At 40.0% G+C, this 255,241-nt stretch overlaps 3 protein-coding genes across 7 annotated transcripts; 2 read left to right on the top strand and 1 right to left on the bottom strand.

Annotated features, from left to right (window-relative positions):
- The first annotated feature begins 3,794 nt into the window (after positions 1-3,794).
- On the top strand, positions 3,795-46,723 carry LOC124154648 (CTP synthase 1). Of its 5 annotated transcripts, none has more exons than XM_046528501.1 (16): positions 3,795-3,913; positions 4,018-4,177; positions 4,265-4,451; positions 6,413-6,583; positions 6,664-6,749; positions 7,781-7,912; positions 23,430-23,453; positions 26,189-26,353; positions 27,058-27,212; positions 27,609-27,741; positions 27,825-27,913; positions 28,445-28,582; positions 30,583-30,746; positions 37,369-37,476; positions 45,222-45,464; positions 46,287-46,723. In XM_046528501.1, the coding sequence occupies exons 3-16, from the start codon at positions 4,286-4,288 to the stop codon at positions 46,361-46,363; spliced, it is 1,851 nt and encodes a 616-aa protein (XP_046384457.1). In that variant the 5' UTR covers positions 3,795-3,913; positions 4,018-4,177; positions 4,265-4,285; the 3' UTR covers positions 46,364-46,723. The 5 variants fall into 5 exon arrangements, with proteins under 5 accessions (XP_046384457.1, XP_046384454.1, XP_046384459.1 ...); XM_046528498.1 differs by having other exon boundaries at positions 3,796-3,913; positions 4,286-4,451; XM_046528503.1 differs by having other exon boundaries at positions 3,797-3,913; positions 4,286-4,451; positions 45,222-45,440.
- A 2,827-nt stretch (positions 46,724-49,550) lies between these two features.
- On the top strand, positions 49,551-83,222 carry LOC124154649 (forkhead box protein N2-like). Its single transcript, XM_046528504.1, has 10 exons — positions 49,551-49,658; positions 55,828-55,956; positions 56,718-56,832; positions 57,381-57,706; positions 67,002-67,214; positions 69,477-69,610; positions 72,058-72,311; positions 73,079-73,173; positions 77,180-77,343; positions 80,420-83,222. The coding sequence occupies exons 1-10, from the start codon at positions 49,611-49,613 to the stop codon at positions 80,709-80,711; spliced, it is 1,770 nt and encodes a 589-aa protein (XP_046384460.1). The 5' UTR covers positions 49,551-49,610; the 3' UTR covers positions 80,712-83,222.
- A 43,396-nt stretch (positions 83,223-126,618) lies between these two features.
- Positions 126,619-253,284, bottom strand: LOC124153258 (homeobox protein H2.0-like). The gene is made up of 7 exons (XM_046526355.1): positions 253,240-253,284; positions 251,797-252,055; positions 249,630-250,121; positions 202,184-202,504; positions 197,673-197,992; positions 126,842-126,972; positions 126,619-126,685 (listed from the first exon to the last, which is right to left on the bottom strand). The coding sequence occupies exons 1-7, from the start codon at positions 253,282-253,284 to the stop codon at positions 126,619-126,621; spliced, it is 1,635 nt and encodes a 544-aa protein (XP_046382311.1).
- Between the last annotated feature and the right edge of the window lie 1,957 nt (positions 253,285-255,241).

The following is a 255,241-nucleotide window of genomic DNA, read 5'->3' as shown; positions in this document are numbered from 1 at the left end:
TCATGCCGCTTGAAAGATTCTCCTGATTCATTGAATCTCACATGACCCTTATCGCAATACTCTCTCCTGCATGCTCTATGCATCGTGAAATAAAATGGTGGAAGATGCTCATGAAAAAGTTTTCGGCAACGACAAATTTAGAAAAATAATGTGAGACAAAAATGAAAATTTGATCTAGCACAAACAACTAGGATTAATCGATGAAATTAATTATGAATTGTTAACATGATCATATAGTTTTGGAGAGAATATTTTGTAACAACAGAATTTTTAAATTGAAGTCATCTCCAAGCACAGGAGATGGAATACATCTTCCATGAAAGATATAACGTATCGGCAGAAATGGTTCCTCAGTTATAACAGCTGTTAAACAGAATGACTATGCAATAAGTGATTGATTTGAAATCAATTTTTCAAATTTTGATCTAGGAAATGTTGCAAATGTGATGTAGGAAATGTTCCCTTAGAAATCCCCCCCTCACCACCTTCCCCTTTCTGCCACTCTTCTTTTCCCCATCCCCTCAACCTCGAAGCACTGTGCGAGCAGCTCTCAGGAGTATGCTATGAGCAGTCAGGCAGCTCCACATAGAGAGTCATTTATGCCATCACTAGTACTGTCGGTGTATTGCTGTGCTGTGGGTTGCATAATGTTAGGTATTTTACTAGTCTTTTGTCGCAAATATCTCAAAGTATTGAGCATTGGCAGCCAACATTAAAACTACACCTCATGGGTATCCATTTCCTATCAACTTCAATGTTGACATTCGGCAATTGCAAAGCATGCATACACCACACTTGGGCGTGAGATTGACTTTGATGACTCAAGAGTGATTGTAAGGGAAGTAGTCATGTACTTCTCAAGGTTGATACAAGAGGCTGTAGAACTTGCAAAAGTACCAAGAAACTTCTAATGAGAGGACAGCTACTTGTTCTCCCTTGCATGGAAGATATATTTTCTGGAATACATACTCATAACCCAAATATGTATTCAGCAAACCAGAACCAACCTGACTGCAAAATGACCACAACTACCATCAGTGGTGTAATTAAGGATAAGCTTTGGGGAGGGGATGGCCTGGGGTGACGACCCCAGGCAACTTGAACATTTTTTGAAAAATTGCGTGCCTGTAAATACATTTTACATCATTTTGGCACAAAAGATTTAACTTTAAGCAGTTGCAGTTGTTACATGTCCAAACTAGATAATAGTTCAAAATATTTTTTTATTTCTGTTAGGCTTTGGGGGTGGATCTATCTCCTCACCCCCCCCCCCCCCCCCCATAGTTACGCCACTGACTACCATCATGAAGGTAATCATCCTCAGGACTTTTTTGTCTTATTATCCTTACTTATCCATCTTATTTACTCCTACGTCTTGAATCATGTGCCTCCTCGTTTGTCAGTGGGTTGAACTTCCTGGATCTTCTTGAAGATTGGTTTCCAGGTACTGCAACTGGTACTGCTTTGATGGTAACAGGAATTTCTATTGATATATTTATTGTGCTGGTGGATTACATTGGCGTGTTTTGTTATGATATCCCAGTACTTTCATGAGTGGCAAAGAAGTTGTTCATAGTATCAATTGTCAGTAATAGTTCTACAAGTGATGATGGTGATATGGTTTTAAATTTATCAATAGAGCATTTCTGAGTCTTGAGGGTTTAGAATGTAAGACTTTACTTATTGTTCATCTTGAAATTATTAGGAAGTGAGAGTTAAATACCTATAATTTATAAGCTATAATATTTTCTTAGCTTTTATCTTGGATTTTTAGGACTAAATTTTACACTTTATGTTGAATTATTTGAGTTTACAAACTACCTTGAAGATGACGGAGTGTACTCTATATGGTACCTACTCAATGTAGACTTACATGCCTGTGGTAAGGTCTGATGATTTTCCCAAGTAACTCTATGTATGATTATTCAAAGCATCCTTTCATATTTGTTGACATTTTGGGTATTCTTTGGGTCTATCCACTTCAAGGTGAGTGATCTTGTAGTACTCGCCACCCCACATGCTTGCATATACACTCTGGACTGAGCCTACCATTCTGTCCATCTGCTGCGTTTTAAGATTCCCTAATGGCAGCAAATCTGGTTGTAGCAGGTAAGTAAAACGCTAAGATATTATTTGGATACTTGAAGGTATGCACTTGTTAAATATTTTAACCACTTTCAAATTGCAATGCAATGTCAATGAAATGAACTCATTAACGGTTGATACAGGTATGATTATTATGAAGTCATTCATGAGTTCACTTCAATAGCCTGAAGCGTAAGAACTTTAAAAATTCCCGATTGTGAGATTAAATTTCAGGACAATGTTTTGGAGCACTTTTTTAAAAGTTGTTCACCTTATTCTCACGCCCACGAATTATCATTAACAGTTTATAATGAAATAGTGGCTTAATACATTTTTCTGTGGATGTTGCATTGTTTCATTATAGAGACACTGCCTTGGTATCGCTAAATCCTAAAATGAAGGCACCTAAAGCTTCTTTAAGCCTTTGGAACTTCCCGCGATGAATTCTGCACGGCCTCACGGTGTGACGTCAGAGGGCGCTAGCCAGCGTTATTTTTTCAAAGCAAATTATTTTGGTCCATCTCGGTTGAGGGCGAAAGCTTGGTTATTTTCCCTATCTCGCTAGTGGATTTCTTACATTTATAGCTGGCTGAAATGTTATAACTTTAAGGCATAAAATTAATTAATTATCTCCGTACCCCTAAATTTAGCTTTCAATGAAACATGTGGACACGAAAATAGATGTGTTCCATCCCGACGCATCCATATGTGCATGGAGTATACGTTGTATTATATAATATATTATCGGTATTATCATTTGTGATGCATTGGTGCTTAAGAAACATAGAGGTTCTTTTGGACCTCCTTGATAAGAAACTACCGCGGGGCGGCCATGTTTCGCGAATGTGATTATCAATAGTATTCTCAACTAATTAGATAGGTAATAAATGTGGTAGCATCACTCCATAAATCTACTCAAATTTTTTTCGTGTATATAACATTCGAGCTGGGGCTTTACAAGAGAAGGAAGATAAAGAATAAGCGCTTTCGCACCACCTACGAGAAACAGGCGAACTACAAAGATTTTGAAACCTCAAAACACCTTGGCTGCAACGCGTGGGATGGAAGTGAATTACCTTCAAAATTTTCTCAAAATTTATGTTTCAAAACATCATCCTCATATTTGAATGGAATAGGGTGCCTGGTATTAACAGTAAATAGTGTTACATTACCAATTCGTTCCGGGAACGCTTTTGAGCAGACGTCGTGTCATACGAATAGATCGTTTGGTGTTCCATAATGTGTTTTTAAGGCACAATCGCACAATAATAAATGCAGCCGTAGCGTCCTATGATGCAGCACATAATTGGATCTACCAAGTGAGCTCGAACCAATATGGGGAGTCATTGGTCATGATAACGTGAGAGTGCCGTACGAATGCCAATATCGTCTGCTACAGTTGAAACAAATACATTTGTGTCGAAAGTTAACACGCTCAGCATAAAAATTCATCGATTTGCAGAATCCCTAATACAGCCCTGTATGAACGAGATGAGTTAAAGTTGCCGTGGAAATGAGAAATTCACCTATTTGAAATTTTTAATGGTAGAATCTGCTGTTTGTGAAAAAAGATAACTATTGACAGCTAGCTGTCGTGACGTCAGACTTTACCTGTCCAATAGAAATACGTTTTTTGCAGAATGGTTTCATACACCACTGTCGTTCACCATCAACATACCATCAACTTAAAAATAACTAATTTTGCGTATGAAGAGAAGAGCATCGACATGCGCAGTTGCGCGCATGCCGATATCCTGGCTGCTCGCACTATTTTGCGAACTAGCCAGAATTGAAGGAAAGTTATCTTGATTTGCCGTGTATTGCTTTGGTACTTACTCTGTTTAAAATTTCTGTTATGGTACATAGCTCGAGGTGTTGATTTTGCATGAGCAAGCGTTTATTTGCATTTATTTCATTTTTGTGTTTTGTCAGCCAATTTTCGGAATTGTGCGCGCCAATTCAACTTCTGTAATGCAAATGCATCGGAGAGCGTCCTTGTGCTTGTGAGAACACCACGTGCAACAGGAAATATTAAAACATCCGAAATATTCTTTTCTGTTGGACGTCCGAGTTGAAAAAGAGATTCATCGAGGTGTGTTTTGTGCGAAGATAATGTTAACCACGTTGTCATGATTTTTGTGTGACAAATGCTCTTGTATGTTTCTCTTACGTTTCGAAGTTTTGTTTTATTTTTAACCAGATGAAGTACATCCTTGTCACCGGTGGTGTGATCAGCGGTGTCGGAAAAGGTGTCATAGCCAGCTCCTTTGGGACGATTTTGAAGAGTTGTGGTATACATGTTACGTCAATTAAGATTGACCCGTATATTAATATTGACGCCGGCACATTCTCACCGTACGAGCACGGTAAGTACGTATTAATGTAGTGGAATTATATTTTATGTGTCATGTTAGTCATTACTGCCTTCAATGCTAGGCTAGTTGCTGTGGTGTAGGTGCGAGTGTAGTCGTATCAACTCTGCTGTTGGCTGTAATGGTTTTGGCGTTTTCTCTGTCGCGGAAAAAGATAGTTAAAGCATAGCATCATATCTTATGTTGATTGCTTCTCTCGTCTGCTTCGCACCGAGTGATTTGAACGGATAGCCGATCGTGTGTTGCAATGTTCTTAAGATGACTACGTTGTACGTGAAAATAATTTAAACTTCATTCCCTATTGTGAAAACCGGTGGTGTAAAGAATTGAGAATCTTGCCAATCAATGGCCAAGGAAACATAAGTCCTGTTAGGACTTACAGAATTGGCTCGTTCTTCTGGTTTTTGTTTCGTTGATAATACACTCTCTAAGAAGTATTGCAATATTCCACGTTTGGTTTACTGCTGCCAACCATTTTTCCCTGTCTCATGCATCCTATTTTACTTCCCGTCATTCATCATTGTTCCCTTCTTGAACTAATCCTAAGTACTTGCTCTTGGCCTTCCATTGAGAAATTTTCTCCACTATATTTCGCTAGTAATAACAGCCTTGTGGCATAGTCAATTCACTGTGTGTTTTCTTTTATGATGGACCATAGTACCTTTTCTTTTTCTTGTGTACACTTTCTCATCCTGTCATTCCATACGATCTGCTGCAACTTCCTTCAGAACCAGGTCCCCAAGGTTTCTACTCTTTCCTGATCAGCTTTTCCCTGTTCTGTATTTCTTATCAGTTAGGGTGCCACTGCCAATACAATTTTTTTCTCATCCCGTTTCCATGTCTCCAGTCCTATGCTTTTGCGGCGGCGACATGCACAAAGCAAGCAGCAGTCTTAAGCAAGCTGCCTTAGCTTAACAACTCCTGATGTCTGTTATCAATCTTCCATCTGAGGCAATGATGTCATACAGTTTGATAAATTTAGTAACTTTACTATACCTTCTTCATGGAATGTTGTCGCCAATGAATTATGCCTTTTTCATGAAGCTCATCGCCTGTTTGAAAACGTTTACCATTGAGCCACATCTTCATTTCAGCGTAAAGATGGAAGTCCCCCAGCACTAGCAAGTCGGCATTGTATGTCGGGTGATCGAAAATGTCCTATTGAAATTGCTCAAGGAGCTGTTGGGCTTCTGTGTTGAGATGACGGGTGCTGTCATGGATCAGAACACTTCCAGAAGTCAGCATATCTCTTCTATTGTTTTGAATGGGAATGGACGTAATGTTTCACACTATTTCGCACTCCAGCCACATTGCATTAAAGGAAAATTCTCTTTTATTGGCCTAAAGGTCAAGACATGTCAATGATGAAGCCATTTGTCTAGTTTTCTGGCTGTCTCTCTGCAGTGCACACTCGGCGGGAGAATCAGTTGAGGCAGTGTAGTTAATGAGATTGCTACTAACCTTAAACTAACGACTTACGGTCAGAAATGACTTGAGGGTGTGATACAGAGGATGCGCAATAGCCCTACCTGCGCTGAACCCGCCTGTCGCTTGTATGGTGTTTTTGCTGAGCTATCAGAGGTTGGAAACCTCCCTCATACATTTGGATTATTGATTTGATGGTGAAGCAGAAACTTGGCAAATTTTGTAAGCTTTCCAATTGCACTTGGTACTCGAAAGTGGTCAGTTCAGGGCATTTCCCCTTCCACAAGCGTTGCCCATCCCAAAGCTTGAATGAGGGTGAGGATAGATTCCCTTGTGAGCAAGGATTCCACTCTCTGAGGGACCCTGCTGAAGGGAGACTGTGCCACAGGGTGCTGCTGTCTGCCCTGCTCACTAGCATCAAATAGATTAAGCCAGTTTTTGAAGGCATTCAACTGTTATTTTTTGGCATCAGCTGAAATGCATGTTTTCGTGTGTGATTTGTTGATAAATTGGTGCTCATTCCCTGTCAGGTGAGGTGTATGTGCTGGACGATGGCGGTGAAGTGGACCTGGACCTAGGCAACTATGAGAGGTTCCTCGACATTACGCTCCATCGGGATAACAATATAACTACAGGCAAAATCTATCAGCATGTCATATCAAAAGAGAGGAGGGGTGATTACCTAGGGAAAACAGTGCAAGGTGTGTACCTTTTGCAGGTTTTGGGCATAATAACATGATGTATTGTGAGTATTGAGTATAATGTGTGTCTCCTTTTTCAGTGGTTCCTCACATAACGGATGCCGTCCAAGAGTGGGTGGAGAAGGTGGCTGCAGTGTCAGTTAGCGAAGATGGAAACATGCCAGAGGTTAGAGTGATGACCTCTTACACCACTCCCTTATGTTCCCTCACATCCTCAGAAATACCATCTACTTTTGCCCCAGCCATTGGGCGTCGAGGTTGGATCAGAACATCTCACAGTCACACACTTTGGCATTGAATATTCAGCAATGACCACATTTCAACGTGTTCATTTGGATGTTGTTGTCTGTTGTTGTAATGTTAAAGGTTGGAAAGTCTGCACCCTATGCTGCTCTATCCATAGGTGACTGCAATTGTCTACAGATTGCAGTTTCACAAGTGTGTTGGAGTGTTTGCATGATGCAACTATCTTTGTGTGTCGGAATTTATATCAGAACTGATTGAGTTAAATCGCATATTTAAAAAAAACCTGATGATTGTTACAACCTCCTTCAGAGTTACATTTTGGGAAGTCCTTTGTAAGAGAATAAGAAAGAATACATATTTCACGATAGATAATTTTAGATTTCTTTTTTCTCTAAATACAGTGTATTCTGGAAATCTCAATTAAGCTAATTAAGTAAAGGAGTCAGCTGTTACCTTGTCATATGTGTCTTTAATCTCCTTGTTTTTTTCATATAATTCAAGCGTCATGTACATTTTCAAAGTCAGAAATTCCTCCTTATATTTTGCAACTACTTTAGGAGGTTGGAGGGACACCACCCTGGCTAAACCAGTTTGAATGACTCTGTTTACTTAATATAAGTACTCTGTTTAATACTTGGCCTAAAATTTTTACATCTTCGGGGTATGTTAAGTTGACCCTTGTCAACATTTACTTATATCTCATACATGAAAATTTTTCTGATGAAAAAATTTCATGCATAGGATACAGCTTAATTTCGAAGTGGTAGAGATAATTTTAGATATATCATACCTTGGCTTCCATTTTGCTGACTTCTAGATTTATTACGTTGCCCTCCAAGATCCCTTGCAGCCAATCTCTAAAGGTGTGCTCTACTGTGGGAATAGAGTTTTGATCAATGGGATTTGTTTTGCCTGCACTTGAAGATTTACGAGTACCATGTCTCATTCCAGGTTTGCATAGTTGAGCTGGGTGGTACAATTGGTGACATAGAGGGAATGCCATTTGTCGAGGCGTTCCGCCAGTTCCAGTTTAGGGTGAAGCGTGAAAATTTCTGCTGTGTGCACGTGTCCCTGGTTCCACAGGTGGGAAATTATTCTGATTAAGTTGTCAAATACTCGTTTTTGCTAAATATAAATCCTTTTGTTTGCTGTGCATCTGTGTACCAGTAGAGTTCATACAAACATTCGCTTTATATGTTTTAATGGATATGATAGGATCGCTCTTGTCCATTACGCAGTGGTTCCAATTGCGAATTTAGAGGGACAAAGTTATTTTACCCTAATAAACTTATAGTGCTTGTTGTGTAAGCATTCGGAATAGCCAAATCATATATATAAACACAAAATAACACCATCACAGGTCTCTTCATGCTGTTTATTTATAAAAAAATTGAAATGTAATTTACTAAATAATTTTCATGTTACTTAGAAGAATATGCAGAAAATCATCAGAATTATTATATTAACGTGTTTTTCTTAATTTAATGAGACAATTACATTACCATTATTCTCCAAAACACTGGATTTAAACATACAATCGTTTTTCACGGAAAACTAATTGCTGATTATTAGTCACTTTAATCATTATCACTCTTCCAGTTCTCTTAATCTTTGACATCCACTGACTTCACATTCTCCATCTCTTGGTTGTCACTCGGATCATTAGTCTCAGGTAATACTGGTTCCTATCGTCTGGTAGCCCTATCGTATTTTGCCTTAAAATTTTCCACAGCTGAAATTCTATTGCATAATCCCTACGAGATATTTAAACAAAATGGTTCATGAGTAGGACAAGCATCGTATTGCAATGACACATATAAAGAGAGGATCAGAACTCTTTCCACTCTTGTATGGGACGATGCATTCACGAAAGCAATAATTTTAAATTTCGGATCCAGATCTGACATCTGTACCGAATTATCTGAGTAAGTATCTGGTGAAGGGAAATATCTGCGGATATTAGGATCTGAGGTATCCGATCTGACCATCCCTAATAAATATCTACAACTCTAAGGAAGTTTTTACATGTCTTTGAAGGGTTCACAATCCTACCTTAAGATCATCATCATTGGTCAACAATCCTAGGAAAAAAAAAACCCGAATAGAATGGAAAGATCATCTAACCAACGCCGCGAAAATCTTCGAACCTACAATCCTAGGATTGGTTTGACGCAGCTCTCCACTCTATTCTCCTATCAGCTAATCTTTTCACACCTACGTATTTCTTCTCTTTCACATCTCTCTTTACTTGTTCCGTATATTTTGTTCGAGGTCTTCCTTTTCCATTCTTGCCTTCCACTTGCCCTTCGACGATTGTCTTCATCAGGCCATCATGTCTCAAGATGTGGCCTGTAAGGTTGTTCTGTCTTCTTATTAAGGTTTTCATGAGGCTTCTCTTCTCTCCTACTCTTCTTAGGACTTCCTCGTTACTAACTCGGTCGATCCATTTGATTTTCATCATTCTTCTGTAGCACCACATTTCGAAGGCCTCTATCCTTGTTTTCTCTGCTGCGATCATTGTCCATGCCTCACTTCCGTATAGGAGCGTACTCCAGATGTAGGTTCTTATAAATTGTTTCTTTACTTCCATATTTAAGTTTCCCGCTGTAAGCAGGTCTCTCTTTTGGTGGAATGCTCTCTTTGCCTGGGCTACTCTGCTGATAATTTCTTTCTTACTTCTCCCGTCATTAGTTATCTTGCTTCCCAAATAACAGAATTCATCCACCTCTATCAGTTTTTGCTTCCCTATTTTAATGTTGTTTCTATTGTTAATTTCTGTTGTTAATTCTATTGTATGTTACATTTTTATGATTCATTTAACTTCCATGACGTGTCCAATATCTATGTTCTGTGGCTCACTGTAATATATGATCTTCTGGACTAATAAAATTATTATTATTATCATTATTATTAATATTAGTCTTGACTTCTTCTCTTCTGCTGCATACTAAGATCTTGGTTTTCTTCGTGCTTATTTTCAGTTGATATCTACCCATTACCCTACCCATATTAACCAGAATATTTTTCAAATCCGTCTCTGTTTCTGCTATAGCGGCTATGTCATCGGCAAATCTTAGCATGCTAATTTTTTCTCCATGGATATTCACTCCCAATGCCTTTTCTTTGATTTCATTAATGACTTTCTCAATGTAAACGTTGAAAATTACGGGTGACAATGTACAGCCTTGTCGCACTCCTTTCCTAATTCTTGCTTCTTCACAGCTGGGCCCTGATTTTATCACCGCTACTTGGTTTTTGTATAACCTGTGGATGATTCTTCTGTCATTATGAAGAACCCCAATTTCCTTTAGGATTCCAAGCATTGTGCTCCAATCCATGTTGTCAAATGCTTTCTCTAAGTCCACAAACGCAACGAACGTTGGCTTGTTCTTTTCCATTCTCTTCTCTATGAGCAGTCTTTGGGCCAATATTGCTTCCCTTGTGCCTTTGTTTTTTCTGAATCCAAATTGGTCCTCATCCAAGTACTCTTCTGCTTTTCGTTCTATTCTTCTATAGATGGTCCTTGTCAGTATCTTCGATGCATGTGTAGTAAGGCTAATGGTCCTAAAATCTTCGCAGTTCTCCGCTCTTTTCATCTTAGGAATAGGGATTATAATGTTCCTCTCGAAGTCCTTTGGTATCTCACCTGTCGAATACATTTCACTAATGATTTTGTATAGCTGGTTCAACGTCTTCTCTCCTGAATTTTTAATTAGTTCTCCAGGAATGTCATCAATGCCAGATGCTTTATTTATCTGAGGCCTCTTACAGCCGCATCAAATTCCGATCTTAAAATTGGGGCTCCCATGTCATCGGCATCCACTTCCCTCTCGTTTTCGATAGCTTTCCTTCTGAGGCTGCTTCCATTGTACAAATCTTCCAGATATTCCTTCCATCTCTTCCCTTTTTCTTCGTTTTCAATCATTAGTTCTCGGTTTTTGTCCCTAAGGGTATTACATCTTACATTCCTTAAAGTGGTTCCTCACTATCCTATAGGCGGCCTCTACTTTTCCATGCTTAAGATTGTTTTGCACGTCTTCACAAATACTTTTCATCCACGTTTCTCTAGCCTTCCGCGCTTTACGACATATTTCGTTCCTTATTCTCTTGTAACGATTCTGTCCTTCCTCTGTTTTCGCAGCCTTGTATTTTATTCTTTCTTCAATGGGATCTAATACTTCCTGCGTGATCCATGGTTTTTTCATAATGACTCTTCTTTTACCAAGAACTTCCTCAGCTGCTGCCTGCAGACCACTTCTAATGGTTTTCCAACTCTCTTCCATTGGTTTGCTGGTCGTATCCTCCCCTATTTTATTTTTTACAGCCACTTTAAAAGCCAGTTGATGCTGAACCTCCCTCAATTTTTCAACCTGCAATATGTTTTTCACGGCTTTCTTCAGCTTTTTAAATTTAAGGTGGCATTTCATCATAACTAAATTATGGTCACTATCGATATCTGCCCCTGGATAACTTTTGCAGTCCTTCACTTGGTTCTTGAATCTTTGTTTCACTAGAATGTAGTCAATTTGGAATCTTCTAAGGTCTCCTGGCATCTTCCACGTGTATCTTCTTCGCAGGGGGTTTTTGAATAAAGTGTTGGCAACTACTAGCCTGTGCTCCGTGCAGAATTCAAGTAGCCTTTCTCCTCTTTCATTTCGGTTACCTAACCCATATTTCCCAGTTATTATTCCGTCTTGACCTTCGCCGACGACGGCGTTCCAGTCACCTAAAATAATAAGATTTTCTTCCACTCTTACCTGCTTGATAACTTCCGCTATATCTTGGTAGACATCTTCTACTTCTTCATCTTCGTAATCTGACGTAGGCATGTAAACCTGTACCACTACAGTAGCTACGGGTTTAGTACCTATCTTCACCATTACTATCCTTTCATTAAACTGCAGGTAGCTTTTAACACTCATCCGGGCGCTCTTTCTAAGCATTATACCTACTCCAGCATTACCATTTAGCGATCCTGTGTGTATCATTCTGTAGCTTCCACTCCAAAAGTCTCCTTCCTGTGGCCACTTCATTTCGCTGATGCCTAATACATTGAGGTTCATTCTTCGCATCTCCACCTTCAAGTTCTCTATCTTACCGCAGGTGCGAAGTGATCTGACGTTCCATGTTCCTATCCGTAACATTCTATCACCTTTGACCAATGTACCCTCTCGAGTAGTCCCCGCCCGTAGATCTGAATGGGGGACTAGTTTACCTCCGGAATATTTTACCCGAGAGAATTCCATCATGTCATTATATAAATTGAGTGGAGTAGCTGTGACTCCTCAGGATGATAATGTGGTGGTTTCCCCTTGCCTTCCACATCGCAGTACTACAGCCGTTAAAGTAAATGTTACCACGCCCGTAGTGGAATGTGTGTCACTGTACTGGCCAGAATGGTCTCCACCTTCGCACATGTGAAGAACAGCTGCTGCCCTCTCCCCCGGGTGATGAGAGGCATAATTGTTGGCGGCCCTCAGTCGCCAAGTCACGGTATCTTCACAGGTTTTGGTATCATTTAAATGGTCTACCTTACCCAAGGGTAGCCCAATACCCCCTCAGAACACCGCCGCTTTTTGTCCACAACTGCTTATTTGACGAGAGAACTCGCTTATCTTGCAGCTAACCTCTATATCTAAAGGTCGACCCACCATCCGCAACCCGGTGGACGCACTCGGTGGCTTTAAGCTCAGCCGCGAGTACCTTAAGATATTTTTTTTAAGTCAATTAAAATATTTGAAGACTGAGTGGTTACCATTTGAAATCTAGTAATTGAAAGTTATTATATTTGAAGAAATATGTCTCTAAATAATGCTGCATACCGTTAGCTACAATATCCTATTAGAAATTTTGGTTCCTTCCATTTATGCTATCTTGCAGGTACGAGTTAGTGCTAGAGAGTCAGCCACCTTTTTAGTGTAGACGGCAGGTCGGAAACCTTGACATGTGACTTAGCAGGTGTGTAACATTGTTATAGCTCATATTGACCTTGACAAAGTTATCCATCATGATGCAGCATTCAATTTTGGATATAGCCACGGTGACTTCGTTTTTAGAAGTGACAAAACTGACTTTTGTCCTCCTAGTACAGCGATTGGGACCACTATGCTTTGTCTTGTCTTTCATCAATTGCCTGCAAAATGTTTGCATGATTTTTTTACTTGGAAAATTTTCAAATCCTTATTTATACTAGGTGCTGTTTGAATTCGGTGTTGATTCTTTTAGATTTTACTTTTCAGCTTCTGGTTTGCCTCAGGTTTGGCTAGCTCTGTATACAGAAAATGTGTTTCTTGTTTACTTGAGTCCGGGCTTCGATGAGTTCTGTATCGTATGTGAACACATTCTGTGCTCTTGACGTAACATCTACATCATAGCAGTCGCTAGCGAGTGACTGAGTTCGTGAGGGCTACATCATTTTTCCCTCTAACAGTAAATTCCACCCCCAAGTGCCAGCCACCTGTGGCTGGGGTGTAGTGAGTGACAGTCACCAGTCAGTGCCTGTCTGCCATGTGGAAAGCTCTGGAAATCTTTTTTTTTTTGTCAATTTTTGTATTTTATCTGGTCGTGCTGTGCAAGACACCTTTTGAGGTGAGTTATTATTATCTATTTAATTTTTACTTCAATTTCATAATTTGTTAACATATAGTTTATCTAATAATAATTTTTTATATCCTCTCTCAATTGCATTTTATAACCTCTTCGCAATTTTTTTTACAGATCTTCAATGTAAAAATTGAAAAAAGAAATCCTTTCACTGTTGACAAAGTACGGTGTCAGTGAAGCCCTTTTGGGACCCACAGCAGCGCTCCTTACACCCCTTCCCCTTTGGCTACCAGACTATGGACAATTACCGTAATAGCGTGTGTAAGAGGCGCACCCCTATTTTGAGCATTTCTATGAAGAAAAACATTTGGCGGCATTTTTTTTATACTATCGCGCGGTGTTGCAGACGTACGCCTGGAATTTTGACAGTTATCGAGCTTTCCTCTTTCAATATTAATTGAAAGAGGAAATTTTGATAACTGCGGCGGTAATAGCGGCATAAGAGGGAGTAGAAAGAGTTCCGATCCTCTCTTTGCATACGCCGTTGCTCTACGATGCTTATCCTATTCACGAAGAATTTTGTTTAAATGCTCTCGCAGGAGTATTGCAATAGAATTGCAGCCGTGGAAAATTTTAAGGCAAAACACGACAGGCACATAGCATGAACCTTCCCAAGAGCTTGGACAACAATCGGGGCAATCTCAGCGCCGTAGGATAATAACCACGTCGTAGGATAATAACCACGTCGTAGATTTAACTGAACCACACTCGGTCCTCCATCAGCCAATGCCTCTGCCGTTTTTTTTCCTTTCCGAGACCCCACAGGAAAATAGGAAAACATCAAGTTAAAGGGGAACAATGGAAACGTTTTTCATCCCTACCCCGTCTCACCGACTGACCTTGATCAATCTCCCAGTTTATGGAGGCCAAATGCTAGGTGAGTCATATACTGAGCCCGAAGATATCTCGATAGCTTTCAATAATTTTATGACACGCACGAGGTTCAAAAAAAGAAAGAGATCTAACGCGACGCATATCTGACAGAATTTAAGTTTTTTTAAGCTCTAATTGTTTGACACAAAGATTTATAGTTACAACAAGGCTACTAATATTCAAAATAGTCCAAACAGGACAATTTCGGAAGAAACAAGCGTAGCATAAGCGCATTCAGACAAGACGAGACGGACTGGAAACTTTAGGCAACGCAAACTGCGTATATCACATTGCTACGCCTTCGCCCCTTCGCTTTGAAGGCAGCGACGTCACATTCAAGATCGGACTTGTTCTTCCCATGCTCCTTCGCTCATAGCCTCGTAGCTTGAAATAGTAGCGTAAACCATCATTTTATTGAATTTTGAAATTTTATTGAATGCGTATTACAATTGTGTTAGAAGCCGCATACTTTAACAGCTAGTCAATACGTATTTTCGCATTTTAAAGAGACTTGGAGTCTTTGTAAAGATTGTTTTGTTAAGATTATTTGAATGTGTTTGGGAGAATAATACAGAACTATTGGGTCTAACTAATAGGGATGGTAATTTAGCATAGTTAATATCCAATTTTTTAATAATTTTCCATTTTATAATTTAATATGCAAAGTAAACGGAATGTTAACGTCAGTGCAGGGCGCCTGTAATGTAATTATATTCATGATCCTTGGTATATCGTATATATTTACTTTTCCAGAGTTTTTAAAGAAGATGGATGATTTCGATGCAACTGACCAATGTTGAAATTGTCTCAGACGACATCTAAGTAAAATAAAGGTTAAGTGCTAAAATAGGGAAAATATAAAAAAGAAGGTTTTTCCCATTTTGATCGGGTTCTGGTCTGAAAATGGCAAACCTGATCCCACCATTTTAAAAAACGAAAATATAATTTAAAAATCGTTATTAAATGACATGCTGTAGAGTTTATCGGCTAAAAAGTACAGGGAAAACACAAAAAATTGGGTTTTTTAAATGAATTTTGAGGATTTTTCGAAGTGAAAATGGTAAATCCAACACGGTCATTCAAAATAACGATAAAAATACACAAATAACGAAATTTTAATTAAAAAATCGTTATTAAATGACCAGCTGTGGAGTTTTTCTGCCAAAAAGTATGGTTTAAAAATAGGGTTTTTTCGAATTTTGAGGATTTTCCGGAGTGAAAATGGCAAATCTAACACAACCATTTAAAAGAGCAATAAAAAATACACAAAAAATGATTTTTTAAAAGTTTGCCAAATATTACTAACATAACCTAAAAATTCATCAAAAAAATCAAATATTTTTCCTAAACTCAATTTTGACCCAAAAAATATGAAAAAAATCAGTGTGTGTTAAGACATAAAAATATCTTTCCATGAATTTTTTCAGATATTTTAAAGCAAAGGATCACTCAGGAAAAATGTTTTTTGAAAAATCACGTTTTTTTTACGATAAAAGAACCGTGGGGCCACCTAGGCATCTAAAAATTTTGCTGAAGAGGTTTCTAAATAATTACTTTCGAGTGCATAATCCCAAATAAGAATCCAGCCTAGTGCAGATTTTACCATCTTATCCCGCTATAGCCTTTAGCGTGCCCTCCGGAGCGAAAAACCACCGCGCGATCTTTTCCATGTTCACCTCTGGGGTACTGACGTGACGGCGCGATGCTTACAAGAAAAGCAAACAGGAGCATTTTAAAAATACGTCACTAAGGGAGAAACTCCCCTGCCTGCCACTTTTTTTTGACCAAGGATTACAGATGACTGACTCACACTGAAAACCAAGGCCACTCAGTTCCCCTTAGACTTGCGACCGGTGAAGGGGAGGGGGGAAGATAAGAAGTTTGTGTAAGAGATGCACCCTCATTTTCGGCTGCAATTTCTGGGAAAAAAGGTGCGCCTCTTACACGCGCTTATACGGTAGTAAACCAGACATACCCGGAATTCCCTCTTGTGGCCTCTAAGTTCCGAAACCCTCTTCCTTAGGATTATTTCTGACTGACTGGACCGTAGAGGTAATGATCACCCAAATTGACCACTTTGGAGAGTCCATCATGCTGAGCAAAGAGTGTCCTGAGGCAAGAATTACTTGCTCAAATGATTCAACTAAAGAAGAATTTTACCATTTTTTAGGACTTGTATTTCATAGTGGAATTATCAAAATTGCCCTTATCCCAGATTTTTGGAAGACTCATTCTTTGTAAGATTTAAATTGCTTCAATTCATTACAATTCTTCAAGTCCTTCATTTCAATAAGATGGTGCTTTTATCTCTCTGAAAGACAGACTTCAAAATTAGGCCTCTTTGATAAGTCAATGGTTCTATGGAGAGGTAGGCTGGGATTTCATTAGTACATGGAGGTAAAGCAGCACTGCTACCGAATGAAGTTGTATATGTTGTTGGAAGCAAAGGGTTTGGCTCTGTAAGTCCGTGTAAACCAATGGTCTTCTGACTAAGACGTGTCTGGAAAGAGCATTCCGTGAAGGTGGTCAAAAAAATTGATGAGACACCATTTTGATCGTTATTTATGTTTGCAATTATTGATATAGTGTAGACACTTCCAGATTCCTTATGAGTCGGAAGACATACATGATGGTGACACTGTGGCGACGAAGAAATGGTATTCCTCCTGAGGTGCTTTTCTCCTGGAAATTAAAGGTGAGGTGGTGGAGGCCACCTCTGAGGATGGAATCTGTGTCCTAAGGTGGAAGCGTAAGAGGTCTGATGATCAGCACTGAATTCACATAGATAAGTCTACGTCAATAAAGCCACGGGTGGTGGTTAAATCCAACATGAGTGGCATCAATCATTTGGATCAAATGATGTCCTATCCCATTGGAAGGAAATCCAACACATGGTATAAAACAGTGGGTCTCCATCTTTGAACCTCCTCCTGCTGAACAGCTACTTTTCATTCACAGAAAACATTAGGAAAATTCCTCTCATTGACTTTCACCTACATATTGTAGAATCTCTTGTGGCAATTTCAAAAACTTCAACTCTTTTGAAGGGAAAACCACCATCCCAGCCCAACTCATCCAAAACCAAGGGCTTATCTCACCATTTCCGCCGCCTTTAAGACAAAGACAAAACACAAAAAATACGAAAGCAGAAGGGGTGTGGTGAGTGCTAGAAAAAGAATGCTTGCAAGAATGACGTCTGCATACAACCCCGCCTTCCTCAACGAGCCTGGATTGCACCTAGAGCAGTGCTTTCAGGACTATTTTATAAATTTACAGAGCTAAAACTTGTTAACAACCTGAAACCAATGTTTTTGTCAAATAATGCACGCATACCTTATAAAAAATGTAATTATATAATAGAAATATAAATAATGAATGAAAACAACCATTAAAATTATTATTTTCTGAAGAAAAATTTCTTTTTTACTTAGAGGGTATCATATGTCTCGAGCATATTATCCATAATTAGGAACAACGCCTTTGTATGTACAAAATATCAGTCAAAGGTTGTAATATTTACTCAAGTGCAATCAAACTTCTAAAATGGTGGAATTGCTATCATTTCCAGCCTAACAAATTAATTTTGGCCCTATCATGATGTTGCTTAGTTTGTTTCGCAAAAAACCTTGATTGGGTTTTCTCCACAGTACTGACGTGGAGTGAAAAATTGTAGAAATAAGCATGTGTAATGAGAAAGTATAAACAATTTGTCATGATACTTACAACATTTTAATTTCAAATTTACAAAAGATGAAGGTATTTTTTTAATCTGTAGAATAAAACATGGTCCCGGAATCAAATCTCATGAGGTCACTTGGTTAAGAGTGAAATAATATTAATTTTTTGCCAAAATTTTAGGCACGGAGGATTGCCTTTAAAATACAGTGAGCATGGAATGTGTTAATCTTTATTCATTTCAATAATCCACATGGCAAAGCATTCCAATACAACGCCTCCACTGATAAACCGCTCAACAATCTCCTACCAAATCAAATCCGCTCATCTAGGAGCGCAACATTACGAATGCGCTCACCTAACAATAGCTGGAGCATAAACGCTCACCTCCAATTCTCCAGCTTTAGAGGTGAGGGTTTATGCTTAGACTATAGCCAGCTGAGCGCATTCACATTGTCGGGCTCATAGATGAGCGGATTTGATTCGGTGAGCGATTGTTGAGCGGTTTTGCAGTGGAGGTATCAAATAATCTCCTCCCTAAAAAATGGAATGATGGATATTGCCGGCCTCAGTGGCGGCAGGGTAAAGTCCTCACCTGCCAAACAAGAGGTTGCGGGTTCGATTCCCGCCTGGGTTGGTTTCCCCAATCCAGGGCATGGGTGTTCGTGTACATGCTATTTTTAAATATGTTGAATGCCCCTGTATAAATTTGCCAATATGAGTGAGCTGTATTCGGTGGTTTGGGAATAAAATAAAATATATAAAATCAATCGTAGCATTGTGGAACCAATTCAGGAGTATTGGGCCCATTAGTGGGTTCTTTCAATTTTTCATCTAAGAGAACTTGTGTAATGGCAATAGTATTTAATTTTAATTTGTTGCAATTGAAGGAAAGTGGAGATCATTGGAATGTTATAATTTTATTAATACTGGAGGAGGATGTGGGTTAAAAAAGGAAACTTCTCTTCCAGAGGAGCTCACATACATTTGGTCGAAACAAATCTATGGATGCTAATCTTCCTGCAAATTTTATTCCAATGGACATTTCATCAGTTGGTGAGGAAACCATTAATAATGCTTACTTAGATAGGTAATACATGCTGAAAAATATTCCAGTGGAGGAGGAGAAGTCCAGGTCTCCGCAGAGATGACTAATTCTCTCATGCACACAAAAGCATGCTAACTGGATTCAATACGAGAAGTGTAGAAATTAATACCAAGTCAAAGTAGAAGGGCCAAAATGCCTTCAAAATTGAATGATCTCTTCCCTATGCATTCAAGCTCTTCTTATACTAATAAATTCTTTAAATTTTCAGCAGATTGCACCTCTTCACGCAGTCTGTCACCAAATTAGGGCCGGGGCTAGTAATTCAGCCGGCTGCATAACCATTGTTTGCAGAGGAACCTTAGTAGGGGTGGGGCCCATTTTCTCCTCTGAGATTTCTCCCGATGGCAATCATTCACTTTCTTCATGTTTAGAATGACATCGGAAAACAAATTCTGCTCTACAACTATCGCTGCTTTTGAGTTTGGATATTCAGAAAACTTTGCCATGTGGAAATTGTTTGCAGCAAGGGTATTTATTTGCATGTCTATAGAGATGAAAGCTGTGACTTGTAGGCATACATATATTTGAAATCTGAGAACCAGCAAAAACCACAGAAGTCCAAAGTGTCCTATAACTTGAAATGAAAAAAGAAGACCATGATTAGGACTCCAGTAGGGGAGGAAATAATGGGTGCAAGTTAAGAGAAAAATTCGCCTATGGGCCATCGGAGAGCTGGCGCTATGACATTCTTCCTTCACATTGTGTAAATTCTGTGCTCTTTTTCTTCGTGGGGAAAAAAGGAATCAATACAAGTACCATACAAACGCGTGTAAGAGACGCACCTTTTTTCCCAGAAATTGCGGCTGAAAATGGGTGCGTCTCTTACATGAATATCTTATTCCCCCGGACGCACCCTCCGTCTTTCAAGCAACGAGGCTACAGGCGAAGGAGCAATGGACAAAAACGTCCGATTTTGCATGTGACATTGTTGCCTTCAAAGCAATGGGGCGAAGGTGCAGCAATGTGATATACACCCATGTCTCGTATAGCGCAAGGGATGCGTTCCTTGGGGTCTTGCGCTATACGAATTTGCGTTATACGAGAGCGTTTTAACATTGGGAAGATAGGGATGCGTTCCTGGTAGCACAGGTCTTGGGTATTGAATTTCCTCTAAAACATATATATTCCCATAAATAGCCTTAGAAAACATTATTTATATAAATGTTTATAGTTTAAAATATCTTTAAAGATAGTATGCAAGCTTTCCAATACTTTTATTCACATCAAAAAAATTCATACGTGCTTTTGAAATTCGCTCCTGTCGTGCGGGTGGGCTAACATCTGATATCTCAGGGGTTTGTAATGCATTGCCGGCAGTTGACGATTTTTCAGACCAGTCTAAAAACAACTATTGTGTGTCACCAGGGCCCTTTTGTCGCTCATTGAAATAACTAGAAAATGCTACTTTGAACGCCATTTCATAGCTAGCGGAGTTTATGAATGTTAAATCTTTTTAATTTGAAGTCCTCCGAGTCATTAGCTGCTACGTGAAACAGTCTTTAAATGCCTTGAAACTTGACCCAGGTTTTCCTTCCCTGAAAATGAATGAACGAGAATGCATTCTTTTCCAAAAGAATATCATCTCGTCAACTCTAAAAACTAGTTGAGGGGGAAAGGAGCCACTTTCAATCATAGCTTGGAGTTCATCAGAAAATGTTGTGGTGACTGCGCTATCAACACTTGCAGATTCACCTGATATCGCCGCACTGAAAATACCAGCATGCCGTTTAAATACTAGAACCAACCGGAGCTTTCACTAAATGTCTCGGAGCGATTGCCACTCTTGTCTTTTTGTACTGATTCACTATGAACTTTCCGTATGTGTAGACCGCTTGGTTAAAGTTGGTGCGGCTGAGGTTACTGATGTTTTAACTTCGTCTTTATTCAGAATAATGCATCGTGCGTTTAAACTTCTGCGCAATATCGCTTTGATGCTCTCCATTTTCAAAGCAATTGACCTCTTTCAATTTTTCTTCTAGGTTTATGGTTTTACTTGATAAATTCTTGATTTTTCTACCCGCATTCCTATTTTTTGCCATTTTCTCTTGGTATTTACTCTGTATGGCTCTATCGAAATCACCCTCTACTGCTGAACTGTATTCCTGAGACGCAGAGGGCCTACGACTGTGGGGAGGGAACGAAGCCATTGTGTTTGAGACTCTATAGCGGACCCTTTTATGTGTTGATGCCATTCATACGCAACTCGGCCACCGCTCCATTTCTCCCCCGTGAAAATCCGATGACCTTGACGGCTTTAGTGTAGACCCTCTACCTGGAAGTCAATCGCCCGATAACCTATGACGGTAAAAATTTGGTCTCAAACAGTATTGCTTAAAAAAAACTCATTTCCACTAGCCCCACGCTTAATTAATGATCTAAATTAACTATTATCACTCTGCTAAGGAGACGAGATAAATTACTTTGGTAGGCCCTAATGACGAGTAATACTTTTGGCCATTGCACAGCAACGGATTTCGATTAATAATTAACAAAAAAGAAGATTTGAGGCGAGCAATAATATTAATGTGCGTAAAATGATAGCAATTTCGTGTGTACTTAGCGCAAGTTCACGTTTTATCATGAGAGCGTTTAAGATTTGTGATTAGGCTTCACTGCATTGCAATGTTTCCCCGAGGAACGAATTTGCGCTATATCGAAATTGCGCTATATGAGACATGGGTGTACATATTATAGTTGGTGTTGCCTGAAGTTTCCAGTCCGTCTCGTCTTGTTTGAATGTGCTCATGCTATGCTTGTTCCTTCGAAAATTGTGCTGTTTGGACTATGTTGAATATTAGTAGCCTTGTTTTAACTATAGAGCTTTGAGTCAATCAATTTGAGTTTAAAAAACTTAATGCTGTCAAGTATGCATCGTGTTAGGTCTCATTTTTTTTGTACTTGTGATCGTCATACTATTGCTGAAAAGTATTGAGATATCTTCGGCTCAGTAGGTTACTCATCTAGCATTTAGCCTCCAGAAACTGGCGAAAAGAATTGAAGCTGGTTGACCAAAAAAGGTCAGTCAATGAGACGGGTAAGGATGAAACACGTTTCCATTGTTCCCAAGTAACTCGTTATTTTCTGTCTTAGAAAATGATTTATATTGTGTGTGGTCTTGGTAAGGAAAAAATCTTAGAGGAATGGGCTGATGGAGGGCTGAGGGTGGTTTCGTGAAATCTACACCTTGGTTATTATCGTACGGCACTGAGATTCCTCTGATAGTTGTTCAATCTTTTGGGGAGATTCACACTTATGTGCCTGTCGCGTTTTGCCTTAAGGTTTTCCACAGCTGAAATTGTATTGCGATACTCCTCTGAGAGCTTTCAAACAAAATTATTCTTGAGTAGGACAACCATGGCAGTGCATCGGGGTATGCGAAAAGAGGATCGGAACTCTTTCTACTCCCTCTTATGGGATGATGTATTCAAGAAAGCATTGATTTAAAATTCCAGATTCATATTCAATTTCTTCAACGAATTTGGATTTGAAGTGTAAGGTGAAAGGCATTATACGTGGATATTTGGATCCGAGGTATCCAATCTGACCATAGCTAGTAAGCATCATAAGGGTGAGACTATAAGTGAATACTTACTTATCTCCGAGTGCCATGCATATCGTTAAATTTAGATGAAAAATGCTGTGTAAATTTTTGGTTTTGAAAGTGGAAATTTTGATAACTGTGCAAAGTACGTTTGCAACACAGAGTGATAGGATTAAAAAAATGCAGCAAAAAAAATTTCCTTTGGCTTTGATGCTCAGAATAGGGGTGCGTCTCTTGTATGCGTTTGTACGGTATGTACCGTGGGTGGATTCAGCCACAGGGTATTCCCTCTCTCTCAGCTCTTCTGTATCCAGTCCAGTCATCCTTATGTTGCTTGATACTCTTAATTCCCCCATCCCTTGCATTGCTTAAAATTTCTTGCTTGTGTGCTCTAAAAAAAACTAGATTTGCCTGTCGTACAATCTTTAGATGATTACTAATTATGAGTGGGAATTCAATTTCATTTATGAACGTTGAATTTCATCAGTTGTGATGAACGGTAACATATGCCTGCTAGAGGTTACCAGCCATTCCTAAATAGTGTCAGCCCAGTAAAAAATGAGCACTTCTTAAAGTATTTCACTTAGTTATCGTCTTGTTTCCCTGTATCCTCTTGATGGCGGTACAGTACTCCACATGATATGCATCTCACCATTTTTGTGATGGTGTGCCCTGGAAATAATTCTTTTCCCTTATTCAGTCCTTCAGTATTGCACCTGTAGTTAAGCATCTTATCACTTACCAACTACATATTGGTATTCGCAAGATCAGTAATTAATAATAAACCATCTTGTTTTCAGTTACAAGTGCTTGGGCAAGTTGGGGTGAGTGTTCTCAGCATCTCAATTCAACTTGTATTGAGAGGATATTTTTTCCTCTTATGTTTTTTAGTGCACAGCATCATTAGTATTTAAAATATTGTATTAACTGGCTGTTTACTGTCTGTTTGATTTAGTGCTTTTTTATCATTGAGTTAAATTGGAAGATAATAAGTAATTTCTGAAGTTATTTCATTACCTGGCACTCATCTACACCTTCACACCGTTGAACAAGCTACATTAATAGATGTGTGGCTAGAGGCATTAATGACCAGCTGCTAACCTTAAGGTGACACTTAGGTCTATGTTATGGTCAAGTTTTTTTAAGCCCGTTATTTTATACAAAGAACACATGTCCCTATACTTATCTGTTCAGAAATCACCCCTCTTTGTATCTTTTCTGTCAGTCATGTAAATAGTACAATTATAAGTTGATGACCCTTGTTTCACTCTGTTAGGTGTCTTTTCTTGATTGCTCAAGCAATCCTAGCATGTACCCTCTTGAGTCTCTAGTGATTGGACACGTTGCCTGTGTAAAGTCAGTGTAATGCTTGCTGTTGGCTCGTAGCAGTTTTTGTCAAATTGCACCATTATTCTTTGTGTTTTATTTAGTTCAGTTGTTCAATATTTCTTTGCTAGGTTCCCCGTGCCTGCCTCATATTCAAGTGGTCTGATGAGGGCAAATCATCACGTATTTTTACCTGGTCATCTGAAGACCGTGACACAAAACCCTAGATAAAGACCATGATAATAACCATGTGAGCGATACAGTTACCATGTGTAAGCCGTTGCGAGTTTAAGGAAAGTGTAGTGTGGGTAATTCATTTTTATGGAAGGATTGGCTTCTCCTTGAGAAGAGAGGCGACTATTTCTCCTCGCCTTCCTAAAATGTGGGAGGAAAAATTGCTTAACTTTCAGTGCTATACACATTATTGGCAGAAGACCAGAAAATTTGTGTTTATTTGGCCAACTTGGGTATGCTGACCAAGTGTAAGTTTATTATGAAATGCTGATTGATTGCACAGTTGTTCAGAAGGGGGCAGTAGAAAAATGGTGAGATAAAACGGAATGAAAACTGAGTTTGGTGCGACTGCCTGCAGTTACAGGCTAAACATGAATTGTTGCAAGGTCAGGATTTTTTTGTTTTAAGAAATATCAATTACTCCACTCGTTCCAAACTGCGATAAAAAAATTTATAATCGAAATGCTACTGCTGAGTTCTTCCCTCCGCCGTAAGTGTATGGCCAAGAAATATGTATGCCTTTTAAATTTAAGAGAGTATCCCAAGTGGAAGCCATTGATGATGGCTGAAAGTTTGAAGCACAGATAGGTAGTTCAAAATTTGAACAAACTTCGCTGTAGGTGAAGGAGAGCCCCAATTTTTTTCTTCAGTTTGACGCATAAAAAGAGTAGTGCACCTAAATGCATTTATACGGTACTTAGGTTCATGGTTTCAGGCTCTTGGGCCTATCGCCTTGAACCATGCTATATTACCATGGGAATCAAGGAGCTTGGATAGTGCAATGTCCCAGAAGGTCACTGTTCATTGGTTTGATTTCAAGTCTGAGAGAATACTTTTTTGGTGGGGTCATGATATATTAGCTGGCAATTTAATTTAACCAAGTATGTCATTGTGTTGCCCAAGTGAACAAGGCTAAAGCTGGCTTTTGCTTTCAGTTGTTTGTGTACTGTTTCTTATTGGCATCAGTTCTGGTTCAAACTTCAGGAACTGAGAACTTAAGAATGGAACCAACCCATCTATGTATACAGGGTGTCCCATTTATCTTGACCACCCGAAATAACTTTTTGTCAAGATGCAAATTCAAAATTGTGTCAAGCAAATGTTCATTAGCCGTCAGGGGGACATTAATCAGCATGATTGCCTTCCTTGTAGCTTTGTTATTTACAAAGATATGAACAGCGGTATATCTTTTTTAAATGGCACCCTATATTTTTTATTCGGCAATTCATTTCCTCTCCTATAACTCCTCCTGTGGACAAAAAGTTATTTCGGGTGGTCAAGATAAATGGGACACCCTGCATATGTACAAGCCTTTTGTGAAGTACAATGTCAAATTTTTGCTGGCCTCACAGGGGGTGGGATTAACTCCTTGCCTGCCACCGACTTGAGTCCTGCCTGGGTCGGTTGCCCCTATCCAGGGCATGGGTGTGCACTCACCTTTCATTGTTTAGTCAAAAACCTCGATGTAAAAGGCCAATGATGCTGTTTTCGGTGATACATGAATGAATAAGTAAATACTTTGTTCACTGGTTGCCTAGTAATATATGAGGGAAAGTATGGTGAGCCCAAGGTTTCTGTGTAAAACATTTTTCCTGTATTGCTTAAAAGTTCCCCCCAATTATGTAGTACATAGCATTTCAATGATGAGACAAATGAACCCCTTGAGCCTGGGATACTCTGGTGGGACTTGAAACCGTGACCTTTGGCTTGGCTGGTGAGACTTATCTGGTGGTACCTAGGAAGGCAAATTATTTTAACCGTGGAAGAGGATTGTATCTGCAATACTTAAATAAGTAATAGAAAAATTGAGGCTGGAGCTTTTTCATCAAAAATTGAAGGCACTTATCTAATTGTTTTCCATGAACAAGCATATTGTATTTGTCAGCTGTCACATGAGCTGTTAATTTTTTAAGCATGTCTTGTTTAATGAATGTCTATGCCATTCATTCATAGAAATGAATGCCATGCACTTTGAAGTGGTTCTCTTCCTTTCCTACAGCCGCGATCCACTGGAGAGCACAAGACAAAGCCAACGCAGGCAAGTGTGCGCGAACTCAGGGGCCTGGGACTCTCCCCTGACCTCATTGTGTGTCGCAGTGAGAAGCCCATTGGTCAATCGGTGAAGGAAAAAATCTCTAACTTTTGCCATGTGTCAACTGAACAGGTGAGATATTAGGGTGCTTGAGAAATGGGTTACTGTGTTGCTTTTGGTAAGTGCTTTTTGGGGTTTTCAATGTGTTTGTGCACTTGCATAGAAGATAGTAATTATGGGATTTCATCAGGTTGAATAACTTAGAGTTTTTGCCGATGTTTTATGGCAAGGCATTGGAGGCAGAGGTGTTCTAAGATTGCCAATTATTATCACCTCTTATGCATTGGGATTACTCGTAGGGAGTAGGTATGTCCAATAAGGTGTTCCTCATTTGGGAAAAAAATTATTTTGAAAAAATTCTTGAGCTCACCCCTTTCATTTTATGCCAGTCTAAAAAGTCGCTCACATCCCGTCAAAGTTTATCAGCAAGTATATTGTAAAATAACTACAGTATTCATTTCTGGCAAATTAGTGTTGAAAAAAGTTTACTTGAATCAGTGAGAAAATATGGCCATTTTAGTTCCGGAAATGGTTAAAAAGAATTCTTTGTTTTTGGTGTTATAAATGTATGGAAAGACAAAGTCAATTTATTTTCATGAGTATTGCTGGTGCTCTTGAGTGTTTCATCTTAACTGCTTGTCTTTTCCCAACAAGTGTAATTACCCAAGGTTTAAGGTACATTTCATGCAAAACATCTTTTTATCTACCCTAACCTGGAGTGTGGTTTTAGCATGGGATGCTTGGTGTCTTAATTTTTATAATGTATTTCTTTTCAGGTCATATGCATCCATGACTGCTCATCCATTTATCGAGTTCCAATACTGATGGAGAGTCAGGGAATTTCTGAATTTTTCAACGAGCGCCTGCAGCTGAAAATAGAGATGCCTCGCCCTCGTCGCTTTATGCAGAAGTGGATTGATCTGGCTGACAGGTGACTTCTTTCTTCTTATTGAGTCTTGCGTTTGGATCCAGGCTCCACGCCAAGTGTGGTGTTCCTGGATGCAATTGCAATTTATTATGAGCCCTGCTAGTTCAGGAGCCTGCAGTGAACTCGTTAGGAGCACATTTTCTCTGTTATTTACGTATTAATTGTCCACTTAATGCAGTGCTACATCGAAAATATTGAATGAGAAGAAGTCAACACTTGAGTAAAGACTAAAAGTACAACAAACAGGGAAATAATTCAGCTTCTTGTAGCCATGCAGTTGTTTTTTATGGTCTAGCATCACTAAATGAATCGATAGCCTTGTCTCACCCGAGGAAAGTGGAACTGTGGCTGAGGAGGGAAGCTTTTCTTTACCCTCGTTTGCTTGATTGATTGCTGCAGGTATGACAACTTGAGGAAGGAGGTTAAAATCGCACTGGTGGGCAAGTACACAAAACTGGAGGATTCATATGCATCAGTGACCAAGGCCCTGCAGCATGCAGCCATAGCAGCTGGACACAAGCTCACTTTGAAGGTTGGCTCTTGTTACCCTTGCTTTTTTATTTTGCTACATGTTGGAATTTTTCGTAACATCTGAATTTATTTCCTTGTTGGCAGTACATTGAAGCGTCTGATTTGGAGAAGGATACTAAGCACTCGGACCCAGTGGCGTATCATGAAGCATGGCAGCAGCTCTGCAAGTGCGAGTAAGTAGTCTTTTTCATTCACACCCTTTGTTGTATTTGGCCTCTGGCAGGGTCTCCTCAGTGGTATGAGAGGGAGCAGTCTCCAGCGATGCAATGCAGTTGAGGCCTGTTATTCACGTTCAGGTGGCTTTATTTGTGAAACTTAAAAATCGTCTTACTTCTAACTATCTAACTATGTATTGGGATTATATGCCCCTAGTGACTTTATAGACTTTTTACCTGTTATGTACTTCATGATAAAATTAGCATATTATTGGTCCACATGTCCATCTGTTATGTAAAAGTAAAATATTTACTCAAATTATTTTGTTTAGTGTGACTTATCTCTATGCATTTTTTAGTTATTGTTCCTTCTTGCTGTTGTCACCCTTCATTGCCACCCCACTGAGGTTAATCCTGCCCCGTTTGTATCTGCTGCATGCTACCTCGCTTCCACCCTAGACAGTGGTTTCTGAGAAATATCTCCTTTTACATTTATGCCCGCATTTTGCAAATGGTCATTTCATGCTTGCTCCCATCACTTTCTTGCAGTGGTGTCATTGTGCCGGGTGGATTTGGCAAGAGGGGCTCTGAAGGGAAGATAGAAGCCTGTGAGTGGTGTCGGAAGACAATGAAACCCATGTTGGGCATTTGTCTTGGCCTGCAAGCTGCTGTGATAGAGTTCTCCAGGTGAGTATTAAAAGGAGTGGAGGATATAATGACTCTCAGGTCTGCGTGTTTATTTTGAGTGCTTGCAAAGCTTGTTAGTTGATGATTCTCCTCTCATGTTAGTTCGATTGTGAATAGAGTTTTTTCCAAAATCAATATTTTTTCATTTTTAATGGAATGGCCACAATTTTTTATCAGTGAAGTGTCCACCCAGGTTTATGAGCTTTAAGGATACTCCGGTCAACCCTTGAGATCAGTTGCCCCATTCTCTTCCAAATATTAGGGTAGCCTAAACCTTGCCACTCTACTTCATTGCCACTTTGTTGCCATCCGTGGGGATCTGACAAGGAGTATTAAAGAAGTGTAAAGCCTCGATTTCATTGAAACTGCTGGCCTGTGGATTACAATGGGACACTAAGTTCTGTGCCCTTGTGACCTAAGAGTGGAGATACTAACGGAAGGGTAAAGGGTTTTTAATAAACGCAACCCGCACAACACTGTGATGTCACATTCGCCATCTCCATGAGCGACAATCCCCAGGGAGGAGAGCCGTTCGGGGCCGCCTGCATTTATTTTATTGAAATCGGGGTGTAACACCTTGGTACATCGGGGTGTAACAACATGGTACACCTTGGTACTGTTTCTTGTGGGTGGCTTCAATGCATTTATTCAGTCTGATGTATCGTGAGTTTCCTGCTGACGTTAATCTTTTTCTTTATTGGCTCCTTCCTATTCAAGAATAGTGTCCATGCTTGGCTTAGGTGCCTGACTCACCTGTCTCATCTTCAAGTTACATTTCAAACACTTCCTTCTTCTCTCTATCCTGAAATCTGCAAGGCTAGGCACACTAATTTTTTCTTTTCTAAATATTCATTTTGGCTATGAAGGAGGCTGTATTTCTCAATTGAAAACTTGTCTGGTAGTTGTAATATTCATGGCCGGTCATGCCCTTTGCAGAATGTATATTGAGAGGACAACAACAAAGCTTTGGATTTGAAAAGATGGAAGAAGATGAAGCAACTCACATGAGCGTTAATCTAAGGAACCTTTTTCAAATTTGTCCATCTTGCTTCAAAAATTTGCTACAGTGAAACCTTGATTTTACATTCCCCCATTTTACGTTTTCCCTGATTTTGCACACTTTTTATCAGGTCCCAAACAATACCGCCTTTGAACAATGATTACTCTATTTTACAATATCCTCAATTTTGCACTTTTTGTAAGTGGTCCATTCAAAAGTGTAAAATAGAGGTTTCACTGTAGTTTGGAATTAAAATTTATTTAATTACTATTAATTACTAATAATTATTACACTTGATCAACCGAGGTGAAATGCAGAAAAATGGTATTTCTGAAATACTTTCTGCCCTTAAGTTGTTAGAATAAATTTATTCAATTAAACACTCACAGCACCTGTGTGGTAGCTTAGAGAGTGGAATGCTTGGCTGCTGTTTGAATGATCCCGGGTGGTGTGATCAAACAACGCAAGGTAAATAATCCTCCCTATGCCAGTGGCCCATGGGAAAAGTATTGACCCCTTTCTCTGAACAAGTGATATACTTGTGCCTAAGTCTTTGGTGAGCTTGACCCTCACATAAGCAAACCAAACTTAGGGTTGAATCACTGAGTGAGTGAGTACGTAATATGTCGAGCTCCTTAAACTTTAAGACTTGGTTTGCAACTATGAAAATGAAAAAAATGGAGCTCAATACTTCAGGAGAGACGTTATTTGGAGGAAAACTGGCATTTTTGATTTGGTCTAAAAACTAATTTTGTCTTGTACGCATGAATTTTAAGAAAGATCTTTGAATGTAATTTGTACTTTTATTTGATTTGGACTCCATTTGATATCTAAATATTTCTTTATTTGCATGAGGATACAGTTTCATCTTTGTTTTCTCCAATGGACCATTACTACTACGTAACTGTTTTATGCCATTCATTTATTTAGTTCATGTTGAGTTGTGCAACAATTTGAAGTGATTTTCTGGCCCTAACTGACCCATTTTTTTGTGTTCAAGAAACGTGCTTAATCTGGAGAATGCCAATTCAACTGAAATCGACCCGGAGACTAAACACCCTGTTGTGGTTGACATGCCAGAGCATAACCCAGGCAACATGGGCGGCACGATGCGTCTGGGCAAGAGGAGGACTGTCTTCCAGCCCAACTCTAAATCCACTCTCAGTGAGTTTGTCTTTTGTTCTTGCTTCGAATGCATAATTTTACTTTTAGGTAGAAGTGATGGCTTTCAGTCACTGTGTTAATGATAGTGATGAGCTGGCTGCAGAAATTTTTGGTTCATTGGAAGTATTGTATAGCAAGTGCTTACAATAGCTTGATAATCGCTTACTGCATTGAGCTGGCAGTATACGTGATTAGTGTTGGATAAATGAGTCAGGCTAGTGGATTATCAAGCATTTAGTCCTGTCAACAAACTTTTTTTTTGCCGTGTAGTTGCAAATGTTTGATCAGTGGTAGGGCTGAGCCTCTCAAGCAATCCAATGAAGCCCTTGGTGGATAAGTGGTGGTTAGGTCCCCCTAAATGTGACGTTGTGTGTGAACTCTAGTAGAACAATACTGGACTGCAAATTTCAATTCAATAAAATCTTCTTCAAAAAGGTCATCATCAAGTTTCAATGAGGCATGTCCCGACCACTGTGCGAAAATTTGGGACTGTATGACTTTTTTCATCTCATTTGTCATTTTCAAAGTTTGTTTTCTATTTTATCTAAGGAAAGACCTGGTTGCATGAAATGAAATTCCACATCCCAGCTTTTATAACTCCTTTAAGTGAAATTCAGAACTATTGAAGAATGGTAAGAATAAAAGTACAGTAGAACCTCACTTATGAAACTATCAGAGGAGAATCAAAAAATGTTTCATAAGTGAGGAAGTTCCATGGGTGAGGTTTTTCGGTATTTAGTATGAAATCCTTTTCAACAGGGGTCGGTTTGTTTCCAGGATGTAATTACTCATTTGGAGGCAAGATATTGAACAAAAACACCGATAACAACTCCAGACACTTTTTCTACTTCGATATAATGTTATAAGCCATTCCTGAGTCCAAAGGAACTGCCTTATCTTTCACGTTTGGAATTTGACTTAAATGATTATGTAACAACTGACGACGCAAGTTATTCTCGGAGGGCATTCACACTAACTCTCATTCTGTTAAAAAATAAACGCTTGCCACAAGGCAGAGTTAAGCTAGTAGCTATTCAAGGTCCAACTGTGTTTCATTTAAACCCACTGAGTTACCAGTTGGGTCAGTTTTGATCCATGCGCTACGTAAGCAACTCTCCCCCGGTGCAATTCGTCCTGCAGTTGAGGGATTAGCCTGCCGGATGAGACCATGCATGCTGTTTTAGCCATCGTGTTGAGTTACCATCGACTTACGTCCATACTGCAAATACGATAATCTTTTTGGAATGACCTCGGAAGCCAAAATTTTGGAACATGAGGATTTTTAATGGCTCATTTGTGCGTTATTTCGCTGGGGCAATGGAAAATATAACCTTGGAAAAATTCTAGAAAATCTTTTGTTTGAGATAGATAATCCGTAGTTTATAAATCCTGATTGACGATTATCTACTACAGTTGCAATTAATATGTAATAAACAGCATTATTAAAACTTATTAGCCTTTATTGACATATCTATGAATGAGTACATAATACTCCTGCTCCTGTGACTAAAATCGGCGCACGCACCTCAATTTTCTCATAAAGAAGTTCTCTGACAAGTCGTATTAGTAAGGTATTTTATCTCATTGCACTGGAAAAATACGTTTCATAACCGAGGTCGTCTTATAAGTGAAAAGTTTCATAACCAAGGTTGGAAATACATGGGTTCACATGGGGTTATTCACCGGACCAAAAAAAATCTGTATAATTGAGGTCATCGTATAACTGAGGGTCATATAGCCGAGGTTCTACTGTATTAAATACAGTGGAACCTCGATCTATCGTTTTTCAGGGGGATGGATGAAAAAAACGATGAATGCGGGAAAACGATCGATGCGGGAATTGTTGTCCGGGTTGCCTATGTCCCAGGAAACGCTTGTTTTTTTGCGAATTATCACATACATTAATGGATTCAAACAAGATTTTAGCTGATTACAGGAATATTATTACTTTATCGAAACACTTAGGTCATATTGTTGATTCGAATTCTATCTCTTTCAAATTTCCTAAAGGAACACGCCGCCTTACTAAAAAATATTTGCACTCCATTCGGAATTTTCACTGCTATTTCACTGTAAAAATTCTTATCCATCAAATGGCATATCAAGTACACGTATTTACGAGATAAATGTGCGTGTTATACCTCAAACAACTGATTTCGCCATCGCAGTGATTGTTATGAAATGAGTCAAAGACCAAAAATAGTTTATTATTTGAAATGTTCCTTTCTAGCAATTAAATTTTTAATATGATCGAGGCAATGTGGCGTTAATCGTCAGCGGTATGCCCACCTGATCCTCGGCTTCATCCCTTTTCTCGTTTTCACCAGGGATCTCGCTCTACCCCCACCCCTGCCTTCATGTGCTACCGGACATACAGAGGCGTTCTGCAATATTCGCGCATTTATAGCCCGGATTCTTTTCTTCATCTTCAATTATTTTCAGCCCATCTTTTAAAGTTCTCACTTGTGTCTTCGGAAGGGCCATGGTCCGATGACGAATAGGAATAAAACTAATAAAAATGAAACCGGACTCTATTGAACCCACACGGAAAACACTCGCTGGTTTTAAGTCAACCCACCGTGGAAAGTACGGAACCACTCGTACGAGGTGAAGTTCGGCACTAATGCTATCGCGTACGGCGTAAGCAGAGCTTACTGCAGAGGGTGAAGCATGACTATATGAATGGGCAATGAAATTTTTTATCCTATGGAGAAGGCAACTCACCCACTCAATTCTAACAATAAGTAGCGTAGCTCTAGATGAGCAGATGAATTCAGTTTGCTAGTAGGGAGAAACAAAATATCTTGAGAAGACATCGCTTCGTTAGCAACTCAGACAAGTGAGACTTGTAGCATAACTTCTAAATTGTAACCAGTTTTCGAAAAAAAATCCACATCAACTGCCGTGAAGCTCACTATTAGCTGCGAGGATATCGATATTCGTCAGAAATCACCATCGTATTATTCCAACTATTTCCTTGCTTCAAATGCTTAAATAACGTTGGAAATACTTCGTGTTTGGTATCATTCTTTTTTTAATTACGTGCACATCACTAATATCTCAATCTAATAAAAGTATAATACCAATGGGGAACTTGCATGAATTTTTTTTATTTCATAGGCGGACAGAAAATTATTTTCTGAATACAACAAAGAAAACCGCATGTAAATCTGAGTTTTCCTTCGCGAGATATTTAATGATAAATATAACGAATTTTAAAGCGCGGGAAAAACTCCCTCACCCCCCAAGCCACTGCCGACGAAGCCTCGATGACGTCAAAGGTGCCTAAACATCACGCGAAGCTATTGTTGTGACTGTATGTAATAGTTGCCAGCAGTTGTGAGAGCTTCGTTTGTTAGACGTGTTGATTATTTTATATTTAAAGATAAATATCCGACGATAGAGGCTTGGAAGCCCCGTTTTTTGCATTATTTTATTATTTTATATTATATATTTATATTAATAAATTTATTTATTATAATAAGTTTATATTAATATCTGAGTAAGGGCATAAAATATAAAACTGGAGCAGTTAAACCAAAAATTTGATAATACCTAAATAACATCGTTGTAGGAGTCTGAGCCACGGCCATTGGAAGGGGGATACGTTAATTGTAAGTTGACGTTATCGACGGCATATCATTCATTTAAGTATGTAATTAGAACGATTTTGATGTTTACTAATGTCCACTTAGCTTTTGTATACAATAAATTCATCCGTTTATTCGTAGGTACCGGAGAATTCGTCGTTTAGGACTGTCTGTGCTTGTATTATGGGGAGAATTCCAGTCAATGCAACTTTTTTCGCTGATTGGAGACATCTAGGAACATTTTTGTGCCAAAATAGTGTTATTTTCAACGTTACATCTCCCGTTAAGCTACTGCTACTAATCACAGTGCCAGTGGTTGTAATGCACAAAGTTTGACAAGGTTGAAAAATATCGGCCAAGAGTTATCAGTGTTCCATCGTGATTGAATTGTAAAAAGTGCTATTACGCTATCGATAAATGTCTAACAGTAGTGTAAAAATTGTTAGTGGCATGCTAATCACCGTTGTTCACCGTAGATATGACATTTCACGATCACGCTATTGAAATAAAAACTGTGTGTGAAGTTTGTTATTCCATTATTTCAACGAATAGTAGTGAGAAAAGTCACCTGTGTCACTTGTGTGGGCTAATTTAAGGGTTTAAATCAGTGAATAAATAGTTGTATTCATCATAACGAGTTCTGTTATTGTAAGTTGTACGTGATGAATATAAGAATGTGATAGTGACATCCAGTTTTGATAAGAGTATTTGCCTATTTCCCACTATATTTTTATGGTATATGCTAGTATATTGTTTATGGATTTACCTATATTATTGAAATAGGTTGTAGCTTGTGTGTGTGTTGGCAGCGGAACCGATTCGAGATCTCACATGTGGATTGTGTGCAGACTGTTTTGCTGTGAATTCGTACCGTAGGACGGATAGGACTACCTTCTCTGTTAATCCGGCGTTGCCAAATTCAACAGCACAGCTGACTCTAATGTCAACAGCACAGCTTACGATCGTTATCCTCCAGTATTACAAGTTTCTTTTACAACTCGATTTGCCGCCGACGTATAGCAATAATTTGTCTTAACAAATTCCATGAGGGTCGTGGAATCAATTTTTGGTGTCCTAAAAAAAGGCTGGTGTCCTAACACCCCATGCCACACGCCTTTTAGGCGGCTTGCGGGGTATTATGTAGACGTAGATGAATTTCAGGTGTACTATTTGAACGAGTGGCAACGTTATCATCCATTTTTCTGATAACCAAAACACACGAAGTGAAACGCTTGTACTTCATCATCCCGATGCCGCATTATTAATATCCCAAGTAATAATCTAGGCACAATAGCAATAGGAAAACTTGCCCAAGAATAACAGAACAAAATAAAGTGACGATGAGCGGCTAAATACTCACTCAAAACAAATTTTACAACATGCGCTCAGCGTATTTCCCTACTCCCTACGGTTGTTTAGGCACCTATGACGTCACGCCTGGCCTCGGCAACGCTCGGGTGTCTTCGCGCAGTGGTCGGCTCAGAGAAATTTTTCTCGATTTTAAATGCAATTTTTTTATTTCTTTTGATGCTGAATGGAGAAACTGAAGGTATTTTTGCGAGCTAATGTATCCATTTGACTTATTCAAAATAGTTTTTAGAGCAATCTACGACCCATGCAAGTTCCTCATTGCCGAAATTCATTTTAAGACAACTTTTGGGCTAATTGGTGATTCATGCAGCAGTTGACCTTCAGAAGTGGGGATCTTTGAAGCGAGTCAGCAAAAAAAAGTCAGCGGTCAAGAAAGGGGGAGGTGTGACAAAGGTTTCTTTTGTCCTCGAGTAACTTGATATATTCTTTCGAAGCTAAGGTCTTCGTAATACGATCCCTGCTCGAGCTGAGACCTTTTTTATTTCAGAGAAGAGGAAAGCTTCAGACGGGAAAACAATACTTCGGGGAATGATAGATGCGGGAAAAAATTACATTGTCTTTATGGGACTTAATTTGGGACCAGGAGCGGCGAACGATGAATGCGGGAAAACGATGAATGCGGGAACGATAGATCGGGGTTCCACTGTATTGGATGGTGTCTTCTTGTTGTTCATTTTTAATCAACTAGGAAAATAGTGATAAGGAACATGCATTAAATGTGTACCCTGTTAAGCTTCATTCAACAGGAAATTTTTGAACGATTTTCAATTGAAAGAACACTGTATTAATTGCTGTAGGATGAAAAAACAATGTATTTCCATTAAAATTGTCCTACACAAGAGCTTTCTGCTCCTACCTACGTGCGGGAACAGCAGCTGTCGCCACGCTTTGAAAAATTTCCACTTGTGCTGCAGTTATTACCATAGAGTCCTAGAATTGAAAAATATTTAATCTCAAGTAATGTAAATAACTCCTTTGAAACCAAAAAGTTGGTACGTATCACCCCGTAAATAGTCAAGAAAACAGTGTAAAGGTCTCATATACACTATTTCTCTCAAAACTTCCGCGTAATGACCATCATTCCTCTGTTTCGAGCGTTCTCTGCCAGGTTGTCTCTCCCTTGGATGGAATCGCAAATCCTAGTTTAGCTATCACTTTGGGTTGGTTGATTTTAGATTTTTTTAATGTCCTAATTTTTCTTCTTTTGAATGAATTTGTACTTCTAGCAATGTGGTAAGTTTAGTGGAAGAATAGTTATTAACATTTATGCTAGGGTGCTAGTTTATATGCTGGAAGATATTAGGATGTCATTTCTGTGAGTCAAAATCATGGAAATGTCATCTGCATTCCTCAGTCCCCAGTTTGGGTGCAAGGGCATGTAGTATAGCTATGAATTTTAAGGGAAATTTGTATGGTACCTTATGATGCTCCAAGGGATAAAGCCTGGATTTTACCTCAAAAAAATTTAAGTGAAAATGTGCAAAGTTTTGTATCCTCTAGGTGTGTAGTCTTATCATGTTCATGTTTAAATGAAATTTTGATGTTTTTAATTTGAATAAGTGAGCCATTTACAACAGGCAGGTAAATGATCTCCTGTGATGTATCAATGTAAACTGTACTTAAATCTCTTCCTCTCATATACTACTCACATTATTTTGCAGAGGTCCTGTATGGTAAAGTGGACAGCATCCAGGAGCGACATCGGCACCGCTATGAAGTCAATCCGGAGTATGTGGACAAATTTGAAGCAGCTGGGCTGAAATTTGTTGGTAAGTCGTAAGGATGAAAAGAAACGTAAGTCAATCGCAGTCGGAAATTGGTGGTGTTAGAAAGGTGTAGACTGATGTCGACTAGATTATTATCTGATGGTCTGTTATCCGACTGGTCTACCCAATGCAAACCTGGCACAACTCCAATTTAACTCTACCCTTTACTTGTATTGTCGCCCTGCAGTGTCATCTGTTTGATTAAATGCTTCCCTGCCTTCCACCTCCTGCATTTGTATTAAAGAAAAAGAACTATAGAACACTCCATTCTCATGAAAAATTTGCTAGGGAAGGCTATACAGTAAAACTTTGATTTTAAGCAGTTGGAGGGACCGAAATATGGGCACTGTGTAAAATCAAAGTGTGTAAAATCAAGAGTTAGTATTGAGGAGAAGTATGGTTTTCAGGATAACTCTTGCTCATTATTTTTAGAACCCTTAGTCATATACTTTTGTATAGTTCTGATTTAAGCCAGAACCGGATTCAGAAAAAGTCTCATATGTGAGGCTTTACGGTAAAAAAGCATGAAATCATTTTCAATCGCATCAGATATATGTTTCCTGGATTCAATTACTCATTTGGAGGCAAGAAAATGAAGCCTAATAATCTTATTTACTCACAAGCAACACCACAGACGACGTGTTACCTTAAGAGAAACAACGTTGCAATCCTGAACAATGTTTCCAATGGTTGAATTACATGGTAGAATTGCTAGCATTTCTGGCACTAAGATTACTTCTGTTACCCAGGAGAAATGTCGGAATGGTGATACTAAATGCTCGCAGAGAAGCTAATTTTCGAAAATATTCTCATTAAAAGCAGTTTTCAGGAAATCCGTTTAACCACCTACAGACAAACTAAGATTGGAGATTGAAGAAATGAGATATCTGAGGATAGTCATCCAAATTAACCCCATTAACAGGGAGCAAAATTTTGCTAATACATCACAAAGGCTTTACACCCGGTAGGCCTGGGTTCAAGTCGACCTGGCAGTTGCAGAAACTTATCAGAGATGGCCCTATCCCTACTTGAGAGTAATGTGGAGGGCACTTCCAGTGCACCACTCTGTCCAGCAGATGGGACGTTAAGCCCTCGTCCCTTTAAGGTCTATCATTATAACCTGGCTAATACCAACATAGGGTTCCTATCCCCCCAGCCCTTACTTCATGGCGCTAATGACCCCAGCTGTCAGTTACCTCCTTCCAAATAGCAAATCCATAGATAATACGGAGCACATAGGACCCAGGATACTCGGAAATTCAGATGTTTCCGGTGTTTAGATCACTTTTTTTAAATAAGCTATTTAAATAACCGTGCAACAACCGTCATGCCGCCAGTGATAAATAAAAAAATTATTAATAGTCCGGAACAATCTTCCTTCTTTATAATTTTTACGCATTAAAAAAGCATTTTCCCGTGAAATTTTAGCATTAGTAGATAGAATCTTATTAGAATTTAGATTAGAATCTACCGGGTATAGCTTCTCTGTAGGCATTCTTCCGCGAATTCAGCGCCGGGACCTTCGACTCACAAGCTGTGTGACTCATCTTCACGTAATATTTTGCCTCCCCATATCTGATAACAACACCGGACACTTTTTATTTCGATTTAATGGTAATAAGCCATCCCTGAGTTTAAAGGGACTGCCTTATCACTCACGTCTTGAATTTGACTTCAATGATTGCATGACGATTGATGACGCGGGTTATTCTCCGTGGGCTTTAACTTCTGTTCCGTTAAAAATAAACGCTTGCCACCTAGCGGAGTTAAGCTAATAGCTATTCAAGTTCCAACCATGTTTCATTTAAACCCACTGACAATGAGATACAAGTTGAATCAGCTCTAGTAAGCGCGCCGCGCAATCAACTTTCCCTCGCCTCCATTCGTCCCGTAGATGTGGGGTTAGCCCGCGGAATGAGACACCGTATGCTGCTTTTACCATCGTGTTGAATCACCATCGACTTACGTTCATACTAGAAGTACGACTATCTTTTTTGGATCACCTTTGGAAGCCAAAATTGTGGCACGGGAGGATTTTTAACGGCTCATTTCGCCGTTATATTTCGCTGGGGCGAAGGAAAACATAGCGTTTGCAAAATTCTAGAAAACCTTCCGTTAGGGATAGATATTCCGTAGTTCTTAATTCCGAATTAACGACCGTCTACTGTAATTACAATAAATATGTTATAAACAGCGTCGATCAATAAGTCGAATAATAAACAAAAGGTGATAATGTTAATATCTACGGCGATCAACTGTCGCATACACGGCGATAGCCGTATATTTTAGGTTTCGATATCCTTCTACGGCAAATTTTAACTAAGAGCGATATTTGCGTTCGTAAAGGAGCCTGAAATATTACTGAGAAGGCGTAGGGGGAAGCAATAATTAGACTCGCGATGTTTTTAGTTTCACGCTCAACAGCGCCACGTCATTTCAACTGTTCTTGTATTCATTTTTGCAACTCATTTAGACGAATAAATAACCTAACTTCATATTGCTCCAGTCGGCATTTTCAAAACAAGTCGAAAGACAACTGCGTAAAATCAACTGCCTCTTAGGGGCTGAGGTTATGCTGCGCAAAATCGAAAAACTGCGTAAAATCAAGAAAAGATGTAAAATCGAAGTTTCACCATTGGAATTCCCTATGCTTTCCGGCCGGACTTGAGTGTCACTGTGTAAAAACGAGACTTGATGTAAAATTTAAGTTTTACTGTATATATTTGGTGAATGAATCACCCACACCTCCTGAGTTATTGTTTGTGCCGGAGACTGCTCATTATAGCATGAATTCGTGATCGACGACTAAGAATTTTGCATCAAGTGATTGCAAATGGGAAGAAAAGTTAATTCCCAAGTGATAAGATGACTTAGTGAGGATCTCGGCCTGGATTTGAGAAAAATACGATGGCAGTCACACTGAGGAGTAGGCTTGGAGTCAGAGGCATGGCTTAGACAAGTTGTCGATATAAAGGCAATCTTCGAACCGTTCATAAGATGGACATGTCACATCTTTCAATCTAACTGGTTGCCTTATAATGCTCCTGGAAAAAACATATCTTTGTCATGACATCTCTCCCTAGGTTGGGCATGGTGACGATCAGCTCTTATACCTTATGTATAGAGATGTGCGAATAGTATCCGCGAATACTCGAATACTAGAAAGTATTCGATATTCGAGATGTCAAATAATTATGCTGAAGGTACAATCTCGAATACCTCGAAAACTTTGAATTTTGCGCCATACACTGTGGCACGCACGTCATTGGTCGTCGACTCGGAAAAATGTAGAAAACTCTTTGTAGTCGTTTAGTGTATGCAGCACCCTTTAGGTAAGCTGACGAACTACATCAAATTCGCGAATTAGAGCGGTGAAAAGAGTTCGACTGGGGAACCGAAAATGATTGGATGAAAAAATCCGAAAATCCCCGGTTTCCCCCACCAGGAGAACCTCAGTGCCGTGGGATACTAACTACGTAGCACAATTACCAAAATCCACTACCCCCTCCATCCATCAGCCCTCAGCTCCTCCTCCGATGCTTTCCTCCTCTCCGATATCAAACAAAAGGCCCTAGCTCCTGCAAGGTTCCTATTAGGAAGACCATAAATCAAAAGCTTCAAAAGAAAATATCAAGTTACATGAGAATAATAGAATCGTGTTTCACCCTTCCCTCTTTCTCCCCCATTGACCTTTTTCTGCCTACCTGCTTTGAAGTTCCCCATTTCTGGAGGTCAACTGCTGCATGAGTCATCTATTAGCCCTAAGGGTTTCTAACAATGACTTTCGGCAATTGATATTACACCTTTATTGGATTGAAATATTAGTAATGTGCGCGTAATTTGAAAAAGAATAAGACCAAACACGACGTATTTCTGACTTTATTTAAGCATTTTACGCTAAGAAATTAATGTCAAAATAGGATGGAGACTTAGCATTCTGGCAAAACTCAATATCCTCACAGCTGAGCTTCTCGGAAGTTGATGTGGTATTTTTTTCCGAAAACATATATCAAGTTACAATTTATTAGTTATGCTATAAATCTCTATTGTCACAGTCACAGACAAAGGGGTATTTTCTCAGGATATTTAGTTTCTCCTGCTAGCAATTCAAATTCATCTGCTTATCTCGTGAGAACTTCCAAAGATCTACTGAAAATAATTGATGAGGAAGAAAATCCGATGGAGAAGGGCGTGTATTTTGCAAAACACCTCGGATTGTCCGCTAGCACTTGACAGTAGGAGAGGGGGTAAAGCGAGCTACCTGTTGAAAATTAGTAGTTGGATGAAGCTGAGTATCAGAGGAGCATGCCGCTGAAATGGCGTTTGGTAGATATAAATGTATGCATCAGACAGAAATCCATCGTAGCAGTGAAAATGCCCAGACGGCATGCAGTCACTTTCTGAGGTGGTGTGTCCCCTTAGAATATTTGAAAGAGATGTTAGTTGAATCAACTATATGCCCAAATCGTTACCATGAAATAAAATATTCCATTAATCAGCTAAATTCCTGTTTGAATCCTTTAAAGGAAATCACCGAATTACTCGCAAAAATCCTGGGTTTCCTGCTACATAGGCAACCTAGTCAAACATTCCTGCATACATCGTTTTTTTTTTTTTCGTTCATCCCCTTGAAAAACGATAGATTGAGGTTCCACTGGATACCTTTTTATTTATACATTCATCGAGTGAAATGGAAGAAGAAACGTATGTTTAATATGCTTTGCAAAATCCTAGTATTCAAGGTATTAGAATATTCGAGCAATGATTTATTACAGTGGAACCTCGATCTATCGTTTTTCAGGGGGATGGATGAAGAAAACGATGAATGCAGGCTATGTTTGACCAGGTTGCCTATGTCCCAGGAAACGCTGGATTTTTTGCGAGTTATGATATTTATTAATGGATTCAAACAAGATTTTAGCTGATTACAGGATTATTATTACTTTATCGAACCACTTAGGCCATATTATTGATTTGACTTATATCTCTTTCAAATAACCTAAAGGAACACGCCACCTTGCTAAAAAATGTTTGCACTCCACACGGCATTTTCACTGCTATTATGGATTTCTGTCTGATTTAAAAATTCTTATCCATCAAATGCCGTTTCAAGTACACGTATTTACGAGAGCAATTTGCATGTTATGCCTAAAACAGCCGCTTTCGTAGACGCAGTGATTGGTTGTGAGATGGATCAAAAAGGCCAAAAATAGTTTATTATTTGATGAAATGTTCCTTTCTAACAATTAAATTTTTAATATGATTGAGGCAATGTGTAAAGCGTTAACAATGTTGCGTTAATCGTCAGCGGCACACCCTTCATCCCACTTTTATTTTCACCAGGTATCTTGCTCTACCCCCACACTGCCGTCATGTGCTAGTGGACAACCGAGGCGCTCTGCAATATTCACGTGCTTCTAGCCTGGATTCTTTTCTTTGTCTTTAATTATTTTCAGTCCATATTTTAAAGTTCTCACTTGTTTCTTTGGAAGGGCCATGGTCCGAAGACGAATAAAAATAAAACTAATAAAAATGATACCGGACTTTATTGAACCCACACGGAAAACACTCGCTGGTTTTAAGTCAACTCACCCTGGAAAATACGGAACCACTCGTACGAGGTGAAGTTCGGCACTAATGCTATCGCGTACGGCGTAAGCAGAGCTTACTGCAGAGGGTGAAGCATGACCATATGACTGCGCCATGAAATTTTTTGTTCTAAAGATAAGGCAACTTACCCATTCTTTTCTAATGAGCGTAGCGCCAGATGAGCAGATGAATTCGGATTGCTAGTAGGAAGAAACAAAATATCCTGAGAAGACATCGCTTCGTTAGCAACTCTGACAAGTGAGACTTGTAGCATAACTCGAAAATTGTAACCTGATGCCCTGTTTTCGAAAAAATGCCGAGAAGCTCACAATCAGCTGCGAGGATATCGAGATCTGCCAGAAATCACCATCGTATTATTCTAACTATTTCCTTGCTTAAAATGCTAAAATAACGTTAGAAATATGTCGTGTTTGGTATCATTGGTTTTTGAATTATGTGCACATTTCAATCGAATGAAAGTATAATACCAATTGCTGATATTCATTGTTCGACACCTTTTGGGCTAGTAAGTGATTCATAGGCTGAAAAATTTCAGTGGGCGATAATCGGAGAGGTGTGAAACACAATTCTATTTGTCTCGTGTAACTTGATATTTTTTTCGAAGCTAATTGTAAGGTCTTCGTAATACGATCCCTGCACGAGCTGGGACCTTTTTTTTTGTCTCGGAGAGGAGGAAAGCTTCAGAGAGGGGAGGCGAGTGCTGAATGGAGAGGGATAGCGGATCTTGGGAAATGCGCTAATGTAATTATCCCACAGCTCTCAGCTTCTCCATATAGTATGTCAATCTCCTGGGGAAGTTTCAAACTGTGTCTGTTATTATTAGCCACAAATAACACGTTGTAAACACTTCTTCTCATTTTCGTCAAACGATGGATGCGGAAAATTATACGACGGGACCGCGATCTTCAAACGATCTATGCGGGAAAAATTTTGGGGAACAATGGGTGCGGGAAAAAATTGCATTGTCTTTATGGAACTTAATTTGGGACGAGGAGCGGCGAACGAGGAATGCGGGAAAACGATCAATGCGGGAACGATAGATCGGGGTTCCACTGTATTCGAATTCGATATTCGAGTTTGAGAAATCTGCTATTCGACCCATCTCTACTTCCTCTGTACCATGTAGGTGTGGCCTCAGCAAGCTCTCAACACTACCTCTGATGACAGGCAGCCCTGCATGCAGACTCAGTCTTCTCCCTGCACGAAGCGATGCTAGCCTTCATGTTGTTAAATAACATGGTACACCTGTTTTTTGAGTTTATATTTCTACTGTCCCTGTGCAATGGGTGACTCCTGTATACTTTCAAGTTTATTAATTATGCACTGCTCTGAAGTGTGCTACTGAGATCAATTCATGACAGGGAATTCTTGGCCTTGTTATATGCTTTTTTTTTCATGTTAATTGTTGTCCTTTTGAAAGTATATTACCAACCACTAGTTATAACTAGATTATCAATACGTACCATACTCACCAAAACTAGTTTCTGCTTTACTTATAGTTATTGGTGTTAATCATCATTTTTCTAAGGTATATTCCATGTAGAGGAACCCTGTTTTTGAATTGCAGTGTGATTGTCACGAAGGGTATCACCAGCTGCCTATCATGTTGATTTTTGCATTCCTCGTGTAAATAATTCCTGAAGAAGAGAAATTGTCTACAAAAGGAAAAAGGACTGGAAAAATGCTCGAATATATGCTTAAGAGTAGAACTGGCCATTTCCTGGAAATGCATTTGCACAAGTTTTCATTATTAATAGTGTTAGTTAAATAATGAATGTGTGTACTTATCTATCAGCATAAGTAAATGGATCATGGAAACACACCTTAAAACTATTGCATACCTTAAAGTGAATATTTTGCCGGAAGTTTGTATGTAATCCTACTCTGAAATCTCTATACCTACTCTGAAATATTTGCAACTGCAAAGAAGTTCTTAGAGAAACTTGGATAACAATTCAGTGGCAATTTTCAACTGTTGAGCCCGTGTGGCATGTTTAGGAGAGCCGACGCCATCCTTGGCCTCCTAAAAGAATTTTGATTTGTCCACGGTGCGAATGCTACTCTCTACCTCCAGATCTGAATGTATCTGTATTGGGTTGCGGCATTGGTTGAATAATTGTGGCTTTGGTTTGTTGCAGGGCGTGACGAGAGTGGGGATCGAATGGAAGTGATGGAGCTGGAGGGACACCCATACTATGTGGCTACGCAGTTCCACCCCGAGTACTTGTCCCGTCCCCTTGCTCCCTCCCCGCCCTACCTTGGTCTCATCCTTGCCTCCATTGGCAAGCTCCCGGCCTTCATCTCGCGAGGATGCCGACTCTCGCCCCGCCAGTACCACTCGGATGGTGATTACTCAGGTGTGCTTCGCAGTGACATCATAAGTATGTTGTATTTGCTTTGCTTTCTTTTTTACCATTGGCAGCTAGCCTGCATGCTACTCTGGTGTGGCTGTCTCTCATGCATTATGGGCAAAGTTTTGTTTCAGCGATGGAGGGGAGTTTTCCCTCCAAATGCTATCAGCCACTCTTCAGTCTGTCTGTCTGTGTCAGTGTGTCTGTCTGTCTTATTATCAAAAATAAGATTTTAGGGTGAAAGGCATCGAGATGGTATCAACTTGCCTGTGTTGAAATATGTTGCAGTTAATTTTCATTCTGAATGATTTGTTTCAGCTTAGGGCATAATTGTCCAGCTCATCCATTTCCATTTTTTCCATAAAACCTTGAAAAAATATGAACATTCTGATACCTTCTGGCAGTAAAAATTCACCGTAAAATTTTTTTAAGGGTAAAAGTTAAAAAGGGTTAAGGGTAATAGAGGTTTCCTAGGTGAATATTCTTTAATTGTTACTTGTACTCATGAATGTTATTGAGAAAAGGGTCTATCTCCTTGCTGGTTTGTAAATGAGGTTTTGAGTTATTCTGCTAATATTTACCAATTTATTTTTGAACTTTTAAAGGCAGAGTATTCAAAATAAATGCTTTATAAACAACATAAGCGCCCTGTAGAAATGTTGCTTGGCGAAAGAAGCAGATGTTTTATGAATTCATTGGCTGTGAACTGTAATTTCTAGTTTTGATTAAATGTACTTGTTACTTTCTGATATTAGTGAAGGCATTTATTTTTGTAGTTTAAAGTACATATATTTTTGAGAGTGAGAGAGAAATATCAATGCAACTTCTGAATGCTATTCTCTTCATTTCCAGATGAGGACAATTTAATGACTGCTGCTAAAGAAAAGTTGACAGGTTTGAGCCAAAAACTTGTGAATGGTAATGTTTGATGATAATTATGTCTAGGATGAATTCAATTTGACTCTAGGAATAGGGTGTCCTATCTTTTAGCAGATCTATACATATAAGAAATCGGAAAGCCTGTATTAATTCGATCTTACATTTAGTGTTCTTCAATCTTTTCCTATGTATGTAATTCCTCCATGCACTTAATGTATAAGAATTGTAATTAATTTAAGAAAACGGAATTTTAGAGTGACTTTCCAGATGAGTTGGTTGATCTATTTTTTTATTTTTTATTTGATACTGTTATGTTATCATGTCTTGCCTGTGAGATCCTCATCAATTTGCACAAATGTTCATTGTTAGAGGAATCCAAAGAAATAAACATGCATCACTCTTAGAATGGGTTCAGTCTCTTTCATTTCATGTGTATTTCTGGAACCTGATTGTGTCCAAAGCCATTTGAGTATCGTCATTCAGTTTCGCTCACAATTGTCCAACAAGGGTTTTATTTTTGTCCTCCAAACATGTTAAGTCCTTGTGCGGCATTACACTTTTAAACTTGGGAGGTGACTGTGAGCATGTAAATTTTAGTGTTTCCAGAATAAAAAGGGCAGAGGTGGACAAATTCTTCGTGTGACAAGAGTAATGGAAAGAGTTGCCAAAGCGTGGAGGGTTAGTTAGAAGTCCATATCAGGTAACGTGATAGAAAAGTATGGAGCAATGAACCGACTCCTGCACGGAGGACATCATCAGAGAAGAGACCAAGGCAGTGTAAAGAAATCACTTTTGATAATTTCAGTGAAGAAGCTACTAGTAGGCATGTTTTCTGTTATTATGAATTGAAAGAGTAATCAACAGTACAGAACTTATTACTTTCCTTGAAAGTTGCAACATTTTCAACATTAATCAAACAAGTACATATGGGAATCATGATGAAGAGGCATGGCTTTAAGTGGAAGTGATTTTCGGGGAACAGACAGATATTGATTGAAAAAGTGATATTGTCGTGAGGAAGATTCCTATCATGAATAATCAGGATAAATGTTGATTACTGGTATGGTTCAACACAACATAGGTGAACTCTGCAAAGCATCAGCTGAACTGATGAAACCGTGAAAGGAGCCATCCCAGCCACTGTAAGAAAGTGATTTCAGTCAAATCCCCTGAATATTGGGGCATCGAAGGGCTTCGTCCAGAATTGTTTGCGTTTGTAAGGTAAATAAAAACTCGCGGGATTATCACCAGGAAATAACAAGCGAGGCTTCCTAAACTGGTTCATGAATCAGCTTCTTCCCAATGTTTAGCCCATTAGTACTATTGTTAAAGATAATGCTCCTAAATAGTAGGATTAGCATGGGCGTAACTAGTGAACTGAATAAGGGCATCCTGGAATATGAGATGAGAATCTGTGTATGAGATTGGCAAGATAGCAAAGGGTAGAGGATACTGACTGATGTGACTTCTATTCAATGCTACTTAAATAATATAATTGAAATGAGCTTGATTCCAATACAGTTATCTATGTCACCAATGAAAACCAAACAATTGAAATCCAAGATTTTTTATGTCCAGCTGAGAAACACATCCTCATCCACTAGTGGTGTGAACTTGAAGAAAGTTGTTGGAAAAGTTTGTTTCTAACTTAGTAAGGAATGTCCCCAGATTTGACTCATTCTGTACCATTTGGTTTGTTTATGCTTCTCAAATTCTATTTCAGTGCACTATAGTTAGACTGATGCTTCCAAAAAGCTAGAGTCATCATCTTTCGTGCACCTGATAGTCTTGCTCTATGGCCCGGTAATGGTGCCTCCCCACTCTTCCTCAACTGTGCTAGCTGTCTTTGGACTCATTTCGCTATGGCGATTATAGTGTCAAACTCAAAAAAAATTTAAGAAGGCCTAGGGAGACATGCTGGACTGAGTCTTCTAGGAGTGGTGGGGGATCCATGTCGAATGGAGGAGCTTTGGTACTGCTGGAAACCAAGTTGAGTCAATGCGATCAGAGATTCTAGGTGGAGTTAGTGATTGTATAAGGGGAGGAGAGCAGAGGGGTGCTAATTTGCCTATATAGTTACGTAGAGAAACCGCTGGCGGGCAGTGGAGCAAAAATTATTCGCCTCTGATTCTCCCTCCATTCAGGCTTCAAGCTCTCCCTGTCCCATGCCCCTTCTACTCTTTTTTCCATTAGATTCCTAAGACTCCTCCATATAAGTGTAGAGCTTGGCTGTAACTCCACCCCCCCCCCCCCCTCTGACGCCTATAATCATTACGGTCCATTTCGGCCCCCTCCTACCTCCTAAGCAGTAGGGGATACAGAAAAAACTCGAGGGGGGGGGGGCGCAAAAGATATCTCGAGTTACCTTTACTTTTATCCTAATAAAAAATAATCAAGTTACATGCAGAGTTTAAGAAAATTTTAATTAAATTTATTACACACAGATACAAGATCCACTTATGATGTAAAAAAGTTATAATTTTCGTTTTCTCGTTCTGCAATGATTGGCAATACGGGCGAGCCCGCAATGTGGGGGAGGTCGCCCCCCATCTGTACCCGCCACTGCTCCTAAGCCTTACTGTTTCATTTGTAAGAGGCGAAACGTTAGGAATCAGCCACTCCCGTGCTCCGCCGCGTCGTGCAGCTCTAATTCCGACGAAGGAGCACAATCGTGATTTGCAGATAGAACTCCGGAGGCTGCAACCGTAATTTCGAGAACGTTGGGGAGGTTAGTTTCAAAGTGGCCACCAGGTACCGCTAATGTCTGTTATGCGCTGCCGCAGCGGAGGTGAGAATTTATGAAGTAAAAACATGGAAGAAGGTGGGAAAATGAATTAAATTGTGCATAATAAATATTTTACAATATGCTGTTCAATCTAGGTGTTACTATTTCAAAAACATATGCCTCTTCATAATTTTGAAATACTTGTGTTTATCATGAAATGACAAATTAGACCATTCATAAATTTGCAGGTTAAACAATTTTACAAATATTTAAGGTTTGAATGGTTTTTTGAAACAGCATAATGTTGGAAAAGTCCATAAGCTGTGCAATTCAGATAAAATATAAATAACCAAAGTGGTGATCGCGTGAACAGCGCTAAAACAATTGCAGCGCCACTCTTATGAACTACTGACTTCCTCAGCATTAGGTCGTCAAGAATGTCATCAAAGAAGTTTTGTTATCCTTCCAGAGATGGAATACTCCATGGTTCTCAGCGCGTGGACATTGAGCGGCCATCGTGGCTCATTTGTTGATTGTTTGTTGAAGAAGTTGCAAGATGGTGGGGGCTACGGATGTGTCGTTTAATTACCGTGGCATATTTTCGTAGAAAAGAAGAATTGGTAAGTGTTGTCACTCTTAACAATTTCCTTAACGTCAGTTTTATAGTTGCAAACCATTTACTTCTCACTTTGAAACGACTGCAGTATCATTTGTGTGGCTATCATTTTTGTGTAGACCAATATTGTGTCCTTCGGTAGTATAGGTATGAATTTATCAGTTGCATGCGTTTTCCCGTACATTTTGCTAAATCCTTAAAGAATAAGTTGAGGAATACAATAGGGCGCTGAAACCATCCGTCACTTGTGAGTGATTGGCCTAGATATTAACATTGAGGCAGACAGTATCTCTACTAGCCCCACACCGGTTGTTAGATGATGTACGTTTCTTGCATTGCTCTCAGCTCATGTACTCTCGTCATATTTATCGGGATATTCTCTTTAATCATTAGCTATAGCTTGCATCAAGCTGTAACGAGGTTTAAATGTCCACGAGCGGTCGTGTGCTGATGCGTGTGGCTTGTAGTTTGGATGATACTACTCCTTGATTCGCCAAGTTTTACTTAACACTTTGGCCTCATAATAATGCCCTATAAGCTGCTTTAAAAAATGTGTATGGCCTGGCCCCCTTGTGTATTATATTGTGGAGTGGGGTGGTTTTCGTTTGGTACGGTGCGAGCTAGCGAGATCATCTGCTTTTCCTATTTTTGGACAAGGATAGCTTCTGATGTCCCTATGTTTCACGTGTTCAATCAGTTTTGTTATCGCAGTAGTTTATTTTTCTAGCTAGGGACGTATATATCTTTATAAGTACCTCAAATCCGTATTTCCGCTCTCTAATCATGAAATGATATTATTATGTTGCGATCTTTCCTTTGTTAATGTGTGGTCTATTTTTATCGATTAATTTTAAGGATAGATTATAGGAAGCGCCCTTAGGAATTTACTTTTAAGTATTGCGAAGGCGATTACGAATATCTTACCCCTCATGTATCACCGAGATCTGGGTTGCGCAATTACATAGCTGGTTTTTATTTCGGAAGTAATAGTCAAGCGTAAGGCTTTATATCTTTGCGTGGTTTCGTTTTCATTATTTTTGCGTCAGGCGAGCTACCTTTTTTGGTATGGTATTGGGAGGCTGAGAGTATTCTTATGAGCACTGCTGGTGACTCAGCAGAAAGATGCCGCTAATTGTAAGAACCCTCATATTCACAGATGAGTTGAGAGTGTGTGTGATTATTCTGCCTCGTGGCAGTTTATAATCTTTAGTGTGCCACTCTCCTGCCATTAGTTAAAATATGCCCTCTCGAGCCTTCTTTGGTCGTGGCGGCCCCATATTAGTATGAATATCCGACTCTGATAGAGAGCAAGCGACCGTGTTCCAGCTAGACCTTGATCGTTATGTTCAGTGTTGTTCTACGTGTAGTCGTCGATGCGAGTAGTTTTCGTTCGCAGCTGCTGCTGCTCCGTAGCAAGATGGAGGGGGCGGTCACTATGGAGACGAGCGTCACGGTTGCCATGGCAACTCCTCCTTCAGTGTCCCCCTTCCCTTTCATGCGGCAGCGACCTCTCTCTCTCTCGTTCATCACCGGGAGGAGGAGGTAAGTAAGGCTCGCGACGCTAGCTTGTTATCCGTACAAATACGTAACATCTAGCGTGTTCACTCATGGTGGAGGATATTGAGAAATGATGGCGTCATGGAGAACGTGTGGTCAAGATGCTTGTATCCAAAGTCACCAAAGCGCTCATTACCTAATTTTGCTTTATGGCCGAGTGCGATTTAGTCTGGAAAATAAAGAGACCCATATTACATATCTGTTTTTCGATCCGTCGTCTACTCCTCGAGGTATTTACGATGGAAAATCGATGGATTTTACCTTTTTGCGGATAAGTTGATGACGTTCTCAGTTACTGATCTTCGGCTTCGCGCATCGGTTTCCTTGTTGTTTATAGAGGCAATTTATTGTAGGCATAACCTTACTTCAATTAGTGGTTTTCGCTGAATAAGGAGAAACGGAATGAGCCGAAACTAATGACGTCACAAACTCATGAAAGGTGGGCGGTTATTTCCACATTTTTTTTTTCGTTTTAAAATAGTGAGGGAAGGGATGAATGAAGGTGGTACTTTATTACAGAAAAGTCTTTTTCTGTCATTCTGTATGTGCCCGGTTAATACTGCTCTTACAGTGATTAATGAGGTATCATTTTAAACGTCGAATCCCTGGCTTCTGGCAAAAAGTACAATCTTAATCTCAAAATTCACTACTTACCCCCTTATTTGACATTAAAATTTCAATTTTTCCATGTCGATTTCTCGCTCTAGGTATATGAACTCCACACATTTTTTTATATTCTTAGCTAAAAAAATGTTTAAAAACGCATTAAATCCATGACGAAACCAAAGAAACTTAATTTAAGCAATCAAAAATATTAAAAATAAAATCTAAGAGAAAGTGCAAAATTTTCGCACTGGTTACTCTAGTAATTCATTATTCTCTATCGATGCAGCTGCTGACATAACAAGGTACACTATTTCCTCTTTTTTCTATTGTGTAAACAACTTTAACCTTTAAGTATGTAATGATAACAGTTGGCGAAATAAAATCTGCAATATCATTTTAATTTTAATATAAGTAAACATGATTTTAACTTCACTTAAAGGAAAACTCAATATTTTAAGTAGCGAGGAAAATAAATTAGTTCAAAATAATGATTCCTTGCGTAAGAAGGTGATGCATGATAGGTATAATATATTTGGTGATGCACATCTTCAAAATCTATTAGGTTTGTTGGGGCTGACGTGGACCAAATGGAGAGCAGTATGAAACTATTGAAAAATTGGGAAGCAATTTCACCAGAGGAATATATGGCTGACTATATCATCCAAGGCTGTAAAAGATGCAAAAACTGCCAAATGGACTGTTTAAACTGTAAATAGTAATGTGATGATGATGTTAGAAGGATAACTTACGCTAGTCATATTCAAGAAAGTACAGGATGAAAAACATTTGGTTACGTCACCTTTAGAATGGACTAAAGAGTAAACTCCCGGTTATCCGGTCCAATGAATGTGAAATGCAGTACAAATAATCGGAAAACATGAAAAACCCAAATTTTCACATAAAGTTCTTGTCATTTTCACATTTTACTCAGATTAAACAATCTCTTATTATTTGGGTGCATTGTCTGTTAATTGAGATTGGTTTCCGGGATCATTACGAGCATTCTTTTCCCGACCACGATCTTTTAGTGGGGATAATGTGATTGATTGTTCTCATATTCCTACTGCTTCATGTAATATCTGGTTTCCATAAATCACCCACCCGTGGCTGTGAGATTCAGGCTGTTAGGCACCACGCTGCGTAGTAGCGTCTCGCACAAGATGTCCGGGATACAACTCCTATGGGACACTGATCCGTGATCACTAAGCGCGATCGTGCACAGTAATGCTTGGAAAACAGGAACACGGAACTCCCATGAGGGCAACGGTCGCCATGATGCCATTGCGCAGCAGCAGTTGTAGGAAACCAGGACTTAAGGCAAATCGCCAACGCAGGCCAGTTCCTGGCTATGACTTATGCTGTCTCTACTTCCACTCCCCCTGCTGCCTTCACTTCTACTGTTCTCTTCTTCTCCAGTTGACCTTGACTATTTACGGTGTAAACATGCCTGAGTGTGACAAAATCTCTGGTTCCCTCAGGCGGTATTCAACCGCATTCTAGGCCATGGCAATAATTGCACTTTTGTGATATAAGATATACAATTAAAGATTGCAGATATCATTTCTCTTAATTTATGATTGGTTAGCCAGTGAAGAATCTTCTAAAATCAATCAAGAGTCGCTGATCTCCAATGCTAGACCAGATGACCAAGTAGACTTGAAACATTCTTTGTCACAAGTAAATAAAATAATTTCTTCTTACAAAGGGAGTATATTAAGGGAAAAATATTTATATATATACACACACGTTTGAAATACACTTACACGAGCATTATAAATGGTTTAATTTAACTTCTTCTTGCTCAAGGGTGGGCACTTAGAAACACTTAGTAATAGAGGAAAAATAAACGAAAAAATAAATAAAAGGAGGGAACTTACAGGGAATATGAATATCTTTATAATTTTTGATGGGACACTGCCCATCTTTCTCAAGTGAGAAGAGGAAGAAAAGTGAGGGTAGAAGGAAGGGTACAAAGGAGAGGGTAAAGATGGAGGGAGGAAAAACGGTTGACGAGGATTGGTTGTGCTTCAGTGGGCGCGGTTGATTCCTGGTGCAGAAAATGCACGGAAAGCCCAAATGCACGTCTCCTCCAGGTCCTTCAGCTCTAGGGGGTGGTACACGGTGGGAGGGAGGCCAATATTCCCACTCTGTAACACTCGTCAAATAGAGCGTTGTGGGAGGAAGCACGTACGGCGACTGGAAGGGAAGCAGAAAGAGAAGAAATGCTCTTGCAAGAGGAGGGATGCCCATTCATTCATATGAAGGGTGGGGGTGGTGGATAGGCCGATGTAGAAAGCATTTCAAAAGCAGGATAGGATTTCTGGCACAGCAGAAAATATACAATGTTTTTTGTCATGTAAGAAATGTCAGACACTGAGGGGGAGAGGGGAGGCAAGGAATTGATCGGGAAGGGGTTTGTTAGTGAGGATACGACAAGTTTTGCATCTTGCACGATTGCAGGGTGAGGGCTGTGGTTTAATAGAGATGTTGTGTTTGGTCAGCGGTTTAGTTGTTTTAAAAATGCTGGCCAGATTTGGTGGTCTTTTAAAGGTGAGTGAAGGGCATTGCCGGAAAATCCAGATGTGGTTGTGTTGTCCGAGAGTATGGGGAAAAGGTCTCTTAAAATCCACCGCAGTAAGTCCACGCCCGGAAAAAAGGTTGTGCAAAGGGAAAGAAACTGTGACAAATTGTCCCCGCCTTGTTGTTTCGAAACATATGGTTTTTTTCAGATCTTGTGTCAGGTAACCCCTTCTCCGGAGAGCATGGTGTAAATTAGAAGAAATCTATTGAGGGAGTCCGGATTATTGCATATTCTGTGACCACAGATGGAAAGAGAGAAAGGGAGGGAGCATTTTATAATTGTCGGATGACAGCTATTGTGATGCAGATATTGCTGTTTGTTAGTATTTTTAATGTGTACAGAGGTGTGAAATTTATTGTTCGTGAGAAAAATGTCCACATCAAGGAATGTGACACAAGTGGAGGAGGAATACAATGTAAAATTTACGGAGGAAAATGAGTTGAGGCAAGGGATGAAAGTGATTAGGGATTCCATGACATGTGGCCACAGAAGGAAGATTTTGTCTATGAATCGGATGCAAAGGGTGGGTGTGAGTGGGTATTGGGACAGAAAAGACTGTTCTAGGCGGCCAAGATAAAGGTTGGCATAGGTCGGACTGATCCGGCTCCCCATAGCACAACCCTAGACTGTGTGAAGTGATCATTATTGAAAGAGAACGAATTGTGTTTCAGGATTATCTCGGAGAGGTCGACAAGAAACTTTGTGCTTGAAATATGTGAGCTTTCTTGAACAGCATTCCACTCCACTTATTCTGAGCATAAAGTTTCTCGTCAACCTCTCCGAGATAATCCTGAAAGGGAGGCTGAAAGATAAAACTCTTTGGTGCAAGGGTAGGTGCAAAGTTGTCAGTTCCACACTCCATCCCCTGGGGTATTAGGCCCTGTGTTTGGCTCGAGGTGTTCTAGCTCCATTGCATATTGCCAAAGAAACTGAAGAATCATATGACGAGCATTTTAGGACCTTAAGCTTGAATGATGTCAACGATATTGAAAAACTATCATCTACAACAGAATATGGCGAAAGGATGATGAATTTCTACATGAAAACCAGTTCTGACTCCTGAGAAGCAAAAGGCAGAAGGGAAGCAATTTCTTCTCTTAGGGTACTTTTAGAGAAGAGGTTGGAGAATAACTAAGCGATTTTCATAGCTTTTGTTGACTAGAGAAGGCTTTCGATGGTGTGGATTTGATAGCAATGTAGTCAACACATGACAAAACAATCTCATCCTAACAAACTGTGTTTGTGTATAGTAAATGTATAGTAGAAGCCTTGATGCCAAAGTGCTTGTTTGGCCATGTATTCCAACCTCCTCCTCATACCCACCTTCTCTCACATGCTTGTGTAGCATCACCACCCTCATTTATTCTCAGCCGTCACAGCTGCTGGCATCGTTTGAAATGTGTGATGATGGTTTTCCTTTGTTTTTCAGATGGCGCCAGAGCGTCCAAATGCAGAGGATGGCTCGGGTGTGGCCCCCACAGTGCCCTGTCCGACTGGTCCTCCTCGCAACAGCACCCGCAGTGAGCTAAATGGGATGGCGGCACCGCCAAGGGCCAAGGTGTGTTAAGACACAGCAAAGAGACGGAGGGAGAGTAAGGGGAGGGGCCTGCTGGTGGAACATTTGGCACAAATTGAGGAGATTGGGGTTTGAATTTCTGTCAAAATAATTGGTTTTTCCTCTGTACAATATTAGCAGAGTGTATAAGTAGGGTGAACAGTTTTAAATTTCTCTTCGTTGGAATTTCTTAATTCTTCCATTCCTATCCAAAATTACTGGGAGTGGTCAAATTTCTTTCATTTCATTATCATATTTTCCTGCTTGAACATTCCGGTAAAAGGTTTCTTTTTTTTTAACAAATCAGCAACATGAATTTTCTGAATTTTACACCTTTATCTTTGCGAAGAGTGTGATTCAAAATTAGCTTACAAGTTGATTCTTCGTCCCTCAAACTGAGTTAAAAATTGGCAAATTTGGCAAAATTGTCATATGGCATGCTTATGTCTATACTGGTATATCAATTAATGTTACTTAAGTGCCGAAAATAAATAATTTTTCACATATAAATAAATAATCCCATCTCTTATATATATTTTCTGGGTAAATATTTTTGAGCAAACTGCCTAAATACTAATGTAGTGCACTGTAGTTTCTGCATTTTTAAAGCATTAGATTCATCTTAGATTCTAGAATCAAGGTTTGACTCCTAGGTCATCATTTGGTTGTGCGAGTTAGTGTGTGTTGTAAAATGCTGTTTTTCCAGCATCATGGAGAGTATCTTTGGTGCATGGTTTGTATTTCTTTTCCTCGTTTCTTTTTAGGAGGGAGATGGTGCTACGGATTCATTTCCTGATGCTCGCACCTTGGTGGAGACCACTTATGAGGACAATGATTTGACCTCATTGACTTGGCTTCAAGACAGAAACCTTTTGAAAGGTGGGATCAGGAGGGATCATAATTTATGACAGAATGTTCTCAGTGTGGTGATGGGTGTGTGATTCCAATCAAATGATATTCATTCAATATTCCCATTTTCATATGTGTCACATAGTCCTTATGGTGTAAAAGTTATCTTAGAAGATTTAACTCAAGGCCTGAAACGGAACGCTCACCAGACGACAAGACCTATGGTCGGCCCTGCCATTCATGGCAGAGTGCCACGGAATCCAGGCCACTTTAAGACAAGACGACTCTGTCTCACTCAATGATATTAACACAACTTCAACAATTTCCTTCATTTGTTTTATCAGAAATTTTGTAGTGCGGAAATTGTGTTAAATGTCATGTAAAAATGCTTAATAAAAGTATTAGCACTCACAAAAAATAATAAAAGGTGCAAAAATGGTTTTATTTTTGTCATTATAATTACAGTGCGAGGTTTAATTTTATCCAAGTATGTATAAAGGGGCCATAAAGCAACGAAAATCAAAAAGTTAACAGCAATTGTTACGGTCTGAATGTAATAATCAATTGCTTTCGTTCAGGGATGAATCTGCAGTCAGGTGACTCCCTCTCTCCGGAGGCGCACTCGAGCAATGATGAGAGTGTGGCCACCACGGAAGGAGCCGACGACATCCGAGATGCCATCTCACCCACTAGTGACTACGCTGACTCCACAAGCTCCAGTGGCCACCGATCCCCTGGCCTGCCCGATGACACCACAAGTTTGAAGAGTCTTCGTCGGCAGCCCGTGCTGCTCTCTCCATCTGTGGCTGGAGCTTCCTCATTGCCTGTGATGACGCGACTCAAATTTCAGCACTCATCATATCAGAGCCAGACTGCAGGGAATCAGCGACCTTATGACCCTCAGGTAATGTTTATAATGATAATAGATAATATAGTATGAATTTTATTTTACAGGAACAAAAAAACATTGTGTTAAAATAATCATTCTATTCTTCAGCTTTTTAATATTTTTTATTTAGTTATCCTTTATTACCATTAAAAGATGTGTTGATGTGAATGGTGATTTATATCATGCAAATATGTAGTATCAAAGGAATTTATTTTGTGGCATTGGAAACTCACTCACTGGACCTTTCTGAGCAATCGTTAATTTTTCCAAAACTTTTTGTTTCAACGCAATAGCAAATTTTCTCCAATACAGTGGAGCCTTAATGCAATGAAGTGAAGGGGTCTGGAGGTTTCCTTCATTATAACCGAACTCTGTTGATTCATGAGATTCGTGTATTTTCATGATGAAATTTCCACTGTACTTCAGAGTGTGCGTTGCAGAAATTTTTGCAGGGACATGCCACCAATAGGACAGACTTCCATTCTTAATACTTTTGTTTTCTTTTGTTGTTGATGATGATACTGTCCAACACGTCTCACCTGAAACAATCAGTTTCACTATGTCAGTATTCCATGTGATTACCAGTGAAATGATTTCTGTGGGTATTTCATAGTACTGTATATCTCTGAATATAGTCCCCCCTTTTCTCCAAAAATGGCCGCGGAAAAGTAAGGGGGGGGGACTATAATCAAGTGTAATCCAGTTTAGCATACTAAAGGTCACCATATAGTTGTAAATAACGGCATAATGGCTAATGTTCTCGTAGTCTTTCTATTTGAGTATATTCATGAGGATTATAATCGGAGATATTAGTAAATACTGCCACGTTTTACCGGAAATTTAGACAATTTTTACCACAAATGTTGTAAAGATACGATTCTTCCGATTCAAATAGCATATCGAATATGCGTTTTCACGGAATCCATCGGGTAGCCGTTAATTTTTCTTGGAAAAGTATTGTTAGAATAATTCAATCGACACTGATCACTTAATGACGCAAAACAGTAAATAATTAAAATGAAAACTAAACACACACTATCATTACATCAATCGAACACTGGAATTGAATCAATAGTATATGTACCCGTCGCTCATTTGATAGTTACACGATTTAAATAATTGCGAAAAATAAACAGATAAAGTGAACCTTTTGTGACGATTAAGCACTTCATTGCATCCGTAGTGTGGCATCCCACCCCCGACTCGCCCGGATACCACAATAGAACCGGGGGGAGACGTCGCACAAAAAAAAAATAAAAAATACAAATCCACGAAGATCCCTCCCGCATGGGACCTACGGGACAAAACTATGCCACTCACTTCTCGTAATTCAAATAAATAAAGAAAATATTCCCCTTCTGTGAGGATGATTGCGGGTGCGGGGTCCCCGATTCAAACTGATGGGTGACGTTCGGGCGCTGATGCACTCGTCCAACACGCATTTACGGGAAGGAAATCAGACGGGGTGAAAGGAAGGACGAAGGATATTTTCAATGGGGTGACCCGTGGAGGAATCAGGACAAAAACACTCTCTCAAACACTTTCAATTAAACAAAATATAATTCACACAAATAAGATTGCATATGACAAAACAAACAAAATGAACCCTCTTATACGCTAATGAAGTATGAATTGGTGAAAGCCACTTATGAAACATCGATGATAAATTACAATTAAAAAAAAACAACAATATAACTTGGTTTCTAGATGAAAATCAATATAGAAAATGATGATAACAAATTAAAGTTCGGTGGTGAACACGTAAATATGATACAAATTCAATGATTTCTTGACTGGGGAGGTAAATATGAGTCCATCCCGTCGAATGTAAATTTGGGGTGCGAACGTTAATTGTACTTGGTGACTGATTTCACTTTCACTTATGTAACGGGTGCGTTCCGTGACTGTTTGTCTTAATTTGGCTTGGCAGGAGACACAAGGGGGCTTTGGGGGGGGGGAATAGCTGCAATCTTACTTTATCGTAGTCCGAGTCTGGACCAGGTTGGATCCAACACTCTCTCGTTCCATTTACTGCACTCCTTTCTCCCTTGTTGGAGGAAGCTGCATCCGGAACGGAGATAATGTGTCCTCTTCAACTGGCCCTTTGCTCCTTCGGACGGGGGGGGGAATTCTTCTTCCAGATCAATCTTTCTGGAAACGCTTGGGCCCCTTGTCTCCTCCTGCCGTGCGTCGCACTGATTTTGGGCATAGGCTCCGCCCGATAGTCACTTTGGAATTCTCCCGGTTCGCTTACGCGCACCACCTTTTATCATACCTCAACTTGGGGTGGGGGTAATGCACAATGAAGGGAGGGAGGAGTAATACGCCACTCATTCAGGGGAAACCCGAGCTCCCCTCCTCCCACACACACACACTCACACACAACCATACAAAAATCGACGGAAAACACATTCATCCCCTCTGACTCAACCCACGCCTTCCTCCACGGGCCATGGTTTGGGGGTGGGGTTTTGGAAAGGTCGTGGAACGAGCGGGTAAACAGGTAGGGAAGAAAATGCGCCGAGTAAAATGTATTGTAATGGGGCTTGAACCATTACATAGCCCCCTTCCTAAACTGTGGATACCGTTCTTGAGGAGACGGATCCGCAGTTTAATGACAAACAAAAAAAACAACTCCATCCGCCTTGGATTGGATTGAAATTAAATTTTGCCCATGTGAAACAAAAAAAAAATCACCTCTATTTCTTAAATAGGCTCATGGTATACCTTTAAATTTCCAAAATTATATATCCCAATTTCTTTTCCCTCTTGATCAGATAAGTGACACGAGTTTGGCCCCGCATGTCTGGTAATGCTGAAGGGACCGGTATACAAATGAAAGAATTTGTGAAATAAATTTTGTTTAGAATCGGATGACCGAGGGGTCTTCAAAAGGACTTTTTCTCCCACCCTGAACTGATGTCCTTTTGCCCTCTGTTGATCCTTTCTTTTCCGACCTGCCAATTCCAAATGAATCCTAGCAAACTGCTGAATTTCATTTTGTGATTTTTGCGGCTCTACCGGCAACGTAACGATTTCATCCTCACGCCGAGGTTTATGACCAAAATGAATCTCAGTCGGAGTCATTTTCGTACTTTCATGAGTTACCTCATTGAACCAACTATTTATGTGTGGTATCATTTCCGGCCATTTCGAGTGCTCATTTGAACAATATGCCCGAAACACTCTAGACAGTTCTCTCATCACTCTTTCACTCGGATTGGTTTGGGGCCTTCTAATAGATGAATAAATGATACGAACTCCCAAACTTTGCAGTTTCGTTTTCCACTCATTACTCGTAAATTGAGTTCCGTGATCAGATAATATACTTTGTGGTTTGCCACATAAGGGAAAATACTTATTTATTAGAACGCGTAGACAATTTCTCGTTGTTGGTTTGTTGATTGGATAAATTTGGACAAATTTAGAAAATACGTCTAACACAACAAACACGTATTTATTTTAAATTTTGCCCTGGGAAGTGGCCCGTACAAATCAATGGCGACTAGCTGCCTAGGAGCTAATGGAATAATATGTTGAAGTGGCCCCTCATAACTTTGATTTGGATGTTTCGTTTTTTGACAAAGATCGCACCTACGTATTTTTGCTCGTACCTCGCGACCCATATTAGTCCAATAATATTTCTCTCGAAGCCAATTTTCCACTTTTCTTGCACCACAATGCCCATAACGGGTGTGCGCAAAACAGATCAGGGCGTCTGTTATTTTTCCTGGAACCCACAACCTATATCTGTCATTTCCTTGAGCTGCTGACATCTTTTTTGCTAAAATGCCTTCGAACAACTCACCCGTCTTTGCAAGACTGGTAGCCCTCTTAAAACACGGGTCACCGGGTTGCAATTCTCCCCTGAGAACTTTTCTTATTTTCCCCAAAGTGGGATCTAGCTCTTGAAGTTCAGCAATCCTCCCGATATCCTGCGCGGGAAACTCACTTAAATTTAATTCAATTGTCGCCGTCAAAAAATTTCCTTTCTTCTCATCCTCAGAATTATTGTCCTCTACCGACTGTCGACTTATCCAATCAGGCACTAAATTTCTCTTACCAGGCCTGTGTTCAATTTTAAAATTAAACTCTTGGAGAGCGAGTATCCATCACGTCAAACGGCTGTTGTTCAGTTTGCATTTGGTTAAAAATGTAAGAGCCTTATGATCGGAAATGATAATTAAATCTTGGCCAAAGACTAATGCCCTTAACTTTTGTAATGCCCATATTATCGCCAAAGCCTCCTTTTCCGTGGTGGTATAAAAAATCTCGGGTCCTTTAAGGGTGTGTCCAATGAAGGAAATCACTGCCTCACGACCCAAATGATCATGTTGAAAGAGAACAGCTCCCAACCCATAATCTGAGCTGTCCGTTTGAAGGTACATCTGTTTATCAAAATTGGGATGTCTGAGCATTACCGCTTTCAAAAAAGCTCCTTTTATTTCCTCAAAACTACTCTGGTGTTCCTTTGTCCAAACCCATTTCGTTCCCTTTTTTAGTAGGTTTAAAAGGGGGATAGTTAAATGTGAATATCCCTCACAAAATCGTGAATAATAATTACAAACGCCTAGGAAACCACGTAATTGTCTGATTCCCCGGGGAGGCTGTGTCTCCACGATGGTTTTTATTTTCTCCGGATCGGCCTTTATACCGTCGGGTGTTAATATGTGCCCCAGAAAAGGAACTTGAATTCGGCAAAATTGAGATTTTTCCTCATTTAAAGTCAATCCTGCCTCAATAACTTTTCGTAAAACAATTCTCAAATGACTCAAATGCTCCGAAAATGTAGGAGAAGCAATCAATAGATCGTCAACATACACCGTGGTGAACGGCTTTACTTCTTCCCCCAATGCTTCGTTTAAACACCTTATCATGGCCGCACCGCTATTTTTTAATCCATAGGGTACTCTTTGGAACACGTATGTCCTTGAATCATATTGAAACGCGGTATATTTCCTGTCCTCCGGGTGTAACAACATTTGCCAATATGCAGAGGTAAAATCAGTAGTCGAGAAATATTTCATCCCGCTAAACTTTGCAAAAAGACTTTCTATCCTTGGGGGCTCATCTCGTTCAGGTAGGGTGACGCTATTTAGTTTCCTCGCGTCAACACACAGACGCACGCGACCATCTTTTTTCTTCACAACCACCAGAGGGTTTACAAAAGGACTTGAAGCTCGGACTATTATGCCCCCATCTAACATCGAGTCTATCTGCTCCTTTACTTTACTTGCTAATGCGTGAGGAATAGGATATGACTTTTGCGCAAATGGTGTTTCGTCACTTAATTTAATTCGGTGAACGAAATTCTTTGCCAAACCTGGTGAAAGTGAGAAAGCTGCACGGTTTTCATTTAATAACATCTGAAGTTCGTTTTCTTCGTAGGCTGTTAATTGACTGTTCTGATAAACAGATTTCCTAACGTCATCAAATTCATCGTTATTACCCATGTTTGGCTTGCACTGTCCTCCGTCTCCTATTTCCTCAAAGGTCCGTACCTCTATCCGTGGCTCATCTAATTTCAATTCGTTATTTTTAAAATCAATGATTACCCTATTTTCAGCAAGCCAATCTGATCCCAAAATGAGTTTTGTGATTAAACCTTTAACCACCAAGCACACAGTGTCACACTCCCGCCCCCCAATTACTACTGGCACCAGGATTTGCTTCGTAATGGGATTCGATTTTCCGCGATTCGCACAAATTAAAAAACTTTTGTTTAATGGCAAAACGGGTATTCTCGGATTTATTTCAAGCAATCTTTCAAATAACCCCTCTTCAATCGCGGAAACTTCGCTTCCGGTATCTATTAAGGCCAATATAGATTCTCCCAAACATTTCACTTTTATTTGAGGACATTCTCTCCGTGGAAGAGTCACGTCTTCCTCCGCCATGAGGTCATCAAAGGGATTTCCCTCCAACAGTACTGTGGCTATTATCTTTATTGCCTCTCTCTCCTCGGGATCCGCGTCGGCGAGGCAATTCGACTCGGACCCTTTTAGTTTTCCGTCCCTGGACTAAGTGTTTGGCTCCGCTGTTGAGGCACAATACCCGTTTCCTGATTCACGCCAGGGGATAGTGAATTATCCACCTGCTCCCTTCTTATCTCCGTCATGCTATCATGTTCGGGTCTAGTCACTCCTCTCCACTGACTGTTTCTCTGCCACTCTCTACGATTTGCGTTCGCCCCTGCTGACCATTGTGTGGAATTTACACACGGTGGCCTTTCCCTTTGCGGCGGCCTAGCGTTTTGCCCCTCCTCTACACTCTCGTCATAATATTCCAATAGAATGACCAACTTCTCTAAACCCAAAGGCTCCGCACTTTTTAAGAGATTCCTTACCCAGGGAGGGAATTGGCGTATGAGAAAAAATTTAAGTTCCTCATCACATATAGGAGGTTCACAAGACCTGGCTGATGCAATCTTCCTCATCGCATGTTCACTCATTTTCCCATCTCTCGCACGTGAATAATATCCTGTCATTACTTTAGCTCGGTATTCAAACCGCGCGTTTTCACTCCAATATTTTCGCAAAAAATTCTGTTTAATTTCATCGTACGTTTCTGGTACAGGAAATAAGGCATTTCTCCACAGACGAGCGTTTCCTTCCATCATACTTAAAAATACATATGGCCATTTAGCCAGTGGGCCAGCAAGCAACTTTAAATACTCCTCTGCCTCATTTAAAAACACTCGAGGGTTCTGATCAATTTTACCTTTGAATACAGGTTTATGAAGGCCAATATTTGGTGGAGCTATTGAGGCGGCCAACACCGGTCCGGAGCCCACTTGCTCCATACGCCTCATTCTATCACTTAGCTGATTCAACCTTTGTTCATTTGTCTCATCATGCTGGGCTATCTCCTGTCTAATTTGAGTCTTCAAACCGTTCTCCCTCGTTATGGCTTCCTGTTCCTTAGTTTCTATAACTCCCGACAAATCTTCGCGGACAACGTCAACCTCCCGTTTAATTTCTACTTTTACACATTCTATTTTACCATTCAACATTTGTAACAGCTCTCGGTACTCCCTCCGTCTCTCCTCTTCCTCCCTCCGTCTCTTTTCCTCCTTCTCCTCTTTCTCCCTCCGTCTCTTTTCCTCCTTCTCCTCTTCCTCCCTCCGTTTCTCCTCTTTCTCCCTCCGCTTCTCTTCCTCCCTCTCCTCTTTCTCCCTCCGTTTCTCTTCCTCCCTCTCCTCTTTCTCCCTCCGTTTCTCTTCCTCCCTCTCCTCTTTCTCCCTCCGTTTCTCCTCCCTTTCTGAAAGCAAGTATTTTTTAAATTCTAAAATCGGATCGTTCGAATCCGGTGAGGCCGGTATGGAATGAAAGGTAGGAGTTGACCAAACGGTCGATTCAACTCCAACTGCGCTTTCCTCTACCGTCTCATCCCCCTCGCTGTTCTCCATAACCTCTACTTCATCGATATCACGTCCTTCCATATATTTCAGATCCTTCTTACGAGTACCCATTGTATTAAATATCTAAATTTCCAAAAATGTGCCAAAATTTTGCCCCTATGATTACCCTCAGTCATTCGTTTCCAGAAGCTATAGCGCCACTTACTCGAACATTTACACCACACAAAGAATAATCGGGTCCCTGTTCTGACCAGGTTGGACCAGGTTCGCTTACGCGCACCACCTTTTATCATACCTCAACTTGGGGTGGGGGTAATGCACAATGAAGGGAGGGAGGAGTAATATGCCACTCATTCAGGGGAAACCCGAGCTCCCCTCCTCCCACACACACACACTCACACACAACCATACAAAAATCGACGGAAAACACATTCATCCCCTCTGACTCAACCCACGCCTTCCTCCACGGGCCATGGTTTGGGGGTGGGGTTTTGGAAAGGTCGTGGAACGAGCGGGTAAACAGGTAGGGAAGAAAATGCTCCGAGTAAAATGTATTGTAATGGGGCTTGAACCATTACAGTAGCTACTATACGTCCGTGCGGTTCGTGTTTACAACCACTGCCTTTACCGCCTTCACAGAACAAGAATGCGCAATATGTGATGCATTTGTTTCTGAAAAGGCGCAATAATCGACGACTTTAAACCAGAAGCGCCGGCATTACTGCATTTGATCGAAATCCAGCGACTCAGCATCGAAAGTGTGATCAATTTATTGAGGAATATATTCAATTCGCCGGGGTAAGTAGGATCGATAAATTACGTCACATAACGTTTCGCAATTATTTCCGCGATATTTTCTTTATTAAAAATAATTTTACGTTCAACAGTGAGGTGATGGATCAAGTAGAAAGATGAGGATCAATCCTACGGCAGATTAGAGGCCATCAAAGACGGAGTTTCGATGCCAATTTAAAAATAGCCGTTGCAGAATACGCCGTAAATCATAGTATTCACAGCGCTTGCAAAGCGCTAATTAATCGCGGAAGTCATTTCGGGGGTCTCGATGCGGCAGATTCAAAGAATTAGAGGAAAATATCGTCGAATTTGTGCGCAAATGCAGAGCAGAAGCTATTTGTGTAACTTATGCAATGATTCGCGACGAGGCATTGAAAATTGATATAATATTTTTTTCAGTTTTAATGTTTGTTGGAAAAAGTTTATTTCTTAATTCTATTACTTTGATATTTGTAAGTCCTGTAGTTTAATTATTTTGCTTAGCAGGCATTTGATGGCAATATTTTTATAATATTTATAATTTATTTAAAACAATTTTATTTAATTTCCTAAATTCTTCAGGTCACTTGGATTTGTGATGACTTGATGGGTGTGTTACACTGGATCTAAGGAAGTTTCAGGGCCAAATGCAATACTCTTTATGGGATTTAAGTTAAAGCTTATATATTGACATTGTTTGTAGTCATTTGGAAATCAAAAATATTAATAATTTGTGAATGTTTAAAAAATACAATAGCCTTGGATACTTAAAAAATGTTCTCATTTCTTCATTACATCTGGTTAAGGAACTATAAATTACTGATACATGCAATGGATCACAACATGTTTTAGGTATAGTTATTTTGTTGTGATGGAAAATATGTGAACAGATTTGTTCTTAATCTTCACAGAAAATAATAGTTTTTATCGACTCTAGAATCTTAACTTGCTAACCACAGAAAAAATGCCTTCCTTTGCATTTTAAAATTTTTCCCAAAACTGAGGTCTCAAAATTGGGGGGGGGGACTATATTCGGAGATATACGATATTTGACTTCTTGTGCTGCTGTGCTTTCATGGTTTTTTTGTGTACATTTGACCTAAGGAGAAATGGTACCAGCTGTGTGGAACGTCCTGATAGAGCACTCTTTCACTGGGGAAACTGATTTTATTACAGGTACATGTTGGCTCCAAGCCCCCGTTTTCGTTCTCATGCCTCATATTCATGGCCATCGAAGATTCTCCCAAGAAGGCCCTGCCCGTGAAAGAAATCTACGCTTGGATTCTTGAGCACTTCCCCTACTTCAAAGATGCTCCCACAGGCTGGAAGAACAGCGTTCGCCACAATCTGTCACTGAACAAGTGCTTCAAGAAGGTCGAGAAAGCACCGGTATGTGCTGCTGTTTCTGGGTATACCATATTTACTCGTGTAAGCCGTGCTCCCATGTATCCCGCATGCCCCCATTTTCGGGCCGGCTTGTGAGGAAAAATAACTTCCTACTGCTTTTTGGGTGCAATCTAATGTAGGAACTTGTGATTCATTGGTAAATTGGTAAATTTAATTTATGGTACCATGATTAATAAAGTAAAATGATGTCAGAAATGTAATTCCTGCAAAGGTTTCCCCAGCGATATTCATGATGAGTGCAGTTATCCAGGTTCTCGCTACAGACAAACGTGGCTGGATAACCCGGATAACTGCACTCACCATGGCAGTAATGTGTCATATTTGGACTCATTTTTTTAATAATTGGTACACATTACTAACATTGAAACCGTGGGCGTATTCAGGATTTTTTCTGGGGGGCTCAAGAGCTTGACAGTCTAACGATCTTCTCATGCTTGAGATTAAAGACAAGATACAACAATTACTGTACGAAATATTCTCTTTATTTTAACATGAAAGTTAATAATATGAAATCAAATTATTGAGGCTCCGTTATACACAAAACAATAGGAACGTAATGATAACAGTATAAAAGATTTGTCTACTTTTTAAGAGTGTGAGGGGGGGCACGTGCTCCCCCACAAAAAATCTGCCTACGATTGAAACCATACAGAGGTAAAACAGTAACTGCAGAAACTAATTGGTTGTCATCAAAGAACACATTAGGTGACTCATGTTATCAGCTTCTTTCAAAAATTGGTGACCAAGAAGGGAGATCGCATGAATGCTGCGGATACCAAAGCAAACTCCGGTTACAACTTTGAAAAGAATTATGGCGCCACTCTCATTTACAGCAGCTTATGGGATGCAATGTAGAATGAGATTAGAACATATATCAGTCCTATAATGTGTCATATTTCATACAATATATACATGGTAAGTGCTTTGTAGCATGTTGTTTTCTTTCTTCAAGTATGTATCGTTGTATGCCCATATTTACTAGGGTAGTGTCACAAAACTAGGTCTCATATTTCGATCAAGCTTGGTAGGGATGTAGTCCATTGGGAGCTGTTCACGAATCACCCCCTGTATGGGGTTATATAACCAATATTTAAAACAAAACAATGCTATTAAACATCTACAGGCTTAATATATTCCCTTAGAAATGAGCTCTCAACAAAAACAAGCAGTAGCCTGGTGGCTACCATGTACGTCTCCTACCCGGAGGTCCTATGATCGATTCTCGGATACAGCACTTTTTTCATCATTTGTTCCTACGTTTCATTTTTCAGAAGCCTGCTATTCATCATCATTTTGCTCGCTGTTGAGATCCCATTTCTAAGGGATTATATTATGCCTGTAAATGTTTACCTGCATTTTTTTTTAAACTATTGGATATATAATCCCTTATGGGGGGCTCATGATGGACTACAACACTTCAAAGTTTGATTGAAATCTGAGACTCGGTTTTGTGACACTCCCCTTGTTAGATGAACGACGGCATTTCATTCAAATAACTTTAAAATACTATACTGGTTCACTACTATGCCATACTTACTAATTCACATAGATATGTTCACCAATTCTAAACTCTGGGGAAACAAACGCATTTGAGGGAAAATGGTGCGCAGCTTACATGAAAATGAGGAGGAATCGTGTAAGTTGCACACCCCCTTTTTTATAGCGGCATTTCTGGAAAAAAGGTGCGCAGCTTCTATGGGTAAATACGGTATTAGTCTCTGCTTGCATTTTTTGTGTTCACCGTGAAACATTCAAAGCCTGACCTTATATATGATTTTAAACTACATTGATAGTAGAATTCAGAAATCAGGTAAATTTTTGGCATCATTGAATATCTCGTTAGTTGCATTGTCTTGCATTCATTATTTTTTACTGTTGACACATATTAGGCTTATGCGAGTCTTGTGAATTGTGATGCAACTAAAGAAGATGGGCCTCTCAGGAATATACCACCACAGCCATTTTTGTGAGTTAGGTACCATTGTATTTTCCCATGGGGAAGCGCGGTAGTCTATGGGGTAAAGTGCTTGGCTGCTGATAGAAGGGCTACAGTTTAAGCCTTTGAATGCCCCTAATTAAGTATAGGGTAAGAGGACCCCTTCATTGAAGGGTATGGTGACTCTTGGTACACATTTGACTGCTTCCTGTGTTCATACTTTCAACCGTTGTCTTCTCAATGTACAGCGAGTGAAATTGTGGTTGGAGGGAGTGTGCTACTTGATTGGTTGGGGTCTCTGCTTTCAGAACCTGGGCAAGGGATCGCTATGGATGGTGGATGACATCTTCCGGCCCAACCTGCTTCAGGCCCTCAGCAAGGCTCCATGCCAGCCCACACATCTACAGCGGAACTCCTCCTCAAATGGACTTACTGTCACAAGGTGAGTGAAGCATGCGCTGTCACTGCAGTGCTGGTATTTTTGCAAGTTCCACCCTCTCTCTACTCTCATCAAATCCTTTTTCATGATAGTTATTTGTAATGTAATAATAATAATAAAATGCCTTTATTCGGGCGAGGTTGAGACTAAGAAGTCCACTCTTCCACCTAACCCCTCCATAGCATCAATGCAAACATATTTTTAAAAAATAGACAAACGTTTACAACACAAAGGATATACAATATACAATATTTGTGAAATGTTAAAAATATGAACAACTGTATGTGAAAATTTTGTGGAAAAAAGATTTCTGTTTGTGGGAAAAAACATGAGAATAAGGGTGAAGTATCCTTCAGCAAAAAAAAACCCACTGCAGGAAAACGCCCACACAAGAAGGGGGGCGTGAAAAACCTGCGAAAACCTACTGAGTGAAAGCTAAAGTCGTGTTATTTGTAAAATACAACATAGTCAATGAGGTACAAAGTATACACAAATATTACGCATGCAATTAAGGTATAAAATATAACATGTATATGCATAAACATTCAGTGATATATATCACTTTGTCGTTGGCGCTGCTCAGTGTAATGTATATTTACCAGCTAGTTGTGAAGTGAAAAGTGCTTTGTGTAGCCTCCTCTTAAAAGATGCCAATGATGATGAGTTCCTAGTTGAAAGGTTAAGATTTTTAAACTAAGGATGAGTCAGTTTTAATATTTTGTCGGTTCTTAATCAAGTCTTATAGTGTCATTGAATAATTTTCAAAAGCTATGAGTAATTATCATTGGTTAATTATGAAAAATGCCTCAAATAACTCACCGAATTACTTCTCCTGTGATTGGTTCCGTGACATCACTATGTAAGCATGTTAATTTAAGCATGTCAATTGTGCTTTACATACGTTTCCAATTGGGAGCTCTAATGACAACCTGAAATGAAAATGAAGCCTGCCGCTTCTGTGAATCCCTTCTCTCAAGAGCACTGTGAGATCACTCTATGTGAAGATGGCACACATGTTTCTGGAACTGAAGGCCTAAATATAAGAACCAGATAGTAACCAATTTTTGCAAAAATTAGATTTTCACAATAGCATGAAGCCCCTCCTCCTTTTACAAACAGACATTGTTTTTTCAATGATAAGTTCTGAATTAGTTCAGCAGACAATGTTGAAATCTAACATTTTACTCTCTGAATGTGAAAACCATTATTTTTCAACATTCTACTGGAATGCACCGTACATATTTTTCCTAGGAAATATCCTTCTTCTCAAAGAAATGCCGAGCATGGAAGCAGACAATTACGTCACGTATTGTTGCCCTCACTGAATGGAGTTGTCAGTTGAGCGCTACGTTTGGGCCCAGGTATTTGTTTGGAGGGTCTTTGAAGAAGAGCTCAAAGGACGAGTAAAGTTATGGTTATAACATAACTGAACACCAACAATATCATGGTTAATGTTATATTTCTGTGGGATGAAGTCGGTTACCTATGCAACGTATAAAGTATGGGTCCTAACGTAATGCATTTCTGATAATATGTAATTCGTATTTTTCCATTTGCACATTTCACTTGTGTGAGAGGAAACGGCAGAGATGAAGTAATTGCAAGTGGTATGTGTCTTTCTTTCCACTCGTCACCACATACGGAGAGTTGTGATAGAGACAAACACACTATCCTAATCTCAAGACATCACTGAGTGACGTCCCACTCGGCTGGCATGGAGTATCTTTTGGGCCAACCATGAAATATGCAAAAATTATCCCATGCTTTAAGAAGGTGAGTAGGCGTATGCAGGACTGTCTGGTGTGATGCCATATTGGAGCAGTCCAGCTCCATCTGGGTTGGTGTGAAATCTCGGCGGCTGAGCACTACTTTATATGTGCGGCAAAGGTTACCCATTCATTATTTGATCGATAGTTCATGAAAGTAGACTGGAAAGCTTCTTATGACGTGGACAATCACCACAGGAACCTCATGTCATTCTTTGAGCAATAGGGCTACAATGCAATGGACACTCAGGTGCAGTTTTTTTGGAAGTGAGGCACATACCGTATTTCTCCAAATATAGTCCCCCTCTGAATATACTCCCCCCACTAAATTTGAGGCTTGAGTTTTAGGAAAAATAAAAAAAAATGTGTTTGAATATAGTCCCCCCTTTACTTTTACCATGGGCATTTTTGGAAAAAAGGAGGGGTCTATATTCAGACAAATACGGTAGAATACAATGATATCAGCAACTTTTGGAGGAGATGATTTGATTTTGTTTGTCCATTCCAAAGATCCCTTACCATAGTGAAATGTAACTGAAATGGGCTTGAACATTTGGTATTCATTTATTTCATCTTCATCATCCCATTAAACAGTGCTATTAAGGCCACTTAGCTCCTAGGAAGTGTTTGCTAGACATTTGTGGGACAAGTAATAAATACTATGAATGTCTCTTGTCTTGACAGTCCGCAAAGGGAGGATTATGTAGTCCTCTCGGGTATCCGCTCCAATTGCAACGTGCCTGACCCTGAGCTCTTCCCATTGCTGAGTCGCAGGCTGGCAGCTGCGGTGTCAGCCAAGGAGCCTGTTGACGTGCCAGCTCGGCGAAGGCACAAGGGAGGGGAGGGGGCGTGCCATGGCGACTCTCTGGATGATGCTGCAGCTGCCACGGCGATGCTAGCCCTCAAGCACGGACCGCATGTACTCTTTTCGAGCAGAGGTTAGAGGGCTGGTTGCATTCAAAACAGCACACTCATCTGCTATTCTTGTGCTTGATGATCAGGTGATTGGGCTGAAAAAAAGCTCATAACCAGATAAAAATTTTCGTATGCTATCAGTTGTGGAGTAGTAGCAGGATAACATGTGGACCTTTTTCTGAAAATGGAGAATATAGTAGAAGATCGATAATGAGGAAATCTAAATAACTGAATGATCAAAACAACGGAAAGTTTTCGGGAGTTTTTCAAAGTATATATTTTTTGAAGTTGCATAAAATGCTTATCTAAGTGGTATAATTGCTGTCTCAGAGCTGGGCTAATCCAGTGAGAACTAGTCCATTTAGAACTAGTACTTTTTCATTTATTGTGCTCCAACCATCATGAAGAAGGATTATAATGATGTCTTTTATATACAACGCCTACGCATGTTCCAAAAAATATTTTCATTGTTGCCTACATCCAGGTAACTGATTTTTCACTGGAAATATTGTTTATCCGGAATGTGTCTGGTCCCACACATTGTAAATAATCAATCTTCTACAGTGTTAAGAAATGATCCCGAGCTATCAAAAACCCTTAACAAATTGTTCCTGGTTATAGAGGAGCTCATAATTTACTTCCTGCATTGAATGCGTTAAACTCTACTTTGGTGCTTTTATTTTCTTCATAGAATGTGTAGAAAAATTTACTTTCATCTTGATTTTGTTAGATTAGTATGTATGGTATTTTGGTGACATGCAAATCTTATTTTCATTATCTTTAATTACAGACAGGAAGCCTCAAGGTGAAGTGGACAATTCGAAGCAATACTCCAAAGGGTGCTCTTCTAATAAGGCCGTGGACAAAACTTCAAATACTAGTCAGGTATAAGTCATTCATTTCAGTTCCTTTATTTTTAATATATCACTCTTGCCGGTTTCGCCTGTGGAATCTTGGTCTATGGTAGACTCTCATTATTACAAAGTGTATGGGATCATATTTTGGAATTTAATGATTTTTTTTTAGCTATTTACAAACTTTTATGATGGTTTGTTTTTAGAAAAATCACATAATTTATGTAGTATCTTGAAATACTTCATATTTTGGCGTGATTTTTATGGTCTGATTGTAAATTTAGTTATGAATGTACAGGCATCCCCCGAGTTACGTATGTCTCGACTTACGTAAATCCGTACTTACGTAAGCGATAACCGTATTTAAAATGATTACGTTAATTTTCGAATGCGAGCAGGAAGAAATATATATTCGCTCGTACAACCTATGGTAGAAAAAATATCGAATAGTTATCGAGTTTTTTACATGCTACAAATAACAAAGTGACCCATTTTTGTCATTCCTCGAAAGAATTTTCATTAATTTATGTAGAAAAATCGCTTATAAATCCCAAGCCAACAATCAACGTGAAAATTTGCAGTTCTAGCGATGGATGTGGTTGCGCTCATTCCTGTACGATACAACTTGTTATACAGCATGCACACCCGAACTCAGACTTTCAACGATTTTAAAATTGTATCCTTAAGTTTGGAAATCTATGGAATTAAAAGAAAATGAATTTCTAGCAGAAATCTTTAACGCGGAAAAGAAATGTTTAGTAACCACGTAACGGCATTGAAATTTGAGTGTTGGCAATGAACGCCGCGAAAAAGTTAAGAAAAAGTTGACACATGATACTAATTGCGTAATTGTTTACATGCTTCTGGCGGAAAATTTTATTAAGCTGCATTTTCTCGTTCTCTCATATTGTGTGCAACTGTAAATGAATATTGCATCATTGAAAGCTTTTCACCACTAACGTTGTTGCACGTTAATGACTGAGTTGGCTGAATAAAAGCTCACTTTTAATTAGCTTCGTGCTTTGGAAATGCTCTTCGATGTTTTCAGCGAAGTAAATATTCAAATGACGATATTTTCACGTTATTTTATTGAGATATGAGAGAATGAAAGTATGTTTCCGTGCGTGAAAGAATGAGTGTATGTACGTGTGAATGCATCTAAGAATATAGTAATTTACTGTTGTATTTTTGTGTGTTATTTGCTCGTAATCCTAGACACTCCTACGTGTATTAACTGTGAGAGTGAAACCACCAGATTCATCGATCAACGTAATATATAAAAGGCAGAAGATATAATGATTATAGGTAGGTAGACAATGCATTCTTTGGGACCTTAGATCGCTGTATAACATAATGAATCAATTTAAGTATTCAGTGTAGTAATGTAGCGTTGAGATACCGCACTTTCCTGAATCCACGCGATGTCAACTCTGGGAATAATATTACGCATTTTGATTGGCAATGCTCGAGATGCAACTCTCAGACTATATTAATGTTTATCGATTTTGTATCTAATAACGTAAGAATACGCGGTAGAGTTCATGAATATCGCAGTGAATTGAATGAAACTTCACCGAGAATTTACCGCGCATTTCTCCGCTGAGAATTTCACCGCGCCGATCGCAATCTCTGAAGCACTAACGCAAAGGTTCGACTTACGTAAATTTCGACTTACGCAGAGTCTGCCAGAACGCATCTCTTACGTAACTCGGGGGATGCCTGTATGTGTAGAATAATTTAGGGCTTATAGCCAAGATTGGCAATGAAATAACATGTGAGTATATATGTACCATGAAATGCTTACCAATCTGAAATGGGAATATGTATAATGTGTCATGTTCATTTACTGCTCCCCCTGCCTCAGTTGGCCAATTGGTCTATGAAGAAGTTGTTTCTGCTCTATTTCAGTTAACTCTAAACCCAGTCCAATCCAAAGTTTCTTGTTGGTGGTTTGTCATTTTTTTATCTAATGAGGACGGTTGTTTACTTCCTCTCGCGTTAGACATGAGGTCAGACTTGCAGATGCGTCTACTGCTCATCCTCTTTTAATTGCATCAAATTTGCATCTTTAATACCGTATATCTCCGAATATAGTCCCCCCTTTTTTTCCAAAAATGGCCGAGGAAAAGTAAGGGGGGGGGACTATAATCGAGTGTAATCCAATTTAGCATACTAAAGGTGATCATTAAGTTATAAATAACGGCATAATGGCTAATGTTCTCGTAGTCTTTCTATTTGAGTATATTTATGAGGATTATAATCGAAGATATGAGTAAATACTGCCACGTTGTACCGGAAATTAAGACAATTTTTTCCAAAATTGTTGTAAAGATACGATTCTTCCGATTCAAATAGCATATAGAATACGCGTTTTCACGGAATCCATCGGGTAGCCGTTAATTTTTCTTGGAAAAGTATTGTTAGAATAATTCAATCGACACTGATCACTTTATGACGCAAAACAATAAATAATTAAAATCAAAACTAAACACACACTATCGCACTAATCGAACACTAGAATTGAATCAATAGTATATGTACCCGTCGCTCATTTAATAGTAACACGATTTAAATCGTTGCGAAAAATAAGCATAAAGTAAACCTTTCGTGACGATTTCACATTTCATTGCGGCCGTAGCTACTATATGTCCATGTGCCCGTGCGGTTCGTGTTTACAACCACTGCCTTTACCGCCTTCACAGAACAAGAATGCGCAATAGTTATGCATTTGTTTCTGAAAAGGCGCAATAATCAACTGCTTTAAACCAGAAGCGCCGGCATTCCTGCATTTGATCGAAATCCAGCGACTCAGCATCGAAAGTGCGATCAATTTATGGAGGAATATCTTCAATTCGCCAGGGTAAGTAGGATCGATAAATTACGTCACATAATATTTTGCAATTATTTCCGCGATATTTTCTTTATTAAAAATAATTTTACGTTCAACAATGAGGTGATGGATCAAGTAGAAAGATGAGGATCAATCCTGCGGCAGATTAGAAGCCATCAAAGACGGAGTTTCGATGCCAATTTAAAAATTGCCGTTGCAGAATGCGCCGTAAATCATAGTATTCATATGACGGCTGAAAAATTTGGCGTGGAAAGAAAGTCTTTGGAAAGATTGCAAAGCGCTAATGCATCGCGGAAGTCATTTCGGGGGTCTCGATGCGGCAGATTCATAGAATTAGAGGAAAATATCGTCGAATTTGTGCGCAAATGCAGAGCAGAAACTCTTTGTGTAACTTATGCGATGATTCGAACGAGGCATTGAAAATTGATAATATATTTTTTCAGTGTTTATGTTTGTTGGAAAAAGTTTATTTCTTAATTTTATTACTTTGATATTTGTAAGTCCTGTAGTTTAATTATTTTGCTTAGCAGGCATTAGATGGCAATATTTTTATAATATTTATAATTTATTTAACACAATTTTATTTAGATTTCCTAAATTCTTCTAGTCACTTGGATTTGACATGACTTGATGGGTGTGTTACACTGGGTCTAAGGAAGTTTCAGGGCCAAATGCAATACTCTTTATGGGATTTATGTTAAAGCTTATATATTTACATTGTCTGTAGTCATTTGGAAATCAAAAATATTAATAATTTGTGAATGTTTAAAAAAATACAATAGCCTTGGATGGTTGAAAAATTTTCTCATTTCTTCATTACATCTGGTTAAGGAACTATAAATTACTGATACATGCAATGGATAACAACATATTTTAGGAATAGTTATTTTGTTGTGATGGAAAATGTGTATACAGATTTGTTCTTATTATTCACAGAAAAAAATAGTTTTTATTGACTCTAGAATCTTAACTTGCTAACCACAGAAAAACTGCCTTCCTTTGTATGTAAAATTTTTTCCCAAAACTGGGGTCTCAAAATTAGGGGGGGGACTATATTCAGAGGGGGACTATATTCGGAGATATACGGTACTTAGCTACCCCTCCCCATGTTGCTGTCTCATTCGGGGTGAACACACAGAGCAAATTGTCTCAGCAGTGTTGCTCATACCATATTCCTTTTCCTTAGTTATTCCCAGTGATCACATCCTTCCCGAGTGAGGACCACACGTACAGTGCAGGGCGGCAGGCGCCAGGTGTGGAGCGTCCCAGGTGGAGCGTGGGCGCAGTGGTGTCTTCCGTGTCACCAGACGAGGCCTTCTCTGAGGCATCTGATGATGGTGATGACGACAGGTGGGTCTCTCCTCTTCCCCCTAATTGTGCAAATTTATGGAAACTAGTGATGGGTCGGTTCGATTCCTCGATTCTTCGATTCCTCGATTCTTCGATTCCTCGATTCTTCGATTCCTCGATTCTCGGCCAAGAACCGGAATCGAAAACGAGTACTTGCCAAGGCGAAAAATCGATTCCGATTCCAGCAGTACTTCAAACAACAAAATATACGACCGCATTTCCAATAGTCATTTGAATTTTCGCGCCACGTAACCGTAATAACAAAACACATATCTTCTTGGGATGTGCGAGTACTCGAAAATTCAAGTCGATCGAGTAGTTGGTACTCGACTCGAGCGTTTCGAGTAGCATTACGGATGTCGAGTCGAATAGTTAAGGTTACAGAGCATTCGAGGCTAGTAGGTCCAGCAAACTGCCGATCTATCATGAAACTCATGTTATAATGCAGTTTTTAAAGCCGATAAGTCATTCTAATGCCTTGGCCTGGTAGTTTCAGTGGTTTCAGCTTGCCGAATACACTATTGTTGTTGTTGACGTGGGCGCCGAATACCTTTACGCCAGCCGCGGCGGCCGATCGTCTTCCTACCCCGCGCACACTGGTCCGAAATCGGAAAAAGCTATAATAAAGTCCAAAATGACCTTTTTGGGGATAGAGACTTGAAACTCAGCGTAAATACTCATAAATCATTACCAAATATTGATTTATATGCTATTTTACATAAATGCGAACCTTTAGTGAGATACAGAGGCCCAAACATGACCAATTTTTCAATGCCACACGAGATATCGTTTTTCCTCAAAAAATCTTTGAATTTATCCCAGTGGTTTTGCGTTGGTATGAGTTTTGTTGAATAAAAAACGCAATATTCCTTTGATCTGGTGCTTTGCCTATACTTTCAATGACTTTTGAAGATTCTGGCTCTCATCTGTCTGGTTTTACAACGCAAAATGGCCGACCCGTTTTTCACTTGAAATTTGACATTACGTAGACATTATCTTTCGTTTACGAAAAATATAACTCGGAAAATTTGAACTACAATATTAAGTAGAGATTTCTAAAGAGTACTAAGTAGAAGTCTTGAAAAAAAAGTTTGCGACGAAGGAAATAAGAGCGATTTTTCAATCGCGTGTCAAGGCTGACCTACACGCCGCGGACCTCTGAGGCTCGGTAACTGAGGCCGATTTTTCAAGTTTTTTAAAACATTAGTCCTGAAAATCGTCATTTAAAGCATGGATAATCGTCTTCATTGACTTAAAACACTAAACTGAGGATGTTAAAAAGGATTATGTATAGATCGACTAGACCATTTAGCGCATTACTCGAGTGAAAATACTAAGGATTGGATATTTTTCGGAACCATCCCGCGCGTAAGAAATATGCCTCGGGTATTGAAGTAAAGTGAAGAGATTAAGTCAGCATGCTTAAGAGAGAGAAAAATGAACTGTTTCCGTGAAAGGCAACAAGCGATACCCTTTTTCCCTTTCCACTCTCGCCGAGGTGAGTCGCGCGGTAGGGGAAGTTTTCACACCACAAGGCTCTTTTAGCCTTTTCTATTACTGCGTCCGTCCGATGTAATATTCATTTGTAGCGTTTAGTTTCTTTCTTGAACTTAAAAAAGCAAGAGATTTAAAGGTTGATTCAATGACGTGAGAAGTATAGCATTTTTTTTGGCTCCACAAAACTAAAGTTTAGTTCTATAGTTGTTCGCTTCGTCCACTTGAATTCCATTAAGATTCAAGATCCAACAAATCGTTGATATAATTTTTAATAAAAATTCCAAAGTCTCCGAAATCTTGCAATTTTGGTGGGAAAGTACTTGCCCAATAACACACATGTGTAGCAAAAGGCAATTTTCTGCAGGCAGTAATACTGTAACATGGAGACGTCAAAACCTGCTGGCTGAGCATGTAGAATAATTGGATTTTCTGCTTGAGAATTTGAAAGGGCCAAATATTACATGATTCATATACGTAGTATGTAATCTTTATTACAGCTATGAAAATTACTATACTCAGGGCTCTCCCTTGTAGTTTGGATATATATAAAGTAATACCTATCATGTAACACCACTTTTCAGGCATGTTCTGTTTTGAAATTTAGCTATTATATTTTAATTACATATTAATGATATGAAAGATTCCTTTGCCAACTGACTCTTTCACAGAGTAATATTTTTAAAAGTAGTTTTCTTGTTGCCTGGAATTAAGTGATATTTTTCTTGGAGCCTATGGCATCAGAATCGATGGAATCGGTATCGGTAGAATCGGAATCGAAATGTCAGAATCGGAATCGGGATCGGAATCGATAAAATTTTGGAATCGACCCATCACTAATGGAAACCATCACATGTTCCCCAATGATTATTGGATAATAATAGTGAACATTTCTCTTCATCATGTGTTCAATATCCAGAACCATAATGCAGTTGTTGACATTTAGAGAGTCAACCACAACAATGCACTGAAAGCGCAAACATTGTGCAGAGGACAAATCATTTCCTTTGACCTGGATTCTGACCCAGATATCCTGACTGCAACAACTGTCTACCACTTGAACCACCAAGGTATCTTCTTACCTTGTGTGGTTTAGTTAGCTTTGGAGGACAAGATAGTTTGTGCTGTCATTCATACATCATCATGGGGCAGCATGTTTGTGCTTATTGTGTCTTGAACTTTTGTGTCTCTAAATTGTTAGTGGTCCACTTTGTGTTTGTTGAGGATGATGGGAAGAGAAACGGAAGAAATTTTGAACCCACAAGATTATTGTAGCCACCTGCATGAATGTGTGAAAAGATTCATCCATAGCCCTTTCACTTTTGTTGTTTATTTTAAGAGCACTAATTAACAGCAGCATTCTTATCAATTGCTCAACAGTTGTCAAGGATAAGACTTTGTAGAGGAGAGTCTTTCTTAAGTCCTTGAAGGCAATTGTGCTCTTTTGGTGCTCTCCATACTCCATTTTTTCATCAACAAGCTTACATTCTTTGCATAATTTTTATGACTAGGCGAGAGGATTACATGATGTGGAGTGATTGGATGATTTTTGCTATGATGCCTCCCTCTGTTTGTCATGCAGCATGATGCAGCCTGCAGGCATGGCGGAGTGTGACCTGGAGGAGCAGCGCAAGATTGCGGAGGGGGCAGATGCCTTGCTCAATCTAGCAGGCATCCGCACGGAAGGACTGCAGCGTCGGCGTAGGGCGCAGCAGCACGTTCCCGTTGACCTCTCGGCAAAGGTGCGCCGGGAGGGTGCGAGCGTGGTACCCTCGGGAGGGAGCGAGAGCATCGTCAGGAGCGGCAGGGTGGTCGGCTTGAAGCGGAAACAGCGGGGCAGGGCGAGGGGAGAGTTGAGGGCGAAGAGGAGGTAGTACACGTTGCGAGTTGCCTGGAAATAGTCTGCATATACATACGTCTAAACTATGTCTATCGAATTCTTCCGTCACTGGAACACTAGTTTTCTTGCCTTCTCAAGTCTTTGGCTGAGGGGGCGTTTGTTATGTGGCTGTATTTGAATGACGGGAAAGGGCTTCCTTCTGCTTCTGAGCCAACGCTTTGGCAGTGGCTGTCTCAAGGGTTTGATGCCAAACGAGGCCATACTGGTACATACTTCTTCTATTAAGTATTCAATTGTATGTAGTGAATATGGTATGAAGCTGCTCAAACTTTTATTACATGCTTAATGGCTTTGAATACTAAAGTTTGAGGGAGTCTTGGTATTATATGATTTTTATGGTGTATCGCGGCAAAAGAATTTTTTGGAGCAATGATATCGTTTCAATAATGAGTACTCAGTCATTTTTGCCTTGGAGTTAAGTACACATATGTCTTGGAATATTTTAACTGTTGTTGAGAATGGCTTTTTTTTAAATTCATTCAGACATTTCCATACATTTAGGAATGGATCTTACCCTTTTCTATTTGTCATGGAATTATTGTAAAGTTTCGTAGTATATTTTTACTACTGTTTTCAGTAATATGCCAAAAGTTCCCTTCGTGAAAGTAGTGAGGAAGTTTTAATGTACAAATTTACATATTTGTAAATGCCAGTGACTTATGAAATGTTTTACCTTCCTCTGTGATTCAATATGATAGTAAGAGAGGTAGATAAGAAAATATGTATATTTTTCCATTACTTCTCATGTGATATGCTGTTCTTCCTTAGCTATCTTTTGAAAAGAAAAACCTTTTCCTACCATGGGGAACATAGGTAGTGAAACTATGTTCAGCGTGCTCTGGTGCCTTTTCATGACCTTGAAGGTTTTGTGAGGGCCCGGGTTGACTTCCAAGTTCATTGCAAGTGTTAGGTGAAGTTTCTTGCTGAAGTTATCTTGTTCAACCTATGATTCTCTTCCACAAGAAGTAAAGGCAGTAATTTAATTTAGTATTTGTTACTGTATTCTTACAAAGCATAAATATTTAATTTCCTAGGAGAAGTGATAGAGTTAAGCATAGATAACTATTTTATCTGGGAAAGAATGTTAACTCTAAAATAAGAGCAATACAGACTCATTTGAACTCAGCTCCATGAATGTATAATGTACTGTAGTAGGAGGTGGAGTTACACTCTGTGATTAGGGTTTAGATGTACAAAAACATGTTACATCATTGAAATGTGCGTGCCAAACTGTTGATCCTTTTAAATTACATTTTATTAACTTGTTATTAGCAGTAGGTTATTCTATTTACGGTGAATACCCTTTTATGCAAGATCCTTTTATATTAAAAAAGATTTTTATAGAAGTTCATAATGTGTACTTGAGGAATTAGTTTCTTGTTTAATAATGAGGTACAAAAGCTCAAAGAGAGGTACATACTGGCTTTGATGCCTTTACGGAGGCACTCTTTTAATCACTGTTAACACGTCAGTCCTACAGGAAAAAAAGACATTGGTTTGCTGTGCTTTTCTTGTTGGTGTTGGGGCCTTTGTATCTCCTATCACGGATGAAGATTTATTGTTGTATTTTGCTGGTATATCAAGTGTAAGATCATTGAAAGAATGTTTTGAAATGGATATTATGGTTTCTGTTTGTCATAAGTTATGTATAGATAGGTGATTTGTAAGTAGAAATGGTATTTATGTTGTAGTTGCAGCAAAAAAAATATCCCATCAGTCGTGCTTGGAAATGTGCCAATGGTAATTATGGCAAGCGATAGAGAGAGGGCTTATTTATGAATATACAAGGAATGATTAAATTCCCTTATTATATGAATTTTGTGTGTATAGAATTCTTAGATGAGTGGCTGAAAATTTTACATCATCCATTCATATGACTGAATCTAAGAAGTTGATTTTGTTGGAATCATGGTAGCCTTTTCAAATATTGTGCATTGCTGCTTTTAATGAATTTTCTCTTTTTAATTTTATGGCCCCTGTAAAGGTAGAATTCATGCCCAAGATAAATGACCCTCTCTCAATCCAGCCCATGCATAAACCTGCTGCATTCTACAATTTATTACAAAGATATTTTTTCATGCTAGTTTTGGCCTCTATTATGAATAGATTGGTCTCTATTTTTGCTTGGCACACTTGTGGTTTTTACGATGATTTACTCATTTTGTGTTCTTTCCCAGGGTCATTTTTGGTACATGAACAAATAATGTGATACCATGTATAGGCTTATCTATGGCATCCCATTTTATCACACGGCCATGCATGCCTCTCTTTCAGAGTATTAAAAATTGTGAAATTCAAACATAGCCTCAATTTTTAGAATTGCCTCTGAAATCAAAAGTTGATGTAGTTGTAACTAAAACTTGGCAATAATTGATGTATTTTGCGGACATAGAGAGTTGTAGGCTCAGAAGAGTTCTATCCTTGTAGCCAAGTGGTTCACCCAAAGCCTTCACTTGGTCTCGAATAAACGCCTAAAGAGTTGAAATTATTGTCATGATTATTTACTCTGCCCGAGATGTGTGTCGTTACTTACCTCCTAAGTTGCCTGTTATCAGGTTGGCCCCTCACGCTTGATGGCCTGGTTTGCTCAACCCTAGCATTGCTCTGTGAGGGATTTTTCCGTCATGAGGGAAGGGCCTGTAGACATGGGCGTACCCAGCGGAGGGCAGGGGTGCAGCCAGGAATTAAGGCTAGGGGGGTTTAGGTGCAACTAATACTGGGGTGTTTTGGGGTGTGTAATACTCACCAGGATAAGCGGTAGGTGTGAGATTAATAAATTGCGGAATTTTAATATAAATGGTTCAAAATGGTGAGTTTTACGGCTTTCTGAGGGGTATTTTATTAATACTTATGCTATTCTATTAGTAATATCAATCCAATTAAGTAAAATGGATTAAACTCATGCATTTCTCTGGGCTCTTGGGGGGGGGGGGGGGGTTTAACCCCCAAAACCTGTGCTTTGCTGTGCCACTAGGCAGCTACCCCTCCCTAGAAGCAAAAGTAAATTTACGAGTTCAAAGCAAAATTTTTGAAAAAAATTATCTTTAAATTCAAGGAAAGTGACATTAGTATGAAATATGTAATTTAAAGCACTGTTATAATTTTCTTGGAATTTTGGTTTCTTAACCTTTCTTTTTGATCCTGTTTTGATCCTGGGCATTCCCTTGCCTGTAGCATGAGGATTGTGTTCTGAACCTCAGCAATTATCTCTTGTTCATTTGAGCTTTTGTTTGTTGAAGTGGCTTGTGTTGAGTGGAATCAGTGACCATCGTGGTGTGGAGCCATGTCTGAGGGCAGTGGTATTCTATGCACTTTGATGTGTTTCCGTCTCCGTCTGTGGAACCCAACCGTTGGATTTGCAATGGAATGATTCCTACTGTCAAACGTGGTGCAGGACTTGTCACAAGCTACATTATTGCCCTGATGGAGGCGTGACCATGACGGTCTTTTTCTTTATTCCCTTATGTTGATTTTTCAATTGTAGCCAGGTGACATTATGTATCGGCTATTGCTTTTGTTTACAGTTCCTCTTATTTTGAGAATAGACAAGTACTCCTATCTCGAGTCATCTCTTGAATTGTGCCTTGAATATAGCAGGGGAGGTCCATTGATGTGTGCAAGCACAAGATCCTTATTGCAGAATGTAGTGTGTTGCCTTTTCCTTATTTCAACACAGTGCAAGCTCTACTTATTACTCGGGAGCTGGAATTACTTGCTGTATCAAAATCTTGTTGCAATCAATGGCTATTAAGTAATTTCTCCGGAGCCTTTTTGATGGCTAGTTTTTCTGAAGTTCATAATTTAATTGAATACCATTTAAAATCATGTTGCAAACATTTCATTTATCCATGATTATACGCATTCCCAATTGCATCAAGTTCTCTATTATTTGCCTTACCCTGAATGTAAGTTGCAGATGTTTACAGATTCTGTTACAGATTTTTGCTGTGTTGCATGTAAGAATATTTTTGTACCTGAGATATCTGGGATGCACCAAATTTTTTGCATCTGCAAGTATCGATAATGCAACGTGTGTTATTGTCAGAAACTCTAGAAAACAGAAAAAACTCATGTCTTTTCAGTAACTCTCCGAAGAGAAGTTAAATTATACATGTGGAAACTGCTAGATTGAGAAAAGATGAAAATAGAATTTTGGGGTACATATATACTTCCACACAAGTTGCAGCTTTTCATTTTGTTGGCAGAGGTTGAGGACCGAATAATCTTCATTTGCATTTTGAAGGATGGAAAAATAAAAAATAAATTAAGAAGTATTTCTATCAGTTTTATTTTTGCTTTCGGAGTAAAATGTAGGACTAGATACCGTTTAAACGTTTTCTTTATAGTACAACAAAATATGTGTTTTAAAAATATGCAAAAGCCATTTTATTAATCTACATTAATGTTTGCAGCTTATTGTGGAAGATGAATGATGCAGACGTAGTTGTTTTCCCCAGGTCGAGTTGTAAAGTTCATGAAGTTGACAAAACTGCTAATTTTACAGTGTGCGGAGTCAGTTATTGCACTGGTGTCATGGGCATATCCAGCTGGGGGAAGGGGGGAAAACTACTATCATTTTTCTTCAAAAGGAAAACAAATTTTCCTTTTGAAGAAAAATGATAGTAGTATAAGACATGGAACTAAGATAAAAATCATTTCAAGCAAATAATTATAAAAATAATGAATTGCTTTCATGATTTCCTTAAAATTTTGGTTTCGTTAACCTTTTCTGTGCAAAAAGGTAACAATTTGAACGACCACAGCTAGTTTTGCCCCCCCACCCCCTAGTTTAGATTCTGGGTACGCCCACGACTGGCGTGTCTATATTTTTGAATTTTTCATAAAACAAAAAATTATTCAGAATTGAGAGTAAAATTTCCTCTAAAATGTCGTATTATTTGTTATTATGCCATGCACTGAAGTCTTGATATAAATTTGCAAAGTACAGCAGCACCACATTTTGACACCAAGAGTAGGTTTGGGGTATCTAATTTCACATGAACTATATATAAGCTGTACATTAGGGCGGATCGGAAAAATCGATTTTTTTCAAATCCATCTGGCCCAATGAAAAAAAGTTGTGGGACCGATCAAAAATAAGGCCTGAAAAATTTGAGACCTCTAGGTGAACCCCTGACCCTCGCTCAAATGCAATTTAGGGGGGAAGGCCGAAATTCGAAAAATACAGTAATTTATGGTCATTTCCTATAGATTTTGCCTAGTTACTGATCTTCAGGGCTAAAATTTCGTTCATTTTGACGTATCTGCCACCGTTTAGCCACAAAATGCCTAATTTGAGCCCGCGTCCGCGAAGAAAATATTCCAACTCCCACGCAGCGTCGCGGATACAAGAGCCGCAGGCCGATCCCCTCCCCTCCCCGCTCGCTCCTACCCCTCCCACGCCTCCAATACAGCAAAATTCATCCCGCGTATGCTGCTAGGAGGTCGTTTATCTTTGATTATATAAATCGGAAGATGGTAGAAGGTAATAAAGGAAGCTTAGTGAGACGACTTGTCCCTTATTAGGCGCCTCGTCGGGGTTAAACAAATCGATGTTACCAACTTTTATAGAAGTGATGAAATACTTTTAGATCCGAGAACGCAGGAAAGGAGCCTACGGTCCATGAAAAGGCCTCTCGAGTGGCTACAAAGGTGTGCTAATTTCGGATATGCGCTCCAATTTCGGCTTTGTCCGACAGATGTGATTAAATGGATTTTGGGCGAAAGCCGCTCGCGTCCCCTCCCTGCAAGCCTCTCCCGCGCGCCAAATTCACCAAAATTCACACCAAGTGCGTCTTACTTCGTTAGTCTAAATATTTCATGTTTCAGTATCGTCTGTGGAGGAACAATCACGAAAGAATTTTTCAATTACCTGCTTTCCAATCTGTATTTCTTACGTCAGTGTCATTCCTCGTCTTTCGCTGTTGTCAACAAAGTTTTGGTGAATTTCTTCACGAATCTCTCGTCCGTATGTATAATAAAAAGAAATATTTAACTTCAAATTTGAACTTTCATCAATAGATTTTTGAAAATCCACAGCACTAAGGTCAGATGTAGCCGGAGGTACTGTTGTCTCTCTCCAATATGTCATCAGCGAGTAGTCCTTAAAGTTGATATTAAAATCCAGCACTAAAAAATCTCGGATCGGCCGCCAAACGCATTGTTGCAACAACGCAAATTCGGTCCTTAGATTGCCCTCCCAATGTTTATGTCGCAAATCTAAGTCAACTTAGTGCAATTAGCAAATAAACCTCTGTAAGGGATGAAATATGATTTGATGCTTTCCCGGCGAATGATGTGGCTAAACTCTTCTAGGGATTCAACGAAATTTATCCCTGATGATGAGCCCCGAGTCGGAGCTTGAAACGTTTGCCATTATGGAAAAATTAACCCGGTGGGAATCCCGAGAAGAGTTTACTCACATAGCACGGGATGTTGGAATTATGCTTGTAGCATAGGGATGATGCCTCCTTTTTGGGCGGTATTCACCATCGCATTCAAATCTTTTTTATTTTTGTGTATCTAATTTTCACTCGGAAAGGTATCGAGAATCGCAGATTTTATAACTTTTGCTAATCCTCCGACGGGGGAGGCATGGGAAAATAGTATCAAAAATTTTCTTCATCAATTCATCCGAAGAAAATTAAACTGAAGAGATATCATCCGATTTTTATCTCTACGTTCCTCATCAAATAAAAATTCAGGACTCAAAAATTCAAAACCCAAAAGTGGGACCCTGTTTCTTCAACTAACATCACACATTCCCCTCTAAACTTGGATTGATAAGTGCTCTTGCCTTTTTTCATCAGACAAAAGTATAGTCTTTCACTCCATAAAAATGTGGCCCTTTGATGACACCCTTTGATACCCCTCTTTTCGTATTCACAATAATTAGCATCTTTTTCTGCCTACGTAAGTAATTCTTGCAAACTACCTTGGATGTTTCTTACGAAGTTATGATTTTTGCGTCAACTAAAGTTGCGGGGACGATCATTGCTGTTTCTTGGTTCTTGCATATACCTCTATCACATTTGGCAGACGCATTTTCCACGCAGAAGTTCCAGTTTGAGTTTAGTCCTGAATTTTTATTTGATGAGGAACGTAGAGATAACAATCGGATGATATCTCTTCAGTTTAATTTTCTTCGGATGAATTGATGATGAAAATTTTTGATACTATTTTCCCATACAAGAATGGACGATGTCGACTCAACGCTCTCCGACGATTCTCTTTTTTTCCCCAGTTGTCGAGTTTCTTTAGGACTCAATCCAGCAGCCATCATCTTTAGTTTCGTCCGCTGGTCTCTCAACATACTTCTTCATTGGGGGAACATTATGCTCCTTCTTGCACTTACACGCAAAAATATCGCATAATTTCAAATATTATTTCAAAAGTGCTTGAGTTTTGTACTTCAGCAAAAACCCTACTTTTGGCCTATTCTCAATTTCCGTAAGTTTTAGTACTTCCTGCTGTACCGCTAAATCCATTTAGTCACACACATAACGTAAGGGAAGCGTCATCATAGTTCGCACACCTTTGTAGCCCCCACCAAACCCCCCCCCCCCCAAGAGCTCAGAGAAATTTTTAAGTTTAACCCATTTTACTTAATTGGATTGATATTACCAATAAAATAGTGTAAGGAATTATAAAATATCCTTCACAAAGCCGTAAAAATCACCATTTTGAACCATTCATCTTAAAATTCCGCAATTTACTAATCTCGCACCAACCATAAATCCTGGTGGGTATACCATACCCCCACACACCCCGGTATTAGTTGCACCTTAACCCCCCAGCCTTAATTCCTAGCTGCACCCATGATATCAGCAATTGCAGATTCACCTGAAATTGCAGCACTAAAAAAACCAGCACGCCGTTTAAAATTCTGGAACAAACCGGAGCTTTCACTAAAATTCTCGTAGCAAATCGTCTCCCTCATCCTCTTTTATAGATTGAAATATAGCCACAGCTTTTGCGCAAATAAGTGCATGTGATAGAGTAACATCATTTAACCGTTTGTGATGAATAGGTAATTAGAGGTCTTTCCATTTTTTTCCTGCAATGAACTTGGCGTACGCGATGACCGCTTGGCTGAAGTTGGTGTGGCTGATGTCCATGACGTTTTAACTTCGCCTTTATTCAGAATAATAGTGCGGACTGTCGACGTCGCGAGCTCAAATCTTACGCGAAATATTGATTTGACGCTCTCAATTTTCAAACCAATTGGCCAATATCAATTTCTCTTCTAGGTTTTTGCTTTTTCTTGATAACTTCTTTATTTTTCTATCCGCATTCCTATTTTCTACCATTGTTAACTGGTTTTTACTCCGTATGGCTATATCAAAATCACATCGTAAAGCTGAACAACTGCCACACTATTTCTGAGACGCAGATGACCTACGACTGCTGGATGGTAATGAGGCCGATGTGTTGGAGACCTTTCTCTCGGACCCTTAACATGTCCTCCATACAGCACCTCCCTCAGTATATACATACAAATCGCGGCGCTTCCCGTGCGCCCGCTAACTGGATTCGCCCCTTAGAATTCCTGGAATAGGCTTTACCATCCAATTTGAATGTATAAAATTCGAGGAATCAAGGGATATGGAATGGAATTGATTCATAATGAAACACTGACTTGCAATTTTCCACAAAAATAAAATTTAATTCGACTCGAGTTTCGATGTTACTACATCATTATCAAGCTCTCAGTTGTACCTTGATAATGATGTAGTAACATCGAAACTCGAGTCGAATTAAATTATATTTTTGTGGAAAATTGCAAGTCAGTGTTTCATTATCAATTTGAATGTCTTAAAAAATGTTAAGTGACTAAGTACCCTGTCTTGCCCCACCTTTCCCTAACTACTTATTTTCAATAATTCCTACATCAAGAATATTGCTATTGAACACAGGGGCGCAGCTAGGAATTAAGGCTGGGAAGGGTTTAGGTGCAACTAATAACGGTGTGTGTGGGGGTATGGAATACTCACCAGGATAAGCGGTAGGTGCGAGTTTAGTAAATTACGGAATTTTAAGATAAATGGTTCAAAATAGTTAGTTTTACGGCTTTCTGAGGGATATTTTATTAATACTTACACTATCCTATTAGTAATATCAATCCAATTAGGTAAAATGGATTAAACTTGAAAATTTCTCAGAGCTCTCGGGGGGGGGGGGGGGGGTTTATCCCCCAAAACCCCCCCTCGCTGCGCCACTGAATGACATATCTTTAACATAGCTCTTTGGTTACTTTTGATTTCAAATTTATAATACGAATATATTCAGATAAGCATACACATTACAATCTCATACCGAAAACAGTAATTCGAATTGTAAGTTCAAACCATTGGGATTTTTCATGTAGGCGCATAGAGGATTAAAATCAGAGCGACAAGCGAAGGATGGACGTTAGCTAAGTATAGTTAGAAACATGCATTCCTACTTCGCAATCCCTTGCAAAAATTAATTTCTTTCGCAAAATAATTAGCAAATATTATCCGGAATATTTGTCTTAAGATTTAAGGAAATAGTCATGCTCTCCACAATAGGGTGGTTTCCTATTATTTTTTTAATGCCTAAATCGAAATATTATTACTCCTGGAGTACGTATTTCACGCTTTTAGATTTTTAAATTATGACTAGCTGACCCGGCGAACTTCGTACCGCCTAAAATTCAATGAACTTACTGTTTAGTTAGACCATTTATAAATCAAGAGCGGCTGCATAACTTTTAATTATATTTAATTTATTATAATAAAATAAGGATATAAATTTAATAAAACTACGTGAATGAGGATCAAAATTGCTTGTCAGAAAGAAATTTTCTTCATTGAATCTACATAGGGTGAATCGGAGCACGTTTACGCGGATTTTTTTCAATGAATTTTCTTACGTTTTAGCTTAAGAAATTTTGGGCATTGTGGTATTATAAAGCAGTTAATGAAATTAAATTATACGCATTCAGTGGTTGGCTATATGTGTTATCAACCGTAAAAAAATGTTTTTAGGTCCAAGTCTATTGCGTAAACTTGGCCCGTTCACGGGGCTGGTTAAAACAACGCCAGACCGACGCTTGACTGATGCTCAAAATCGTGTAAGAATAGCCCCTAATAAGAAGCATTAGTATCAAATTACTTTAGGCGCGCCGGTCATAGTATCTCTGTTTGGAAAAAATACCAAGGTGTGCCCTACACATTCGGGTTTAATGTCTTGCGCCAAGCACCTTCTGATAAACAACAGTTTTTGTTTTGTTATTAGGCGCAAGATAAAGCCGATGAAGCTAAATAAATATAGTGAAGCGAAGCAGTGATGGAGCGAGGGGGGTTTTTGGGGGATAAAACCCCCCAAAGAGCTCAGAGAATTTTTTTTATAAAAACGTTTGTTACTAATATTAGGGGTACGGATGAGTAACAAACAAAACATATTTAACTATTCACACAGCCGCAAAACCCACTATTTTTAACCATTTATCTTAAAAATGTCTGGGGGAGGGCCCCCACACCTCTCGCTTACCTCAGTGTGTTTTCTATACCCTACAGACCCGCAGTATTTGCTGCGCCTATCCTAAATTCCTAGCTGCGCTCTTGAAGCGAAGGAAGAAATACAGCGGATGGTTCGCCGACTCGTAAACATACCACGTTTAATTGACCACGAGAAAATCATGGGTTTTCACTGACACATGAGAACAAACATCACAAAAACTGAAAGACTGACCATGCGATTTGTTAATCGATATCACGAATGCAGCACGATTTGGAAATTGAATACGTTTAAGCTCAAAAGGGCATATAAGTTGGGATCATGGAATCTTCGGATTGAGAACTTCCTCGTCTTTGAATTTTCCTTTGAGTAAAGTCGCGTGAATCTAATTCATTATCAATTTTTTTAATCACCAAACGCGTTCCGTTGGATAGTTATGGTTGGTTTAGATTTCGTAAGATCATGAACGCAGAGCCTACATTTAGCTGTAAATCGTGCCTTGGAAAGCCAGGTACGTCCAAGGACTTAAAATATTAAGATAGATATTTGGTGATTTCGTCTTCGTTTGTTACACAGTTAAAAGATTCAAATTCATGCAGAGTACCAACTATCTTATCCTGATATACCTCGTTTGAGTCATCCACATCTTCTAGGCCGTCAAAATTGTTCGCTCAATCAACCATTTTTGATTTTTGTGGTGATCAATCATATTCTGGAACACTTTGTTGATGAGCTTACCTTCCGATTAAACTAATTTGCAAAGGTCCTCGACAGGAACACGGACATTACCGTTTGTCAATAATTGCTTGGAGATTTGTTTACAAACACGGTAGTGAAGAGTCAACTCGAGCTGGGATTACAATTAGCTCGAATTTAATTTTTTAAATACAATTTCAATATTTTGAATATATTTAGTATTTTTAGTAATTAAAATGTTATATTGCTACGAAGTTTAGTTAATAAATTGGTAAAAACAAAACAAATAATTTAATTTGTAGTTTTGACCGACTTATCAATTGTTGTTGCGTTACTAACTCCTAAAAACATATCACTAAGAAAGAGATAAAATTTTTGTGTGAAATTATCCTTTTTTTAATAGCCTATATGTTAACCCCGCCTGAGACGAATCCAAAGAACCAAATCTCATTGAAATCGGTGCAGCCGTTCTCGAGTTATAAGTGTTCTAACTAACACGATTTTCGACTTTCTTTTATATATATAGATATATATATATATAGATATCTATTTTTCGCGATTAAATTAAAAGTGAAAAATTTCAAGCGCGCGAAAACGCGACGGCTAAGTATGAATGCCGGGAAAACTCCGTGTGACGTCGTTCTGGTTCCCGCTGCCGCAAGTGAGGTGGCCTTGGGGCGAAGCTTTGAGCGCTGATACGACGCACGATGCTAGCAGGTAGCAGATTACCCTACTAGCAGGTAGCGCTTGGCTTAAATAAGTATTATTAATACCTTATCAAACGAAGAAAACTATCCGACCTTAGCCAGTTTTAATATGTGATTGTTAAGACATGTTTCCCTGAGCTCTGTGCCTCATGTATGAATTGGTAATCTCAGACGATGTAAAACTCCTATCTACTCGTATAGAAACTAGGTCCCTGTGACGTCACGTGGAGTGGCATCGCATGGGCGCCAATCTGGCCTTTTTCAAATGAGGATAAAATTGACCCTCGCCATTCGTCTAAACCGGTATTTCTAAAACCAAATAATTTGTATGTTATGAATACACTAATGGTGGGTAATGAATCGCGATCAATGCCTTTCGCTTTCTTTGATGAAGGAAACTACCCTATTGACAGTAAATAAGGTATTTAAAAAAACGTTCACATTAATAAAAATATTTTGCCCATTGAAACGACGTCAACTAGTTATTGGATTCCTTGATATCAAAACGGTGGGAGATAATATTTTAATAATATGGTTTCTCACTCTCGGACATGTTTATATTAGAAAACATATTTTCTTTGGAATGAAATGACAAAAAGGTTAACTTTTTAGCCAGTTATTATCATATTTACACCCCGCGTTCGGCGCGCAATGCCCAACGGATTATCTTCGTTGAGGTAAGAACAAGAGTTGTCACAATTTTTTTGCATCGTAATTATTATAACATGAGAAATTTGTTCTTTAATGCATTCTTTCATCAAAGCTAACCCTTTATCTCAGTTCTTCCATCTTTCCAACATTACTTCATTTAACTAAAATGTAAACAAATTATAATTTAGAAATTACGAAAATTGCTAACATACAATAGGCATTCATCACAATAAAGTGTTCATTCATCACCGTACACGTGCACGCAACATTTAAATTCGTCAACAATACCTTTATTTTGAGCAACATTTGATCGACCGTTTCTAAGGAAACGTGCTTTGAAAAGAAGTCGATTGCGGACGTTTTGAGAGTGCCCTTGATATAAAAACGACGAAAGCGATTATATTAACGAATCTCAAGTCTTCACTTAGAGAGCAGATCTCCTTTGAAGGAACTCTTCGAAGTTCTCTAAAAAGAACAAAGAAGCAGAAGAGATAACTGAGGAAAAATGGGTGGTTTACGTGAGTACACATTATCTTATTCTCATATTGACAAGTTTAAAATTTAAGGATTCCAAATCCATGCATCCAATAAACATGAAATACGCAATGCTTACACTGATATCGAGGGAAAAAATATAAAGATGATATAAAATGTGTCGCGGATGCCGGGACCTGTATGCTTACCAATAGAAAAATTTTCAAATGGCGGTTAATTTTTGGTACCGTAATCAGCTTTCTTTTGGAGTATGTCAAGTAGTAGTAATAGATTTGGTTCTTTTATTATTTTTGCAAGTTTCTCAAGAATTATATTGAACAAATTGTACTCCGTAAGGGGAACAACGCCAACTCCAAAATCGGTCATTATCGACAGCGGGTTTTTAACTGAAAACAGAAGCAAACACCTTTAATTTCAGCTGTATATATAACAAACCATGGTCATCACTTCAATTCACATCACTGCGACGTAAACTTGAAATAAAAAAAGTAGTTCCATAAATGCAATTTTGTTAAATTTGATAAACATGCGACGCTTACAAGTGTTTTTTTTATTCACCGAATCTTTCAGGATGGCACCAGTAATCCGCCAAGAGAAGTCTGATCGAGGGATATGTATGATACCAATAAAGTACATGTTCTACGACTCGACATAAATATTAAATATTTGCATGACCGCTGGAATAAGCCCCGTTTAATTCACAGTTATGGAAAACAAAACGTCATCACAACGAGCCGAAACATTACAGATGCACTTTTTTATCCTCCAAAATGTTCATTACTATCGGTCTTTCGGAACTTACGATCTCCTACTGTCTGAAAATACAAAGAATTGCTAAATATTTAATTTCTATGATATTGTCTGGATCAGTGGTGTAACTACAAACATTCTTTGAGTGGGTTTGAGGGGAGTCGAGGGGGATCCCCCCCCCCCCAATAAACGGGGGAAGTGGGTAAATTTTTGAAAAATTACAAAATCCAGACAAAAGTTTTAAATATTTTTTTATTAATTCTCTGAGGCTTTGGGGGGGATCTATCCCCTCATTCCCCCCATAATAACGGCACTGGTCTACATTAATGGCTTTAATGCACGTGTTTCACCTGTTACCGGCGCCCATTTGTCGGGACAAAATCGATCAAACACTATCTACGCATTATCTTATTATTAAATGAATAAATAAATATGATATTAAAATTAGATATCATGGTTACTTTTAATTAGATCTCGTAAAGACGGCCATTAACATTTGAAATGCACTCCTTTATCCTCGAAAATTCGCTTGAATGTCCTAGTGTTTGTCCTTACAGTCACTTGCCGTGTGAGGAAGAAGAGGGAAGGAGATGATGGAAGCAGGCACCAATGTGATGAAGACAAAGGACGCAACTGCAAATGCAACAACTCGCAGAACAATAAACAAACCACCACCATCAAAAAAAGTTCATCTCCTGCAATAGATCCCGTCGTATTCCAAATTCCAGAGCCCACAAAGCAAGATTCTACGCTGTACAATTTAGGTGATACGAAGATTTTTAAGTTTTGGGTTAACTTCAATGCTCAAAATTCAGAAATAGGTAAGTAATGGAATTTTTTTAAACTTCTTAAGGTACTTTTCGTAAGGTAAGGTAATCAATATCATTTGAAAATCTATCATTAGAACATTTCTCTGTCGTTTAGAATGTATATTTACGTGTCATAATAATATATTCGTTTCTTAATTGGACTGGAAAAAATTATAAAAATTTACGGTACTATACTTTCGAGATTTAGTTACTGCTCATTGACATTTGATGTTTACGTCAATATGCCGTGAGATTGTGAGATGGAGAATGAATACCAATTAAACCTTTGTTTTAACTTGGAAAGCATTAACTGCAATCTTTACCAGGACAAATAAAATCAATAGATTTAGGCGTTACTTGGTGGAACGATGAGATATTCATGGTTAAATAAAAACACAGTACTATTCCACAACCTTATATTTTTGCAGTCTACTAGTTTCAACGTTTACAACGTCATTATCAAGACTAACTGAGAAAAGCATACAACATCCAGCCTTATTTATCCAACAATAGTGTGAGGGAAGGAGGAGGGGGGGGGGAACTAAATGAGGAGGAGCATTGAGCATTGTTGGTTGGATAGGAGGTTCAAAACAAAAAGTATAAAAGCTTGGGGAGGTGTGGTGGGGGCAGGCAGATAAAAGTCAGGTGGTAACGAGGTTAATGAGAAGGGCATTCCAAAATCGTACTCTGCGCTACATCACAAACCAACGTAGACTCATACCAATTACCGAAATAAGACGCGCTCACAAGGTACCCAAAATACACGAGTTCATCAAGTCACAAGCTGTGCGACTTCAGAACTCCCTTTCACGTAACCCGCTCACAAAAACTCTATGGGATTACCCAGTACATTTTAAACGCTTCAAAAGCTACAGACTTCCAAAAGAAATATTTTTTCGCTAATACCGAATTCTTTCCTATGTCTTTTCTTTCAAAATAATTATTAGTATTGTATTGTTGTTTGAAAAAATAAGAAAATATACTTAAAACAAAAAAAAATATAAAAATTTGTTCAAAATCAAGCAAAAAAATAATAAAAAAAAACTTGATAAAATGTACAAAAAAAAATAATAAAATGAACAAAATGCATTGTATGCAACAAAAAAAATGAAAAAATTGTGTAAAAATCAAAAAAGAAGTGTCATAAAAATTTTTGAAGTGTCATTTTGGGGCCACTCAGGGCCGTTTCACGGCTTCCGTCGCCGTTAGTATGTAGTCTTGTTAACCTTAGAGTGCTTTTGCACATGCTCACTAGAAGCCTGTCTTTCTAATTCTCCTTCACTAACACTGGAAAGGTAACACTGGTCCCTATACACTTGAATCGTCAATTTTCCCTGATTTTCGCACTTGCGAAAAAATCACCGCCGCCGAAGAGGTGGTATATATACTCACCGGAGGCTGGACGGATATAGGGTATATAAGCCCGTCAAAATTGAGAGGATCGATCGATCGTTAATGAGAAGGGGAGGAGGAAGGATTGTCAAGGAAGAAGTCAGATTTTAAAACAGTAGATAAAAAGTTAGAACATTTGAATACAGTCATATCATTAAAAATTTCGATGTTACGTGCAAGAGTGCATTTGGTGATTTCTAAAATTTCTAAAATATCCAGTTTTACACTTTTGTCATGTATATGTAAAATTTTAATATTAAAATCACTGTCGTGGCCGGATTCGGACAGGTGTTTAGAAAAATGGGAAATGGAGTCTTTCAAACGAGCACTTCTTTTGTGTTCATCGACACGAGTTTTAAACTTGCGGCCCGTTTGACCAACGTACACACCGTTGCACTCATATATACAAATATAAGGTTGTGGAATAGTACTGTGTTTTTATTTAACCATGAATTTACCAGGACATTTGTGAAAATAGTCCGCAATTTTATCCTAAGAAACTGCATGAAAGATTCTTTGAAAATACTGAGTAGATAGAAACTCAATTGTAGAAGGAAAATAAGAGTATTATAATAAAGTGTGGTAATTAAAATTTACAGTTCACATTTCCTCATCTATGTATCGCATTTCCATCAAGGCGAACCTGTATCAATTACATTGAAGAGAGTGATCAAATGACGAAGAGAGTCCAAAATCGTCCAGGCTATTTTCATATTGAATGCAAAACAGTTTTCGCTGAAGTCTTTTCTTGAATATTATATTCCTTTTGTATTCTCTAAATCGAAGACTTTCCCCCGCGTTCCTTCGAATCCAGGCGCCGATTTCCAATATTTTAATCGTTCAAATGCAATATTTATATAAAATAAAATTATATTTGGTATAAATTAATATAATATTAAAAGTTTATATCATAATACTTATAGCAAGATACCAAAAAAATAGCTAAAGAATCTGAAATACCCATATTTTTCCGCAATAATTCGCTCTGCTATCGTCTATTTTGTCCTCACAGTCAACTGCTGCGAGAGAAATCCGGGGGGAGAGGAAGAATTAGTAAACCGTTCTGGAGATTTCAAGAAACAAAATTCTAAGGATGCCAACTCGAATAGTACAACCAAAATGCCAATCTACACATCGCTTCCGATCCAACGCATGAAAATTCCAGCTCCACGGTCACCTAATCAAGAAATAACAATGTATTATTTAAGTGAAAAGAAAATCTTCAGTTTTTGGGTGAACTTTAATGCCCAAAATCCAGCAGTAGGTAATGCAAATTTTCAACGAACTTCTGAATTTAATCAATATTGCATGCTATTGAAATCTACCACCTCCTCTAAGAATTGATGTTTACTTTTTACAATCATTCTCATTAAAGACTACATTTCCAACAAAGTAAAGCAACAGTAACTGGTCGAACTCTTTGAGAAACAGGTAAAGATTTTGTACTCTTTGGTTCTTATTGGAATTTGTGGGTGCTGTTAAGGGAATGTGAGCAGAACTTTTACCTTTGGTAAGATATTGCAATGCCAGAACCGCAATACAGTGAGAAAATTAATCGTGATGCACTAAAAACAAATATATGGGCAAACAAATTATTCTTACTTATGTAGTGAAAGAAAAGTTGCCCATTACTTTCATTCTAAAACAATGTGCAGTAGGAATGAAGTTGTTGGAATAAGACCTTATTTATCCTAATTTTTTATTTCAGAATGAATGACGTGAAGTTTTGGCATCATTGGAAAAAATTAACAGTTCTTCAGGAAGATCATCTAAAAAAGAAAGAAAATTCTATGAATCCGTTTTAAAAATCTGATAATATGTCCAATCAAATCGTCTGTAGCGCTGATACTTTGCCAAAATTAATAAATCAATTCCATACCACATAAAATATGAGACAGATTATTTTGTAGTAGTGTTTACCTTTCTGTCACCAATCCACAGTCGATTGGAGTTTGATCATTTTGTGTGGCTTTTACCGGCATACTCATCGGGTTATAAAATCGCATTCTGCAAACTTTACGAGCTCATACTCATGGCTCATCCTTTCGGCTTCTTCATTTCCTTGAAATAAAACTTCAACAATCAGCCCTCATCCTCTTTTATAGATTGAAATATAGCCACAGATTTTGCGCAAATAACTGCATGTGATAGAGGAACATCATTTTACCGTTTGTGATGAATAGGTGATTAGAGGTCTTTCCATTTTTTTCCTGCATGAACTTCGCGTACGCGATGAGCGCTTGGCTGAAGTTGGTGTGGCTGATGTCAATGCCGATTTGATTTCGCCTTTATTCAGAATAATAGTGCGGACTGTCGACCTCGCGAGCTTAAATCTTACGCGAAATAATTGATTTGACGCTCTCCATTTTCAAACCAATTGGTCAATATCAATTTCTATTCTAGGTTTTTGCTTTTTCTTGATAACTTCTTTATTTTTCTATCCGCATTCCTATTTTCTACCATTGTTCACTGGCTTTTACTCCGTATGCCTATATCAAAATCACCTCCTACAGCTGAACGCTGCCGCACTGTATTTCTGAGACGCAGATGACCTACGACTGCTGGATGGTAATGAAGCCGATGTGTTGGAGACTCTCTCTCGGACCCTTAACATGTCCTCCATACACCACCTCCCACAGTATATACATTAGGGTAGTCCTTATTTCTAAAGTTTTTGAATTTCTTTTGGGACACCCCCCAAAATTTTGTTCCATTTGGTGAGAAAATAAAGTGTGTAAATTATTTTTGCCATCGGATGCCGGGAAAATGTGCTGCATCGCAAGTTTAGAAATTTTGTGTTTTTTGGGTGTTTTTCGGACATAACTTAAGATAATGTCACTCTCGGATTATTCTATCACTTTTTTGTTTTTTACACCAACTCGTTAGACATTTATATTGTATCACCTCAAATATCTTTCATTTCTGCCCATTGGTTCTCGGGATATCGCACCAAGAGTGAGCGCGCGCCACCTCAGGCAACACTTTGGGAGGCACGCGGGTTGCATACTATCAATTTTTGTTGATCGTTCTCACCCGTCGTAAAACCATAAAATTCTTTAGATAAACTTTTACCTTCGTCAGTATAACCTTGAATACTATATTAATCACTGTTTATCGCCAAAAAGGGGCTTGGCGGTATGTATAATTTATTATAATGTATGTATAATTTATTATACATACAACTCGCGGCGCATCGCGCGCACCAGCTAACGGGATTCGCCCCTTAGAATTCCCAGAATCGGCTTTACCATCTAATTTGAATGTCTTAAAAAATATTAAGTGACTAAGGCCACTCACTTATTTTAAAACTTACTTAAGTAAAACTCACTTATTTTCACAAATTCCTACGACAAGAATATTACTAATAAGCATATCTTTAATATAGCTCTTTGGTTACTTCTGAGTTCAAATTTATAATACAAATATATTCAGATCAGCGTACACATTGCAATTTCATACCGAAAACAGTAATTCGAATTGTAAGTTCAAATCATTGGGATTTTTCATGTAGGCGCATAGAGGAATAAAACCAGTGCGATAAGCGAAGGATGGACGTTAGCTAAGTATTGTAAGAAACATGCATTCCTATTATGATTAAAAACTTATGGGCTATGTCGCCGCGTACGAACTGTACGCGGCGACATAGACCAAAAGTTTTTAATCATTATGACGAGCACCCGCGAAAGTTTTAACGAAGAATAATGAATTCCTACTTCGCAATCCCTTGCATTTCATAATTATTGCTTTCCGCAGATTAACTTCGCATCGAGAATGACATTCTGTACTGCCCATTAGTCGCGCCGCGCGCGCTAGCTGACAGGCTCCACCCCTTCTCGGAGCGGTCTAATTTTGTGGGTGTTCGAACAAGTTTTATAAAAGCTATCGCAAAACTTTCACTTTTTTTTCAAGCTAAATACGAGATTGATCATGTAGCTTAAGTTACCAACACTATGAATAAATAAAAACTATTTGAGCGAAAAATCCACCCAAAAAATCATTTGCGGTTAAGGCGAATGATTCTCTGTGGATTTTCGCACTAAATGTGCATAGGGAAGTGCACTAATTTTTTTATTGCCGAATTTGAAAGTTTAGCCTAAAAAAGGAATATTACTATAGTCGCTTTCATTTCCTGCATCTGGGATATGCACTTTAAAACGTTTTGAAAATCGGAAAATTTCATGTTACGCCGAAACACAGTGCCTCCTCCATCTTGATTGAGATGTGACGTGACAAGGCAGTGCTCGCAGTGGAGTATCGCTGTATTCCGTCGTCTTCTTTAGCGTGGCGAGAGTTTCCGGGAATCGGTGGAGTTTGCCTCCTAAAAATGTCGGCTAGTACATAAAACATGAATTCAAAAGAAGAATTATAAATGATTTTTTGTTACAAATCGCATCTCGATGTCGAAACGAAAGACTGGAGAAGATATTCATTCCCGTGCCTTAAGCTCAAGCCATACGGAATAAAATTGTTCAAGGCTGCTCCTGTCTCTTACCTATCTGTTTTGAAGATCATTTTAAGGTATAGAAGGGATTACACTATCAAATATTTTGTCTGATTTATAAAGCAATGGGTGTAAGAAAGGCTCTCACCAAATTTTACCATTGAGCGCAGAATAATTTCGCCCCTAGAGCAGTTTGAAGTTTCAACTTGAATTCCGCGCCAAAAACGTATTTCTCGGGCGACGCCATGTTGATGACGTGTGAACCTCATGATATCTGCATTGCTTGCATAAGGAGTGCATTGTCGTATACGTTATTTCGAGTATAAGTAAATACTAGATAAAACGGAGAATTTTAAATGAGTGGGAGGAAACCTTATGTATATTGTTGTGTGCCGAGATGTGATTTACCCCTCGTTAAACGCCAGAAAAGTATTTTTTGTGGTGCCAAACGACCCGGACCGGGGAAGGCGGTGGTGTGACGCTGCACGGAGACTGCATATTCCTTTAGAAATAGGCTGTTATAGAATGTGTGAGGGCCATTTAAATGTAAATCTCTTCTGCTTCTCAAAGAGATTTAGTTTCCATTACTCCCTTGGTTGTCTTTGACCACACATCGCAAAAATTTCGTATGTGCTTAAATATATACGCACTCAACGGGAAATTTCGCTTTTTAATTGCAAATATATCATTCTGCCTCAATTTATGTTGGATATAATGATTATTTCGCGTGCATTTACTGCATATTTGCCCTGGTGTTCACTCTTTGTTTCTATCTTGCGCATTAAAAGCCAACCACTGCAACGGAAAGAGTCTTCGATGCTAACCTGGTAATGTGTCAAATAGTACAAACTAATACATGATAATCTCAAATTTGTACTCCAGGAACACTACGATATCAAATTACTCACAATAAACAGAAATAAGCACATTTGACTCCCGGTGCCGCCAGGTCTATAAATAGAAGAACAAATAGTAAATAATAAACACGGATAACTTTGCAAATCTTACAACAAAACAGAGAAACCGGAGGCAAATACTCACTGAATGAATACTAGCAAATAGTTTGAACTATCATTAATCGAAAAAGTATAATTGGTAAATAATAAATTATAATGTGTGACTCCTTTCGCCAGACTTCAAACTGTGCGTCAATGCTAACGCCAGGATTTTATCCACCATTTTTCTCTTAATTTTGAAAATTCGCATCGGCAAAAATAAAAGCATAATATCAAATCAGCGAAATTACGATTATAAATGACCTGTTAATAACCAAGAAAAGGAGCTGAAAAAATTATGAGAGACAGTCCCGACCCCTCAATCCTCACTATCCCAGCTCAAAGCGTTGCTCACTAGGCCGCCGCCGCGGCGACCCGGGTCACGGCAGTCACATGACAAAAATCATATAATAATTACTTTAACCAAATAAGGGTAAAAACCGGTGCAAGTATGCTGTTAATGCTCACGAAATAATCATTACACCCTACATAAATAGAAGCGGAATGATAAATTTGCAGTATAAAATAATTTGTCCCTTTTTGTGCATGCATATAATCACAAGCGGAATGTAAGAGGAGTGCAGCAGATAACTACGAAAGGAGTATAGGATTCTATATTTCCTTGAGAAGCAGAAGTGGTGCCACAAACTTTGTCTTAAATCTTTTGAAAGTGACTGTACGTGTAACTCTGATGTAAATATAAGTGAACTTAAGGATATTTTCATGTAAAAATCCCCATCTCTGAGTTACTCTTTCATTTTCATGACAATTGTTTACCATTTTTCATAGTACGAAACTGACTTGAACATTTATCAGGAACATAGGTGGACCAAAGCGAGACCTCTGCTTTAAAAAAATGCTGTTCCAACGAAATTTGAATGCTAATCCTAAAAGAAACAGAGAGAACCCCGGATTTCCTCCCTTCAGAGGGCAAGAAAACAGCTATAGCTATAGCACATTCGTTCATTTATTTCACAATTTACATCCGGAAACTAAAAACCAGTATTAAGTAAAGTATTTTATGATGGTAATTCCACAAATTAAAACATCCACGATAATTGCCGTGATTACTGTCTCTTTCAATAGTGTAAACATTTCATCTTAAGAAGTTTCATTTCAATGAAATGATTCTTTTTGAGACAAAAAATTGTCCGGAGTCCCTGTTAATAATGTCAGTACACTTCTGGTATCTGCCAGAACAAAATTAACATTGTGTTTCGCCATGATGATAAACTTTTGGCCACTATTTCCACGAACGCAATGTGTTTACGGCTTCTTCAAGCATTGCTCTCGCGACATTCATGAGGTTCACACGTCATGCGGCGTCAGCCAATAGAAATACGTTTCGCGCTGAGGGCGTGGCCGAAGCTCCTAGCGGACTTTCAAAGCTACTTATCTCGGTTAAAAATCGAATTTGAGCTCTAAAATTTGGCGTGTGTGTTTTTCATTCATATCTTTTTGGTTTTAAATAACGATAACCAATTTTTAATTTTGAGTGTTCCCTCCTAAGACCTGTTAAGACCTAATTGATATTTATATTATAATAATTTACTTAATAGGTACCTCATTCATATCAGAAAGTGTGTTGAGTCAAAATATAGCATCCTCCGTGAAGACCTATGTAATGTGCAAACTGCAAGTAGTTTGATTAAAGAATTATGGCCTTCTTGAATTTTCTTACATATTTGTGCAAAAAACTTAATTCCAAAATCAAGTCATGACACTCATTCATCAATCATCTTTTTGAATGCCATCATTGACCCTGACTAATGTGAGGTTTTTTCTTACATCGCCAAGGAACTAGGAAAAAAATAATTATAGATCACATGGGGAGTTTTTGTGAACATGGTTTATTGATTACTTGAGAAAAGCAATGTGTATCTGTACATTAAATTTCGTTGTGTTTTCCAAATCTCCTGGTGGTGGCTAAGGGACCCTTGCAATTTTGGAAGGCTTCAAAAATGTTCCTGGTACATCTGCGGTAACTGAAAAGAGATACCATATTAGATACTCATTTCTGCATAAAATGCCTTTCGCAACTATTATTGTGAGCTATGGAAGCTACTTTCCTAATATTATATACGGAAATAATTATTTAATACCCAAAATCTTGTAAATATCTCATTGTCAGTATCGGCTAGGAGCGATACTTTTATCCTTGCGTTACGTTAAAGCGTAAAGTCATTTGAACGTTTTGATGCCAATAAAAAAACTCAATTATGTCTAACAACAAGGTCATGATTTCATACATTTTAATTGATTTTTGGCGGGCTGTTAAACATAGTACTTACTATTATTATTGTCTTATTTAGCTTTACTTCTCTACCTTCTAAAATGAGGACATTTCTTTCCCGGGTCGAAGTTAAAAAGGCGTTATTTTTATCTTTCATTCTTTCTTAGTCTTCTTTAATTCTTTGATTGTTTTTTCGATAGCGTTCCATCTTGCAAAATTGCCTGTAAAATATTATTCTTTTGGCTTAATGGAAGGCTTGAAAAGTATTTCAAATTGTCATGAACAGAACATATACTCAAAGCACCAGCCATCTTAATGACGGTCGCATTCTTGAATTCCTCTACCCCCTCTCCTATCCCTAACCTGGAGTTAGTGACGTAACTATTGGGTAGATGATTGGAGAAAACCACCTCAGAACACAAAAAATAAAGGCAATATTCGTGTCAAAACTATCCCACCTGCTTTAAATACAGTAAACAAATGTCAGAACAAAAGTGGGGTGAACCGGAGTTGGAACCCCTTGTTCACCAATTGGCGGATTGGCGGTGGTTTCTAGAACTATTTTCTGGATAGGTTTCCTATTTGTGATAGGCTAATTTTAAAACTTCATATCCCGCGCGTTATGGTTACTTCATTTTTATCAACAAATCCCGGATTTATTATCGAAGTGACCCATTTATAAAACGCTCGTAAAGCTTTTGAAGTCTTCAAGGACGACATCATTAAAGTTTATACCCCTTGGGACAGAGATCGTGAAGTGGATGATAACAATCGTCCAAAATCGAATTCAAATTAGTTGTTTTTTTCTGTAAAATTATATATTCCTTATTAATTATTTCTTTTTGCTGCAAGTACAAATAAAATTATGTATTTAAATTGTATTTTTGCAGTAATTTTACATATTTTTCAAGAAGTTTATCGTGTGCCAACCAGGGGGTCCAACTACGGTCGCGCCCAAAAGTGTTCTCCGTAATAGTTTAATCTCTGAATTGCTCTCCGGAAAAAACCACCGGAAATATGTTATGTAGTCCGCCGGAACTGTGGTCAAAATGTTGACAACAGTTAAGGTGGACCACATACCATGGACTTCAAGACGTTAGCAGGATAGCCAACAAAATTCTTGTCTCCTTGGCAACTTCCGCGGAGGAAAACCCGAGAAAAGGCAGAAATGAGTAATTAAATGTTTTAGTTAAAAGTTTTCGTTCATATTTACGGTTTATTTGTACGATTGCAAGTTTTACAAATCGTGGCATCTTCAGAGTTAATCCACAGCCAGATGTTTGTGACTAAGAAATGTCTGAAATTATCGTAAATTTGAAATATATTATGTCATCAAGACAATTTTGTGATAACTACGTCGAATTTGTTCATATAGTGAAAGGTCATAAAGGGTTGTTATAACCTTTGAGTATGGTATTCTATGATATGAGTTTGCGTCAGATTTCGGGCGTGTCATTGGTATAGTGCCAGGGCACACGGAAGTCAGCTCTATAGTGGACGCAACATTGTCCTCATCATTATCATTTAAATTGAGAAGATAAATACTCTCCAAAATGTTCGTCTCGACGAGTCCACCGGGGTTTGCCACGGGTGAATATGAAATTAGAGGTAGAAATAACGTTATGATACAAAATATTTTTAAAAAATCATTCGCCTTGACCAGAAAAAACGCCTTGACCGGGTTCCCGGTCAAGGCGAAGGTTCGAATAACACCAAGTAAATATATTGCACAGCAACACGTCCCACAACGAGTCAAAATTTTCAATTCGGATTAAAGCTACATTCCCACAAGAAGACAATAATTTGTCCATTTTGTCTTTCATGTGTTCATCTTCCCTCATTACGTATAAAATAAAATTCAATTTATTGCAAAGAAAATGTCAAGGCTCCATAATTGAAATAAATTTGCCTATTTCAAATACTTTTACACTGAATAGTAAAAAAAAAAATATCGAGGGACACAAATTCGATGCGTTAAAGCGACTGGCCTGAAAATGAGCCTCGAAATTATAAACACAATTTCTCAAATCTAATACATCTGCATGTGAAATTGCATTTAAAAAACTTTTCGTGGTAATAAGTTGTTGATATATTTTGAATTTCTTTTTAATTTTGAGGCTCAAATGTGAAATTAAATGAGCAAGAGGAGAATTCAAAAGTTTACTCGGAATCATGCCATCTAGATATGAGTTTGATGAAGATTCTGTACGAAATACACCGCAAACAGTTTGAATCAGGATGGCTTTATCATGAAATATTTAGAAAAATGCCGACGGAATTTTAACGATTAATTCCCTTATCCCTTATTAATTCCTTTACCATATCAACTTTACTTAATTACCGTAATAAAAACTCACAATCAGAACTATTCCCTCCAAAAAATATTTGACTATTTTTACAATTTTCTATTAGTTTATTCGTTCCTTTTGTGGAGAGCTCATTCCTTGGAATTGGACGAAGCAGCAGGAATAGCAGCGCTACAAATCACCGCTGACTTTAAAGAGTGATTCTCATCGGTGATCGCAATCACTTAGAAGAATCACCGTTACTGATGATTAGCAGTCACAGGTATCTAAGTGATTGGAAAATCACAGTTCCGCTCATCATTAGTGAGGACTGTGGATGTCTGACGGGCCGAGGAAACACGAGCGTATTCCATCACAATACGAATGTTTGGGGTGAACAAGACGGGATACGGCAATAAGTCATAGGATCGACCCCCTTTAAAATCGTCTGAAACCCTAGTGCTATTTTTCGCGACTCAATGAAAATTGAAAATTTTCAAGCGCGCGCAAACGCGACGGCTAAGTATGAATGCCGGGAAAACTCCGTGTGACGTCGTTCTGGTTCCCGCTGCCGCAAGTGGGATACCTTGGGCGAGGCTTTGAGTTGACTGATACGACGCAGGATGCTAGCAGGTAGCAGAGTACCCTGCTAGCTGGTAGCGCTTGGCTTAAATAAGGATTATTAATACCTTATCAAACGAAGATAACTTTCCGACGTTAGGCAGTTTTAATAGGTGATTATTAAGATGTGTTTCCCTGAGCTCTCTGCCTCATGCATGCATTGGTAATCTCAGACGATGTAAAACTGCTATCTACTCGTATAGAAACTAGGTCCCTGTGACGTCACGTGGAGTGGAATCGCATGGGCGCCAATCTGGCCTTTTTCAAATGAGGTTAAAATTGACCATTGCCATTCGTCTGAATTGGGATTTCTATAACCAAATAGTTTGTATGTTATGAATACACTAATGGTGGGAAACGAATCGTAATCAATGCGTTTCGTTTTCATTGATGAAGGAAACTACCCTATTGGAATGGATGACGGTAATTTAATGGACAGAGTCCCCTTGTGTCAACATTCGCTTTGCGTGCAGTCGACGCCTCTCCGCATCAGTCAAATGCATTTTACTTCATCGCATCAGACAGCGACGTAAGTTACTTAAAAACAAGGAAGTGTTGGCCCTTCGAGGAGCTAGAGGAATCGATATATCGATTCGGAAGAAGGCGTGCGCCTGATGAATTAATGAAAAATTGCAGTCGAGATACGCATCTCTGGATACCAATTAATCTTGCACCACCTTGTCCTCTTTCCTTCAGTCAAAGTTTAGCCAGCGAATAATAGTTAATTTGCTGAAGAGCACTCGCAAATATCCAACCTGTTCGCGGAATATTAATGAATAAAAAATATCGCTGATCACATCAGGATTTTCTACACTAAACCTTTTGATTAAGGAAAATAATGACACTTTGTAGGGTTCTATACAGAAATTTTTATCTTCACGAGACGTGCACTATATCGTCAAGTGATATCTCACAGGAATAGATCGTAATGTATGCCAATATCGGATGCGGTCAGAATGGAGTGGGGAGAGTAGGGAGTAGTAAGGTGGAGTGAGAGTTGTAGTGGGACGAGGATATGTAAAGTATCAGAATTAGGGGTTGGGTTTGGAGTATGCGAGCAGCAGAGGGTGGGCTTTGAGGGAGCAAGGATGGGCTGAAGGACTGAAGATAGCGCAGAGGAATAAAGGATTTGCGGGGATGCACGTTTTACTTTAGGTAACCTCAAGTCGCAATGGTCAATGGGGGTACATGCGGCCTGGATAGTGTGGTTTCATATTATTTTTTTATTGCCTAAATCGAAAGATTATTACTCCTGGAGTACAAATTTCACACTTTTAGATTTTTAAATGACGATATCTATTTTTTGCGATTAAATGAAAATTAAAAATTTTCAAGCGCGCGAAAACGCGACCGCTTAGTATGAATGCTTGGAAAAGCCCGTGTGACGTCATTCTGGTTCCCGCTGTCGCAAAGTGAGGTGACCTTGGGGCGAGGATGTGCGCGCCGCTGAGATGCAGGCTGCTAGCAGGTAGCAGAGTGGGAAACGAATCGTAATCAATGCGTTTCGTTTTCTTTGATGAAGGAAACTACCCTATTGTGATGATGCGGGGAATTTTACGAGGTCCACTGAGATGACGTTTTCCTAAAAATCGTAAATGGTACTCATGTGGTTCACAGAGGGAATAATGGATAAGGAAAGCTAACTGTTGGGGAGGGAAAAGTAGGGGAAAAGGGGAGTTTCACCGTTGACAAGTACGTTAAGGGAAATGGAGGTATCAGGGTGGTGAAGTTTGGGAAGCACTAGCTCATTGGCCAGGTGAACACTATTCTTAATGGGCTGGATTATCATCAGCATCTCTCCAGAGGCGTCGACTCTACTCCTGTTTCCTTCTTTGTGAGTGGAGGATGTCCGGCCTGAAATTATTATTTGAAATATCGCTCGCTCAGTGTTTTGCGAATCTCAATAGGGTAGTCAATAGGGTAGTAAAGAAAACGAAAGGCATTGATTGCGATTCGTTACCCACTAATCTCATTAATTGATGCGCAGAAGGCGCTTTCCTGCTCTACCGGTGAATTACTTCACCCTAACCAGCCAGATTACAAATGATTATATTTGGTGCGCAATTGTCTATGTTGTGAGGGTACTGTTTTGTTTGTGTGAGCAGAAACTTATAACTAATGAGGATTTTTACATATATTTTTTTTATTTTATTTTATTCTAAAACCACCGGATACAGCTCTCATTGGCCATTTTACACCGGGGTGTTCAACATATGTAACAGTAAACGTACACAAACAACCATGCCCTGGACCGGGGAAACCTACCCAGGCAGGACTCGAACCCGCGACCTCTTGTTTGGCAGGCGAAGACGTTACCCCGCCGCCACCGAGGCCGACATATACATATTTTGGATTGGATGCATAGATTCATTTTGGACCATATATTTATAGTTTTTCTTCACATTGATATGAGTTAGTTTTAACAGCTATATTATAATTTTGATGATGAATATGGAATTTCTTTTCTCTTTTTTTTTCTTTTGTCTTTATTCATTTCTTTGAATAAAGTGTTTATAATTTTTTTCTTTTTTGTATTTTGTTTATTATTTTTATTATTTTTTTATGATTCGTTACCCACCGTTAGTGTATTCATAATATACAAATTATTTGGTTTTAGAAATCCCAGTTTAGACGAATGGCAATGGTCAATTTTAACCTCATTTGAAAAAGGCCAGATTGGCGCCCATGCGATGCTACTCCACGTGACGTCTCAGGGACCTAGTTTCAATACGAATAGATAGGAGTTTTACATCGTCTGAGTTAACCAATACACGCATTAGGCAGAGACCTTAGGGAAACATGTTTTAATAATCATCTATTAAAACTGCCTATGGTCGGAAAATTTTTTTCGTTTGATAAGATATTAATAATCCTTATTTAAGCCAAGCGCTACCTGCTAGCAGGGTATACTGTTACCTGCTAGCATCCTGCGTCGTATCAGCGCTTAAAGCCTCGCCCCAAGGTCACCTTACTTGCTGCAGCGGGAATCAGAACGACGTCACACGGGGTTTTCCCATCATTCATACTTAGCCATCGCGTTTGCGCGCGCTTGAAAATTTTCACTTTTCACTGAATCGCAAAAAGTAGATATCTTCATTTAAAAATCTAAAAGCGTGACATGCGTACTCCAGGAAAATATAACTCCAAAAAAATAATAGGAAACCACCCTATTGCTCCCTCTCCTTTTTATAACAATTATTTTGCTATGTTCTCTCTTATTTTAATTGAACATACAAAAACAACTTCCCCCTCCGATCCTTCCCTCCGCTCTCACTTCGTCAAAAGTCCTCCTCAGCCCTTCCTCACGAACTCATACCAACCCTGCACTGCTCGGAGGCTTTGAAGTTGGAGCCAAGTAATTATATCCTGGTCGTGCCGATTAGTCTGAGATGATGTAATTTGTATTTTTCGATCGAAAAGCTGCGCGTCCTCCTCGAGTTAATGTTTCTCACCATTCGAGATGGTTTTAAACTGGCAATGATGTTGAAAAATTAAGTGCGAATGTCTTTTCTACCAAGAATATGCTCATTTTATCGATATCTTGAGAAGAAAAAAACCACTCCGTTTTAATTAACAGACCGCATTGCTTAGCGTGTCCCCCCGACGAGCAGCTGTCATTGATTCTAAGTCTTTCCGAATGCCCGCCTCCCTCGCGATCCTCGCCTGCGCCTCCCGCACCCTCGGCGTCTTCCCGCTGCGCCGACCCAGCCCCGGCGGTCGCTACGAGGCCTCCCGGCCTATCTTCGGAGCAGCTCTCCTCGTCGCGGCAGCCTTGGTGCTGATGGTCGAATGGGACCCCGCGTGCCGACTGCTGGCGGCTCCTGGCCGGGACAGAGCCAAGGGCATTTTCGTCGGCCAACTTCGCTGCGCCGCATGTTTACTCGGAGCCTTCGCCGGTCTCGCCCTCGGCTGCGCCAAAGGGCGCCACCTCGCGCGCCTCCTCCGCGTGCTGGCGCGAGTGGACGCACTGCTCGCGAGTCGTGTCGGCGGAGGGCGCTGGAGTAGGCGCAGGCGAGCCCTGCTGCTCGCAGCTCGACTGCAGGTGGCTTTGGTGTTGACTCTCGGCGCAGTCGGTGCCGTCGTCGGTTGGGAAGGCACCTCTGCTTCCTTCCTCCTGCTACCTATAGGCATGCTGCGCGTGGGCGCCATGTTGGTCGAGCAGCAGTTGGTACATGTGGCTCTGTTGCTGAGGGAGTGTTTCCTGGAAATTAACACGGAACTTAGGTAAGTCTGAAATAAGTAAGAAGTCTGAAGACTGAAGTAATTAACTAGGGACTTCGGTACAGTTCGGAGCAAAGCTTTCTAGTATTATTTTCGCATTAGTGACTGCCTGCGATAGATGCGCTGAAGAGGCCCCTAGCCTCGGGAAAACTTTCCTCTTATCGATGCATTTTGAGTATATACAAAGAAGCTCTAGGGTCACTGTTAGGTAACAGAGAAATTGAAATAACATTGAAGGATTCAAACTGTGTGTTACGAAGGAATTAGCCTAAAAAAGGAATTTAGTGTCAAAGGTCAGAAGTTATTCTAAAAAAAGTCCGATTGTATAATGCAAGGAAAAATAGATGAAGTCTAAAGAGATAATGCGGAAGACTTTTATGGATAATAAATCACTCAATGAATACAGGTGATGGTAATTACTCTATAATTAGTTATTAATATAATTTTTAATATTAGTAAAGTTTTGTATAGAATATAATGAATTATTCATTTTTTAAATGGGCTTATACAAGCTTTATACACGAAAAAATACTAAGGGAGAACATTCTACGCTTGTGTGAACCGATAAAAGATTTTTTGGGATCAAATTAGCTGAATATGAAGAAGTCGTGGACCTATATCAGGGTGTTAGAATCAAAAATGTTCTGAAGCCCCCAGATCTCGAAACTTTGAAAATTACCAAAATTGCGAATTTGCGGAAAAATAAGTCATAAAAACTGCGACGATATCAGTAAAAAAAGATGACTTAAACGCTCAGCATATTGTAAACGAAATGTATTACTAGTTTAACAAATGCACGGTTTTCCGAAGCGTGGCAACAGATGCTGAGTATCGGCAGCCCGGCCGAAGGCCAACCCAAATATTTGGCGTCTTGTGGCGTCTATTCGTATTTTCCCTTTTTAAATCCATAGTTGCGGTAAATTTTATGAATGCCCTTCCTTTTATTATTTCTCAATGATCGAAAAAAGGAGCAAAAAAAAACTAATTACAACGTATTTAAAATCATTAATTTTCTAATTAATGGTAATTCTAACGAAAAAAGTTCACTCGACGACTAAGTTCGTCAAAAATAAATATTTTGCTCATCAAGGTGGCAAATGAAAGTTCACTTGTGCATCTTAACAAATCTTCGCAAGTTCTTTTGCAGTTATTTCTCAGAATTCAGCAAAAAGATATGAAAAAAATTTAAACTTGGGGTAAGTAATTGTAACCATAATAAAAAAATGATTATGCTACTTGTCCACCCGATTAACTTCGCGGTTCCCATTGTCAGCGGAGCACAGATTTACCCGTGGTACTACAATGTCTTTCTTTCCTTATTTTGGAATCCTTTCGTTTACGAAATTTCCTTTAGCTGTATTCATTTTCTTCCTGGATGATCTAAACATTTTTTAATCGAATTTTAATTTATAACTAATACTTATTCAAGAACGTACGACTACGACTGCTTAAGCTATATAATTGATGTTGTTTTTACCGCGAACTTGGATTCAAATAGGCAAAGTATCCTCCCCGATAGGCGACCTTAAAAAAATTAGTTTTTTGGGGAAGCTCCAGGAGGTGCTCGGGGGTTTTCAGGTTTTATTTCCTTATGGTTTACGGTGGCCCGCCATTACCAAATATTCCATACCTAGAGCTGTGAGGGGACGGGCAATGCGGCGTAATGTCGGCGAGAAGTTCCCAAAGAGGAGACTTAATGGCACATTTTACATTTTTGAGGGGTGTCAGGAGGATACCTGGGGTTATCTGTGTGTACTGCTTGCGGTCACCAGTCAAGAGTCTACGGTCTACAGTTCTAGTAGTATCCTCGGTCCAATCCCTCTCACGGATTCCTGTCTTCGCTCTCAGGCGAGCTTCTGCTGCCTACCACCAGGCGTCGTGGGTATGTCCGCTGCGCACGGCGCACAGACGCTCGGCGTCGTGCGTGGAGGAGGCGACGGACGCCTTTGGTCTCGGCGCCGGCGCCTCGGCGCTCCAGATGCTCGTCGAGGGCGTCGCCGGTGGCTTCTCCTTCTTGCCGGGCGAGGGCGTCGCGACGCTGGGTGCGGGGTTCTGCGTGGCCGATGCCGCGCTGCGGCTGTTGCTGCTGTGCTGGACGGCGGGGGACACGGCGCGGCAGGTGAGAGCGAGACTGTTGGGTAATGCCCCGTTTGCACTACGCACGTACCGGTAGGAACTACTCGCGCGTTTACGCGTCTAAAAGTTACCATCGTAACTTAGTGCTGCCCTCGTGAAATTTTGTCGGTAACAACCGACGACGTGACTGCGCCAGGAAATTGCAATCCAGGAAATTAAGTTGGAAAAGGATATTAACGTTTTCATGTGCTAAAACTTAAACTAGACCCATTTTTTAACAATATTCATTCTTTAAGGACAGTAGATACATATCGCTCTGGTACGTTCCAAATCATAATATACCCTGTTGTTAACTGGTCACCGAATCAATCCGACTTGAACGTGTCCAAAATGAATTTCTAAAATTTGATAATTACAAATTAGGAATCTCAATATCTGACTACAACACTTAAGGACTAATCATTGTAAGTTGGCAGGGCTAGGCACTAAAATTAACGATGGTAACTCTGCGCGTTTACACGACGTTTTGAGGCCACCATTGTACGAACCGTGGTCGGTAGGTGGTTAGTGTAATCTGTGAATGCACTCAACCGGCGAATCAGCTCCGGAGGCGATAAGGTGAAGATATTGGAGCGTTCTAGGAGACCGCTTCCATACCGCTTGAAGTGAATGTCGTTTGGTACATTAGAAGCGATATGATATAGCGAGTGACCCTCTCCGTTACTACTCCGCTGCCTTGTCTACACTACAGACTTAACTTAAGTGACTTCACTTAAATATAATCTTAAATGTGGTGCGGTAGCTACACTTGATCTTTAAGTCGACTTCATCGCCGTGATTGTCTACATCGGGAAACAGTTATGTTGACAGATGAAGCTCTAGAAGGGCAATTAGTGATTCTGTGATCCAAAGCCACGGTTATTTGAAATAAACTTCCAAACTCCGTGAATTAAACATTTTGGATTTATAAGGTTAAAAGGAAAGACCGATTTCAGTCCCTGAGCAAACGCTATTTGGCGAAAGGTGATGGAGCCAGTGGAATTTAGAATTACTAAACTTGACTTCGTTGAATGACATATTTATAACGTAAACGAAAACACTTATTGTTAGTCAAATTCCACTCCTTTATTAAAACCATTTATGTTAAATTTTAACCTTTTAATTCCTCCCACGTCCAATGAAATCGCCATATCTTATCCACATCGGCATCCCTAGGACTAAAATTGAAGCCCTATGCAATGGTTTCAATAGCAGTGTGTGGGATGTTACTGAGTGCATTTGTTTACGTTATTTTCGATTATGACACCATGGCAAATTAACTGTTTCACCGGATCCTCTGCCGTCGTCTCATTGTAAGTCTTAAAATTCCTTAAAACGTTTCTAAGTTTTATAAAACGGGTTTCACCGAGAGCAACAGGCATAGCAATTAGTTTTCACGGAAATGAAACCAACAATAAGATGAGAAACTCCTCAAAATAAAGTCGTCGATTTAATAACCCCAACACTAGAAGTTAACTAACGAAATAGAACTCTCAATAACCAGATAATGGAATACAGCACAACTTAGAAAATAATCAACGGGATGATTCAGGGGTGGGATGGGTATTATTATGTGCCACTTACAAAACGTGATGAACTTTAACCGTGCGGAAACAGTTGCCTACGCAATTTAAGTATGGGTTCTACGTGACTTAAGTGGAGGTGTACTTCAAGGAAGCTGGTGACACCTACACTACCACCTTAAATAGAGAGCCAACTTAAATAGTCACTTAAGTTACTAGTGTAGACCCGGCACGCGAGGGTTTCTTCCACTCAGATGGCCGACAGCCTTCACTGAGGGTCCGCTGAAGGCGTGTATTCAACAAGAACGCTTCCCAACATTACCAAGCTTTCTCTTGATCTGAATGTACCCAATGTCTCGTTCGCAGTGGTAAAAAGAGAGTTTCTTATCTCATGGGTCACGTTGGTAATAATAATGTTGCCGTTCCTTCACACCCGACAACGCAAAAATTAAAATAATACGGTAAATGGTAGGAAAAGACAAGTGACGACGAAAGAAAAATTCTCCATTGCGACATTCTCTGGCAATTTCCAAACAAAGGAACATTGCGAAAGTTTTGAGAACAATTAATCATACGAAAGCAATTGAAAATGTAATGAATCCAAGCAAATGAACTCATTAATTAATTTGTTTCCATAAAAGCTGAAAATAGGGTGTAAGTAATCAAAATTTGTTAGCACCTGTACCAGCAGATGGTTCCTATTGCTATTTTTCTTTTCTATAGTCTTATCATTGAAGAACGGAGAACACTATAAATTTGACATAATCGTATGATATTGTAATTTGTATTGCATCTAAATTGTTTTAAATTGCATCAAAAGTCGCGGTAAATTGCTCCGAAAATTGCACAAAAAAATTTCGCGAATGCGCCCTCTGAGGTACCTCACACCAATTCTCGTGGACATTGCGGGCGCTATTAACTTTTTTTCAGTGGCGCTTGGGTGATAATCAATGAACATCGGGTGGTACGGAGAGTTTTATTTTGTTTGTAATAGGTGTCACGCAATGTTTTCCCAACATTTATTAATGAATGATTTATGGATACCGACTTTATGCTCGCTCTATTTATGCGTTGATCCATATCCTTAAGAGTAATTTACTTTCGGTAACGATGAAATCTTCATTAAACTTGATCTTTGATTGGCTTGTTGGAGCACAAACTCTTGAAACAGTAAGCGGTGGCTCCTCTTGTTACAAAACCTGTTAAAAAGGTAATTTCAAATCCTGTCGTTCTCGCTTAAGTGGCAGGGTTGGTGGTGCTCCTTTGCGGCGGTCGATTGCATGGCCAATCAGCCACGACGAGATATTTAATCCCTGCTGTGTGCCTTACACTGACCCCTTGACTTCGCTGTCCCATTCGAATTATAGTTCTTGGCACCAATTTTTGGGTGATCAGCTTATGTTGGAACCAACGATATTTGCGAATTACTGGATATTTGATGAAAGCATTTTCATATCAGTTAAATTTTTAGTTTGAACAAATGTTACCGATTTTCATATAGCAATTTTGATTTCTCTTGATATCAATATCGTATTTTAGCGCGGTAAAAGTGAAAGTTTTTCAATTACTCGTACTAAAATTGTTCGAGCACCCACAAAATTAGATGGTGAAGCCGGGTCTAGGAATACCAAGGGGCATAGCCCGTTAACGTAATCGTATAAACGACAATTTAAGATATTCTGGGACTCCTTCAAATAAAGAAAGTTATTTATCAATGCTTTATAAGTTACTCGACTGCAAGAATGTTTTGATTTTATCTCTTGCTTGTATAATTGGATTTCTCATCTCCTTTCAGTCCAGAATGACGGGTTCTTTGGTTGTAAGACTAATCCACGGTAGGACGGAGCCCGAAATGCGCTACGAGGTGAGTTGCTCGCTTACTCGCCCGCTTACTCCCCGCTTATAATCGCTTTCTAACTCGCTATCTAACTAATCACTTACTCCTCGATTACCAGTGTTGGAGTAGGGTAGTTTCCTTCATCAAAGAAAACGAAAGGCAGCGATTGCGATTCGTTACCCACCATTAGTGTATTCATAATATACAAATCATTTGGTTTTAGAAATCCTATTTTAGACGAATGGCAATGGTCAATTTTAACCGCATTTGAAAAAGTCCAGATTGGCACCCATGCGATGCCACTCCACGTGACGTCACAGGGACCTAGTTTCTATACGAGTAGATAGGAGTTTTACATCGTCTAAGATTACCAATTTATGCATGAGGCACAGAGCTCAGGGAAACATGTCTTAATAATCACCCATTGAAACTGCCTATGGTCGGAAATTTTTCTTAGTTTAATAGGGTATTAATAATACTTATTTAAGCCAAGCGCTACCTGCTAGCAGGGTACTCTGCTACCTGCTAGCAGCCTCCCTCGTGTCAGCGCTCAATGCCTTGCCCCAAGGTCACCTCACAGGGCGGAAGCGGGAACCAGACCGACGTCACACGGTCTTTTCCCATCATTCATACTTAGCCGTCGCGTTTTCGCGCGCTTGAAAATTTTCAATTTTCATTTAATCGCGAAAAATAGATATCGCCATTAAAAAAACTAAAACCGTGAAATGCGTACTCCGGGAGTAATGATCTTTCGATTTAGGCAATAAAAAAATAATAGGAAACCACCCTATTACGAGGGTTTTTTTTTCAACTTCCGATCGCTTAGCAAAAACACCGTACAAGCGACAAGCGGGTGCTGCGCAGATAGGCCAACTGCGCGTCCTCTGCACAACACGATCAAGTCTTTTCTAACCGTAAGTTGTTAGTTTCAGGTTAGTGACAATCTCATTAACTAAACTGCCTCAATTGATTCTCCCGCCAAGTGACCACAACGAAGACACAGCCAGAAAACTCGCCGAATGGCTTCAGCATTGACATGTCTTGACCTTCATGCCGATAAAAGAGAATGTTTTTAATGCAGCGTGGCTAGAGTGTGTAACATTACGCCCAATCCCAATAAAAACAAAAGAAGAGAAATGCCGACTTCTGGAAGTGTTCTGATCCATGACATCTTCCATCATCCCCGCGCTAATTCAGCCCAACCGCTCTTTGAGCAATTTCAGTGGGACGTTTTCGATCACCCACCGTACAATGCCAACCAAGTGCCGGGGTACTTCCATATTTACACTGAAATACAGATGTGGCTTGGAGGGAAGCGTTTTCAAACGGGAGATGATCTTCAGCGCAAAGGCAAAATTCATGGCAAGTCATTGGCGGCAACATCCTGAGAAGAAGGTACAGTAAAGCTTCTCCACAGGCACGACCAATTCCTCAATCGTCGAGGCGATTATGTCGAAAGGACACAGCGAGTTTGCTCAATATTTAACTATGAAATAATTTTTAATCAATCACTTCGCTTTCTTATTATGACCCATCGGAAGAAAAACAACAACCCTTGTAATCATGTCAAAGTAATCGGATTGCTTACAACTATTAATTTTGTAGTAATTTGTACTTGTAACGATTAATTTTCATGAAATGTAATTTTTAATTGTAATTTCCATCTTACGATGAAAGAGGAATCGTTGCTTTGCTTGTAATCGTTACTTGCTCGTAATCGACCATTACTTTACTGATTTCACTGATTTACCTGGGTCTGCAGATAATCGAAGTCTCAGAGTACCATAATTTGCCTGATTATGTTCCGTCACTCATATGTTTTAGCCTGCTTATGTTGATCACAAAATATGACACCCCTTGTGTTGTTACAGCTATTAAAATGGTATGTATCGAAAGTGTAAAAAACTTCCACGTCCAACTTTAATCTGTAATCTTAAATTGCATTCGTAACCATAATTTTAGCGATTACATAGTTTAAAGCATACCGGGACTAGCCGCGGTGATAACTTTTACGGGAGTCACCCGCAATGCACAATCGTGCGAAAGATCCACAGAGAAAAAAATTATCCGCCTTTACCCGGCCTTTCGCACGATTTTAACGATTACTTTTTTTTAAATCAGTACCTAATTTTTAGTCATAATTTATTACTTTTTCCACAGAGTAACTGTAATTGGGTGGTTTCCTATTATTTTTTTATTGCCTAAATCGAAAGATTATTACTCCTGGAGTGCGTATTTCACGCTCTTAGATTTTCCAATGACGATATCTATTTTTCGCGATTAAATGAAAAGTGAAAAATTTCAAGCGCACGAAAACGCGACGGCTAAGTGGGAACGATGGGAAAAGTCCGGTTGACGTATTTCTTGTTCCAGCTGTCGGCGCGTGAGGTGACCTTGGGGCGAGGCTTGGGCGCTGATACGACGCAGGCTGCTAGCAGGTAGCTGAGTACCCTGCCAGCAGGTAGCGCTTGGCTTAAACAAGGATTATTATTCCCCTATCAAACGGAGGAAACTTTCCGAACTTAGGTATTTTTAATGTGTGATTATTATGAGATGTTTCCCTGATCTCTGTGCCTCATGCATGCATTGGTAATCTCGGACGATGTAAAACTCCTATCTACTCGTATATAAACTAGGTCCCTGTAACGTCACGTGGAGTGGCATCGCATGGGCGCCAATCTGGCCTTTTTCAAATGAGGTTAAAAGTGACCGTGGCCATTCGTCTAAACTGGGATTTCTAAAACCAAATAATTTGTTTATTATGAATATACTAATGGTGGGTAAGGAATCGCAATCAATGCCTTTCGTTTTCTTTGATGAAGGAAACTACCCTATTGAGCCCAGTGACATTTTCTCAGTACTTTTACCAAGACCGTCGATTACTCGCCCGCCTTCCCTCATATCCGCATACGCGTTTGCCCGCATAAACACTCCGTCGCCTAGGTGACTCGCTTACTCATCTCACGCGTTTCTCTCTCCGCAGTTGGAGGCGTTCGCGGCGCAGACGGCCCAGACGGATGCGATGTTCCACGTGCTCGGCCTCTTCACTCTGGACATGAGCCTGCCGTTAGCGGTGCGTCCTCGAACCGCTATCAACCATCTTGATAGTGACGCAGGAGTTGATACCGGTGATACTATGGTCCGAGCCAGTGGCACAGCGAGGGGGGTTAAACTTAAAAATTTCTGTGAGCTCTGGGGGAGGTTAAAACTCCCCCAGAGCTCACAGAAATTTTTAAGTTTAATCCATTTTAATTAACTGGATTGATATTACTAATAAAATAGTGTAAGGATTAATGAAATATGCCTCAGGAAGCCGTAAAAACTCACCATTTTGAACCATTTATCTTCAAATTCCGCAAGTTATTAACCTTGCACCTTCCACTTATCCTTGAGGGTATTCCATACCACCACACACCCCGGTATTAGTTACACCTAAACCCCCCCAGCCTTAATTCCTAGCTGCGCCCCTGGTCCGAGCATTATAAGTTTTCTGCGTGGAACGTTCAAAGTGACTTTTCTTTTACTCTGTCGCGGGTCCACATATAATGCTAAGCCGGAATGGTGTGGCAGTTGATTCTGGTTATAATTAGTGTTTGATGACTCAAGATATGGAAAACGTTTTCGCAACGAGTGTACTATCTTGTCATGGCTTGGTAGCTTTATCCGTAGCTAACACTAATGCCTCAATTACACGATAATTTTCCCGTCTCTCTGATTTTTACAGCGATGGCTATTGAGGGACCGATAAAATGATCGTTCGGCCTATCATTTTCTGAATCACACGGTCATTTACACCGTCTCTTTTCCCGTCACTTTCCATATTTACAACTGTCATCCATGGGCGTACCCAAAATCAAAACTAGGGAGGGGGGACAAAACTAGTCGTGGTCGCTCAAGTTTTAACTTTTATGCACAGAAAAAGTTAATGAAACCGAATTTTTAAGGAAATTATGACAGCAATTTATTAGTTTTTATATTTATTTGCTTGAAAAAATGATGATTTTTATTTTAGTTCCATTTTTTATACTATTATCATTTTTCTTCAAAAGGAAAATTTGTTCATAAATTATGTTTTGAGCAAAATTTATTTTCGCTTCTAGGGGGGGGGGGGCAGAGAGATCAGTACCTATACTCCTAGGTGGGTCCTCTGAAGCAGTGGCGAAGCGAGGGGGGGTTTTGGGGGATTAACCCCCCCCCCCAGAGCTTAAAAAAGTTTTAAGTTCCATCTATTTTACTTGATTAGATTGATATTACTTATGGAATAGCGTAAGGATTAATAAAATATCCCTCCGAAAGCCGTAAAACTCACCATTTTGAACCATTTATCTTATAATTCCGCAATTTACTAATCTCGCATCTACCGCTTATCCTGGTGGGTATACCATAACCCCGCACACCCCGGTATTAGTTGCACCCAAACCTCCCCCAACCTTAATTCCTGGCTGCGCCCCTGCTCTGAAGGATACAACACACCGGGGCTGGGAACCAAGTTAGAGACTTATACGGTCACGCTCCCGGGGAGGGTTTTGGATGGGAAGGAACAAGGAAATAGGCGCCGCCGCGATAGGAGCCCGTCGACGCCACTGGGGTAGGGATAGGGTTGAAAGGGAAGGGACGGGGTAAACACCTCACCGCTATAGAAGCGGGAAGGGCCCACTAACTAGCGAAACCCAGCATCAACCATAAATGTGCCAACGATTTTGGAGGATTTTCCTATTAAGGAGAAAAACCCATCGATCAAATCGTTGGATTCTAGGGAGGCAGTTGCCCCAGGTGGGTACGCCAACTACTGTCATCCAATTACAAGCCAAGCGTGGCGTTAGAATCGCTGTTAGCGGCCGTGTGTTTTGATTGGCTGAAGGGCGGTGCCAGCGACGGTTTCATCGATGGAAAAAGGACGTGCCGAATAATGGAAAAGGGATGACATTTCCATCCCTCTAGCCATCGCGAAAATGATCGCGTGAAACTGTCATATATTCCGCCATCTTTGGAGGATCTCTGGGACTGTCCCTCGAAAGGGATGGAAAAAATGATCGTGTGATTCAAGCTTAAGGACGATAGAACCAGAATTGATGCCTTGGGCGTTTATTCTGATTATAGCCAGCGGTCGCAAAACTCATAGCTTTCTTAATAATTAGCGGCTCTCGCTGCAATTATTGTACATTTTAGGTTAGCTGTTACTAACCGTTAACGACGTCAGAAGCATCTAGTCTGGTGGAAAAACCTGAGATCAAAGAAATATGAAATAATTAGACACGACCTCATGTATGGATTGTATCATTGTGCGTTTTCTTGTTTTCATTTCAGTTGACGCAAGCCGCAACATCGTACCTGCTGGTTCTCGCGCAGTTCCAGCCAGAATGAAAACCGGACGCCTTCAAAGGGGCTAACGTCGAGAGCCGATGATGAGTGAATGCATCCACTCATTGGCAGAAAACAAGAGTTAGCGATTTATGATTAAAACTGAATCTGAATCCTTGAGTCCCCGGACACCCCCAAGTAAAATCATCCGAGTATGAGGCGACTCAATGAAAGGAACTATCCCCAGCTGCTGCTGAATACGTGTGGAATTCACACCTCTCTGGCTTCTTTCAGGAGAATTCTACCACTAGCCATCCAAACCAACCTGCGGATTAATGTCACAGATTAGCGTGCTTTTGAATTAATAAAAAGTGGCTGACTGTTTTACAAGTATGCACGTCATTAGTTGCCACGAAAATAAAACAAAAAAGGGGTGAATGTTTTTTTTTATTTTTAAGATAAATAAAACTTTAGATTTATCGAGTTTAGATCGAATGAAGTAGAATTTTTTTTTCTGCCAATGCGTCGGAATTTGATCTTTTCAGTCAACAGGAGTATTCACAAGGAAACCAAAAGGTACAATCAGCATTAATCATAGATCACAGATAGATTATAGTCGCATTAATGCAAGCACCATTTAGGAACTACAGGCGGTATTGGGGTAATAACGGGTACCCTAGTTTGGAAAGAAATCTGAGCTGACCGCGATAACAAATGTGAAAATTTGGTATTTCTTTATGTGATAGATAATGAATCATTTGGGTTTATTTTATGACACACAACCTAAATACGAGATATCGGAAGTGCCATTAATGTCAGAGGTGGAGGATAATAACCCTGTAATTTTACAATTGTGAAAATTTTCATTCATTTTTCATAATTCTTTTTCACTTGATTAATACTCGTCAGATTAAAAAAATATTCTAAATTCTAAGGCTATTGAGTGAAGGTTATTGTTGTTATAGGATGATAACTTTTCTTCCTAAAGAAAGGAATTCCGAATTAATTCTGAGATAAAAGATGTCGAAAACGCTTTCTAAATCATAAAAATATGAGACCGGCAAAATATGCCAGAAAGGGGATCGCGCAGAGTACATATATATACCCAACATACCTACCAAATTGACTAAGGGTAAAAATATACCAATATCTACTTTGTTAATGATTGCCAGTCCTTCCTCCCGGAGTAATGGCGCAATCCAACTTCATCTTGTGCAGGAGCTGGGAGAACAAAAAGTGTAAAATTTCCAAATGAAAGAAGTCAGCAGAATGTTAATACATAATTTTATTTCTAAATTCATTTCGATAGTCGACGAAGGCTATCCAGGAGCCGTGAACAACTTGGGAACAAAATAATAATGAAGGTAATAAATAAATCAACCGCGGCGTCTGGTACTCTTCGTTTCGAGAAAGTCTTTGCTCAGTTCCCGTCGCCGTTCCGTGAACACGCGTCACGGTGAACGGTTCTCAGAGTTTCTCACTTGAAACTGGCAAGCGAAAAAATTCGTGATTCCTTCGTGGGGAAAGTTCCGTGCAAGTACCAAAGGTCAGTCATTAGTTCCACAAATGGCAGATTGTCACTGAAACTGAAGCATTTCCCTTATAGGGAGTCACTGTACACATTAACCAGCACCAACAACTTTCTGTTCCAACACAGCACTTTACACGAGGTGTTCAATGTACAGCACAGCATTTTACGCTCAAAACAGCACGTGCGTTTGAGTGTATTTTTCCTCGCCGTTCCTGATACGTCTGTAGGTGCAATGCAACACAGTCACCCAAAAATACGGCTTGCATGTCCATATAGAAGATCAGGGAATAATTCTCGTTGATATGCCAGTAAATGGCCTTATGCCATTAGTAAACAGCTGCTCACGGGAGTTATAATGTGACCAATACTCGGTAATAGTTGCCAAATTATCCCTTCACCCAATTTGACCTCGCACATATTGGAAAGCTTATTCGCACTGGAACCTGCGCTCGGAAATGAGATACTATTGCGGTGAATTGGACAAAATATCGGAACTATTGAAAATAAGAGATGAAGCATTAGTAGATGCCTGGTAGTCAACAGCGGAGACGATATAAATAAATCGATGTTATCCAGAAATCGAGGGTAAATGTACACACTGGCATCAATGCTAATGGAAATTTGTATTCAACGCGGGTCATTATGAAAAATTTCGAATACCATTACCAAAGGACTCAGTACTTCTCGATTCAAATTTTTTTTAAATGTTCCTCGAATTTTCTCGAGCGGTGACCCTAGCGTGTATAGTTTCCTTTCGCATCGAGTCACAACGGATAAATCTCAAACCCTGCCTCGTGAACGAAAATGAAATTCTTATTGGGTGTGTATTAAGCCGCGCAAGCAAATATCTCCGAGAAGAAAGAAAGAAAGAAAGAAAGAAAGAGAGAGGCATGGCGTCATGGAACTAAGCGATCGGCGCGGATCATTCTCAGTTTTAGTGACCAAATAAAACCTTTGATGACTACTGAGCAGAAGGGAAAAAGACAAGGGAGAGTCATCCTTCGTACGTTTGCATTCGACGCGGTCAGACCGAGTGATCATGAGATTATAAGGACACCAGCAATTCACATAGCAAGGTGCGGCTAAGTGCACCTAGTGATTACCAGGGGAAAAGATCCCTCGACCGGAAATCGAACTACCCTTGCCCTTTGACTTTCCTATCCTCTGCGAACCTCTACGTTGTTCTTTAGTTCTCCTACAAGGATTTCCCAAGAAGCCCTGTGGGTAAGCTGTAACGGGCTCGTGGTCCATCAAAAATGGCAATGTTTGGGAGTAATGAAGGATATAAATGAAACCAGGAACGTCGGCGAATTTGCATTATGAAATTAGAAACCTGGATGGCAAATTGAGCTTCCTCGGATGAGTCAATGTCCATTCCAATGAAATGGAATCGGGGAGAATGGGATAGGAATAATTCGGTATAAATGAGTTAAGTTTTGACGATATCACATTAGCCAGTGTTTTATTCCCTGCTTTCTTACATATTTACCCTCTTCGACGCAAATTGAAACATGACGTTTTGTCTCTGAGTTATCGATTGCTCACGTGAGCTCTTTCTTGAGCAGTTCCTTCACGCAGTTCGTACTAGGGGGCTGGGATGTGATTCCGTACTGTATTACACAATGGCGCAGGCTGGCTTTCTGAGGTGAGTTCTTCTTCTTTTTATCATCTCCAAAACGCGAAATTTATTCTTAGGCAAAACATTTGTGGACCCTTAATGTTTAATTCGTCAAATGAATGCTTTTGAAGTCTACCAACGCAACTTTTCCGAAGCGATTTTAGTTTTTTGCATGTGAATGCCGTATACTTCTGAGAGACAGATTATCTCCAGTCCATAAATGAAATTTTATCAAATTATCCCTGTATTGACGAATGATTGTTTAGGCGTAGGCGTGCAGTAGTTTCGAATCTAATGATTTTTACTTTATCTACTGCAACTTCAAAAATCGCAGGGGCCTTCTAGGGTTTCAGCCACACCGTTCTTCGAGAGAGACATTTTAAGCCACAGTCACCTCCCCATGAATTGAACGTGATATCACAGTTCTTATATTTCGGATCCACGTCGTAATTAAGTCCATCGACAGTCCCGATTCCCAAAACCAACTTTTTCCTACGTGGACACTGTTGCCTGAACCGTTCGTGGGCAGATAGTCTGGCTCCAATTAGTCTCGAACGAAGGAAACATTTAGAGATCAAAGTACCAAAGATTTAGTACCAGAGAATATCAGATCCACGGCAAGAAAACCTATCGATAAGCAAGGCAGTGTCTCCTTTGGAATTTCCCGTTTACAGCTCCGGTACATCCTCTTCAAAAATTTGATCCCGGCCATAAGGGAGGCTTGAAAATAGCTGGTCTGGATCTATTTACTTTCATTAGTCCTCGATGCATTGCTGAAAATACGGATAAGTGACCTGATCTACAAGCTGCCATGATGGAATATTGAAGATTCAGGGAGCTGATTCACTGCATCTCGCCAAAGAGCGTACCAAAGACCTGGGAGTAGAATAAATGCAATCGTCACCATTGGCCTAGGGAGTCTCAGGGCAGTTCGTCCAGAAGGAGGCGGGTTACCATTGGTGCAAACTTCCTGAGTGCCTTTCGAGAAACAAGCACGGCAATCGATTTTCTCGCAAACGGCATCTTCGCTGCAGGTGTGCAGATCCTCGTTGATCGCACTTGCGAACGGGTGGCAGCCCTGCTTCCTCGAGCACACCACAGTACTGCCACCCGCCAGGATCGCAGTGAGGCGTAGTTTGGCGTGGTAGGCGCTCGTCACATAACTCTCATCGCTCGTGTCACGTGACGTTGATCTCCTCCTCTTCATCTTCGTCCGCCTCGGTCCCCTCCCCTTCCCCACCCCCTTCCTCTCCGCCCACTCCCCCATCCCCCGACCCCGACTTCGACGCCGAAGATGAAGATGATCCTGCTGAAGGTGCGTTCACCACGACCAGATGGCCCGGCCTCTGCTGCGGCCCTGGCGCACCGCCCCTGGCCGCTGAGGGCGGCGGCGGCTCCAATGGATCGCTTAGGTCCGGGTTTGGGTTGTTCTTATTGGGGAGCGTCTGCTCCCGAGACCCTCCGTGGGCCAGCAGCTCCCGCTCCTTGGAGTTCCTCCACTTCATGCGACGGTTCTGGAACCAAATCTTCACCTGCGGGCGAGAGAAATGAAAGATATTGTGAGATCATTTGTTTCAGCATGACACGATGTGCAAATCGGGTATTTTATGCGTTGAATTCGGCAAAGATTTCAGAATTCAGAGCGCAGAACTGTAGGCAGTTATTAGTCCAGCCACACCGGTTTAGCATTTCCCGTATGATTACCAAAGTCACGTAATACTTGGCACTGACCGTGGCCCGGTCCTTGCCACGGTCACTAAGTGACCATGGTCATATATCCAAAGTTAGAAAACTCACTCGAGGAGTCTTTTTCCGTGACCTATTACTTACTTAAAACCTATGCTGTCATAATGACATTAACGACCCTTGCATATGGATAAACATTAAGAAAAAAAAGGAGCTAGTGGTTCTGTATTCTCCTCCCTTCGAGTTTCAATGAGTACCCTACGTTAGTGCTTTTACTAATATTTCTATTCCGTCCCGCGAAAAATAAAACTTTCCATATTATCATGATAGCTAACTCAAAGAAACCATGCACTAGTCCACATAATGTGATATTCAGGTAAGGACGGTTTCTGGTAACCTTCCCCTTTATTTGGAAATCCCGTACTCCCTATCAGCCTCGCAATTCTGTAAGGCATCGCGTGTTTGATTGACTGCGGTAGCAGTAGCTCCAAAATGGTACCTCGCCACAGTTACCCACACAGAAGATTCCCAGTGCGCCAATATGATTCTTGATGGCAGAGATATACGAGGTGTGTCCGAAAAGTCTACGACCTGCGTTCATATCTTCGTCGCGCTCAGGCTGCCTATAAGAAGTATGAGCGTAACCAGTGGTCCTTCACGGCTTCCCTGAGTGCCGTAGTCGGACGCCATGGGTTGGACACAAACACGCGCGCAGCGTATGTTTTTGTCCAAAGTGTGTATTCCTTTCATCGTATTTGTTTATTTATTAAATGGCAGGAAGAACAGATTAAACTAATTGCATCAAGTTTTGCTTCAATCTTGGCAATAGTTGTACGGAGACGATTGAAAGGATATAGAAGGCTTTTGGGGACGAAAGTATGGATATAAAACTGGTAAAAGAGTGGTACATGTGGTTTAAAATGGCCGCACATCTGTAGACGAAGACCCTCATTCTGGCCGACCTTGATATGGCCGAGGGAACCATTTCAAGTCGATGCTGATCATTTTTTCAGTTCTGAGGGTGTTGTGCCGAATGAATTTGCCCCAAAAGGTCAGACGACTAACAGCAAACATTACGTTGAAGTTCTGTAACGATTGCGTTATGTAATTAGAAGAAAACGACCTCTTTTATAGTAAAGCGGTGATTGGCTTTTTCACCTCGCCAGCGCATTGATCCCGCCTTATGCAGCAATTTTTGGCGAAACACAATATTGTACAGCTTCGCCAGCTTCCGTACAGTCCGGACAGGGCTCCCTTTCGGATGTTCCCAAAATTGAAAATGGTTGTACGACATCGAGTAACGACGCTTCAGAGTAATACGACGCGCGAGCTAAGACCCTTCCAAAGTCTGCGTTCGAGGGCTGCTATAATATATTGAAGCACCGCAGGGAGCGATGGTTCAATCAAGTGAGGACTACTTCTATGTATGCCACGGCCCGGAGGAAGGAGAAAAGTACCAATGCAGGGATATAAACGCAGGTTGGATATTTTTCGGACACACCTCGTAGAATAGCAAATGAAATGATGGAAGAAAAATGGAATATTTCTACTTCCCGTAACTTTCTGAGGATATTATTAAATAACAACATAGTTAAATCTTGGCTTCGCTATGACTGATCCTACGTAAGTAACACCGATAAAAAGCAATTATTTAGAATATTATATTCCAGATAAGTAAAATAAACGTTTGCCGCTTTCGATGTATCCATATCCATCGAGTCCCACCGCCTTCAAAGTTAAACTGCTTCAAATACCCTATATGGATGGAATTAACATTCATCACGTCTTCCATCGATCCTTACTCTCTTTTCAGTGTTTTGCTGCCACTGTTCCTCTGAATTGAAAAGTATGGAATTCTGGCCACTATGCCTCGTGTATCGGATCAATTGAAGCCAAACTGAGCCCAGCTCGGGACATCCAAACATGACCATCTCCTAAGTATTTTAAGAAGGAAAATGGGCAAAATTCGATTTTAAGGACGTTGAATTTTTGGAGAAAAAAACTGTTCTCTGGGATTAAAATAATTTATATTCCAAATTGAAATTTCATCCAGATTATTAAAGCTGAGACAAAACTGCAGTTGCAGTTTTCGAGGTCCTTCTCGAAATGGCCATGTAATCTATTGGATGGCCTTGAGGAAGGCCAATCAACATGGTTATTGCACTGTTATTGTCATTCCATTGTCATCGACTTCAGGCCACTGTCCACACGTACGAGTCGACTTCTACTGCAATCACCATCGACGTGTTTACAAGTAGTCAGATTGCCTCATGATCCAATACCTCGCAGGGACAGACGGCAGACGTGCTGCCATCTAATATGGAGGAGATTTTTTTCGCGCGCAAAAGGCAAACGCAACAATGAGTCCTCACAATACGGTGACGCGCCTGGCCTCATTCATTAAAGCATAAAATCACTCAATCCCAGAGCTTGCGCAGCCATCTTCGACAGGCGAGAGGGGGGCCTGAAAACATGTGCCATCGTCACCGCCTGTGATTCATTGCATCTGGCTCCCCCTTGTGGGCGCTGTTGTGAGCGACGTGTACCACTTACTTAATATCGAGAGGACGAACGCCGAGGCCATAAGACTTTGCGGAGACATAAATGCCATGGGTGAAATAGCATTTTGCAGCGCCGTCATTCTCATTTCCTCCCTTATGAGCCATCATCCCTAGCAGGGGCAATCTCCTAAGCACTTACGGAAAGGGTATTAGAATGAACACACCCCAAGTGGAAACTTGATGTCTACGTTATGCGGATACATCCACTGTAAATAAAGTTACGATATTTCAAACCCTCATGTTCGCATCTTCACCGATATTTTTAAAGTACCGATGGTATTCAATGATTTACGCCCTCTACGATTCCTCACCCAATATAAATCTGACACTATTCAACACCACATCGACTCTATGGATATGCGTTCGCCTGTATTCGACACATACACTGTCATAATTTCACCCTCAGAAGGTTTATCTTAGGGGTATACTCCAATAGATTCCGTAAAAGCTTGATTTATGTTGCCACTCATGGGCATACCCAGCAAGGGGCAGGAGGGGGCAGCTGCTCCCCCAAGGAAGCAAAAATCGCAAACGTATATAATATTTTCTCAAGCAAATAATAAAAAAAACTAATATAGAGCTGTTACAGTTTCCTCAAAATGTTGATTTCATTCACCTTTTCCATGCTTAAATCTTACCTACAACTTGAACAACCATGGCTTGCCCCCTCCCCCCTAGCTTTGATCCTGGGTACGCCCTTGTTACCACTCACTTTCATTTTACCATGTCTTGGAAGACTACACGGATTTCTCACCAGGTCAATTTTAACATGGCTGCCGACATTTCGGTGACCGAATCGGTTCATGTCATCAGCCTCACAACTCGGCAGCCATGTAAACGTTGCCCGGCGGGTAACCTTGTTAGCCTTTCAAGACGCCACAAGCTAGGAAAACAGTAGAGAATACATTTTTTACTCCGTTTTCAAAAATGTCTGCAAGCGTGGCGATCCGTTCGAAGTGTGATCCGTTTATTCCCCGTTTCATCGTTGTAATAAGTACAATCGAGAGTAAAATAAATGAAAATTTATTATTTTTATGGATCATATTATCACGTAAACAAACTATGAATAGTGTTTCTAATTATATTTTGTTTCCCCGTTGAATTCGGGACGCTCTACCGTCAGTGGTGCGAATGGCGATTTTTATAATCCCAATTTAATGCGCGGTGAGTGACAGGAAATCTAGTGAGAGATTGCGGAATGTTCTTAATGTAATATTAGCGACGCATACGAACACATTATCATTTTCTTAAGACCATTCAATCCCGCTCGACCGGTCATATTAGTTCTACAAAAGCAACACAAGTTGACGCACGCATGGTTTTGAAATGGAGAGGTTTCCTAGATACATCGATGTCAACTTCGGAATATACTTCTCAGTTTCATATTATATTCATGTTATTCTTCATTCCAAAATTCTTCCATGTTTCACGGGGCGAGCTTATGCCTCATTCACATTACGATTGTTTCAGCGATTGTGGGAACTATCGTGCATTCACACGACGATTGTTAAAACCTGTGCTGCCCTCTAGCGCTGACATATTAAGTGAACGGGAAATTGACGGTTAGCAAAGCTGTTGAGGTATGTAGGGACAAGATCAACGTTCAACGTGTATTTACCGAATAATTTTTCTTCCGCCCATATTCTTCCTTCCTAGGACAAATCCATGAAAAAAATAGAGCTTCACGAGCTTTTCGTCTTTCTCTTGTCGCTTCCGTTTCCGATCTCCCAGCGTCTACCCATCGTAAATTGGCAACGATAGGAACTACGTCAACTATTTTCAGGACATGCATTCACACGGCTAGTTCGGCCAACTATCGTTAGGACGATCGCTCGGACAATCGTAATGTGAACGAGGCATTACGGAAACACGGTTGGAAAGGGCATGAATTAAAGACTAGCATATTGCACGTCGCGTTCCGCACTTTCACGCTAAGTCTCCCTTTGATTTACACAAGTTCCACGCTTACTTTTTTCTAATACGCCACCAATGACTCATTGCGAAGAGTAAAAATAACTCCCGCGCGTTTCTTCGTGACTTATTTGGTCACTACTTATCTCCCAATATACCTCGAGCATCTCAATGGTAACGTGGTTATTGTGCCACGTGGCTTGCATACGATTGGCGAAATGATGCAATGTTGCTGTGGAAATGGGTGCCAAGAAAAATGATTCAAAGGAAGTTTAATGACCTTTCTCTGGGCGAGTTAAGTTAAGAATAATTTATAATATTAGATTTAATTTTGCTTTTTGGCTAATCTTTCTTCCCGGTCTCATTCAAGTACAACTTTTCCTCGTCTCGGGACTCATTGGATTGGTACACCTGTTTACTGAAGTGAACTAAGAAGGTTTATCAATCTATCTACCTATAATAATAATAATCTATCTATAAAGCACTACCTATCCAACCTCTACAATATAATACAGCTCAGACGTAATATTTCATAAAAGTAATGCGTCACGAAAGTAATGCGTAACGATAGTAATGAGTCACGAAAGTAACGAGTCACGAAAATATTACCTTCATCACGAAATAATACCTTCACTCGTCGAGCGGTTGGATTGCGTCCTCTTAAAGAAGGATTTGGAGTGATACCATGAGATCGGAAATGATAATTAGCACATAATCTTTCATCCCTTCGTTCGACGGCGGAGTTGGCGGCCTCATCAAGCGGTCGGGGCGATATTCACTCCGGTAGATCGTCAATTAAGAGTTAAAAGCAGTGAATTCGGGGAGTGGGAAAAAGGTGGAAAACGAACCGACCGAGTGGAAACGCGCGTGTTTGTGCGCGCAAGCCGTTCTTCTTTTTTTTTTAATTTATCATTCGCTTCGCTCCCGCGGCCTCCGCCCCACTCCCCTTTGTTCAAAGCGCATCGCCCAAGGGGTGTACGTGAAGGGGAGGGGTTGGGCACATACGAGGAAGGGGGAGGGGGTTATTGGGTGTCGGGTGCAGCCTTCTCTCCAAGCGCTATCCCCCCATCCACCCCTAGCATTCCGAAATCGCCGCGTGCAGTCAGACATTGGGACGGGAGCACTTGGAACCGAAATCGCTTCTGCGTTTTGTGTGCTCGTAATGGAGACTTTGAAAATAAAAAGAGGGCGGGAAATATTGAGGTGCATATCTGGGGTGTTCCCCCTGCCCACCCCCCATTCCCAGAGCCCCTTCCACTCACAGTGGAATAGTGTTGCAGGCCCACTATGCTGTCCGCTCGGAGGAGGTGCTTTTAATCTCTCGAACACTACATTAATTCGACAGTATTATGCTTACTTTACCATGAAGAAAACTTCAAATTGAATAATGAACACAGCACAGCACACAGCATGAAAAAAGTGACTTTGTACGCAGTCACGCGCACGAGTGCAAATTTATAAGCACCAAGGGTGAAGTTCGCCATGAAAAAATATTTGGCTTAGCCGGGATTCGAACCCGAATCTCGGGATTGCTGGTATAGAGATCCTAAAACCGTTTTCCATGAAAAGGATATATTTTTTGACACTTTTTTTTACACGAATTCAGGATTAAAGCGGATGGTAGTCACCCAAAATATATTTTCATAGAGTAAGTATGTATTTGCTCTATGGTATATGTTAGTTTTTAAACTAGCATTTAATTTCGAGTCAGTGATACAACGTAAGTCATAGCGTGTGCTACCATATCTGGCAGTACGCTAAACCGTCCCTTTTTTATCTTGTGGTTTTGATTGATGATTGGTTTTCAGGCAAATACTCTAGGGAGGGCAAGATTTTCCCATTTTGTGGACCCGACTGATAAAGGACACAAATGTTATTTCTATCATACTTTGGAGCATGTAGTCTCAATAAATAAAACGAAACAAATGCTTACATTTAATCCTCATATTTTACAGGAACTGAACATGTAGATGCGTAGAGATGGATCTAAAAAAATTATACGTATTCCATGAGTACAAACCTAAAATACAGGTGTTGTTTTCTGTCGCCACGTTTTGCTCTGGTGTTCTCGAACGTCGGTGCAAATGTAAACCACAGTTTTATTGCACTAGCAAGAATTGAAAACTATTCAAATTTAAATGAAATATTTTATTTACATAATTAGTTCCACTAGGAATTTCGACATTGGTTGGGAAAATGAGTATCTCTTTAAACTTAGTAATCTATTTCCTCATATTTAACACTCGGCAAATCAAAATTAAGGAGCAGAAAACAGATATCATCGGCGAAACCCCGTCGTGCGAAAAATAACTATCGTACACTTATTCCAGGTCATGTTACAGTGGTAAAGAATGTTTTGACCTTCGATTTTGAGCTCTCTGTGCTGTGTTAACGCTCATAAAACATTAATTCTGTGGAAATAGCACTGCATTCAGGTAAACGTGTCAGAATAGGTCCTCATCAATGATACATTCTATAAAGAGGATCTGTGTTTTGAATATTGAGTAGATCATCCGAACACTTATGTACGACGATAGTGAAAACATTGTCTTGACATTACGGAAGCATTAGCAATGTTGTTCACTTAAGTAATAAACTAATAATTTACGATAAAACTAATCGGAGATTAAAAAAATAGCATCGAAGAATTCACTATTTCAACTATAGGGCTTGGTATTTTTTTGTATGATGACATATAACTGAAACTGTTCAAATCCTAAGATTAACTGATCACCACAGTTAAAATTTCAACGGAGAGAGAAAGTTTGAAACAGTTTTGATCAGTGGCGCAGGGAAGGGGGTTTTGGTGGATAAAACGCCTCCAGATCGGTGAAAATTTTAAGTTTAAATCATTTTCCTTATAGATTGATATTACAAATAGAATAGTGTAAGAATCAATAAAATACCCCTCAGAAAGCCGTAAAACTCACAATTTGAACCATTTATTTTAAAATTCCGCAATTTAATAATCTCACACCTCCCGCTTACCGTGGTGGGTATTCCATACCACCGGACACCCCTGGTAATAGTTGCACCTATACCCCCCTGCCTTAATTCCTAGCTGCGCCCCTGGTTTTGGTTACGATATTAGTGTGTAAAAATTTTCAAGCCATGAAGACCCAAAAGTAAATGTTACTTTTGGGTTTTCATGCCAGTCAAAAGAAGACTTTGTCGACGTATAATATTAAATAATTTAAAAATGAAATACTAGGTATTCCCGACGATTAACATAATTTATATAATTTTAAAGGTACCTATTAGAAGATATTAATGGGAAATATATATTTTTGACCTTTATTTCTTCCCTGTAAACTCTATTCATTCCTCTAAACTTGATATAGTCAGTCTGCTTTTAAACAACTAACCGTTATTATCCATATATCATCAGCATAAGTCTATGTTATTTCATAGTAAGATAAAACATATATACTAAAAGCCATATCCATTCTGTATGGAATTATTTTTGGCTACATGCTGGTCATCGGTCATTCCCTGCCAAACACCTTACAGTTGCCCCGCAGAGTGTTATGCAGATGAAAATAGCTGGAAATACTTACTCTACGCAGTTGTACTATAGTCTATGCATGTACAGTGGCGGAAAAAATTAACGCAAAGCTCGTTGGCGTCTGAGAGCGGCCAGTTCAGGAACTACTTGTCTTCCAAAATTTTGCCCTCGTAATGTTCTCATACAACCGGGAGTTTTAAAAGCAATATATCCCTTATACCGGGAAAATAATCATGCCCGTCGCATTATGACAAGGCGCAAAAGATCCAGCTACGAATTCTTCGCCATATTCTCCGAAGTATGCTTCGCCCTCCATTCACCTAAAATGGAATCTACTCTCGTCGGGACATCATTGGACACAGCCGAGATATGTATTGGGTATTGAGACTGCCTCAGAACTCAATCGTTCCGGTGGTGTAGTGGGTAAAGTTTCATCCTTCGAATCAGAGGTTCCACGGATCAAGTCCCCGTGACGGATGATTTGATGCTGCACACACACACACTGTAAACATTTTTCTGATCTTAAAACTTCGCAATACCTATCAATTGGTCCATAGGACGTTGCATGTCTATTGAATTCTTACGCGCTAATTTATTTGTTGAAATTCAACCTCCATATTGCATAGCCATTTGGGCAGTTGACTGTGGAGTGAATTTTGACTACCATTTCCGCGTCGTCCAGCACCGCTTCAAGGCCCCTAACCATTAGCTGCATGTGCGATGTGTCATGGCCTACTACTCCTCCCTCATTTCAAGGGAAAATTCCTCGGAGGTTCTGCAGAGCTGACCGAAGGCAGAACAACAAGCCGCCCAAACTCAGTAGTTCTCAATCGGGTAATTTTGGGCCTCTGCGTATGTATTTCATCTGAAACATTGAGGAAATGGCTAAGTTAACAGACAAACAGTTAACTTACCCTCAAATTTTCCAACAAAAGGAGCATTACGCAAACATTCTAAAAATATTTCATCATTATTATGGAATTATGAATGTTATTTCGAATTGATAGAAATATTGGACTGTTCGCGTTTTCCGTTATTTATTTAATCCCTACGTCGAACTTAGTATTACTTTTAGCTCTCAACATAGGAATAGAATAAATCTCACAATCAATTATTCGAGGTAATTTTGCGTCAGTAATGCAGTTGTAAGACATTTATGTTAATTTACAAAATAACTTTTTTAAAAATAAAAATGATTTCTCATTAACTTTACCTATCAATCAAGAAATTTTATTCTTGTAATTACATGAATTACCATTCATTGCGACATCTTCATTTTATGGCCGAATTTTCAGTATTCTCTGTTCATTGAGGAGGAACGATAGAGTTTTTTTTAACCATCCCGTGAATTATAGTGCGTGGTCAAATTTTCCCATTGTATTATCAAAAAATATATTTCCAGTAAGCCACGTAATGCTTACAAAAAATTTACCTCATATTCAGCATACATTTTCTTTTTACTTTCTTACGAAGGATTTACTCCCATGATTGCTGCATAATTGAAATGTGCATCAAAGATGGACTTCTGAAGCAGTCTACGTAGAAAAAGAAAAGTAAATGAGTTTAGTTGTGGAAATTAAATATTTTGCGGAAAACAATTCGGACACAAAAACGGAGTATACAGGTAAATGACTGCAAGGTACAGCATGTGTTTTACAGAGAGGAGGAGAATTATGCAGGAATTGATAAAGAAGGCTAGCATCAAAGATCGGATTTGAATAAAAGAAGTATTCACTAGAATTAAACGAAATAAATTCGAGAATCAGTTGATTGATTGTTCCTGAACGAGAAATTCACAAGGAAAAATATATCAGTCCATGAGATGCATCAACTTGTAACAAGGAAATATTAAAAATAATTCGATTACCACGGAAATAAATTCAAGATATAATTCATTCCCTTCTATTTACTCAAAAATAGAGTCGAATTCCAATAAGTTCCTTTCCACCCATTCAAATTTCCGCAATCTTTCCAGTTTCCCAAATAACTTTTCAATAAGTGAAAATAATAATACTTTCCTGGTTCTCATTTTCTGTCAGTTTATAAAATTGAAAAACATTTAACGCTTAGTTCAGATACATCTATTGTAATAAAGATCTAATTTTTAATTGATTTTATAAATCAAATATGAGTTCATATGGATCAACTTTGTCATTAAAAGTAAAGTTTAAAAGACGATATGAAGTTCAAAAACTCTATTTACTCCTATGATTTCACTATGAAAGAAATCGTTTACTGACCAAATTAATCAATTTCTTCGGATAACTACATGAAAGAAATTATTGAACCTTAAAATAGCCATAACATATTACGTTACCCAAATTAATTCGGCTTCGCATTTCTTATCAATTGCAGTATGTTACAAGCTGTTCCAATATGATCCTCGGGAAACTATTATTGGGCGCAGAATATTGAGCAAAGAATTACCATACTGAACTGAAAACAAACAATTGATTTCTCGGAGGTGGCTCAAAAAAGTGCTTTCATTCTGCTTTGAGGAACTCTATAGGAATTTTCCCTTGAAGGGGAGAAGAAGCGTAGGCCGTGACACATTGCACATACAGCTGATTGTTAGGGGCCTTGAAGCGGTGCTGGACGACGCGGAAATGGTAGTCAAAATTCACTCCACAGTCAACTGCCCAAATGGCTATGCAATATGGAGGTTGAATTTCAACAAATAAATTAGCGCGTAAGAATTCAATAGACATGCAACGTCCTATGGACCAATTGATAGGTATTGCGAAGTTTTAAGATCAGAAAAATGTTTACAGTGTGTGTGTGTGCAGCATCAAATCATCCGTCACGGGGACTTGATCCGTGGAACCTCTGATTCGAAGGATGAAACTTTACCCACTACACCACCGGAACGATTGAGTTCTGAGGCAGTCTCAATACCCAATACATATCTCGGCTGTGTCCAATGATGTCCCGACGAGAGTAGATTCCATTTTAGGTGAATGGAGGGCGAAGCATACTTCGGAGAATATGGCGAAGAATTCGTAGCTGGATCTTTTGCGCCTTGTCATAATGTGAAGGGCATGATTATTTCCCCGGTATAAGGGATATATTGCTTTTAAAACTCCTGGTTGTATGAGAACATTACGAGGGCAAAATTTTGGAAGACAAGTAGTTCCTGAACTGGCCGCTCTCAGACGCCAACGAGCTTTGCGTTAATTTTTTCCGCCACTGTACCATGATTCGGAGTGTTAAGTATTTACAACTTTAAGTTGATGCCCGTCCCTGATAAAAATACCCACAGAGTCCCATCCGTTCCCGGAAATTTATCACTAGCATTTTTTTCCGAATTCACATGAACGACCGGATGTGAGCGGAAATCGTTCCCTGGATGGCCGATCGTCGATTGTTTATCCTCCGCCCGCCGTCACATGTCAACGGCGGCGCCACTCGCAAATTGCTCGTCATTTATTTCATTTCGGGAATTCTTTCGATGTTTTTCCTCGTAACACATTTAATTCCCGCCTGTGCAAATCGCCGAAGCGCGTCAACGACTGTTCCAACATGCTCCTTAATTAAGTTTCCTCCCTGAACATTCCGGCCGATGGATATCGTTGAAAAAAAAAGAAAACCTTTCGCTTCCGGTTATCTTCGTGGGCGGGGGAGGGAGGATAAACTATTACCCTCGTTCGCAAAACGCCCGGGGGGAGGGGAGGTGAAGGGAGGCAGTCAGGGTAATTGGGATGAGAGACTAAAAGCCTCTGCACCCCTCCCCCCCCCCTAGCGTGCGCCGATTTCGCAGACCGTGTACGACGAATGTAAACACTGGATATTCTGCGGGAGAGGGCGATGATGCATGTATTTTCCAATCTTTCATCTCTATACAGGGTGCAACAAAAATGAGTAAAAAATACACAAATGTACGACACAAATTGCCGGACACATTCCTGACACGCAGCATAAGACATAATGCAGTGTCGTATAGAGATAATATTCTTTTAGGGGAGAGGGCAAGACCAATAATAAGTTATTAGTAGAGATACGTGAAAATTGCACTTTCATTTTTATTTTATCGCACTTTCAATAACAGTTTATCGCATTTAAACTGCGCTCGGCACAAAATGTGTGAATTTTGCCGTCGAAAAGGCAAATTTGCGTAAAAATATGATAAAAGTCCAGTCATCGCATCTATGTCGCATTTATTTGCGCACACCGCATCTATATCGCATTTGCGATTTTCACGCATCTCTTGTAATTAGTAATCATAATAAATATTTTACATTAGTTTTTGGTGGCTAAATGCAGAGAGTAAATAACATTTAATAATCAGTAGACTATTCTTACAATGCTATTGTTTGAAAAAGGTTGAACCAAGTGAATGATTGACATTAAACGAATATGAATTTCAAAATTACCAACCTAAGCTAAGATATCCACGCATGCGCAGATCGCATCTAGCTATAACCCCTTGCCGGCAGTAAAAGCAGAAACCCGAGACCACGGGTATTAAACTTTTATCACTATTTTCTCACGAACATAATGTTTATATTTATTTAGATCAATTAATTTTTTACATTTCGAGGGGGCGCGGCCCCCCTGGGATTAATCATAATGGAAATTGAATCTATAATCAGAATAACGAAATGTATACTAAGGATGTCATCGGTATCAATCAGATTTATTACGTGATATGGCGATTTGCAATTGCAAGCTTCGCTACGAGCGACCATAAAGTGTTGCGCAGCTTTTAAGCATATTATGCAGGGAGCCACTAGAGACTCGGAGGCTACATTGATTGAGCAATTAAAATTGTATATTTTTGAGTGACTCGGAGAATATCGTCTCAGAACCTAACCATATTTCTAGGTCCCACAGAAACGATAAATTAAAAGGATGGATAGGTTCATGAATGAAGAGAATGGATGTCGAACGGATAGGTAGATATAGAAAGTCGTTCTCTCGCGAGAAATAAAGAACTTAAATAAATGCTAGGCGAACTCAGAGCATTTACTATTTTTTTGTTGACGGCTGGTGTCCTATAAGCCCTACTCCAGACGTATATGTATTGATATGGATTGAGGGACCGATGTATATGTGGATAAATCTTGGTCACATACTCAAAAGTCAAAAATCGCTCCTGTTTATTGCTCAAACACACCAACTCACCCAATATTTAGGTGCTTGAACGGGCGAATCTGTTTGCTAATAAATGATTGTAGGGATTGTGGGTAGGTCACTTAAGTGGAACATTTTTAAGTAACAGGAAGACGTGGCGCCATCGCGCGCGGGCGATGGGTGGAGAGGAGGGGACAACCAATCCCTCTTACTTGTGTGCACCACCGCGAGTGGAGCGTGCGCGCCGCCGCAATCACAGCCAATCACGATCCCCCCCCCTTCCTGCACTTGAACACTCACGGCCGCTGCTAGCGCTACCAGCGCGCCTCCTCTCCTCGCCGCCACTGACGCGAACTAAGCCATACAAAAGGCACACGACGTCCGAAGGGGAAAAGAGAAGCTGGCTGTTCCCCTCCCCTTTCGCGATGCAGATTTATTTTTCGAAACGACGACGGCTTCGATAATTAAAATGTCAAGAGACTCAGTCCAAAAGAGGGACTGTGAGGAGGCCCCTCCCATGAGTTCCGCGAACGGTCGCAGCAGCGCTGAGAGTGGCGGATCCACTCGATACCAGCTCCGTCCGCACTCTGCCCCATTTGACTCTAGAGACTTGAAACTTCGAACGAGTGAAGTTGCTGGAATGCTTTACGTTTTTCTCCTGGCGGTTCGCATCGATTTCCTGGCTATCAATATTACAAATGAGAATTACCCAGCCGATCCATTATTTTGCTGTCAAACTCCGCGTATGACAATGGGTCTATTACTGCCACTATTCGTGGCGAGGCGATCCGATTTATATGGGGACGTAAACTATTATTAGAACCGTTCATCAGAATTTTTATTTGAAAGCATATAATTTATCTAATTCATCGCTTTTCAAAGCCATTTCCCGTGAGTGGGAATGCCTCATAATTACAATTGGGAATTAATTGCCACGCTGCCGACATTTTTGAAAACGAATTGAAAATCGAGCGAAGTGCCAGCCTTAATTAATGAACCTCTTATTGGACGGTCTGAGACCTACTCCAGCCAATCCCCTTGATTACAGTCCTGAAAACAAGACCTATAGATATACATATTATGGGAGGTGAAATGAATTGAAAATGAATAAGGGGATCGGGGAAAGTGAGCATATGTCATGCAGAGCGGCCGACACAGCGTCTCAGTGTAGAAATGGGAGAGAAATCATTGAGAACGCTTCTTAATGAAAGAAGGAATCGCTAACAAGAGTGTACACCGTAACATAACACGTGAAAATGAGGGACGCGGTCCGCTCGGCAAGAGAGACGGTGAAGTCATCAACTTATCTGCGAAAGGGCTACGGTAAACGGGTTTTTGTCGTGAATAGCCTGAGAAGTAGGTGATAGATAGACAAACGGAATAATAGTACGGGGTCGCCTTCTTTTTCAAATTCTATCTTATCATCATTCCTTCATTGAATATATTGCAATCCTAAGATTGGAAAAATCACCCCCTCCGTTTCTCCCTATCCCACGCCAGTTCTGCTACCTCCCTGAGGCTCAATGGGGTGTTTGCGTGGATTTTTTTAGCGATATAGTATGCTGAAACTTCACTTCATCCTAGATACGGAAATGCTATTTAAACTTAAATTGAGGGTAATTTTGGCCATTTCTGGCTGCGTAAAAAATTATCCGGTTTGAACGTCCGCGAAAACAAGAAATAATTAACATGGCCGCCTGTGACGTCACGTGCCCGTAACTTCGAGTACTTGCCGTACGGGTGTGCTGGAGTTAATGGTTTGACCTTGTTACGCGCTCTCTTGATCGAAAGTCAGAGATACACTGTGCACAATGTCGACATATAAATGGTGTTTTGTACCAGAGTGTAAAAATACAAGCAGCAGGAACCCTAGCAAAGTGTTTTTCGCGGTTCAGAAGGAAGAGAAACGGAGGAAGAAATGGTTTCGAGCTGCAAGAAGCCGCTTAACCTTCTTAATCTGTCCAAGGTACTTATCCTCACCTCTTCCTCTGGGGACTTTTCGAACAATCTCTCCTTCCGTTATGTTTCCCACTGCACTGCTGTGTCTCGTTTCGTGGCGAATCAACCGTTACCTTCTTTGGTGTGCAGCGGTAGTGGCGCAGCGAGGGGGGGGGGGTTTGGGGGATTAACCCCCCCCCCCCAGAGCTCAGAGAATTTTTAAAGTTTAATCCATTTCACTAATTGGATTAATATTACTTATAGAATAGTGTAAATATTAATAAAATATCCCTCAGAAGGCCGTAAAACTCACCATTTTGAACCATTCATCTAAAACATTTTCCAAGGAAGAGCTCCCGCACCTCCCGCTTACCCTGGCGGGTATTCCACATCCTCAGACACCCCAATGTTTTGCGCCTAAAACCCCCCCAGCCTTAATTCCTAGCTGCGCCCCTGTGCTGCGGTACGTATTTTTCTATCTCCTCCCATTTTTTAATATAGGTACCTCCGAGTTTCTCACCCTGTCCGTCCAATTGATATTCAGTATCCACATCCAACACCATGTCTCGGAGGCCTTTATTCTTTTCTGATGACTTTTTCAAATGGTCCAACCTTCGGAACCATAGAGTGCCATTTTCCACACGATTATTTTCACGCACTATTTCCAGTTCTTCAGTCTTATTCAGTTCAGTTCAGGCTTTTCGAGTGAAGTAGCGGCCTCTTTTCCTTGGATGCCGCCCCAGCATGGGATATTCGACGCTTGATGTCTGTTGTGATGTCTTCCGTGAAACTGTATCACAAAGGACTATAAAATAAAATTGTCAAACGAACCCATTCATGTTTCCTTCCCCCACAACCTGCCATTTTAGAGAGGGTGGGGATGCAAAGCCATTTCCCTTTGGGATGAATTCTTAAAATAAAAGGAGTGTGGCAGGTGAGAGTGATGACTATTTGATGGATATTTTGGGGATGGAGGGAGAATGATTATGATGTGGATTAAGGCCCGTAAGGGACACGGCGTGAGAGGTAAATGATTATTAAATCTCCTCTCCTAACGGTTCTGCTGTCTCTATATATCTCAGAAAAAAGCTGTTCCTTTCCATCGTAGCCAGTCGTAAATGTCAGTCAATGCTTTCATGAAAATCATCACTCCAAATGAAAGTGGATTTATATCGTCTCTCAAACTCTGTAATATCAGAATAACTCAGTCGGCACCAATTATTTAATTTGATTTCCTTTCCGCAAATGTTAGATTAAATCAAAACTCTTCTCCAGGTTGAATATATTGCTATAAATTACATGAGGACCATCTGACCTAAATCCACTTTATCGATGTGAATTTGATTCACTAATTTTAGTGTATTTTCATCTCTTCGGTTTAAGTACACCGAAGACAAATGAATATTCAGAAATAGGCTGGATTTTGTTTGTATATCAGCAATAGGCTGAGAATAAATGCTACACTTACCTGAAGCTATTTGCTGGGTGATAAAAATATACCATAAAAACTTCGTCTCACATCAGGAGACACACAAACACACCAACTTGAAGTTGCAAATCATTATAAATTTATATGGTTATTGTAGCTATTAATTAAAGTGTTGGATTTAAATACTGATGAGCGAATGCTTTAAGTCGAACGATATGATTATTAAGCGACCGCTTCCACCAAAAACCTCATGAGAAAGAGATTAGTTAGGATCTACCCGATAATACCTTCTGTTTTACCTCTCATTAGAGATCCTCACGAGGTTCGCATTGAGATTTAACACTCGAACCGCCACTAGGTCTGGCCAGACCCGGCAAGAATTTATTTTCGAACCATTTCTGCACCCTTTGAGTTACGGGGATAGTATATCTTGAATTTTTATCAGTTAGTAACAGGAAAATGTAGGTAAAAACTTTCACAATGAGTCTGAACTCTTCGGAGATAAATGCACATATACATCCAACCGCCAATCCAGACAATTAAATCAACGAGTATTCTCAAACCGAATAGATGGTATTCTGTTTTACCACTATATTAGAAACGTATCAACTAAATTATCGCTTGAATTGTTGAGCTTTAATAATTTGACACACAAGCTTAAATAAATCTTTTTGAGTTGAGCGGTCGGGGGTCCGGAAATAGCGTTTGCAGCAGGTACCCTGTTTATGGGTCAGAGAGGCGTATTTTATGAGCATTGGTATCTATCTCGATCGTTCCAAAGGGTTGTCTTAACGACATCAACGGATTTAAGGAGCCATCTCCTAGTTTTAAAATCAGGTAAGAAGAAGGAAAGAGAAGAAACTATGAAGAAGGAGGTATTCCCCATGTTCCTGCGAACGAGATCCTTGGAAGTATGTAACCCGCTCTATGAATTATATTATAGGCTCTTAGGAGGATATTTCAGGCACTCTCACCGCCCGTGATGGTGATAGGTAATATGTCCTAAACAGCTCTAATTAAGTTTCCTGATACGTTCAAAATATATTATTTTCAAATTTAATTTCAAAATTTGCAAAATGTTTTGGCCGTCTTTGTTTTCCATATTCATCGCACTTGGTAACGGCCACGTTACGAAGACTAGTTAATAAACGCCATGCTGTAACGACCGGCCTGGAGATGTTTGTGTAACATTCCCTAAGTCATTAATCACAATTCATTACAACAAAGGAGGTGACCGAGGATTTTTAAAATCACTTTTATCGTCGTGGCATTGGCTAAGCGCCACGTTTGCGGCCGTTGCGTCTATGACGTTAAATTATTCATCATTTTGGCTCCTCATGGCAATAATTCCTTTCAGAAGCCACCAAAGATGGATCGTAAAATATAATTTTGGAGTATTTGTTTTTGACCAAATTATGATTTTAAAAATACTCAAATACTGCATATTCCTCTTTCCCTACACTAATTGATAAAATCATAAGCCTTGTAGGAGTGCTTAAGGTTTGATATTACCTAGAAAAAAATAAGTCATGTATAACAAGGGTATGTTTATAATTGATTAGCAATGATTTTTTTTAACTATTCATAAGTCTAGACAATGAAAAGGAGATTTAAATGTTAGATAGGGCAGGGCACACTGACGGCTCATCTATTTTTAACTGAAAATTTTATGCAAAGTTTTACCGAATGCCGAAAATATAGGATAAAAAAAATAAAATTCTATGGACTACAAGACAAATATTCCCCTTTGATTGAAAGAAAGTCTGTTGGGAACCAGAAGAAGGGAGCAATTTTTAATCGAAATTCTACGCGGAACGACACTTAAATCGATCCTACGTGGAATTTTCCTTTTGGTAAGATTCAAATCGTTAGACTCTCCACGCGCGTCTGGCACCTCATTCAAACTCTCTGACTCAATTAAAACGGTAAGCGCTGCGATCGGTGACACGAATATCTCGGCCATCGACACGCAGAATGGGAATGGGAGGGGAAGTCGCCTTCCACCCAGCAGCAGAGGAGAGACAGAGGGAGGAATGAAAAGAAATTAAAAAATGGAAATAATCCTCCATAGGCCGCGTCTGCCAAATCCCCGTTTAATTGAAAGGGCGCGCACATTAATCGCCGCCACCACCGGGACTCATTGACCGCAGCAGGGCCACGCCGAAGGGCATTCTGGGTAGACAAGTGAAGTGAGAGAGCCCCTCCGATACACTCGGCCAAAATAGGGGGGGGGACGGTGGGGGAACCTTGGAAATACTTCGCTTTTTGGAGGGAGGTTTAGGGGTAGGATTCGTCTTTGCCCCCTTACCTTTATATATACAGGGGCAGGGGGGGAGGTCCTCATCCCCCCAAACATCACCAGGGGTCGGGGGTGGGATAGGGGAGGGGTCACTGTGTCACACACAGGACTCTCCCGCGCAGTCCGCAGAATGGGGGAGCGGTAATTGTTGCGATAAACGTCCCATTAATAAAAACGGGGGTGTGGGGGGTTTCTTTGCCGCTCCCCTTTGCTCTGGGGGTGTCCGAAACACCCTGTGCACTCGGGAGTGCGTCAGCACCCGATTAGATTTCGCCCTTCAGCACCACACGTTGCCCTACGAATGCCCAACAGGGGCAAGGGAGGGGAAGAGTTCGTTCCCCTTCCTTATTCCTGCTGCTGCTGCTGCTCACAGTAGGTACCCCCCAAAAGCAGCAGTCGCCATTCCGAGGAGGAGGGAGGGTAACGCCTTTGCTTTCCCCCTCAGAAATGCAATGCCCCTTCCTCTCCAACAGACACCAATATCACAAGGGAGAATATGGTCGATCATTGGGCAATTGCAAAACGTCTCAAATGTGATCCGAAATATTCCGTATTTTACGTCACGTGCAGATGGTGCTTGCTGTGAACCTCTCCACCGAAGATGACTGAACACATACTTTTGTAACCTGGTGGAAGTTATATTGAGAGGTCGATCCTACATTTAGAAACAATTTATCGGGTACAATTCTTGCAAAGCCATGGATCAGCTGGTACGGAGTCCCCACCCAATGTTAACGTGGCAAAAATTATTAAAATTTCATTTCTCAAAACCTTCGAAAACATTGAAAATTAGTCGTTAATCACGCTGTGTACCTTAATATGCCCGATGACAGGAAAATTTGGACACCAACTTAAGCTGGAAAGAATGAATATATCCTAAATTTTCGATTGCTTTCGCAGTTGTTGAGGCCGTGGTGACCATTGACCAACCCGCGGACCACAAGCCGGCTTTCTCGTAAATGCAGTTTTGAAGGATGCATTTGTCCAATTTTTCTACATAAATTCTGTTTACATACTGTTTACATTCAACATGCTTCATTCTGTTGACATTCGACGATAAGGAATCAATATTAGCAGCTGTTTCGGAATACATTGTAATATACGAAAAATCTTCGTTTTTTTAGCCGAAGCTGGATAAATTTATGTTGTAAAACTGGGTAAAAACGTTAAAAGTATATTTTTCCTCAAGATGCATTTATGGAGGTGTTATTATTTTTTCCTACTCTGATCGGCATTCGGCTTTTCCAGTCCCCAGAAATTTGGACTTGAGCCGATAAGTAGCTCAGGTTCATTATTCTTCGTTGCATACCTACCCATTGATAACTTTACTAGTCCTTCGACTGCTGAATCGGAACGTTATTCGGTGGCCCCACCGCTTGACCAAACCCACCATAAGTGATTGGAGTCCCGCGCGGAGAAACAGCGATCCACCATAAATAGGATGACTCGCGCGTGGAAGTAGTACATAGCCCCTGTGAAATGTTTCAATGAACAGGGTGATTATTCCCCAAGTTTCTATATCCATGGTCTTTGCCCGAAAGATATAGATATGTGATGATTAATGCAATTATGGGGATGGTATTTTGCCTCATCCTGTTTCTTTAAAAACAGCGAGGGATAACATAGGCACTAATTTAAGTAGGTAGGTAAATTAGTAAAAGAACTGTCATTAGCTAGCGGAAAATGGAGGGCGGCGGTAAACCAACCCCCATATTACGGGCGGAACAAGGGATTGGGGCTGTCCAGAGTTATAAAGGGATTGCGACCTACCCCAATGCGGATTATTAATTATTTAATACATTGTCACTTCAAATAACCGTATTTTTTATTATCTGCGCGCAATACATGAAACTGAGTTATTGTGGTCTCCTAGACGTCCCCCTTAACTTTCCTGGCCCCAGGACCCGGCCTGTTTCCAATTGCATCTACATCAGCATCTATATCATCTATTTAAGACCAATACTAACATAACGAAACGTCGAGTGTTAAAGAAATGATATAGGATGATTCCTTTTTTATAATGGAAGAAGAGTCCATTAAGGTGTTTGTATTTTCTAGTAAAAGAAGTATTGGGATAGTTTTTCGTGGAAAAAGTCTCAACGGTTTAATTTGTGAATACAAATACATTAATAGGTGTAGTAATAAGCCATATTTATCTAAAAAATATGTGAAAAATAGTGAGAAGGAAGAATGTAGACGAAAAGGACCCAAAAAGAGAAGCAGTATGACAAATCGCAATGGGTAAATGAAGAATTAATACAGGAGAAATGATTATTGTAACTAGGGAGATAGTTGTTTTGGGAAAAAATAAATATGGGAGAAGCTGAGCAGATATTTTCTGGGAACGTCCTTGAAGATATGACTTGTTAAACCAAACTGAGTTTAGACAATTATAATTAATAATATCATCAATAGCGGCAAATGTTAAAGTAAGAGTATTTCCCCTCCTTCCTTTGTCTGCAAGGTGATGTCTTGGTCTCCCGACTTAAGAGGACGCCTCATACCTGCCCATGCAAAATTCATTAGTCACTTTTCAATTTTTCAGGGTGCGTATTTATCAGTATTCCCTCGCCAACTTTAGCCCAAATCTCAAGTTATGAAAATTTACCTCAGTATTTCCACAAATGCATAATTTTTGTATTCGAGATACAGGTAAATGCTGGAAATCCTGTTTATCATTTTAAGATGATAAGTAAAGTTTTTACGTGAAGAAAACATGATTCGTCGATAAAAAGTGAACTTAATGCAACCTTATATGGTCAAGCAGACCAAAGCGAACCCAAGAGAATACATTAATTTTCGGCCTTAGACACTGCGACCAAAGAATGAAATAGAAAAATCCAAGATCACGTGATCAACGATGGGTCAGATTTGCCGAGTGTAACGATAGCGTTTAATTTATTATTGTTTGTTTCGATTGGGAATTTTACTTCCATTCCATTAAATTCTCGTGAATAAATAAATTTATGTGGACTATAATAAAGTTCATCTTAAGGATTCCATTAACTAACCATTTTCATTTCCCACACCAATACCTACATAATTTGGTGGTTTCAATCTTGGCCTTAGCTCCTACTAATTGCGCAACCATCTTGTGCCCTTTTATGTATTTACGTCGCGATGCTTACACATTGGTGGGTCCTTCGCTAATGTTCGTAAACAGATGCGTCTCTTCATCCACTTAATGGCTGAGGTAAGGGCGAATTCAGGTCGTCGTTGGCTGGGGTCGGGAGTTACTTTCCGTGGCGCTTTGGTGGTAAGCATTACCTCGTATCGATAATATACGTAACGTCTGATATGGGCTCTCAGGTGTATTTTTGACATTTACCAATTATTTCTAACCATTTTTCGTTAATATTGTGAAAGGAAGCCCTTCACACCAGTTGAGGGCCACCTTAAAATTTATATCCTTTAAAACTTCTACAGAAATCACGCGGGGAAGCCTTCTCCACACAACACCCATTATTCGCCCCCTCATTGAGGTAATTGATTCCATCATCAACCCGAGCCACTGACGTCACGCGATTGATGACATGGTTCATGACATGGTTTTGAGCTATCTGTTTCGAGTTTCGAATTCGAGGCTCATGAGGTTTGTAAAGATAGTGGCCTGGAGCTAGATCCGCGTGACTCCGCATGAGAAAGTTTTGATGTTGAGACCAATATCATACCATGGCAACGCATTGACTGTTTACGCGATCGAAGCCAAAGGCATTATTACGTTATACGACATTGTTAAGCGCGAAATGACTAGACGCACTCGGGAGGGCAGCACTGTCGTTGACACGCACACTCCCTATGAGCTGCGGCACCAACTGAAGGACGTCTGAGCGTCAATTTCGAATCGCCACAATTTCACGATCGGTCGCACATATTTGCGCACATGCACATCGCATTCGGGGGAGGGGGTGGTTTCTTGCTACCCCCTCCCTTCTCACAAATTTAATCCCCTCTCGCCGCCCGCACCCGATCAAATGCAGGGCGACGTCTGCTCTCAAAGGACACGCGACGTGTGTCCCATGTCAGCTCTGCGGTCTGCCCAAACGGCTCTTTGAAGCAAAAGCACGCCACTAGCGCCAAGTCCACAGCAGTGGAATAATACTCAAGAGGACGCATTACTCCTCCTCGATCAGTCCTTTTTAGTGATGGATTACTCTATTAAAACTTACGCTATCATCATGGAATTTTCGGGGAAAAATCGTATAAAGTAGACCCAGGTAAATACTTGCTTGTTTCACAAATTGGAAACAATATTCATCAGTGTTTTCTCAAACGTAAAGGTTTTTTATTATTTGAGGAACATAGAAGTGTTGAATAAGGTAACATCGCCATCCATGAAACTTTTAAGGTGACAGAGTTAAATTTTGGTAGAGTATTCCATCACAAAAAAGAAAAATTACGACCGATTGAAAAAGTTTTTCCTCGTATCCTCGGGATAACTGGTGTCAAATTACTCGTAAGAAAATTTACTTATCATCTTTAAATTTCTAGGGGATACATTGTTCGCCCTTGTAAGAATTTGCTTGTGTATAAAAATTGAGAAACATATGAAAATATATCCATGTAAAATTTTTAAATTTGAGATCATATTGACGAAAGTCTATTTTATATGCCCTGAAAGTTTCGAGACGGTAGCGTAAGTTTTCCACTGTAATGCGTAGCAAAATAGGATTGGTAGTGGGGAAGGTGTGCGTCCATTCAAGAAGGTAAGTTGGTGATTAAAAATTTAGCTTTAGCATAGAGTTTAAAGTTAAAATAATGGCGATGCATATAAAATAATTTTTACGTACTTAATATCAGAAAATATTCTTGAATTACTAACGACGTCCATCGAGGTTAAAAACTAAAATGAGGCATTAATATCGTGGGAAATTCAATGTTCTTTCACGCTAGACATTTTAACAAGCTGTAAGAGGCGACCATTGACCCATTTTCATGAAAATAAGACAATTTGATATTATTATGCGTTACATATATTAGTATATGCCGTGTGTTACACCAGGAGTTTAGGCCCGACGAATCGTGGCCATGTGCTGGTCTCAAAATTATTTCCAATGGATAAGTGACCTATGTGTCTAATAGGGCAGTTTCCTTCATTAAAGAAAACGAAATGCATCGATTGCTATTCGTTATCCACCATAAAGATTTTCATAATATACAAATTAATTGGTTTTTGAAATCCCAGTTTAAACGAATGGCATTGATCAATTTTAACCTCATTTGAAAAAGGCCAGATTGGCGCCCATGCGATTCCACTCCACGTGACGTCACAGGGATCTAGTTTCTATACGAGTAGATAAGAGTTTTACATCGTCTGAGATTACCAATGCATGCACGAGGCACAGAGCTCAGGGAAACGTCTCTTAATAATCATCTATTAAAACTGCCTACAGTCGGAAAGTTTCCTTCGTTTGTTAAGGTATTAATTATCCTTATTTAAGCAAAGCGCTACCTGCTAGCAGCCTGCGTCGTATCAGCGCTCAAGCCTCTCCTCAAGGTCACCTCACAGGGCGGCAGCGGGAGCCAGAAATACGTCACACGGACTTTTCCCATCATTCCTACATAGCCGTCGCGTTTTAGCGCGCTTGAAAATTTTCACTTTTCGTTTAGTCGCGAAAAATAGATATCGTCATTCTAAAATCTAAGAGCCGTGAAATGGGTACTCCAGGAGTAATAATCCTTCGATTTAGGGCAATAAAAAAATAATAGGAAACCACCCTATTATCATCCCGAGCTGCGCCGACTTCAATAAAAAAGTGACCTGACTTCATCCATAGCATTCACTTCCTAATAACTCAAAAAGTAATATGGTTATCTAAAATATGGCATTTCGTCATCTTTCTCAAATGGTCGATGACAATAAAAATTTTATTTTTCGTCATTTCCACCATTAAAAACGTCATGTTTAAAAGTAATCTCATAGCGCTCTGTGGATAATTTAACTTTTTGTGTTGAGCTGACGCGGCATATGTCTGATTTATGCTCTCAACTCGCTATGCTCGCTGGGGGGGCTCTGCCCCCCCTAGGCCCCCCCGAAAAAGGCCTCCGGCCTGTTATGCTCACTGTGGAAGGTCTTACACTTTTAGTTTGCTACTTGTTTCTTAAGGATCGTTTACTTTTAAGCTGGCTAGCTTAGGTATAAGCGATATTTCCACTTTCACGTAAAACGAGCGCATGGTACGTAGGCTACAATGTGAATGTAAATATTTATAAAGAGAAACGTTTTTCTGAGGGGCTATAAAAAAGTAAAATAAATTTCTACGAGTTTCTCTAACTTATTCAATTCAAATACAAAAAACGTTGCGACCACGTCCCACTGTAAAACCCAATGCATACGTAATATCATAACATAACGACTTTACGTATTACAATGAAAAACACGTTTATTAATTATTTTCCACAAAACTCAACCAAATTCATGATATACGAATAAGATGTAACAGCTGTTACCCTTCGTAAACGAATTACGTGGGGACTGAATATCAATATTTAGAACAAATGCGCCTTAGCATGAATTGGGGCTAGTATGACGAATTTTATCGAAATATTATTTATCGTGATCGCGAATGATTTTACTTCAGAAATACCTCTATTTAAAGTTTTAATGAATCGGGATACACAAATATCTCAGCCTCAATATCCCACGCAATGCGCAATAAATCTGGTGAGTAACGGATCACAGCCTTTGGTGTACAAGACATTGTGAATGTCAAGACTTCGATAATTTTCACAGTTGAATAACTTAGTCACTCAAGGAAATGTGATTTTCGCAAGACAAATAATTGAATAAGAAATACCTTTATTTGAACTTATCTTCCATATTGTATTATTCACTGCCTATTCACTCCTGCAGCTCACGGATAACATTGAACATTAAAAAGGACATTAACGGAAAAAAGAACGTAAACAAAAATAAAAAGTTATCACCATCACAAAAAATGAAAATAAAATCATTTTCACCTACCTATATTGTGTAAGACTTGTTTAAAAGTCTTTCTACCACAATCGTGTATCGCCAACAAGATACGAACTATAGTCAACAGCACGAATCATATTTCTAAAATGGCATTTAGTGCACTTGTTAACTTTGAAATTAATAACCACCACACTTTCGATGTAATATACCAAAAACAACAGCTAATTTCCTACCTTATATTTCTCCGCTTTTCATTTGAATGCGCTTTGATTTAAATAGATGTTTGTTCTTGCGGAAAGAAGGCGCAAAGAAATAGGCACTTCGAATATTACTTTCTTAATTTCCTTCCTTATATTTATCAGTTTTTGTTTTAATTCCTTTATCTTCTTTCCCAATTTAGCTCCTCTTGTTTGCATAAACAAATATGTTGCTATGATTGTTCGTTTGTATGACTGCCGCGCCGCCATTGGAATTTGGTGGCCATTTTTTGAACTAATCCCCATACACTCAATTTTAATTGAATAGACGGATAAATAATTGTAAATTTAGTGTTTTCATAACTTTTCCTGGGGTTTCAGACAATTTTAGAGGGGGGGGGTCTTCATTAGACTTTTTGCCGTATCTCGTCTCGTTCACCCCAAACATTTGTATACGTGAATGAATGAATGAATGAATGAATGAGTGGTCGTAACTGGGCTTCATAGTATATAGATGACATTGCTTGCGAAATTTGAGAGAGATGAAAATAACAGTTGTAACTAAAATACCGTCACGTATTAATAATTTGACGCGTGAACGGCAATGAAATTCACGTCAATTATCATGGGAAAATATCCTTCTGAATCGGTAATATAACCACTGACCTTTGGCTTTCCGGGCCACTGCGCAGACCACTACGCTATCAGGTTATTTGTGCCTCATGGCAATTTACTGAGGTTCATGGTGCTAAATACTGGACCTTGTGGTATATCATGATGCGCGCAGATGAGAATATGTTATTCGGAACGTTGAACAAAAATGAAACTCCAGCGACTTGCCACTCTATTTTCTGAGCTTTTTTCGAAAATTAATGGTAATATTTTTCTATTTATAGAGCAATGAGGTCATTACACGTTACTTGAATGAGAAGACGCTGCACTCGTCTGTACCAGGGGCGTAGCCAGGAATTTCGTTCGGGGGGGGGGGGGGGGTCCAAAACCAGGGGGGGAAATTTTTGAAAAACAGGCTACTAAGTAATGGGTTTAAAACTAATTTTAACACTTTTCATAATGGAAAAAACTTCATTAGTTAAAGAAATATTTAATTCATGAATTTTCAATATTTAGTTCTCTTGTATGAAGGAAAATGATTGTGTTTTTATATTTCGGGGGTGGGAGGTTCCGGAACCCCCTGGCTACGCCACTGTCTGATACAGCTCCTAGATAATTAGATTCATTGACGCATGTATTTTCATTGGATTATCTTTCTGCTACCACTGCTACTTAGCCAAACTTTCTATATTAATATTGAAGCTTGTCATATAGATAGCATAATTTCCCAAACAACATTTGTAAATATTTGAATGCCCCTAAGTATATTTCCTATCCCAATACGCACCGCGTGAAGCATTAAACATCACACTAGGGTGGCCAATGATGAGAGAATGGACTAAAAACACGCCTAACCGCCTGCAATCTTACAAGGTCTCAGGCACCAGAAAAGAACGATTAGGCAGATTTTTTTTCTCCTTTGTACCTGGCGTACTTTTCGAATGAAATCTAATTATGGAGCCCAGGGGATCACGGAAGATATCTCGCTGTTTTATTCCAGCATCCTCAGAGGTGAGTACAACAACATAAAATTGAAACAAAATCATTTAAATCATATTCCACTACATACCATTCATGATGGCATAATGAATTAATATTCAGAAAAATTTTGTAAGCACTTTGGTCACTGCTCCAGTTTTCTTGGCAACTACGTAGCATAAAAACATAACAAAATTTAAACCCTTTTGTCAAATATAATTTTGGTCTGTGCACGGTAAAAAATGAGTATAATTAATGGCACAAATGAATGTAAAGATATCGAAATAGAATTAAAAGATCGATTAAAAATATTTGGAAATATGGGAATCCAAATTATTATTATTTTTTGATATTACGTTATCGTGAAATTTACACAAATTTTAGCGTCTGTTCTCAGCTATAAAATTTAATGAAGGAGGAATAAATTTACGAAAGAAAACAAATATAAAAAATAATAAAATGTTTATTTTTCAATCTCTATCGCAAATCGACATGAAATACAAATGGGTGATCGACCCCTATTAGCAGCAGTACGGAAAAAATGGTATCGGATTTACGAAGAAAGAGGGTGGTCCGCCATGGACACCACCCTCTTTCCTGCTCTCCCCATCCCACATGTGGCCAGTTCGCACCCCACCTCCCAAACAGACGCAACGTCCGAGGCAGTTGCAGTCTGCCCTTCGCAGGGGTCTTTCTCACGAGGGGGGGCCCTGATTTGGACCGACTCCTGCACGCATCAATAACACTCCTCGCTCCTTTCAATGCGTGTGATTGAAACCCCCTTTTCCGCCCAGGATGCTGCTAGTATTATGATTTCACGCAGACATTGCAACCCAACACAGTCCATTGTTGTAATTGTGAGGGGCGGGAAGGGAAACAGAGGCGGGTGAACTTACTTCCTCCGAATTCGGAACTGTCCTTCAATTTATCCCAACGCCTTTTCAATCAAGGGCATAGGAGAGATGACTGAAGTGTATGTAATTTTCATGAAAATACAATATAAGTACATTATTACAATACAATAATTCCGAAATTGTTTGATAATAAAATAGGTTGTAATATTTAGTATCTTTTATGAAAACAGTAAAAAAATGTTACCTATTGTAGAAAACAGATGAATTTGTTTTATTAATAGTAAATGTATTTTTTTGCACGACAAGTTTAGACTAAAAAACAAATTGTTATCTTTCATGCATTTATTAATTATTCGTATCAATGTCTCCATTTACTTATTTTTTCAATTCGTAATGTAATTAATTTTGAATTATCCTAATACAGGAATTACCTAAATGGGATCCCAAATTTATCCCTTTCTATTTGAAATATAAATAATACTTAATTGTACGGATAAATAAATTTATTATTGCTATCTTCTTGGGAGCGTGGAAGTCTAGAGGGTAGAGTTCTTAGCTGCTGATCGAGGGGTTTAAGATCCTGGGTGAAGACTTCGGACACACCAAAAAAATCCTCGAAGGGAGAAGTGGCTCAGTGGAAAGAATGCCCCCTGCCCTGAATATGTGATATTCATGCACCCATGGCTTAGTTCGAGGTGGGCTCTACCCTCAACTATTCAAACCAACCTTCTGGTTGAATCACTAAGTGAGTGAATGCAATGCTCTAACCGCATTTCAACGACTGACGATCAAAAAAAAAGATCTAAAATAGGGGACAGGAGGTATTGCATGATGACATGACCGATATTCGGCCAAACGAAGGGCAATGATCTCGTATGACAGTTTACGAGAGATCACCAACATAGACGGTCATCGCCAGTTGCATTCAGCAGGAAAGAAAGCGATTGCTCATTCCAAGCAGAGGCGTAACTAGGAATGCGCTTTGGGGGATTTGAAGGGGCCTGGGATGGGGACCCCCCCTCCACAGGCAACGAGGGTTCCGGGAAAATAGTTGAAAAATGACATGCGTGGAAATAAATTTTACATCATTTTGGCACAAAAAAACTTAACTTTAAACAGATGCAATTATTATACGTCAACTCTAGACGATAGTTTTAAGTATTTTTTTATTATTTTTCTAATACTTTGGGGGGGATCTATCTCCTCATCCCCCCCATAGTTACGCCACTGATTCCAGACTAATCATTACTAATCGGCGTCTGAGGTGGGCACCCCCCCAGATGCTTAAAAACTGGACAAGTTTTTTAATACAGTTGTCATTACGTTAGTTTATTTTTTGTATTATGGAGCCTCTATCATTTAATTTAATATTAATAACTTTCATATAAAAATAAAAAGATTATTTTCTTCTTTAATTGCAATGTTTTTTTTAATCTCAAATATGAGAAGACCTGGCAGACCCTTGTGCCCCACCAGAAAAAAATCCTAGATCCGCACCTGTCTGTCGATATCTTAATAATAAATTAGTTCAATAAATCAATAAAGATACTCTACCATCATAAAATTGTACTTCACACTAAGAAATCGTTTATGTTGTCGATAAATAACGTAACGGAAACCTTGGGAGCGATCGAAAGTAATCATAACAAATCGCTCTCTAGACGCGATGGAAAAAATGGTGCCCGAATACTAATCGGTTTCAAAGTAACGCATTCAGCAGACGATGATTCATTATTACTAATGGATGTGAATCTTGATGTATTCTGCTGAATGCACCAATGACTCCCGTAGTCAAGGGATAAGAGACCGCATGAATGATGCTACACTTTCACCTCTCATCGATAAACTACCTTTATGAATACCCTTTTTTTTAAATCATCAATGATCACCAAACCTAAAGGATATTTCAATTTCGAAAGCGCCAATAACCAAGTTAACCCGATTTTGAGTTCTCCAACATATGGCAGATTACGGAAAGGATAACAAGCGGTCATCGCCGAGTTGACAAAAACTAGCATCTAATTTCCAACAGTACCCATTGCACCGAAGTCATTAACGCTAAACTGCTAAATGTTTCCTGCGATAGAGCTGGTTCATAAATTGTCACATGGAATCGTTGCCCTTCGTCATCAAATGAGGTCAATATGAAGAAAATTTGATTCTTGGCGTTTCCGGAAACCCCTTAAGATTGGATTGACGAAACTCTTCATTCAATTTGCCTTTCAGATAGTATCTTAATACTCTGCCACATTCAGCACGCGCTTATCAATTTATGAGACAGTAGGGTAGTTTCCTTCATCAAAGAAAACGAAAGGCATTGGTTACGATTCGTTACCCACCATTAGTGTATTCATAATATACAAATTATTTGGTTTTAGAAATACCGGTTTAGAAGAATGGCAAAGGTCAATTTTATCCTCATTTGAAAAAGGCCAGATTGGCGCCCATGCGATGCCACTCCACGTGACGTCACAGGGACCTAGTTTCTATACGAGTAGATAGGAGTATTACATCGTCTGAGATTACCAATGCATGCATGAGGCTCAGAGCTCAGGGAAACATGTCTTAATAATCAGCTATTAAAACTGGCTAAGGTCGGAAAGTTTTCTTCGTTTGATAAGGTATTAATTATTCTTTATTTAAGCCAAGCGCTACCTGCTAGCATGGTACTCTGCTACCTGCTAGCATCCTGCGTCGTATCAGCGCTCAGAGCCTCGCCCCAAGGTCACCTCACTTGCGGCAGCGGGAACCAGAAAGACGTCACACGGAGTTTTCTCGGCATTCATACTTAGCCGTCGCGTTTTCGCGCGCTTGAAAATTTTCACTTTTCATTTAATCGCGAAAAATAGATATCGTCATTTAAAAATCTAAAAGCGTGAAATACTTACTCCAGGAGTAATGATCTTTCAATTTAGGCAATAAAAAAATAACAGGAAACCACCCTATTCCTGCCGAACATACCCATTAAATTATTAAAAAAACATTAGCTGATCTCTACACCCATCTCACGGATCCATCTAGTGATGTGTGAAACACGAGGTCTTTACGCTGCATACGGAATCTGCAGCACACGTCGCTCGGGTCGCAAGTCGCTCTGAATCGAATCTCACGGTAAGTAGTGCAAGGAGCCAGGGGCGCCGCCAGGAATTAAGGCTGGGGGGGTTTAGGTGCAACTAATACCGGGGTGTGTATTGGTATGGAATACCCACCAGGATAAGCGGTAGGTGCGAGATTAATAAATTGCGGAATTTTAAGATAAACCGTTCAAAATGGTGAGTTTTATGGCTTTCTGAGGTATAGTGTATTAATCCTTACACTATTCTATTAGTAATATCAATCCAATTATGTGAAATGGATTAAATTTAAATATTTCTCTGAGCTCTGGGGGGGGGGGATTATCCCCCAAAATCCCCACCCCAGCTGCGCCACTGCAAGGAGCACAAACCAAAAAAGGAAATAAACGCTGCACCTGATGAGACAGGCGTGAAATTGTTTACAGTTGTTCCTTGGAAAAATGTAAGCGAACATGACCGAAGATTACATCCCATGGGCGGTGAGTGAGAGAGAGGGAGAGAATGTTGAAGAAAAGCATAAAAAAAACAGATGTTCACCCCAGATTTGTTTAAAGTGTCGTTCCTCTGTAAAAAAAAAAGCCCGGTGGTTACGGTTGTGACGCATAAATTTCACTGTGATCACCGAAAAGTAGCGAAAATGGCGCCAACTTTCAAGATGGCGGTCATTGCGACAAGCAACCTGTTTTAATACTTTCACTTGGGAGTGGTGAGTGTTTTAATGTATTTTTGTGCTCACTGAATACGCTCATAATGTTGAAAACATCTTATAGGAAGTTGCTTGGGTCGTTCAAAAGATACCTATATATTTCCGCTATTTCCACAATGCCCGTTGTCGTCATTCACTCTTACATAGCTCATAATGAGGAGCATCTTCACGAAGGTTCGTGTATCTTACGATGACTTCAATAGACAAATGCTCCCTTTGGGAGGCAACAACGGTGGCAAAACTCTAGGGCACGCAGCTTGCAGGGAAAGAAAGGATTTGACTCATATTTCACCGAGGACCCTAAACAATCCCTTTTCCCTCGACAACCGCGCCACGCACACCGGCGGCAAACGTTTTAATTAAAAATCTCCCACAGGCGGCAGTGCAAGAGAAGTGGAAGGGGAAGCCTCAGCCATGTGTAAGAAAGGGGGGCGGGAGCGGTAATTGAGCTGTACGCCGCGCCTCTTCGGTGTGGCGCCATCGCTACCCTGAAGACTCCCATATAAGGATAACATGCCTGAACTATTCTTAAGATGCGAATTGAAGGAGAAATACCAATACAACCAACAAGAGGTATTCATACAATGCAACACTTTTCATCGTGCCTTTTCAGTTTGTCACGGCCTTATCGCAGAGTTTTTTATGATCTCTCATTAGATAGGTGGCTGAAAAAATAATGATAGTTTAATTATTATAACTAGTGAAGTAAAGAATGACGCAAATAAAGTTCTTCAATAAAATAATTTGAGCAATGTGGAATTTTTATGAAGAGTAAGGGATAAAATAAGTCTTTTCAAAATCTTGGAAAGAAGATGGTACAACCAAATCGGCTGCATCATGCGACACGATGGCCTTCTGAAATTTATCACCGAATGTTTCATGATAGGAGAGAAAGCCCGAGGAAATCCTCAAATGAGTTACACTGACTAACAATAAGAGATGAAGAATTTAAACAGAAGAATAAGCTACTGAATTGTGTTAAAAGATTATCCGATAGGAGAGTTAAAGAGGAGAGATGGGTAAAACCATTTTCGGTTTGTTTAATGATGTTGCTGATAACGATGAAGATGAATTATTTAAGAATTCAACCTGATGGTAGGTTTACTTGGAGCATTCAGTGAACATTTCTGGTATGTCCACCCTACCTCACCAAAATAACCTCGTTTATTCACAATAGGGTGGTTTCCTTTTATTTTTTTTATTGCCCAACGAAAGATTATTACTCCTGGAGTACGCATTTCACACTTTTAGATTTTTAATTGACGATATCCATTTTTTGCGATTAAAGCGCGCGAAAACGCGACGGCTAAGTATGAAACCTGGGAAAATCCCGTGTGACGTCATTCTGGTTCCCGCTGTCGCAAAGTGAGGTGACCTTTGGGCGAGGACATGTGCGCCGCTAAGCGTAGGCTGCTGACGCAGGATGCTAGCAGGTAGCAGAGTACCATGCTAGCAGGTAGCGCTTGGCTTAAATAATGATTACTAATACTTTATCAAGCGAGGGAAACTTTCCGACCATAGCCAGTTTTAATAGGTGATTATTAAGACATGTTTCCCCGAGCTCTGTGCCTCATGCATGCATTGGTAATCTCAGACGATGTAAAACTCCTATCTACTCGTCCCTGTGACGTCACGTGGAGTGGAATCGCATGGGCGCCAATCTGGCCTTTTTGAAATGCGGTTAAAATTGACCATTGCCATTCGTTTAAACTGGGATTTCTAAAACAAAATAATTTGTATATTATGAATACATTAATGGTGGGTAACGAATCGCAATCAATGCCTTTCGTTTTCTTTGATGAAGGAAACTACCCTATTCTCATCTGCCCCTTTCGACGCTTACCGAACATTCTTCCCTTTAATTAACTTCTCAGCATGCCTTCCCTACTTGCACTCGTTCCCTACAATCCTTCTCCTCTCCGCTCTGCCTCTCCGCTAGAAGCTTCCTCTCCTCATCCTTCCTCCCTACAACTTCCCCTTCCGCATTCTCCACCTTCTGCATTCTCCTCCACACCCACATCTCGAACGCTTTCTCGTCCTACTTCTTCAGCATCCACGTTCCCGAACCGTCGCAAGCTACCCTCCATATAAAACTTTTCTTCACACTCTTACAGCCAATAAGCTGAAAAAATTTTCACTCAGACTCTGGTGCTTATGTAGCTAAAGCTTTCTTCGAGGCGTTTTGGTTCCTATTTGAAGGCAAAAACACTCAAAAATATGATGGATCGTGAGAAATAATAAGATGTCAGTAACAAAAATTCAAACAAAATAAACGGTATCTTCAGTATTTAAGCACTGCAGTATTGCAAAATGACATTTTTTCGGAGAAAGTATTGCATTTTGAATTGATTTAAATAATTTATTCATGAAACTTAGCAGATGCCAGGTGAAGTATAATTCCTCATAAAAGGGAAAAAATCGGATGTTGGTTATGTTGGTTACCGCAGTCGTTTAGTTAGCTTTCTAGTCATAATTTAAACTCGCGCACAATTATCCATATTATTTTAACCTCATTGTCATTAAAATTTGATCTTGGTACTACCTTTGATACTACCTGCTGCATCCACATAAAAATATCTCCGACATCAGCGAGACGAAGTAGCATATGAAAAGCTAAATGAAAAAAAACATAATAATTTTGGGTAATAGTGTTACGCTTCACCTGAAATGTTATAATGCTCATTTCAAAAGATAAGAACCATGAATATTTCAAGATATCTTTAAAATATTTAAAATTTCTTACTTTTAAAATGCCTATCATGAGCTCTAAAATGTCCTCATAAGAGCATGGACATATCAAATACTAGCTTTGCCTTTTTTTCAAAAGACTTTTATATTATGGCAAATCAACAGCATTAGTATGTATGTTAATATTAAAAGTGTGATAGGGAATAATTTAGTTTAATAGTATCTTTTAATCCTCAAAATGAATAATAGTCCCAGATGACCATCTAAAAGCCCTCACCTATAGATATTATATTGTTCTGCTACTAAACCTACAAGAAAACAAATATGTATCAATCTCTTTCAGTGCAGAGATTTTCATGAGGACCACTAGTTGAAGATGATTTCATGTCTAGTGAATTGAGAGAAAGGGATTGATATTAGTGACTTAATTTTTAGGGTTGTAGTAATTATTTTCGTGATACACTCATAGGATATTAATGGTTTCATAAATTTAGCATATTTTCAATTATAACAGGGAATAATGCAACACTTAAGCTGTAAAGTACTGCATTACTTAAACTTTTCCCTGAGAAAAGAAAAGGCTGGTAGATGGTATTCTTGTATAATCTAAAAATTACTTGCTGAAAGCTACAAATCATAGGCCAATAGCCATCTAGTTATCATATGAAATATCCAACATACTAAAGACATCCAAGAAAAATATTTAATACCTATGATGGCTTCAGATTATTTTTAGAGGCTAACAAAGGCTTCCTAAAAATTGTTACATGAATCAATCTAATTTCTTTTGTGGATGTCTCTTTGGGAATCAATAAACTTCTTGTTAGTTTAATTATCATAGTATTCTATGAACATAAAGAAATTATGGGATGTCTAGAGTAGGACCTAATATTGAATTCATCATCTATAATCTGCCCGTATTTGAACATATATTTTTGCTCGTTTAATGATCTATCAAATTGAATATGTAAAAATAATACTTTGTAAATTATAATCTGGAAATTTTGTATTTACGCATAGAAATGCAATGCCTCAATGCAAGTATGATGATGAGTCACTAAAGCTTTTCCTACCGATTTGTGCTCTAGAAACATTGCTGAAATTTGATGAAATACGCAATTAATAACTAAGCAAGTGATCCTTTTTTATTAGGTCATAGGTTATTCAAAATAGGCAATAAAAATAACTTCCCAGTTTTCTTTCGAAATAACAACCGGCATACCCAATACCTTACGTACGATTTCTACATAATATGTATGTTAATTATAATTATTATAAATATTAGAGAAGCCATTTTAGACTTTTTTAATCCATGAAAACAGCTATTTATCTTATTCAGCCCACAAATATTTAGGCAAACCACTCTGGCTGGAAAATAACAAAGTGCAATGAAAAGTAATCATTTTTTCAATTCTTATTAAACACTTTTTACCAGCATGTATTCGAATGTCGTTTAGTGGTTCAGATGATAACCTTTTCCAGATATTTACTGCAAGTTAAAGTTGGTATATGTTGGTCATCCCTAACGTTTACTCTACTATCAAAGCGTAACTTTCTGTATTAAAAATTTATTTTATTGCACATCATCATTGTTCCTAAGAATGGTTTGACGCAGCTCTCCATTCCTATCTACTATCCGCTTGCCTTTTCGTGGCGACGTATTTCTTCTCTTATAAATCCCCTATAACCTGTCTTATGTAACTCATTCGAGGCCGTCCCTTGCCCTTTTTCTCTTTCATTTGTCCTTCCACGATTGTTTTCATCAAGCCATCATGTCTCATAATGTGGCCAACTAATTTGTTCCGTCTTCTGCTCAAGCTTTTTAGAATATTTCGCATCCCTCCCACCCTTCTTAGTACTTCCACATTACTTACGCGATCGATCCATTTTACCCTCATTATTCTTCGGTAGCATCACATTTCGAATGCTTCCACTCTTGACTTCTCTGCTGCTGTCAACGTCAAAGCCTCGTTTCCATAGAGAAACATGCTTTAAATGTAGCATCTGATGAATTTACTTACTTCTATCCTTGTACTTTTAGCTTCCTTGTACCTTAGAAAATTCTTCTCTTTGTAGAAATCTCTCTTCGCCTGCGCTATTCTACTGACTATTTCTTTCTTGCTTCGTCCATCGCTGGTATTCAGCTTCCCTGGTGACAAAACTCGTTCACTTCTTCCAGCTTACGCTTTCTTAGGTTAATTTTTGCCTTAGACTCCTCTCTTTTGCTGCATACTAATATCTTAGTCTACTTTTTGTCGATTTTCAGCTTATACCTGGCCATTGTCTTTTCCATATTCGTCAAAGTTTTCTTCAAATCTTCCTCTGTCTCAGCTATGACTACTATGTCGTCAGCAATTCGTGGCGTACTAATTTTTTTCTCCGTGGATAATGACACTCAAAGCTTTCTCCGTGATTTATTCACGATTATTGATTTCATGATTGATGATTTCAACCTTCTACCGACAAATGTAAGAAAAATTGAGGACTTAAATGTATCGGTATTTTCAAAAAATATTGGCGTGCATGGGGTTATTGTAAATATTCTGTTGATGGAAGAGAAAGATAAATAACTTCGAAAAAAATATTCCCCGTTACAAGAAGACATGAAAATAATGCTCTTTTGCCACCGTGATTTCCTCTGTACTTGTTTCTTCCTTTGCCATCACAAAGGGTATTGGCATATTTGGAACACTTCCGTGTTGATAGTTGTGTACCGAGATATTGCTTTTGAGCTACTGGTACGGCATTCAACATCGACGCGTTAACCGGGCTCTTTGGAGTGCCAGCAGGAAGAAGGCGGAAGTGACGTCAACCGCTGGCTACGCGATCAAATATCTTCTTCCCTCCTCCTCCTCCTCGTCATAATTCCGGATCCCTCGGCACCAGAAGGCGCCACGTGCGCCTCTTTCCATTCGCGGGGAGATTTAAAGAGGGTCTGGTGAGTGGGTGGGGGGCATGAAATATTCATATGGGAGAGGGAGGGGGTGGGAGGAGAAGGAGGAGATATTTTAAGCAGATCCACCACTTTCGGATGACGGCGACGATGTGCGAGAGAGAAGAAGAGAGAGGCGACGCTTGATTCATTTATTCGCTATTCTTCCGATCGTTCCTAAACCACCGATAGATGGCTCCAATGGGGGTGCGCGGGAAAGCCCTCCCTCCTCTCTCTACCCATAATGCTCCGCGGCATGAGCTGCCTCCTTTTTTGAGGGAGGGAGGGAGGGGGTGTGTGTGGATTATTATCATTCACCCCCGCCCCCCATAAACGTCTCCTCCTCCTCCGAGAGGTGAGGCGAGGGAACGGCTTCCCATAATGCAATGCGGTGTAATGGCGTCTTTCGGGGGCGCGCGATCGGGAAATAAGTGGCGGAGGCGTTCGAGTATGAATTCCTCACCCTCTTGGCACCGCCACGAGCACTATTTCCACGCACACACACACACGATGATGAAGGAAGAAGTTGGAGTGGGGAGAGTGAGAATCCAATCGCATGATTCCCTCCTGCGAATGAGAATAGAATGCCACACTAAAGGGATTTTCCATTCCTAAGGGATATCCCGATCAAAGAATCAAGTAGGTAATGATTCAATCGTTGCCGCCTCAACCTTGTGGAATTTCTGGAAGATGAAAGAATAATCTTCGTAAGTCTCACTAATGTATTTGAAAAATCAAGACCCGGGTTTCATAACATGTTTACGTCGTCAGGTGACAACGTTATGTAATGAAACCTGGGTCGTGTTTTTTTTCAAATATATTAGTGAACCTTAACGAAGTTCATTCTTTCATTTTCAATAATTGAAAGTTTTAAATAATTGAAATAATTGAATTTTTAATAATTGGTTTTCTTTATGGTTTTTCGTCACGATGCTGGAAGTAAAATCGTCTTTGCTTCTTTACGCACAACGATTTTTTAACCCAACCCGTTTCGATATTTTCTCGCACATGTTTTCGGTCACTTGGATCTCCTACGCAACCACACCTCCATCTACAAGTGCCCATGAGAATGACACGTAAGTGTCGAAACCGATTGGGATATATAAATAGTAAGTGGAAAATTATTAAAAATTACTATTATAAGCCGTTAATACTCCCATCATCAGTAAAGTCGGTGATCTGAGTCGAAAAAAGGTATCGCAGCTGCAATCAATTCCCTTAAAAAAGAGGCCAAAAGTCCGATTCTAAAATATTTTTGAGGAATTCAAAATTCTTATAGCTAGATTTTTAGACATATATTGGAACTGATAAGAACATTCAATATAAAGGTTGTTTTAGTCATGAATATTGTTGTTAGTTAAGCTGATGCTGGTTAATATTGATTCACGCCAAAACTGAGCACATTTTTGCTGAGCTCATTTTGTTCAATTTTCAATTGTTACTTCATTTGTTGCATTGCTGTTGAAAAGACGATCGGATCGGCAAAAAAGTTTGTATGCTTCCGGTTATAAGCATGTCTATAATTTTTGCATCTTTTAAATGTGGAAAGTATTTTAAATTTTTATAGAATATAAATATATTATTTTTCCGCGTCGCAACTCCATATCATGGGGAAAATATTTCACCTATAATATTTTTATTCCGCAGTCGGACAGTAGTATTCCCTTTCGGGAATTAGACTACCGATGACGTCGCTCACAACTAGACATCATCATCACATGGTTTCGTATAATAAATTCCGTTTTTGTATTTATTCATTTCTTCTTTTAGCCCTTACTGAGGGTCAAACCTAAGGTTAAGACATCAGCCTCCCTTTTTTCCCGACAATCAGCTAAATAATCAAGCCCAAACAAACCCTGATAACCGAAAAATAAATGGTTTCTATTAACTATTACTAGCCTATTACTAGTTGGCAGAGAACCACCCTGTGCGATTACTGAGCAACATTTTTAAAATTATAAGAATAAATACAATAAATGTATTATCATACATAAGTCATAAAAAAACATCAGGCTTGGTAATGCTATGGTATCCTAGCCTATGACTCTTAGATAATTCAAGGAAAGCTTAGAGGAAGGAATTGACAGAATATGGAATGAAAATAATTGCTGAGAAGACGGAAGTTGAGTGAAAATAGAATTTGGAAGATGATATTGAAAGACTAAGGAAATGTGAATGTTATGATCAACGGAGGAATAATAGAACAGGTTTATAAGGTGAACTGGATTGGGAATATTTCAAGAAAGAGGTTTTAAATACTGCGGTCGAGGGATTAGAAGAAGGAGAAAAGAGAAGAGAATGAAGGGGGCTGGAAATGACAGACGAAAAGAGAATAAACACAATAATAATAATAAAAATAATAATGTCATCTTTATTTCACAAGCGAATTTAGGACTAGATATTCCTCTCTTTTCATTAACTTGTTTAACAATCACATGCATCCATACCCTTGTTGGTGGTGAAACCACCCAGTAGGGATTCGAACCCGCGACCTCTAGGTTAGCAGTCGGGAACTTTAATCAGGCACCACCGAGGCCGAGGAAATCAAAGAGGAGGATTGTGACTGGTGGAGGCGGAGACAGTCACGGTGTTTGGGATCTGCCAGTGAGCAGACAGCCGGTTGATGATTATGAGATAAAACTTCGAAGTTAGTAGCAGCAGTAGTGGAAATATACCTCTTTGTATTGAGCGCAAATTTCAACCCTTGATTTTCTTCCGCTGAGAACCAAATTGTGATGAGTTCCATGAGAGCTTGGATCAACTGGAAGACTTTGCATGGCACGTTATGCTTGATGAGAGTATGCCGTGGAATTAAAGGAAGACTCTATGAGTCGATATTAGGCTGCCAATGCTTAATGCGAACGTTCATTTTCAGAGAGAACCGCTCATCGTGAGAAGGGATCGCCCGCAGGATTACGAACAACAATGAGCCACGCGAGACCGATGCGAAAAATGCCGGTGCAACCGCGAAGCGCTGATTCGCTCGGCATGAGCTTGCGACGTCGTAAGTTTATCTTTGAATAAGTTTGTGGCTGGTGATTTTCCGTCGCGATAAGCTCTAGAAGCAGGCGAAGGATTGGCATTAGACATCATTAAAGTTTTGGTTCTTTTGCTCGACTGGGAATAGCGTAGTTTCCTTCATCAAAGAAAACGAAAGGCATTGATTGCGATTCGTTACCCACCATTAGTGTATTCATAATAAACAAATTATTTGGTTTTAGGAATCCCAGTTTAGACGAATGGCAATGGTCAATTATATCCTCATTTGAAAAAGGCCAGATTGGCACCCATGCGATGCTACTCCACGTGACGTCTCAGGAACCTAGTTTCTATACGAATAGATAGGAGTTTTACATCGTCTGAGATAACCAATGCATGAATGAGGCACAGACCTTAGGGAAACATGTTTTAATAATCATCTATTAAAACTGCCTATGGTCGGAAAGTTTTTTTCGTTTGATAAGGTATTAATAATCCTTATTTAAGTAAAGCGCTACCGGCTAGCATGGTACCCCCGCTACCTGCTAGCATACTGCGTCGTATCAGCGCTCAGAGCCTCGCCCCAAGGTCACCTCACTTGCGGCAGCGGGAACCAGAACGACGTCACACGGAGATCTCCCAGCATTCCTACTTAGCCGTCGCGTTTTCGCGCGCTTGAAATTTTTCCCTTTTCATTTAATCGCGAAAAATAGATATCGTCATTTAAAAATCTAAATGCCTGGAATACGTACTCCAGGAGTAATAATCTTTCGATATAGGCAGCAAAAAAATAATAGGAAACCACCGTATTTCCTCCGCGAACTCACTTGCACCTTGAGGAGGATATGTGAACTAGGAGAAGAAGCGAGGGACTTCTCATTATATGTCCACGAAACAAGTGCCTCTTACTTGTAGGTACTATTACTTAATGCCAAAGCCCTGTTGTTGTGGAGACGCCCAGCGTCCGGCGACAAACACACACACACGTAGGACACGGGGGAGAGCCTTTTTTGCACCCCCCACTCCACTGCTACACGCGCGGAGGCAGTAGTAAGGGGCGGGGGGGGGGGGGGGGGAGAGGGGGTTGTTCTCGGCATTCTCACCTCGGGCGGCGCCGTGGCTGTCACCCGCAACACTCCTTCCCCTTCTTCACACTTCCACCCCCTCACAATGCGAGCAAAGGAAAGGGGCAGAGGTGGGTGGGGCCGACAGCCGCAGATACACATAAAGGCAAGAAGGAGGGTTGGGATGGGGTGGGAAACACACTGCAAGGAAGTCGGGAGAGAGAGAGAGTGTGTACATGGATGGCGTTGGGACGATTCATCGTGTGAATTAGATTCGAGGATGTGGCAGGAATGGGAAGAGCTCGGGGAGCCACGCCTGCTTCTCTGACCGAAACATACTACGACTGGCTCCATTGTACGCCCAACTAAATGGCATCATTTAATCATTTTACTGCAATTAATTTATACGCTGAGGTGTGAATTTAATACCAACTTCGACTCGTAAAGAAGATAACTCTAGAAGATGCACAGTATTTACACACTACCCCTCAAGTCGCCTAAAAAGGCGTGTGGCAGGGGGTGTTAGGACACCAGCAGTTTACATATTAAACCAAGTGCTCAAACAAAATTACAACTAGAATTTATTAAAGTCCTCTATGGCTCGGGGAAAAACGAATTCACATGTCTACATTTCGGCAAAATATCTCTCAAAATTTATCGTTTCTGTCGGACGTGGAAGTAAAGAGTAGAGCCGCGCTTAACGATATAGTTAAATCAATTCCGGAAGACGGATCGTGAAGTGTATTCCATAGTAATTAATCTGCATCATTTCCGGACAAAAAATCAGATGAAAAAGAACCAGCTCATGTTGCTATATTAAAGAATGAGTGGCGTAAAATAAAAGTTGTAGAATTACAAAATTGATGACATAATGTGCTAACGGAAACAATAGGCGATATTTATAATGAAAAAAACTCGTGGGACGAATCCATCGTTAGTCAAATCCAAGGGTTTACTGCAGTAATCGCTAAGAAATATACACTAAGTGGTTCTGAAACATTTTAGAGAACGAATGAAACCAACATAGAGCCAATTTTCGCAAATAAATAAGCAATCGTCGCGAAAGTTATTCCAATCTAGCCGTACCATTACTGTATTGCAACTTGCTTTTTGATCTCCGCCGACATTAGCGGTCTTTTCTGCTAGTTCTAGATGCAGACAATCTTTGACCAGGGCGGACTAGATGGGCCCTGAAAAATTCAACATAATAGCCGGAGGTTTTAAATAAGAAACTCGTTATCACTCGCCGGGGGAGGTGGCAACGCACTTTCCCACAAGGAATCCCATTTGGTTCTGCCGCAAATGGAATTTTTTGGTCTTTCAGAATCAACGTACTCGGCCTGTGTGACATCACAGGTTAAGTGTAATAGGCATGGGCGCAGGGGGATGTATCTAGTGGGCTCAAGGGCACTTGCACTCCTTCGGTACATGAAAACGTTTTGGGAAATGATTGTACTCACACATTTTGTCATTAGGATAGGAAAATTGTAAAAATACTACTATTTTTTGAATGTTTAAACAAAAGCTTCATCGCCAAACCGGGAAACATAAAGCCCCAAGGGCGGCATTGAATGCAACCCCTCCCCCCACAGTTTTTCAACCGGCGCCCTACGGTGAGAGGGCTTTAATATATAGGAGGTGTTGGCTGATTGTAAAACGAAGATGGCGGACTTTTGACCGCGCTACGAAAACCTTCGAGAGCAGCGCCTCCAGTTTATCCCCTCCGCTCCGCCTTACCCGCCGCCGCGATATATCACAAGGAGGCCGCCCCCGTATTGGTGGATAAGGGGATGGCGAGAGATAGAGAGAGAGGGAGGGTGGAAGGGATCGCGGTGGAAAGGGGAGGTCTCTGGAATCGCCGATAAAACACACTCTGGCGGCGGCGGTTGAATTAAACATGCGCCCGCCTCTCCTCCTTTGCTCTTCTGCAGATGATGGCTCCTCACCGCGCGGCGGCGGAGGCCGTTACTCGTCTGCAAGGGGGTGCGGCAGGGATTGTGAAGGAACGGAAAAGCACATATGTATTACTGTGTATATATGTATGAAGGTATGGCTGGCGGGTGCAGGCGGTGCTCAGTTCTCTCAATTTCGGGGAGGGAGCGATGCCCTCTCGATGTGGTACATCCAACTATCATAGAGGGATGTGGTAAAGGATAGAACGCATCACAACTGTACAGTGGGTCCTGGGCTCAATTCCCGGTTGAAGCCCTCGGATATTTCTAATTGTAAGCCAAAATCCTTGGAGAGGTAGGCGGAAAAGGAACTGGACCCCTACCCTGCATGTGAGAATATATCACTCTCTTGTGGCTTAATCTTAGTTGAGCTCTACCCTCACCCCTCCATGCCAACCCTCGATTGAATCACTGAGAAATCTAGCATGTACAGTACAATCTCTTCGGCGTAGCAACAATCCGACTAGTTCCGTAATCCGGCGTTCTAAGTTTCGGTGGATGCTACGGAAAAAAATGTTACGACGGAAATAAAATGCTCCCCATTCAGCCATTCCCTTTTAATTTTAAAACGTGAAAAGTGAAAGAAAACGTGAAAATTGCCGCCCACTTTTCATGTATAGGTGACGTCCATAGAATCTGTATCATTTACATTTTCATGGAGAACATTTCACTAGGACAAGGCATCCTTCAATATTGTGTAAACAACGATTAACCACGTGATGATCATGCGTAAGATTGTGAAGCGGCCAACCTCTCGGCACGATCTCATGACGTCATAATCTTTAAAATCGGGAGAGTTAATTCCGGTGATTTTTCGTCGCGAAAAGCTCGAGAAAGCTCAAAGATCGAAAGCAGTAAGAAATGGTATTTTTACTAATCAATCTTAATGAAAATCGAAAATAAATAAATGATGAATTAGCCCATTGCAAGTTTCCTTCAAAGAAGCTCCACTGAGACGAGTCAAAAATGGATACACGTCAATTTGCACGGGGGCATTATCAACGCGCAAAATAATTCAGAAGATTGAATTCCGAACAAAATAAGATATTATTAAAATGGAACCAGAAGTCCGTCATTTTATAGTCATAACTATTGTGATGTCTCTCTGTTTGCAAATTACCTATCTTATACACACTGATTTCGTATAACGAAGTAAAAGTAATAGAATTACTGTCATCAATTACATCTTTGGTAATTTTACTTGTAATTGGTACATGAAAAAAATCAATATCATGCGAACGTAACATTTCCATAATTGTTTCATTTTAGTAATCATAATAGATTATTTCAATTTCACGCGCGCTGATCGTACCTTTTACTTTTACCACATCCACAGGCGTAAATTTGTATAGTACATATTAATTAAAGCCGTCAATTCCTAAATCAAACACTTTAATTATTATTTCTTACAATGGTATTAAATAATTATATGGTATGAAAATGATGATTTGCAATTTTATACTTACGGTTTGAGAAAATATTGACAGCAATTTCATTACATTCAGAAGCAAAATTAAAAGCAATTATAATCATAATTGTAAACCTTTTTTTATATTTTTCAAAGAATAATGTGTAATTGTAATTAATTAAAAATGTCACAACATTATTGTAAAGGAAGCCGATTACATTTTTTCGGTACTTTTCCCATCACTCCTCATACTAATTTCCAATTTCTATCAAATGTTGCAATACATTTTGGTTAAGTAGTTGAAGATCTAAGGAAATTCAACTCCTAAATTTTGTCTTATGAAATGACATGTTAAAAGGCTCCGAAGAATTATTTCCATATAAAAGAAAGACATACTTAAGAGTCGATACAGATTTCTCTCTATTCGCTCTTTAGCATAGCATAACGTGAATGTATAAAAAAGGGAGTTGACTTATTACATTAATTGAAAATAATTACATTCAAATTTGTTGAACAGCCACGTATTCATTGATAACGGCGTTTTTAAAGTTTGATTTTACTTATTTTAAATTTCGTCATAACCGCTATCTGTAACTTCGATATACAATCATATATAAGGGCATAACACGAATTAAAAAAATAAAGTGTCAGCTGAAATTTCCCAAATAAGGTGATATTATTGGATTATTGACTATAACTACAAATTAAAAATACAGAATACGAGAAGGAAAAAGCAATGAGGACTTTGTAGCAGAACGTTAGTCAAACTTATCTTACATAATATGCTACTTTACGTAACTTTAAAAAATATATTTTCTCGAGGATTAAGAAGTTTAGCGTAATTTTTCTCAAAATTCTTCATTTTCGTTCTCAAAATTGTAGGAACAATTTTTGGGGTAGTTTGCAATCGATTAATAGCTATTACATTTTTGACTACCGCAAGAAAATAATTTAATTCCATGAAACTGTTTCTTTTTGTTTTAAGAGTGTTTTCAGTTAAACACACTATTTATAAGATATTCGTGGGTAAATTGTATCATTTCGCAGAAAAAAGGAATGTGTAATAAATTAGTTTCGTTTCTTGCTCATTTATTTTTAGATCCATAGCTATCCATTCCGTATCAACGATATAAAGAAACCGTATCAACCGGGCGTAAAGATGCTTCGTAATCTGTACAAAATCGAAACTGCTTTCAATCAAGCTTGCGGTAAACACTAAACAACCGTTTTAATATCTGTAAAGCCATATCTTCGTCTTCACTACCCGTTGAAATTCAGCGGGTACATTCCACGAGAACATATACACGCAGACACATCAATCGGAGAAGCAGGGAGGGATATAGTGGGGGGAGAGAAGACCAAGGGGGAGGAAAGAGCGTTGCCTCCAAGGGAGAGGAGGGGAGGGCGCGAGGATCTCTGCGGATGAAAGCTGGAATGAAGGGGGGGGGGGGCGGGGAGACAAAGGGTTTTAGAGAGGGGTTTCTCCGATACGGTGAGAGGGGTCTTACTACGCGAGAAAGGAGACCGCCCGAGCACCGGCTGTGATGATTGTGTTCAGGCACGCGCATTCGCCCTGCGCAGATCAGCTGCACACAAAGGAACTGAAACCCGAATGGAGTCAATGGTTCAGACACAAACTATCGCAATTCATTAAAAGGATTCGGTGGATTGGAGGGAAAGATGTGTTCCGACCAAATGAAATCTTTCCCCATTCAATCATTCTCAAGCAAGGTTGAGACAAAAAAAATGCACGAGTTGCTGCCCAATTCTCTCGAGTTAAGACTGCGACACGCTCACCCGGAACGCGGGACGGAAACTATGTGCCATGGGTGACGTGTAATACGAGATTCCCTCCACGGACGCAATTGACGCAGCGGCGCGCCCCTTAGAATAATTAACAGTTGTTAAGCGCAACGTTGAATATAAGCAACTGCACATGTTAACAAGGTGGACTTGTTATCTTTTACATCGGCTGATCAATACAAATCATGCTCGGATGAAGACGCAGCGATTTATTTTTTCTCCAGTAAGTTTTTTTTAATAATACATTTCTTTCTCTCTCCATGCAATGAAAAAATATTACCTTTAAAATCTTAAAAACTTTCTCTTGTAGACGAGCGCGTTCAAAACTCGTAAATATTCCCTCCTTATATCTTCTATGGTTCCCGATAGGTGTCTCCCATTACCTAGAGCAGGGGTTCCCAAACTGGGGGGCGCGCCCCCCTGGGGGGGGCGTGGAGAAAGTCCAGGGGAGCGTGACACCCAAATGAAATAAATAAAAAAATTACAAAAATAATTTCCTCAGATCTTTGAAATAAAGTCTTTCTATGTTTTCATAATTGTTTTTGTAAAGTTTCAATAAAGTTGTAAACTTTATCAAAGAAGGTTACAGGTAATTATATTCGTTTTTAATGTAATACTTGTTTAAATTTTCATCATACGTACAATTATTGAGTCTTTCCATTCTGCGTTACCGCATTCAACAGTGAACAAAAAAATCTACCTACTCACCGTATCAAGTAGGCACATACTTGTACGAGTACAAGTACTTGTACAAGTAGGAGTTGGTATGTACGGCTCCGTGGAAATAGGGTATTGCAAAATGGAAAGCTGATATGTGTAGCGGGGGGGGTGGGGGGGGTACAAAAAAATTTGGGAACCCCTGATCTAGAGGAATGCTGGTTGGTTCTACGAGAAGGGGAAACGTAAGTTATGGTAGTTGGCTATTTCTCACGCACAAGTATCACGATCATACTCTCGTTGGTTGTGTTCGTACCCTATTATTTCCCGTCAGCCATCTCTCCGCGTATTCCCATAAACTGATCACGCCACACTTTCACGCTTATTGTGTCCCAGCCTTTAGTGACGCAGACGCAATTCAGCATGAGTTCGTGACGTCATCAACTTATCTGCGAAAGGATTAATGCCATCGAATTTTCGTCGCGAATAGCTCGAGGAGTAGAGGGTGGATCGAAAAACGGGAAAATATGGATCTCTTTATTTTTTTAACTGTATCCGAAACGAAAAGTTTGGCAAAAGAGCTGATTCTCGACAATAGACTGTCGATGAAAAATCATCTGTGTTCCCGGAAGTTTCCATTCAATTAACGCGAGAGGTTTTAAGGGAGCCTTATGCAAAGGGGAAAAATAAGTTAAGACAGACGTCTATATCTGCGCCAAGAAGGCGCAAAATTTTCATTTTACCGTTGAAAGCGAGATACAAGAGTGGGTAGGGAAGACCTGTCTCCAGGAGGAATTAAGATACCATTTTTTATAACTCACGATATAAAACTAAACTAGTTGGAAGTAGTTTTCATACATAGATAAAAAGGTGAGCTCTACGGCCTCAAGGTCAACTTGGAAATGAAACACTCCAATGGCCGTAATTGGGGACCTCGTCACAGGTATAAACAAAACACTGTGTTGGTATGCTGGAACCGGAAGATTCGCAGCAGTGACCAACGCCAGCCTCTAAACCGGAAACCCTTCACTGACACACGATCAACATTGAAGAAACCTTCGCGAGGGTTTTGGGGTACCTCGCTCAGGCTGCTTCCGTTGAATCCAATCACTCGCCCAACTTCGAAGGAACCTTCGCGGGGGTTTTGGGGGGCCTCGCTAAGGTTGCTTCCGTTAAGGAAACACACACAATCAATCACGCACACAACACTTCATCATTTCGTTTTCATTTAATCAGTTAGTTAGTTCAGTTAGTTTTCATACGATATCGTTGTCCTTCGTCATCAATAGACCTCGAAATCGAGTTTAAATGACTATTAGCGCTTCCGAAAACGCCGTAAGTGCGGCACTGCGTTGGCTTGCGGAGGAGAGGGGACGAAATGAAGACCTCGGGAGAGAGAAGACGCAACTTTGGCTCTCCCGTTGGAGTAAGTGTTGATGCGACCGAGGGACGCGTGTTCCGGCTGGCAGAGGCGTCGTTGCCGGGGCAACCGCCGCAGGGGTGCGGGAGGCGCCGGGTGTGGCGACACACTTCCGCCCTCCGGCGGAGGGAAGCGGCAACCGCCAAACAGCACCACGACTCGCTGCACCCACCCGAAATACTCAGGCGCCTTCGCATTCGATTCAGGATGGCCACGCGTGGAACAAACACTTCAAGGTACTCAGTTTCCGTTCCATACCATTTACCGTTAAATACCATTCCTTGGCCCCCTATCTTATCGGGTGACTGGTATGTTCCAGAAAGATAAAGTAAGATTATCATTTTATAATATGACAACAGTTGGCAATTTTTTATTTAATTCAAAGCTAAACTTTATTGACAAGGACGAAAGCGGTGTATATAAATTGTATTGCAATATGCCTGATTGTAATTTTGTATATATTTGTCAGACTGGACGTGCCATAAAAACTAGGGCAAATGAACACATGAAGTGTTGGGTAAGAGGCGATTCAACCTCTAATTTTGCTAAACATTTGTTAGACTGCAACCATAGCAGTGATTTCAATGTAAAGGCTCTCCGCAATCTTTGAAAAGATAAAAAGTTGGACTTTCTTGAGCAGTTAGAAATTTTAAGAGCATGTCGCAACAAAAATGTACGGGTGATAAACGACCTTTTGTACCCCTCCCACTCCTCTCCTTTATTATCAGTACTCCTGGACTCAGCAAGTAAACCCACTGACCTTGAGGAACCCATTTCCTCGTCAGGTCTTCCCCCTCCCACCATCACCACCTCCTCCTGTCTTAACCCCCCCCCCCTCTCCCTCGTTTATATAAGCTCGCAAATTTGTGTATATTCTCCTTGATAATGACATAGCGTACTGTCGAAACCTGGGTCGGTTAGTAAAACTTCTATGGAACATACAAAAGTGTATCTTTATTATGTTTCAAGGTACTTAGTAGTTTTGGCCGCTTTCAAAATGTCTAGCTAAAATATAGAGGAGCACAGGAGCTGGAAGGAACAAATTATTTCATTCAATGTCATGGATTAGACAAAATATATTAACTACTTAGTAACTCCACCGTAACTTTTGATTATCCTCCATCTAAGGCTAGCATCATAGTCCGGTTAGCGAGAACCAGAAGTAATGAAACTAGTCCTTAAGAGGACGTATCACTCCCTATCGACCAGTCGTTTTGTCTTGTTCGCGACGAATAACTTATCCAAAACTTAGCTATCGTCAAATACACCGAGTTTTAGAGAGTAGAATTTTTAACTACTGTTTATTTAAACCATATCAGTGGCGTAGCCAGGAATTTCGTTCAGGGGGGTCCAAAACAAGGGGAGGAAATTTTTGGAAAACAGGGTACTAAGTTATGGGTTTTAAACTAAGTTTAATACTTATCATAATCGAAGAAAACTTAATTTGTTAAAGAAATATTTTGTAAATTAATTATTTTTCAATATTTTGTTTTCTTTTATTAAGGAAAATAATTGTGTTTTTATATTTAGGGGGGAGGATTCGGACCCCCCCGACCCTCCCCCTGGCTACGCCACTGAACTATATCCTTACCCATAGCTGTTATTATAAATAAAAAGTCTACATAATGTATTATATAACATTTACACGTAGTCGTCATCATAATCATATTAAGAAAAATCGTTTAACCGAATTCAGAACTTATTCGCGAAAATTCGAAGCCTATAGTTATTATCTTGACGTTTTAGGTTGTGAACAGTTGAATTTTTTGAATAATAGTCTGTTTATCCAATGCAAAATTTCATGGAAGGCAAAAGTTTTGAATTTGAGACGCAGAGAAATGCTGAAAGATTCTAAATTGCCATAAAATTTTTATGATGTTATCGCGAGTTTCCAACAAATAATTCTTTGCAGAAAATTACGAAAATCGCTCTGAAAACTCTCCACCGCCAGGATTTGAACGCGACGCCCATGGGGTGAGATGCCAGCCAAAAGCACCTGCTCCATCACCCAATGTCCGTTCTCCATAGTTGAAGGATTAATTTCTAGGTACGATAATCAATGCGTGGAGACTATTACACGATCTAGTTGAGAATTGAAGTTGGCCTTCTCCAACTGAATTCTAATACCACCTCCACGAGCGAAGCCAGTAAATCGCGAATCGGCTATTCTCTAGAAGGGCCCCTAGTATTGCGTTCAATACATGGGAGATCGCGTTACTTTGAAATTGTTTTTCTAGGCTCATGTAATTTGGATAAGATAACGATTGAGAAGTTAAATTATTTGAATCCCACACGATAGTTTTAGCGTCTCAAAATGCACGGTAGGTACCTACAATCTAATTTTACTCGTTTTCCCCAATTAATACACGTGCTACTCGGTCATGTTTTTAGGGTCCACATGGGCTTCAACTGCTCCCGTGCGCGGTGCATAGCGACCGTAATTCCATTGTTTTGAGTTCAGAGGAAAGGAAGTCAAGATGGCGACGGGCGGGGGAGGGGGATGGAACGTCCCTTTCTTCGAAGGGTCTCTGCAAGGCGTGTCGTGTATTGTCGTGGCTGGAATCTTCAAGACTTTTATCACCGGTAGAGCCATCGTCGAATTATCGACACGGCAGAGCAATTTTCAACTTCCAGGGCCGGCCCGTGCACCCGCATGTTCCTTCGATCACAGAGAAGGAGGGAACAGACGTAAGGAAAATGTCGAAATAAGGAGGCGCCGTCATGGGTTCCATAGTGTGCGCCATCTTGATTCAGCGATATCTGCTCTCGTGCTCTTGCCAACAACCTGCGATCCTCAGAAACGACGTTGCTGTCACAGTTGGCGCTTGTCCTCTGGTCACTTCCCCTTCTAATCCCTGCCGTTCAATGCATTAAAGCGCCAGGAGATTTTAGCAGAGCTATAATTATCCTTAGGGGGTCTGGCAATTTTACTTCCGTACCGAATCAATTTCTTATCTAGGAACCTTAATCTAAACACTTTTTCGTTTCTTTAATAAAGTTCTAATGAACGATTCGGTGTCACGTTTCTACGCTAATGTAGTGGCACAGGGAGAAACGGTGGACTTGTCACACTACCCCTATTTAGATACAATACTTATAGAGGAATAAAACAAGATGGATGGTCAAACAATTGGTATAGAATATGGAGAAAATGAGAACTGTACAAAAACAGTCCGAGGATTGCGATACATTTTATTTTTGCATGCAACCCGCTCACCATTGATGCCAATATGGCGATCCAAGTGGGCACTCACACACTTACTCTCAATGGCTCTCGGAGGGAGAAGGTGGGTGGATGATAAGCCCTAGATGTGGGCTCTGCTAGATATCTCCCCTTCCACGGAGACAAGGGTTCCCCCTTTCCCTTTAAGGAGGAGAGGATGGCGCCGCAAAGTACATGTCCAACAGCATGGGAGAGAGGGGGGAAGGAGCAGTTTCCCCCACCCCTCCCTCTCTTCCATTCTCCTCTCCAGAACAGAGAGCGGCGGTTCCTTTCATCCGATTGGGCGACGGAGATCTTTATCGAGAGGAGGAGGGAGGGGGTCAGAAGGAGACACAACCCCTCCACCTCCCAACGCATTGAGGGGGGGATGGCGGCGAAGGAGGGAAACATGGCGGCGCGCGCAAGCGGCGACACCCGTGCGTTAAAGATAAACAGTGAGGACTCGACATACAGGAAGCCGCATTCTATGCCGTACAATATTTATTTAAGCAGCATTTAAGGTTAATTTTACGCCATTTTTCAAAAACATCCGCAGAGCGACGGTGGGTGCAACAATTTAGTACGAATATTTTCAATCGAGTAGGTACTTATTAAAAATCGCAAGGAATAAGCTCCGAAAAGATTGCAATTCGATCGATTTTTATCGGCTCGAGTATAAAATTCGGGTTATATCCTTAGTTAGAGTTTGATTCCCTGTGATATACGGATGTGCCGTTTACGACGCGAGTGGCGACTTAAGCAAAAATTTAGCTTGAACCCCTGCAATTCAATACTGTTACCACGATAGACTCCCCCATGGACTTGAAAGCAGTGGCGCAGCGAGGGGGGGTTTGGGAATAACCCCCACCCCCCTAGACCTCAGAGAAATTTTGAAGTTTAAGCCATTTTACTTAATTGGATTGGAATTAATAATAGAACAGTTTAAGGATTTATAAAATATCCCTCAGAAAGCCGTAAAACTCACCATTTTGAACCGTTTATCTTAAAATTCCGCAATTTATTAATCTCGCACATACCGCTTATCCTGGTGGGTATTCCATGTCCCCACACACCCCGGTATTAGTTGCACCTAACCCCCCCCTCTTAATTCCTAGCTGCGCCCCAGCTCTAAATTACCCCTATACGCCGACGATGCAGCCGTGGTGGCAAGAAGCAGATGCCCCGATCGAGCCATACCTCACCTGTCAAGAGGCGCTCAATGAGGAGGTTAACTGTTGCAGTGAATGGAGAATCCAAATTGACGCAAATAAGACATAGGAATCACATTCAAAAGACGGATAGAAGCCTCCTTTAAAGCAAACGCCACCCTCAAAGACGCGGAGCCCAAATCTTATCAGTTCGTGCAGACCATGTTATTATCGTATATGCCGCCCCACGTATTAAAATTGATTCTAAATAAAACCTTGAAATACTCTACCGATAGCAATAATGAACTGTCCAATTCAGGGTCTACCAACTAAATATATTGATAAATGAAAGATTAGGCAAACTGGAAAAATGGAGAGAAGACAATTACGGTCCCTGTCTAAAATGAAACAGACAAGGAAAGGTGCTGACATATAAATTCACTAACGTGATGCCGAATGTAGAAATAATAAAAAACAAGGTGAGAAATTTTATGACGGACCTTAAGAAAGCAAATATGAAGCTTAATCCAACTCATACAATTCGAGAGTACGCATTGAGATATAAGTATACACAAATACTCGAAGACATCTACAATCTATAAAAAAGAAGCACGGAGGGGTTTCTTGGCGTTGGAATTGTTTTTGATACTCTCGACTGTGAACAAAAGACGTTAGTGTAACGTATCGACTCCGAAGAAACATAGATCACCAGAATAAACAAAATCGGAACTTATTAATGAATTATTGGGGAGCGAGGCAGTCTAGCGGTTTGAGGGCTTGACTGCGGATTGAAAGGTCCCGGGTTAAAATCTCTGGTGAAGGCTTCGAGCTTCGAAAATAAAATCTAAAATCCTCGAAATGCGAGATGGTGCAGGGAAAGGAATGCCCCCCCCCCCCACCCACTATGACTCGTCAGTGGATTAATCAGAGGCGAGCTCTGCATTTACCTATTTAAACCAACCTTCGCATTCAATCACCGATGGATACATAACTTTCATTAGCATCCTGATTACTCTACTTTTCCGTGAATCATAAATACAGAAAAAATGGAGTTCCCACGCGATGTAAGCAGCATGTTAGTGCACAAACAGGATATCGTCGGAATCAGCCAATCGTTGACACATAAGGGATCCTATGATCAGGAATTCTGTTTTTTCTTTTCTTCTGATCCGGATGTTCTCATATGGGATTCTGGTTCATACTGCCGAAGACGTAAATCGCTTCCCTTCCATATATTTACACAGAGGCAGCGTGAGTAAATATGAACAATAGCGCCGGGCGATCGGGAATAATGATAAGCTATTTAAATATAGGTTACATTGATTTCTACGAAAGCAGCCAAGACTAGAAACGCCCTACTCACGAAACCTACCGTCATTCCTCCTCTTTTCTTTGACAGGTAAAACCGCATATTGGCAATGACATCCTAAGAACTATTTGAATCTACATCTACATACGATAAATGTATGATGAGTTCCTGATAACATTGACGAAACAAAAAAATAAAATAAATTCCGATTCCAGTTTATTCTATTACAATTGATTGAAAAGTTAACGAGGAACATCTCTTCAAAATCGGATATCTCGGCTTTTGGCCAGGACAGCATATTCACCAACTAAATTTAGAGACACGAGGAAAGACAGATTTAAGAGATCCATCGGGCTCATTAAGAATGACTGATATCAAAATCATTGAATAAAAGGGCACGCGCACAAATTGAAAGATAGAGAACATACAGATATATAAGAACCAGCTTCCATTAAATACACAAGACCTCAGTACTCGAGCAAAAATATGCTAAAATGGGGACTGACTAAATCCTTGAAATCTTTTGCCGCTACCAATAATTAACTGCCCGAATTTGGGACTACAAAGTTCCGCTAAAACAAAAACACCGACTTCCTACGTGCATAGGGTTTCTGGTTCAACCTTGCTGGACCATAATATGAGGAAATACAATTCACTCTTTGAAGATATTCAGCATGGAACGTACAGAGCGTATTATATTTCCCTTCCGGAAAAGTGCTCATGACCCAACCCACAATCCCATTCTTGGCTACCCCTCAAAACCTCCACAATTCCATGAGTTTAACGTTAAAACGAGTGAATTATTAAGGTTTTGTGAAACCAAGCAAAACCAAGAAGAAAGCCATCCGGGTGGTAACTGCGGGATAAAACGGATTGAGGGATATCTACTTGGAGTGATATCTTCGATGAATTCAAAAAGTTTTTTATCGGCTGGTAACTTTAGGAACGAATTTCGAATAGACGAGTGAAAAGGGGAGAAGATGGGGAAGAGGGGATCGAGAGAAATCCCCCCTCCTAAAAATTCCACCCCTCCCCCTCCCCAGTTCCGAGACTCGTCATTTGTTTCGCATTCGTCCGAGTTGAAACGTGAAATGAGCGCTGCAATCGTTAGAAAGGCCCTTGGTTCATTCATTTTACACTCCTTCCGCCACATTTAGCGATTATTACCCAGGATGAGTAGAGAGGCGGGGGATGGAAGGTTCTTATTATCATCAAGGGTTCGGCAAGGGTGTCGTCGCGCGGGCTGTATTTGTGAACCCTGGATCTCGTGAATAGGCAACCCTCATCCAATGCTCTCTCTGCTCTCGACTGCTCATTTTTTTCCTTTCAACCCTCGCCGCGGCTCGAGTTGTCGTAAATCACGCGGACGCTTTAAAAGGACGCCACCGCGAGGACGGAAGAAAAGGGTTCGGGCAGAAGAAGAAGAAGTGTTTGCTTGCCTCCGCTCTCCCTCTCCCTCTCTCCTCCTGTGATCGCCATTATGTGACCCTGCGAAAGGGTGCTCGTACAAATTGTTTGCGCTAAAGGGTTGCGAAAAGGGGGAAGGAGGAGTTTGGGCTTCTGATCTCCCTCAAGTGGAAAGTTCTACTCCGCCCTGTGACATATCACGAGCTCCTATTACTCCGTAATGATCAGGAATAGTAAAAGAAACTCCCAACCCACCCAACAGTATTGAAAAATAGTTTTAGTATCCACTATCCACGGACTGCGTAAAATTAATTAGACACACTAATTATCAGTCACAAACTTTTTTCAAGATAAATCTCAGCGGCTAACTTATTGAGAGTAAACATCCTCAGTAAAAAATAGCCTCTGCTATAAGTGCAAATTCTGTCACCTGAGTGCGGAGAGTTGGAGACCGATATCGCATAACTCCAACTACGGCTCATTCCATTTAAACACAAAATGTATCAAATTCAAGCTCGCTATTTCTGTTACAACTAATGCTGTGAAAACGATTTTTATGCTGACTACAATTTTATTGTTTACGCAGGGATACGTAATTTTTCTGGTTACAACAAGGATGTATCTCATTAAAGAATTTGTATTAACATAACGGATGGAGATATTTTAGGCTCCTCTTCATATATATTCACCTTTTGACTTGTAAAATAGGAAAATGAAATCTCTTGCTATTCCGCTCAAATGCATTTATGTTATGAGATATAACACGATCTATTTTGTTTCAAAGTCAATTGATTGGTCTTTCAGATATTGGTTTCTAACTTGGGTGATAAAATTTTGCAAAGTGTTGTAGGAAGTTTTGTTAAAGGGACCCAATATTCTCGTTTTATTGGGCAATGTTAAAATCTCTCTTAAAGATACTCCGTATAGGTAGCGATAAAGATGTTTGCGAAAGATAAGTTCTGTAATAAATTTGAAATTGTTCATTTGCAGAACGAAACATTTTTTCACGTTTTTTTTTTGGATAAATTGAATGCTTTAAACTTGGGCAGCCAAAGGGCTCAAATCTTTTTATCTGTAGGAGTACTTACTGTTCTTAGCTCTAGGTATTTTTTTGTTTTTTAATGTTTATATCCTCCTTTATTTCATTTTTGTTAATTCACTCCCTAACTTAGATGGCAATAAGCTTAAATTAATATAGTCCATAGATAATGGCTATAGATAAACACATGGGTAGGATATTTGAAAACACGAAGACATCAAATTTTCAATTCGCAAGCTGTTTTTGAATTAGGGTAAACCGCGATCTTCCTGCCTTTCCTTCTGCGAATGAATGTGCTCACTTCCATTTCGGGTCACCTTCTAGATGGCGTCTCTCTTGTTAATACTCGAACACGAATGAATAGAAATTTCTTGCTCCAAAATTTTGCCTATACATTGCGGGCTCGCGGAGTCTCTGTTGCCGGCAGGTGTGTCATTATGATGACAAATGGCAGTAGGCCGGCCCCCTTTCACGCCCTGAGGCGACTTGCTTACTGGCTGCCTGCATGTGGAAGGGCTCTCCTACTTCCTCCATATGTCACCCGGGAGGGTTTAGAAGGGGTGGCTGGGGGGATCTTTATACTATAATGCGTGGTGTAGGGGGCGGGAGGCGGAAGAGGAATCCATCCGGAAGTGATGTCATGGTGATTTTATGCACGGCCCATCCCAATGGAGGCAGAGAAATGTTTTTGATCCGTTTAATCCAATCTTAAAGTCATTGTGGATTTATGGCGGATTCGGTGGGTTGATTTTGCATTGCTAATTGCGGAGACCAAAAGATCCGTTTATTTTTATTCATCCATCCATTCCTCTCGCTTAATTTCACCGGTATCCTCTTTAAAAAAAGCAAACTGGTTTTCGTGCGCTATTGCAGCGGTGATGCTGCTAATGGTCTATGACTAACAACTGTAAGTCCGAGTCATTTCCAACGGCGCAAAAAATACGGCTTCTCTGAATAATGCGCTCATGGCTCCATGTCACTCCCAAATTGAAAGACCAATTTTAAATGTCTAGCTATGGGCCTAATTATTTAAAAAGCGACAATGTCGTCTGTATTGGAGGTAAGGATGTTCTTTACTGGAAGATAGAGAATGGGATTAATTGCCTGAAGGAGGGGCAGAACGAATTGCTAGTTGAAGACATCGTGTAATAAAATACGTCCTCTTCATTACGGTACCATAAGTCTATCCTCCTTCATGAAAATCAACGTTTACAAAAGAATGTTGCTCTTATTCATAGCAAGAAAATTATCTCTAATATGTTTTTGCCAATTTTCGAAGTTCAAAGGATTCATTCCTAGTACGCTTTAGCTCTTGGAATCGATGGATTTTTATTTCTCAATGGTGTCATTATATGTCACCCATTTTTATTGCTATTTTTGAGCAACGACATTTTGAAAAGAAATTTAAAAATCCAGCAATTTACAGAAAATTAATTCGCAAGCCTTTTCCAGTTATTTATTTAAATGTAAATTTATTGTTTTCGGGAGACTGTTCTTTCTATTTATGTTGCATCCCTTTACTTCAACAACATTGGTGTTGGCCTCTGTCCCTGACACTGCCTCCTTTGCACAACAAATGTTGAATCCTCTTTGATACCAGTGACATTAATTCATCTGACTCTGTGTGCTCTGCCAATATACAATTTAAATTTCTCAACAAGACTAAAAGGCTTATTAGATTTTTAATCACGCTGAATTTATTTCATCTTCAGAAGTTCAATATTTGTCGTAATTCATTGAGCTGTGCCGGCATGTGCCTATTTCATTGTGTAATATGCCTAATATGCAATATGGAATGTGCCTAATTCATTGAGCTGTGCCGGAATGTTTTTTGAATTCAGGTTTATATTTGGAAAAAATGAGTCTTGGCTAAAAATCGCAGGTTTGCCTCCGTAATAATAAATTCCATTTGTGACAGAAACTTAATTCTTGGGTCGAATGATATGAAATGTTATTATCTTAAAGCTTTTTTAAAGCGTTATTTGATAAAACTGATAGAATTGGCATTAATCAGCATTTTCCATGTCAGACCGTGGTGCAGGTTGCATGCTGATTTCAGGATGACTTAACATACTATCGCCAACAAACATGTAAGAAATGATTTCCCCCCGAATTTCAGCATTTGCTTTCCTTCGTATTATGCTCTGGATTATATATGAATGGTGAAGTAATGGGAATTTAAAATACTTTCCATACGTAAAATAGATTGACCAGCGGCATTAAACATTCTCTAAGTTCATGTCCCCATGTTGAGTTAACATTTTAAGTACGACTAAGAATTTTTGCGCTGAGACACTATGTTAGACATCCCTTGCTTGCACATGCCTTTGCGTTTTATGCTGTAGTTTTTTGTGCCCCATGATGACGTTCTATGTAGACATCCTGCTAAATCACTCCCGAAGCAACTGTATTCCATTTCCACGCTCAGACGTCATCGCCCATTCTTCCTTAATTACGGTCACATCCCGTTCCTTTGCCTCAACCCCTTGCGTCCCTTACCCTTCCCTCTCAGTTCACTCCCTTAAGATTTTCACATTTTGAGACTTAAGTTTTCGCGAGGAATTTACGCAGTCACTTGTTTTTGGTCGCGGTTGGCATCATTTTCAGATTGTCAATTTGGGCATACGACCCGCCACCGATCGCAATCACTACCGTTACTTAGATGATCCTCCTAGCGCAGTCCTCATATTCCATGCCCACTTTTCGGTTATCAACCCTTCGCTTTCCTTATACACTTAAACGTGTGCAACACTTCGAATAAATTTCCACTACTGCTGCAACGAAAATAATCAGTTTTGGGATGGTTCAATGCACCCCAAAAATCTCGTTTATGGGTTCATGCTGCGAACACACCGATCGGCAACTGTTATTGGACACAGACCTTCGATCACACTCATATGCAGATAGCACCTTCATACACTTTATTACAGAGGTATCTCCAAAATACTCTATTCAATTTCCTGTCTTGCAATGAGACTCGATGAAGACTTGAAGTATGCATAGGTACCTTATAACATATAGCACGGGAACTACTCTGTATTTATGAGCATTTTTAGCATATGAAAACGAGAAGTATAAACATTTTTTTCTTACATCACCAAAACCTTAATTCAGAGCATAAAAATCGAGCTTAATTTTAGTGAATGGTATCATTATGATCTAATACAATTTCCAGCGGGATTCATGTTTTACTCTCCGTTACAAATGATAAAATTACCTGAAAAAATAAGACCATGGGACGAATCGACATATGGAGGCACAAAGGAAAGAATTGTAGAAATTATTTTCAAACTGAATTTTAATTGATATTCAAGCGATTGTTTTCTCTTTCTCCCTCGCAATTACATTTAAAGGAAAAAACGGACTATGACCACTCAAATGTGAATCTGAATAAAAAATGAGACAATTTAACGCCAATTGCATTAAAATTCATTTGTTGTATTCCACGTTAAACCGTTACCTATTAAATCTTTGAAAGCCTTATATGATATTTATGAGGTAAAGTGAAAAAACTGCTTGTTTCCAGCATACGAACTTCAATAAGAGTTTAAAAGATTAATAAAATAGATAGTTATTTAATGAAATTGGCTATTATTGAAAGTCAATTTTGTTTGTTTATTTTGCGTCAAACCTCGGAAACCAGGATCATCATCATATAATGAAGAGGGTGCAGTTGGTGCACTATGGCGGCGCAATAACCAAAATCAGAGACCAGCTTTGAAATCACGAGTTCGATATCACTGTGGGAAACAGCAAAGTAAATAGGCACCTGTGAGTAGATTGTATTAAATCCTAATGCTTTTCCTTCTTCCTGATTACTTATTTTTTGGACAAAAAATTTTCAATCGAAAAAAATAAACAAACGATATCGTCATTGCAGTCAGCCACTCAGCCCAACCGGATCCATCAGGTGATCTAGATTTCACCCATTTTAGTCTATGCCCCCATGTGCAGAAACCTATGCGATCTCTTGTTTATGTTTCCTATAGGGTATCCGACAATGGTCACCTTAAAGTGCAACTCAGTTGCTACGTAACGTTCCACAGGAGCTTAGCCTCTCTCCTCCTCTCTTTTTTCCCCTACTCCTTCCACTTTGCTTGCTCTACTTAAAAGGAATTCTGTGGGGGGGGGGAGGCTTCCCACCCCAAGGCGCCTCCCCCACCCCCTCAACCCCTTCTTCGCCTCTGGAACGGGGGCGAGATATTGTTTGCCGTAATGGAAGGAAGGGGCTGGGGGAGGGGGCGGTGGTCTCCATCCCACACTCTTGCCTCTTTTATTTCTCATCTCCGCAAACCTCCTCCCCCATCCACACTCACCGGGAAAAAGGGCTTTTTTTGGGGGTGGGGTTGGGGGATAAGGCGCCCTCCATCAAAATGACTCCAGTTCCATGTAACGACCACCGCTTATGTACATTTTTATATTTATTTACGGTCACACACACACACACACACACACATATATCATCTCGCGCGTATGTATTTATATATAGTTTTAATATATGAAAACTCAAACATGTATATATCTTCTATTTATATAAATATACATAACGTGCATATATACAGGATATTTTGCTGGAAGGTGGTGTTTCCTTAGTCTCATACCAACCCCTCACCCCCCAGCGAGCCTCCCTCTTTTTACCCACAATGCTCTCCCTTCGACGACGCTCCCAGAAGGGAGAACGGAGGAGAGGGAATTACGCGTTGTTATTGGCTGCAGCTGTTACGGGCAGATGACGTCACGTTTATGTGCCCATGGATTCATTTGAAGGCTAATAATGACGGCTATAATTTAATATTGTTGCGGAGATGGAAATGGGACTCCGGCGAGGCGGGAGGACCGCCGCGCATATTGAATATTTGGGGTCCTTTAAGGGCTCACGTGGACGGGCCCTCAAAGATTAAATCACCACGTGATGGAGATAGTGCCACGCTCAATTTACTTTTGCAAAGGAATGTGGGAAACTCTTACGCCTTAGTTCGGGGTGCGCTCTTCCCTCGCCTATGCAAACTAACGTTGGGGATTGAAGTTTTACGTGATGGCTGGGGGGGGGGGGGCGCAATCTCATTGTAAAATATGTTAATAAAATCCGTTGCAATATCTTTGAATTAATATATGCATTGATACCTATAGGAAGACCTATTGGATGCTGATTGAGGGGTCCAGTGTTCAAATCCTGGGTGAGCCTTTTTGAGACCCCAACCAAAAATCCACGAAGTGCGAAGTAGGACAGGAAAGAAAGTCCCTTATACTGAATGCATGAAATGCACAAGCCAGCGGCTAAAACTAGAATGGGCTCTTACCTAATCCATCGAAACCAATCTTCGGGTTGAAAAATTGAGTGATCTGTAGGAATAAAATTATTTTGTTCAAGATTTTTTGAAGAAATTGAGTTTCTTAAATATTACCAGCCATAAAGGTTCAAACCTTTATATATGCAGGAATATTTTTCGTGAGCTATTGGCATTCTTTCCAAGACGGCAGTGACTTTTAAATTAAAACGTGCAATGAATCGTTAGCAGAGGGAAATGGAGCACACGAATGAGGAGAATGTCTTCGGCAGACCTGAATTCAATCACAGTTTTTAAAGGAAATAAATATCCATGATCGACGTTTACAGAAGACGACGTAACGACGTATCATATGCAATTTGTTATAGATGTCGCTATCTCCATAGTAGAACTTCATCAAGTTATTCTCCTACGATATAAGGAATGTAAAATGAAGGTTTTTTCCCAAATGGTACTTAATTTATTTTACTACGAGCGTAATGCGCCCGCTCCCAGCGGGCCTCTCCCGCTCTTTTCAATGCAGGTCCACAGAGGGATAGGCGCGTTTCTAATTTTAAAATGTAGAAAAAAAGGCAGAGTCTTATGTACAAATTTTATTGGAATGTTCATGTACAAATTGAGTTCAGAGGACCTCTTTAAACACAACAATGGAAGTAATTACACTATCCTCTGTTAAACGCACATGATGACTCATACTAACAAGCAACAGGAGAATTGAATGTGGAATCAGCCGCATTTTGACTAAATTTATTTAAAGAATGCGAGATATTGTTGCAAATGAGCAAATGAATAAGTTTGTGCGCCGTTAACGTCAGATATATTTACCGGTTTTTGTTTTTTTTTTAATTATTTAAAAACCAATTTTAGGAAACAATAGCAATATTTAGGAAGTAAGATTGCCGTCGCATGTTATCTGATAAATTCTGTGCATTTTGGTACCTCATTTGTAGAGTTTGGTTGCGTATAAGTTGAGAAAAAGGTATCTATACAGTAGAAATAATATAGAAGATTGTTTGTTGATTATTATTCCATCATCATTATCGGTCAGTATTCCGAACCGCTTATTAGTGAAAGAGAAAATGTTTCGTGAGAAATTTTTTTATTTCCTTTTCTATTTCCTGTTATTATCTAAAAATGCGAATATTTCACGGCTTAAAAATCCTTTGCCTTGACTGGGATTTTGAATTCGAATCTCCCGAAATCGAAGTCCTACCATGTGAATAGTCTTGGCATTTTCTTCCTCCGCTCTGAGTTTTAGGCTGCAGAGGAAAAGAGGATTCGTGCTTCTAGGCGTACCACGCCACATCACGGCATGTTTGTGCCCATTGCTCCACAGTTTCAAGGCAAAAGCTAGAATATTGAACGCCAGGGCCATCAGCATAGACATTTAATATTAGGAAATACCTTGGACAAGTTAGCGGTGTACCTTAACGGAGTGACCTGAATGTGCTCTTAATGTGCAAGAATAAAACAGAGGAAAAGTCACTTGCCTTGCCCGAGATTCGAGCCCGGATCTCAAACCTTTTCTTACTTTGAGTGTGCTTACCGGCGACTCCGTTAACAGGCGCGCCGCTAAAGTTTGCGGTAATTCCATGAATTATTTTCTAAGTGTTATTTTATTTCAAAAAATAATAGTAATAAAACTATCGCCCAGCTAAGCATAAGCGTCATTTAAATGGTAATTTAAGGGATAACTATAAGGGCGGCTTCGAGGATCCGTCCGCGTAGACATTCGTGCGTGCGGCAAAAAGGGGGTCTGAGAATTTGTCGGAGACAGAAGAAGAGCGCGCCCCGCTATTTCCATCGTGCAGCGGCATGAGGGGGTGGGGGTGGGGGAGGGGGTTATTAGGTGGGGATGGAAAGGGCGGATGGCAGATGGCGCCACGGAAGAGCCCTGGCGGCAGCCGATATTAGAGGTTGGGGGGGAGGAATGAGGCTATTACGGAAGGTTTTCTCTCGGGGTTAATCCATATAAAGCAATTCCCTTTTCCCCTTCGCACGGAGTGGAAGTAGCCGAGAACACACGAAAGAGAGCGGGCAATGATTCTCCGACGATGAAGATGTCATCTCCACACTCGACGAAAGGAAGGGACCTTTTATCCCTTACTCCCGTGTCCCCTCTCCACCTCGGCTGAGACTAAGGGCGTCCTCCAAAGTGCCAATAATCAAGTTTACTCGATTTCTAGTTCACTTGATGATGTAAGACAACAATCTCATTAGGAAATGTACGAAATACCTCAAAGGGAGGAGGCCTCTAGCGGAATATAACATCGGTAAAATGGGTACCATGTGTACTTTTGGAAATACGATGCTTAATTTTTCAAACTTGACGATGACCGCTAGGTGTCTTTTCTGTTGGAGATGGTTCGTAAACTGACATATGAGGCCGTTTTCCTTCGTCATCAAGTGAACTTATTATTGGCGCTTTCCAAAACGCCCTAAAGCAATGCTAAAAGGGGAAAAGTTCCAGCAAACAGAACAGTGCGCTATGCTAAAGTTAAAATTACTGACCTCTACTATTTATTTTAAATAGTTAAGCATTAATGTTGGTATCTTGAGAAGGAAAGAACATGCGATAAAGAGCATCGAAATTTGTGTACAAAACATACGGAATAGAAATCCACTTCCTATAAACAGAAGGGGAGTCTTATCGGTAGCCTAACGTGCCTTAATTCAGAATAATGTTTCCTTAGAGTACTGACCTTACTGCTGCATGGATGATAATTATAATGGCATGTATCGCGCGTAGTACCTCCATTTGTAGCCTCTTCCTAGATGAAAAAGTAATGGACTGATATCTTTAAGTTTACAGTAAGTAACTTATTTGTGTCTTGCCACTTAATTTTACTTTAAAAAAATAACCTGATCAAAGGTTTAAAAACCTACTGCTTATTGAAGGAAATACGATTTCATATTCATTCATAATGCTTCATCTAGAGGCATCCAATGAATTGGTATTAAGAATATCAAGCCATGCCCCTAAATTAAATATAAATATCCACTTCTGGTAAACGTAAGGGTGAATAATATATCTACTTTACTGCACCCCAAACCTGAATCATGTAAGTTCTTGTAAATAATGACCTGCTGCTAAATAAATAATAATTATAATGGCAAAAATTACATGTAAGAAATGCGTCTTTAGTCTCTCAATCGATGAAAATATCACCTCTTATGTGATGGTATCTATACTCGTTTCACAATACTTAAAGGATGACCCCTTGGGTGTAGTTACTTCTTCTCGCACATCATAATGTTCTTGTATCCCATTACGGCATAACGTACCCTATATTCATGTCGCTATGCCATGAGAAGCTCTTTGCCCGTCCCCGTAACAAGTGCTGCGTGGTATTCCCCACCCTCCGGACCTAGCGAGACATACAATCCCACCACCCCTACTACCCCTACCCTCCCCGACTCACTCATCTCCTTCAAGGAGAAATCCACCGAGAAATGAAGTAAATGCATAAATTCCATGAAAATTTCAACTTATGCCCCTCTGGCTGTACTCACCGACATTGTGACTACATTGGTTTTTCCATGACACATTGCTTCGATATTAGGTACTCTGAAATCATTACCCACCTTTTACAATTTTTAAGCACTACCAGCTATACTCTAATATACCGGCTATAATGGGAAAAAACACATATCAACTAACATAGGAACACAATTTCAATAAAAATCGTGTATTTTGGGCGAAATTTCATTGAAAAAATAGATATATACGATATATCGAAATACGTTATATACGAAACGGAAGCATAAATATGAACATATTTCTGACTTATCCGTCAGCAATTAATGTAAGCATATTTAAGTTGGAGCGACAGTCCACAGGAAACACTGCAAAAAGTATTGAGTAAACAATGTTCAGTAGTGTGTGATCCCTTTATTTTCATAAAAGATTTGAGTGATATCTCATTCTATGCATTAAATTAAAAACGAAATTTACTTTAATACCACTAGAGACTAATTATGAGAACTTTCAATTGCGTTTAATTGGAAGGGAGAACGAATTCTAGATCCGTCTTAAGGAGAACACGAAGCGTAGAAGGAGTTAACGCGAAGCCAGCTGAAGTCATAACGATCAACGGCATTTTACGTTTTTTTCCGAAAGCGTGGAATATAAATAAATCGAAAATTCGAGTCAATTGTTCACCGTGGCTGCCGAAGTTTTCCCGCAAATATTCATAATTAGAGACCTGTTCAATTAGATGCAGAGCAATGTGGCTTGCGGGGTGAACTCCCACCCCCCCTTGGTCTTCACCTGCCCACGATAGGAGATAAAAGCTGAAGCAGCAACATCAATGACAGGAAGGAATATCGAGCAAAGTAATCACTTGAATCACCATGGCTACAGATAAGGCACTGGATGCAGTGAGTTTGAAGCGCATGCTCAGAGAACATAGACGAATATGTTGAGAGTGAGAAGGTTAAAATTAGAATGGAAAATTATAAACAAAGATATCGTACTGCCCTCTTATTTTATCTAACAGATGATGATTGCAAGGAAATCGAAACATGTGTTGTGGACTGTTAAATAACATTTTTGGGTATTACAATATCTTTGTTCATCATTCGATGTGCTGTCTCGCGATATCTGTCCGGAAAAAGTTGACTTTATCAGAATGGAAAAGTAGTATCCCATGTTCCTTGAATCTAATGTATACCATGTTGATCGGCTCATTATTTTGTTTTGCTGAGTTTGATTTAGGCAAGCTCGGAATAGATAGAACAGGAGGGGTACTTGAGTTTTGCATACGAGACCAAGAATAAAATGAAAAAATCGGGTATCGTGTAATAGTTCATCTAGCTAACTAGTTGTAGCTTACGCTCTTGCGAGTGATTTCTTCCTTCGATGATCGGTTTTCTTCGAGCGAAGTAATGAACCAAAATTTTAATGGAGCCTGGAACTCGTGAGAAGTGGGCCGCGGCGTTAAACGTTTTTTTTATTTTAAAATTTCGAGAAAACGATTGAATGAAGAATTTTTTCCGCCGTAAATTAACTTTCCCTAACTTACGCCGAAATCTTATTTTGAATTAGGTACGATTTCGAGTCTCGATGATCGACTCCAATTTGATACCCGGATTTCGGACATTGCTTTCCTAAACTAATGTTCTATGAAGTTGATAAGATGATTATAGAATCTTATTTATTTACAATAAGATGAAGCGGGTATCAAGTGATGTAAAACGCATAACCCTAACAATGCTATTACATATCATTCAAGTCGCCTCTCAAGCCACTAGATTCTGAACCACCATTGTCTTCCCAGAAATACGCGTAATTATCCCATCACTTTCACACATTACTTACTTTTAAGTGGAGGGAAATATTGGCCTCCTTAAAACGTCACAGTTGACTGAGCATACCGACACGGACATACAGGCGTAAATACAATTTAGACTTTCCCGCCAGCATTTCACCCCCATCGTCGCAATTTTCGCCATTTCCGTCCCGTTTAGGAGAGGGATGATGTCGCCAAGGGTGTCGGACCTTTTAATGAACACCCTTTCCTTTCACTCTCAAACCCTACCCTTTCTCTCTCTCTCCCGCCCTCTCTCTCTCTCTACCAAAGCAGGGTCTCTAACTTCCCCTGACACCCTGCAAACCCCCCCCCCCACTGTTCAGGGCGGTGTGGTGTCTGAAAGGGTTTGCAAGGCGCCTTTGGCGCACACCCCCAAAGGGTAAAATGAGGGAGGGGATGTGGGGGGGGAAGAGGTGCCTGTGTCGGGCCTCACCCTTCCGCCCTCTGCTTGCCGCCTTCGCCGCGGGCGGCGCTAGGGTTGCCACTTTGCCGCCTTTTCTAACGGCGCCGTTTACACTCCGCTGCGCGCCATTTGACGGCTATGGCGGAAAGGATGAAATAATCCCTCATTGCTTTTGGAAGCCTTATCGGTGCGCAGGAAACGTCCTTAACAGTTCGCCATCAAAGGAACGGTGGAGGAAGAACTCGGAAGCCGCTCTCGAAGGAATAATGATATTGAGTGGATTCCGAGAGAAAATATTTTATTAGCGTGCGAGGGCTCCACAATCGTTTACGATCTCCATCCTATCATCGTTTCCAGTAAATAACAGTCAGTAATACTCCAGGCAAGAATGTTAGCCCAGATCAATTATTTCTCGCATTAATATATGAATATTGTCTGAAAACGAACTTCAGTGCACATCGAACTAAAATGTTTATTATTTTATCACGGTCCAAAAGTCAAAGCTAAAATAAAGTTAGCATATATTGGGTAGAACGATAGTATCCGTTTGATAGCCGGCTTGTGATAGCATTCGATATCATGAGCACACCATCCGTTATCATTTCATGGGTAAGTAATTAAAATAAAATGTGTTTCCGATGGGAAATGCATGTTATACGATATTCTGAATCTGAATTCCTGTTGCTGACGAAACTTACGGGTTCTCATCATTAATTACGTCCCACAAAAAAGCTTTATAAGTCATCCCTTATAAAATGAAATTTACTTGCTTCTGAATATTCAATGAAAATTTTCTTATGATTAAGAATACATAATAAATGCAGCCATACTTACTTTAAATTTTACAATCATCTGCCTTCAGAAAGCTCACTATTCGTTTTTTATGTCACACCGTTTGAATAAGGACGCAAACTAGGCATAAAAAGTATTGACTGAATTCCAACCAATACGGTGTGGAATAAAACCACCATTGAAGATGTAATATTAATTAGTAAGAGTACTTATTTATTTATTATCAATTTCCCCGTAAACAGCACATGACGGCCTTTTACAACGAGGGTTTCCGATATTAACAAAGTACAACACAAACATCCATGCCCTGGATAGGGATCACCTACCCAGGCGGGATTCTAACCCACGACCTACGGTTTGGCAGGCGAGGACTTCACCCCACCGCCACCGAGGCCGGCATTATGATGATGAATTGATGCTTTCCTGACGAATAATGTGGATAAATTCTTCTCGGTATTCCCACTGGGTCAATTTATCCATAAACAAATAGCAAATGCTACCAAATATGGACGGTAATATACATTTGTAAACTTGTATGATGACAATAACGGTAATTCTGCAAGGGAAAATTCACCCAAATCCTAGGAATATCATAAATAAAAAGCAAACAGTAAAAAAGGGAAATGACAAAGAGTAATTATCATAAAGAGTACAGAATTACCGTTATTGTCATCATCCTAGTTTATAATATATTATACCGTCCGTATTCGGTGGCATATTTTCGAATGGTGAAACTGTGGATCTGTCTCATTTAATTGTTAAAATTGACCAAAATAAGGAATTTTGACGCAACTTCTAAACCGAATAGGACGATTCGTTGGACAATTTCAATTTATGATCCATAATATTAATAAATGAAAAGTAACTGGCAATTTTAATTAAGCACTATGTTGGAATTCTGCTTGATTAAGTAAGAAACAACTGTATATTATCCTTCTTATACCAAAGTTCCACCATGCACTCAATTGGAACACCAGGATCATCTTGATAGAGAAAGAGAGAGAGAGAGAGAAAGAGAGAGAGAGAGAGAGAGAGAGAGAGAGAGAGAGAGAGAGAGAGAGAGAGAGAGAGAGAGAGAGAGAGAGAGGACACACTGTTCTAAAAAAAATAGTTTTAAAAATGCCTGGCTACAATTTAGGGTGTTTCTGGCTAATTTTGGGTCACTGAATCCGAAAATGACCTCCGTTTTTTTCTACCACCCTCCATTTTTACGAAAAACCCCTAAATCAGGGAAAACAACCCCCTCTCTAAACTTATCGCTTTTCAAGGGACTTTTACTAATGTTATCTGCTTCTGATTGAAAAAAGTGACGTTTTAAGGCTATCAGGGTCAAGAGAGAGAGACAAACTTCACTGGGGTTGAAAAGATTTAGGGGGTGGAAATAGAAGAAAAAAACTTAAAAAAACATTAAAATAACCATTTTTCTTTGTTTTTTTTATGACATATGATATGGTAGCTAATGGAAAAGTTTTTTAAGGAATGAATACACTGTTCACCTGTTATTTTGTAAAGGATTAATATAACATAAAATATAAGAGGGGTAGGGGGGTATACGAGTGATACCACTCTCTAGGAAGTGGTATAAAGAGCTGCCAAAAAATCTGAACACAAATCAGATTTGTCAAAATATTATTGTAACAGCGTTTGGGGGCTCATGATTTGACAAGGAAAGGAAGGAAGATGGGAGACTAGCCTGTGAGTCCTTGAGGCCCAGCTTTTCCGCTAGTTTCTTCCTGTCCGGCTTAGAGATGTACTTTTGGATCTGGAATCGTCGCTCGAGTCCCTTGCGCTGCAGGTCGGAGAAGACGGCACGACGCATCATGCCCCGCCGTGGCTTACCCCGCGCACTTCCCGCCCACGGGAAGGACCCCGGCAGCGGGAACACTGACCCCGGGGGCCCGACGCCCGGGTGGTGGTGACCCCCGGACTGCTGGTGGTGCGGATGATGGTGCGGGTGATGGTGCGGGGGACCGCTCCCCCTGGAGCCAACTTGCGAAGCCGCGGCTGCCGCCACTAGGCGCGGGAAATGAGGAGGGTACATTTAGAGACAAAAGCGAGGGTATTAAAGGCAAAAAGGAAACATACAAAGGAATCAGAATTGACTCCATTCAAAAATGTATTCATAAATTTTGGCTATTCTGTAACCAATTAAATTTCCAGAGAAAAAAATCTCTGGCTTTATGTGATTTTCCAGACTAGTCCGAGTAAAAAGGAATTTTACTCTATGCATAGACCGCGTGACCAGTGGCGTAGCCAGGAATTTCGTTCGGAGGGGTCCAAAACTAGGGGGGAAATTTTTTTGAAAAATCGGGCACCAAGTAATGGGTTTTAAACTAATTTTAACACTTTTCATAATCGAAAAAACTTAATTTATTAAAGAAACATTTTGTAAATTCCTGATTATTCAATATTTTGTTTCCTTTTATGAAGGACAATAATTGTGTTTTTATATTTCGGGGGGGGGGGGGGGGGTTCCGTACATCCCCCCTAGCTACGCCACTGCGCGTGACTAATGTGAAGGTAATAAGAGCAGTAGGTGATAAGCATAGTCCCCTTCTAAAGCTTAAAGACTACACGGTGAATTATCATGCGAATGAAATCATTCGCACGGGCGTCATTCACGGAATCATGCGAGTAAAAATAGAACATGTTCTAATTTTCACTGAATAATCATGCGTATGACGGTTCATTTACAAATTTTTTCGTTATACACGGCGAATGATTCCATTCGCATGATGATTCATCATCCATAGCGGCCTTTAGAATAAGAAGGAGCAACTTAATCGGTAACATAATGAGGCACCATGGTCTAACGATAACAATTTCTGGAGGACGAGATGAGCGGCATAGGGAGGCCTCAGATAAGATGCATGGGATGCATGCATACAAAGATAACAAAGATAGCAGTTGTAATAAAAAAACAGACATTGAAAACCTCAGTAAAATTTATTTTTATTTAATCAATCAAAATTAATGGTAACTAGGTGTGTTTATACCTTAGTAACATAATATCAATAAATATGTACATAGTTAAAGTAAGTCAAAATGTTTTGTGTATTCTGTACCCAGGAGACAGCTGCAAAGCTGGGAACTGCGGAAAACAACAACGAGAAATATACTTGGACTTGGACTGTATTCTGTTCTTTTATATATAAGTGCATATTTTAAATTATATTATTGTTAAAAAAACGCTATGGAAACATTTATTTATGTAAAAATATTGTGCATCTTTATTATCTTTGTCTTTTATATTGATCTTATGTTTTTTCTTTCATAGCCCTGATGATGGTTTAAAATAAACAGAAACGTTGGCTAAAACGTTTTTGCATAGCATACGTCGACCTACACTCCAAGAAATATTTTAACATAAATTATACGAGGTCAAGATAAGGAAAAAAATAATTATTTAGGGAAAATACTATTTTTTCAAGTAAATAATTTTAAAAACTAATAAAGAGCTGTTACAGTTTCTTTAAGATGTTGATTTCTCTCTCCTTTTCCATGCCTAAATCTTTCCTACAACTTGAACAACCATGGCTTGCCCCTCTTCCCCCAAGTTTTCATCCTGGGTACGCCTTTGATAAAATGCACAAGGCAGGCTGTGAATGATTTAAAACAGAAGTATACTTTGAGACTTAAAAGACTAGGTGAGACTAGAATGGAAGTGCTAGCTATATATCTAATATTTTAATTATTTACGGTGATGAATATGACGAGGCTTCACAGAAACTTAGAAGTAAAATTATCTAGGCACTGAAAATCTAATGAGTTCCTGGCAAACAGTGCTAGAAGAAAGTTAGGAAGGGAATGACTTATTTCTAAATCAGCATTTCATTTGCTAGCGCCGGTAGCGTTTCACTTTGCAAGTTTTTTTAAATGTGTGAATCTAAGAAACACTTCTTATAAAAGTCGATAAGCTTGGTAGTTGCATAGGCATAGAGTCAGTTCTTTTGAAAAACCGGTGAAAAGTACTCGTTACTTTTGGATATGTCATATTCTTCTTAGCTTTTCTTCGTTCCTCTTAAATTAGTCAAGTTGAAAAATCTTCCAATCATCCCGATATAATTATTTATTTTCTATGGAAGTCATGTTAAACATGTCTCATCACTAAAGTTCATCGATATGGTCAAAGTCCACTCTGGATGACAACAAAATTTCAATGTGTTTTATATGTGCCTTGCCGAAGTAAGCTTCCTCGGTAGCAAGCATACGCTGGGATTGGTACACTCTCCCACTTTTCCTGTAATATTTTATTTTTGCAGACTATATACGCAATTTTAAGCAATGTGTGATAAGAACTCTTACAAATTATTCTGCTAAAGTGGATTAAAATGCTATAAAATATATTATTTGTGTATATGAAATATAGTGCTTGACATAAATTTGTATTGCTCAATATTAAAATTGAAAAAATAATGAAATAAAAAGTATCGTAAATAAATTTAAAAATACATAATTGAGTAACAGACTAGGTATGGAATGATCAAATATGGAAGATAAGCCTTATGAGTTGAAATGTGAGAAAAAACCGCAATTCATTTTTATACCAATTATAATTTTTTTAATGTTTGACTTTTCAGGTTTTAGTCATTCCATGTAGCTCCGTATATTATTTAAGGAATCGTTCCGAATGGAGAAAGAGTCAACCATCCGGTATACCCGACAGCGGCGCCAAAACGGAAAAATAAACAACTACGTGAAAGTATCATAGATTATATCTATTCCTCAGTATAAGATTAAAAAAATCGACAGAAAGAGTCAAACTTTTTGGTAGACTCATAGTTTTTATCAATTCCTCAGTATAAGATTTAAAAAAATCAACATTTAAGGTAGACTCATATGTAAACAATGATTTTGGATTATTCCTTTGCAGGATATTGTAAAAAATCCACAGGACGAGTCAACCTTTTAGGCATACTCAATCAATTTGGTTAAACTCTCACAAGACATTAAACTCTCACTTGCCAGTAAAAAACTCAAATCTAATCAACAGAAAGAGTTAGTTAACCTCTGACGTATACTCAACTATGAACTTCAGATTTGGTTTAATGCTCATTATAATATTTATAATAAATCGACCGACCAATTTGGTAGACTCTACAAGTGGCCCTGTGTACTTGCACGTAGTTGTTTACTTTTCCGTTTTGGCGCTGCTGTCGGGTATACCGGATGTTTGACTCTTTCTCCATTCTCTAAAACTCTTATTTAAGTCCCTTTATTTGCAGCATTTTTCGACTAGGGCCACCTGTGTGCCAACCTTCGAGAGTTATTCCATAATTTCGCCGCAGTAATTAAACCGTTGAAAGAGGCGTGGTCATATGGTGCGACCAGATTTTTGGCGATGATAATAAAAATAATACCTTGCCTCGCCTAAAACCAGCAAAAATGCTGTGAAAATATATTTTTTTGAAATAATAATAATATCGCTTATTTTCGTAGGCACTGGGGCCCATGAGAAAATAAAAGTACAGCTTTCTACATTTCCATCTTCGAAGATAAATAGAAGTAAAAAAGTAAATAAATATAATTACAGACAAATGCAACCAGTGCAGATCGCCAAGAGCATGAAGAAAAAACAATAATATATTTTCAACAAAAAAATAAATAATCGCACTTTGATGTAACATACTAATTACAAGAATTTAAGGTGACAATACGTTATGACAATTATGTCAAAGAAACATTTTTTTAAAGAAACCATAACATTAGGATAAAACTGTGATTTAGCACAATTCTAAATTTAGTTGACCATTTATTCACATATGTATCAATAAAAATAACAATAACAATAATAATAAGAATTAGGCTAAATATGAATATAAACAAAAGAAATTCAACTTGAGGTTAAGGAGGCATTCTTCAGAAACCCATATGTGCTATGCAGGTTCGAAGATTTTCGCGGCGTAGATTAGATGATCTCTGCATTCTATTCGGGTTTTCACCGCGTTCGTTGTGTTTTAGTGGCAGCTGTTTCGCTGATAAGGCGAGAAAATTTTCCTCACCTTCGACCTGAAGACGCTGACTGCAATGTCAGCGAAACTGCTGTCACTAAAACACAACGAACGCGGTGAAAACCCGAATAGAATGCAGAGATCACCTATATGTGCTATGATTAAACCTATTGATATTTGTACTGCTTCTTATTTGGACTGGGAGAGAGTTCCATATTCGTGAGGCGGTTACTATTTGTCGCGGAGTTCTTACCTGTGAGGTAGGGGTTGCGGCAGGAAGCGAGGAGGCTGTGGAGGTGGTGGTCGAAGACGAAGGAGGGCGGTGCGGCGGCGGCGGGCCGCGGGATCGGCTTGGCCACAGTCACGTGACAGGGGGACGCGGCGGCCGGAGACGACGCCGACGACACGGAGGAGGCGGCCTGCGAGTGCGGCGGCGGCACCGGCATGGGCGGCGACGCGTAGTGCAGGAAGGGGTGGTGCGCGAGGTGCGAGGGTGCGGCGCCATGCGGCGGAGGGAGCAGGTGGTGCCGCGCGTGGTGCCGGTGAAACACAGTGGGGCAATCCGAGAGGCCATCTGCGGGAGACAAAAGGAAGTTTTAGTCGACTAATGCATTGTTTTGTATTCACAAAAAGAAAGCCTATTTAAAGACGAAGAACAAACAAAGTCGAAAGGTTGAATTTAAATTCTAAAAGATATTAAAAGTGAAAATGTAAGCATACTACAACAGTAAACAATAAAAAGTTATGATACTTTTTCAAACAATTTATTTAGGGCTTAAAAAAATAAAAATAAAAGATTTATGAGTCGTGTGAAAAAGTACCATAACTTTTTATTGTTTTCAATGGATTTTCACAAAGTTAAGCCAGAAAAAATCGAGTTTATACTACAAGAGAACAAAAATCATGCTGGTAGATTAAAAGAGAGATGGATAAATAACGATTGTATGTATTGGCGGAATAGGACTGTAGGAAGCTAGGAGAGATTTGCTTTTTGGGTTCCTTGTTAGAGGTTCAAACGTTGCAACTGTTCCTCTTGAGGCCAAAAATAGATTAACGCAAGAAAAGAAAGCCTTTCAACTGAAGAAAAGTTTCCTCGTATAAAGCAGTGGGTATTATCCCCTATTCAAAAAAATAAACATCTTACCTTTGAGGTATTTATTTGTTTATAAGGTCCTTAGAGTATTTTATATTAGAGGTGGTGAAAAGAACTTACCAATATCGCATAAACTCCGACATTGTAATACTTTTCACATACCCAGGCCAAGAACAGAATTATTTAAACAAAATTACCTATTCCTGGGACCGAAAATTTACTGTGAGTTACCAAAATACATAACTGACGAAATGAATGTATACAGATATTGCAAAAGGGTAAAGATGTGGTTGTTTGCTCATAATGATGTATCACATTTGCTTAGGTGAATGAGGTATTGTGATGAATGGAATGAGATTCTATTATTGTTTTATGTTAGTTAGTGGTTTCATATTCTATGTGTTTATTTATATATATTATATTTACATATTATATATGTTTCATATGCTAGGGAACTTATTATTTCTCAATACGAATGATCCAGCAAGGTATCATTTTTTGTGTAATATGTACAAAAGCACTCTAACTGAAGAACGAGTCGGTAACCCCAATGCGGAGTATTAACTCCAAAGTGGTTCCCGTTGCCATATAATTCTTAAAATTTATATTTGTGCGGAACAATAAACATTATTATTATTATTATTATTTGTCTGGAGACTAGGTTGAAATTTCTGAATTTATTTTCATGGGAGTGTGCTCGCGTAAGAATGTGAAAGATGGACTCAGAGGAGAAGTGAAAGAACAAAATTTGAAGGAGCAGAAATGTGGCTTATTGTTAGTAGGAACGTTACACACTGACCCACAACTTATCTAGGTGGACCAAAAGAAAAACTAATGAGCAAGTACTGAATGAAAATCACATAGAAGTAAAACTATTCAGAAGAGAAGATGGTTATAGAAGGAAATTACGTAAAATGATTAAAAATTTCGATCACGATGGGAAAGTATTTTCATTATTATTAATTTCAAATAAAAGAATAGCTTATCATATGATTTTACAATGCAGTGTAATGACTGTACGTAGGGGCCTGGCGCATTTTTAAGCTAATATGTTATTTCAATGATTATACAGTTTACCGGGACTCTGTTGTAGTGTAAAAAAGTCAGTGAATACTACTAACTCATTACCATTATTAAGTATAATTTACCACCAATATCGACCGGTTCAAAATTTATACATTTTTTGTGAACACTGAACTTGCATTTACCTATTGGACACGATAACATTTTCGTATAGCTTTGAGCGCTTTCAACGCTGTTACGGTGAGCTATTACTCGCTCCAACCAGTGAGTTTACAATGGAGAATGAATTTTTTGCCCACTCTGTACTTTGCATGAAAAAAAAAGTTGTAGCTAAAATATGACGGGTGAAAATTATCTTGTTCTCATTACGATGTAACATTTTATGCATACTGATTTCTTAAAGCAAGGAGAAAATTCTTTTGAGCCCAATCGAAGTAGTAAAATAACATAATATACATTAATGTTTGAATAAATTGATAATCCATATGGGTGGGTGAGGAACCAAGGGGTACAAGTGATTTCTTTTATCTGTGCAGCGTAAGGTATAGAAATTAGGTAAAGAAAACAAACCAGATCAATAAGATATTTAATAGTGCATTTGATTTTCCAGTCGATATAAGCACAGAACAGAGATTCACTCGTATCCTATGGGAACCAAGTTTTTGTAAATTTTATCTAACAATTACCTTATCTAACTCTGTTGAGAAAAATATCACTTGTACCACTTGGCTTCTCACCCTCTCATATATATTTTTTGAACAATTTTAGCCATTGAAACAATTGCTTCAGTAGGAATAAATTCCTGTTTTGAGATCGACGACTTAAACATCACCATAGGAATTCAACAAAGAAAAGAAATGTTGATTAAATAATCTAAGAAGTGACATTAATAAGCTGGTAAATTAAAACTAACACAATCATAAACATAAAGTTACATACATTTCAAAATTCAAAACGAAATAATTTTTCTCAGTAGTCACTCTAATTAATTTTTTTAGAGTAGTAATAAGTCGTAATTTTTTTACCAGAAAGGCGACTTCGAGGTTTATACTCCCAAATCGATAGATCACAACCATTGTAATATCTATATTGTCAGAAATTTTAACAATTAATAAGATCTTTTTATCACTAAAACATCTAATTCACAGTCCTCGCATGTTAAGACTAACAATAAGTATGCGAATTTTCACCCTGATAGGTGAATGGTGTGACTGCATTTCTGACGATTCTATAGGCGCTTGTGCAGGGGAGCTCAGAGAAGCATACCGATCCCATGGTTCGATAATATTTTTATTTATATTTAAAGATTCAATCATTGCTGCATTAACTTAAAGGACTTTCCTAATGATGGGAGTGAAATCGAATTTTCCTCACAACGTCTATTTAACCCAGTCCGATACTTACTGGAGTTGTACCCTTGAGAATGACACAGAAACAGCCGAAACTTAGTGTGGACATAAGCGTTGTGTGGAAAATTACTAAATCGTTATAACTCCCATCAATGATATATGGGCCGAAGGAGAGGTTATAAGCTGAAACTAATTTGAAGGTAGAGCTTTTTTATTTAGATTTCTGGATCCAAATTTTGCTCAATTCTGGCGGAGAACAAAGAAAATTGTACCATAATAACACAAATTTTTGTAATTTCCCCTGAATGCATCAATTATTAGTATTCCATACCATTTTCCTCAAAACTCCGGTGCCGTAGTTTCAATTAAAACTTTTGCAATGGAAACAATTTTTCGTTCGAAAAGCCAATTTTAAATACGGGAATACAACACAAATTTACTACCAAAAAAATGAGAAAACAAGTGATGAATTCTTCTCGGGTTAACCGCCAGATTAATTATTTCGTATCAGCCGACGTTTCGGGGGACGACTTGTCTCCCATCTTCCTGGACGTGTTACTCTTTGGAAGTCCAATTTCAGTGTGAAATTGGATTTCTAGAGAGTAACACGGCCTTGAAGATGGGAGGCAAGTCGTCTCCCGAAACGTCGGCTTATACGAAAGAATTATCCTGGCTGAGAAGCCGAGAAGAATTCATCACCAAGAGAAATTAAAATTAAGAAAACGAGTGTATACTAAACCCGACATTTATGAAACCATGGCTTTATAATCGATCCAACGTATGGCATGTTACATTTGAAGTACCCTCCATAAAGCACTCAAGCATAGATCGAACAATCTCTGTCTCCTCCGGGATTTGAGCCCGGTTCCAGAGTGTGGAAAATCAACTCTCTAGTAACCACATCAACCCTATCTCATGCCTCGCGAAGCGCCGCTTTTCAAGGAGCGGTCTCGGGTGCGGTGCCCGGCCGCTCCCTCCGCTCCTCACACCACGGCTTGGAGGACTTGGCGTGAGTGTGCGCTGGGCCCAACGTGGTGAGCACACTCCCTTGGCGGGGAAGGGGTGGAAGGAGGGGGTGAGCTTGCATTTAGAAAAACGTATCGCGTTTTAGTGGTTAGTTGGGATAGCCTCATAGTGGCTGGGCCGTCTCAACATGTCGGGTTTTATGCGCGAGCCATCCGCAGGCCTCCCGACCCTAATTTAATCAGACGACGCGTAAAACGGCTATTATATCCAATCCAGACCCGAGGGGGGGCGCTGTTTGAATGATGGGGGTCCCTTGCGACCCCCTCGACAACAATGGCAGCGGATCCTCCTGCTAGTCCGGGCGATTAGCCGGCTGAGTGGTTGCATCCTGGGTGGTCCCTCAAGGGATCGCACTAGGACCCTTGCTCTTTCCAGCAGGCGGGATTATTAGGCGGGGGTTCATTTGCCAAGGAGGGCGGGGGCGATATGCGTGGCTAAAGAGATCACGGGGCGCTCTCGCACAATCTTTATCCTCGACTTCCAATAGCGGAGGGCGGGATGGGAAAGAAGGGGGGGAGGCTTAAGAAAATGTTTGCCTTCCTCATCCCCTCTTTCCACAAAACCAAGAATCACTTTCCGACTAGTTGCCAAGGGAGATGCGGCCTCTCTCGATTGTTACGGAATTCTTTCATTCGAAAAGAAAACCAGACGCCGAGCCGTCGAAGGTTGATTGTGTCGTAAGGCGTTCGCCTGAATGTTTGCTGGGTACCTATGCGTCGACTGCAGTATCTCGTGATAAACGCCATCTCACTCTACACGAGGAGTTGCAAAACTAATAAAAATAATTATAGCTGTATGGCATTTACCATGTTTTGATCGAGATTACGCCTGTATCTAAAGTATCTACTCGGGTTTCAGGCAATGTCTCTAGTTCCAGCTGCTCTACTAGTTCCTGCCGTACCATGGAACTTCAATAAAGCAGCTTCTGAGAATAATAGTAGGGAAAGGCTTGCTAACGTGTGGAACGAATGAGACTATCGTTTGCATCGGTACCGCGAATTCATACACGGAGGAGGTCAAAATTGAACAGGCACCGATTACTTACCATATGCATGTCTATTAAGACACCATGAATATACTTTTAGCAAAAATTGAATTTTACATTTATAGACTGAAAATTTTCCAAAATGTAAGCAAATTAAAACAGGCCATCTATTTTTGGCGTATCCTGTACTGTTAGGATGGATTTATGGCCTCCAACAGCCATTATTCTCTCAATGATATTCATAAAATACTTCGCGAATAAAATATTTACTAGAATTCAGTACATTAGGCTCGGAAAATAATATATTAACACGGAGGCAACATCGGTGAATCTAGAGCGGCCACAAATCCCCAACCAGGAAGGAACAAAAATCCGCTGATGACGAAGGTCTGGCAGCAAGTGTACGCTTAAACCATGTGCATACTTTTAACAAAAGAACTAAGACAGAGGTATATGAGCAATATGAATATTTCATAGTTCGGCTATGTTACGTAATTACGTTGTTTTTAACGACAGACCACCAAGTTTATTACATTCATATGTTATTACGTCATGCGAACGCGTTGAGAATATACTTGTTATAATATATATATATTATATATATATATTATTATATATTATATAATATAATATATAAAAGTTGTAGAAGACTACATAATTCATATTTTAATGATTGACGTCAATGCTTTGATGAGATTCTTACATCAAAGTTGGACCTTTCCATATAATGTCCTATGCCTTAAGGTCCCAGTTTGATGCGCTACTTTGTCGTTCAAAGGATAGGTAGACATATACAACATCATAAAATGCGTCACCAATTGGAGCGAAGGTCACAAAATGGCATATCAAAGTTATTCCTTGTGCAATAATGCGGAATGCAAAGTTTTTACACGCCCGAATTAATCCTGTCGGTTGGTTTAATATCCGCTGATTCGTCACTCAATGACATTCGTTGATGTGATGGTGGTAGTTTCGGTAATGTTTAGTAATTGACTTCCTTGATTATTTAAAGCAAATGCCATTTCATCGACAAGTTACGTGTTTGTATTTTTGAGGTAAAGAAGAGATGTAAGAGGAATATGTCACATCGGAAAAGGGTGAAAATATAGATTATAAAGATATTGTGGTCTCAAAAAAATGAAACTATGAAAAGGCAAGCGGATGGGATAGCGGAAGGAAGGGTTGCGTCAAATCAATCTCACGATTTTTGATCTATTATGTTGACGAAATAAAGGAGGGTCTGAAACTTTTAGTAAGCCCAATAAAGAGGATAGAAGAGTATAATACCTACTTAATGACCATTAACTTCTAAAATGCATTCTATCATGCATGAATGGAAATGGAAAGAATATTTTTCCCTGAAAGTGTTCGTGAATTCCCAATGTAATAACTGGATAATTATTTTGCGAATTTTGAATCTGTTTGCTCGACCCCCGATGGCAGACGTTCTAGGTCCCAATATTTTCACCGCCACTGGTATGGAGGAACAATTCGCATGTATAGACACTGGTTATAATCAACGAATCAACGAAAGGGCCGGTTATATCGTGTCTAATTAAAATTTTGCGGAGTGTAAAAACCTCAGTTATCAATTGTAACCATGTAAGATGGCTGGTTTAACTAATCGTTATTCTGAACTACTATAGCTTTCAAATTTTCACAAATTAAGGTTATGCTTTAATCATTTTACGTTTAGGGCTAACGGAATATTACTCAATCATCCCTTAGTAATGGTTCAATCGTTGCTGTCTCAACTTCGTGGAATGTCGTCATGATAATCGGAGTACTTAAGACTTATTGTTAGTTATTTTTCACACGACGTTTAATTAGCCCATCATTATTTTGACGTCAGAGCGATAACCTTGAGAATGATGGCAAAGTGAGTGGAAACCTGTCGGGTTTAATAAAAGTAGTGGGGAAATTACTAAGCCGTTATCGCCCCCTTTATCGCGGGCCTCAGGGGTCAATATGATTGATGAGATTGAGAGACTGTAAAGATAGTCCTATCATGTGCCCCCAACACAAGTTATGACTCTTCATTCTCTCTTCCAATGGTGTCATTTCCACATTCATCATATTTTACACCTGTTTTTATTTTTCATCTTCACTTTAATTCGCTACATACCGCATTTAACCAAATATAAAACGTTTGCAACCTCTTCCTGCCCTCCCACATTCTACATTCCCATTCAATGATTACTCGTTCAGTGATTTAACCCGAGGGATGGTACGGTAGGTGACGGCAGAGCTCAACCCAGACTATGCCACTGGTTAGCACTATCTTTATCTTCCATAGACATGTAATGCAAGACTATATGATAAAAGCTGGCCTTTTAGGATATTCTTTTGTTTTAATTCAAGAATATAAATGTTTCAGAAATGTTTCAGGTACACATTTCTGTTTGAATTTATTTCGATTCGTCCACTCATTTTGGCATGAACATGAAACATTGAAAAAAAACATGTAGCCATTCACGACAGAAAAATCTGAAGAGAAGCGGATGGACCACCCTTTCCGCAAGACCCTATGGTTCAATGCTATATACTATAAACCTTTCCGGTACCTATTTATTAGTAGTAACGATTGACCCATGGGGTTCCTGCAGTTGAGCAAAGCGAGACAGCAAGTCACACCGACGAGCTAAAATGAGCGAAAATCGCTCCAAGCAGGATGAATGAGTGGCACCTTCCAGTTCGAAAAAAAACGCAAATGCTTTTTCGCTATGAAAGAACAAGCGTCGAAAGAAAGAACTAGATGACAGAGATCAGTGGCGCATGGAGATTCCCCTTTCCGTTAAACAGAACGGTGTTGTTCACTCTTCTTGAGCTATTCGAGACGAAAAATAGGGTAGCTTCCTTCATCAAAGAAAACGAAATGCATTGATTGCGATTCCTTACCCACCATTAGTGTATTCATAATATACAAATTATTTGGTTTTAGAAATCCCAGTTTAGACGAATGGCAATGGTCAGTTTTAACTTCATTTGAAAAATGCCAGATTGGCGGCCATGCGATACCGCTCCACGTGACGTCACAGGGACCTAGTTTCTAAACGAGTAGAAAGGAGTTTTACATCGTATGATATTACCAATGCATGCATGAGGCACAGAGCTCAGGGAAACATCTCTTAATAATCACACATTAAAAATACCTAAGTTCGGAAAGTTTCTATCGTTTTGTAAGATTTAACACTTTCCTGGCGAACAACATGTAAAAACTCTTCTCGGGATACCGCGCGGGTGAGATTATATGAGAGCGCCGACGTTTCGGGTACCGACTCGCTACCAATTCTCACGGCTACTTTTTTTTCCTTCGTTTGATAGGGGAATAATAATCCTTATTTAAGCCAAGCGCTAACTGCTAGCAGGGTTCTCAGCTACATGCTAACAGCCTGCGTCGTATCAGCGCTCAAGCCTCGCCCCAAGGTACCCTCGCACGCCGACAGCTGGAACCAGAAATACGTCAAACGGACTTTTTCCATCATTCCTTCTTAGCCGTCGCGTTTTCGCGCGCCTGAAATTTTTCACTTTTCGTTTAATCGCGAAAAATAGATATCGTCATTCGAAAATATTGAAGTGTGAAATGCGCAGTCCAGGAGTTATAATCTTTCGATTTAGGCAATAAAAAAACAATAGGAAACCTTACGGTATTGACGGCCTTAACTCTTTGGGCCACTTTTCATGAGTCGATGCCGTAATTTGAGTCGATGACGTAATTTGAGATCTGACTCCAGAGAGAATCATTCATTGAGGGGAGAAGTCGCTTGCAAGAGTTGCAACACTTAGGGCCAATGAATATGGCCGACGAACAAGCGGAGAAATAGTGAACCGCGCGGCATGAGTTCGCAATGTCACCTACTTATTTGTGAAAGTGTTAAGGCAGTAGATTTTTCGTCGTGAATAGATCAAGAAGTAGGCTAAAAATGGAAAATATGAGTCCCTTTACTCTTCAAACACTATCACAATCGCCGGTAAAATAAAATTGTGAATGAGGCTATCGAGTATCACTTTTGAAATTTTTTTTAAAAGTTGCTAATAATTGCTTTATATAGGACATTTTTTTAGAACCGTTTGCTGAGCGTGCAGAGGTCGACCCTGGAATCGTAGTGGGAGAAGGGTATTTTTTTTCTCTTCCTTTCGCCAGGACACGTGGGAAGGAGGGGGAGAGGATTCTGGGAGGCCCCTTCCAATGAATGTTCCCATGGGATTAAACTGGGACGTTATACACCCGCCTAGTTGAGCGCGGAGTCTTTCTCTGTGTCCCGCACCCTTTGAAGAGAGCCCCAAGGGTTTAGAATGGTCGTGTTTTGATAGGTCGGATTGCGGAGTGATTGAAGAATTGGAGCGAGGATGTTTGGGAGGGATGGGTCGACAATGAGGGAGAAGAGCAGTGGGCCCTCAGAACGAATGTTTGGAGGGGAGTGAGGGGCCCTCGGTGGGCACATGGGGAGAGGCCCTCTGGGAGGGAGTGGGCCTCCGAGGTCGCATTCTTCGACCGGAGGAATATTCGCCTCTTTTGTGAATGCTCCGGGCCAGGTAGAGCGAAAAGTAGACCCACAATTCTTGAACATTCACTATCTCACGGATACACGACCGAGCACTTTCCTGTCCGGGACATTTCTACAAAAAAGTGCCATTCAAATTAGTTTTTTTACATGTAGTTAGGCCTAACGTACCATAATAAGGTCGGTGAATCGGACACGAAAGCGCAATTCATTCAAATAATCGGGTAAATGTAAGTGAGTAAGGTAGAAAAAAAATCAGCCATTCTCTCATAAGTTTCAGCAAAGAAAATGCGGAAATTGCCAGTTAGTGAGTTAGTGACGTCAATAGAGTTCGTCAGTAGAGCTTTTTCAGTGAGAGTATCACTGAAGGAAAAAATCGCTCACACAGTAGTGAAAACAACAAAACAAAACACGAGTGGCTCTCATAAGGGTTGCTGAGAAACCGTGAAACGCTGGTATGAGCTCTTTTCGTCATCAACTTGTCTACAAACTTTTTGACACCGTCGTTCTTTTTGGTGGGGAACAGCTCGTGAAATACGAAACTGATTGGAAAAAAGAAAAAAATACGGGTCTCTTTATTTTTCAAGCTCTAATAAAATGGACAATTAAAACGAATGGCGATAGAGAACATTATCAGTTTCTACGAACGGCTGAGTAGCGTGTTGTGGGAAAGTTTCCGAATGAAAAAGTGAAAGAGGGTAGTTCATCCCCACTTACGTTGTTGTTATGTTGCGTGTTGAGTGGTGATGACAAGTGAACTGACGCAAAATGATTCAATACGATAATAAAATAAAGTGCAAAGGAAAGCTATTCCATTCCTCATAAATTATTACGAGCGAACAGAGAGTATATCACAACTTTCACACGAATTATTATACGAGACGCCAGAAACCGTAGCCTTTGTGTTAGGTTTTAGATTTTTTGGGCAATTTAGAGCAGATGCAATTCAGAGCGGCACGGATAGCGTCAATTTTGAACCTTAACTACATTTCTAAATCAGATAGAAATTATTTCCACCTAACTACTACTATAGTTGGGTGGAACTAATATGTTGTAAGTAGAGAAAATCACTTCAGTGTCCATTTTTCTTTTTTCTTCAAATGGATAAAATATTTGTATATCGCTAACTTTGAGTTTTTTATTTTGATATGGATATAAACAAATTTCATTAAGTTTTCTGTTGTGTATAAAACTTTAGGTATGTCCATAATGACACGCCTCCCCGACCCCGATCAAAGCTGTTGGAATAAAAATTTTCCTCGAACCATTTCCAAAGGCGATTCCAGTGGTCAGTGGCTACATTTACACGTTAATAATCACGTTTAGTTTTATTCAATTATAAAGATTTCTTACGAAATTTACGATTTACTCAGAGCTTTAGATGAGATATCCATGAAGAATATGGGTTAAAAGGTGCAAATAATTCACGTACATGGCGTTCCCCTTCACATGGCTGGGGACACGCATATACATAAATACTGCGTAAATACATTCGACCATCCTCTTTCTCTCCTCGCCCCAAGCCTAAAAAATAAACGACGAACTCAGAGAAAGATAGCTTAGAGGAAAAAAACGCGCTGCGAAAAAAAACACTGTCTGTGCGCGTCCCGACGAATTGGTGAGGCGCGCGAGCGACCTCCATTGTGATTGAATTTTTCACCGTTTAGCCTTCTCATGTGCTGCTCGCTTTGAAAGAGGAAAAAAAATCAAAATACGCCCCTCATTCAACTCCGCGTCGCTTCAAAGCGATTTATATAAACGCGGGGCCGTATAAACACCATTTGGGAAGTCGGGTGGGGGAGTGGGGAGGGCAACAGGCAACTGGGGGTCGACTCAAACGCAAACAACAAGGCCGCAGGAGAAGGGGCGGGAGGAGGAGGAGGAGGAGGAGAGGGGTGAGTGAGGGGAGATCGACCGTTTAAGGGACGGAAGATGCGTTTTACATGGATGGGGGAAGGGGCAAAGGAGAAACTGGAGACCTCGATGGTCTCCGATCGGGATGATCGCCGCGTATCCAAGCAACGGTTCCTGTTGTTCCTCGTTTATCGTGGCCAATGCATTAGAAATATTAGCGAAAAATGAAATTACGCCCCTAAAGCCTGAATCACACGATCATTTTTTTTTCCAGGAGACTGCGGCCCAATTCCATCTCATAGAAGACCGATTGCTGTTGCCACTTCGGTCGAATTGTAATCGGTTTTGAAAAATGTCCGTGGCGCGGTGATGAGTGCAAAGCGATCACTTTTTTCCCAATATTTTGCATTATCATGTTTGTAATTGCGAAGAACAGCATCGGAAAGTTATGAATTTGATAGATAACATCATCATGCATATAAATTTCTTCCAAGGAATAGTACCCTTCTCGCAGGTAGCGCTTGGCTTAAATAAGGATTATTAATGTCTTATCAAACGAAGGAAACTTTCCGACCATTGGCAGTTTTAATGGTTGATTATTAAGGGACGTTTCCCTGAGCTCTGTGCCTCATGCATGCATTGGTAATCTCAGACGATGTAAAACTCCTATCTACTCGTATAGAAACTTGGTTCATGTGACGTCACGTAAGTGGCATCGCATGGGCGCCAATCTGGCCTTTTTCAAATGAGGATAAAATTGACCATTGCCATTCGTCTAAACCGGTATTCCTAAAACCAAATAATTTGTATATTATGAATACACCAATGGTTGGTAACGAATCGCAATCAATGCCTTTCGTTTTCTTTGATGAAGGAAACTACCCTATTGACAGCAAACATCCATACTGTATTCAAACGAAATTTAGTTTTTTTTCTTAGCTGCGTCGATATGTTTTTAAGAGTTATAGTGCTACCAAAAAAAATCGCGCGGTACCTGGCTAAACTAGCGAAGAAATTAGATTAGGGTCAGGTCGATTTTAAATTGGCGCGAAATGTTCGGAAAACGGTCGCCATCATTGAATAATCATCAGATAAGAGTGCATAAATTCATACTCATTTCTAAAACTTAATTCAAGTCGCACATATAAAAATAACTAATTAGCGGCACCTAAATTGAGCCCTTTCGCTAAAAATTTCATACAGCAGAAAACCTTATGATTGAGAGTTTAAAAATTGCTAATTATCCGAGATATTTGAAAAAATTCTCTAAACAAATTGTGCTTCTCTAGAAATTGCACTAGCACTAATAAATTGTTACCTATTTAGTTACTTTTCAACGCACTTAAAAGATTTTATAAGTAAGAACGAAGATTCTCCAAAGGGTCTCGAAGTCTCTCAATATTCTAGAATTCATGCCAGGGGCGGATCCAGGATTTCTTTCTGGATGGGGGCACAAGCAAGGCCGTATCCAGGATTTTGTTCTGGGGGGGCCCATCAATACCTCGCATTACAAAACGAACGCAATAACAATGGGACAGTATTAAAAATCTTGCATATTTTTAAGGGTCCCGGGGGGGGGGGGGGCCCGTGTCCCCATGCCCCTCCCCCCAAGATCCGCCTATGATTCATGCTATTCTAAATTATAATTATGATGTGTAGAATACAACTTTTTATTATTATATCGTCAAAGTTTACGTAAATATCAATAAGCAATTATTTGCTGGGGAACGAAATTCATGCGACTTCCTTTCCGTTCATCTCTCTCTCCCTTCTCAATGGCTAGCTGGGGGAAGGGATGGGATCCATTTTCTGGTACGGGGAATGGTCAGAGGGGAAGAGGCGGTGATGGTGTCGCTTTGACCCTCTACCCTCGGGAGGTGACCGCATGCGTGCACTTAGCGGCGAGGGTGAACATCGCCCGGCCAAGGACCCAAATGGACCATCTCTCGCACCACATCTACTTGTTAACGGGATCATGCATCGTGTTCGAGACTCGTCCTCTCCAGTGTATACACACAGATGCCTTCTAAGTCTTGTTTCCCATTGTTGATACCGGTTCATATGAAGAAAAGCTCAAAATTAAATTAAGAACTCAAATAAAATAGCAAAATGGCCCTTGGGCATTGATCAAAAAGATTTATTTGATTAATCTAATGTTAATAATCTAATCTAATAATCTAATGCTACAAAATTGACGTTTGTGTCGTCAATTTTGTAGCATTTTTATTCATCATCTTATCTTGAAAACCTTACACATGGACCTTTTCATCGAGGGTGTGTTAACAACAGTAACAATATACGCAATAAACGATCACAAAAGTCCATACTCTGGGCTGGAGCATTCTTCCCAGGCGGGACTCGAACCTGCGATCTACGTTTGGTCGGCGAGGACCTTACCCCGCTACTACCGAGGATAGGAAATGATATTATGATTATAATATTTTTATAAACGTTATCGCACTATAATATTAATAGGGGCGTTTTCATTCAAAGATAAGGGAGCAGCCACTTTCATTTCGTTTGGTGTTTTACGATTTCCGCTGAGGCAGTGATCCCCTCCATTCCACCCACAATACATTTCCTTCCTCCGAGATTCGTGACTCACTTTCGCGCTCAACTCCGCTCATCCCTAAAAAAGATAAACGCGTGCTGGGCGCCGCCAATCGTTTTTCTGCAGAGGTATCGACAAACTGCCGCACTGTGGTGAGATGAATATGAGTTCTTTCCTAGCAGACTGAGTGTCTTTTCAGGAGATGAATTATTCGTTTCATATTATTATTCCAAGCTATTTTATATCCCGAGAAGTCACGGTTTGAATTATAATAACTCGGACAAGAAGAGCATGGAAGGAATTAGAGTGGTGAGTACGATACTTCGAGTTCCAAAAAGTTCACGTCATTTTCCCGTTAATTCATAATCAACCAAACCCAACGTGAATTTTCCCGTTTGTTAAGCCAGGTTGTGTACTAATTTTTTCTATAAACTCCTCCGTTGACGTATGGGTACTCGAATTTCACGCTCATTGCTCCCTAGGTCTAATTTATTGTGTAGCCCGCCCTTTAGTGAGTGTATTTAGAAAATAGCTACTTGTCCCTCGTTAGACCACATTTAGAATACGCTGCCAGTGTTTGGGACCCTCATGAAAAAGGCTTACTAACGGAGTTATAACGCGAGCAAAGAAGAGCTGCCAGGTATGTGAAAGGTCGTTACGATAGTCTTAGTGTAACTGACCACTTACAATTAGATAAACTCGAATGGGAATGTCTGTCGGACCGTAGATTGAAAAGTAGACTAAACCTTTTAGATAAATTCAAGAGCAGTGTCTTTTCTAACGAAGTTAACCATATCTTGCGGACGCCAACGTACTACGGAAGATCAGATAATATAAATAAAATAAGACACATAGACTGTAGAACAGACAGATTCAGAATGTCTTTTTTTCCACGATCAATAAGAGATTATAACGGCAGCGATAGAACTCATAAATAGATTGCATGACTTGTAGTGTAGCCTACTAACCTATGTAAAACTTAATGCATATTTCTTAATTTTATTATTATTTCTAACAGCATAGGGTAGTTTAATTTGCTTGTATACGTGACGCTTTTTGGGCCGTGTGGTGTCCAATTGCATGCTGCATGCTGGTGATTGATCACCCCCTGCCAAACACCCTATAGGTGGCTCGCAGGGTATTATGTAGATGTAGATGTATTTCCAGTAACGTTTACGGATTTATTAACGTTTGCGTTCACCAATTTTATTTTGCTTGCGATGGTTATTAGCTCCAAAGCTGTGAGACTGATTTTTTTCTGTTTTACGATACGTCTCTTTTTCTTCACTTTCGAGTACTCACTCCAGCGATCACTCCAGTGATCACTAGAAATTATCGTCTCGCGTGATTATTTTTCCCGATTCCTCCAGTGATGAGTATTCCCATCATTATTTTCATCACTGGGCGCGTTGCTTTTCCAACTTTGAAACCGCATATCAACCAATCAGAACGCAGGGCCGTATGGAGCGATTGCAGCGCAACTTTTGACAATAAACAATATGAAAAATCAAGTTCGTCAACACGCGCAGCGGCTGATAAAATGATGTGAAAACTACTTAAACTTACAACACCCACTTAATCACCCAGGGTAAGGTCGACGAGCCCCACACTGTTCGTCATTTAACGTCTTACCACTTATACATGTAGTTTCCTATCATCTGCTTAAAAATTGGAAGAGAATAGAGGAAGTAGTGGGGTCAAGTATACGGCCCATTATTAGGAAGTGACTTTTGAGAAAATCAACAGACAATATCACTATTATGAAGCTTAAGAGTACATGGGGGGTGCAAAAAGACCAATTTTTCCAATGGTATGCAGAGGCTTAGCAGCCTTGTGGCCTGAGAAATTACGCAATAGGCATTTTAAAGTGGCACTAAATCATTTTATCAGTCGAAAACATCGCCTAATCTCTTTTAGTAAAAGCCATTCCCTACATTACAAACAAACGTAAGTTAGATTTGGGTTAATAGTCTAAGGAGCCCTCTAGAAACTAATGTTTTGGTAAATATAAATAGTTGATAAAAAATAATAACTTTTGATGACATTGACAATAAAAATTATGTTAAAAAAACAAAAAACAGACATTTTGAAAAAATCCTTCCTACGTAGAGGAATGAAGGATTGGAACGACCGACCTGAAGCCATTTTTAAGATCTTCCCTGCAAATGCGAAAATTTTTAGGAAGAAGTGCTCACCACTTATTTGTTAATTACATAGGGGTTTAAAAGGGAGAGTGTGAAATTGGGTTAATTGGGTCAATGTTCATTTTTTAGTTGTATTATATTAGAATTAAAGTATTTAATGTTTGAAATTGGTTTATTGGGAATATGTTAAATTCTTAGTAGTATGAAATTAGAATGAATGTATTATTTTTACCATGGGTGTCTTTTCTGTTTCTAAACTTTGCATTAGAACTTGTTATTCATGTGTATACATCTAATGTTGCCACGTGGCAACAGTCTACTTGCAGCAATGTGTAACAATAATAATAAAAAAGACTTATCGATAGATAGATTATACGACTAATAGATTATACCAAAAAGACTATCTGCACCGTCACAATCAAATATGCAACATCATCCACCAGAAATTAGCTCTAAAGTATAAACTCATTGCAAATGGAGTTCCTTATTATAGGTACACACCTAAAACCATCCTTGAAAACGATCACTGTAAAATTTATTATGACCGATCAATTATTACCGATAAGACAGTCGATAGCAATAGACCTGATCTAGTAGTGCAAGATGAAACTCACAATGAAACGTACTTGATAGACATTGCCGTACCAAATTCGCATAATATCACTACAGCTTACACCAACAAAATGGAAAAGTATGAAGAACTTAAAAATAAAATTAAAAGATTGTGGGAATCAGATAAAGTACACATAATACCAATCATTATCTCTGCCACAGGAGTAGTGTTTCATTCAATCCATCAAGGTCTTCAAACTATTGGACTGCCGAAAAACTTGTTTATTACAATACAAAAAGCAGCAATTTTAAATACTTGTCGGATTGTCAGAAAATTTTTCAACACAGAGTAAAAAGACGAGAGTGCTTGGTGATACCCGTACCTCTCCTAAAAACAGCAAAAATGCTGTGAAAATATGTTAAATAATAATAATAGTAATAATAAAGGGTCGGTATATTGTATTAAATACACTTGACATCATATGTGCTGTACATTAAATGTTGTATTTCATGTTACGGTCAATTCAGTTATGATATTATTACGCACAAAATGTTTTTTTTCTCTAGGTATTGAGTATTTTGTTTCTATATGTTTTCATTTCCGCAGTTTATGAAATTGGAAGTTAGCCTAAACACAGGCTTATATATAAATATATTATATAAATATATTATGTAAATAAATAAATATATAATATAAAACGATAACTTCGTTATTTTTCCACGGTCTTCTATATACTTACGTGGAGTATCTTTAATTATTTGGCTCTTCTGTTTTAATTAGCTTGTTTTTTTCATTTTATAAGTCCACACCAGATCACTATAATCAAAGCTACGACTATTGAAATGGAAAATTATTCAGTGGGCCACTAAATGTATTGTCACCCACCGCGTATTTTAAATAGCTACTCGTGTTGCTGATGGAAGAGCAATTTCACAGAGAAATGAGCGATAATTAGGTATGTTAATCGATACTTATGTTCGCGATTATATGATCTATCAATTTCATAACATTTCACCAATATTCTTTCAGAGTGCAAATATTGAGAAATGTTGCAAATGTTGAGACCCCATGTATCGCAATGCCCTCGTCACCGCGGTACTGACATTTTTGAAAGCCGAATAAAATCCACCCCAATCGGCAACAGGGAATGGTTCAAACGGACTGAGGTCTTCTTAATGTAGCCCCCTTGAACATAGCTCTCCTCACGAATATTACATGAGAGGGTTCACCGGTAGGCCTCAAGATGTTAGCTACGTGGCCAGGTGCAGCTTGTATAAGGGCCTTTGCACACTAGGCCACCATTGTAGCCGACATTTACATTCAAGATTATATGATCTATCAAATTCCTAATTTTAACGCTATTCCTTGCGAGTGCAAATACTGAGAAATATTGCAAGTATTGTGAGTCAATGGATTGCTCTATACTCCTCAATACACCGCGCTGCGGACAATTTTGAAAATCGAATAAAATGCGCTCAGAGAGGCAACAGTATTCAATCTTCTTCGGGACGGACGGAGGCATCTTCTGTTTACTCCTCTCTATCATAGCTCTTCAAGCGGATTTTACCATGGAAGATTCTCCAGTCGTTTATTAACCCTTTTTCTGCCACCGGGCCGATATGTCGGCCCTCGCTGCTTGAGCGAAAACCGCCAGGGGCCGATTTATCGGCCCGAATTATTTCACTTTTTTTTTCGTGATTGTGGCCTTTTCAACGGCTGTAATTTATGTAAACCCCCATAATCTATCTATGGTTATAAGATGTAAATATATCTTAAGAATTGGGAAAAAATCGAGATGTATTAAATAAAATGGCTGAAAATTTTTTAAATGTGAAATGTTGCTAATTCAGGAAAATAGCCGTGTTAGTCTTCGTACATCCCACCTGAAATGGGCCGGCAGTATAAGGATGTGATCTCACTCACCAAGCATTTAAATGGGCTTTCTAAAGTAGCCACTCGTGTCTCTGACGGGCAGGACGATCCGAATTTCATTGAAATAGAAGATACAATTACGGATGTTAACGGAGATTAAATTCGAGATGACGTGATCCAATCTTTTCAATGCTAATCCTCGCGATTGTAAGTATAGCATAGCAAACATTGAGAATAAATTGATCGCTCTTAACTCATCGCCGACCAGCGGGCATTTTTGTAAAACCGATTAAAAAGAGCCGGAAGTGGTAATAGGAATCAAGCCTCTACGGGACGGACTCATGCCTCTATGTTCTTCCCCTTGATCATAGCTCTCCTTTAGCTGTGGCGCCCCCGGGACAACAGGCGGCAGAACGAGGAAGTGCAGCGGTGGGATGCTCAAGGAGGTGTAGTACCTCTTCTTCCCTCTGAGGCCTACACCCTACGAGGCGAGGCACCGGAGAATATGGGAGGGAAGTTCAGCCGCGTGAAGGTGTGAGAAAGGGACAAGTGGGCCGAGATGGCGTTGCTAGGAGACAACTGGAGGTTGACAGGAGGGGGGGGCGGAAGGTGGAGGGGCGAGGAGAGGCGTTATAAGTGAGGTCCCCTCAAAGAACGGCTCCAGAACTATCGTCGATAATCCACTCTTCTTGCGGGAAATCAATAGAGCCAGCAGCGCAGCGCCTCGTCTGACCACTCACTCACTCACCCACACAGGTACCTCCAGAGTGCCGGTCACACGTCTTCATCGCAGCCCCGCATACAGCGAAATAATAAAAGACTTATTCATAGTGTGAAATCACATGAACATTGACCATAGTGACTAAAAGATACCTGATATAAAACATTATTTACCGATATACCGAAAAAGTTAATTAGAATAATTGCCAATAAAAATCGTTTTGAGCCTTCTTACCCCCTATTTGTTAGTCTTAAGTTATTGCCATTATGGTACCTACATGTTTGTTTATAAAACTTTAAAGTTATTTTTTTTGCGAAGTGGTAGTTTTCCAACAATTTCTGGAACCGAGCATGATTATAACTTACGAAGAAATGTTAATTTTCTAGTTCCTAAGCCTAACCTTTCTTTATTTGAAAGATCGTTTCTTTATTTAGGGCCAAAGATTTTTAATAAATTACCTTGTTCGATCAAAGAGTTAAAGATTATAAATAAATTTTGTAAAAAGACTAAAGATTGGTTGTTATCCCATGATAATATAAATGTTCTTTTTTGATGTGTTTGTGAATAATATACATACTTATTATTTTTATATTTTTGTGAAAGGAGGAAAAAGAAATTTATTTTGTTCTGTCCATATATTATACTTTGTTCTTGTTTATTGTAAGTTATTGTCACATATATGGTTCATAATGATAATGTTTCAAAAAATTATGTATACTTTATTTTTTTTCTGGCCTGCCTTGAATTTAATTTTTACGATGGTAGCTTCCATGCTGGTTTTTTTTATTTTAACCATTGAAGCTACCTAAAGCTCCATTAATTTTTTGTTGTTAAAAAAAAGTGTACATTCAAGGTTGGAGTAATAAATTCATTCATTCATATAAAGTTGAGGACTTATTCATGTGAGTATTTCTGAGTAAGTACGAGGTGTGTTAGCAAAGTAATGAGACTGATTTTGTACTAACTAAAGTTTTTGTTTTTATCAAACAATAGTGCTAGTTCATAATGCCCTTCAAGCTAGTTCCCTAAGGCAGCTATATACCGGCGGAGTCGTTGTTCCCTCTCTTGGTAGCAGCGCTGAAAGCCTTTAAACGGCATGGCTTTTAACTGGTCGGCCACAGTCTTTTGAATGTTCTCCAGAATTCCAAAATGATGTCCTTTTAGGACATGTTTCAATTTCGGGAAAAGGAGGAAGTCACAAGGACTCATAGTAGGTGAATAAGGGGGTTTAGAAACAACAGCAATGCATTTTGAGGTCAAAAATTCACCAATGGAAATGACCGTGTGACACGGGTCATTGTCATGGTGAGGCATCCACTTGTCTGCATATAATATAATCTTGGCAATAATTTTTCGCATGCTCAAATCGTCCGTCAAAATTTGATGCACGGTTAAAGTGTTTAAATTTAACTGTTCACTCGTCAGTCTTAATGTTAAACGACGGTCTGAGATCACAAGAGTCCTCACACTTTCAACGCTTTCGTTAGATTTTGAAATTGAAGTTCTTCCTGAGCGACGTTCATTTTCGACGTGTTCTCGACCTTCCAAAAATCATTTGTGCCATCGGAAAACTTGTGCTCCTGATAAGCTATGTTCTCCATAGTACAGTTTCCACTTTTCAAAAACCACACCCGCGGGTTCACCAAGTATAACACAATACTTTATCGCACAACGTTGCTCTAAATTCCGATGCTCCATTTCTGTAGCACACAACGAAAACACACTGATGGCGCTGTCAAGAGAATTGCATTAGCTGTATGGAGTTGAAACTCGCACTGAGGAAGTGGAGGGGGAAAACAAATCGGTCTACCACAGGACGGTAGACGCAACGTTGCCAGTTCGCCCGCAGTATTGCCAGTCTCATTACTTTCCTCACACATCTCGTACGTTTCTCATTGTTCTCATTATATTTTTCGAAATATGACGTGTTATATACATTTCTTGTAATGTCTCTGGAATAATATAATTAAATATGAGCCGATCACATGTCTTCATTATTATTACGCATACAGCAAAAAATAAGATCAATTCATAATGTAATAAATATGAGCCGATCACATGTCTTCATTATCATTACGCATACAGCAAAAAAGAAGATCAATTCATAATGTTAAAACACTTTACCATTGGCCATTGTGACTTGAATTAACGTGAATTACAACGATATATACCCCCACTAATCCTCCTTCCTCTACTCACTTTACCACAAGTCCTCCTCATCCCTTTTTCTCGGTTCCTTTATTAAGCCCGGTTAAAAGGAAAAATAACTATAAATTAACGGTAGGAGTCCGTAGCGAGAGATTCCAATACCCATGCATCAATGACGGCGTTCACATAAACAATGACTGCGGAACGTGGTTACAATAACGCGAACAGGTCAGGCACGTCGCTGAGTTATGGAACGCGTTTACATGTTTCCTGTAACGCACAACAATTTTTTCAAGCCTTGATATTACGTCATAGCACCGCAAATACTCTCTACTTGAAGAATTGGAAAGAGTATTTTGAAACGCTCGATGCACGGTAAAACCATTTCATGCATCAATTCAGCGTAAAATAAAACGAATTAAAAAAAAGCAATTGACGTGGTAATTTTTCGGCAGGAAACGAAGGACTGCTGCGTAGTATTTTAAAAAACACCAATCCTAGACAACACTAACGGAACGACAGATGGACCAGCTTTGTACTCAATTACACTCCAGAATACACATAAATTACTCATAGTTTCACAAAAAAGGAAAGCAAAAAAAAATTGTTTTGTGCAACGCTTAATTCAGTGGAACTCAACTAATGTATGATACCGTAATTTGCAGTGCTCTGAGGGATTGTTACATGATGCACGAATTAAGGGCACCTATGTATAATTCCACGCTTCATAATATGACAATGCTCCCTAAGTGAGAATTTAATACTGATCCGAAAGAAATGAAAAATTATCTGTGAGTATACTCATTTGCTATTTCGAAAAATGCAGTGCACTACCGTAAAAGTGTAAATGGAAAAAGGATTTTCCGTTTACAATTATTTTTATCCCACTTTAAACATTTATAGCAAAAGAAAAAATATAATTAATATTTTTTTGTTTATCCATTTCAATAAATTGTGGACTTAAATGTGAGAAATGCTAAGCATAATTCACTTCGTATCATTGGAGTTTGACAAAAACACCTAAAATCATCAAGTAGGTACCTACCTTTCCTGCGTGGAGGGAATCAAATTGTGGTTGACGAGGGGCGAACTGCGTGATCGGGAGCGGTTAAAGCCGCGGAGGGCGAGCAGAAGATAAGAGGCCCAGGGAGTAAGAATGGGAGCGGGTGCCACGTCAAGTGGAAGAGAGTGGCCCGCAACGGAGGAAATCCGAACCTGTCAATTCCATTGTTTGATTTGGCCGCACATAGCCTTTAAAACGCAGAATCCATTCCACATAAATGGGCTGACATGATCTGACATGATAAAATAGTATAAGAAGAACAAATTTTCTGCAACAAACAAATATCGGCCTCGGTGGCGGCGGGGTAACGTTCTCGCCTGCCAAACAAGAGGTCGCGGGTTCGAGTCCCGCCTCGGTAGGTTTCCCCGATCCAGGGCATGGTCGTTTGTGTACGTTTAATTGTTACATTTGTTGAACACCCCGGTGTAAAATGGCCAATACGAGCTGTATCCGGTGGTTTGAGAGTAAATAAAAAAAATATATCCATCAGTTCGGCCTGAATATAATCTATTTTTCAGCTGCACATGGGTCTGAACCTTTTAGTATTCTCCTTCCCCTACTATGACCTGGAAATAAGTTAGATTCTTTCGCCAATTTAGACAACAAGAGTCCGGAAATAATCACCAAAAAAATAAATAAGTATTCAAGTATGATTTACAGCAAATAAACGAAAGATCACATCAATAATCATACAATTTTTTTTTACATTTTCTAGAAAATTCGGCCCTGAAAACGTGAAAAGAAGCTTGCCTAACGTTTAGTGTTAAAATCGTCTGGGATGAGCGGAGATGTTGAGAGTCAAAGTATTTCACCTTAGTGGGAATGTTTGTTTTGTGCCATGAATAAATTTTGCATCCATCAAAATTATAATATGTTTTACGTTTTTATGACTATACCTGTATAATATACCCCGCATCAAAAAAGCTCTGCATCCAGTTTCACCTGAGAACTCCATGATGGGAAATCCAAGGGGGACAGGCCTTGGTCTAGGGTGGGCAAGGCAGGTTGTGACATTCGAAAAAAGTTTTATTTTAGCTACACACTTTATACTAATACATATAATTTTTGTGGATTTATAGAAAATCTGTTGAATACTTTCATTTCAATTCAGTACTGATTTTGCTTTAAGACTTTTGCGATGTTTGCTTATAGGGGGGGCAGCTGCCCCCCTCCCGCCCCTCGCTGGGTACGTCCATGTCGTAAAGGACTCTCAGAGACCAAACCAGCGAGATCAGCGGAGGAGACTAAATCATTCGATTAAAGGCACTATTTTCGTAAGTTGAAAATTTTGCGCAGAACATTCTCTTCTTTGTCTTGGCCATAACACTGTAGAATTCCCTTTGCCAGAATTAAAACCGACACTAATTAATTTTCTACCATTTTCTTATTTCAACCCACGATTTCAATCTCATGGAAACTGACACGTTGACTTGGAAATAGTCACATGCAGGCATACTTACAACGAGGTTTGAGGAAAAAGAGGTTCAAACATTTACGAGTTTGCTTTGGCGGTGGCTCTGGTAGAAAGGTGAATTTAGAGACTAACCCGTGTCATACGGTAAACAACTAACATTACACCGAGTCGTGTTTACCTATGACGGCAAATGCCGTCCAGTTTCTTTCAGTAAATACCGATAATATAAACGCCTATTCTGAGGTCTAATAACTAATATAACTCCTAATATCACATATAATTGATGGCAAATGGCAAAACCACATCATAAATATTTTTAAGTCGCCAAGAATTGAAAAAAGAGCAATTTTCCTTCATCATGTTTTTTTTCTCAATCGTAGGTTCATATTTGACGTTGAATGAATCCTGGAACAGAATCAATAAAGTTTCTCGTTCTAACTGCCTGCTCAACACCCCACGAACTACTACATTGAGAATTAAAACCGGATTTCTGCTCCCCGGACTGGTCAGTCACATCTGCCCGCTTTTCCTCCAAACAAGATCATGCGAACCAACGTAAGCACAAAACGCAGAGATGGCTGACAAGCCGCTGCCTGTTTGATCAAGCCTTCGAGAAGGAGGGGAGTTGAGGAGACTGGCCAATGAAACCATGGAAACCCCCCCCCCTCTTCCAAATCCCCCTCAATCGAGATCTCAACCAATCGAAGGGAGAGTTCCTCAAATAGAGAAGGTCTTGAATGAAACACGCCACTCCCATCAACACATTATAAGCGATGGGTTCGTTCAACATTTTTGCCTTAGCATTGGTTCCGGTGGAGTTTGAAAAATAAGATTACCGTTCTTCTGCATCTTTCGATCCGTTTCCAATTTCTCGAGCTAATCTCGTTGAAAAAAATAAATCGATGATTTCATGGAATTCTGTATGGGCCATGTTTAGTTTATTCTTTTGTGAGCGATTTCCTCCTCTGATAAGTGGTATTATTTTTTTTCTGAGACTAATGATGCCACCAACTGTTGAAAAGTGGGCGGAAATTTTCGGGCTTACTTATCTTTAGCTTACGAAAGCATTTCCGAATGAAAAATAACTGTGTTTGTCGTTACTTATTTTTTCCTATGGCCATCGTCAACCGCCAACATTATTAAAAAATGCAAGGAATAAGTTGTAAGAGATCAATCAAGTTCCACTACACCTTCCAATATGATGAGGAAGATTACTGTTTCCTTCCCGCTATTCATTAAGACTAATTACCGGGAGTACCTAAGTGGGCTTATAAACTGAGTGGAATTAATGAGCTGAGCTGAGGAATAATAAACTGAGTACGTACCAACTACTGCAAAATCTACGGATTAGAAAGAGAGACGTTGGAAAGAGAGAAGTTGGAAAAGCTGATCGGAGAAGAGTAGATGCCTTAGAGACCTAGTGTTGGAGGTGAGTGCGGAAGATATTCTTCATTTCCAGAAGGAGATAAATATAAAATGAATGGATAGGATGATAAACGTGGTATACCAAAGAACGGGAGAAGAGAGGGACTTGTGGAGTACCATACGCCAAAGAAGGACCAGGTGTATGGGCCATATCTTAAGATATACCTAGTGATTATTTAAGAAATATAACAGCAGAAAATATTGAAGGAAAAGTCCACTGAAGAATACCCATAATTGGCAAGATAATGAAGGGCGCAAAGAAAATGAACATAAAACTTTAAGTAGGTTGTTAAAGGAAATATTGGAAAGATTCAGTACGCCACTCTTAGTAATGCAATGTTTTGAATGAACTACTGTTAAATGAAGAAACATCGCGAGCGTTTGAACATGGTAGTCATTCGAATTCTTCTTACATTCCAAATTTGACGAATGCTGGGACTAATAAGTACTGGGCGTCATATTCACGCATAGCGCCAGATTGCTAGTAAAAATAAATGGAGTTTTTTTACGCTAACGTAAAACGAATAGTACAAATATCGCATATAAGAAATTTAAATACACCAAATGAGCAGAAAACATAGCTTTCTAAATGGTCTACATCCACATAATACCTAACAAGCCACATCTAAGGTGTTTGGTAGGGGGTGACCAACATACAGTATGCAACAGGATCCCAACATGCACACCGCGCGGTCATAAAAGAAACACCCATAATAACAAAAACAATGCCTGCACATTCATGCAGGTGATATGAGCACCCACCAAGCAAGTATCGCTCCTTGCAACGAGAGGAAATAATAAAAAATACACTCTCACGGAAAGTACACAAATAAACACAAACACACCTAGAAAGCATTAGGGTAGTTTCCTTCATCAAAGAAAACGAAATGCATTGATTGCGATTCCTTCCCCACCATTAGTGTATTCGTAATATACAAATTATTTGGTTTTACAAATCCCTGTTGAGACGAATGGCCACGGTCAATTTTAATCTCATTTGAAAAAGACCAGATTGGCGCCCATGCGATTCCACTCCGCGCGACATCACAGGGACCTAGTTTCTATACGAGTAGATAGGAGTTTTACATCGTCTGAGATTACCAATGCATGCATGAGGCACAGAGCTCAGGGAAACACATCTTAATAATCACCTATTAAAACTGCCTAACGTCGGAAAGTTATCTTCGTTTGATAAGGTATTAATAATCCTTATTTAAGCCAAGCGCTACCTGCTAGCAGCCAGCGTCGTATCAGCGCTCAAGCCTCGCCCCAAGGTCACCTCACACGCCGACAGCTGGAACCAGAAATACGTCACACGGACTTTTCCCAGCATTCCTACTTAGCCGTCGCGTTTTCGCGCGCTTGAAAATTTTCACTTATCGTTTAATCGCGAAAAATAGATATCGTCATTCGAAAATCTAAGAGCGTGAAATGCGTACTCCAGGAGTAATAATCTTTCGATTTAGGCAATAAAAAAATAATAGGAAACCACCCTATTGTTTAGCTCTAAGGTAAATATTATTTTTTTTAAACCGAACTGCCTAAATAAATTCTTCACTTAAGGTACAGCCAGCCTAACGTTGAACGCATTGACCAACCTTCACAACGCGGTTTTGGGAAAATTATATTCGCGCGTCAGGAAATGATAAATAATCGTTTTCCTTGCAAAATTAATATATTAAAAATCGTAAAAACTGGCATTGCTGACGCATAAGAACCACGGATTTGAATCGCATCCCAGCGCTGAAAACGGAAAAAATTACTAGGTGTCACAGTTTAGTATTATAGAAATGGCATCAACCTCCATCGTTCGTGCAAACACGAGAGAGGAAATGATATGGAAAATATTTAATATTCAAAATACGCCCTTGTTGTTCGTCAAGGGCAGTTATTTATGGATAACTATTCTTTTAACTGAACAGGATCAGGGATCCGGACTTACAAATAATATTGGGGGGGGGGGGGGCAAACCGGGGATTTTGCTCCGGGAAATTTTATAAGTAGTGAGTTTTAAGTTTTTCAAGCATTTTAGAAGAGCCATATGATCAACATTAGAACCCTGATAACTCGAATGTAGATATCTGGACACTCCGGAGAAAATCAACAATCCTGACACATTTTTTCCTCACACCCATTACGAATTTTTGAGGGGGCTCGGGCCCCCTCAGGCCCCATGGAGTTGGCGCCACTAAACAGGATGAAAGTAAACGGTTCATCAAAGTGAGAAGCTTAACCCACCTCTATCGAGTGGACTGTTCTGGAGTAATTGAAGTTCAAAACTGGCGTCCGCAAGATTGCTGAGCCGATAGCAATGATGATCCTCGCAAGAGCACAAGGAGAGAGACTCGGTCCAAATGCGACGGTGATGATGAGGCTGCATTCTGTTCGAGGCAGATGTCGACGCATACACCACCGCACGCCCCCTTTTCACGACGCTTTGACTGATGGTCTACGAGGCAGCCGTGACTAACCCGACCACCCCCCACTGCTATTGCGAATCCTCGGGCCGTGAGAGCCGAACCCCATGCGGTGACGTGATTTCGCCATTCGCAATCCACTGGTGCAACTTGGTGAATGTAACCAATGTCGCGAAATAGGCTCGCACACAAAGACTCTAAGTAGCAATTCGTAAAAATATTTCGTAAGATGGATGGGAAAGGTAAGTTGGAACGAGAGAAATGAATGAATGAATTTATTACTCCAACCTTGAATGTACACTTTTTTTTAACAACAAAAAATTAATGGAGCTTTAGGTAGCGTCAATGGTTAAAATAAAAAAACAGCATGGAAGCTACCACCTTAAGAATTAAATTCAAGGCAGGGCAGAAAACAAAAAGAAAGTATATATAATTTTTTGAAACATTATCATTATGAAATATATATGTGACAATAACTTACAATAAACAAGAACAAAGTATAATTTATGGACAGAACAAAATAAATTTCTTTTTCCTCCTTTCACAAAAATATTAAAATAATATATAAAATAATATATAATAATATGTACATTATTCACAAACACATCAAAAAAGAACATTTATATTATCGTGGGATGACAGCCAATCTTTGGCCTTTTTAAAGAGAAAACATATTTCTCATTCAGAAATTCTCTCATTAGTTTGAAATAAAAAAGGTTCAAGTAGAAAAGTGAAAAGACCGATTAGTGTCTTCCATACGAAATTCTCTGAGGAAAATCGGGACAAGATTGATAGTAAAGTTTTGAACAAGTTGTCAATAAACGAAAGAAAATGATACTACTATCAGGCATGCAACAAGAATGAAATAATTTGTTTAAGGAAATTATCGTTTTAACTTTGAAGGACTGCTGTAAACAGGGGCGACTTGGGGGGATTTATGGCCTCGTCCCCAGATTTTATAAAAAAATTTAATTTTCATTACCTAGATCAGTAGTTTTTGTAACCTTAATTGTCTACAATTGTTCAATTTCATCTATTAATGGGAATAAAATTGAAAATTTTAGCTCCAAAATGCGTAAAAAAGTGGAATTTAAAAATGTTACGCGGGAGTCACATATTATTTTCTTAAAATGTTGATATCATTCGCCTTTTCCATAATGGTGTGTCACAACCCGAATGACTATGGCTTGCCCTCCCGGTATTCTGAGCCTGGGTGCGCCGTTAAGCGCGTAGCAACGTATCCATGAGGTTGTTTATAACTGGAGATACGAAACGCAATGGAAGGACGAGATGTGCCCTCGGCCACCTATCAGGAGCTCTTACCCCCTCTTACCCCCTCCGAACACTGTGTGCAACTGCGTGCCTGGGGTGAGCAGGGGGTAGGGAAAGAGGGGTCTGTCAATCGCGCTGAATTCTGCTATACGCGTCTCCATCAACGAGAGAACGCAAAAAAAACACGGCGGAAGGCAGTTTGGCGAATGAATATGAAATGTTTTCACCCTTGCCACCGCAGACGACAATTAATCTCATTTATTCACACTGACGAATGACTTGCACGGTCTGGATACCGATTTATGGTAACTACTGAATTTAGGCCTTTCGAAAGTTTACTTGACAAACGTAAAATCACCTCTCATGGACAAGGAAATATAAATTGCAGGAAAAAAATAAAAAAATGTAGCCTTTTAAGCGTAATGGCCATCGTAATTCGTTGACAAATTTAGGATATATTGAAGAGAAATATAAGTAATGGTGGAAGAATCTTCCCCATCAGCCGTTTTCTCGTAATATTGAAGTAAAAGGAAAAGAAAGTTCCCCCCATTTTTTCTTCAGCCGGTGACGTCATTTGAGTTCCAGGTCATAAATTCATTTTGGGAGGACCGCTCATTGAGAGAAGGAACCGCTAACAAGAGTTTAAACGACAGCAAACTACAAGAGGAGGATGCGAGGAGCTTATTGAAACTAAGTTGTACGTTTGATAGTTAACAACACCTCTCATCGACTACTACTTATCAGCGAAAAGGTTAACTGTGTCGATCTTGCCAAGATTATTTAAAATAGTTTGCGACGGAACGAAAAACGAAAAATAAAGGTCTCGCAATTTTTAAAACCATCATATCAACGCTTTTTAAATAATGGTAAACGATCTTATAACTGGAGAAAACCTATTTACAACCGGCTTTGAGAATGTAACTCTCCTCATGGAAATAACCGCGGACTGGCATGCGGCTCGCATGATAAGTGCGCAAATTTCCCAGGGGAAAATAATTTTTTAAAACTGGGATTCGAACCCAGATTCTCCAAATGCGCTCAAGGTTCTCTACCACTCAAGTATCCCAGGCATACTAAATTGATGGATTTTTCCCGGATTCGAATCGTAGAAATGGCAGTGGTTATCGCGTTATGAAGGCTGCACATTCGTAATATTTATATAGCCGAGACTGCCCAAGTGAGAGTAGCGGTCGGAGGACCAGGGTGGGCAAGCATTGGTTGAGAAGTTAGACAAGGCTGTCCACTATTGCTATTGGTTTTTACCGTGTAGATAGAATGAAAGGGTGTGGGTTTCATTGCGAATTGAAGAGTGAAGTCCATGAAGAGAGGGGATACTCGCAAAATACTACGTAAGCACTCGATGCAGACCTACTATCAATTATATATACTATATTGACAAATCAATAGAATACTTCAATAATAATAATTAATTTACACAAATATATTCTAACTGATTTTTAGACGAAAATTTAAGGTTACAGCAAAAGATAGGAGCCGAGTATAGTAAGAATAATCCTTGAAAATGAAAAACATTGTGAAACATAAACGAAGATAAAACCTCCGATAGAATTGCATAAGTGCAGTTAAGATCACCAACGCAATACAATCGCATCTGGATTGGTGCTAATAAATGTCTGCGCATGCATTCATCATATTAATGCACGCATATATTATTCACATTTCTGTATTTGTCATAGTCGCCCCGGAGTGTGCTAACGTTGGTAACTGTACACATTGGATTGGCCCAAATGCAGAGCGTAACCTCGGCGACGAAAGGCGAACGCGTCTGTGAGGTCACTTCAGGGATATTTCTGAAATTATATTCTCGGTTCATGATTTCGGGATGAAGCCAGATTGCTCATCCCAGGAACATGAATAGAGATCAAGGACTTCACGCCGGCAGCACATAAAAAATGACTAATGAATCCCGGAAAAAGGGTAACCAATTTGGGGCCACGTAGGTGAGGGAGGAGGCGAATGCCATTGTCAGGGCTCGCCGACGGGTAAGAGACTTGAACGCAGCCAAAGTTTCAACGGACAAAGCCACATCCACATTCTCAAGCCCACTTGTGAATATGCGTGAGAGATTGAGTTGAAGTGTCTTACGCGGTGGCGAGCCGGGGAGAATTTCATCCGCACTACTCTCCAGGAATGTGTAAAATCATTCATACGTAAGAAGGAGCATAGATAAAATATGTTCATACATAAAAATTCATGCAACATAACCAACGGAAGGGATGGAGGTTACCCCCCTCCCCCAGGTCATCAATAGAAGAAATGGTAGTCATTAAGGTGACTGGCTCTCCAATTAAGTATTTTTCACGCCAGATAGACAAAAAAAAGTTTAAAGATAATTAGATACAATAAAAAAATCCACTGAGAGATGTTGTTGTAGTAGTGGGCCCTGGTCGCTTCTATAGCGGCTAGGGTGTTCCCCGTCCCTCCCTTCCAACTGTATCCCAGAGGCGTCGTCGGGCTCCTATCGCGGCGGCGCCTCTTTCCTTTTTCCTTCCTTTCCAAACCTCTCCCCGGGAGAGCGGGCGTATAAGTCTCTGACTTGGTTCCCGGCCCCGATGCGTTGTAACCCTCAGAGGACCCCTCTTGTGTCCTGAGAGATATTGCATACCAATGGAAAGTGGTGAACCACTTTCTCGCCGCCATCCCCGAAACAACGGCCTCAATTCGCCCCTGTGAAAAAACCTAACTACACCAGATATCGCGATCGTAAACCCTGAGGATGCTGGGAAAGTCTCCAAAGTTGTTTTGCAAAACATGCACCCTAAATCTGTATAAACCCGAGAAGAATTCACCCGAATAATTCACCGGGAAACCCTTAGGGCCAACGATATCGCCGCCGTTCGTGAGGCAATAATTAGGTCGGAGGCAGCTGGCCCTGGTACGGGGCGGATGGCCTTTTGAGCGGTGATTGATCGAGTGGCCCCCGTAGGAGAGTGTGACTGATCGGCCTGACTCAAGGGGTCGCGCCGCACCAAAGGGGGGACACGCAACAATCCACTCATTCGTCAGGGAAAAACGACAAATTGAACACCACGCCGCCGCATTGGAAACTAATGGAAAGAGGCGAAAACGGATAGACGGGAGGGATATGACACGGGCGTTTCCGTGCCCATGGGCGATGGAAAGAAGAAAACGTTGGAAATCGAAATGAGAGAAATTAAAGAGACGAACAGAGAGAGGGCCTCTGCGGGGAACAGATGGTTCACGGGGAAGAATGAGAGAGAGAAGGCTGCTTTTTTTGGAGATGGCACGAATGTGAGCGAAAAGTTGGCGACAAGTCACTTGTGGCGGAATGAAGAGGTCGGAAGCAGTTTGGGTGTGGGGACCCCGTCTTGGTGGGGAGGATCCAGACGAGGCGAAGGCGGGCGAGAGAGAACTATCTTATTACATCCATATGCCAGAATCGCAAAGTCATGGGGGGGCGAAAGATTCGCACATCATGGGTTACGTCTGTTGTCTCGGAGTCTTCCGTGGCGTTCAGAATGTGTGGATTTCTCCATTTTCCTGGTTATCGCCGCGTTTCGTGGTCAGAGGTGACGACAGTTTCGCCAGGATTCCGCCAGGCGTCTTCAGGTCGAAGTGGTGCTTTCGTTGTTTTTTCCGCGTACATATAGCTCTCCCTCCTGGCGGCCGCGGTGTTGTTGACCGGTTACCCTTGCTGCTGCGCCGTGATTGGTTGGATTTCTAAACACTCTCTTCCAGGCGTTGGTTATATTGTATCCGTCTTCTCTATTGAACATTTTTTTTTGGCGTTCTGATGATCTCTATTGCCTCCCTTATCAGCCTGGGGCAATACCTCTTTTCTTTTGCGATGATTTTCGCTTCGTCAAATATTATATCATGCCCAGGCTCGCTCCAAGCATGCTCGGCAACTGCTAAGAGGTGGAACTGCTAAGACATTCAAATGCATGACAAAAATAAACCAGATTATTCCAAGACTGAAAGACAAGATTCCAAATAATCTCAACGAAGGTGCATACCGCATACCATGCTCATGCGGTAAATCATGCATCGATGAAACATGCAGATCCATGAAGATCCGCCTGCAGGAGCACAAGAGGGCCACACAGAACAAGAAGTTGGCATGGGTTGCGTCTGGTTACGCCTTGCAACTTAAGGTAGCAGGCGTTTTGTGGAATTTCCACTACACTTTCTCTCTTTACCTCTTTGCCAATCCCAACCTATGGCGCGAATTACCCGATCTATTCGCGAAACTAGGACTTGGATTTGGAGAGGATGGAACAGATTCATTGCAACACCGCACTGGGTAATAATGAAACGACGCAAAGCGAGGCCAGGGAGTATTAAAGATGCAAACCTTTTAGAATTCCTTAATTATGCAAAGACAAAACTAAATTGGGGATCAGGTTGATGTGGTAGCTAGAGTGTTGGCATTACACCCCATGGACTCGGGTTCAAATCCCGGCAGTAGCAGAGATTTTTCAGGGATCACCCGGTCCCTGCTTGAATGTTGTGTGGAGGACATTTTAAGCGCAACACTCGGTCCGTCGCATGGGACGTTAAGTCGCGGTCCCCTTGGCGCCTTTCGTTAACAGCAGGCTAATGCCGACGCCGGGTTTCTGTCCACTCTTCCTCATCAACCCCTACCTCATTGAGCAAATGACTTCAGCTGTCGGTCGCCTTCTCCAAATACCTATCTACCTAAAATAATAAATTGAATGAATTAGAGAGCTAAAATGAAAATGAAAATGTTTTACCGCAGTATCTCAAACAAGCGGAATTTGCGTGCCGTCCAGAAGTCATAATAGTCACCAACTCGGCCCTCTAGCTACTACTCGAAGATGGGAAGACATGGATATTCCATAACTAATTACTAACCGTTGGCAATTATTGGTGTTCTATGTGAGCAGTGGCGTATCTCCGGGGGGGAGGGGCTAAGGGGGCTATAGCCCCAACCTTGGACTTTCAATTTGCACTAGATAGAATGGTAATTTTTGTTCAAACCCGCAATACATCTGGGAGTTTACCCCATACTTAGCCCCCCCTTGTCCCTATCCTGCATCCGCTACTGTATGCGAGTGTACGTGTGCTGTGGTCTATGAGACTGCGAGAGCAATGCATGCTTGGTGGGAGGTCTCACCCGAATGAATGTGCACGCATTGTTTTTGTTATTGTGTGTTCATTATGACCGTATGGTGTGCATGTGGGAATCCTATTTCATGCTGGTGATTGGCCACCTTCTGCCAAACACTCAGAAGGTGGCTAACAGGGTATTAAGTGGACCACGCAAACTGTCGTTATTTTCCACACCATAATGAAAATTACACCGGCCTAATTTCCAACGGGTAACCTTGAGGATCATGTATGTCTGTGTTCCTCCATAATCGTGATTGAAATATTTAATATGTGTCTACTGTTTTCAATGAGCAGGAGTAAAGCAAGCAGCCATTCAAAGCAAAGAGTTATTCCTCTCCATTATATATGCCCACTCCCGACCTACGGGTATCCTGTCCGCCACTTCACATATATGGATCTAAAAATAACTAGACGTGAAACGAAACAAAATCTCAAGAAAATAATAAACATATTGTCAAATACGGCTAAATAGTCGAAAACTTGAAAATTCTATCTCTCCCTTGTCTCACCTGAACTTAAACTTCGGAATAATCCTCGGTTCATTCACTCCAAAGCCTTTTATCTAATCCCCACAGCAAACAGAGATGCCCAAAATACTATATACGCCTCTAGGCAATGCCCTTCCCCATAACTGTCGAGCTTCATGATTTTCGCGAATGCAGATTTCCGCCACTTCTTCACTGTTTACAATTTTTACATGAGTTAATAGGGTCCGAAAAGCTGTCTTAACGTTGGAAAAGGCATAAATTACCCCAAGAATGCTAAAATTTTCGTAAAAACGGGCGAAAAATTCGTAGCCGCGTCTAATGTAAAATCGCAAATTTCGATAAGCCTCTACCATGAGAAAAACACGACTCAACATGTAGAAATTCCTTAAATCACACACACACCGCCCAAATGCAGCTTCTTATTCGTTTGAAATGCCTTATAGCGGATAGTGAAGGTAGCGGTAGCGATAAGCGAAAAATGTCTGGACGCCTCGCCCCGCCAACGAAGTCGGTTCTACCGCTGAGGAAAGAGAGCCGTATCGCGGAAGAACTCGGTCGGTCTGTCGCCAGGAAAGAATAAGGGCCTCGGACAGCCACGGATAAAGACACTCAGGTAGCGGACAAGGACGTCTTTTCCCCATCTATCCTTTATGAGTGACATGATATCCACCCCTTCATTACATATGCCACAAATTTAATATGAGGGATTCTCTAAATCGGCCACTAATTGTGGTCCCATCCACCGCGAATACCGAGTCTGCAAAAGCCACCAATCGCTTCGCTGACGGGCACAGTTATCCGAATTCAACGGAGAGATTAGCTGTAATTGGGGCTCTAAACAGAGATTACACAGGCCAACAATGAAAAAACTTTTTTACTGAAAATACCTTATTCTTGTGTTTTTAAAGTTGCTGAATCCAAATATGATGGTTTTAAAGTTGTATCATCCACCATTTATTCATTTTACGGTTAAATTTATGAAATCAAACAATATATTTTAGAATTTAACAGCTTTTTTATAGTTATAATAAAATTGAAAAAGTAGGTCTAATGAACGAAGATAATGGGGATTACTGTTGGTACTTCACCGATAAGTTCAGCAAGCGATTCATCGCAGAAAAAGCTACACAAGAATCTTCAAGGAAAAAAGGGAAAGAAAATGTAGACCAATAGGGTGGTTTCCTATTATTTTTTTATTGCTTTAATCGAAAGATTATTACTCCTGGAGTACGTATTTCACGCTTTTAGATTTTTAAATGACGATATCTATTTTTCGCGATTAAATGAAAAGTGAAAATTTTCAAGCGCGCAAAAACGCGACGCGTAAGTACGAAAGTCCGTGCGACGCATTTCTGGTTCCCCCTCTCTCCTTGTGAAGTGACCTTGATCGAGGCTCTGAGCGCTGATAGGACGCAGGATGCTAGCGGATAGCTGAGTACCTTGCTGAATGGTAGCGCTTGGCTTAAAAAAGGTTTATTAATACCTTATCAAACGAAGAAAACTTTCCGAACTTAGCCAGTTTTAATAGGTGATTATTAAGACATGTTTCCCTGAGCTCTGTGCCTCATGCATGCATTGGTAACCTCAGACGATGTATAACTCCTATCCTCTCGTGTAGAAACTAGGTCCCTGTGACGTCATGCGGAGTGGCATCGCATGGGCGTCAATCTGGCCTTTTTCAAATGAGGATAAAATTTGACCCTTGCCATTCGTCTAAACCGGTATTTCAAAAACCAAATAATTTGTGTATTATGAATACACTAATGGTGGGTAACGAGTCGCAATCAATGCCTTTCGTTTTCTTTGATGAAGGAAACTACCCTATTCCAGTTGACAAGTGAACCCTGTATTATCACGCAGTAGTAAATACAAACAATTTTATCACGGTGTAGTGAACTGTAAATACAAACATTTTCATGATGTAACACAGTATTTCATTGATTTCCCAATATACCGTATAGGGGTATTAGACTAAATATTAATGACATATTGCTTGGAAACTCTGAGTGATACAAATACACTAAGGCGAGGTTTGGATTCGGCACATAAAAATCTATAAAGATCAGCCATTAAAATAAAAAAAGTTTTCAAACAAAATTATTTTGTTGGGCTGTAATATTTTTCGCGATGATGTGCTCCATCAAATTTTATTTCTAATCAATGCTATTTCTAAAGATTTATAAAAGGGGAGACACGGACACGTTGGCCCTATTTTTTAAATTTTTTAAATATTATTTATTTGTACATGTATTGGCTATTTATATTTATACATAGTCTGGCTGCCCACCTGACTCAGCGCCTCCTGCGCCTCTATATCGGCCGGAACCATTATTTGCCGGCCCTCGCGGCCTCTCTCGACGGTAATAGGCAGTGCATAGCTCCCGAGAGCACTGGGCCTCCAGCCCTCCTCATATAAATCAAGTTCACCGAGGTGAAATTAATTATTAGCGCATGAAGCAGATACAGGTAATTACGCTTCTTGTCGCGGTACATTTCCTCAGTGGGAAGTGTGACAATCACTCAATAATTTAATGGCATTTAACACAATCAATATGCCTAGTAGAATAAAAATTGGGCCTAAAATCTAATCAAACCTTAATATCTCTAAAAACGTAACCTTCGTAACACCTATAGCCAGACGCCTATTGCAGTGTAACATATATCAGTAGATTATCAATTAGAGCAGCCATTTTTCCTCATCCTTGCATGCAAAACTGTGCCATACTGCATGCTTGTACTTTTAACTACATACGAGCGCATTATTCAATATTTTTCGATGATTCCATGAACTCGTTACTGAAGAAATCAGATACATAAGCTTATACCTTCCGTAACGTAGCTTTTTATCCGCAATTGTAAAGTTGAAAGCCGTTTCAATTTGAGGATAAATTACCAATCTTTACAGCTGTTTCGAATGATACTTATATTTTGTCTCATAAACTTTAAGAAAGGCTTTTTACATAAACGAAAACATAGTTCATTTTTCCTTAACATCAGCACTTTGGAAACAATTCCCACATTCTCTGCTCGGGGCCATCATTTTCTTACAAAATAGGTAGTACCATGAAATTTTTAAGTCCCCCAAAGCCAACGTTATCCTGCGATAGGGGGAAACGGTGATCGCTTACACTCCCGCTTTCCCCACAGGTAGTTAGTCCTCTCTCATCCGCGAAGCTGACTTTTGCACTGGCATAATTTTAAGCCAAAATTAATGAGAAGTATTCTCGTTAATTATGTTATCCGGTTGCTCCCTCTCCTTAATAATTGTACGGCCGCCGGCCTATATTCATTCGCCATTTTATTATTTTTAATTGTATTGCATGACAACAGCTGATTTCGCGAGATGCTCCAAAGTACCTATTTTGATTTTGTTTGTTTAGTTGTATGAGTGTGATCACTGGCGGAGGAGAAATCAACGTGAATACTTGTTTGATATCTACGAGCAAATTCATTCCTAAGGGGAAATTTGCCTCATGTAGGCCCCCTTAATTTTCACGAATGTGCATTTTCGCGACCGAATCATCGCTTGTAGTTTTTTTATGCAGCAATTAGGTTCGAACACAATCAAAATCAATAAATAATGTCACAAATACTAAAACTCCTCCAAAAGATATGTAGCCACAAACATTTATACTCGTGAAAATCAAGTAGCCCCTTAGTGTGAATGAGTAAACGAGTGGGTTTGAGTTATTCCTTTCTTTATTTTAATGTTTGAAATGCTGAAACTTTCTTAAAAAATTACATCGCTTCGTTAATCCATAATCCGCCCCAACACACACACAATGAATTTGCAATGGCAAGGTCCACCACTCCCAATAGCTCCCCACACCCTCATTTACAGAACCCTTAAGGATACAAATATGGGGAGTGTCACCACCCGAAAATCGTGCGGTCGTCAAACGGCGCCACTCGCAACTGACACAGTTTCTCTCGCCCCATTTGATCGTCGAGTCATGTCTCCTCCAAGTCATCATGTCGACCACCACCCACTGATTGTGAGTCGTACCCTTCGTCATTAGATATCAGCGATTCCATTGATGTGGTGTCAAACCTTATTGTTGGGTATTTGAAGGAGGCGACAGCTGAGGTCATTTGCGCAATGAGGTAGGGGTTGATGAGGAAGGGTGGAGAGAAACCCGGCGTCAGCATTAGCCTTCTCTTAACGAAAGGCGCCAAGGGGACCACGGCTTAACGTCCCATCCGACGGACGGAGTGCTGCGCTTGAAATGTCCTCTACACAACATTCAAGCAGGGATCGGGCAGTCTCTGAAAATTCTCTGCTACTGCCGGGATTTGAACCCGAGCCCGCCGGGTGGGAAGCCAACACTATAGCCACCACATAACCCGATTCCCCGTCAAACCTTATTGCTGTGTAATTGTGACCTCTTGGGTACGCCGATCAGCCAGATCAACGAAAAAGTATATCCATGACGCAAATTCAAGCATTAAGAAGACCTGTTTTACAGTGTTGGCCATGTTTAATTTATCCTATTAAACGGTGAACGCAAGAAAAACTTAATATTCATCGCATTGACCTGTGTACAGCAAGAATGAAATTCGCTCTGAAGAAATCATTTGGCTTACAGTTAGCCGGGATTCGTAACCGGATCTACTGATTACCGATCAAGTATTCCACTAGTTACGCCACAGTCATCTTCCTACAAGACGAATTTCAGACTTGAGACGTCAACTCACAGGGCGGCCCACGCAATGATAAGTGAAATGCTATTCGACGAATTGGGCAAAGCATTTTATTTATTTTTTTCATTCTATACATATCGCCATACCCTGATTATTATGTAGATGAAACACAGTCTAAGTTTTCCTTTCATTTACAATGTATCATGATTGTATGAAAAATTATCAGTTCATAAACCTATAGTAATAAAATTATACTATAATATCAGGTTTTAGTAATAATACAAAAGTTATCTATTTTAGAACTGCTCAGGTATATATAACCTCAACGTACCTAATTGAAGAGCTACCTGGATTTTTATGAGGCGTTTAAATGTTCATTTCATGTACTTGTCTGTATTTAATTGCTATTCATAATTACCTCACCCAATTCAATACATGATAGATAGAATAATAAATACCACGCAATTTTCAGCATTGACTTACCCTTGAACTAGAAGGGAACTAAACGCAGACCTCAAATAAGCTCCTATTTATACAATTTCGGGAACATTCGGGCACCTTGTGAAATTAGACCATGATGTAGCATTAGGAAGCATACTTCCTGCCCGATCGGTCCATTTTGGCGGAGGGTTACTTGCTTGAAACACTTGCTTCCACCTTGAAATTTTCAGGGTACATAAAGTTGACAGTTTTCAACATTTACCATCAATCAGTATCTCAAATTACAGAACTTTAATCTTTATGATTATTTTCTTGGATGCATATTTTATAATTCCTCAGATACAAGAAAATGTAGGAATGTGTCTACTTTGATCACCCTGAAAATTTAAAAATGATAAGGTAAGTTTTACATGACCGATTCGTCACAAAAAAGACCTGTTGAGAGGAAGGTGTGCGTCCTCTTAAGTGTTATTTCAAATGATTCAAAATATTCCATCATTACCCGATCGCGTGCCCATCACTTATCATCTTCAGGAATGGAGGGAGATTAAGGGAGCAAAATGAGGCGAAAGAGGAATATGGGAGGAAAAGGAAGATGGGCGAAGAGACGAAGGTGGTGTGTAAATTGGTAATTGAAAGGTGAGTGAAAAAGGAAAGGGGGGGGGGGAGTGTGAGACTGGGTGAGGGGAAGAGGAATGAAGATGACAGGGAAAGAACAAGTTTCAGTTAATCAAATTAACACCTCACGGAGTTATCGTTAAGAGGCCTGGTTACCCCGATAGAGTAATACGTAGGTAGTATGTAATGCGTGAATGCATTAACGATTTTGGTGGATGGAACGGAGAATTAACGAATGTATGAAGCAAATTAGAGAATGTTCTTTTTTATGCTCATACATTCGTAAATGTTGGGTGGTTACACGGTGGATTTTCGTGTTCATCCTCGCGTGCAAGCATTTCTGTATTGACTCAAACCGGTTATTGTATCGCACTTGCACTTATATCCCTTGGTTTTGTAATCCGCAGTTCCCAGCCAAAACTGGCTGTCTCCTGGGTGTTTCGCTTTTTAAGTTGGTTTCAGACAGCAAAAAATCACTTGATTATATTTTAAATTGAGTCATGGCATAGTGGTTAGGGATAATTAGGGATCAGGAATATGGGTGGGGTATAGGGCACATTTAGTGAATCTGTATTTAGGTTTTACGGGAGGGTCGTAGTGTAACCGAGCCTCAATATATATTGAAAGGGTGTATCAGACGAAGATCGAGATGTGGGTATGGAGGAGGACGGAGAAGAAAAGGAACGACGAAGTACAGTTCCTAGAAAGCGGGCGAGAAGAAGAAACACTTAGATGATAGATAAACCCCCAATAGAGGAGACGGAAGGCCTCGATGGAGATTGAACTATGCAGGGAGGGTAATCTAAAAATGAGGTGTCAAAGGGAAGAATGTTAAGCAAGCGAGGAAGGAAGTGAATTAGTTTTCGATTCATGGATACAGTGAAACAGAGTAGGCCGTATTGTGAATTGAAAAGCATGTCCAAGTAAGAAGAGTGGACAACCGAGGTGTTTCGCAAAATACTTTAAGTAAACCTGACTTGGCTGGTAGAATACTCTAATAATTATCTTCCATTTCTGTCCCATTAGGAAATGAATCATGTTTTACGATAACTTTGATAACTCCATTTTAAGAGCACAAATTATCAATACTTTTCACTCCTTCACAAGAATTTTCATCACTAAAACTTTTATGAATTTTTTTATGACAAATGAACATTACGTCTACATAGAGCTACAAGTCATTATTAGATATTACAGTCCTCTAATCAGAGTGCTGATTATGGAACTGTTTAATAGCGTATGTAAATACTGACGTTGTTACCGCAAAAGTGGTGTTTTTTTTAAATAGACCATTGCCTGTATCTTAGCTATGAACATTTTTTCTCAGTATTTTTTCGGAAGAAATATTTTTATATTTGAGATACAGGTATCCATCAATTGTGATGTGAGATAGGTCTTGCTCTTTATGCGTTGAAAACTTTACAAGATTGTAGCCTAGGTTTTAAACTAGTAGGTAATGCACTACAAAAAATACAAAATACCACTGGACGTGCGGAAGCTGTGTCACATTCCATTCGAGATAAAAAGTGCATAGTATTGATCAGTCTAGTTTTAATTCTGGTACCTCATATATATATAGTAGTATATGTCCTCAGTCTCGTTCTGGGAAAATCCAAGGAACTTACGACCAACTGGAGCCCTGAATTAGAACCGTAACCACGCTAATACGTAGACGTACCCTCTCATCCCATACCAGAAGCTAGAACCTGAATAGGCACTGAAATTTATCCCTTGGCAAAGGCATAGGTAGCGCTAGCAGGGAGAGCTAGTCTTTCGAAACGGATGCATGTTGGCGGTTAGAAGGACATGATACATTAAAATAAAACGAAACACACGTAAGAATTGAGCCGCAAAGGGAATATTGATTCATGAAAACAACTGAATGAGGTTTTATCTCATGGAGTTTTTCTATCTTGGCGATGGTAACAAAAAATTCTGTAGTTATTATCCATACTTAAATGAAACATGCATCGGCCCAGGTGTAGACGGGTAATCATCATTTTCAATGTGTCTAACTCCACCAAAGCACCGGTATTTATTAAAAATAAGTCACATACGGGTGTATGCCGCGTGTCGGTCGTACTGGAGATTGCCCCGACTTTTCGCGACCGACTGCTGGTCACTTTTTCAATCCAATGCAATTCAAACCAATCCCAGCATTATTCCCTTGAAAAAGTGACTAGCAGTCGGTCGCGAAACGTCGGGGCAATCTCCAGTACGACACGCGGCATACACCCGTATGTGACTTATTTTTAATCATCATGAGCCGCGAAAGCTTCAATCAAGAAACACCGATATTTGTATTACAATTTCGATTGGGGAAGAAAGGTTTGGGTAGGGAAAATATGGGTGATAGAAGCAATGAATATTCTGTATAGAACATGCAAGCCAAGCTAGCCTGGTACAGAATGTAGCACTAATATAACGCACTAAGGTAATGTTGGATATGGGATTTGTAAATATGTGTACAGCTTTTGCGAAACATTCCGTGAAAAATGAAGAATTAAATTCAAGAGTACGAAATAAAATGGGTTTGACTTTGACCGCTTCAATCCGCCAACAACACGTGAAATTGAATTCCGACGAAGAACACGCCACTTCGAGCCATTGAGTGCCTCAGTTTTTCGGAAGTCTCGACCCGGAGCGGCCGGCCGGCAGTGCGGTTGCCTGGAAAGTCGAGGAGATGTTTGCTCGACGGCTCACGACGGGTTCTCCCGAGCGTTATGTGTAGAGGAGCCTGAAACACTTGCGAAAAGTCGAGATACCGGAGTTTCAAGTGTTGTATCTTGGTAATAACTCGATAAGTTGTAATAAAATACAATGGAAATGAAAGGAAATTCATATCTACCTCTCCCGAGTATCGTAATCAACTCAAACTTACATTAGCCTTTTCATATCCGCCGTTTTATGAAAATAGGTAAGTATGAATTTTGACGCTCAGAAAACGTCATCCCCGCTTAGAGTGCTTAGCTTCTGCTTGAAACGGTATAAGAGTCCAAACAATCGAATATATGACTGCCTATCTCAGAGCATAAATTTTTACCTCTCGAAAAAGTAGCGTTGAAAATTGGGTTACCGTTTTTTAGAGCGTATAAAAACTATACATTTCGAATTGTTTGAAAATTTGTAAAAAATACTTTACCATTTAAAAATTTTCCTACGGCAAAGTCGTGTAAAAATTTTAAAATGCAAACATGAGTTTCTAATGATATTGAGAAAACGTAGGACTAAATTTCATTTCATGTCATATTATTACAATGGTTCCTGTAGTTACCGAGTAACAACATGACAAATTCAAAATTTTGGAAAGGAAAGTACGTGCTGAAGGTCCCTTTGCCAACATGACATCTGACGGCTGACTCGCAGAGGCGGGAGAGATAGACAGCGATCTTCAGGCGCCTAAGCGTGGCTCCTGCTCGCCACTAGCGAACAAAGAATGCATTGCAGAAATGCATTCTGTATTTCAAGTCTCTCTGTTCTTTCCCGCAGGTAGCAATTAGCACTGCTTCGTGAAAAACAAGCACTGTATCCATGATGAAAACTGTATCCATGATCCCTAAAACTGTATCCATGATGAAAACAACTGCTCTGGCACTATGAACCAAATAAAATATCCTAAAATGAAATTATAAAATTTGTGACAAGACGGCACAAAGAAAGTTCTTTATGGTTAACAATATTTTCTTACTATCAATATTAACGAAATATCGTCCGCAATAATTAATAAATAAACATAATAAAATAATAAATATTCAAAAATTCTGGAAATAAGTTTTCCCGAAAAGAATATTGTCCAAAGGATTAAAATACAGGTAATACAGGCTGGAATAATACCTGCGATTACCAACTCAGTTTATCAAGTCATATGAAATTGTGTAAATAAATAAAAGGGATAACTACTATGCCGTGTCGAAACGGAAGACGTTTTTACGTAGAGTGAAAAAGGATTGGGAGGAATATGCAGCGAAACAAGACAAACTCCGGCCATAAATTTAATTTATTCCACAATCGCTAATATTTTTTATAACGTCATTCCTATAGGCCCTTTGATACATGTATAGAAGGAACACAAGCTTCGCAGTCACAAAGAAAGCACACGAGTATCTATCCCACTATACTTTTCCTCGGTCGATCAAGGTTTTGACATGGTAGCAATGCGGAAAATACGCTGTTCTGGAAGTGGTCTTCCCATGTTGCTGTTGGCTGTCACCACTTTCCACAATCAAGTGCAGACAATTTTGCGAAAATGGAATCAAGGAGGGTTATTTTCAGTTACTCCCGCATTTTCGTTCCTTTTTGGGGCCTTTACAGTCCAGGAAAAACGTTGCACCATTCCCAAAAATCCTTGTCTTCGTCTGGAAATACTGTTAAAAGGAGAGCTTCGATCATTTCAAGAACCAATCAATTCATTTTACTTGGAGTGAGAGTAGAAATCCACGGCGACCGATAAGTGTAGCCTATCAGGATAATAAAAAGAAAGAAGTGCAATAGTCTCTATAACTAAAATTGTTGCTGTCTGAAAAATAACGTAAATGTATTGAGACTGGAGAATTGAGATTAATATAGTAAATTTGGCCCAAAATATCTTTACAAAGCTCTATATAGTGGTGTTGCTCATAGAATTGCTAATTTCTCATTAAAAATTTTGAATTGAAGTCTTCTCTGATTATTATGCGAAAAATTCCAATAGGAAAGAAATTAGGTCCGTGGACGGATCATGCTGGATATAAATGTGTGGCCTGAGAAGCTTGGCAGGACGCCAATGGAAAATGTCACAAATTGACCTGAAGCGGTAAAAACAACGAATTTTCATTCATTGCATATTCTTATAATTTACGATTTTCTTAGGTTAGAATGTGAGGAAGAAGACGAATATTGTTGTATATTTTGAAAATTTTCCTGGAAAATATACCATCTACTTCGCGATTTATGTTACGTCTTGATAATGTTGATACAGCACGAAATTAATCGTGCTTTATAAATAAAGGTGGGAGGAAATTCTGTTTTGATTTCTTAAAAAAAATGGCTGAACATATCATGGATCCCCGGATCATTAAGATTGGAACACGAACAAGGTGAGTAAAAGGGCTGGCAAGCGTGTAACTTCATAAGATTAACCTGAAAAAATAGCACGGATTGCATGACTTATTATCAAAAATATCGCACGCTTCAAGGCTTACATTGTACCCAAACCTATTTTGACTCATAAGGTTAATGTTTCCATTCGTCTAGCTCCCAGGTATAGTCACATGTTACGCCATGATTCCAACCTTTACTCAAAATGCGAGCTGAAATGAACTTGATATGAGATCGGGCATCGGTATGATCTTAATCTCTGGCCAACTCTCTCCGCGAAGCAATACAACAATGCATTCACGTATCATACACAATACACGACGTAATGCAGTCAAACGTTGCAATAATGCCGAGACTCCATCGTATAGAAGTAGTTTTGAACTTACGGTAGGAAAAACTACCAGATACCAAGATTTGCCGCAAGGAAAATGCTGTTCCGGGGATCTTCCCACATGCAAGTTTTAAAACATTCGGATAAATTTTGTGGTTTTTAAATACTAATCAGAGAGTTTTCCTGCCAAAAATAATCGTTCCCTTGAAACTTCAATGTAAAGGTTGGTTAGGATGAGAGAAGGAAAGGCTTCTCCAAACTAAACGCCAGGAGTCTGAATACCAAACATAAAGGGCTTTAGGGTAACCTTACGGAGCGTACCGTATTACTGATTTGAAAATTCATTCCGGTTTACACAAGATAGGGTTTGAAAATTTGCCAACTGCTCTACCTGCAAAGCTACCATTATTCATCAAATAATGATGGCTAAAATTCTCTGTCTCCGTAACTTTCAATGCCAATGGAATGTTACCTACCTATGAACCTACCATTTAATGGGACGTGATTAATAAATCGATTAAGTGAACAGTGTCTCTAGCGGCTGAGGTCAATTATTTCATTTCGGTACGGGGAGCACATTTGATCACAAAATTTTATGATGGAAAAATAAGGGGGTAGGAAATTCTGGGGTGGATCCTCTCACCCCCGAACATTGCCTAATGTCCCGGGGAGTCAACATTGGTGAATTGCATTGATTTACTTTTACAAAACGGGTTTAATGGCATGGTGACATATTCAGAAGACCATTTACAATGTCAACTGCCGGTAAATGTAACTTTTAAATTCGGATATAAAAAGACTCCTTGGAGTTTCTCTACTTAAGTGAGGCATGGGCAGAGACAGCAGCAGAGAAATCAAGGGTTTAGGCATTCAACATGTGGTGCTATAGAAGAATGATGGAAATCAAATGGATCAACCAGGTGAACAATGAGAAAGTCCCGAGAAGAGCTCAAGGGAAGAGAAGCCTTATGAAAGCCTATGACAAAAAGGCAGAACAAATCAATCGGCTTTATATATATTGAGGCAAGAAGACCTTGTGAGGACAAAAGTCGAGGGACAAACAGATGGACAAGAAGGGAAGTGGAAGGACAAGAAGTATGTAAAACAGAAGAATTAATGGCTGATAGGACACTATAGGAGAGCTGCGTAAAGCCAACCCAAGGATTTATTACCACTGAAGATGATAATGAAAGAGACGACTCCGGGCGAAGTAACGAGCTATTACTCAAAACAGTGCTAATCACTTAATACTAAATTTTATCGTTGGCGAATTCGGAGTTGAGATATTTTAAGGATGGAAACTGTCACTCCTAGAACCCACGAGTCAGACCAGTATATCCATCCTGAAGTGCCTGTTTACCATTGGAGCCGACTCATTTGGGCGGCCAGTTGTAACAAAATAAAGCTGCTGTTCTACCACCTGACGAAACTTCTTATTTTCGACAATGAGAGACTCCACACGGAAAACATCAAACATAACTAATAACACAATCCTAATTAATGTCTTGATCACACAACGTGGAGGTTCCACCTCCGGACGTGGCCCGTGTATCCGTTAGGGGGGGCCCACTCACCTGGGTTGTCGGGGGCCCTGCCGCTCTCCGGCCCCAGGATGGCACTGACGCTGAACTTGAGCACGGGTGCCGCCTTTGGGGCCTCGGAGGAGCACCCGAGGGCCGTCGGGGGCCCGCAGTGGGCCTCCCTCGGCCCCTTGTCGTCGCAGGGGCACGCCGGAAGGGCGGAGGACGAGGAGGAACACGAGGAGGAGGTGGAGGAGGCGGGGGAGGTGGAGGCCGTCAGCGGGCCGTACTGCGGCTCGCCGTACGCCGCCGTGATACCCAGGGTGAGGTGGTGCTGCTTTTGGTGGGGCGGCGGGGGCGAGGGCGGGGGCGGCTGCCCGGGGCTGCTGCCCCTCGAGTCCTCCGTCTCCTTGAGCAGGTTGTCCATGAGGAAGGGCGAGGTGACCTTGGCGAAGGGCGAGGCGGGAGGGCCGGAAGGAGGCGGGCCGCACTGCTGGGGGGCCGCCGCCCCGGGCGAGGGCCCCAGCACGTTCGGGTACATGGCCGCTACTCACGGCCAAAAGGATGAACACTGGCAACAACACAAGCACAGAACGGGGTCAATCCTACGAGGGTTCGGTGGTGGGCCATCGCCGACGACAACGGAGGAAGGACACGCGTGGTTCAGGGGTGGCCGAGGGTGATCAGGGCTGGCGTTGAGAGAGATAGATGTGGGCGAAATGCTCGAGAGAGACTAGCGGGAGAGCGAGAGAGAGAGAGAGGGAAGATTGGAGGGGGGTAGATGGAGGGAGGGGGAAGAGAGTCGGGGAGGGGAAAGAAGAAGCCAAGGCAGGTACGAGAAGCAAGCAGCATTCGAATGGGTGGGCATACATATACGATATGTACTCGTGGCGCGAGAGCACATAATGTGTGCATGTATTTCTTTTTGCCGGGCGGGACTTCGGGATGTGATAGGGTGGTGGGGATGAATGGTGGGGATGAGGAAAAGGGGTTGGCGGAATGGGGGAGTCCGTAAACTACCCCCAAACCCCTCCATCACTCAGGAACACTCTCTTGGTGGAGAGAGGAACGAACACCATTTAGTGTGAAAAGACAGCCCCCCCCCTGGGGTCCGGCCCCCACCCCTGGCCTCTGCCCCCCCTCCCTTTCCTCCCCTAGAGATGCATCCACCGCTCCCATCACAGTGTGGGGGATGGGATAAGAAGGGGTTCGGAATTGCTATAAAGATGAGAGCGAGAGAAAAGTCGATGATGCAGAGGCGTACACTCAAGTCGATACTATGGATTGACGATACCTCTCCCACGGATGAAGTCAATAGATTGCGCATGTTGCCGTCTAATAAAGAGCCTCAAGCATTGCGCTCTATTCAAGGTCTTAAGTTAGCCACTGGGCGATTCAGAAAAAAGTCCTTTCCTGCGATGAAAAATTGGCTTGGCCATTACGTACGTTATGTCAAGGTTTACAAGCAAAATAAGGCTCCTAAGAATTAGGATACTAAATCATTACGTTGATAAGTTAACTACGCCTGTATCAGCTTTTCGTACCGATCGTATTATGATTTCTATATAACGAACATAATTTGATTTCTACTACAGCAATAGGGGAGATAAGTGCGTCAATAAAAAAGGGGATATAAAAAAATGATTTTCTGAAATTATAGCTCCAATGCCTACGTTATAAAACTGTCAGTCAATAAAGTGCAGTACCAAGAAAATACTCTGAAAATTTCAACGATACATGAAATGATACAAAACATTTAAAAATGTATTTCTGGTCTCCGGCTAGCCTCCATCAAATTAATTACATTTTTTCCGCTGGAGAGGAAATAAATATTGGAGCCTTACTTGACGATTGAAGTACCTATTAAAGCACTAAAAGTGACTGAAAGCATTGGTCTCAAATTCTGCGTATTTTCCTTTTTGAAATACATGGCGAAACGGTCACGTTGGGAGGTTTGCCTCAGCTGATTTGTAACGCGGCTTAAAGCGATCGTCATTTCATCGTATTGCGTGTAGTGAGTGGAAGGGAGTGCTTTGTGTATTCCTCTCTGCTCTGACGGAGGAGGGAGGTATAAGGAGCTGGGGAATGGAATGAGGTGGGTGGCTATTGCCCCCCTCTGAAGGCAGATAGCATGGCAGGGAGGGGGTTTGCATTGTTAGCATCGGAAGGGGTGCGCTTTGGGGGAAGGGATGGTGAGGCCCTCTTGAACCCCCCCCCCCACCTCTCTCTCTCAAGAAGTCCCACCAGGGAACGCCCCGCCCCCCGACCAATGGGAGGTTGGTGGGCGCGGCCTCTTCCGGCGACGCCATTGGCTCTCCTTCCGAGAAGGGGGCGTGGTCATAGGATGAGAGATTTGAACGCACGCACCGATCCTCCTCGGGCGAACGCAAGCACGCAGCATATCCTACACGCGTCACGCCGCGCCGCCTCGTGTTAAGAGCCGTCCGATCACCCACCCCTGGATCCAGGGCCGGCCGACCCTGGAGGGAAAAGAGACAATAATCGCGCCGCACACATAGAGGTACATAATATCGGGCGCCGCATATCATACGCTCATTGTTGCCCATATTGGTGAGAGTGCGCGCGCGCGCCATGTTAACCCACTCCAGGCGCCTCAGAGCATTCGAGACTATCACATCGTCGGGGGGTATTTCAGGAGAGGGTACTTTGGGAGGAGGGAAGGGAATTCGACGGCTTCATCGCCTCCTCCGACCCTTACCACGTCCTCACATCATCGCAAATCCCTTGATCTTCTCGTGCCGTCGACATTTACCATTGGACTCAATTGCCGTCAGTGGTGTCACGGCAACTGTTTCAGACCCGAGAATCGTGGTTTGATGTGCAGGATTTGGGTGCTACGTTTGGTTTAAGGGCTTTGTGAAGGGGCAGTACACTCAGACCTGAAATCGCAATTCTTTAGAAAAATGCTAGGGGATATGCTACAGCGAAAGAAAAAATCTTCCCCAATCACGCATTCTCTCGTAAGTTTCTAATAATAATCCATTTATGTCGCCGCCCACTTTTAACGAGTTGAAGACGTAATTGGGGATATAATTCATTTACCCGTACAAATAACGAAGTAATCGCTCACCAGAGTAGTGTAGGTAATCGACAACAAACCGCACGCTGCCGATGCGCAAGGGCGAGGAATAGCGGGAAAGGGCGACACGCTCCCTATGAGTTGTTGACGTCATCAAATTATCTGCTATAGGGTTAGGCCTGTAATTTTTTGTCGCGAATAGCTCGATATATAAGGGACGGATTGAAAAACGGAAAAATATGGGTCCCTTACATTTTTCAAATTTCACCATCAACAATAACATATGAGTTATAAGTATGAATTATGAGTTAACCGATGAGCCTTCAGAAATAAAATTGTCTGAGGTGTATCAGATGTCAGATAGAAATTATTCGGGTTACGTTCAGTTATACAGTTAAACAAATAGTACGTTATTATAGTTGAGAGAAGACTCGAGAAGAACCCAGATAATCAAGTTGATCCAAAATTATTACTGATATAGTGAACCCATAAATGAGAGAAAAATGAGATGGGAAAGCCTGATGCGGAAGCATCACTGTAATAACCTAACTTTCAAATCTGGAGCCAGTGCGCCAATGAACTTTACATTAAGAAATGTCTCATAAGCCTTGAGAAAAAAGTCACCTGCTCTGCTATTGTAACCATGGACCCTGAAGTTCCCGATCCCATTTCTTCTATGATTAGCCTCTGTCAATTTTCTCTGGAGTTATTGATCCTGGATATTGTGGAGGACTTCCCAGAGACAGATGTAAAAGGACACATCGAGAATATCAAAGAATACACAACTATTTAATTTATTTCCTCTTACATATGACCCCGTTGGTATTTAAAAAACATAAAATGAACTTATATTGTCTATCAAACCGACGGCAGGAACTTACTAAAGTAAACAGTTTTTGAGCATGATCATCGAGGATACGAGAATTCATTTCAGTAAACAGGATTGAAGCTTGGTGTATATTCTATGAGAATATACTTAGAAAATCATCATCCATAAGTTTGAATACATGCATATTTTCATCGACTTGAATCAAATTCTCGCATATGTACGTTACATACCCAGGGATGCCGACTTACAAAAAATATTGGGGGGGCCGAACCGGGGATCTTGCCCCGGGAAATTTTATAAGTAGTGAGTTTAAAGCTTCTTAAGCATTTTAGAAGAGTCATATGATCAACATTAGTACCCTGATAACTCGAATCTCGATATCTGGACACTCCGGGGAAAATCGACAAGCCTGACACTTTTTTCTCACACCCATAATGAATTTTTGAGGGGGCTCGGGCCCCCTCAAGCCCCATGGAGTCGGTGCCACTATACATACCGGAGTATAAGAAACATATTCAATTTAGGCATAGCAGCTAATCGAAAAAATTCCCTCCCACTTTTGATTTATACAGTGGTAACGAACAAACGCACTGCATAGCTTCAGTAAAAAAAATCAAATAGAGACAGAAAACTGAGCGTAGAAAAGGTGTTGCCAAACTTCAGGGAAGATAATGATAAATATCGAGGAAAGATCGATCGCTGCTCGAGCCTCACGCTTAACGTAGAGGTGGCGAAGTCCCTCAAGAGCACCCGAAGCCGAGTTTCTCTCCTTGCCTTTTGGGGCAAATGGCCATAGCTTCGTGGTCACCCAAACACCAGTCACAATAAAATGACCGGATTTCAGTCCAAGTTAACCTCCTTCCTACCTATATACCACTCACAATATCAAGTAAGGACATCTTAGGGATGTATATATTTGAGCATCTAAAAATACCTGCTTGTTACCCCGGCATCCGTACACCGAAGCAGCTACTAACAAACTATGTTTATACATTAATTAGGTAAATAATGTTTAGGGCAAACGTACTAGTGAGGTCTGTCTTACAAAATATACACCAAAATTATGGTTAAAAATAACTATTTGAATATTTTTACCGTGTTGATAGAAATCAGGGTTATTTTAAGAACCACTGAATCTTCAGAAAGATAGATAATTTTTCCTCACTTAATAACAGAATATAGATTTTAACTGCATAAAAAAAGGCTTCAATTATCATAAAAAACATCATTTTTCCTGGGAAAAATTCGTATATTCAGAACGTGGCTGAGTCAACCAGATAGAAAGAGAAAAAAAAATAAGGCCCAAGAAAGAGTGGATTGGAAGGCGCGCTGAAATCGATGTCAAGAGATAAACGCGGAGACTGCGCGCGACCCAGGAAGGCGAGGAGGATGTGGACCTCGAGACTACAAGAGTGCAGTGGGCTCGCTCTTGCGTAATACACGAAAGGGCAATACATGCGAAGGGTTTGGTTGATGGAAAGTAGCCCACCACTTTTCATGAGTTGGTGACGTCGTTATTTGTTTCTGCTAATACCTAATTGAGGGGGAACTTTGCAAAGTGGGAAGGATCGCTTGTAAGTGTATAAACAGCTGCTAATCACGCGAAAATGATGTAAGGGAGGGAGGAGAAGATGGGAAGCGGCGACTTGTTCGGTAAGAGCGCGTGATGTCATCAATTTGTCCCCGAACACGTTAACGACGTCGTTTTCTCCAGCGTTTGTAGCTCGATACTTCGGTAAACAACAAATCGAAATACCGAAAAATATGTGTTCTTAATTTTTTAAACGCTATCGTAAT

This window comes from Ischnura elegans, chromosome 2, assembly GCF_921293095.1.
Source record: "Ischnura elegans chromosome 2, ioIscEleg1.1, whole genome shotgun sequence".
In the NCBI taxonomy this organism is placed as follows: Eukaryota; Metazoa; Arthropoda; class Insecta; order Odonata; family Coenagrionidae; genus Ischnura; species Ischnura elegans.
This window is presented reverse-complemented; position numbering and strand designations above follow the sequence as displayed.

Bases quoted from the DNA above. Each gene is read 5' to 3' on its own strand.
- LOC124154648 (XM_046528501.1), top strand. From the start codon at position 4,286: ATGAAGTACATCCTTGTCACCGGTGGTGTGATCAGCGGTGTCGGAAAA. The intron at 27,742-27,824 runs GTTGGCTCTTGT...CCTTGTTGGCAG, and splicing joins GACACAAGCTCACTTTGAAG to TACATTGAAGCGTCTGATTT. The intron at 30,747-37,368 runs GTGAGTTTGTCT...ATTATTTTGCAG, and splicing joins CAACTCTAAATCCACTCTCA to AGGTCCTGTATGGTAAAGTG.
- LOC124154649 (XM_046528504.1), top strand. From the start codon at position 49,611: ATGTGTCGTTTAATTACCGTGGCATATTTTCGTAGAAAAGAAGAATTG. The intron at 56,833-57,380 runs GTGGGATCAGGA...GCTTTCGTTCAG, and splicing joins AGACAGAAACCTTTTGAAAG to GGATGAATCTGCAGTCAGGT. The intron at 73,174-77,179 runs GTATAAGTCATT...CCTTTTCCTTAG, and splicing joins AAACTTCAAATACTAGTCAG to TTATTCCCAGTGATCACATC.
- LOC124153258 (XM_046526355.1), bottom strand. From the start codon at position 253,284: ATGGGATCGGGAACTTCAGGGTCCATGGTTACAATAGCAGAGCAG. The intron at 202,505-249,629 runs GTGAGTGGGCCC...TGTCTCCCGCAG, and splicing joins CAGGGCCCCCGACAACCCAG to ATGGCCTCTCGGATTGCCCC. The intron at 126,973-197,672 runs GCTAGTCTCCCA...TCTCGCCCGCAG, and splicing joins TGGGCCTCAAGGACTCACAG to GTGAAGATTTGGTTCCAGAA.